Here is a 288,358-nt window from a genome sequence, read left to right as displayed (position 1 = left end):
TTAGTTTGGGTGACATTGAGTGCAAGGCTGTTGTTGGTGGACCATTCGGCCAAGTTTTCAGTCTCCCTCTTGTGTGCTGACTCATCCCCTTCCTTTATACAACTCACTACCCTGGTATCATTGGCAAATTTGTAGATGGTGTTATTGTTGTACCGAGCCACACAGTTGCAGGTGTAAAGTGAGTAGAGCAGGGGGCTACAAACACAGCCCTGTGGTTCTCCGGTACTGATAGACATTGAGGAGGAGAAGTTTTTACCAATCTTCAGATTGTGGTCTAGAGGTGAGGAAATCTATGATCCAATTACACTGTGGGGTGTTCAGTCCCAGGTCTTGGGAGTTTGCTGATCAGTTTTGAGGGGATGATGATGTTAAATGCTGGACTGTAGTCAATAAAGAGCACCCTGATGAATGCATCTATATTGTCCAGGTGTTCCAGGGCTTTGAATAGGGCCAGTGAGATGGCATTCGCCATAGGCCTGTTGTCGTGATAGGCGATCTGATCCATGTCACCACTCAGACAGAAACTTTTCAAAACACCTGCCTTTCAAAACACTTTTGCTTTTGGGTGTAGAATATGTATCTTTCCGCAATCACCGTTGGTTTTGGAGACAGATGCTCTCCAACCAGGTCACATAACTGTTCATAAGACTTGGTACTTGGCTTTGCCAGTCCCAATAGAGTCTTGATCAGACTGTATGTTCTGCTCCCTACCTCACCAGTTTCTGTGTCCGTTACATCATGGGCAATGCCATCCATATCAAACCTATCCACATATTCACACCAGTTTTCCATTTCCTTACATTTTACAACTCGTCCTTCCATCATTTTAACTACTTATTCAGTAACAAAGTAAATCCAGAATTTATTCTCACTTCTTTATCATCCTCCTCTTGAGTTTCTTCCCTTTGCCTTTCTTTCTGCTGCCAAACACGTGCTTCCGTGTTGCTGTTTTTCACCTCCGACGCCCTCCTTTTTCCAAATTCCTGCAAATCCCATCATCTGGAGTTTATCCTGATTGCCACTTTGTCACGTATTTCCCGTTTGGAAATAACATCCCTGGAGTGGAGCCGTTGGCGTATCTTTATTAATTCGAAGATGGTGCCACACCACGTACCTGATGCATGCGGGTTCCCACGACGCTCCACGTACCTGATGACATGCACGCAAGCACGTTCTCATAACAAACACTTTCCTAATTAGTCCCTGAGATGGGCATTCTTAATGGTAGAAATGGGTTCTTGATGAGCACCATGGACATAGAGGGTGTAGGGCCTGTTTCTCTGCTCCATGTGTCCTTTTGCTGAAAGTTGGACACTATTACCTATCCTTCACCTTGGATTGAGGGAGTACTGAGTAGCCCAGGTTCCTGAGGTCCATGAATTGTGCCCATCCATACTAATTCCATGTTTGTGCATTGGGTCTTCGGCCTTTGACACCTTGGCCATTACCTTCCCACCCGCATCCCACCTTAAGCAATCCCTTACTAATCACAGAGCACCAAAGGCATTGGGATTACTTAAAGTGGGATCTGAGTGAGAAGAAACAGGTTGAGAACCACTGGCCTAATTCCTATAACATTTCCTAACAAAAACAAATTTAGATCATGAGGAAATTTTACTCCTGTAATTTGTTCTAAACAATTCCCAATACCAATCAATTCCCAATATCTATCCAAAATGGTCTTACTTTTGGACATGCCCAGGTGGAGTTCAAAAATGTTCCAATTTCTTTTTTTTTAAAACTTTATTTAAGATTTTATAACATGAATAACATATAGGATTACATTTAAAAAAATTAAGAATAAAATAATAAAATTACAATACAGTATCAGTAATCTAAATAAACTATACCCTCCCCAATAATTATTACACATTAATAACCCAACTTATGTTCCAATTTCTTGACCACATCTAAAAAAAACCAAATTTGATAATGTTGGGGTTTCAATTTATTTAATATTTGTGGTGTGAGATATAATTGATGTAAGAGGTTATACCGAACCAGTCTATATCTCACATTTCTCGTATATGTCTCATTATCTTTACATAGATCTTTCCAATTCTGTTCCTCTATCTGTCCCTATAAATCTTCCACATTGTCTTGTATGCCATTTTCCATGTCTCACCACGCTTTTTTTAAAATAAAATGTAGAGATGCTGGAGAAACTCAGCAGATCCTGCAGCATCCATAGGAGGTAAAGATATAGAACAGGCATTTCGGGCCTGAGCCCTTCTTCAAGGTATGAACAAAATAGCAGGCAGGTGTCTCCATTAAACAGCACACTCCTGCTGAGTTCCTCCAGCCTTTTTCTGTTTTTACTACTGTTACAGGTTATATTATTATGGCTTTGGATACATATGTCTTTAAAAGAGATAGATTGTGGGGGGGGGGGGTTCGTGTAGGTCACTTCACAAACAGACACTTACACTTCACATCTCATTAAAATGCAATATGCTGAAGCTGGACATTCAGGCACCAGTGGCTTTGCAAAAGACTATGGAACTGCTTTGGAAGGAATTTCAAAAACAGGAGCAAATGGAAAAGTCTGGGCTCAAGTGCTGATAAAGATCTTTCAAGGATTAGATTTGGAACTTTGGGAGAGGTTTTGGTTTTTATAAACTGAGAGTGGAAAGAACAAACAGAATTCTTCACTCAGAGAGAGAGAGAGAGAAAGAGAGAGATCGGTTCTACAGCAGCAGCTGAGGCTGTAACATGGCCAGCTGGCAGTTTGTTGAAAACCCCATTTTGAAGATGGGTTGTGAGTTCTGAGTTCACCCTGTTCAAAACCCTTGTGGTCCATACAAGAGGAAATGGCTGGCTAGAATATTTCTCCTGAAATAAGGGAAACAAGAGGAATTCTTTGGTGCCCTGGAAGAAGTTATCATTTGGAAAATCCAGGATGGGGCAAGTTTCTTCGGCAAGACATTGAAGTGACTGATCAGAGGAAATCAGTTTGTGTAAGTCCAACGAGCAACAAATCACTCTCTGAAACCAACAAGAACCTTCCTGAGTGGTAACCATTTACCTTTAAGCACCAGAGCTTGCTGTAAATTCATAAATGTTAAATTCTGTGCACAGTATAAGAATTGTCTGATACCGGTGAACTTGGAGGAGTGAGAAGTGAGATTGGACTGTGAATCAAAGAACTTTCCTGAACTTATACACAAACATTACATTCACGTGAGATTAGAATTAGAAGGGAGTTAAGTTAAGTTAATAGTAATAAGTTAAAGTTTGATCCTGTTTTTATGTTTCAAGAAAATTAAAAGCAACTTTTGTTTAAGTAACCATTGTCTCGGTGAATTTCTGGGTTTTGGGGTCCTCTGGGCCTGTAACAGTACAATCACAGTGTCTGCAGACTTTTGTGTTTCACTGCACTCTGGTTTTTATCTCCTTTTGCTTTTTAACATTCTCCAAATATTTATTGTCAATTACAGTTTTCCTTACAATGTCAAATAACTTGTGGCATTATGTGCAATACCAAGGAGCACACTTAAAAATATCCCTTTCAATTAATCTTGCTGGGAATGTACAGGCCTAATTGCTGTCAAAGTAATTAATGCCTTAAGGAGTGTAAAAGTCTTACTGTGTTCAAAGCTGTTGTTCTGTACTAATTATCAAAACTTTCATTGCAATTAGAACAGCTGCCAGATTTAAAGAGAAGAGCCTGTTCCTGTATTCAGACATGCCTCGGTGCCTATCAGGTGCTGAGTTTTCTTGTAGAACAACTCCACATATTCAGGAGCTTGATTATGGCCTCAGTCAGTATTCGTAAGTCAAAGATTCCTTAATAGTTTCCACATTTCAGATTTATGGTCAGAATACACACGTCATCACATGCAACCATCTGATAGGGGAAAAAAATGGACAGAGCGTGAACATATAAACAAATAAACAAGTGTAAACAGATAATGAATGTAAACAAACTGTGTAATACATAGAGAACAAAAAAAATCTAATGTAGTGCACAAGTCGGAGTCCTTAGATGAGTCCTTGGGCACTTTTATACAGCCACTGAACAGAGGAAAATCTCTGCTCCGGTTGGTGGCTGTGTGAAAATGTCGAGATGGAATTTTTTATGTAAATTCCATCCCGTAATTTTTCCACTTGGACCCCTACACATTTTTACAGAGCGGCTGCAGTGTAAAATGACCCCAGCCACTCAGTAAGAAAAAGGCCTAATGAATACAACATTCCCCCTCTGACAAACTCCCCAACACAGGAAGGCTGTGCAAAAGTGCCCCTGTGTAAGCGACCACATCGGGGCACATCGGAGGCAAGTATGCTAATTTTTTTTGAAATAATTCCGAAGTTTCTGTGTAAAAATGCCAAATAATTGAGTTTGTCATTGAGGAGTCTGATTGTGGAGGGGTAATGGCTGTTCCTGAACCTGGTGGTGTGAGTCTTGTGGCGCCGATACCGCTTTCCTGATGGCAGCAGTGAGAACAGAGCGTGTGCTGGGTGGTGTGGATCCTTGAGGATAGCTGCTGCTCTCCAACGTCAGCGTTCCCTGTAGGTGTTCTTGATAATGGGGAGGGCTTTTTACCTGTCATGTCCTGGGTGGTGTCCACTATCTTTTGGAGGGCTTTATCCTCAGGGTTATTGGTGTCTGCATGCCAGACATGATGCAGAAGGTTAGCACACTTTCCACCACACCTCTATAGAAATTTGCCAGAGTTTCTGGTGTCATACCAAACCTCCACAAACTCCTGAGGAAGTAGAGGGGCTGATGTGCTTTCTTCACGATGACACTAGTGTGTTGGGTCCAGGAGAGATTCTCCGAGATAGTGACTCCCAAGAATCTAAATGTGCTCTCCCTCCTCACCTCTGATCCCCCCACTGATCACTGGATCTTATTCCTTTGGCTTTCCGTTCCTGAAGTCAACAATCAGCTCCTTAGTTTTGGTGACATTGAGTGCGAGGTTGCTGCTGGGGCACCATTCAGCCAAGTTTCCAATCTCTATCCCATACGCTGACTCATCCCCTTCCTTTATACAACCTACTGCTGTAAGATTAGGTAAGTCCTGGCCTGTTCAGCTTCTGACTGCCCTGGTTAATGTGCTTTATATAAGTGACTTGTAAATTGAATTTTCCTGTCAAAAACACTGACTCACATAGTTATAGCCTACTTTATAACAGGGGTAGCCAAACCGTGGATCGCAAGCCACATGTGACTCTTTGACCTATAATGTGTGGCTCACGGAGATATGTTGGCAGAGACAGGAATTGTCCGACGTGGTGCTCACAATGGTAGCTTTAGTGGTGGCTTGCAATCACGCGATTATAACGCATGTGGCAGTGTTATGGGCAGTGAGATTAGCGGAGTGTTAGTGTAATGCAGGCCTTATGCACTATGGAGCTGCTGACACCCTGACCGCGGACCCTCACGTAAGCACGCACCACCCACCCATCTTAGATCCCAATACCCCAACCACAGACTCTCACATTGGCCTGGGCCACCCATTCATCCTAGATCCCAATTCTCTGACCGCGGACTCGCACATAGGCCTGGGCCCCCCACCCATCCTGTATCTCAACGGCCCAACCGCATATTTTCACATAGGCCTGGTCCCCCTGCCCATCCTAGATCCCAGCACCCCAACCACAGACTCTCATGTAGGCCTGGGCCCCCCCTCACCCATTCTAGATACCAACACCTTGACCACAGACTCTCACATAGGCCTGGGCCACCCATTCATCCTAGATCCCAACTCTCTGACCGCGGACTCGCACATAGGCCTGGGCCCCCCACCCATCCTAGATCTCAACACCCAGACCACAGACTCTAATCATAGGCCTGGTCCCCCCACCCATCCTGTATCTCAACGGCCCAACCGCATATTTTCACATAGGCCTGGTCCCCCTGCCCATCCTAGATCCCAGCACCCCAACCACAGACTCTCATGTAGGCCTGGGCCCCCCCTCACCCATTCTAGATACCAACACCTTGACCACAGACTCTCACATATGCCTGGGCCACCTGTTCATCCTAGATCCAAACACCCCGACTACAGACTCTCACATAGGCCTGGTCCCCCTGTCCATCCTAGATCCCAGCACCCCAACCGCGGATCCCCACATAGGCCTGGGCACCCATTCATTCTAGATCCCAACAACAGACTCTCACAAAAGCCTGGTCCCCCATTCATCCTAGGTCCTAACACCCAACTGCAGACTCTCACATAGACCTGGGCCCCCATTCAACCGAGATCCCAACACCCCAATTGCGGACTCTCACATAGGCCAGGTCCCCCCGCTCATCCTAGACCCCAACACCCCAACTGTGGATTCTCATATAGGCCTGGGTCCCCATTCATCCTAGATCCCAACACCCCGACCACAGACTCTCACATAGGCCTGGGCCCCCATTCATCCTCGATCCCAGCACCCTGATTGCGGACTCTCACGTAGGCCAGGTCCCCCCGCTCATCCTAGACCCCAACACCCCAACCGTGGATTCTCATATAGGCCTGGGTCCCCATTCATCCTAGATCCCAACACCCCGACCACAGACTCTCACATAGGCCTGGGCCCCCATTCATCCTCGATCCCAGCACCCTGATTGCGGACTCTCACGTAGGCCAGGTCCCCTCGCTCATCCTAGACCCCAACACTCCAACCGTGGATTCTCACATAGGCCTGGGCCCCCATTCATCCTAGATCCCAATAGATGTAGGTCTGGGTCCCCACGAAAGCCACTGCATTATCCTGGTTAATTTTTCTGCAATTTCTTGCCAAAATAACCTTCAAACATCTGAAGTTCATCATATGTGGCTCTCGAGTTAAGCAAGTTTGGCCACCCCTGCTTTATAAGATGAATTATAACACACTCCAGCATCAGGGAAAGTCGCTGCATTTTCCCAGCTTACCTTCCTTTGCTGCTTTAATCAGCAGGGGTCAGCCTGATGCTATAAATGCCTGCTCTCCACTTGGTGAGATCCCTTTAATTATGTACGGAATCCTTGGCAGAAAGTCCGGCTTCTCGGTTCACGAATCCAGATTAACCCTCCACTCTCACCTTTTCTGCTCCAATTCCAAAGAGTAGTTTGACAGCCCACACAAGGTCTTGAAGAGTCCAGTGTCATATTTTGATCAATCCCAAGCCCATGAAGGTACAATTATTTGTTCTACTCTTACTGCAGCAGTCTAAAAAGTCAGTGTGGATTCCAAATCCCAGCATTCAGAATGGAACTCTTTAGAAAATCTCATCTCCATTTCCCATTCAGGAGATTGTTAAACACCTGCTTTGTGCACGCTGTTTTTTTTTCCCTCATTGCTTGACTGGCTTCTCCTGGTCTTTATCCATTTTTCATAACTCCTTATTACGTGAGACACACTCAACTTACCCTCGATGTTGGGAAGTGCCACATGAGGATGGATACACAGCTCAAAGATGGTACAGGTCGTGCGTGAATTGTGCCCTCCAAATAGAATTTCCCATGCAGTAAAATCCCTGCGGGGGTTGGGAGAAGCCAGATAAGTGAATTTTCTGGTTGCTTGAGATTGCACATAGGCGTGAATGAAGAACTAACAGTGAAGCGTGCCGAATTAATCTTCCGCATTTTTAAAATCCATTTACTTTCCAATTTTTTTTTGCCGGTTGCTTGAATTCCGGATAACACGGATATTTACTGTGTATAAAAATACATAGCTATTGAATCCAGCACTGCTTGTATGGAGTTTATACTGTTACAAGCCCAGAGAACCCCAAAACCCAGCAGCAATAGATATTCACCAAGACAAATGGTTACTTCAACACAAGTTGCTTTTAATTATCTTTATACATGACTACATAACCTAACTTAACCCCCTTCTAATTCTAAGTGCACGTGTATGTAATGTGTGTGTAAGTTCAGAAAAGTTCTTTGGTTCACAGTCCAATCTCACTTCTCATTCCTTCAAGTTCACTGGTTGCAGGCAATTCTTATACTGTGCACAGAATTTAACATGTATAAAGTTTTGGTGCTTGAAAGGTAAATGGTTACTGCTCAGGAAGGTTCTTGTCAGTTTTCAGAGAGAGATGTGTTGTTCCAGGACATCCACAACTGATGTACTTCCAGTGTCTTGCTGACAAAACTTGCCCCTTCAGGGTTCTCCAGATAATAACCTCTTTCTTTCAGGTCACTACAGAGTTCCTTTCTGTTTCACTTATTCCAAGTGAAATATTAGACAGCCAGTCCTCTCCTCTTGCATGAACCACAAGGGCTTTGACCAGGCCATCTTAAAAATGGGTTTTCCACAAGTTTGCCTGCTTGTTCTGTGCCACTCCCAGCTGCTTCTGCTGGCTGTAAAACTCCACAAGTTCTCTCTCTCTCTCTCTCTCTCTCTCTCTCTCTCTCTGTCTCCAACAAGATCATTCATCTGTTGCCTTTTGTAACCAACAATCCATTAGTGAATTCTCGAGAGTACTCTTCAAAGCTCTTGCAAAAGCTCTGAGGGCCCGATATGTCTAGCATGGGGCAAAACTCCAGTATTTGAAATAAGATCTGTTTTAAAGTGTTTGTATGTGAACTACTCTAACAAACCTTTCCCCATTTATCTCCCAAAAACATATCTATATACCGTCACAGTACATTCTCCCCATGACTACATGGGTTTCCTCGAGGTGCTCCGGTTTTCTCCCACCATTCAAAACATTCGGGGCTTGTAGACTAATTTGGGCAGCACGGGCTCATGAGCCGGATGGGCCTGTTACCATGCTGTATGTCTGAAAGTAATATTTTTATAAATTCTGTCCTTCTAGTCTTTGGATGCCCATATTTGGAGGGAAAGAGCGTGTGGCCCTTGTACTTCAGAGGCAGTGGGATTTTTAGAACAGAAGATTATAAAGGTGGAGATAAAAGAATCTTGGCAAGGGAGCCAGGAGGCATTTGGGGAGGAGGGGGTGGAGCCAAGAAGCTGGCGAAGAAGGATGGTCTCAGGTGGGAAAGGAGGTAAGCTGAAGGAGGGTGTAAGGAGGAGAGGGTGGAAACATGTGGGTTGGAGAAGGTGACGAGGCAGTGGGGAGTGGAAAAGAAGAAGAATGAGGAGCAGAGGAAACAGCCGAGTGAGGGAGGTAGTTTGTTACGGGATGATATGATGTAAAAACGAACAGCTCGCTGCAGCCCACTTTGCATTCCTTGCAGTTGAATTAACGTTCAACCATGGCCATCCAATGGCCCGTAGGAGGGTGGTGGAGAAATGGAAGTGCTGTTAGAGATGGTCAAACTGGGAGTTAGATGTTGGACTTTGAGCAGATAAAATGAGTAAGCAATATACAGGGTGAGGGTAGTGGAAGCAAAACTACATTCATTGTTTGGCGGGTTCACCAAGGAAAAAAATGGTCGGGAGGAACAAGTGGGACTGCTGGGGTCAGGCAGCTGGGCCACCAACTGTGGTCAGGCAGAACTCGAGTGAGCCTATTCTGATTGTGGACTTCAGGAGGGGGAAACAAGCCAGTCCTCATCAAGGGGTCAGCAACAGAAAAGGTCCTGGGCGTCAACACCTGCGAGGACCTGTCCTTGGGCCTCCATGTCGAGGCAATCATGAAGAAGACTCACCAGCAGTTATACTTCATGAGGTGATGAGGTGTATCACCAAAGACTTACCATGGAGAGCATTCTGCCTGGTTGTATCACTGCCTGGACAAGTTGTTACCTCGACCTGTGACATCACAGGCACCGGACTTCACTCCATCGAGGACATCTACATGAGATTCTATCCTCAAGGACCCCTCCACCCAGGCCATGACCCCTTCACTCAGCTTCTTCTTTTCTTTGGCTTGGCTTCGCAGACGAAGATTTATGGAGGGGTAAATGTCCACGTCAGCTGCAGGCTCGTTTGTGGCTGACAAGTCCGATGCGGGACAGGCAGACACGGTTGCAGCGGTTGCAGGGGAAAATTGGTTGGTTGGGGTTGGGTGTTGTGTTTTTCCTCCTTTTTCTTTTGTCAGTGAGGTGGGCTCTGCGGTCTTCTTCAAAGGAGGTTGCTGCCCGCCAAACTGTGAGGCGCCAAGATGCACGGTTTGAGGCGATATCAGCCCACTGGCGGTGGTCAATGTGGCAGGCACCAAGAGATTTCTTTAGGCAGTCCTTGTACCTCTTCTTTGGTGCACCTCTGTCACGGTGGCCAGTGGAGAGCTCGCCATATAACACAATCTTGGGAAGGCGATGGTCCTCCATTCTGGAGACATGACCTACCCAGCGCAGTTGGATCTTCAGCAGTGTGGATTCGATGCTGTCGGCCTCTTCCATCTCGAGTACTTCGATGTTGGAGATGAAGTCGCTCCAATGAATGTTGAGGATGGAGCGGAGACAACACTGGTGGAAGTGTTCTAGGAGCCGTAGGTGATTCGGAGCCGAAGAGGAGTGTGGGTATGACGGGGGGGCATGGCAAGATGGCGTAAGGATCAGACGTGCCTTCCAGTCCTCTCCTGACTCTATCTTATTGTTTTGTCTAGAAATGCCCGTTAAAATTCTTTAAAAGTTTAGATAATTTCATTGCTGTTAATTTAACTTATGATGGTACAATTGGTGAAAAAGAACAAAAAAAAACCGACAACAAATCATCAAAAAACTACATTTTCCAAAAGTTCAAGTTTTGGAGCCTACCTACAGGAAAGACACCGGGACTCAGCGTGAAATGGATCCCAGGAGAGAGGTACAGTGTTCGGATGTAGAGCTCTATGTTACATCGGTAGAGCCCCCTAAAGAGGGCGCTAAACAGCCTTTAGAACAAAGAGTTACTCAAAGGCATTTGTCAACTGTAGAGGTGGCGCTGCAAACTGCATCTTTTGAGATAGAAGAACCTATACAACTTGATGTACTGGGAGAACTTAATACATTATGGACTGGGGAAAACTCCGGCCAGCGTCCTCCAGTCATTGCTGGAGAGGCTGTGGCTGGTGTTTCCACACGCAGTCATACTACAAGGAAGGCAACCAGAATGAAGGAAGGAACAGAAGATCCTTTGGTTATGCAGAAGAAGCAGGAATCTGTTGAGTCAAAATCTCTTCCAATTGAAAAGATTTTTGTGAATCTTGAATCTAAATTATCTTATGCAATGCAGGGATTATCCAAGATTATGACTGAACTTGGTACTAGGTTTAATACTTTGGTGAAAATACATTCTCAACAGATGGCTGAGTTTGGAGCTTTTAAGCTTGAAGTGAGAGATAAATTTAATTTGTGTGAAGAAGATATAGACGAAATACGAGATCAAGTTTTTGATGTGGCCAAAATGGTCGAAGACTTACAAACTCAAAATAAAAATTTGGTGAAAAAGATTGATTATTTGGAAAACCAATCCAGACGGAACAATATAAAGATTATTGGTTTGCCGGAAGGTATGGAGGGACCAGACTCAAGAAAATTTTTTACTGAATGGATTCCGCAGGTGGTGGGTCAAGAACATTTTCCGGAAGGTATAATACTGGAACGTGCTCATAGAGCCTTGCGTAGAAGACCTATTTCAGGTCAAAGTCCAAGACCTGTTTTGGTTCGTTGCTTGAATTATTACAACAGAGAAATAATTTTACGAGTGGCTATTAGAAATGCACAACAGAGAAAATCACCCTTGATGATTCAAAATAATCGAGTTTTCTTCTATGCGGATTTGAGTCAAGAAGTTATGTTCCAATGACGGGAATTCAATCCTGCTAAAGAGTTGTTGTGGAAGAAAGGTTACAAGGCAACCTTTAGATATCCAGCTGTTTTGAAGGTTTTCCAAGATGGTTGCCAACCAAAGTTCTTTGATTTTCCAAAGGAAGCTATAGCATTTGCTCAAGAGCTGCCAATTACTCAGTTTCAACAGAGACATAGTCCGCCGCGATCTCTAAGGAGACAAGAGATGGAAGAAAAGAGCCGTGCTCCAGGAAGGAATGGTTGTAATGGTGACTCGGCAGTTGGAGCTGATTAAAAGAAGAGTTGTCCTTTTTTTTTCTAATGTTTTTTTAAACAAAAAGGGATATTAAATAATGATGATGTTAGTTTAAGATGAAGTGAGAGTTGGGGAGAGAACTGGATAGGCAGTATTTCCTGAAAGTCATCTGCTACGTGTGAGTTATCTCACACCCATTTTTTTTTGGGAGTTACTGCATTGCGCGGTTTAGACGGGAGGGGGTATTTTTAACCTCCTACCTGTTTTTTTTCCTTTTTTTTTGTATTATTAGATTAAAGAGTGAAGGGGTTTTTTTTTGTTTAAATATTTTAAAAAAAGCATAAGAAAGTATTTGATTGTTTAAAAAACTAAAAATTGATGTGGTTTTTTTTGTAAAGTTTATTCAGTAGATAAGGAATATCTGAAATTTAAATGTGAATGGGATGGATAAGTTTTTTTTAATATTTTTTCTTTAACTTTAAGGTGGAAGGAGTGGTAATTCTGGTGTATATTATTTTGCTATTTTAGTTATAGAACGAAGGGAATAATGGTGAAAGTTATAAATTGAATTGTACAATTCTTAATTAGGCTTGAATTTTGTTTGTGGTTTATGCTTCATTTGTTGAAGATATAGATTTCGTTGTAGATGTGTTTTTATTATTTGGATATCTGAATTTTAACATAATGATTGGGGATATTTAAATGTGGTATTGGAGCTTTTATTGAATAACTATTCAAGAGTAAAAGGGAAAAATGGTGGAAGAGTACTAAAATTGAATTGTACAATGCTTAATGAGGTTTGAATTTTGTTTTAAGATGGTGGTTTATGTGACTAATATGATGATAGATGTGAAGTTAGTTGATATTTGGTGAAGGTTTATCTCTATAGAGAAAGTTTTTTTTCATCTTTTTTTTCATGCTACAATTTTTTTTAAGAATTGATTATTGTTTAAGAATTTTTGATAGATAATGTTACTAACTTTACTAATTTTTTATATTAAGTTTGAGTTAAATATATGTTTCATCTTAACTCTGTTTGTTAAATATATGCATTTAAGTTTGATTTAAATATGTTTTTTAAGTCTGATATCTTAGTATTAATTACTTTTCTTTTTGTTAGTATTTTAATCAGTTATGTTTTTGTTTTTTTTTGTAAATGGGTTTTTTTTCTCACATATATTATTAACTTTATTAATTCTTCACTCTTTATTTTGGGGGGGAAAGGGGGGGTTGGACTAATTTGAGTTGGGTTATTAATGTGTAATAATTATTGGGGAGGGTATAGTTTATTTAGATCACTGATACTGTATTGTAATTTTATTATTTTATTCTTAATTTTTTTTAATGTAATCCTATATGTTATTCATATTATAAAATCTTAAATAAAGTTTAAAAAAAAAAGGAGTGTGGGTATGACAATGGCTTTGTATACGCTAATCTTTGTGAGGTTTTTCAGTTGGTTGTTTTTCCTGACTCTTTTGTGTAGTCTACCAAAGGCGCTATTTGCCTTGGCGAGTCTGTTGTCTATCTCGTTGTCAATCCTTGCATCCGATGAAATGGTGCAGCCAAGATAGGTAAACTGCTTGACCGTTTTGAGTTTTGTGTGCCCGATGGAGATGTGGGGGGGCTGGTAGTCATGGTGGTGAGCTGGCTGATGGAGGACCTCAGTTTTCTTCAGGCTGACTTCCAGGCCAAACATTTTGGCAGTTTCTGTGAAACAGAACGTCAAGCGCTGAAGAGCTGGCTCTGAATGGGCAACTAAAGCGGCATCGTCTGCAAAGAGTAGTTCACAGACAAGTTGCTCTTGTGTTTTGGTGTGAGCTTGCAGGCGCCTCAGATTGAAGAGACTGCCATCCGTGCGGTACCGGATGTAAACAGCGTGTTCATTGTTGAGGTCTTTCATGGCTTGGTTCAGCATCATGCTGAAGAAGATTGAAAAGAGGGTTGGTGTGAGAACGCAGCCTTGCTTCACGCCATTGTTAATGGAGAAGGGTTCAGAGAGCTCATTGCTGTATCTGATCCGACCTTGTTGGTTTTCGTGCAGTTGGATAACCATGTTGAGGAACTTTCAAAAGGTACAGGAGCCTAAAGACGAGCAATCAGTGGCACAAGGACAGCTTCTTCCCTGCTGCCATCTGATCCCTGAATGATCAATGAACCAGACGATGCCTCACTTTCTTTTATTTTCTTGTACCATTTATTTGTTCTTGAAATGTAATTTATAGCAATATTTCCACTATGACACTGGCGCAAAACAATGAATTTCATGACCTGTTCATGGAAATAAATTTTGATTCTAGTTTGGATTTGGAATTCACATTCTTCCCTCAGCCCCCTCTTTCTGGGAATTGAAAGGTGATTTTTTTACACACTTCCAATCTCTAGTATGACAGATTATGTTATACTTTATATAGATAGGTTTTAAAGGAGATAAATTGTGGCATGTTTTAGTGTAGGTCACATACAAATACTTCAAAACAGATCTCTTTTAAAATGCCAGAGCTCTGCTCAAGCCAGACAGTCCAGGCTCCAGGTGCCTTTGCACAAACTTTGAAGAATGCCTGTGGGGACTTCACGAATAGGTATTAATTGGACATGCAGTGGAGTAATGGATTATTGTTTTGGAAAGCAACAGATGAACGAACTCAGAAGATTGGGTCCGGTGCCACAATCAGTCTGAGAGCAGTTGGCTGTTTTAAGAGGTCATGTGGTTTTTCTCTGAGTGAGAGAGAGAGAGAATTCAGTTTTACAGTCAGCAGCAGTAACTGGGACTGGAACAGGACAAACTGGTAAGCTTGTGGAAAAACCCCATTTTGAAGACGGGTTGTGAGTGCTTAGTTCAGCCTGGTCAAAGCCCTTGTGATCCATATAAGAGGAGATGGCTGGCTGTATAATGTTTCACCTGAATTAAGGGAAACAAAAAGGAACTCTGTGGTAACCTGAAAGAAAGAGGTTATCATCTGGAGAACCCTGATGGGGCAAGACACTGGAGTGGCTGATTGGAAGGAATCAGTTGTGGGTGTCCATCAAGCAACAAATCTCTCTGAAAACCAACAAGAGCCTTCCTGAGCGGTAACCATTTACCTTTCAAGCACCAAAGCCTGGTGAAGATTCATAAATGTTAAATTCTGTGTACTGTATAAGAATTGCCTGCAACCAGTGAACTTGGAAGAATGAGTAGTGAGATTGGACTGTGAATTAAAGAACTTTTCTGAAATTACATACACGTGCACTTAGAATTAGAAGGGGGTTAAGTTAATAGTAATAAGTTAAAATTTGATCCTGTGTTCATGTTTAAAGATAATTAAAAGCAACTTTTGTTTAAGTAACCACTTATCTTGGTGAATATCTATTGCTGCTGGGTTTTGGGGTCCTCTGGGCTCATAACATTAGTTTTGGACAAACACAGCAAAGGTGAGATGGAACGTGTTCCCTCAGAATGAGGGCAAGAGGCTTGGCACAGAGACAGGAATGAATTTGCCACCTTGAGTGCCCCTCCGCGACAAGGAGAGTGGAACCTTGTGCAGCAACGTGGCATGATGAATAGAGAGGCTGCTTCACAGCGCCAGTGAGCCAGCTTCAAATCTGACAGTGCTGGAGTTTGCCCGCTCTCCCTGTATTCATGGGGGTTTCCACTGGCCTCCTCTCCCATAAATTGTGAGGTGAATTGGCCACTGTACATTGCCCCCAGAGTATGCGTCGCTGAAGGGTAGAATATGAAGAGAGTAGAAAGAGAATGAAATGGAACTGTGTAATGGAGAGGCAGCATCCACCACTGGATGGCGCTGCTGCACTCCTGTTCGGAGGACACCCTACCTGCCAATCAAGGTCAGAAACTCACCCCAACCCATCAAGGTGACCCTCATGATTGATCCAGGTGAATCACCTCGGTTCACCCCTGCTGAGCCCCTACACTTGGCCTTGAGCCATTGAACACAGCCACCAACAGGGCCCATATTAGCCTTATGATTGGCTCCCCAGCTTTGCCCCCAGAGCCATAAAAGGACCATGTGCCCCACTGTTTGGTCTTTTTAGACTCCTCATGGACTGTGAGTATCATTATCATACTGGGTTGGGGTGAGTCCCGAGGCTAAGTAGCAAGAGCCGTGCCCATACTGACCAAGGAGTGGGGGCATGTCCGATTGCCTAGAGCGTGTGCGTTGAATGTGTCTGTTATTGTAACACTTGTTAGTTTTGTCAGTTATCTCTTGTTGCTCCAAAGTGTATATTCCCCCCCCCCCCACCGCGTACTGTGTGTGTGTGTGTGTGTGTGTGTGTGTGTGTGTGTGTGTGTGTGTGTGTGTGTGTGTGTGTGTGTGTGTGTGTGTGTTTAAAGGTTTACTTGATAAACCAACCCCACTGTTTCCTCTTTTATCCCCAAAATAAAAGTTAGTTTTGTACCATCCTCCTCGTTCTGGTTCTTAACCTGTGGGACTCCTGACAAAAAAAAACAAATCTCACGTTGCTTCACATTGTTGTACAAATCCACTTTACCTCAAGCACATAGCAAGTCTTCAAAGCAACCTGCTGATTTGGGTTTTGAACACTTGTGGGCACACTTGTGGGCAGACTTAGCCTGCGACCGCTGTCCAGTTCAGCTCAGCTGAAAGTTCCGGTTCAGCTCAGCACCAACTGGGTCATGAACCTGACATCGTAACTACTCAGTTGCAGGTGGGGACCCTCAATGAATGAAGGGAATGGCAGATATTCACATGCACAGTTGATGTAGCAGTTAGTGCAATGCTTTAACAGCACCAGTGATCGGAACCAGGGTTCGAATCCCGCACTGTCTGTAAGAAGTTTGTCTGTGTCTGCATGGGTTTTCCCCAGGGGGGGGGCTCCGGTTTCCTCCCACCCTTCAAAAGGGTTGTAGGTTAATGGGGTGTAAATTGGGCAGCACGGTCTCGTGGGCCGAAATGGCCTGTTACCGTGTTGTATGTTTAAACTTTAAAAAAAACATTGGCTTGTGAGTGAGATGTATAGCTAACGTGTAGTCTCTACAAAAGCCATTACGTCATTGTTGACTGCTGTTGGCTGTCGAGGCAAAAATGCGGTTCAAGTTTCAGTGGAGACACTTCCCCAGTTCCACATACTTTAGCCATGATGGAAATGGCCGAGGCTGCCTCAGAAATAAAGAGCAGCCTCGGTTCACAGCAAGTGATGCTTATAGTGGCTTCAAAAATCATCTCCAATGCCTCAAGGAGTTTTGTGTCAGATTGTATCAGTGCATTGAATTCTCTACATTCTGATTATTCATGAGTGGCAGTGTACAAAGCCCCTCTTCAGTCACGTCAATTCACATTTCATTTGGGTCATTTTGCAAAAGCCGCAGGTCAAATTTGTTCATTTATCATTCATTACGGAATTTCTTAAAAATAGAGTTCCTACAGTTCCTCAATGACTGAATGAATAAGCGGTCACTTGGCTGTGTGGAGACCTTGATCATCAGCCAAGCCAGCTCAGCTCAGCGAAGGTGAGTTGCGACTGGAAAGGTCAGGGAAAGTAGGAATGGTTTTGTCCCCAGACAGTTCCCAAAAAAGGGCTTTTTAAAATGTCTGCAGTCGACAATGCTTCATGCTCAAAGATCAAAAACAGGAGTCACGTGATGGAGTAGTGGCCGATAGGAGAACACCAGCCCTCTCCAGAAAGAAGGAAAAAAGTAAAGAAAAAGCAAAGCCACAGACACACAAACCACAACAAATAAAAAATAAAGGTGTGGAGAAAATGGCACCAAAGAAAGAAAAGCCAAAAACAACGGGAAGAAAAGAAGAAGGAAAGATGTCGGAAGAGAAAGGTGAAGGCCTTACCTGTACGAAGAAGCAGGGACCCGCCACGGAGAGAGGAGCCCACTCCCTGAGGTCAGTGGAAACCCTGAAGGGTCGCGACCCACCAAGCGCAGGACTACAAGGATGGCTCACGGAGCCAAACAGAGGTGTGCAACCGCGGATGCGCGATACACACGACGAAGACAACACCGACGGGAGGGAGGCCAGCTGTGGAGTGGAAAAAAATGTATTATGTCAACCTGGAAATTAGAAGATAACCTGAGAATACAGCAATGGTGCATAGAAATGAATAAATGTATTCCATTGGAAAAAGTAACACATAATTTAAGAAATAACATCACAGTATTCAAACAAATTTGGGAACCATACATGGAACACAATAGAGAAGTCCTACCATGGACCTCCACCGCCTAAAATGACAGAAGGAGAAGAAGACAAAATGAACTGATCCAGTGTGTAAAAGTAGAAGACACTAATTTCTTGTATACTTTCATTGTGTGATGACGTTGTTTAATGGGTTTAATGTATCATGTAGGTTGAACGTTGAGTGAGTGGGGAGGGGGGGGGTGAAGGAGGGAGGGAAGGGAGGGGGGAAAAGGGGAGAAAATGACACTGTGTATATTCAAGAGGGAAATGTCTGTGTGTATTTTGGCCAGTATGGTTCATAGTGTGAAAAATAAAAAAAAAATTAAAAAAGATCCAAAACATTGGTTTTGATAATGATCTGTGGTGGGTCTTCTTCAGAATTGGAATGTATTGTCATGAACAAGTCACAAAATTTGTTGTTTTGTAGTAGCGTCACTGTGCAAGTGTTCATATAAACCACCTTACAACAATAAATAAAAATGGTGCACAAAAGAAAGTCAGGCAGTGTTTTTGGTTCATTGATTGTTCAGGAATCTGATGGCAGTGGGGAAGAAGCTGTCCTTGTGCCGCTGAGTGCTCGTCTATAGGCTCCTGTACCCTGTTTCCCGATGGTAGTAGAGTGAAGAGGGCGTGGCCTGGGTGGTGGGGGTCCTTGAGGATAGAGGCTGTTTTTTAAGACACCGTCTTGTGTAGATATCCTCAATGGGGTGAAGTCTGGTGCCCTTGGTGTTGCAGGGCAAGTTAACAACCCTCTGGAGTTTATACTTGTCCTGGGCATTGGCACCAGACAGGCTGTTCTGCATGACAGAAGATGTTTGAGAGTCTTACTCCAGAGGCTATTCTCTCTTGGCCATTGAGGTCTCGAATGAAAGACGTTTAGCTCATTTCAAACCATTCATGCATCATCTAAGTTCAAAGTTTTAAAGAGCAGGTTGATTGTTAGAGTTCGTACATGATATCACATGCAACCCTGAGATTCCTTTACCTGCGGGCCAGACAGAATTTTTTACCTTCCAGGAAAGTGTACTCACGAAAAATATATGCAAACAAAAGAGAGAAATGTAAACCAAGAAAGAAATGTAAACACACTGAATATGCAATACAGAAACAAAATCAGTGATGAAAAATGTGCAAAGTAAAGGTCCGTAAGAGTCATGCATGTCATTAAGTGGGTGCAGAGTCCAAGCACAACACCTAGAATTGTACTGAAACTTCCTGCTTCAAAAGGGCATCAATTGTCCCAGTGCCCAAAAAGAGCAGTGGGAGCTGCCTCAACGACTCTCGCCCAGGAGCACTAACTTCTACTGTGACAAAATGCTTCGAGACGCTGATGATGGCCAGAATTAACACGCACCTCAGCAAAGGTCTGGACCCACTGCAGTTCGCCTATCGTCACAATCGCTCCACAGCAGGCCCAATATCACTGGTTTTCCACTCGGCCCCGGATCACCCAGACAATAGCAACTCATATATCCGGCCGCTCTTCATCGATGACAGCTCGGCCTTCCACACCACTATTGTCTCAGTGCTGGCCGACGGGCTCCAAACTCTGGGCCTCTGCAACTGGATCCTTGATTTCCTCATTGGAAGACACAGTCATTCCAAATCGGAAACATTGATGTCCATCTCCTCACCAACAATCAACACAGAAGCACCTCAAGGGTGTGAGCTTAGCACAGACTTATACTGACTCTACCCCAGTGGTTCTCAATCGTTCTTCCCACCGACATTTCCTCCTGACGTCCACAGCTTGACAAGGAGCCCCTGGAAGATTATAAGAGCCGAGGTTTTTGTTCACTGATCTTTCTCAACATCAGTGGCAGTCCAGTTGGCCTAGCGGTTAGTGCAATGCCAGCGACCTAGGTTTGAATCCGCACTGTCTGTAAGGAATTTGAACGTTCTCCCCGAGTCTGCATGGGTTTTCCACAGGGGCTCCGATTTCCTTCCACCGTTCAAAATGTATTGGGGGTGTAGGTTAATGGGTGTAAATTAGCCAGCACAGACTCATGTTGCCTGTCCAAATTTAAATCAGTTTAAATTTAATAATCATCTCATTTTCATTCATTGAATCATCCACTCCTTAATGAGGGAAGTTTTGAAACGCAGCAGGATTACATATGTTTTTACAGGGTATTAAAGTGCAAGCGCTTTTTTAATATAGAGAAGCCTTACCCATTCCCTCAACTTCAAATTCCCGGGTGTCAACATCTCCGAGAATCTGTCATGGAGCTTCCACTTTGATCCAATCATGACGAAGGCTCATAGGGTCTACATATTAAACACAATGGGCACAATTAAAGGAACCCACTTTTTCCTTATTATTCCAAAAACAGCAGGCCCCTTCTTCCCAGAAAACACCCCTCGCCAAATCCCCCATTTCCCTTTTCCATTGGCTCTCTGCCATGCCTGTGACCGTGACGCTCCCATTATCCACCTCATGTGACCCCGATCATGTGCGTGGCTCACCACGCTGTTCACACTCCCCATTTCAGGCCACGCATGTGCGTTACCTCTGTCTCTCGTGTCGTCCCGCATGCGTCACCAGCGGCGACTGGCTCTACACCTTGGCCCATGTAAGTGTGCAACCAGGACAGCACCCCCTCCCTCAGCCTCCGTGTCATGCGAGGAGGCGACCGACTGGATCTGTCCCACTCCCTAACAGTCTGGAGAACAGACATTTCAGCCCGGAGGATGATCTGACTGACGGGCACCCAGCTGTTTCTTTAGCGTTGGCAGAGGCGAAGGAAATGGACCGTCGATATACGCTGGCTTCATGTGGTGAATGGAGACAGGGTCAGCCTTCCTGTTCCACCGGATCCCAAAACTTTTAGGGTGGCGTTGTTTGACCTCGTAAGGACCTCGTAAACAGACTGGTGCGGCCGACGAACAGCGTCATGTCGAATGAACACGTATGTGTACAGGGTTGTAAATCGTACACCTCAGCTGACGCATGTCGTACAGGTGTTGGTCTGAGCGATCACATGCCCTCCTGTTGTCAGTCATTGTAATTGAATGGTTCATACAGCGTAGTCACAGTACAGGTATACCCTGTCTATCACGTTTAGTGCGTTCCTGGACTGTACAATGTACCTCAATGTAACACATTTCAATCCTATAAACAGTTATTCTTTTACCTAGAACTCTTATGGAAACGTTCATTAAAGGATATATAAAACTGAAAAATGACAAAGATCTTTATTGGCAATAAGTAAACACTGTTTATTTAAGAAAATAGAGTTAGAAACTAGAGTTTCATTCATGCCTTTTAGCAAACAAAGCGCCATCTTCACGTTGCTGAATAATTTCCGGTCTTTTTTCCAATGTTACGTTTACATTCATGATGTGAATCTCCTTCGCTGCATTCTCTTTTTCCCGCTCAGGGTGCACTTTTGTACAACACAATTAAAATGGGACAGAGCAGCCGCGGCCTTCCCGCTCAGAGTCTGAACCAATATTCAAACAGGTTAAACAGTAATGAGGGTGAACGAGCAGGGCCGAGCAGCGAGCATTGTTGCTGAGGCGCTAAATCATTGCACCACTGTTGGTAATGCAATATTAATGACATTTAACACTTCTTGGTCATTCCTGTATTAAAATTATAAACCACATTATATCAAAACCCGCCCTGTTCAAAAAAAAAAGGTATCTTTGTACACGGTTTAATAAATTCACCAGGCGCAAGTCTTTTCAAGTGGAGGCATGTGTTGATCTGGTGGTACCGGAGGAGATCAGGATCAGGGTGCTGTGCGCGAGCCATGGCAGTGAAATTGACGGTAGTCGTAACATGTAAGGCCTCTATGTCTTGCCTGGACAGGCCATTGGCCACCGCATTCGCCTTCCCCTTGCATGTGCCGTATGTCCAAAGAAAATGGTAGGATGAACTCCAAGGGCCGGGCTTCACGTGGTGAGTAATGGTGCACAATTGCATGTGCGGTACACGTAAGAGGTTGGTGGTCTGTATAAATATTAAAAGGACGACCACCCACCAAATAAAACGGAAGGGCCTTACTGCAAGGCGGATGGCTAGGAGTTCCCGCCCGTACATGCTGTATCTTGCCGGCCCAGGTGACAGTTTGGCTGAAAAGAACGACAGGAGCCACAACCTCCCACCACCTCGTTGTTCTAACACAGCTCCCACAGCACTGACAGTGGCATCCGTGGTTAGCGGGAGTAAGGTGTCGAGCTATTGGTGCACAAGCATCGTGGCTTTCGCAAGTGCAATTGAAAGCATGCATGGCCTCGTGGCCCAAACTCAATGGCCTTTTAGAAGCTGATTTATCTGATCCTTGGAGCTGGTCAGTAAGGGTGAAGAGAGACGTGGCCACATTTGGCAAGGAACAGCAGTAGAAATTCATCATCCCTCAAAAATGCCATCAGTGGCCGAATGTAACGGAGGAAGGAACATCTCGAATTTCCTGTTCTTTTGTTTCTTCTGGAAAGATGCGATCCTTTGTAACTTTATGTTCCAAAAATGTAAGCTCAGAGGCCCCCATAATGCATTTAGTCGGATTGATTACCAGACTCTCTGGAACAGTGTCATAAGATGGGTCGTGTGTTCCTCCTGTTCATCAGCACTCGCCACAAGAATATCATCAATGTTGTTGTAAACAAAATCGAGGCTGGAGAGGATGTGGTCCATAAACCACTGGAACGTTTGAACTGTGTTCCGCAAACCAGCTAGCATTCGAAGAAACTTTAATGTGGCGAAAGGAGTAATCGCCGCTGTCTTTGCGATATCGGAATCTGATCGTAGGTGTGCACCGGGTCGATTTTTTTCATGTGCCTGTTTGTGGTGAAGGTCCGCTGAGAAATCCTGTAAATTTGGAAGGTTGTATCGATCGTGGATGGTGGCTTGTTCAAGTTAAATTTATTGTCATCTGATTGAACAAGTACAACCTGACGAAATAGCGTTCTCCAGTCCTCAGTGCAAAACACACAGACACACATCCAGACGTAACACACATACAGACAAACAATATACTTGCATGACAAGTGTTATATCGACAAAAATTAATAACTAAATATTCAGTGCATGGTAATCACCACATGACTGCCAATCCCCTGTAGACATTGTTGGGACCATGTGCAGCAGCGATGTCCAGAAGCTGTCCAACCTATGGATTATTCCCAGCTCCTGCAGTGCTTGAACTCAGCTTTTGCCATCTTAAGACGGTCCAGGGGCAGCCCACATGCATGTGCTGCAACTGGAGGACCCCAGGTCTCTAGGTGGTGGGTCACTGTGTGTTTGATGTCCCCGTGACGGGGCTACCAAGCGAGGGAAATGCTTAGGCAACCCTCGGAACAGGCACCCTTGAGGGTGGACATCATTTCTTATGCTGAAGAATGAGTGAGTGAGCTCCTTTAATTGTGCGTATAGCGTCCAACATGCAGTGCCTACAAGAGGTGACTATCGGTTTCACTGCACCTTCTAAGTGAGAATGAAAAAGCATGAGGATAAAACCATTGTGGGGATAGTCGGGGAGGTCAAATGAAGTCCCTTCTCTTTTTGTGGTTTTTGATTCACGTATAATTCGAGGAGGAAAACAATGGAGGAATCTTTGTTTCCGTACCTCCCCTTCAATAACCTCTTCATCAGCCAAGCTTCACCTTCTCCTCAGCATCTATGATGGTCTCCTGTCGCCAAGGCTGACGTTCCCTCACAGTTCCGCTATGCGAGATTCTTGGGACGGTTACGTTCGCACCAAAATCGCTGCCTTAAGTATGTGGTTAGGAAGTTTGCCACCTGGATTAAGAAAAACGTCTTCCACTTCGCAAGTAATCTGCTCAGGAAGGTGCGCTGCGGGCAAACCGAACTTTGTCTTCTCACTAGTCACATTTAGTCAACATGGACTAAAGCCTTTGACAAGGTCCCACATGGGAGGTTAGTTCACAAGGTTCAGGCACTAAGTCTCCATGGAGAGGTTGTAAACTAGATTCGAAATTGGCTGAATGGGAGAAGCCAGAGAGTAGTGATGGATAATTGCTTCTCAGACTGAAGGCCTCCACAGTGGTGTGACTCAGGGATTGGTGCTGGGACCATTATTTGTCATCTATATCAATGATCTGGATGATAATGTGAGAAATTGGATCAACAAGTTTGCAGATGACACAAAGATCAGAGGCATTGTGAACAGCGAGGAAGGTTTTCAAAGCTTGGAGAGGGATCTGAATCAATTGGAAAAATGGGCTGAAAAATGGCAGATGGCGTTTAATATGAGGTGTTGTATTTTGGGAGGACACACCAAGGTAGACATATACAGTAAATGGTAGGGCACTGAGGAGTGCGGAGGAACAAAGGGATCTGGGAATACAGATACATAATTCTCTGAAAGTGGCATCACAGGTAGACAGGGTTGTAAAGAAAGCTTTTGGTATCTTGGGCTTCATAAATCAAAGGATTGACTATAGGTGTTGGGATGTTATGGTGAGGCCAAATTTGGAGCATTGTGTGCAGTTCTCGTCACCAAACTACAGGAAGGATATCAGTAAGATTGAAAGAGTGCAGAGAAGATTTACTAGGATGTTGCCGAGTCTTCAGGAGTTGAGTTTCAGGAAAAGATTAAACAGGTTTGGACTTTATTCCCTGGAGTGTGGGGAGGTTTGATAGAGGTTCACAAAATGATGAGGGGTATAGACAGAGTAAATGTGTGAAGGCTCTCTTTCCTAAGATCGGAGAGATAAATACAAGAGGACATGGCTTTAGGGTGAAAGGGGAAAGGTTTAAGGGAAACTTCTTCACTCAGAGAGTGGTAGGAGTGTGGAATAAGCTGCCATCTGACATGGTAAATGCAGGCTCATTCTGAAGTTTTAAGAATAAATTGGATAGATACATGGATGGGAGAGGTCTGGAGGCGTATGGACTGGGTGCAGGTCACTGGGACTAGTGTAATGATGTTTTGGAACAGACTAGAAGGGCCAAATGGCCTTTTTTCTATGCTGTAGTGTTCTAAGGTTCTTATGAGGAGAAAAGTGCCTCAAGGATTGAGAAGCCAGGCTGAGTGTTGTTTGTATAAATGGAAGGGACTTTGTTTGACCTCCTGACTCCCCCCATAATGGTTTTATCCTCATGCTTTTTCATTCTCACTTAGAAGGTGAGGTGAAACCGACAGAGTCCCCTCTTGTAGGGACTGTACGTTGGACGCTATGTGCACAATTAAAGGAGCTCACTCACTCAGCCTTCAGCAATGATGTCCACCTTTTTATTATTCCAAAAACAACCCCCCCACTTCTTCCCAGAAAACACCCCTCGCCAAACCCCTCTCTTTCCCTTTTCCACTGGCTCTCCCCCACGCCTGTGACTGCGACACTCCCATTGTCCTCCTCATGCGACCCCGCTGGTCGCACTCCCCGTTCTGGCCCACAAATGTGCGCTACCTCTCACGCGTCCCCCCAGATGCGTCACCCACGGCAACTGCCCCATGTAAGTACAGTATGCGATCGTGACCAGTTCGCCAGTGGCTATACTTTGTGAGGTGTCTGAGGAAGTTTGGTAGGTCACCAAAGACTCTTAAAAACTTCTACAGGTGTACCGTGGAGAGCATTTTGTCTGGTTACATCTGGTTACATACAGAGGCAAGGTTGGTGCCAGAACGCACATTAGTGGGTTAGAGGGGTGTTGCTGACAGGGACCTACCTGTCATTAACGCCATCCGCCCCTCTGATGTGGGACACAAGGGCGCTCCTTTTATGTGTCAAGTATCACTAGGCACTAATGACGCAGCTGGGGGCAAGTGGAGAGTCGCTAGTGAGCGTCAACCTAGATGCTAGTGATATAGGAGGGGTGGGGCCGGTCTGATGACCAAGGATGGCTACGACCATATGTGGGAGACACAGCACCTCGTTTGGGGGGCAATGCGCACAGATGCTCCCCTTGGCACCGACCCTGTACAGAGGCATCAACTCTCAGGACAAGAATAAACTCCAAAGCATTGGTTCTCAAACTTTTTCTTTCCACTCACATCTCACTTTAAGTAATCCCTGTGCCATCAGGATTCTGTGATTAGTAAGGGATTGCTTAAGGTGGGACGTGAGTGGGGAGGGAAGGTTGCTCTAGGCCCAAATGTTACTGAAATATTTTGCTTGAGAAAAATTGTCATTGGCCCATTTCCTTTGGAGTTATGAAACCGTGCACATAATGAGTCAATTAGAGATGATTAAAACAGTGGTTTTCAAACTTTTTCTTCCCACTCTCATCCCACCTTAAACAATCCCTTACTAATCACAGAGCACCGATGACGTAGGGATTACTTAAAGTGGGATGTGAGTGTAAAGAAAAGGGTTGAGAACTACTGGACTAAAGGTTGTAACCTGGCTTGCAATATCACAGGCACCAGACTTCACTCCATCGAGGACATCTATGTAAAAAAAGTAGCTTCTATCCTCGAAGACACCCCACCACCACCCAGGCCATGCCCTCTTCACTCTGCTACCATTGGGGAAACAGTACAAGAGCCTGAAGACGAGCACCCAGTGGCACTAGGACAGCTTCTTCCCCGCTGCCATCAGATTCCTGAATGATCAATGAACCAAAGACCCAGCCTGACTTTGACTTTTCGTGCACTATATTTATTTATTGTTGGAAGGTGGTTGATCTGAATGTTTACTCTGTGACGCTGCTGCAAACAACGAATTCCGTGACATGTTCATGACAATAAGTTCTGACTCTGATTTTTACAATAAGTATTCCCTCTCCTTAAGCCCCAGTCCAAGCAGCCATTGGTCTGGTGATGGAAGGGAAAATTAAAAATGCCCCAACTTTGGACCTACACCATTGTGTTTCAAGCCCATTGTAAGTTATATTGTGAGAGAAGGCTGCGTGTTCAAAGCACATCAGGGTCACCGCTGTAGTGTGTGGTGAAAGCGCGGCTTACAGGCTGCTGGCTCGGGTATCACGACTGAATGTTCATTTAAACTTCGCATGCTCGCTTATTAGACTGCCAGTCAGACTGCGCATAAATCCCATGGCTTGCGTCACGCTGACCAAGCGTGCATGCCAACTTCTGGTCTGGACCAGAAGAGATGGATGTGGGCCGCCACCTTTGCTGCAACTGTCCTCGCATAATGAGCGGGGCTGGTTTGTCATGGTATACTCGTGCGTCGCCACAATAAACGCCATTCTTGTGTACATTGTGTGCCGTATTTAGCACGCCACTCTGGTTCATGTTGCATTTTAATGTAGTTACATTAACTCTTCTTGTAACTTGAACTTTAAAAAAAAAATTTCATTCACAGCACGGTAGAAGCCAATTCCAGCCTTTGAAACCCGTGTCACCCAATTACGGCCCAGTAAAACTCCAACCCCAGTATGTTTTGGAGGGTGAGACGAAACCGGAGTCCTCAGAGAAAACCAGAGAGAATGTAGAAACTCCTTGCAGACAGCAGCGGATGCGAACCCGGGTTGATGGCGCTGTAACGTGGTCACGCTTACCACGACGCTAACCGTGCCGCACTGTCGGTGCTCTGTGAAACATTTCAAATCCAGTAAATAATACTTTGAAACCAAAGTGCCCATAATTTCATGCAAGACTAAAAGAACTGGTCACACCTGTGACTAATAAAGGCTTAAAGTCACCTGTTTTGGCTTGTATTTGAATGCCCTGGAGATACATTCCAGAACCAGACGTGTCTTGCAAACGCTGACTACTTGAAACTATCCAAATCTTGGTTCTTCCTCTGCTTTTTTAATTCATTGTGTAAATAAACTTTCCAGTACAATGTGTCCAATCTTATACATTTAATGTAGTGTGTTTTATTTCATTTAGATCAGGGGTGTCAAACTCAAATTCACGGAGGGCCAAAATTAAAAACTTGGACTAAGTCGAGGGCCGAACTAAATATTTATTGAAAATTTTCAACAACATCTGCATGTTTTCTCTTCTTTCAACATATGTAATGTTAAACTTTTTCTTATTAAAATAAATGTTTAATAATAGTTTTGGATAAACTCTTTCCAGAAGTATTAACAAATGAGAAATAAAATATTTAATAAATAATATTTCTCTATAGAGGATTTGTCAAATGTTGCTAGTGTGCTGTCGAATAGTAAAATATGAGGGCTATTGAGAATGTGGGAGAATAACATGATTCCTGAAACAATCATATGGGTGACTGATTGTGGGCATGAACTCTAGCAGGGTTATTTGCCATGCCCTTTTTCCATTGGTACAGATATCCTTTGATTTACACACTTTTCAAGTTTTATGCCTAATGAGCTTGTATCCAGGTGCAGGACCATTTTTAACCAGGAATATATTTATCACTGTGACATGAAACTATTGGAAGATCGTTTTATCCTGAGATTAAAGTTCATAATCCTTACTCAGGCCTGTGTGCGGGAGGGCGGGGTTTGCAGGCGATCAGGTTGGACAACGACAGTGTGGGGGCATTGGCTTTCGCTGCAGGGCGGCATCTCGGCGGATCAGCGGCCCCATCACCATGAGTCGTGGGTCGGCTTGCGGTAGGGAGGGGGAGTGGGCAACGGTCCTGGCGAGGTCAGGCCCGAGGCCTCCGGTTCCGGGCGCTGGAAAGCGGCCTTGGCTTCCCCTGACACCGGCCAGGCCGCGCTGTGGTGGGGAGGGCGGGCGGGGGGACACGACAGTGCGGGGGCATTGGCTCTCGCTGCAGGGCGGCATCTCGGCGGATCAGCGGCCCTGTTACCGTGAGTCGCGGGTCGGCTTGCGGCAAGGAGGGGGAGTGGGCAACGGTCCTGGCGAGGTCAGGCCCGAGGCCTCCGGTTCCGGGCGCTGGGAAGCGGCCTTGGCTTCCCCTGACACCGGCCAAGCCCCAAAACCAGAGTCCATGGTGAGACCCTGCAACGTAAACAGAGGAGGTGGGGGCGATTAGCGGGCTGATGCAATGCATTCTGGGATTTATAGTATTAGCTGTGGATGCACTAAACTGGCGCGGTGGCCAGCTGGCCACCTCTAATACATTTTTGAAATGATCTTGCGGGCCAAATATAATTATATCGCGGGCCAGAGTTTGACATGTGTGATTTAGATGCACAGCACAGTAACAGGCCCTTCTAGCCCACAAGTCCATGCCTCAATTAACCTGTACGTTTTGGAACGTGGACTACCTGGAAGAAACCCACATAGACACGGGTGGGAATACACACTCCTTACAGACAGAGCCAGATTCAAACCCGGGTTGTTAGGGCTGTGATAACATCACACTAACCATGCCATGTATCAATTCTTGCCTTTTAAAAGCTTCAATTCAATTTAAACTTGCCAATTCATTTTTTATTTAGCATTTTCCATTTTCTTTGCTGACAGGATGTAATAGTGTGTCGTGTTGGGAAGAGTATGTAGTTCGGTGGGTTCACTGAGAGACGAGTCTGGACACAAGTGTTACAATCACATGTAACTTTTATTAACACACAGGAGACAAACAGGGGAGAACGTTAAAAGGTACTTGATCACTATTTCACTTAAGTGAGGGAATAGACATTCACCTCAGACTTTGACTGGACTTCGACAACGGTAAACCTATACTCAATCAGGACTACAAACCAGGACTCTTACACACACAGCCACTTCCCTGACCAATTGGGGTATGACAGAAATGTGGCTCTCTGCAAGTATTGATCCACCATAGTGGCCTGCACACAGAGACAGGGACTGGCCAACAAAATGGCCGATCAACGTGGCAACCTCTCGGACTGGGGGGGTGGTGGTGTGACACCGACTGTTGTTCCAGGTGACCAGGTGGGAAGATGGGGGACTCTGGCTGGAATGCCGGCCAATCCCAGGCCGGCCCTCCAATGATGTGGGGCCCTGACGTCAGCACCTGGAACCCATATAAGCACAATGGCCAGTTCAATAAACCAGCCTCAACTTCGAGGCTTTGGTGTGCATATCATTCTGCTCCATGCTCGCGTAGCGCAAACACTACAATATCATAATACTGTGGCTCATCTTCAGTGTCATGAACACCTTACCCGCGACACCCAGCAATGTCCACAGTAGCAACCTGGCATAGAGCGGTGTCCGGGCCTTGGACCACGAGGCAGAGAGAAAGAATGTGCTGTGCATTAGCATTATATGCAATGGTAATCTGTGTCTCGAGACAATAATGATCCAGGGTGGTTTAAATTAGCCAAAGGCAAAGTGTGCACTAATAGATGGCTGGAGTCCAACCTTGATGGGCAGGTGATGTGACTTCCAAATAAGTTTCAGTCAGGAAGGGCATGTGACCACCTGCAATACACACATTCCAGACAGGCAGGGAGGCCACGTTTCCTCCACACACACAACATAGTGTAATTCATAAAACCATAATAATTCTTGAGCTACCCCCTCCACACTACAAGCAGTAATGATCCAAAGAAATTTGACCATGTCAAAGGGCCTCATAAATTTTGCTTCATCTATTTTGAACTGCCATGAATTTGCCATCAACTCTAATCTTCACTTTGTTGTTGAAAATAACTTCAAAAGACCTGCCACATTGTTCTGAGTTTAACTGTTCTCAACGCCAAATATCGTTATCTTTGTGAATCCCTGAAGTTTCTGTTCAATTATTTTTCTCAACATCAGTTGTCAAAAAAACACAATGTAAATTGATATTCATTTTGTAATCCACTCAGTTTACACACAGCAGGATTACAGATGGACTTTACTTGCAGGGGTTAAAGTGCAAGCCCTTTTTCATATGGTAAAGCCTCACCCTTCAAGAACCACTTCAAGAATTGAATGACATATACTGTGTGGTTCACAGCCTTTCAATCCCTCAATGCTTTGAGACAATTTGGCTTGTGATCCATTAAACTGAGGAGAAAAATGTAATTTCAGTGGGCTGAGTTCAAAGCCAGAAAAGAAACAAAATTGGAGGATGGATGTAAGTAAAAGACTCTAATTGGCACATTGTCGACAGACCAGCAAAGGTGTGGTGATACAACTGTCGGTGGCTGCCTACACCTGTCTGCATTCTTACCTGCCTACTGCAGGGGGCGACCCACTGTACCTGCACAGGGGGGGTTACCTGGGAGACAGGCTCCACCTACTCCCTGCCAATCACCGGCCCCATATAAAGACTCATGCCGGCCCTTGTATAGGCAGTACTGCACACAGAGCCAGAAGGGATACTGAATCTTGTGTGCCCATTTTAAGCTGATTAAAGCTTAATGTAGTACAGCCTTCGTAATTTGAACTTGTTCTGTTCGCACTGCAGTGCAACACACAAGGTAGAATGTACACACTGAGCAACTAATTGAACGTGAGCTGATATTGAACCTTTGTAATTCCAGTCAGAACATCCAATTTTGGATCACCTTTCATGAATTAAAGTACTCAGAAGATCTTGGGGGGAAAAAAATAAACAGAATTATCATGTCAAGTCTAAGCTCAGAATATGGGAAAGAATTTTAAATTTAGGCATGCAGCGTGGTAATAGGCCATTTTGGCCCACGAGCCCGTGCTGTCCAATTAGCCTACACCCCCCAGTATGTTTCAAATGGTGGGAGAAAACCGGAGTCCCCTGGGAGAACCCACGCAGGCACAAGGAGAATGTTCAAACTCCTCACAGATAGCGTGGGATTCGAACCCTGGTCCTGATCACTGGCACTGTAAAGGCATTGCGCTAGCTGCCACGTTAACCGTACTGTTCTTTAACAGGAATGAACAAACTATACCAAGAAGTTTTTAGTTTTAAGGTAGAGTAGCGGTTGTCACGACACTGTTACAGCCCCAGTAATCGGGACTGGGGTTCAAATCCCGCGTTGTCTCTGTGGGCTCTCCCCAGGGGGTACAGTTTACTTCCACCGTCCAAAACATACCAGGGGATGTAGGTTAATTGGGTGTAAATTGGGCGGCACAGACTCGCTGCCGAAAGGGCCTGTTTTACTGTGCTGTGTACCTAAATCTAAAATCTTTTTTAAATAATTTTTTATTTTTCACACTGTGAAGCATATCAACCAAAATACATACAAACATTTCCCTCTTAAATATACACAGTGGCATTTTCTCCCCTTTTTCCCCCCTACCTTCCCTCCCCCCCTTCCCACCCCCCTCCAAAACCAATAAACATTCAACATATTCTCTTTGGCTTGGCTTTGTGGACGAAGATTTATGGAGGGGGTAAAAGTCCACGTCAGCTGCAGGCTCGTTTGTGGCTGACAAGTCCGATGCGGGACAGGCAGACACGGTTGCAGCAGTTGCAGGGGAAAATTGGTTGGTTGGGTTTGGGTGTTGGGTTTTTCCTCCTTTGCCTTTTGTCAGTGAGGTGGGCTCTGCGGTCTTCTTCAAAGGAGGTTGCTGCCCGCCAAACTGTGAGGCGCCAAGATGCACGGTTTGAGGCGATATCAGCCCACTGGCGGTGGTCAATGTGGCAGGCACCAAGAGATTTCTTTAGGCAGTCCTTGTACCTTTTCTTTGGTGCACCTCTGTCACGGTGGCCAGTGGAGAGCTCGCCATATAACACGATCTTGGGAAGGTGATGGTCCTCCATTCTGGAGACGTGACCCACCCAGCGCAGCTGGATCTTCAGCAGCGTGGACTCGATGCTGTCGACCTCTGCCATCTCGAGTACTTCAACATTAAGGATGAAAGCGCTCCAATGAATGTTGAGGATGGAGCGGAGACAACGCTGGTGGAAGTGTTCTAGGAGCCGTAGGTGATGCCAGTAGAGGACCCATGTTTCGGAGCCGAACAGGAGTGTGGGTATGACAACGGCTCTGTATACGCTTATCTTTGTGAGGTTTTTCAGTTGGTTGTTTTTCCAGACTCTTTTGTGTAGTCTTCCAAAGGCGCTATTTGCCTTGGCGAGTCTGTTGTCTATCTCATTGTCGATCCTTGCATCTGATGAAATGGTGCAGCCGAGATAGGTAAACTGGTTGACCGTTTTGAGTTTTGTGTCCCCGATGGAGATGTGGGGGGGCTGGTAGTCATGGTGGGGAGCTGGCTGATGGAGGACCTCAGTTTTCTTCAGGCTGACTTCCAGGCCAAACATTTTGGCAGTTTCCGCAAAGCAGGACGTCAAGCGCTGAAGAGCTGGCTCTGAATGGGCAACTAAAGCGGCATTGTCTGCAAAGAGTAGTTCACGGACAAGTTTCTCTTGTGTCTTGGTGTGAGCTTGCAGGCGCCTCAGATTGAAGAGACTGCCATCCATGCGGTACCGAATGTAAACAGCGTCTTCATTGTTGAGGTCTTTCATGGCTTGTTTCAGCATCATGCTGAAGAAGATTGAAAAGAGGGTTGGTGCGAGAACGCAGCCTTGCTTCACGCCATTGTTAATGGAGAAGGGTTCGGAGTGCTCATTGCTGTATCTGACCCGACCTTGTTGGTTTTCGTGCAGTTGGATAATCATGTTGAGGAACTTTGGGGGGCATCCGATGCGCTCTAGTATTTGCCAAAGCCCTTTCCTGCTCACGGTGTCGAAGGCTTTGGTGAGGTCAACAAAGGTGATGTAGAGTCCTTTGTTTTGTTCTCTGCACTTTTCTTGGAGCTGTCTGAGGGCAAAGACCATGTCAGTAGTTCCTCTGTTTGCGCGAAAGCCGCACTGTGATTCTGGGAGAATATTCTCGGCGACACTAGGTATTATTCTATTCAGGAGACTCCTAGCGTAGATTTTGCTTGCAATGGAGAGCAGCGTGATTCCCCTGTAGTTTGAGCAGTCTGATTTCTCGCCTTTGTTTTTGTACAGGGTGATGATGGTGGCATCACGAAGGTCCTGAGGCAGTTTTCCTTGGTCCCAACAAAGCTTGAAAAACTCATGCAGTTTGACATGCAGAGTTTTGCCGCCAGCCTTCCAGACCTCTGGGGGGATTCCATCCATACCTGCTGCTTTGCCACTTTTCAGTTGTTCGATTGCCTTATATGTCTCATCCTGGGTGAGGACCTCATCCAGCTCTAGCCTTAGGGGCTGTTGAGGGAGCTGGAGCAGGGCGGAATCTTGGACTGAGCGGTTGGCACTGAAAAGAGATTGGAAGTGTTCTGACCATCGGTTGAGGATGGAGATCTTGTCGCTGAGGAGGATTTTGCCGTCTGAGCTGCGCAGCGGGCTTTGGACTTGGGGTGAGGAGCCATACACAGCCTTTAGAGCCTCGTAGAAACCCCTGAAGTCGCCAATGTCCGCGCTGAGCTGGGTTCGTTTGGCGAGGCTAGTCCACCACTCATTTTGGATCTCCCGGAGTTTGCGCTGAAGATGGCTGCATGCGCGACGGAAGGCTCGTTTCTTCTCTGGACAGGACGGCTTTGTAAGGTGAGCCTGGTGGGCAGCTCGCTTCTTTGCCAGCAGCTCCTGGATTTCCTGGCTGTTTTCGTCGAACCAGTCCTTGTTTTTCCTGGAGGAGAAGCCCAGTACCTCTTCAGTGGATTGCAGTATGGTAGTCTTCAACTGATCCCAGAGGGTTTCAGGGGACGGATCCGTGAGGCGGGTTGCATCGTCGAGCTTTGCTTTGAGGTTTGCCTGGAAGTTTCCTCTCGCTTCGTCTGACTGCAGGTTTCCAACATTGAACCTCTTTCTGGGGGCTTTACTGTTCCTGGGCTTTGGCTTGAAGTGAAGGTTGAGCTTGCAGCGAACCAGCCGGTGGTCAGTGTGGCATTCCGCGCTGGGCATGACCCTGGTGTGGAGCACATCTCGTTTGTCACTTTCTCGCACCAGGATGTAGTCCAGGAGGTGCCAGTGTTTGGATCAGGGATGCATCCAGGTAGTCTTAAGGCTGTCCCTCTGCTGAAAAAGGGTGTTTGTAATGACAAGCTGCTGTTCTGCGCAGAGCTCCAACAGGAGGCGCCCATTGTCGTTGCACTTGCCGACGCCATGCTTGCCCAGGATTCCTGGCCAGGTTTCTGAGTCTTTGCCGACGCAAGCGTTGAAGTCGCCAAGGATGACAACCTTGTCGGCTGTAGGGGTGCGTTGGATGAGGTTGCGCAGGTCAGTGTAGAACTTGTCCTTTTCTGCTGGTTCCGCCTGGAGGGTTGGAGCATAGACACTGATGAGGGTGATTAAACAATGTCATCACACAATGAAAAATTAACAAGAAAAATGTGTCATCTACTTTTACACACTGGATCAAGTCATTTTGTCTTCTTATTATTTTAGGGGGTGGAGGTCCAAGGCGAGCCCTCTTTGTTATGTTCAATGTACTGTTCCCAAATTTGTTCAAACAATGTGACTTTATTTTTTTAATTTTATGTTATTTTTTTTCAATGGAATATATTTATTCATTTCCATGTATCATTGCTGTATTCTCATGCTCTCTTCCATTTTCCAAGTTGACATTATACATTTTTTTGCTACTGCTAAGGCTATCATAATAAATCTTTTTTTGCGCTTTATCCAGTTTGAGGTCTAATTCCTTACTTATATTACTTAGAAGAAAGATCTCTGGATTTTTTGGTATCTTGCTTTTTGTGATTTTATTTAATACCTGATTTAGATCTTCCCAAAACTTTTTCACTTTCTCACATGCCCAAATTGCATGTACTGTTGTTCCCATTTCCTTCTTACAGCGAAAACATCTATCTGATACTGTTGGATCCCTTTTTTTTAACTTTTGGGGTGTGATATATAACCTATGTAACCAATTATGTTTATTATATACTTCATAGTTTCAGAACATAACTTTTCCCATGTTTTTTCCCACTTTTGTTTGGGTTTATAGCTTATTTCATCATTTTCCTTCTCTTGCAGCTTGATGTACATGTTTGATATAAATCTTTTAATTATCATTGTGTCTGTAATCACATATTCAAAGCTGCTTCCTTCTGGTAATCTCAGTCTGTTTCCCAATTTGTCCTTTAAGTAGGCTTTCAGTTGATGGTATGCAAACATTGTACCATGAGTTATTCCATATTTGTACTTCATTTGTTCAAATGTTAATAAATTATTTCCCAAAAAACAATTTTCTATTCTTTTAATTCCTTTTCTCTCCCATTCTCTGAAGGAAAGGTTATCTATTATAAAAGGGACTAAATCTAAAATCTTGAAGGAGGATGGGTGGGAGGCATAGGGTTGGGGGGGGGGGATTCTGAACCAAAAGATGAAGAGAGGGAGGAATGCAGGGACACGAACACTGAGGAGTGTTTTTAAATTTGCAGGATGTTACAGAAGAATTCAAACACAAGGAAGAGAATTTAATGTTTGTGGGAGGATGGGTGGTCAATATGAATCAGCAAGAGATGGGCTGGTGGGTGAGCGAGATTTAAAGCAGGAAGAAAAAAATAAGATATTAAGACTGGAAAGAATGCGCCTTCAACAGGTTCTGATTGGAATGGTCCATCTAAAGGTGATGAAAAAATGGATTCCATAGTCGATGTAAACACGGAGCCAAGTGTAACTTTTGAAGTATTACAGGAGACGTGGGATTGGATGCGGAGTTTTGGACCAAAACATTCCAAGTTTGGTAAAAGTTTGAATTTAACTTTAGCCATCTGCCAAAAGCAAAAGTACAGACCATATGGTGGGACCATCAATGATGAATCACAAAAAGAATTTATTAACATGAACATGTGTCACAAAGTTTGTTGTTTTGCAGGTGCAATCATCACTCTTTATGACATTTAAAAAAAAGAAATTAGTGCAAAATAAGAGACAAAGTGAGCTGCAGCCTGTGCTTCATTGTCCATTCAGAATTCAGTGGGCAGCGCAACCCCTTTACCGTGCCAGCGATCAGGACTGTCTGTCTGGAGTTTGTACCTTCTTCCCGTGTCTGCGTGAGTTTTCCCCAGGGGCTCCGGTTTCCTCCCACTGTTCAAAAACCATACTGGGGTTGTAGATGAATTGGGTGTAAATTGGGTGGTACAGACTCATGGGCTGAAAGGGCAAGTTACCGTGTTTATGTCTAAATTCTAAAAGAAATTCTAAATTCTGATGGCGGAGGGGAAGAAACAGTTTTTGTGCTGATGGGTGTTCATCTTCAGACTCCTGCACCTCCTTCCTGATGGCACAGTGAGAAGAGGGCATGGCCTGGGTGGTGAGGGCCCTTGGTGATGGATCCAGATACTTTCCTTCCACTTCTCTCTCTGTTTTCTTCCTGCAAGCCAATTTTTTATCCACACAGCCAAGGTTCCACCATTCCCAGGCCTCATGACTTTCTGGATGAGTCTCTCATGTGGAACCTTGTCAAACACCTTGCTAAAACCCATGTTGACCACATCTACCACCAAACCCTCATCAATTTCTTTTGTTACCTCCTCAAAAACTCAATTAGACTCATGAGGCATGACCTTCCCTTCATAAAGCCACACTGACTATCCTTGAGTAGATGGTACTTCTCCAAATGCTCATAGATCCTAACCTTAAGAATCCCCTCCAATAGTTTGCACACCACTGATGCGAGACTCGCCGGTCTATAATTCCCAGAAATCTCCCTATTACCTTTTTTTAAACAAGGGGACTTCATTTGCCATTCTCCAATCCTCCGGCACCTCCCCAATGGCCAAAGAGTATTCAAAGCTCATTGCCCAGCTATCTCTTCTCTCACTTCCCACAGCAACCAGGAGTGTATTGCGTCTGGCCCCAGGGAAGAAGATCCAACCTATCCACTTCCTGAATCTCCACATTGTCCAGCACACAGGCCTGTTCTATTTCGACCTCACCCTGATCAAGGTCCTTTTCTCTTGTGAATACTGAAGCAAGGTATTTATTTAGGACCTCCCCAACCTCCCCCGCCTCCAGGCACATGTTGCCTCATTTATCTTTTAGTGGCCCCACCTTCATTCTCGTCATCGTTCTGTTCTTCACATAAGCATAGAACACCTTGGAGTTCTCCTTAATCCTACATCCCAAAGCCTTCTCATGCCCCCTTTGAGCTCTCCCAAGTTCTTCCTTAAGCTCCTTCCTGGCTACCATATACTTCTCATGAGCCCTTCCTGCTTCCTATATCTAATGTCTGCTTCCTTCTTCCTCTTGACCAGCTGCCTCGCCTGTTTCGTCCATCTTCTTCTTGTCCCAGTGGGACAAACTATCCTGAACCCTTCACAAGTGGTCTCTAAACTTCCTCCACATTAGTTCTGTGCTTTCACCCTCCGACATCTGTTTCTAATTTACTCTCGTTAGTTCCTGCCTCATCCCTTCATAATTAGCCTTTCCCCAGTTAAGGAATTTCCCATTTTGACTGTTTTTAACCTTTTCCATAGCTATGCTGAAGCTCAGGGAGTTGTGGACACTCTCACCAAAATGCTCCCCCACCGAGAGGTCGGCCACCTGACCAGGTTCACTCCCCAGATCCAGATCCAATATGGCCGTTCCTCTCGTCAGCTGCTCCACAGACTGTGTCAGGAATCCTTCATGGCTGATCTGTTTGTAATTTCAGCTCTGTCTTCCTCTGACAATCTTTCATCCTTTGTTTATCAAATTCTTACCTTGAAAATATTCAAAGATTCTTCTTCTTTCTTTAGGCATATAGCATGGTAACAGACCCTCTCGACCCACAAGCCCGTGCTACTCAGTTACACCCGAATGACCTACACTCCCACTACGTTTCGAATGGTGGGAGGAAACCGGAGCCCCCAAGGAAAACTCACGCAGACATGGGGAGAACTCCTCACAGACAGTGCGGGATTCGAACCCCAGTTGTTGGCGCTGTAACAGCATTCCGCCAACTGTGCTGCTCCCCTCAAGAAAATTAGTTCCAGAGACCTTCCATCCTTGAATATCCCAACTCTGTGTTAAATAAACAGCAGCTTATTTTTAAGCAGCAATTCCCCAGTTTGTAATTCTCTTACAAGACCAAACATCCTCTCCACATTCTCTTTGCCAAGGTACCTAAACGTTTCAATCAAGTCACCTCTTACTCCTATGAAGTCCAATAAACATGTTTCGCCTGACCAAATGTTCCTCAGGAATCAACTTGTTTATTCCAGGAGAAACTCAGTAAGTCCGGGCCCAAAACCCTTTACTGCCTACGGATGCTGTGTGCCCTGCGGAGATTCTCCAGCCAGGGCGTATCTACAGAAAGTAGTGTCTATGGCAAGCACTGAAATTGCGCCCCTGTCCAAACATCTGGCTCCCATCTTTTGGATAACTTTACCCTAATATCAGCTCCAAAATACAAGCTCATTAATCATTTAATGAACAAATGATGGGATGACATGAAAATTAGAACTGCACCTCCCTTGCTTTCACTGATGCAAATTGATCTATGATAGATCAAAGTCCATCTTTTCAGTTTCTTCTCTTGCTACCCTCAGCAGACCAAGATCACAGAGTCCGCCCTGACCCACGGAGGCCCTCAAATACGAGAGGGTTAGTTTTAATTTGCTGAATGATTTCTCACAGCTGGCAAAGGAAATTGCATTATCTGAACAGCAATGCGAAGATTGGGGAAGACACTCTCCTCTCCCTGCTGAACAATAAATTCAAGGAGCTCTTCGGGGTCTTGATATTTTCATGTTGGCTCGCCGTGAGAGTGACATTCTGCAATCCAGGATTTCTTCACTGTCCATCAACATCAGAGCTGTGCAATTCACTCAAATCTTCGCACTTCTTCGCTAGGTCGGTGCCGTAACACAGCCCTTCGACTTCGAGAAGGAACCCAAACATGGTGTTGGTGTCGTGCAAATGAGCGAACCTTTCACCCATTTCTCTGTGAGGACGGTCTGCGACTCTTTCCATTTCCCCTTTAGCTGTTAGCCCAGCATCTCTCGGGTTCTCATCACCCATTCGTTTCTTTCGTCTCTGACGTCTTTCAAATTCAATATTCCATTCTTGACATATGGTGCAACCACTGTATGTCTGTATCTATGTATGAATATATGGTATGAGCAGGCCCACCCCCTGAAGATGTGACTCCTCCCTCCCGGAAATCCCTCCAGTACCTGCTTTGGAACTGGGGTGGGCCAGCAAAATGTGAGATGTGTTGATGTCTTAAGGTGATTGAAGCCTATTAATTACATTGAAGCCTATTAATGATCTCCGAGGATTTTCATATCCAGGGCAGCATTGTGGAAACTCATGCTTGGATCTGACAGCCTCTTTTGAACACGGGCAATGTGAATGAGTACTTGGTTCCAAAATCCTAGCAAAGTCAGAAAATCGTAACTCAGCATCTGGTTGTACAACTGCCCTGCGTTCACTGGTCTCATTTTCATTGTCTATCATGTAACCATATACAGCACAGAAACAGGCCAGTTCAGCCCACCTAGTCCATCTTCTCCCACCTCGTCCCACTGACCTGCATTCAGCCCATAACCCTCCACACCTCTCCCGTCCATATACCTAGCTAACCTATCTTTGAATATTAACATCGATCTCGCTTCTCCCACCACTGCTGGAAGTTCATTCCACACCCCCACCACCCTCTGCGTGAAGAAATTCTTCCTTACCTTTCCCCTAAACTTTTCCCCTTTTACTCTCTTGTTTGAATCTCCCCCACTCTCAGTGGAAAAAGCCACATTGACTCTATCTGTCTGCCTTATAATTTTGAACATCAAGTCACCCCTCAACCTTCAACGCTCCAGGGAATAAAGTCCCAGCGTGCTCCACCTTTTGCTGTAACACCTGAAACCTGAAACCCCGGCAACATTCGCGTAAACCTCCTCTGCACTCTCTCTATACTGTTTATATCCTTCCTGTAATTCAGCCACCAAAACTGCACACAATATTCCAAATTTGGCCTCACCAATGCCTTATAGAATTTCAACATAACATCCAACCCCCTCACATCCAGGTACTCATCTAACCTCCTCTTAAATTACAGAATTGACCCTGCTGCAACTACTTCTTCCGGTAGATCAGCCACCACTCTCTGATTGAAGGAGCATCCTCTTATATTACTCCTAACCCTTAACATATGACCCCTCGTTCCAATCTCACCTACCCTCAAGGGGAAGAGCCTATTCACATCTACTCTGTCTATCCCCCTCATAATTTTAGATACCTCTATCAAATCCCCCCTTGACCTTCCACGCTGCAATGAATAAAGACTTAGTCTACTCAATCACGTGGATGAATTTGTTCTGGACCCTGCAGTGTTGCCAGCAATGAATTTTTACCTAATAATTTATATAAATGGTTTAACCACCTGGCCATCCTAGTGCTTCTCACCCTATGACAATCAAAGACAGATCAAACATCTGAAGAAAATTCTTTTTTCACTATCTGAGGATGGCTTGTTTAATAGAAGCTGCTCAGTGTTCCCCTCCCCCACCCCCCTCAAGTGGTGCCCAGGGCAAATGCCATACCTGCCATACCTTAGATACGCCATTGTCTCCAGCACATTTAAGTGTTGCACTCGATCCCAGCATTGGCAAATGTTCATTCCAGGTATTAGTGCAGTAAACCTCCTCTGAACTACTTCCAAAGCATTAACATTCTTCCTTAAATGTGCTCCAGATCCCGTTTCACCAATCTCTTTAATGTCCGAAGCACAATCTCCTTCCTTTTGTATTCAATTGGGCAGCGGCACTGCATTTGAGCCACACAGTTAGGGCAGCGGTTCACCCAACACTATTACTGCACCAGCAACCTGGGTTCAAATCCCGTGCTGTCTGTAAGAGAGTGGTACATTCTCCCCGCGTCTGCGTGGGGGCTCTGGTTTCCTCCCAACCTTCAAAATGCATGATGGGGGGACGGGGTTTGTAGGTTAATTGGGGTATTTGGGCGGCACAGGCTCGTGGGCCAGAAGGGCCTGTTACCATGCTGTATGCTTAAATATAAATGGATTCTCTTCATTACTTGCTGTGCATCCATAGCAGTACTTTGTGAATCACTCATGAGGACATGGTGGAAATATTTAAACTTCTTGGCGTAATCTCACCGGCAACTTGTCCCATTCCAATCGTTTATGGCTATAAAGCTGCACCAATGTCTCTACTTCCTCAGTAACTTCGGGGAATTTAGCACAACCCTCATGTCTCTTAACAACTTCTATTGGTGCAGAATGGAACGTGTCCTGTCCGAATGCATCACTGCTTGGCACAGGAACTGCTATGCCCCAAACGTCAGGGAAGCACCCAGGCTATCTAGCATTTCGACAGCCCTTCCACTCTATCTTTCAACTACCTCAAGGAAAGTCTCCTCCCTCCCATCGGGAAGAGGATACGAGACTGAAAACGCACACCTTCGATTTAAAGACACGTATCTTCCTGCAATTATCAGGCTCTTAAATAATTTGCTCATTGCACTTTTATAAGTTACTTTCTTTCTTTAACACTATACCCTGCACTATTTTAATATGGCTCTAAATCCTGCATTTTTACAATCTTTTATTTTTGTGTTACCTGCCGCACTAGGTCGAGATCAACTTGCTCGGACAGCATAGACGAAGCTATAGCCTTGTCGCCTCACTCCTTCCTGACTGACCTGGAGAACGACGCCTCATACGCCAGGCTGCTGTTGATCGAATTCAGCTCGGCATTTAATACGATCATTCCCCCAGAGGCTGGAGGAGAAGCTGTCCTCGCTGGGACTCAACGTCCCTCTCTGTAACTGGATCCTGGACTTGCTAACAGGAAGACCACAGTGTGTCTGGGTTGGTAGCAGAACGCCAAGCACTGTCACACTGAGCTCCGGTGCACCTCGGGGCTGTGTGCTTGGCCTGTTCCTATTCACGCTACTGACTCTCAACTGCATCGCCAGATCTACTCCAACAGTGTTATCGAGTTTGTAGATGACACAACAGTCGTTGGTCTCATCATCAACAACAATGAGTCGCTCTACAGTAAAGAGGTGGAGAATCTCGTGATGTGATGTGAGAGTAACAAACTGAGTCTCAACATGGACATGATGAAGGAGATGATTGTGGAGTTCAGGAATTTGTCAGGAAGGCACAACAGTGACTGCACTTCCTAAGAAGACTGAAGTGGTCAAGGCTATCGGTCACCATTATATCAACCTTCTACAGGAGCTCTATGGAGAGCGCCCTGGCCGGCTGCATCACAGCGTGGGTACGGTTGCTGCAGAGAAATGGATCGGAGGTCAGACCACAGGACCATAAGAATGGCAGAGATGATCACTGGAGTCTCCCTCTCCACCCCTCCCCCTCTCAAAGACATGATTGACCAGAGTTGTTTGTAGAGGGTGCGCAAAATCATTGAGGGGCCCCTCCACCCTGCATACAGCATTTTTCAGCTGCTCCCATCGGGGAAGAGATACGAGAGTATTGGAGCCAGCACCGCCAGGCTGAGGAACAGCTTCTTCCCACGGGCAGTGAGAATGCCAAATGTCCCAAGGAACTGCTCACACTGACCCTCCGAGACTCTCATATTCATGAAACAATGTTTATTTTTTTTTGTATGTGTGTTTTGCACTGAGAACCCTGTTTCATCGGGTTGTACTTATACAATCAGATGACAATGAACTTGACATAAAACAAAGGTTCTCACTGTATATCCAGTTCATGTGGAAATAAACAATTCGATTCAACAGCAACCTTAAAAAATGCCATTAGTTCCCTTTATCAACAACGCATATCAATTCAATGATTTGTCAACATGATCTCCCTTCCAGAAAACCATACTGGCTTGGCCAAGTTGCCTTGATTTTTTTTTCCTGTCATAATAGCTCGAGTGATGGCTTTGAGCACGCTGTTTTTTAAAGGCAATCTTAAAATTACTGGCCTGTGGTTTCCTGCTTTTTGTTTCCCTGGCTCCCACTTTTCTGACAAATGGAGTCATTTTCTTACCAAGTGGAATCTATGTACATTTGGAAATTAAATCATCAACTATCCCATTTGCTGTTTATTTTAAGACCCCAGCATGAAGTCCACTAGGATGCCGTGACTTGTCGGACCGGAGGTCTGACAATTCTTCAATATCACTTCCCTGGTGATTAAGATGTTCCCGAGTTCTTCCCTTCCTGCCGTTCCCAAATTGGACCTATTTTTGAATGTTACATGTATTCTCTATAGAGAACTTTAATGCAAAATATCTGGTAGTTTCATCAGATTGACTCATTATCTATTGGAACAATGCTCACTTTTAAATATCTTCTACAGCAGTGGTTCTTCCCACTCACATCCCACTTTAAGTAATCCCTCTGCCGTCAGTGCTCTGTGATTGGTGAGGGATTGCTTAAGGTGGGATGTGGGTGGGAAGGGAAGGTTGAGAATCACCCATTTGTTACTGAAATATTTTGCTTGAGAAAAATTATCATTGACCCATTTCCTTTGGAGCTATGAAACACTGCACATAACAAGTCAATGAGGGATGATTCAAACAGTGGGTTTCAAACTTTTTCTTTCCACCACCTTAAGCAATCCCTTACTAATCACAGAGCACCGATGGCAGCGGGAATACTTAAAGTGGGATGTGAGTGGGAAGGAAAAGGTTGAGAACCACTGGTCTACAGGAAACACTACTATCAAGTTTGACATCTCCAGTCAGTTTTATCGTTATCTGTTAACTTTGTACTGATGTAGTGTAAAATTCTGGGCTGGTATGGCAACCATTAGACAGAAGGAGTTGAGATCTCTGCTCCATGTCTATTGTACTTGATCAACTGCAGCCTGATGCAGGCTCTTAAAATGGATTTCCATTCCACTTCAGCATTCATTAACATGGAATGGACAATTAAGGGGAATTGTGAATGTTCTCAATTGTCAGTGAAAGAGCCTTAGAAACTTCAGAAAAATGGGATTTGTGGACCCAACACCACTTTTCCAATGTTTTTGTGAATTTTCTACCAAAGCTCTGGGGAACGTGGCATAATGGACGATCTGTCCAAGTGCAGGTCACAGGATTAGGGTGGCCCAGTGGACGTAGCGGTTAGTACAACGCCGTTACAGTGCCAGCGACTGGGACCGGGGTTCGAATCCCGCACTGTGTGTGAGGAGTTAGTACGTTCTCCCCGTGTCTGCATGGGTTTTCCCCTGGGGGCTCTGGTTTCCTCCCACCGTTCAAAACGTACCAGGGGTGTAGGTTAATTGGGTGTAAATTGGGTGGCACAGGCTCATGGGCCAAAATGGCCTGTTTAAATGTTGAGAAATCCACATAGAAAAGTTGCATGTTGGAAATCTAATGCACACTTGAGGAATGTTACCTTATTTTCTCCAAGTGGTGAATTTTTGGATTCAGCTATAATATGTGAGAAAGTGTGGGAGTGGGGGAGTGGTTGGTGGGGAGATCTGTATTGAACAGGAGCAGGAGATCAAGTCATTCCCCTCACCATAGCCAAGTGGGCTCAGAGAGAAGCATAAGAGATGACCCGACAGGACGAAGACTGTGGCAGTGGACCAGCTCAGTGGCTGAGGAACCCATACAGACTTCAGGCTGTTGGCAACGCGGCCAAAGGACCCGCGCTGACTGCTGGAGAGTGGCTCACGAGAACCAGATATCAGAGCTGGGATCGGAGTGGGTACTGAGGGCAAGAAGGGCACTCAAAGGGCCTTGGGCACTGAAGGCTTTCCTGATGGTGTCGGAGGTTCAGGTCTGGAGCTCGGGTTGCCAACAGAGGGAACAGGGATCTGTGCATCTGCAGAGTCTACGAGAGCGCTGGTGGTGAATCCACGGACACTCAGTGACTCTGAAGGGACTCTCTTTTGCTTCTCTTTTTCTCTTTCTGTAAGGGGAGCCGGGCAACACTGATGGAGGCAAATCACAGAAATACTGGAGGAACTCAGCCAATCTTGCAGCGTCCAGAGGAGATAAAGGTATATTACCGACGTTTCGGTCCTGAGCCCTTCCTCAAGGTATGCGTGAAAAAATACAGGTGTCTGAATTAAAGGCTGGGGAAAGAAAGGGGGTAGAATGGGAAGGGGAGAGGAGCAGGCCAACTGAAAAACGTGGTAATTGGATATGATAAAGGGTGAGAATTGATTTTGACTCTGTGAAAGGAGGTGGGGGGTTGGAAAGGGAAGAGATAGAGAGAGAGACAGAGCTGGAGGAAAAGAGATGGGGAAGAAATTTCAAATTGGAAATTTTCTACAGGAAACGAGAGAAGTCAATGTTAGTGACATCCATTTGGAGGGTGGCCAGATGGAAGATGAGGTGTTGTACCATCAATTTGCAGGTGGTCTCAGTCTGGCACTGCATGGACAGACATGTCAGCAAAGGAATGGGGCAGCCAATTGAAATGGGTGGCTACCAGTGGCCACTAATTGGCCACTCTTGGCCTGCCCTATGGCAAACTAAAGAAAATTTTGTGTAATATTGCATTTTATGATTTATTACGACAATAAAAGAATCTTGAGAATAATGAAAAATTGAGCAGTGCATGGGGAGATGTGACAATTAGAGAGAACTTCTTAAACAGTTACCTCACAAACATTTGCAAACACAAACATCAGTCTGACTTTGCATCCAACTTAACCCATTTTAAAATATTTATTTAAAAATTGTTGTTACACTTTGGCTTGGCTTCGCAGACGAAGATTTATGGAGGGGGTAAAATGTCCACATCAGCTGCAGGCTCGTTTGTGGCTGACAAGTCCGATGCGGGACAGGCAGACGCGGTTGCAGCGGTTGCAGGGGAAAATTGGTTGGTTGGGGTTGGGTGTTGGGTTTTTCCTCCTTTGTCTTTTGTCAGTGAGGTGGGCTCTGCGGTCTTCTTCAAAGGAGGTTGCTGCCTGCCGAACTGTGAGGCGCCAAGCTGCACGGTTTGAGGCGATATCAGCCCACTGGTGGAGGTCAATGTGGCAGGCACCAAGAGATTTCTTTAGGCAGTCCTTGTACCTCTTCTTTGGTGCACCTCTGTCATGGTGGCCAGTGGAGAGCTCGCCATATAACACGATCTTGGGAAGGCGATGGTCCTCCATTCTGGAGACGTGACCTACCCAGCACAGTTGGATCTTCAGCAGTGTGGATTCGATGCTGTCGGCCTCTGCCATCTCGAGTACTTCGATGTTAGGGATGAAGTCGCTCCAATGAATGTTGAGGATGGAGCGGAGACAACGCTGGTGGAAGCGTTCTAGGAGCCGTAGGTGATGCCGGTAGAGGACCCATGATTCGGAGCCGAACAGGAGTGTGGTATGACAACTGCTCTGTATACGCTTATCTTTGTGAGGTTTTTCAGTTGGTTGTTTTTCCAGACTCTTTTGTGTAGTCTTCCAAAAGCACTATTTGCCTTGGCGAGTCTGTTGTCTATCTCGTGATAAAAATTGTTGTTATCCTTCATTTTAAACCAAAAGAAAAGTAGGCAGTCCAGTTGAAGACGTTTTGGGTTGATCTCAATAGGTTACCTTCCAACCCTCTTAAGTTCACATATTATTGTATTGGTCATCCTTCGATTCCAAGGGATACATAATAGTAATAATAAACCTGTGCGAGATGGAGGTTTAAGTGGAACAGTCATTGCACAGGGGCGATCCCACTCTCTCGGCAGAAGAGACCTTGATCCAGTGGTGCAGACTATCATTACGGCTGGAGACCTCTCTTGGTACAGTGGATAACCAGGACGTCTAAGTGTCTATGTCGTGTTCTTTAGTCCTCCACAATGCCTGCTGGGCCTGGCTTCTTGACTGTTGGACCATTAATCGGTCTTTTCCACCCCGGCCAGACTTCACATACTGGGATAGACAGATCCTCAACCCCACCAAGGGTCGAAGACCTGTTGCTCACCCATCTGCCGAGATGGTTTACTGGGGTGTGGCCGTTTCACGTGTTACAGCTACTTGGATCGACAGGTGAGAGCTGAGCATCAGGTGGGAACCAAAGGTGGACGAGCTGCCCGGAAAGGGCATGACATGAACCCCCCCACCCCAGCAGAGGTGCTCCCCCTCCCATACATCCCATGCACATGAAGCAGGTACGAAGCAGTGCTTGTCATCATATCTGGCACATAGTTTAGCAGTGTTTTCTCCTCTCTGCCATTTCTCTCCCTCATTCTTAATTGTTTAGTGAGATGGCTGTCTGTCAGCCACAGCTGGCATGCTCCATGTAACTGAACCGGTTTCATGAAGGGTAGAAAGATCACCCCTCATTTTATCAGCAGGAATGGGGGATGCCAGTAGAATTCTGCTTCCTCTGAATTTGATCTTCACGAAGATTATTGGATGGGTTTACACTGTTAGCACCATCATTGTGCTAACTCGAGCCAACACTTTCCTTGCAATGAGTTCCGGGCAAGAAAACTGAAGGTTTAGTTCAAATCAGCCTGCAGCATTACCTAGCTCTCACTGTTTGGAATTTAACATGATTTGCAGTGTGCCAAAAATAAATTCTTATCACTAACACTGTTTTGCAAGGAGCAGGTCATGTCATTGTACCCGTTGCTCCCTCTTGACGGTTTTATTGTCTCGACATCACCTTGTCTACTTCTGCCAAGGATGTCTAACACTATTAAATTTCAAGGGAGATGGCATTGTGGATTACTCCCAACATGAAGAACACATTGAGAAACCAACTTTGACGCTGCACTATCTAGAAGATAAATGGCCTTATTCTGGTGCATCTTTACATCAGTTGCACCCCTTAGATGAAAAGGTTCTAATGGGACCATTTATCAGGAAGGATGGAAAAGTTCTCTTGAATGTGCACACCAATGTTTGTCTCTAAATTAGCATCACCAGCATGGATTGTTTGCAACAATCATTCTGACCCACTGGGAATTTGTTGAATTGACTGTTTCATTCCTCCACACTTGATAAGGGGGTTCATGTGACAAGAAAAGTTTGCTGAGCAAAAAAAAAAGGTGGTCTCCTTTACATCAGAGAGTCTGGGCACAGACCAGGAAATCGCTTTGGTTCTGTCTGCCGCATCTCCCAGTGCCCACACGTTTCGATTCCCCATCCCATTCCCTTGCTGACAGGTCTGCCCATGGTCTCGTGCATGGCCAGCCTGAGACTGCCTGCGAATCGGAGGAACGCCACCTCAACTTCCGACTGGGCACCCTCCAACCAGATGGCATTAATATCGACTTCGCCGGTTTCCGTTAAACCCCTCCCCCCTCCTTCTTGTTCCCCTGTCACCTTTCCCCCAGCGCTCTCTCTCTCTCTCTCTCTCTCTCTTCCCTTTTCCCTCTGTCTCTTTTTGCACAGCCAAAATCAATTCTTACCTCTCATCTTATCAGATCCAATGAACACCTTTTATTGGGGTTTGGACTTCTCCCCTTGACAGCCTTCAGTCTTTATTCTGATACCTTCCTGTTCCTTGCTTATTCCTTGAAGAAGAGCTCAGGGCTGAAACGTCAGTAACATATCTTTACCTCCTGTGTACAGTGCGAGAGCGGCTGAGTTCCTCCAGTATTTACTTCTGCGTGTTTTTACTGAGCAAATTGCTTGTTTTACATTGAGCCGTTGATTTAGGAGCTAAGCCACCAGAGGAATGGACCCACACTATCTTAAGTATGACACATAAAATGTGGATTGGAAAATGTGATATCCCAGAAGGATATTCCAGTGAAGAGAGATGTGATGATTGCTGACTCCACATTAACACTGGAGAATACATACTGATGGTGTAAACTCACAGCCATTCTCAAACATTTTTTTTGGCTCTGGCCCTCCGATGACTTGGTCAAAGTTTATGGACTCCCTTCCCTGTGAAACAGTCAAGTTTTGATTTCTTCTACCAATTGCATATGCTACATGAGGTGAAAAGACTTTACTTAAATATGCTGTGGGGGGCCCCCCTGCGTCGGGGGTGGGGGGGAGGGGTGTCCGTAGGGCCCCGTTGAGAATGGCTAGAGTGCCCCTCAGATAGATGAAAGAGGGGACAGGCACCAGGAATTGTATAAAGTGAAAACATGATGCTGGAGAAACTCAGCAGGTCAAACAGTGTCCTTTACAGAGAAAAGATAAAGATACATCACCGACATATCGGGCTTCATCAAGGGATGGGAAAATGTTGGCAGGCGTCCGAATAATGGGGTAAGGGGGGGGGGAGATGGGTGGTTGCAAGGGTATGCATTATTTTGCCTGTCAACAGCAACAAGTGCTGAGCATGGAACCATATCAAAGAATCATTAATGTTTAAACATAGAAACAGGCCACTTGACTCATCAAGGGTTTTTCTCTACATCAGGGATCTTATTAAATCCTATCCTTGTTGTTCCCCATTCACGTTATTATTAGTGCTATCTGGTTTCAATGTACTCTTTGGACTTCAAACTTTAAAGAGGACATGTCAAGTTTATTTTTGATGCTCTACCTTGGCACAATCTTCTAATTTGGAGCAAAGTTAAAGGGATAGTTATGGAGGGACTCATAATAACAAAATTGTTTTGAAAGAGTAAATGAAGGAAAGCTGTTCTTACTGGCAGAAGGAGCAAAGTTCTGAAGAGGTTGATGCAAGGCTGTGATATATAACACATGGTTTGCAATTCCCATCTGGCCTGAGGGATGGGTCTATCCACTCTCTGTTTTTGTAATCCTTCTTCTGTCTTCATCTCCTGCACTAGGTTTGTCTGTGAGACTCGCCACGAAAACCTCAGGGGAATTGCCTGGAGATCAGGAGCATTCCGGAAATGTTGTGGCTGAAAATGCAAAGAAGGACCCAAGCCCCTAATCCTCCTGCCCCTTTCCCCCCACCCTCCTGCTCTCTGCCAGGGCTCTTGGCTCTATCTGAGTCTGGAACCCATACCATTCTTGACAACAGCCTCTGTCTCCAGACCTTAGCCAAGCTCTTCCAACGCCCTGTGTCTGGACTAGGGACCCGAATGGACCTGCGTCCAGGAAGGAACCCTCAGATGGGAAGCACGAGAAAAACGGGATGCATGGACGAAGTCTCATCTTCTGAGCCAGAACCAGGTACACATCCAGTTTTAGAAACCAGGTACGGTCTACCAGCAAGCATTAGCCTGTCCCGGTGAAAAGAGATTGGAAGTGTTCTGACCATCGGTTGAGGATGGAGATCTTGTCGCTGAGGAGGACTTTGCCGTCTGAGCTGCGCAGCGGGCTTTGGACTTGGGGTGAGGGGCCGTACACAGCCTTTAGAGCCTCGTAGAAACCTCTGAAGTCGCCAATGTCCGCGCTGAGCTGGGTTCGTTTGGCGAGGCTAGTCCACCACTCATTTTGGATCTCCCGGAGTTTGCGCTTAAGATGGCTGCATGCGCGACGGAAGGCTTGTTTCTTCTCTGGACAGGACGGCTTTGTAAGGTGAGCCTGGTGGGCAGCTCGCTTCTTTGCCAGCAGCTCCTGGATTTCCTGGCTGTTTTCGTCAAACCAGTCCTTGTTTTTCCTGGAGGAGAAGCCCAGTACCTCTTCAGTGGATTGCAGTATGGTAGTCTTCAACTGATCCCAGAGGGTTTCAGGGGACGGTTCCGTGAGGCGGGTTGCATCGTCGAGCTTTGCTTTGAGGTTTGCCTGGAAGTTTCCTCTCGCTTCGTCTGACTGCAGGTTTCCAACATTGAACCTCTTTCTGGGGGCTTTATTGTTCCTGGGCTTTGGTTTGAAGTGAAGGTTGAGCTTGCAGCGAACCAGCCGGTGGTCAGTGTGGCATTCCGCGCTAGGCATGACCCTGGTGTGGAGCACATCTCGTTTGTCACTTTCTCGCACCAGGATGTAGTCCAGGAGGTGCCAGTGTTTGGATCGGGGATGCATCCAGGTGGTCTTAAGGCTGTCCCTCTGCTGAAAAAGGGTGTTTGTAATGACAAGCCGCTGTTCTGCGCAGAGCTCCAACAGGAGGCGCCCATTGTCGTTGCACTTGCCGACGCCATGCTTGCCCAGGTTTCCTGGCCAGGTTTCTGAGTCTTTGCCGACACGAGCGTTGAAGTCGCCCAGGATGACAACCTTGTCGGCTGTAGGGGTGCGTTGGATGAGGTTGCGCAGGTCGGTGTAGAACTTGTCCTTTTCTGCTGGTTCCGCCTGGAGGGTTGGAGCATAGACACTGATGAGGGTGATGTGATGCTTGTTCTGAAGGGGGAGTCGCATGGACATGATTCGGTCCGAGAGGCCTGTCGGAAGGTTTTCGAGTTTGGAGGCAATGAAGCTCTTGACCATGAAGCCTACACCAGATAGGCGTCGTTCATTCGAGGGCTTGCCAGACCAGTAGAGTGTGTAGCCCGCGCCGCGTTCTTGGAGGCTGCCTACATCTGCCAGGTGGACTTCACTGAGAGCGGCTATGTCGATGTCAAGTCTGAGGAGTTCATGTGCAATGAGGGCAGACCGACGTTCAGGTCGGTGGCTGTCAGCCTTGTCTAGCATGGTTCTGATGTTCCAGCATGCTAGCTTGACCATCCTCAACCGATGGTCAGAACACTTCCAATCTCTTTTCAGTGCCAACCGCTCAGTCCAAGATTCCGCCCTGCTCCAGCTCCCTCAACAGCCCCTAAGGCTAGAGCTGGATGAGGTTCCCACCCTGGATGAGACATATAAGGCAATCGAACAACTGAAAAGTGGCAAAGCAGCAGGTATGGATGGAATCCCCCCAGAAGTCTGGAAGGCTGGTGGCAAAACTCTGCATGCCAAACTGCATGAGTTTTTCAAGCTTTGTTGGGACCAAGGTAAACTGCCTCAGGATCTTCGTGATGCCACCATCATCACCCTGTACAAAAACAAAGGCGAGAAATCAGACTGCTCAAAGTACAGGGGAATCACGTTGCTCTTCATTGCAGGCAAAATCTTCGCTAGGATTCTACTAAATAGAATAATACCTAGTGTCGCCGAGAATATTCTCCCAGAATCACAGTGCGGCTTTCGCGCAAACAGAGGAACCACTGACATGGTCTTTGCCCTCAGACAGCTCCAAGAAAAGTGCAGAGAACAAAACAAAGGACTCTACATCACCTTTGTTGACCTCACCAAAGCCTTCGACACCGTGAGCAGGAAAGGGCTTTGGCAAATACTAGAGCGCATCGGATGTCCCCCAAAGTTCCTCAACATGATTATCCAACTGCACGAAAACCAACAAGGTCGGGTCAGATACAGCAATGAGCTCTCTGAACCCTTCTCCATTAACAATGGCGTGAAGCAAGGCTGTGTTCTGGCACCAACCCTCTTTTCAATCTTCTTCAGCATGATGCTGAACCAAGCCATGAAAGACCCCAACAATGAAGACGCTGTTTACATCCGGTACCGCACGGATGGCAGTCTCTTCAATCTGAGGCGCCTGCAAGCTCACACCAAGACACAAGAGAAACTTGTCCGTGAACTACTCTTTGCAGACGATGCCGCTTTAGTTGCCCATTCAGAGCCAGCTCTTCAGCGCTTGACGTCCTGCTTTGCGGAAACTGCCAAAATGTTTGGCCTGGAAGTCAGCCTGAAGAAAACTGAGGTCCTCCATCAGCCAGCTCCCCACCATGATTACCAGCCCCCCCACATCTCCATCGGGCACACAAAACTCAAAACGGTCAACCAGTTTACCTATCTCGGCTGCACCATTTCGTCAGATGCAAGGATCGACAATGAGATAGACAACAGACTCGCCAAGGCAAATAGCGCCTTTGGAAGACTACACAAAAGAGTCTGGAAAAACAACCAACTGAAAAACCTCACAAAGATAAGCGTATACAGAGCCGTTGTCATACCCACACTCCTGTTCGGCTCCGAATCATGGGTCCTCTACCGGCACCACCTACGGCTCCTAGAACGCTTCCACCAGCGTTGTCTCCGCTCCATCCTCAACATCCATTGGAGCGCTTACATCCCTAACGTCGAAGTACTCGAGATGGCAGAGGTCGACAGCATCGAGTCCACGCTGCTGAAGATCCAGCTGCGCTGGATGGGTCACGTCTCCAGAATGGAGGACCATCGCCTTCCCAAGATCGTGTTATATGGCGAGCTCTCCACTGGCCACCGTGACAGAGGTGCACCAAAGAAAAGGTACAAGGACTGCCTAAAGAAATCTCTTGGTGCCTGCCACATTGACCACCGCCAGTGGGCTGATATCGCCTCAAACCGTGCATCTTGGCGCCTCACAGTTTGGCGGGCAGCAACCTCCTTTGAAGAAGACCGCAGAGCCTACCTCACTGACAAAAGGCAAAGGAGGAAAAACCCAACACCCATCCCCAACCAACCAATTTTCCCCTGCAACCGCTGCAATCGTGTCTGCCTGTCCCGCATCGGACTTGTCAGCCACAAACGAGTCTGCAGCTGACGTGGACTTTTTACCCCCTCCATAAATCTTCGTCCGCGAAGCCAAGCCAAAGAAGAGCCTGTCCCGGTATAACATTGTGGTTTAGTACGAGTAGATGCTTATCTTACAGCGTGGTTATTCTACTGATGAGAGTAGTACAGCAAGGTGGAAAGAGAGGTGTGACAAGTGAATCATGTAAATTTTGGAGAATTTTGAGCTATATGGTGAAAAGTTGATGCACTACCCTCATTGAGTTGTGGATGTGATGCCCATGGCAATGTTGAATATCATGTATGTTGAATAATGGATATTGGTGAATAGTGAACGAACAATGCCAAGTAGCAGGGGTGAAGCCCTGGGCCAGTCAGTTATTTTATCCTTGAAGTGATATTGTTGATGAAGGTTAGAAGAGATGCCTGCCATAAAGGGTGTTTAAGATCCTCTTAATATAGATGTGTGATGCCCTCATCACTAGTAAATCCCCAAACTTCCCAGAATGGAGGATCTGGTGTGCATGATGTCCTGGCTAAATGGCAGATGTTAAACACCTGGTCAATCAACAAAGTTGTGTCCCTAGTCTGATCTACAAGTTGAATGTCCATGGTGATTCCCCTCCACCCACGCCCACCCCCACCAATCCCCACCCATCACACCACATTACTCCCACCCCACCCTGGCACCTCTCCACCCTTCCCTCACCCACTCCCCTCTCCCCAGGTGGATGGTTGATGCAATACATCTGGTACATGGACAAGCATCACCAATAGTGCCTGTGATATGTATAGTAAGCTATGGATGTGAAGTCCTTTGTATAAGACAGTGGTTCTCAAACTTTTTCTTTCACTCACATCCCACTTTAAATCATCCCTCTGCCATCAGTGCTCTGTGATTAGTAAAGAATTGCTTAAGGTGGGATGTGAGTGGGAAGGAAGGTTGAGAATCACTGCTCTTGACCCAATTGTCACTGAAATATTTTGCTTGAGAAAAATTCTCATTGGCCCATTTCCTTTGGAGTTATGAAACCGTGAACATAACGAGTCAATTAGGGATGATTCAAACAGTGGTTTTCAAACTTTTTCTTTCCACTCACATCCCACCTTAAGCAATCACTTATTGATTACAGAGCAATTAAGGAAAGGAAAAGGTTGAGAACCACTGGTGTAAGGTGAACATGATATGTGAATGATGAATCTGTGTGGCAGGGTGCTTCAGCTAACGAACGTGGAAGGTGCATGTTCTCTCCATGTCTGGGTTTTCTCTGGCTGTGTGAGTTTCCTTCCACATCGAAAAGATGTGCAGGTTGGTAGGTTACGATTAGTTTGCCACCGTAAATAGTCCCTTTGTATCGGTGAGTGATGAAATATGGGAGGAATTTAAAAGTTTGTAGGGAGAATAAAAACAGATGAATGTCAAGTCAAGTCAAGTTTATTGTCATCTGATTGTACAAGTACAACCCAACGAAACAAAACATGTAGACTTGCAATCAGACATAACACATACAGACAAATAATATATATATACAAGAGGAAGATTTCATCTATACAAATAAAAAATTATTGTTTTGTAAATGTGAGAGTCCTGGATGGTTAGTGTGAGCAGATCCTTTGGTCCTTCAGCGTTCTCACTGCCTGTGGGAAGAAGCTGCTCCTCAGCCTGATACTCGTGTATCTCTTCCCCGGCAGGAGCAGTTGAAAGGTGCTATGTGCAGGGTGGACTGACTCCAATCAATTTCTCTGCAGCATCCATACCACACTGTGATGCATCTCGCCAAGACACACTCAATAGAGCTCCTTTCGAAGGTTGACATGATGATTGGCCGGCAACCTTACCTGCCTCAGTCTGCTCAGGAAGTGTAGTCAATGTTGGGCTTTCCTGACGTGAGGAGATGTTGAGTGTCTAAGATAGGTCACTAGTTAAGTGATCTCCAAGGAACTTAATGCACGCCACTGTCTCTACTACAGAGTTGTTGATGTGCAGTGGAGGGTGGTCATTCCTGGTCCTCCTGAAGTCCACGATCATCTCCTTCGTCTTGTCCATGTTGAACTCAGGTCATCACTCGCGAATGATTTCAAAGATTTTCCACCTTTTCTCGCTAGTGCGACTCATCATTGATGCTGATGAGGCCAACTACTGTTGTGTCACTGATGGTACCGTTGGAGCTGATTCTGGTGATGCATGGTGGGTCTGTAGCGCGAATAATGGCTCGATAGGCCAGCGTGCAATATCGCTTTATTACTAGGTGCCAATTAGTGTGCGTAAAGCCCCCTGTTTATTGAAGGACGTGATGCCCAAGGTGAATTGGTGAGTGTGAAGCCCCCTGTTCAGGGAACGACACGATGTCCAAGGTGAATTGGTCTTCACGATGAATGTGGTTCCTCTCGGAGGCAATGAAGGCCATTCAACCCCTCCGTCCTCGGCTGGCAGCGACCACGCGGTGAGGCAGTGCAGTGTAGCACGGGGGAATGCAGGCGGAAAAAACACCAGCAGCCGCTTCCCTCCCCCGCCTGGCGGGGGCGCTCTTTCTCTCTCCACCCCCACCCCGCCCCCCGTTGCGAGCACGCGCCGCCCGCCCCCCTTCCCTCTCAGTGCCCGCGCGCGCGGCCGGGAGTCCCACACTCCCCCTCCCCTTCTCATCCACGCGCCAGCACGAGCTGCGGGGCCGCCGCCGCCTGACGGAGCGTCCGCGCTGGCCTCGGCCGCCGATCATGGACGACCTCGGTAAGCGACGCCGGCGAGGGAAGGGGGAGTGGAGAAGTGTGGTGTTGGGAAGGGGGTGACCAACCTGAAGGGGGGGGAGGGGGTGGTGCTGAGTTGGGACGCGGGCGGAAAGGGGGAGCTCCGACCGCAGGTCGGTCGGTCGGTCGGTCGGTGGGTGGGCGGGCCGGCAAGGCCGCGGAGGGCGGCTCGGCTTCCCCGGTGGCTGCCAGGCCGTGTCCCCGAGTTCGGCCCCCCCCCTCCGTCCCGTTCGCCCACCAACCGCTGCAAGTTCGACGCTAAAAGTTTGGTAGCCCGGAGCCCAGAGGATCTGTTGGACCCCCCCGCCCCCCACCCAAGGGGAGCCGGGGTGTGGGCAACAAACTTTCTCGGCCCGTCCGGGGGCTGGCGACGGGAGGAGGGGGACAACGTCCCCGGTCAACCTTGCGGCGGGCTCGGCTGTGACTGCGAGGGGCTGGGCGGCTCATTCCCTCCCTCATCGGGTGAGTGGACCACGTTGACCACCTGGTGGGGGGGATCCCAAGGATGGGGTGGGGGGGGGAGTCCCCGGGGGTGGGGTGGGTCGAGCCGATCGCGGGGGTCCCCGGGGGATCGAGCCGATTAACACTGTGACACTTGGTGGGCTCACTGGCCCCTTCAGTGTGGGAACTCGTGTCAGGAGCAATGAAGCAACCGTCTAACTTTAAAAAAATATAGATAACCAGTGTTCATAGCCGCTGGTGTAGTTTTTCCATCATCTCATTTATTTTAAAAAGGCGTGGGCACATCCCTTTGGTGTCTGCATTTCCACTGACTTCCTTAATGTGTATCTCTCTCCACGTTGCAAGCCAGCACTTGTTTTTTGGGGGGTTGGGGGGGGGGGGGGGAATCTGTGTTCGCAAATACTTGTGTGTCTCCAGGCATCGGGTCTCTTGCTGTTCCATCCCACTCGTTCTTTTCGCCCTCAGGAAGGAGATGTTTCAAAAATCAGAGCAGATCACTGTAGATTAAAATGTAGCCAGAAGGAGAAAAGCGAAAGGTAGCTTTTGTATGTGCAAGAAGACCTCTAAAGCAGACTCCAAGGGAGTTTGAAAGTTCCGGTAATCTTGAGAGTCCACGAAATATGGGGATGTTTCTCGACTTGACAGACTTTGAAGAGAGGAAATTGTTGGGGTGGGGGGGGTTGTTGCGCACAAAACAGGAGGTTGAGGGAATATGACAAAACGGATGACAAACTTCCTACTGGAGGAACAGCCAGCTGAGGTAGAATAACGGTAATTGGTAAAAGAAGCAGAAGTTATCAAATGAGTAGTCAGTGGTTCTCAACATTTTTTCTTTCCACTCATGCCCCACTTTAAGTATTCCCTTTGCCATCGGGTGCTCTGTGATTAGTAAGGGATTACTTGATGTGGGTGGAAAGAAAAAGTTTGAAAATCACTGTTTTAATCGCCCCTAATTGACTCGTTATGTGCACGGTTTCATAACTTCAAAGAAAATGGGCCAATGACAATTTTTCTCAAGCAAAATATTTCAGTAACAAGGTTACTTTCAGGAACCTTCCCTTCCCACTCACATCTCTCCTTAAGCAATCCCTTACTAAATGCAAGGCTGAAGTAGTAGTGGAGGAGAGATAAATCATTGGGATTAAAGGAGTACTGGTTTGAAAGCAACAAGGGTGGTCAGACTAGAAGAGTTTTGGAAAAAAGTGGAGTTCAACAAATTGTTTTGCTCATGCAGAGTGGTAGCATTGGTGTGATGGGCTGAATAGCCTCCTGTCCCATAACCTTTTGAGATTCTGCAACATATCAGTGGCATGTCATGCTCAATTTGATAACTTGTTGATCTGTTCCTATGACCAGAAAGTAGTGACAATCCTTAGTTACAACTGAATGAATGAATACAGGTGAATGAATCTTCACTGATAATGATCTGCCTGTCAGTTGGTGAGCTCCACAATACACTGAAAGAGATCATGAACTGGCCTTTAAGAGTTTAGAAAATTGTTAATTTTATGTTTCCTTGCCCATCTACCATAGGGATTAAGTCAGTGAAAATTTGTTAAATGTTTTTGTTTCATTTGTGGATTTGTGCAAATAGAAATGCTCTCTCTGCCTAATTGGCTTCATAATTTCCTCACTAAAAGCAGTAAATAGTCAGATCACAAATATCATCTGGTTTTAAGTTCCTTTATCTGACCCAATCTCATTTGGAACTGCACAAGATATAGGAGCAGAAGTAGCCTCATAGAGTCTGCTCTGCCATTCTCCCACTCAGCCCCAGTCCCCTGCTTTCTCCCTGTAACCCACAATGTCCTAACTAATCAAATACCTGTCAATCTCTGCCTTAAATACATCCAACGACCTTGCTTCCATAATTGCCTGTGGCAACAAGTTCCACAGACTCGCAACCCTCTGACTAAAGGCATTTTTCCACATCTCTGTTTTAAATTGACACGCTTTTAAATCAGAAGTTGTGCCCTCTTGTCCTTACTATGGGAAACATTGACTCTATTCCAGGCCTTTCAGCATTTAACGCACCTCTGAGGTCCCCCACATAATTTCTGTACTCCAAGAGCCAACAAACACTCCTCATATGCTAACCCTTTCATTCCTGGTATCATTATAGTAAATCTCTGAACCCTCTTCAACACCAGCACATCTTTACTTAAATAAGAAGCCCAAAAACTTCACACAATGCTTTATAAGAGTCTCAGCATTACATCCCTGCTTTTGGAAGCTGTTCCTCTAGAAATGAATGGCAACACTGCATTCACCTTCACTACTGACTCAACTTGGAGGTTAACCTTTAGGGTATCCTGCACGAGGACTCCCAAATCTCTTTGCACTTCGGAATTTTCTCCTAATTCCAAGTAATAGTCTGCCCTAATAGCCTGAGTTTGTCTGACTTTGGAAACTAAGCAGGCTTAGGACTGGTCAGTACATGGAGGGGAGACTGCCAAAGAACACCAAGTGCTGTGAGGGGTGCTGGGCAAAGAGGTGACTCTCTGACTGCCTTATGGTAGACAAAAGTTAAAGAATTTCATGGATGTTCTAAATGTAGTATTACGTGACAATAATGGAACCATTACCTTTTTTTGTGACTTTCTACCTAAGTGTACATCCTTGCACTTCCCAACATTGTATTTCATCTGCCTCCTCTTTACCTGTTCTCCTCATCTATCCAAGTCTCTCTGCAGTGATGCAAGTTTTGATGTGAACCTTACCAATCGTGTTTAAATTTGGTTCACCACTCATGGGAAAAACAACTTTTGAAGAGTACAAAATACAAAATCTGTACCTTTTGTATGAAGTGTCTTTATATAGTTGTATATTTTAGGTGCCTTAGGGCATTAAATGCTTTGCAGCCTATGTCACACCTTGGTATTTGATTACTCCAGCAATAAAAAGAAACAGTTATGCCCAGTTGTTGCTCAGTTTTTTTAATGGGATGATCTGTTTTGGTGACAGTGTCTGTCTTTAGAGAAAGATGCACAAAAACTTGCCTGAAATACTCAAGGCAAACCAGAAGAAATTAATAAACTGAATTAAAATAAATGAGACTAAAGGCTGATAAATCCCGAGAAGCTAATGATCTACATCCCAGAGTTTGAAAGAATTGGTTATGAGAGATGGTGAAAATTCCAGTTATAATTTTCCAAACTGGCTGGCCTTGCAGCTGGTGCAACACCGTTACAGGGCCAGTGATCAGGACTGGGGTTCGAATCCCTTGCTGTCTGTAAGGAGTTTGTATGTTCTCCCCATGATGCGTGGGTTTTCCTCGGGTGCTCTGATTTCCTCCCACCGCTCAAAATGTACTGAGTTGTAGGTCAATTGAGTGTAATTGTTACAGCAAGGTATGCCTTAAAAAAAGGCTTCTTTAGATTCTGGATTTGTTCTTGTGGTTTGGAGAATGGTGACCCCACTATTTAAAATAGGGGAGAAACAGAAAACAAAATCGCAGAATGGTTAGCCTAACACAAGTACTGGGAAAAATGATGGAATCCATAATTAAGGATGGTAAAAGAGAACACTTTCTTTGGGGTGGGGGAGGAGGGGAAGAGAAATATAATAGGATTAATCAGGGTGGAGCACAGGGGGTGAGTAACATACTGACGTAGAATGAGAATTGGTGTTTTGACAGAAAGTAGATGGAGCAAAAAAATGTGAAATTGTCCACTTCCCTGCACAAAACAGAAGAGGTTTTTTTAAATGATAAGAAATTGAGTAATGGTGATGTTAAAATCGTAAGGCAAATAGTTTGGTGGTCTTTACCTCACTACTCAACTCGTCTTGTATTAAAGGTGTCATTCTATAGTTGTATAGGGCTTTGGTGATACCACACTTTGACTATTGTGCATACTTCGATTTCCATGCCTAAAAGAGAATGTACTTTCCATAAAAGGAGGGCATGAAAATTCACTTGACTGGTTCCAAGGATGGATGGGTCTGTTGCATGAGACATTAAATCGACCAAGCCTTTGTTCTCCAGATTTTTAAAGAATGTAAGGAAATCTTGTTTTGAACTCTCAAAGCCAGGATTTCTAGTTTCACAATCTCAGCATAAATGCTCAGCCATTTAAGATGAAGTGAGGAGAAATTTCTTCATTCAGAGGAATCTGATTCTTTGGCATTCTCTTCCCCAGAAGGCTGTCCGGTGTCTATTTTCAATGGCCGCCTCTGCTGTACGATCCTGTGATACAGAGAGAGATGAATAATGCTGTCACATGAGTAGGATAGTGAAAAGATTAGTTATGGTACAATAGAGAATAAGATATGCCATTTGACATACAAAGTTTGTGACTTTTTTTTCCAAGTGTTCAAGCAATCCACAGTCTAATTGAAGCTTGCTTCCTGTCATTCACATAATTTTCAACTCCAGATGTGGACAATACTGGAGCTTTAGTTCTAACCACAACCCAATATCTTGCCCACAATCCTGTCCCGAACTATGCTGGACCTTAATGTGTGATCAGACTGAGCTGGAAACATTCGCCCTAGAATATCATGAATTGTTGGCACTGTAAATATGTACAAGTCTGCATATTCAATGTGAAAACTAACCCAGAACACTAGATTAGGTGGCAGCCACAATATAGGAAGAGAGTTTCAGGATCAAAATTAATCTCACTAGAGAGATAGAAAAGCAAGTAAAAAGGGGGATGTGTAGCAGGACCTACTTCAATAAAAAGCATAAATTAATCTTTCTAAGTTCCAATGAAACAAATTGCTTTAAGAAATTCCAAAGACTTACAGTAGCCCCTTCCAATTTGTGTACGGAGTCTACGTTCTCCCTGTGCCTGTGTGGGTTTCCTTCGGTGCCTCGGTTTCTTCCAGTGTTCCAAAGATACAAGGTTAATTGGTCACATGGTTATATTTGGGCAGCACAGTCTCGTGGGCCAGAAGGACCTGTTATTGAACCGTTTCTCTAAATTAAAATTAAATATGCATAAGAGAACGAACAAAAGAGAGGCAGCTACCCTTCTACCTGTTGCTTTAGGATTCATGATGTAAAATACCTCAATCCAGTGCAAGAATAGCGAAGGCTGGATCATTTATGTGAGGGAGAATTGGATAACAGTGCATTAGAATATATCAAGCTCTTGATGAATGTTCTTGCAGTTATTATTCACTTGTGTACTCTGTACAACAACGCAGGCTGAATGAGTGAGCCAGTACTGCAGAGAGGAATGTGCATGGAGATATTCTCTCACCAATCTATTCTGTTACCTCAGTCTGAGGAATGATCTGTTTATAGCAGGAATATTTGCAGTGACAGCCCTTTCCACTCTTTTTAAAAAAAGCACATTTCCTTGCCAGTGCACTTAGTAACCACTCTCAAATTGTAGTTTGGATGCCACATTTCTCCTTGGGGAATATTTGCAGGTAGCATTTTGATTCATGGGCATGAGTTTTTTTTATTGATTTGACAGAGTTGAACTTCGTATGTGGTGTGATGGTGGAGAAGGAATGTTTGTACAACAATGCAAGGGGACTTCCCCACAAAGTCAAGATGGAAACAGAAGTAAATATAGTTGAAAATGATTTTAAGAGCACAACAGAATAAAACAACCCAGATTAAATTGAAAATTGAAGGGTGGAGATAATACATAAAAATGATGGAAAACTCAGCAGGTCCAATCGCAGTCAAAGGAGGCAAAGATCTATAACCAACATTTTGGCCCTGAGCCCTTCGTCAAGAGAAAAAAAATCAAACAGGCAGCTGAGGGGAGGAGGGAAGACAGGGCAGGGGGAGGAGCACAGGCCAAGAGGCTGTAGGTTGACATGGGCAGGAGAGAAAAGCTGGAGGATGGAGTAGCTCTGACTGCAGAGCAAGAGGAATGGAGATGGGGGGAGAGAGAGAGAGAGCTGAGGGAAAGGGAGAGATGGGGGTTGAGGGGGTGCGGCTGATGAAAATTGATGTTAAAGTTGTCTGGTTGGGAATGGGTGGGTCAGTGAAATGAGTGGCCACTGGGAGATCCCCACTATTGCAGCAGACAGAACCGAGGTGCTCAACAAAGCAACTCAAAATCTGCGTCTCGTCTGTCTGACATAGAGGAGACCACATGGGGAGCCCCGGTTGTAGTAGATGACCCCTGCAGATTCACAAGTAAAGTGTTGCTTCACTTGGAAGGACTGTTTGGAATCCTAATTGGTGGTAAAGGAGGAGGCGTCTGTCCATGTCTCACAGTCTCATGCACTGCCTGCAATACTAGGAATCTCCCAGAGGTAACCCATTTCAATTCCCTGCTCTATTCCCATGCCAACATATCTGTACATGGTCTCATACTGCCAAACTGAGATCACCAGCAAATTGGAGGAACAACACCTTGTATTCCATCCAGGCACCCTCCAACCAGGTGGCATTAATATTGACTTCCTGATTTCCGTGAAGCCCTGCCAACTCTCCCTTTTCTTATCCATGTATCTCTTTTCCTCTCTCTCTTTCCCCCCCCCCCCCGTCTCTTTCCTCCAGCCTTGCATTCACAGAGCTCTCCTATCAATTCTCACCTTTTCTCTCCTACCCTCCTATCCATGTCCACTTATGGCCTCTTGGCTGTGGGCATCTGCTCCTACCCTGGCCCTTCCCTTCCTCCTCTGCCTACCTTTTTATTTAGACGTCTGCCTTTTTTGTTCTTGATGAAGGGCTCAGGCCTGAAACGTTGGTTATATATATTTGCCTCCTGTGGACACTGCGAGACCTGCTGAGTTTCTCTCGCAATTTGTGAATTAACTACAATCAATTCTGAAGATTTTCTTGTTTCAGTCCAAAGGGTGGTAGCTTCTCTTTCAAATATTTGTGGTTACTTGATTCATGGGGATTATCAATTTATCTTCTGTCCATCAAGACATCGATGTAAGATGCTGCCTCAAGAAGGCAGCCAACATCATGATAGATTCTCATCACCACTTCTCACTCTTCAGATGGAAGGTATGAAGCCTGATGTCCAACTGCTCAAGAACAGTTTTTTTCCACAAACAGCTTTAATTTAGAGAGACAGCAGGGTAACAGGGCCTTCTAGCCTACAAGCCAGCACCTCCCAAATACACCCATGTGACAAATTAACATTTTAACCCCATATATCTTTGGAACATGGGAGGAAACCGGAGCACCTGGAGGAAACCAGGTGAAAAAAAGGAGATGATATAAACTCCTTACAGACAGTGTGGGGGATTTGAACCCAGGTCACTGACAGTGTAATAGCATTGCACTAACTTTGATGCTAACTGTACTGACCTCTTAAACCTCGCTGTACAATCCTAATCCTAACTATACTATTCTGTGGCCACCAAAAGATTTCTTTGCAATATTGAAGTATCGCACAGTTGGCGTAGCGGTTAGTGCAGGTCTTTACAGTGTTAGCAATCAGGTTAGGACCTGGGTTTGAATCTCGTGCTGTCTGTAAGGAATTTTGATGTTCTCCCCATGTTTGCGTGGGTTTTCTCCTGGGGTTCTGGTTTCCTCCCACCCTTCAAAGCGTACCAGAATGTAGGTAAATGGGGTGTAAATTGGGCAGCACAAACCTGTAGGGCCCAAATTGGCCTGTTTCAGTGCTGAATGTCTAAATAAATAGTATCACTTTTTTTGCATTAACTCCAATAGTGAATATTCCTTCATATTTATTATCTCTGTTCCTGTCTCAGGGCATATTGTGGTCATTTAGTTTGTATTGTTGTTGGTATACCTTGTGTGCCTATGGGGCTGCAGCAAGAAAGAATTTTGGTGCATCTGTACATTGTACAATAAACTTGTACAAGGTTTGAGAGCAGACATCCTTATTTGTACATTTGTTTCCAACAAACCTCTGCTCAGCACTCGCTCCTCACCCACCTGCTCCATTTGACCATCCTCCACCCTTCCTCTATATACTGGTAACTTTCCCTCTGCACTTCACTAGGCCCTTTCAATCTACCATATAAAATGGGATTAACTGGGCAATTTGCCTGGTTAGTGCCCCAGTTATGCAGCAGTTAAAAAGTGTCTCACCTGGTCAACCATGTCGGAATCAACCAGGTCCATGACCTACCTCAGAGATAGTCAGGGAACCCAGTTAAACTTACCTAGGTCGTGTCCACTGGTGATTTGAAAATGAAAATGCTTATTCCGGTGACGTCAGTGCATGATTGTGTGCATCACTGGGCAGTTAGCATCCGAACATCCAGCAGTATGTGACGCATCATTGCAGGGGCAGGATCCCCCTTAAATTTCTGGGTTGGTGATGTAATGGGTCGATCCCCCTGGAAATTAAAAGGTGCTTCCAGCACCTTGGTCCCAGGAGGGCTGCCCAGGTGCTGCGGTTTAAAAGGGGCTACTGACTATCCCTTTTCCTGCACAGATGTTGTTTTACTACTGAGTTCTTCCAGCAGTTTTTTTTGCACCAAGAATTTGCTGATTTCTTGTTTATTCTTTCATTCACCTTTAAATTTGGAACGTTGAAACTGTATTTGTTACCCCTTTTTTCACTTTTGTCTTTGATTCCTTGTCCTTGTGTAGAATTCCCTTTATCTGTTAGCAAGTATGAAAACCGGTCCATTCGTATTGTTCATCCATGTTTTGGTTATAATTCAGATTTTTCTTCCAACTTTTGTTTGACATCTCATTCTGGGTTGTTCCACACTCTGAAATGGCAGTAATGGTTGATCTTTCAGTGAAATAAACTTATATATATATATAAATTATAATACTATGGATTGATTGAAATCTGAGAAAGAGTCCTCAATGTCAAAATGAATGCAGTATTGGGAAAAGATTCTATTGAATGACCTACTTCCTCATCCCTCAATAGCATCTTTTATCAAAACTCTTACTGAGCAGCTGAAGGCTTTTGATATTTTAGTCCATTACCCATTTTTCGTGTCCTAACAATACTAGTGGGATAATTTTCTATTTTTTTTCAACTGTTCTACTTTCCCAGAATGAGGGCAGACATCCTTATTTGTACACCTTGGAGCAAAAAAAACTGCTGGAAGAACTCAGTAGTAAAACATCTGTGCAAGCAAAGGGATAGTTAGTGTCTCAGGTCAAGACCCTGCAATAGGACTGAGAGAAGGTTGCCAGTATATAGAGTAAGGGTGGAAGGGGCAGGTGAGTGAGGAGGGAGTATTGAGACAGGTGTATAAATGACCTCCACACAAATGCTATTCTTACTTGAAAAAAATCTCCAACACCCTGGTCTGATGAAGTGCTGCACTGCCATTTCAACAGGCTACATCTACCCACTACATTGCCACCATTAAAAGCTTTCTCCAGAAACTTGCGGGAAGTTGCAATGATTTTATTGGTGTTTGGCTTGGCCTTGGTATGGTGTTCAGTAATCTGATTCTTCATGGATTGCCATTATCAAGATACTGGATATGGAATTAAACATGCAAATAAATGTCATTCTCAGGATACTAAAATGAAAGGACATTGGCTTCCAATATTGGAAAACACAACTTTAAATTTTAAATTTAGGCATCCAGCATGCTAACAGGCCATTTTGGACCATGAGTCCGTGCCGCCCAATTTACACCCAATCAACTTACACCCCTGGTACATTTTGAAGGGTGGGAGGAAACCGGAGTCCCTGGGGAAAACCCACGCAGACACGGGGAGAAGGTATAAACTCCTTAGAGGCAGCATGGGATTTGAACCCTGGTCCCAATCGCTGGTGCTGTAAAGGTGTTGCACAGTCCTTGTGTACTCTGTACAACAAAGCAGGCTGAATGTGTTGCACAGTCCTTGTGTTACCACTGTGTTGATTGCATCTTTGTGAGCCCATTACATCCAATACTATTAAATGGAAGGCATAACAAGACTGGAGCTCAAATCAAGGAACTGCATGAGATGCATGTTATTTATTTTCTCTCAGATACCAATTTTCTTCCCAAATTCTCCTATCAGGCATCTACTCGAGGGCTAATGTACCAACTTACTTTTTTTTAATGACAGTGGGAGCACCTGGGAGAACCCCCACTGCAAATTCTACAGAAATAGCACCAGAGGTCCGGATTGAACCCAGGCTGCATGATCAAATGGATGAGTGTTAGGCAACTCTTCCTCATCCTCTTTATGCAATGTATTGCATCTTCAAAGTTCAACATTTAAAATAATAGAGCTCTTGAATAACAGGGACAAAACAAATTCAAAAGCCTTTTATGAAACATTTGGTGTTTCAGACGTCAACCACTGAGATTATTGGTAAGACAGCGATGTAAACCTACTTGTATTCCTCAAATTATATGCCCAAATCCCACACAATTCCATTTTACAGATACATTTCCCACCAAGTAAATATGTTGGTTGTACTGCTTGAAATTTTCAGCTTTTACTTTTAATTCTGCTCCAGGGTTGTTTTTGGTCTGTGGTAAAATCGGTATTTTGGTTTAAATGACAGTCAAGAGTTTGTCTTTTAAAGTGCAGTTAAATCTAAAACCAGAAATAATAACAAAAACTTGTTAAGAGAGATGATTACTTGAAAAATGATCACCATTTACATCAAGATTTACCAGTGTTATGCCACTGACCAGTACACTGGATAAAGAGATGGGATCAATCGATAGCCAGTACGTGCATTTTAAAACTCATGGTTGTTGAACAAAATGAATGAAACTGGATTCTATTATTGCCGCCATGGAGATTTATTGGTGAAAAGGAAAATTAATTCCTTTGCAAGTTGACCTATGAGGAAGGTGGTTATTTTATCATTTGAGAGCATAAAATTAAAGCTCTGTATGTTTGCATTGTGGGTTATTCTTGTGTTACAAATGCAAATAGATATTTTGATGAGTATGTCCTTTAGAAAGTTTTGTATATAGCTATATGAATATTATTTTCATTTCCAACAGTATTATAGGTGGCAATAAATCTTTCATTTTATTTGTGTAGTATATTGTGCAGACAGGATTCCTGCGCCTTGTAGGAGATCTGTATTTAGCTGTAACATCGTGGCCTCGAATTAGGACAAGATTACTCTGAATATAGATTTAAATGTGTCTCCTAATTAGGATGAACTTGCACTGTTTTGCACTGCACTGTATTTATACTTGAGTGTATTTTTTGGTCTCTGACTCAGATGGTATGCCTTGGTACTGTCTAATCCTGGTTTCTTGCGGCACCTGCTTCTTTATTGATAAAGTAAAAAAAAAATGAAAATAAATGTTTAGATTTTTAAAGGGCAAAGCATTCTATCAAAAGAAAGTTCCCCTATGTGCTTGTGCTTTGGTGCTGATATTGGCATCTAGAAGTGGAGTGGATGCTGATTCCAGAGCCGAGGATTGGCATTGAGCAAGAGGCCAATCTGATAAATTTGTGCTATTAATTTATTTTCTCTGCCAGTAAACCTGAAGTGGTGCATGTCCAGAAAAATTCCGATTGTAATGGCTTGTGTTTAATTTTGTTCTCTGAGTTGTGCATCAGCAGTCTGTTCCAACCCAAAGATGATTAATCTCTTTAAACTGGATGAATATTGGATTAGATTTTAATTTTCAGTTATGGACATTTAAAATTTTGATTTTGAAACTCATTTTTTCACCTGTTAAAGTGAGTGATTGAGATTTATTTATAATGTTTTTATATATTTAGCAATTTATAATATTTTAGTACTCTCTACTGGTTTCCTAATCCAAACCCTGCAATGTTGCATACTCATTGCCCTACCACTGTATGCGTGGGGGAAGAACACAGCTTCAAATCAATCTATAAATTTGTGGATGACACCACCGTCATATTTCTAACAACAACGAGTCAGAATGCAGAAGGGAAATAGAGGGACTGGTAGCTTTGTGCCATTTCAACAACTTCTCTCTGTGTCAGCAGGAATAAGGAGCTGGTCATAGACTTCCAGAAGAGGTGTGGAGATAGTAGACAGATAGGTAGACCAGCACAGGCCACTTGAACAAAGCTATGTCAATGTAATGGCCAAGAAAGCTCACTAGCATGTCGTCTTCAAAATTCTGAGAAATTTGGCACATCACCTGTGTCCCTTAATGGCACAGGAACTGCTCTGGCCAAGACCACAGAATGGTGCAGAGAGATGTGAAGGTGGCTCAGATCATCACACAAGCCTCCCATCTGTCCACTCTATTTAAACTTCCTGCTGCCATGGAAAAGCCGCTAACGTGAAATGACTCATGCCACCCAGCTACTCTCTCTTTCAGGAAGATTCACAAGCCTGTGACCACACATCAAAAGAAAGGACTTTCTTTTCCATCATTATCGGACTCCTGAATGAGCCTCACACTCATAAAATTACATTGCCTTTGATCTGTACTTGTACTACCTGCTATCTTTGTCTGTAAGTGTTATATTTGCTCTGTTATGTATGGGATGTCTAGCTGAACTGTTCACATAACCAACTTTCACACTGCATTCAACTGTATTTTGACAATAAACTTGGTCAAACAAGAGCTTCCAAAGCCAGTGGCTTTTTAGCAAACTGAGGTTCTTTTATTAATTTCTTTGGCTACATAATCAAAATTGAAGCCGGCTAATTCATGTTTGGAAATATGGATTTCTTATAATTTTTAAACAAGGATACACTGAAGAACAAGTATGAATGGATCAAAGCAATACCTTATTTCTTTTAAGCTATTAATGTTGTCACATGAAGGAAAACTTTAATGTAATGTACACGTCACGTTAAGATGTAATTACAATCTACAGATCTAGAATGGTACACAAACCGGTCCTGCCTAGGAATTAAATCTTCCATTTAAAAAAAAACCTCACAGTAGACTTATTGTCATTTCAATCTTGAAATTCTCAGTGAACTGCACCACAGATTGTTATTAGACCGCCTACCAAACAAGGCTCTACAGTTGGTGACAGAATCCTTCCAGTATTTAATCATACATAAATTCCTAAGCATACAAACAGAGGAAACCCTTTTTCCATACATTAATGGTAGTTGTACTAAAAAAAGCCCCTTATTCGTTTTGGCTATCAAGACCCTTCTGTTGTTAACTTGAATTTTAAGAAAAAGTAAGTTACTTGTGTCAATTTCTTTTATACTATTTGGTATAGTCAAGTGCACAAGGTTGCTTCAGAGGAGCTTGTAATTTTAAGCAACTTGTGTTTAATGTAGAGTGGCACTGCTAATTAAGCTCTGCGTTGAATGAAAGAGTTCAAATTGGATACTTTCCGCTTGCTGAGAACAGCTACGATTATGGTGAAGAGGCTGACTGTTCCTTGTTATCAGATTGCTCTGTGCTATGCTTGCTGTTTAGAATTGTCTGTGCATCCAGGAATTCTATGACCAGAGTTATTTATAAACCAGAGTGCCACATAGCTATTAGGTCATAAATCTCTCTTCCCCTGACAAAACTGTCCTTATTAAATCTTTAAAAGCTGTCTCCTGTTGCTGTTCATAGTTCTCTTAATTTTACACCAAGGGCTAAGATGTTTATGTTCTGGCATTAAGAGAGTGCTCATTGCCTTCCCAAAATATGTATTTAGTTTTGGTGGATTTAAAGTGAAGATTTTGGAAACTTTTTAATTTTTAAGTAAAATAATAGACTAAATAATCAATGTTGATACTTGATATACATACAAGACCAAATGGCCACTGGTTCATTTGATTTACATACCTTCTTGTCCAGCAGTTATGTATCTTTTTATGATCAATTGGAGAACCTTTTTGAAGCAATAGTGAATACTTGCCCTTCTAATCGCTTTTTGATCAGCAGTTCCATCAGATAATCAAAGATAAAAGCTATTGTGTTGTGCTACACTTGCAGCCACTTTGTTTATAGTACGGTACTACCTTGATCCTATTTTCCAGGATACTCCTCCCATGTGTTAGCGAGGTGATGGCGCATGAAACAAACTGAGCATTCCACAAACTAGGATTTTGAGGATTCAAGATTCTAGTCCCTTGTCAAATTTATGTCAGTTCTAGATGTCTGACTTTTGCAAGTCTTAATTTCAAGATTCATGATTATTTTTATTGTCATGTAATAAAACACAAAATGTAATATTACATTTTTCTTCGACTGCAGTAAAGCAGGCAACAAAATGCTATTAGTATTGCCAAGCACCCCTTCCTGTAAGATAAAGAGAAGCAAGAGTCATTGAGTGTCTGTGGATTCAAAGGACTTTGTTGTGCTTTTGAGTCAACTGGGTGTGTGAAACTGGTTTACAATAAGCTTATTCAAATAAATAGGACCTTTTAGGTCTATTGGAATGATCACCGTCAATTGAAAAAATGACATTATGCTTTAGTGTTGAGAAAAATGCTAATATATTTGGCTTGTGTGGAGGTGTTGCAGGATTGCTGTTTTCTGGAAACATTTTGTTGTTCCCATCTGTTTTCTCTGCTGATATTTAAAAGAATTTGGACCATTTAAAATGTATGGATGTCTCGCATCGAGAGAATTTGACCCAGCATGTTGGTTGTTTCTTGAAAAAGCTAGACAGTAAATTCTACTCCATTGGTCTGTCCAAGTACAGTATCAACCCTAGTACCTGGCACCTATGGGAATCGGTCAATGCCGGATAAGTGTATTTTCTGGTTCTTTGAGATTGTGTGTCGTGTGATTGACAAACTAACCATGAGGAATGGTAATTTTAAACTTTTGTATTTATTTAATCCACATTTCTTTTGATGGTTGCTTGAATTGTGGATAATATGGATTTTATTTTAGTCCTGCAATTCTTATTTTGGCATCCATCCAATTCTCTTTTGAAATTTACTAATGAACTTTATGCCACCTTTCTTGACTCTCTTTTTGTACTTGCTCTTCGAAAGATGCCAGTTTGCTCATCGAGCATTTGCCAGATCTGAGAACTCCCTCCTCTCTCATGACCATTGTTTCCTCTCAATTTTCCTGCCATCCATGAAAAATCCACAGTAGCCACTGAACCCACCAGCATGTCTTTGGGATGTAGGAAAAAACTAAAGCATCCACGGTCATGGAATAGGAACAAATTCTGTACAAACAGCAGCATGACTGAACCTTGGTCATGGAGCTGTAGAGAAGGTTTACCAACTGGATCACTGAGATGTCTATAATTTAAATGTATGTGTGTCCCTTTCTCTCCATCAGCGATTGATACCCTCACCTAGATAACTTTAAAGATAAATATAAAATCAGTTGTGTTTCCTGGAGGTAATTTCTTACTCTACAAGTTATTGCAATATTGCAAAAAGTGGAGACATGAATGTTCACGGCATACTCTTGCGTCGTCATGTCTGTCCATGGCCTCACACACTGCCAAACCAAGGCCAACCATAAATTGGAAGAGCAACACCTAATATTCTTTCTGGGCTTTCTCCAACCAGATGGCGTTAACATAGACTTCTCTGGATTCTGTTAGATCACACCCATATCCCTCTGCCTGCTTTCCACCACCTTCCTCTCCATTCACAGAGCCAACCCCCTCCTCCTGTTTTCTCTTGTATTCTCCCTCCCTTATCCACCTATTACCTCTTGCCTGTGGGTCTCTGCTCCTCCCTTCCCTCCCCAGCCCCACCATTCTATTCAGACACCTGCCTACGTTTTCCTTGTACCTTGATAAAGAGCTCAGGCCCAAAATGTTGGTTATGTATTGTTAACTTTGCTGTATAAAGTACGCTGTGTGACCTGCTGAGTTTCTCCAGCATTGTGTTTTTATTTCAATCACAGGATCTGCAGATTTTAGTGTTTCACTTCATTGCAATACTAATAGTGTCTCAAGTGAGAATGTGAGATTTTGGCTATCTCAAATTTGTAATTGTTTCGTGTTTATTAAAAAAAATCATTTTGCAGATTATATAAATTCTGTGTTTCATTTCAGGTCAGTGTTTCCTTGATTGGTCTTGGCTTGTGTGACATAGCTGATCTGAAATGAAACTCCTTTGCAGCAGATGCAGAAGAGATAATTTTGGATTACTTTTGTACCTGCCTTATATTTTTAAAGCAAAGATAAAAGTTTTTATTTATAATTATGTTTCTTTTGGAGATGCCACATGTGTGGAGGCGAGAAGAAACAGAAAATGCAAGAAATACTCAGCAGAAACAGTGACTTTTGTCTGGAATTGATATTTCAGGTTAATTTTATAAATGTTGGAAATACTCAGCAGATATCAGTCAGCATATGTGGTGAGAAAAACAGGTAGTGTTTTAGGTGAGACGGTTTTAAGGTGGTGAAAAAAGGAAGGTCTAGATAGAGAGACTTAAGTGTCAAGCAATAATGGTGAAATAAATGATAATGGATCAAATAGAGAAAGAGAAGTTTGGCTTAAAGTCAAAATGGAAGAAGCATATCACGGGCCTACACTTTGTTGTTGCTACATCCGCATACACTGTGACAAATTGACAAGTTAGCAGGTCCAATTTGCTCGATTAAGTCTTGTGGTATTTCAGGGTCTTAGTTTTTCAAATGCTAAAAAGGACTTTCACAACCACTTATACCACACCTAGCCAATCAATTGAATGTATATGGATTTCTGTGATGTTAAAAATGTAAAACACCACAATGCCACAAATATTTTAAACTTAATTAATTGAGAAAGTAAATTACTTGAAGCTTCTCTATTTCCTGTGCACTCACTCCTTTTCAGAGAAACAGTTTTTTGCTGAACCTGGTTTAATGTGGTTTGGATTTAGTGGTTAGAAATCCCAGCATGAAGCATAAAGGTTGTTCTCTACCACTGAACTCATCAGATGTTCAGTGCTGGAGTGGAGAAATTGCTGTTACCTTGCTGTAACCTTAAGCACTTGTCCATGCGTTTCAAACTTTCCAATACTTGTGTAGGGAAAAGCCAGTCCTGTGCAAAATAAAATCTGCAGTAAAAACAACTTAAAGGTTTACAAATGCTCATTATCCAACATTGTTGAACTCAGTGTTGAATACAGGAGACAGCTCAGAGGTGTGTTTCTCAAGCTTTTGTTGAGTCTAATTGAAGCAATATAGGAAGTTGAAGAAGGTCAGAGGGTTATGAAGAATTAATGACAGGCAACCAAAGGTTTAGGTATCATTGCAACCTTTTCAGATATGTTCCGATCTTTGGCAGCTCCATTGTAGGGGAAAGCATATTGAGTTGTAAATGGTATACAGAATTGAAAGTAGTACAAGAAAATCGGTTTCGTGTATGGAGGGTTGAATGGTGTGATAAGACGTTGCTCAGGTGTTGCATAAGTAGCTCGTCTGGGAAGGAGAGAAGGTATTGGCAGAGGTGAGATCTCCCTTTCCTCCATTCATGACATTTACTACGATCACTGCTTAAATAGGGCTCAAAGAATTATTGACGCCTGCCATCAATCACATAGAATATTTATCAAGGAGGAACATAGAATATTACAGCACTGAACAGGCCCTTCAGTCCATGCTGTAATGCCGACCTACAGATACCTACCAAAAAAAATTAAATCCTCCCTGCCTTATAACCCTCTATTTTTCTTTCATCCATGTGCCTGTCTAAGAGTCTCTTAAATAGCCCTATTGTTCTAGCCTCCATCACCACACCTGGCAGCTACAACTCTCTTTTTTAAAAAATAACCCACTGATGTCTCCCCGAAACGTTCCTCCTTTCGTTTCATATATATGTTCTCTGGTGTTTGCTACTCCTGACCTGGGAAAAAGGTGCTGGCTATCTACCTTATCTATGCCTGTTATAATCTTGAAGACCTTTATGAAGTCACCTCCCATCCTTCTTTGCTCCAAAGAAAAAAAGGCCCTTGCTCTGTTAACCTTGCTTCATAAGGCATTTTCCATGTTTTCCTGGTAAATCTCCTCTGCACCCTTTCCATAATTTCCACATCCTTTAATTAACGGATATGGAGGGGAAAAGGCATGTAGGTGGAGATGATCAGCCATGATCTCATTGAATGGCTGAGCAGGCTTGATGGGTCAGATGGCCTACTTCTGCTCCTTTTTCTTATGTTCTTCCTGTAATGAGATGACCAGAACTAAACACAATATTTTAAGTGTTGTCGCACCAGATATTTGTAGAGCTGCAACATTACCTCACAACTCCTAAACTCAAATCTCTGACGAATGAAGCCCAGCATACCATAGGCCTTCTTAACTATCCTCTCAACCTGAGTGGCAAACTTAAGAGGTTAATGGATGTGGACCCCAAGCTCCCTCTGTTCTTCCACACTGTTAAGTATCCTACCATTAAGTATCCTACTCTGTCTTCAAGTTTGACCTTCCAAAATACCACCTCTCACTTTTCCAGATTGAACACTAAACTGCCATTTTTTCATCCAACTCTGCACCCTTTCTATATCTTGTTGGAACCTATGAAAACCTTCAATACTATCCACATCAACTCCAATCATAATATCTGCGAACTTACTGACTGATCCCTCTATTTCTTAGTCCATATCATTTATAGAAATCACAAAGAGCAGTGGAACTCCACTAGTCACTGACCTCTAGGCAGAATACTTTCCATCCACTATTACTTTTTGCTTTCTACAGGAAAGCCAATTCTGAATCCACAGAGCCAAATTTCTATAGATACCATGCCTCCCTACTTTCGAAAGGAGTTTCCCATGGGGGGGTGGGGGCCTGACTAAAATCCATAGACACCACATATAATTTGTAATCAATTGTAATCAATTTCTCATTTCCTCCTCAAAAAATCCATTTAGGCTCTTGAGGCATGACCTTCCCCTCACAGCCATGCTGACCATCTCTGAGTGGACTGTACTTCTCCAAATGGTCATAAATCCTCTCATATAGTTTGCTCACCTCTGATGTAAAACCCAAAACTCGTTTATTATTTTCAGAATTCTCCTTTTTACCTTTTTTAAATAAGGGGACCACATTTGCCATTCTCCAATCCTTCGGCACCTTTCCTGTGGCAAACGAGGATGCAAAGATCATTGCAACACCCCAGCTATCTCTTTTCTCCTGTCCCATAGCAACCTGGGGTATATCTCATATGGTCCCAGGGACTTATTAATTCTAATATTTTTAAGAAGATCCAGCACTTTGTCCTTCTTAATCTCAACATGATCCAGCATATAAACTTGTTCTGACCTCACCTTGGCCAAGGCCCTTTTCTGTGATGAATATTGAAGCAAAGTATTCATTTAGGACCTCCCAACCTCTTTCCTCTCCAAGCACTCATTGCCTCCTTTATCCTTTTTTTTTTAAAATTTAATTTTTCACACCATAAATCACATTAGCCATGATACACACTTTTTCCTTTTCACACAAATACAGTGACATTTTCTCCCCCCCCTCCCTCCTCCTAACCCACCCCCCCCACCCCCCCCCCCCATCCATTTAAGGTATACAATCTAGGATACATTAAACCAGTCAGACAATGTTGTCACTCAACAAAAATACACCAGAAATTCAACTGAGTCCATTCTTTTCTTTCCTTCTCCTTCCATCAACTTAGGTATTGATTGTCCCCGGTAGGTTTTCGCTATTGTATTTAATGTAAGGCTCCCATATTTGTTCGAATATTTCAATATTATTTCTTAAACTATATGTTATTTTTTCTAATGGAATACATTTATTCATTTCTATATACCATTGTTGTATTTTCAAATTATCTTCCAATTTCCAGGTTGACATAATACATTTTTTTGCTACGGCTAGAGCTATCTTAACAAATCTTTTTTGTACATCCTCCAAATCAATTCCAAATTCTTTGTTTTTTATGTTACTTAGGAGAAAGATCTCTGGATTCTTTGGTATATTGTTTTCTGTTATTTTATTTAATATCTGATTGAGATCTTCCCAAAATTTTTCTACTTTCTCACATGTCCAGATTGCATGAATTGTTGTTCCCATTTCTTTTTTACATCGAAAACATCTATCAGATACTGTTGGGTCCCATTTATTTAACTTTTGAGGTGTAATGTATAGTCTGTGTATCCAGTTATATTGTATCATACGTAGCCTCGTATTTATTGTATTTCTCATCGTTCCAGAACATAATTTCTCCCATGTTTCCTTTTTTATCTTTATATTTAAATCTTGTTCCCATTTTTGTTTAGTTTTACCATTTGTTTCCTCATTCTCCTTTTGCAGTTTAATATACATATTTGTTATAAATCTTTTGATTATCATTGTATCTGTAATCACATATTCAAGGTTACTTGCCTCTGGCAAACTCAAACTGCTTCCTAATTTATCCTTCAAGTAGAATCTCAATTGGTAATATGCCAGCGCTGTATCTTGAGTTAAATTGTACTTATCTTTCATTTGTTCAAAGGATAAGAATCTATTTCCTGAAAAACAATTTTCTATTCTTTTAATCCCTTTTTTTTCCCATTCTCTAAAGGAAAGGTTATCTATTGTAAAAGGGAGTAACTTGTTTTGCGTCAATATTAGTTTTGGTAATTGATAATTTGTTTTATTTCTTTCTACATGAATCTTCTTCCAAATATTGAGGAGATGATGTAATACTGGAGAACTTCTATGTTGTACCAATTTTTCATCCCATTTATATAATATGTGTTCAGGTATCTTTTCCCCTATTTTATCTAATTCTAATCTCGTCCAGTCTGGTTTTTCCCTTGTTTGATAAAAATCTGATAGGTATCTTAATTGTGCGGCTCTATAATAATTTTTAAAGTTTGGCAATTGTAAGCCTCCTTGTTTATACCATTCTGTTAATTTATCTAGTGCTATCCTCGGTTTCACCCCTCTCCATAAAAATTTCCTTATTATTTTCTTTAACTCCTTGAAGAATTTTTCTGTCAGTTGTATTGGCAATGCCTGAAATAAGTATAATATCCTTGGAAAAATGTTCATTTTAATACAGTTTATCCTTCCTATTAGTGTTAGTGGTAAATCTTTCCAATGCTCTAAATCGTCCTGTAATTTTTTCATTAGTGGATAATAATTGAGTTTATATAGTTGGCCGAGATTTTTGTTTATTTGTACACCTAGGTATCTTATTGCCTGCAGTTGCCATCTAAATGGAGATTCCTTCTTAAATTTTGAGAAATCCGCATTATTCATAGGCATTGCTTCACTTTTATTTATGTTTATCTTGTAACCCGACACTTCTCCATATTCCTTCAATTTCTTATATAATTCTTTTATTGATAGTTCTGGTTCTGTTAAGTACACTATAACATCATCCGCAAATAGACTGATTTTATATTCCTTGTCTTGTATTTTTATTCCTTTTATATTATTATCTATTCTTATCAATTCTGCTAGTGGTTCTATAGCTAACGCAAACAATAAAGGTGATAGTGGGCATCCCTGCTGCGTTGACCTGCTTAAGTTAAATTGCTTTGATACATGTCCATTTACTGTCACTTTCGCTAACGGTCCCTTATATAATGCTTTAATCCAATTAATATACTTCTCCGGTAAACTGAATTTTTGCAATACTTTGAACAAATAATTCCATTCTACTCTGTCAAAGGCCTTCTCTGCGTCTAAAGCAACTGCTACTGTAGGTGCTTTATTTCCTTCTACTGCATGAATTAAGTTAATAAATTTACAAATATTGTCTGTTGTGCGTCTTTTTTTGATAAATCCAGTTTGATCTAAATTTACCATTTTCGGTACATGCTCTGCTAATCTGTTTGCTAATAGTTTAGCTATTATCTTATAATCTGTGTTTAGTAAAGATATTGGTCTATATGACGCTGGTGAGAGTGGATCTTTCCCTTGCTTTAGTATTACTGTAATTATTGCTGTTTTACATGAATCTGGTAAGCTTTGTGTTTCATCAATCTGGTTGATTACATCCAGGAGGGGCGGAATTAATAAGTCTTTAAATGTTTTGTAGAATTCTATTGGGAATCCATCCTCTCCTGGTGTCTTATTATTTGGTAATTTTTTTAATTATCTCTTGTATTTCTACTATTCCAAATGGCTCTGTTAATTTATTTTGTTCCTCTATTTGTAGTTTTGGTAGTTCAATTTTAGTCAGAAATTCATCTATTTTCCCTTCTTTCCCTTCATTTTCAGTTCGGTATAATTGTTCATAGAATTCTCTAAAGTTTTCCTTAATTTCTTTTCGATTATATGTAATTTGTTTGTCTTTTTTCCTTGATGCCAATACCATTTTCTTAGCTTGTTCTGTCTTAAGCTGCCATGCTAGGATTTTGTGCGTTTCTTCACCCAGTTCATAATATTTCTGTTTTGTCTTCATTATATTCTTCTCCACCTTATATGTTTGTAGTGTTTCATATTTTATTTTTTTATCCGCCAATTCTCTTCTTTTAGTTGTATCTTCCTAATTTTTTTTCTATATTTACTATTTCCCTTTCCAACTGCTCTGTTTCCTGATTATAGTCCTTCTTCATCTTGGTTACATAACTTATTATTTGCCCTCTAATGAATGCTTTCATTGCATCCCATAGTATAAATTTATCTTCCACTGATTCCGTATTTATTTCAAAATACATTTTTATTTGTTTTTCAATAAATTCTCTAAAATCCTGCCTTTTAAGTAACATGGGGTTTAATCTCCATCTATACATTCTTGGAGGGATGTCCTCTAGCTTTACTGTCAATATTAAGGGTGAATGGTCCGATAGTATTCTAGCTTTATATTCTGTTTTTCTTACTCTATCTTGCATACTAGCTGATAACAAAAATAGGTCTATTCTTGAGTATGTTTTATGTCTAGCCGAGTAATATGAATATTCCTTTTCTTTTGGGTGTTGTTTCCTCCATATATCCAAAAGTTGCATTTCTTCCATTGATTTAATTATAAATTTGGTTACTTTGTTCTTTCTGTTAATTTTTTTCCCAGTTTTATCCATATTTGAATCCAAATTCAGGTTGAAATCCCCTCCTATTAATATGTTCCCTTGCGTATTTGCTACCTTCAAAAAGATATCTTGCATAAACTTTTGATCTTCTTCGTTAGGTGAATATACATTGAGTAGATTCCAAAACTCCGAATATATCTGACATTTTATCATTACATATCTCCCTGCTGGATCTATTATTTCCTCTTCTATTTTAAATGGCACATTTTTGCTAATTAATATAGCCACTCCTCTTGCTTTTGAATTATACGATGCTGCTGTTACATGTCCTACCCAATCTCTCTTTAATTTCTTGTGCTCCAATTCAGTTAAGTGTGTTTCTTGCACAAATGCTATATCAATTTTTTCTTTTTTCAGTAAATTTAGCAGTTTCTTCCTTTTAATTTGGTTATGTATTCCATTAATATTTAAAGTCATATAGTTCAACGTAGCCATTTTATACTTCCCTTTCCGTTTTTCCATCATTACCTTTCCTCCTTTTCCATTTCTGTTTTCTTATTTTAAACCCTTTATAAGACAACATTCCTAAAACATCAAACATTTTCCTTATTCTCCTATTTAAAACTTCTTTAGCCCCAATCTCCCCTTCCCCTCCTGAGTTGTCCTTTATCCCTTGTCGGACAACCACATCTCCCCTCTCCATTTGGGTTTGCGAATTCACTCGCAAGCGTCAGCTGATTTTGCAGTGACCGCAACTCCTCCCCACCCAGCCCCCCCCCAGAAAAGATTTCACTTTTCATATGTAACAAAGGTCACTCTTTTAGTTCCCTCCTTCTTCCCTCTATTCCATTTCCTTCCCTTATTAATTCTTGTCTATACTATCTATATTTTCCTCTAAATACGGATACATTCACGTATGCACATTATACATCTACACACTTATACCTCTTTACTCACATACATATAAATCGTGGTCATTTTTACTCTCATTACACGTCTTCATCCCTCAGTCTATTTTGTAATTGTTCTGCAAATTTTCGTGCTTCTTCTGGATCCGAGAATAGTCTGTTTTGTTGTCCTGGAATAAATATTTTCAATACCGCTGGATGCTTTAGTATAAATTTATACCCTTTCTTCCATAAAATCACCTTTGCTGTATTGAACTCCTTTCTCTTCTTTAGGAGTTCAAAACTTATATCTGGATAAATGAAGATTTTTTGCCCTTTGTACTCCAGTGGCTTGTTGCCCTCTCTTACTTTTTCCATTGTTTTCTCCAGTACCTTTTCTCTTGTAGTATATCTTAGGAATTTTACTAAAATAGATCTTGGTTTTTGTTGTGGTTGTGGTTTAAAGGCCAATGCTCTATGTGCCCTTTCTATTTCCATTTCTTGCTGTAGTTCTGGACATCCTAGGATCCTAGGGATCCAATCTTTTATAAACTCTCTCATATTCTTGCCTTCTTCATCTTCCTTAAGGCCCACTATCTTTGTTATTTCTTCTGTTGTAATTTTCCATTATATCTATTTTCTGAGCTAACAGTTCTTGTGTTTCTATAACTTTTTTATTAGATTCCTCTAATTTCTTTTTTAAGTCCTCTACCTCCATTTCTACTGCTGCTTCCCGCTCTTCCATCTTGTCCATTTTCTTTCCCATTTCTGTTAAGGTCATATCTATTTTATTTATTTTCTCTTCTGTGTTGTTTATTCTTCTTCTTAAATCATTAAATTCCTGTGTTTACCATTTTTTAAATGACTCCATGTATCCTCTAACAAGAGAAAGTATATCCTTTATCTTGCCTTTCCCTTCTTCTATTTCACTGTACTCTTCCTCTTCTTCTTCCTCTGGGTTGGCCATCTGTTGTTTCTTTGTTGCCCTTTTCTTCTCTTCTTTCTTGTTTTCATTGTCTTCTGTGTTTTCTTCTTGCTGCAGGTGTTCTGCAGCTGTCGTTGCCGGCTGTGGAGATTGACTCCCCAGCTGGTCACCCCTCCCGTCGGTGTGTTTTTTTGCATGCGCGGTTGCGCACTTTTACTCGGCTCAACGAGCCATTTTTGTAGTCCACTTTCTACCGACCTGAGGGAGCGGGTTTCTCTCTCCACCGCGGGCCTCTTCGAACAGGTAAGGCCTTCTCCTTCTTCCTCCGTTGTCTTCTCTTCCTCTCTTCTTACCGTTGATTTCGATTTTTCTTTTTTTGTCACCATCTTCTTTCCACCTTTATACTCACTTTTCTTTAACTTTTATTTCTGTGCCTTTGTGTTTTCCTTTGTTTTTTCCGACTTTTCTGGAGAGGGCTGGAGTTTACCGTCCGGCCACTACTCCATCACGTGACTCCCCTCCCTCCTTTATCCTTAAGTGGTCCTACCTTCACTGTCGCCATCCTTCAGTTCTTCATAGGATGCCTTTAGGGTTTTCCTTAATTCTCCTTGCCAAGGCCTTTCATGCCCTCTACATGCTCTCCCAAGTCCTTTCTTAAGTTCCTGTTCCTTCCTGGTTAACATATAATTCTTTTGAGTCCTTCCTGTTTTTGCTTTGTAAATCTAAAGTATGCTTCTTCCTCTTAGCTTGCTGCCTCACCTCTTTAGTCAACCACCATTTGCCTTTCCTACCAGCTTTTCTGTTGGGATTGAAAGTGCAGAGGGAAGATGATCAGTTTTGAAATGAGAGCGAGGGGTGAGTCTGAGGCTGGTAGGTGATGGGTGGAACTAGGTGAGGGTGGTGTTAATAGGAAAATGGAGCCAAGTTGGGGAGGGTAAGGGTGGGGAGACTCTGGCTAGAGGTAGAAGTAGATAAGCTAGTGATGATGGGAAGGAAACCAGATGCAGGAGGGGACAGAAAAGATGACCAAGGAAGAATAAACCTCAGGAGGTTTATATGAAGCATGGGCAGTTGGGGGGGGGGTGGTTACAAGGGGTAGGAGGGATAGAAAAGGTGAACAAAGTGAGAGAGGGATTGTGAATGATCTGGTGCGTGAGGAAGAGGAACATGAAGAGCTTCCTGAAACTGGAGATTTCAGTGCTTCTGTAGTGTTTGGGCCCAGTGGTATGAACATTGAAATTTCCAATTTCAGCTCACTGACTCCTGTTCCTCTCCCTTTGTTAATATTTTCCATCCCTCCCCTTTTATACCTAGACATCACCCCCCCCCCCCACTCATGGTTCAATCTGTCCATCACCCCCATACCTACAGTGCCCTCCGTAACAAAGACATTTTTTTTCCTTTCTTTGTCCCTGTGCTCCATAGTTTTAAATTTGTGATGAAGGTATGTATTCCAAATTTTATTCAAGGTTATTTGTATATGTTTTGATTTGACAATGTAGAAGTTACAGCACTTTTTTATTCATAGTCCCCTAATTTCAGGGCACCATAATGTTTGGGACATATCAATGGTATGTATATTAAAGTAGTAATGTTTAGTAGTTTGTGGCATATCCCTTGACTGCTTGAAGTCTGTGATTTCTAAATATCACCAGGTGCTGAGTATCTTCTCTGGTGATGCTCTGCCAGGCCTTTAGCTTCTGCTTGTTTTGGAGCTTGTTCCTTATGTTTTCTCTTTAGCAGATGGAAGACGTGCTCAATTGGTTTTAGATCAGGTGACTGACTTGGCCGTTCAAGAAGTTTTCAGTTTTTGGCTTTGGAGAAACTCCTTTGTTGCTTTAGTAATCTGTTTGGGATCATTGACTTGCTGTAGGATGAAGAGCCTTCAAATGAGTTTGGATGCATTTGCTCGAACTTGAGCAGATACACTTCAGAATTCATTTTGCTTCTGCCACCAGCAGTTACATCATGGCAGCCATACATGTCCAAGCCATAGCATGCCCACCACCAAATTTTACAGATGAAGTGGTGTGGTTTGGATCTTGGGCAGTTCCTTTACGCCTCCACACTTTGCTCTTTCCATCCCTCTGTTACAGGTTAATCTTGATCTCATCCGTCCACAAGGCCTTTTTAGAATTCTGCAGGCTCTTTTAAGTACTTCTTGGCACACTGTAATCTGAAACGTTTCTGTGGCTAACTAGCAGTTTGCATCGTGCAGAGTAGCCTCAGTATTATGGCTTAGGAAGTCTTCTGCGGCAGTAGTCATTGACTCAGCTCACCGCCTCCTAAAGGATGTTTCTGATCTGTTGGACATGCATTAGGGATTTTTCTTCAATTTGATGAGAATTCTTCTGCAATCAGCAGTGGAGGTCTTCCTTGGCCAGTCCCTTTGTGATTACTGAGTTCATCAGTACATCCTTTCTTCTTAATGATGTTCCAAGTTGTTGATTTTGGGAATCCTAAGGTTTGGGTGATGTCTCTTACTGTTTTATTCTTGTTTGTCAGCCTCATAATTGCTTCTTTGACTTTCATCAGTGGATAGTGCAACACCTTTATAGCGCCAGCAACTGAGACTGGGGTTTGAATCCGACGCTATCTGTAAGGAGTTTGTACGTTTCCCTGTGTCTGCATGGGTTTTCCCCACTGTTTGAAGCATACTGGGGATATTAGTTAATTGGGCGGCACAAACTGGTGGCCAAAATGGCCTGTAAACATGCTATATGTTTAAAATTTAAATACATTTAATTTAATTCTGGTCCTTGTGTTGAAAACTGGCAACTAAAGACTCCAAATGTGATCAAAAGTTTAGAAGCAAGCCTAACTCTCTTATCCCTGCACCAAGGAAGGAATTAAACATACCCGAGTAATCACAAACACTTAAGAAGCCAAATGTCCCAAACATTATGGAGCCTTGAAGTGTGGGAACTATGTATATAAAGTGCTGTAATTTCTACATGGTCAAACCAAAATGTATCCAAATAACCTTGAACAAAATCTGGAATGTGCACTTTAATCATGTGAATTATTTGATTACAAATTTCAAACTGTGAAGCACAGGGGCAAATAAAAGTTAAAAAGTTTCTGTCCCCAACATTATGGAGGGCACTGTATCAAACTTGTGAAAACAATGATGGAGAAACTCAGCAGGTCAAGCAGTGTCTTTTATATCTTCTTCTTTGGCTTGGCTTCGCGGACGAAGATTTATGGAGGGGTAATGTCCACATCAGCTGCAGGCTCGTTTGTGGCTGACAAGTCCGATGTGGGACAGGCAGACACGGTTGCAACGGTTGCAAGGGAAAATTGGTTGGTTGGGGTTGGGTATCGGGTTTTTCCTCCTTTGTCTTTTGTCAGTGAGGTGGGCTCTGCAGTCTTCTTCAAAGGAGGTTGCTGCCCGCCGAACTGTGAGGCGCCAAGATGCATGGTTTGAGGCGATATCAGTCCACTGGCGGTGGTCAATATATATGTATATATATTTATATAGCTACATAACCGGCTTGAGGCCTCCAAGGTATGAAAGGCTCAAACCCGAATCGTCGGTTATGTATTTTTACCTTTGCTATATAAAGGGCATTGTCTGACCTGAGTTTCTCCAACAATGTGTTTTTGCTTCAACCATGTTGACCACAGAATTTTGTGTTTTTTCTACTGTATCCGCCTTGCTTTCTCTCCTTCAGTTGATCTTTCTCATCTCCTCCCCCCTGCTTCACCCGTGTCCATGATCTCTCCTTATCTGGTTCTATCTATCACCTGCCAGCCTTTATCTTGCCCCACCTCACTTTGTACACTAATTATCTTCCCTCTGTGGTCTCAGTCCTCCTGCAGCGACTTGATGCGGCTTGACTTGCTTTTTGCCAGCAATCTCTTTCTTGTTCCAATGCCACCTTCCTTTTCAATCTGAAAAACAGGATTGTGGATAAGGAATTAAATAGAATACTCACTTGGGACCACCTATTATAAAAGTAAAGATACTTCACTGGTGTCTTTTACAAAAAGGCTTTCAACCAAAAAAGTTTTGTGCAGACTGTTTACTAAGAAAATAGAACAATAGATTTTAATAGAGAAACAGAAGAACTGCAGACACTGCAACCTTGAGCAAACAAGGAGAGGAGCTCTGTGCATCAGGCAGCATTTATAGTTCCAACCTGAAATGTTGACTGATCATTTCTCTGCATCCCTGTGTGTGCATGCAGACTTCCTTCAGCCCCTTGATGTTGGCAATAAATTATAATGTTCCTTTAATTTTTTTTTAGCCATACATCACGATAACAGGCCATTTCGGCTCATGAGCCCATGCTGCCCAATACACCCAATTGACCTCCAACCCCGGTATGATCTGAAGGGTGGGAGGAAATCGGAGACTTTGGGGGGGGGGGGGTGGGGGAAACCCATGCAGATATGGGAAGAATGTACAAACTCCTTACAGACAGCTCAGGCTTTGAACTCTGGTCCCAATCGCTGGCGCTGTAACAGCGTTGCTTTCATCACTTTACTCTCTGGTTATAGGATTACAATATGGCATAATGATTTCCTAGGAATGTAGCTTCTGTATTTGTGGAGACTAGGTTGATATAGAAATCATGAAGGTTTCTGTGAATTCAGTGTACAAGTTGAGTTTTGAAACCCAAAAAAACTCTCAAAAAGTAGGGGTCGACTCATACGCTGGAGATACTTTTTAAGATCTTAAATTTAGCTCAAAATCCAATCCATGCAGATCCAGTGCAGAAGTTGACCCATGAAAAAAACAATTTGGCATACAAGTTGACCCATGCAAAGCAGATTTGGTGTACAAGTCAACTCTTGAAAAACCACAAAAAAAACCCGACTGCGACAGATTTTCATTGAAATTTTTATTGAAAACAACACATTTAGAACCCTTCAAAATCACTCTTGCTATCATTGTCTGAGGCAAAGAAGGCAGCAAGCACATCCATACTCTCACTGTTTAAACTTTTCAAGTCTGTATCTGATGAGTCGGTTTCAGCTTTGTCGTCAGTGTCCCATAACAAATCATCTTCCATGTCATCAATTGCACGCGAGATTCCGCACTTTTTGAACAATTTTATCTAATTTTGTCCCATGTCTCGAGCACGAATTTACATAGCACATCAAGTGGTGCACCCTTTTGTAAATGGCTTTTCTACACTCGACATACATGTATATCATTCCTCGCGCACACGGACTTTGAATGGTTTGTTCAAACAGACATCGAGAAGTTGCCACAGAGATGTCAAACCACCCGGGATAACTGCCATGTACAAAAATACCTGCAGGGAATTTCATTTTTGGTTTAATTTTGCATTTGAAGCTTAGCATGGATCTTAACGTTATCCCATTGGCCATGCACAAAAACCATGGCCTGGTTTGCACAGTTTTAACACCTTTCCATTCCACTTTTCTATTGTCTTTCATGTCGAAATTCATGGGGGTTTCGTCCAGGTTTCTGATATTTGCCAATGCAAACTTGTTTTTCTGCTGGTTACATATAATAAACTGGTGAAAATTTACAAGTTTATAATCAAGATCTTTTGGTACTTACTGTGCAATTTTTGTGTTTTGGCATAATACCAGATTTTTCCTGTTCATGAAACAATTGCACCAGTCTACTATAGCCTCAAAATTATCACTGAGGTTTGGGTGCAACTCGGCCCACTGCAGTGCAAATGTTCTTATTTTATTTTGGGTGACTATGTAGCAATCTCTCCTCTATTCACATACCCATTCTGCCATGTGATTTTTTTCTAACTGGCCAACAAGTGATTCCTTTTCTCAACGAACATTGTTTTTTTGGTATTTTTCTTAGTCTCTTCTCTCTTCCTCCAATCTCTTACCAACTTGTATACATCAAATTTTCTTGCAGAAGCACAGTTGTTGGTTTTCTTGGTCATTGCTATCATTTTCAAATTAAAACTCTCTTCATACTTTTGTCGCAAGTTGCGTTGTGTCGATGGACCACCCATGAGAGCAATCACCTCCAGCCAACACCCAGCAGATCAAATCGTGTGATTTTTAGGAGTCAATGTATATGCTGGTCAATGGCCTATCTCAGGCATCCAAAAATGGGGTCAACTTGTATGCTGGCTATGCCATTAAAGTCTTAAAAAAATGAGGCTGAAAAGTGGGGGTTGACATACACCAAAATATAAGGTCATTTTTGATTATAAAACAGTGAAATTAAATAACTAAGTTGGATGATGTTCAAGGAGTGAATGAAATTAGAATCTTGATCGACAAAGTTGATTAGAATAGTAGAGGGGAAAAGGTGACATTAAATTGAAAAAAAAGTTTTATTAATATTATTTAACTTCTGTGAGGATAGAAAATTCCTGATACAAACTGTACACTTTAAGATTATATTCTTTTCTTGTGCATACTATTTTCCCTAAAGTTCAACAAATATCTACACATTTCACCCACAAGATAAGAGAGGTATTGAAGAAATCGCCCCTAGATAATCTAAATTTTGAATGTGAATGTATGAACTTCCTTTTGTTGACTAGTGGTGCAGTAAGCAGCCAACTCTACCATAAATTTTGCCCAAATTGCTCCCATCCTTATAGTTAGTACTATGTGTCATAATGTAATGCAAAGTGTTTGTAATTGTGCATCGATGGGAATTGTACAGGATTTTTATCGTTTTTAACTGTTGTGTGCAGAGGGTAAACTGTGCATTGATTTCTATTTTGTTTGACTAATTATAGTTTGACATGCCATGAGATTAAAAACTGTGCACAATTTTACCACCTGGTGACTTGGAAAAGATTCTGCATTGCATGGCTTCCAGATTGTGATACTTTGCACAATAGATTTCCAAGCATTTGTGCATATCCAAATGTTTTCTTGAGCATTTGTTTAAAAAATATGAAGTATTTAATTTCCAGCTACTGACATTCTTTGTGTTGCTCCTGGACTTGTTGGTCAGTGAAAATGATGCTCAGAGGTAATTCAGAATTTGGCTCTCAGCATGAAGTACAAAAGTTGTGGTTGATTTTGTCATTAAACTCATCAGTACAGTAGCCAGCAATAGAAATCAGATAAAATTTTTTGTTTCCAATTGGATATAATGGGATCAAATGATAATTATTGACAAGAAGTGCCATTCAGCAAATACTTTCCTGCTTTCAAGGTTTTTTTCAATATTTTTTAAAATCTCGTAACCTGTTTAAGCTTGTTAGTCATTTACTACTACTAGGCATCTTGTATCTCTTCAATGTACTACAGTGAGAATTTGACAGATGGTGGATGTAGAGAGTGCAGAAGTTCATCAACTTGCTGATGGCCAAGATGTGGGTTCTTCGGTGCTGTAAAAGCCATCTTTGTCCTCAACAACCCAAAGGGGACTAAGAATGGGGTTCAACTCTTCAAGGCAAGAGAGGCAGTCACGGCTTGCTGGAAGAAGCATATTAAAGACCTTCTCAAAAGCAATCGTGTCCTTGATGTCTGGAGGACCCTTGTCTCTATCTCACAGCAGTATATTAGACCAGCTTCACTTCCATATTTGACTGATAGGAAATTGCAAAGGCCACCTTTCAACTTAAAAATACCTCCTTGCGAACAGAGATTTGTCTCCACATTGGATTTGCAATACAGTGCCATGCATCGCGTGATACTTCAATAGGTCAATAATGGAACCAATTCCAGTGAAGACTAGAGTCAAATATGGCTATACTGTCATAGCACTTTTCTTATTCTTTCCACAATGTTGCACCTCACCTTCAACAGGCTTCCCATGGAATTGGAGATTATCTTCAAAACTAATAGGCCACTGTTCAACCTATTGTGATTGCACTTCAGAGTCATGATCACCAGAATCTCACTGGTTGAGCTCAATAATATGGATGACATTTGCATTTGCAAACCCTTAGATACCAAGCTACAAGTATAAAAAGGACATACAAAGAGAGAGCATATCAATTGGCCAAAAAAAGTACCACAACTGAAGACTGGGAGCAGTTCAAGATGCACCAAAGGAGGACAAAGGGATTAATCAAGAGAGCAAAAATAAATTACGAAAGTAAGCTTGCAGCAAATATAAAAACCGACTGCAAAAGCTTTTATAAATACATCAAGAGGAAAAGATTGGTGAAATCCAGAGTAGGTCCTTTGTAGTTGGAATCAGGGGAATATATAATGGGGAATAAGGAAATGGCAGACCAATTAAATTCTTACTTTAGTTCTGTTTTTACAAGAGAGGATACAAATAACCTCCCAAGGATGTTGGGAAACATAGAGACTAATGCAAGGGAGGAACTGAAAGAAATCAGTATCTCTAAGGACATGGTCTTGGGGAAATTGATGGGATTGAAGGTAGATAAATCCCAAGGGCCTGATAATCTACATCCTAGGATACTTAAAGAAGTGGACATTCAGATAGCAGATGCTTTAAGAATTATTTTCCAGAACTCGATAGACTCAGGATCAGTACCCATGGATTGGAGGATAGCTAATGTTACCCCACTATTTAAAAAGGGGGGTAGAGAAAAAGCGGGGAATTATAGGCCGGTGAGCCTTACATCAGTAGTGGGCAAAATGATGGAATCCATTATTAAGGATGTAATAGCGGAGCATATGACTAGCAGAGAAGGGATCGGACAGAGTCAACATGGATTTACAAAAGGCAAATCGTGCTTGACAAATCTATTGGAATTCTTTCAGATGGTGACAGGTAAAATAGATGGGGGAGAGCCAGTGGATGTGGTGTACCTGGACTTCCAAAAGGCCTTCGATAAGGTCCCGCATAAACGACTGGCTTCCAAAATCAAGGCTAATGGGATTGGGGGCAAAGTATTGATGTGGATTGAGAACTGGCTGGCAGGTAGAAGACAGAGTTGGGATAAATGGCTCGTTTTCTGAGTGGCAGGCGGTGACCAGTGGGGTACCACAGGGATCTGTACTGGGACCCCAGCTGTTCACAATTTACATTAATGATCTGGATGAAGGGATTGGATGTAATATCTCCAAATTTGCAGATGACACTAAGCTAGGAGGGGTTGTGTGCATGGAAGAGGGGGTCAGGAAGCTCTAGTGTGATTTGGATAAATTGAGGGACTGGGCAGATCCATGGAAAATGCACTACAATGTGGATAAATGTGAGGTTATCCACTTTGGTAATACAAACCGGAGGGCAGATTACTATTTGAATGGCAATAGATTAAGAGATGGGGAAGTGCAGAGAGACCTAGGGGTACTTGTACACCAGTCTCTGAAGGTGAGCAAGCAGGTACAGCAGGCGGTTAAAAAGGCAAATGGTATGTTGGCCTTCATATCAAGAGGGTTTGAGTATAGGAACAAGGATACCTTACTGCAGGGCCTTGGTGAGACCACACCTGGAGTATTGTGTGCAGTTTTGGTCACCTTATCTAAGGAAGGATGTTCTTGCAATGGAGGGAGTACAGAGGCGATTCACCAGGCTGATACCTGGAATGGCAGGAATGACTTATGAGGAAAGATTGCGCAAATTGGGATTGTACTCGCTGGAGTTTAGAAGATTGAGAAGGGATCTCATGGAGACATATAAAATTCTGGCAGGACTGGATAGAATGGATGCAGATGGGATGTTCCCAATGATGGGAAAATCCCGAACCCGGGGCCATGGTTTGAGGATAATAGGCAAACCATTTAGGACCGAGATGAGGAGGAATTTCTTTACCCAGAGGGTGGTGAATCTGTGGAATTCATTGCCACAGAGGGCAGTAGAGGCAGGTTCATTAAATATATTTTAGAGGGAATTAGATATATTTCTTCAGTATAAGGGTATTAAAGGTTACGGAGAGAAGGCGGAGACGAGGTACTGAACTTTCAGATCAGCCATGATCTCGTTGAATGGCGGAGCAGGCTCGAAGGGTCGAATGACCTACTCCTGCTCCTATCTTCTATGTTTCTATGTTTAAGATGACCTTCTATTCAACATCCAAAAGACCAAAATCTTCCACCAACCTGCCTCTGCTGCCCTGATCTCTGACAGTAAAGGTTCACTGAAAAATGTGAACGGCCTCCCATATCTTTGGAGCCACATCTTGATGAAGGCAATTATCGACAGTGAAATTCACCATCACCTCAGTGTGCCAGGCTTGGGTTAATTGAAGAAAATAAGCCATTCAGGTCAAGACCTCAGACTTGGCACAAAGCCTGTAGTTTGCCAGGTAGCAGTATTCCCTGTTCTATGATTCTAACACCTAGACAATCAGCTGCAACAACATGGATGACACTGCTAACACTGAGGTGCAACGAAGCCCTTTATGCTTCTCTTTCTGACTAACACAGACACAGCTGTTTGAGAGGATGTGCCCCTGCTCCAGCTTTGATCCTGTTTGATCCTGACCTTGCTGCTGTCAGTGTGGAGTTTCCAGTGTTCTCTGGTTTCCTCCCACATCCAAATATGTGAATTAGTAGGTTATTTGGCCATTCTCAAAATTAAAATTTTAAATTTTTCCTTGTAACATTTGACCTGTCGAGAGAATATGGGGGTGGGGGTGGGGGGGGGTAGGGGAGGGATTAGTGTATTTGTTGGACAGAGTAGATTCAGTAGGTCTTTTTGCATTTTGGATAATTTTGACTCTCTAAAATCCTCCCAATTCACTCCAAGGATAATTTGCTCAGGCAAACATCCTGGGCAGGGAGACCTTCGTTATTTTCAGTTGGCCAAATCATTTGTTTGCCTGGGAAGGGTTTGTCAGGGAGACAGAGGAAAAGATTCCTTGGCAATGTGTTGCATCCCTACTGACTTCAGAAAATCCCTAGTCTGTGATTCCTCAAAATGGAAAAGCAACACGTGGCCTGCTATTGAGAACCTCAAGACCATGCACCAGGACCTTTTAAGTGGCAGAAGGTGTGCCCCACTTGATCAGCTTGCGTTCTCCCCCCCCCCCCCCCCACCCCGGCTTGTTGAATCACCCATCTGCTGCCCCAGTTGCAAAACAATTTGTGGTTCCCACACTGGACTCTCTTGTCACCTCCTAATCCACAAAACTATGGTGGAAGCAAATCATTCCTTGATCTTAAGGGATTGTGTCCAAGAAAGTGCAATGATCCAAATGTTTTGCCTTCGTCATGAAAACAAGACTCAATGTATTCTTCTGATATTTCTTTCAAAGATGCAGGTTTCCTCGAGATGTTGACTCTTCAACTAAGTCAGAAAATATTTTATTATTTCCTCTCCAACTTTTGTAGTTTTGAATAATTGTTTGTTGGATTTATATTGAACACAGATTTACTGTTGAATTATGCCCAGATGAAGACCTTTGGATTTCTATACACTTTTATATTATTTTTGACTGGTAGATGATCCAGCTATGGGATTAACCTATAGGTGCCATTCTTTTAAGTGTGCCATTGTAAGAGAAGTGCTTGATTATTGTTCATGGTAAAAGTTCTGAGCAGGCGCCGTGAGACTACCTGTTTTTAATCCTGGTTAAGGCAGCATTGCAAACATCCCACATGGGTGTGCACCACTAACTTCAAATGCTCCCATTTATATATGGTTCTTGCTTTTATTGATATTTTTAGTTTTTTTCTGAACTTTATAATGTTTTAATGTAGCATCACGGCAGATGCCTGGTCTCTCAGTAAATGCTTCTTCATTTCATGTATTTAAAATTTATGAAGTGGAGATCAGTTATGATCAGCTGCAACAAGTGATTTATACACTGTTATATTTAGGCCTCTGCCTGGAATCCCAAAGATGGCTGCTTGAAACCACTTGCGAATCAAAAAAAATTACAAAAGAAAGAGCAATCTTCAGACTAAACTGCTTTGGCTACAGAATTTCTTTGTAACATTTCTGTGTTTAGAAGTTTAATGTACACACTGGTATGTGAGGTGGAAAGTTTTAATGGCAGTCTGCGATGTGTGCTGAACTGAATTGTCGTAAATTAACCCCTAATTTTGAGGGACAGGAAGAGGAGAGAATTTTCTGTTTATATTCACTAGAATTGGCATGATTTAATGTTTGTTGGACATCTGACTCCTTAACCTAAATTCTTAGAATGTAACTCAGCATAAATAATGCTACCTTCTTCCTGGAGCATTAGCAATCAGGGCTCAAAGGTGACTGAGTGACTGATGTTCCATGGGGGAAACACAAAACTGTGGTGCCTGGTATGTTTGCACAATGGTCTTGCACGTGAGCAGTGCTGAAGATTGAGTCCACTGATTTAAGTGAAAGATGGCTGCCAGTTGCAGGAAGGTTCACACATTTTCTTTCCTCCAATTGTACTCAGGACAAACAAAAAAAAAATCAGCTGGAAATATTAACAGATGTAAAAAAAAATGTAAATTTGTTTGTACTTATGGTTCATTATTTAGGTCATCAACCATCAACGTATTGAAGTTTTTTTTTAAATTGCACTGCACAAAGCCACTCAAACCATGGTGCTAATTGCAGCTTTTCAATCACAGTATCCTGTTCTAATCCTTGCCCCCCCCCCCCCCGTTCTATGACTTTGCATTTGAAATTGGCCATGGCAATTCCTCCAGCTCCACTGTCTGCTCTCCCTGGACCCACTTGAATGTGGTCAGCAGTGGCTTATTTTTCTTTTTAGAATCCTAAATTGTCCTTGGCTCCTCGCACACATTTTTCCTATTATCCATATTACCAAGGCTTTGGCGTCAGTTTTTGTATCTATTTGGTGACACCTGTTCATCATTTCCCTTGACCTAATTGTGTTTCAACATATTGTCTGCCAGTGAGAAAATAATGAGTCATTGCGTGTCCCATTAGTATGTCATTGTTTTGATTTGCTCCTCCTTCATAACTTCAGGCTGTGAAGACTTTCTGAACCGAGCTTAGCTTTGCTCCCCTTCACCAAAGCCAATTGCACCAACCTTCTGCCCCCCTTATCATCAGCATCAGTGATGAAACCCTCGCTTTAGCCGTTCTAGCTTTAGAGATCATCCTCCTCCTTCCATAAAGTTCATAATATTTTCACTTCACCAACATTTACATCCTTGTTGGCTCTGTCCAAAATCCTCTGCTATTCTCTATAATTGTACCCCAACCTTTCTTTGATTCCTCATTAATTTGTAGTGGCTTGTGCTCAATTGGTCCCCAATAGGCATATTGTGTATCTGCTTTCTCCTTGCCAATTTTGGAGACTAGTACAAATTTTTTTTACCTCTCAATTTCATACTCCACCTTGGTCTTTTACAAAACCCATCTTCTGACAATTATCAGTTGGTGATTAATTTTCCTTTAGCAATGTTACTTCTTTCCAAGAGGCACATTTGCTGTTTTACAAGTAGAACTCTGCAATTGACAACTGCCATGGCACAAATGGCAGTAATTGGAGTGCTTGCTTCACTGAGCAATGCATAATTAAAAACTGCTGCTTATCTATTGGGGCTCTGGAAGAGGGCTCCAAAATCAGATCCGCTTTTGGCATCAAGCTATGGTTGTTTCTTAGAGCTGCAAGTTGCGTTTGTCGGGTTATCACAGTATTAACATTTGTGCAGTTCAGTTCAGACTTTCTATTGTTTTTGGAAATGGTGTAGAATCGCCCTTGACCTTCTTAGGGCTGATGCACAAAACACAGGAAAGCAATAACCCTGATGGGAATCTGTCTTTGTCCATAGCATCCGTTGAATGTGCCTGACATGCTATGAGCAATCAAATGACTGGTTTTTCCTTGCTTATTTAACCAATTCCTGGCTGCTCTTGTTTTTCTCATTCTCTTCAAAGGGGCTGAATGATGGGGAAAGAAACCTCTGCCAGACACGGTGATGCTGTTCGTAACTAGTATGGTATTCTTTTGTGCTCTTGCCATCCAACCATATGTTGTCGAAAGTTGACGGGTGGTTTACATTGTACCCATTGGTTCACCTCATTTCAGAGGAAAATCATTACATTAAGAAGGACTGACCTGATCAAATCTAAACTGTGAAGATAAATAAAAATGGATAGAAGGAGTAGGGTAAGACTCTTGTATGTGGCTTCAAATATATATTTTCTAATGACTTAGGAGGCCATTCAGCCCATCTTCTCAGTGCCATGTTTCACGAACCCCCTGGGGAGGGTGACACACCACATTTAAGTAAACGCCTTGTTTTCTTTTCACCTTGCGTAGCATAATTTTTTTTTTGTTTTTCATGTAATCAGTAATACGGAAGGCTTGCTTCACATGGAATTTTTAAAGTTTTAAAAAATTTAGACGTACTGTGCAGCATGGTAACTGGCCATTTTGGTCCACGAGCCCATGCCAGCCAATTTACACCCAATGAACCTACAACCCCCAACACATTTTCAAATGGTGGGAGGAAACCGGGGGAGAAGGTACAAACTCCTTACAGGCAGCGCGGGATTCGAACTCCAGTCCCAGTCGCTGGCACTGTAAAGGTGTTGTGCTAATAGCTATGACAAGCATGCTGCTCCTGGGGCAGAAGGGGTTCTTTGAGCAGAGTCCTGGAGGGGCCACAGCCACAAAAATGTTTGAGAATGGGTACTCTAACCCATTGTTCCTCACTTGCTTATTAACTCCCTGCACTAAGGTGCAATTTTCAGTGGGCAATTAACCTACCAACATGGGTGTGGAGAAAGCTGGAGCATCTGAGGAGAGCTCACTTAATCACATGCATTAGCAGCTGAGGTCAGATTTGAACTGGGTCATTGGAACTGTGAGGCAGTGTCCTGATTGCTGCACCATTCTATTATTAACAAAATCTTGGTGTCTGAATTGCAGTTTATATTAATTGTTCATTCCCCGATGATGCAAAGAGAATGAGTGGAGGGAAAAAATAGATGTCAAAAGTATGTTAAATTGGCAAAAAAATCTTGACTGATGGCTTGAAAGATTCCTGAGTTAGAAGGATCAAATAAGTTTAATTTGACAACTTGCACCCTGTTCCTGGCAAATAGCAACACAGTCTCAAAACTGTGCCTAACTGGCACTTCGTTTGTTTTTTGTACAGAGTGGGGAAGTGGGTCTCACTCATTCAATTCAGGATTCTGTACTAATGTAGCTGATTTGAAATTGGCCAGGATAAATGGTTTGCTGCATTTGGGACTTTTCAAGCAACCATATCAGAAACTAGAAGTTGGATGCTGATCCATTTTAGAAAGAGTCTCGTCGAAAGGGCTTCATGTGGTGTTCATGTCATTCATTGGACTTATGATTTGATGTCACCTTACTGTATTGTAATTGGCAAACTGTTCAGTTGAGTCTGCAAAAGTTAAAAATTGACTGATTTTACAGCCATTAAAGCACCAAATAGATAGCATAGTATTCTTTGGCCTTTGGTGGCAGCTCCACTTGCAAGAAAATAAGTCTGAAATTGAATGAATAGCGTGATGTAACTTAAAAACTGAGCAATGAATGTGAATGGTTCAAACTGCCCTTCGATTTAAGATTTTGGGATGAAAGTATGCTCTCATTGATGCTTGTAGCTGAGACCATTGTGAAGTTAAATTTGTATTTAACTCTCATTATGCATTCAGAAAATTATACGATTGGTGATTTAGAGGAATGAAAGGTGATTGAGAGAAAGGTAAGGTGTTCTTACTGAGATGAAGTTTTCATAGCTTGGCCAGAGTAATAGTGTAAGGATCTGGGAGGGAAACCAAGATTGAGGGCCCATTGCTTCAGACTAAGAATTTGCATTTTTAAGGTTCAAGTGAGGAGGCATTTTTTCTCTTAGATACATTTTTGCCCCAGAGAGCTGTGGTGGCTAAATTATTGCCAGTACTTGAGGGTGAGATGAATTGGAGGAGGGGGCCTTGGAGAGTTGTGGTGAAAAGGCAAGAGAGTGGAGCTGAAGCTAAGGTTAGATCAGTCATTAGATCAATCTGTGACAGAGCAGGTTCAAGGAGGTCAAACGCCTGTGACCTTGCATTATTCCTTAAACGCTGCCCCAGTAGATAGAGCACCACACTTTTAACTTCATCAGCTGTCCTTGTGACTTTCCTTCAGATTGCCATTGGTATCAAATAAATCCTTATTTCAGGATTGTCATAATAAACTGATGTTTTTAAGTTTCCCTATAAATCTAGGTGAGATTAGTCCCTTTGAGAAAAACATGTTATCCAAACTGTTAGTTGCTGTTTAATTAACACCTGAATATTCACTTATCTGATTCTGTAACTGTCTCCTGTTTACTCCTTTTAACTGCTGGTATAATTAGTTCTCAAGTATCTATTGTTGCCTCTGCTTTCTGTAGTTGTTGCAGAGTTCTGGGCATTGATTAAAGATTTCTACTTGGTGATCCTTGCATCACTACTTGCTGCTTGAGATGTTGCTCAAGTTTGAACTCATTCCCTTTACTGGAGAAGGAATTCCAGACTTACAAAAAAAACTTAATTCAATAGCAGGATAAGCAATTGAAATAGTGAATTAAGAGGGACAACAATGCCAGAGTTGGCTAGCTCAAAGCAATCATAAATGGATCCTAGCAAGAACTAGTACAAATATAGCACTTTTCTTTGTCACAAGATCTTGAGGAGGTGTTGCTAGGTGTAACTAATTCCCAATATTTATTATTTTGGATTTACCTAACTAGCTCATAGATAAATATTACTGTCACTGTATAAGTGGCTCTCATACATCTTTCATTCAGTCTCTATAATTCTGGATATATTTTACCCTCTGTCCAAATAGCTTCTGCAGATGTCTTGATTTTTATCCGAGAGTCTTACAAAAGAAGGAAGACTGAGCTGTAGGCTACTGCTGTACATTTTTCATCCTTTAAAATGCAAGACATTGGTCCTTCAGGAGGCTGCAGGACCACTTTCCTCTACATAGCAATAGCTACGCTGTAGAGAGAGTGGGGAGCATAAAATTCCTTGACGTCCATTTAAGGGACAATCTATCCTGGACCCATAACACATCCTCAATAGTCAAGAAGGCACAGCAGTGCCTCCACTTCCTAAGAAGGTTGAGGATGGCAAGGCTACCGACCACCATCCTATCAATGTTTAACAGGAGTACAATAATGCCCTGGCTGGCTACAACATAGTGTGGTCATGGTAGCTGCAAAGCATCAGATTGAGGTGTGCACAGAGGGTGATTAAAACTGCTGAGAAGATCACTGGGGTCTTCCTTCCCTCTATTGATGATATGTACAGGGCTTTGCTTAGAGGGCTCAGAGAATTATTGAGGATCCTTGCATACAACCCGCAGTATCTTTGAGTAAAGTACCTTCAAGGAAGAGGCGTAGGAGCACAAAAACCTGGACTGCCAGGCTGGGAAACAGCTTCTCACAGATGGTCAGATTGTTGAGCAATTCTAAAAACCCTTAAATTATTTTGTATTTAAAGTCATGCGCCGCGTAATGCCCATTCGGGTAATGTCCGACTGCATAGACGTCTGTGGTCCCATGAGATTATAATAGAGTTCAGAAATCCAGATCTGAGAACGGGATGTAGCAGATGTAATTGGATGTCTCAGACGCACGCAACACGTGTATCTCATGCCTCTTGTATATAAAGCAATTATGCTGCCAGGTGTAATATACACGTCTTGATAGTCATAATAAACCCCTTTGTTACTGATTATTTTAATGTGAACTTTCCCAACTTACAAATAAAATGTTTACCCTATAACAGTGTATACTTTAACAGTGTATACTTCATAGGAGCAGCATCCAATCTGTGTATTGTACATCTCTTGAGAGTTGTAGCTTTGCTAAGCATATAATATGGTGTTTGCACAAAGTCCAAATCACATAATGTCCTATTTCACAGAAGGTATTGTGGATAAAGCAACACATGACTTATTTATTTTGGATCACTATATGCATATACTGTATGTCATTTGTCTTTGGGGTGCACTGTGTGTCTGTGTGTGAATTATGGGTCTGAAGATGTGCTGTCTCATCAGATTGTATATAATCAGATGACAGTAAACTTGAAGAAAAGTCAATGGCTGCATCACACATTCAACCAGTGCTGTTGTAAAACCAACAATGGTCAATCTCACTTGAATTTGAGGAACGCTTGTGTCCAAATCCATGTCAGAAGCAGAAATTGCTTCACTTAGGATGAGGGATGTATGGAATTGAAATCTCAGCCATTGCTGTTGTTTAAGGGAAGGGATATGGAGTTAAAAATCTGTTTAGAAAGTCAGTAACAGAATAGGCTCTCTTATCTGTTTTGTCTTCTGTGGGATTTTTTTTTCAGCTGCTTGTGTTGCATTCTGGAAATTGTTCGGATCATTCTGCATATCCAGGCATGACTAGGCATCCAATTTCCTGAACACTGCTTGTACTTGTGGGCAGGAGGGTTCATTGAGCTTTTAAAAAAAAAAAGTTTTTTGTATGACGATATATTCAATCTCTCAGCAGTTCCTCTGTGCGATGTCACTTAAAAGTATAAAACTAAAAGTTTCTATGTATCAAAGCAATGTTGTGTTTATATTTGTTTTTTTTTAATTGAATTTGGAAAGTAACATTGAGTTATTTTGCTTTGTCCTGGCTTGTTCAAAACAAAGACATCCTCTTTCTCTTGCATAACTCTATTGGACTGATATCAACTATTCCCAGGTGAATAGCTTAACGGTCGACAGAAAAATGCTGGAGAAACTCAGCAAGTCAAACAGTGTTCTTTATGCAGCAAAGATACATAACCAACGTTTCAGGCCTGAACCCTTTGTCAAAGTATGAGGAACAAAACCAGACAGGCGCCTGAATAAAATGGTGGGGTGAGCTGGAGGGGGGAGGAGCACAACCCCACAGTCAAGAAGTCACAAGTGGATATTGTTGCAGGTTACATTATATTTCATATTCTAAATGTCTCTAAAAGAGATTGTGGGGATTAGTGGAGGTCACTTCACAAACAGATGCCTACACTTCACGTCTCATTTAAAATGCAAGAGCTTTGCTGAAGCCAGACATTCAGGCACCGGTGGCTTTGCAAAAGACAATGGAACTGCTTTGGAAGGAATTCAAAAACCTGAGCCAATGGAAGAGTCTGGGCTCAAGTGCTGATAAATATCTTTCAAGGATTAGATTTGGAATCTTGGGAAGGGTTCTGGGTTTTATAAGCAGAGAGAAAGGAACAAACAGGATTTCTCTTACAGGGAGAGAGAAATCAGTTCTGCAGTAACTTTTGAGGCTGTAACATCGCAAGCTGACAGGCTTGTTGAAAACCCCATTTTGAAGATGGGTTGTGGGTTCTGAGTTCAGCCTATTCTTACAAGAGGAAATGGCTGGCTAGAGTGTTTCTTCTGAAATAAGGGAAACAAGAAGAACTCTGTAGTGAAGGGGTTATCATTTGGAAAACCCATGATGGGGAAAGTTTCTTTGGCAAGACACTGAAGTGGCTGATCGGAGGAAATAAGTTTGTCTGTGTCCAACGAGCAACAAATCTCTTTCTGAAGCCAACAAGAACCTTCCTGAGCGGTAACCATTTACCTTTAAGCACCAGAGCCTGGTGAAAATTCATAAAATGTTAAATTCTGTGCACAGTATAAGAATTGCCTGATACTGGTAAACTTGGATAAGTGAGACATGAATGACTGGACTATTAAACCAAAGATCTTTCCTGAACATATACACATTACATACACATGCATTTAGAATTAGAAGGGGGTTAAGTTAGGTTGTTAAGTTAATAGTAATGAGTTAAAATTTGATCCTGTTTTAATGTTTAGATAAAATTAAAAGCAACTTTTGTTTAAGTAACCATTTGTCTTGGTGAATTTCTTTTGCTACTGGGTTTTGGGGTCCTCTGGGCATGTAACAATATGGGTGGGAGAACATGAGGGGAAAAAAGCTGAGGTGATGGGGAAAGAGTGATGGCTTTGTGAATGGAGAAGGAAGGGAGTGGAAAGCTGGAGGAAAGGGGGCAGAGGGATGAGGGAGAGAGCAAGTCCAGGGAGGGCCTCAGGGAATCTGGAGGGTGCCTAGACAGAGTATTAGATGTGGCTCTTCCAAAATGCTGGTGGCCTTGCTTTGGCAGTGCATGAGGCCATGGACAGAAATGACGGTGACCAGTAAAATGGAATGCGGCATGATGTATTAAATAATGCTTGAAAGATGCATAACTTTTGTGACCTCAGTGTCTTAAAAGTATTAGTGAATGTTTGAAGTGTAGTTTTGTCATGTAAGAATGAAGTAGCAGCCATTTAGCATTAGCAAACTGTCATATGTGGCAATGGAAAAATTACCTGAAATACTTTTTTGTATTGTTGATCGAGGAATAAGGATCGATCCATATTTTAAAATGATGCACTGAAATCTCTTGCATTCATCTAATAGGTAGATTCAGAGACAGAATTGTATACTATGGAAAAGCAGGGCACCAGAAATGGGGAGAACACTATCTGTGGAGAAGAAGGAGAAGCAGAGGGGATGACCCTACAGGATGGGCCCCCCACAGAGGCTGCATCTGACTAACGGTTGGAGAATATGTGTGGGCTGTGGGCATCTGGAGACTGGTTCATGGAAATTGGGTATCAGAGCCAGGATTCAAGAAGATGCTGAGGGCAAGAAGGGCTCCCGATGGGCTTTGGGCGCTAAAGGCTTCCTGATTATATTGGAGGTTTGGATCTGTTGTTAGGGTTGCTGATGCAGGTAGACAAAGCAGAGTAGGAAATGTATGCAATGCTCCCTTCATCAGACAGGACACTGAATACAGGAGCTGAACATCATTTACAGCTAGATCTATGGGATGCTGGTGAGACCACACCTGGAATAGTTTGTACAGTTCAGGTTGCCATACTTAAGGAAGGATGTGACTAAAGCTCAAGTGGTACAGAAAAGATACACAAGGGACTGATTCCATACTGAAATGGAGCAAGAAACAGAATGCTACAAAACTTAGGGAAGACAATCATCATCTGTAGAGGCAAAAGGTATAAATTGATATTTCAGTTTCTGAGGACTGAGAAAGAAGAGAAAGCGTGACCAGTATAGAGCGACACTAGGAGGCACGTGGATGGTGTAGATGCTGATAAAGTAGGTTGAACCAGATGGGGCAACAATGATAGGCAGATGGAACCAGGTTGGGTGGTGTGGGGTAGAAGAATTTGAATAATAAACAAAAGGCAAAGAAAACAATGCAGGAAGATGACTACATGGAAAGGGAACACCTAAAATTGGAAAATTCACGGTTCACACTATTGGGTTGTAAGCTATCCAGATAGAATATAAGATATTATTCTTCCAGTTTGTGTTTGCTCCCTCCATAGCAGGCGCTGTTTTGCATCAAGATGGCTATTGGAGACAAAGAGCTGCCTCGTTTACTTTTCATTTCACCGAATGCAGAAGACCAGATTCGAAGAGTTGCTGATGGATCTCTGATTCTCTTGATAGAGCTGCTTATGGCCCTTGATGTCTGCAACTGGTTGCATGTTATTTTAAAGCTTCTTCTCAGTGTCAGCTTCACACATCTTGCCTCCAGAGAGGGTTCTGCTTTACATTCCAGATCCCATCATCTGCAATTTTTTTTGTCGTCTTCCCACACTTGCAGGCATATGCACCTTGGAGACCAGGTATGTGTTGGCGGCCCAATGGAATACTACTGCTCCTGAAATGTCTCTGAGCTCTTTTGCCAGCTATCAAAGTCCCACCCTCAGCTTGATTTGGAGACTTTTAAAAGTATTAAAATTGAAATAAATAAATAAAAAGTTAAAGGTGAAAGTCATTAAAATGAGAAATATTTTTTTTACTTAATTATTTAAAATTAATTTATCTTCCTCTTTGCCGCCTTAGTCCTTGTATAAGAATGTTGAAATCAGTGGGTCTCCAGTCCTACATTAGGACTAATCTGATACAAGTTTCACAGATTCAAAACCTAAACCAACAGTTCTAATGGAACTGTGTACAAAAGTCAGTGAGGCCTAGCCCTTATTGTTAATGGATAGAAGGAGTGATAAGAGATAAAATTGAGTGGACTGAACTCTTAATTGTAGGTTGGTACTGAAAACTAGTTACATATTTTGAGGGAAGTTGAGATTTTACGCAAGTTATAATGTTAATGTCACTTGTGCGTTAATCATGACTTCTGTTATGGATAAAACCTTTAAAGATTTTAAGAATAGGGAGTGTTGTATAAGACAAATGTACAGATGGGGCACTGAGTATAAGAGCTGCGCATCATTTACAGCTAGCTGTATGGGATGCTGGTGAGACCACACCTGAAATAGTTTGTACCATTCAGGATGCCATAATTTAGGAAGGATGTGGCTAAGCTAAAGGGGAGGCAGAAAAGATGCACAAGGATGTGGCTGGGACTGGTAGGCCTTAGTTGTGATTAGAAACTGGAAAGACTTGGACTTACCCCAGCAGGAATGAAGGAAGCAGAGGGGTGAGTCTATTAAGGTTTATTAAAAAAAAAATCGAGGGCATAGCTAAGGAGAATAGGGGGCACAGCTTTAACTGAGAGGGGAAAGATTTAAAGTGGACCTGAGAGGCAGAAGGTGGTCTGTGTATGGTGCAAGCAGCTAAAGGAAGTGGTTGATGTAGATACAATTGCAATGCTTATGACATTTGGACAAGTCCATAGAAGTATATGGTTCAAATGGGCCTAATTCGGGAAAGTGAGATAGGCAGACTTAAGGGCCTGTTTCCATTGCTGTGTCAAACTAGGGTTCTAAAGAGGGCCCTTGATTCCCTCAGCCATGAGCACAGTGCTCACTGCCAGCTAACCTACTGCTTACCATTAAATCTTGTTTGCCTTAGCTGAATTTCCCAGAAGCCAATGCTGAGACTTTGTGTAATGTGAAGCCTTTGAGTTGCAAATCACACACAAATGTTTTGTGGGGCGATAAAGCTATAATCCCAACATTGAATCATGTGTCAAAGATACAATGACTTGAGTATTCATAAATGTCTGACAGTCATGTACAGGTTCAAAGAACAAATGGGTAATAAATTTGAAATTGCTTTTCCCAAAAAAAAACCCAGTTGTGTCAACATGACGTTATTGAGCAGTTAAATACATTAAAGCGGATGAAATCCAAATGCAGTGAAACCTTGTTAGAACACGATTTGTTAATCCGTGGAATCGCTTATAGCGCGGGTGTCTGTGGACCCCAAACATTGATTTTAGGAGCCAGGCTAACTGGCTAACAGCCACAAACTCAAAAATGGATTCTTATGACTCATTTACAAGGTGTGTATGTTAATATGCGGAGTTTAAAGGTCTTATTACGGGGTTTGAGTCACAGTATTCTGTTTTCCTGCTTCCTGAATCATGACCTATATGCATCTGTTCTGCAACTCGGCTGTAACGTGGTATGAAATCTTGGACCCTGACTACCGTGTTCTAACGAGGTTTTACTGATATATATAGTCCCTTTCAAAATTGCTGCACTCCCTTGCAGCCTTTGTCCATGGCATTCTTTCTAGTGAATGCAGTTGAATGATAAAGGCAATCTGATATGAGAAATTTTGGGACCTCTTTCTATAAGTAGACTTGAGTCAATATCCTGAACATCTCACAGGTGCAGAGAATCCAGTCGGGACCCTCCACCCACAATTCATCTAAATCTATACTCTCCTACTCTGCTATTGGAAGCATCTTTTCATGTACTGTTTGGAGAACTCTGAATTCTGCAGGCATCTATCTCATGGGTGTGCAGTGACCAACTTTAGAGACATTATGAATGTTTCTTCTCTTTGCTCTCCAATGATTTGACAACCTTTTGAAGATGCAATTTCTGTAATTAATTATAGTGTTGATAATAACATGATGGCTCCCTCTGAGTCGGAATGTGTAGAGACCAGGTTCCCTCCCTAGGGAGGTTTGTCTTTTTGGATGAGATGTTCAAACAAGGCCCCATCTGCTCTATTGGATGAATATAAGAGATCCCATGATTCCTTTTCAAAGTATTCCTTAATCAAATAAAGAATTGCTGGAGGAACTCAGCAGGTCAGACAGTATTCATGGATACAAATGGTCAGTCACATTTTGGGTCTGGACCCTTTATCATGACTGAAGGGTGATATTACATTTAAAAAGGGGGAAATAAGTAGGGTTGGAGTGCATGGAGTGAAAAACAAGCTGTTGGAGAAACTTGGTGGGTCAGGGCAGCATCTCTGGAGGCAAAGGGATAGTTAGTATTTTGAGCCAAGAATCTGTCATCAGAACTCCCTTTGCTCTTGATTTGTTTCTCCTTGAGATGTATGGAGTTGTGATCACCATCTCCAAAATGCTTCTCTACTGATACTTTCTCAATCTGATTGGCTGCATTCCCCAAGACCAGCTCTATTAATACTCTTTCCCTTGGGTCTTTCCATGTGTCAAAAGCTCTCTGGAAATGCCTCATAAATTACACACCCTCTGTGTCTTTATTAAATTTTGGTTAAAATTTGAGAAATAGAAATAACCCTTTTTAAAATCATATTTGTCCAGAAATCTGTTCCTCTCCTGTTGATTGATAGGCGGGTCTGTAATGCACCCTTTCCATATACTGAGTCAATTCAAGTTTGTCATCCGATTGCACAAGTACAAGCTGACAAAAGAGCTTTCTCCAGTCCTCGGTACAGAACATGCAGACACACAATTAGGCATAATGCACATACAGACAAACAATATATGTACAGTACAAGTATTCATCTATACAAATAAATAAATATTGCTTCATGAACTTGAGACTCTCAGATGATTAGTGGGAGCAGTTCCTTGGGTTGTTCAGCGTTCTTGCTGCCCGTGGGAAGAAACTATTCCTCAGCCTAGTGGTTTTGGCTCTGATACTCCCGTAACTCTTCCCTGATGGGAGCAGCTGAAAGATGCTGTGTGCAGGATGGAAGGGGTCCTCAATGATTTTGCGTGTCCTCTTCAGACAACGATCCCATTAGATGAATTTGACCTCATTTGAGGAGCCCTCTGGTATCTTGTCCCTTAATACACATTCCTTGGCGAACAGTACAATGCCACCATGCCCTTTACATCTCCCTCTGTCTTGTCTGAAGTTCCAATGCCCCAGGATACTAAGTTGCCAGTTTTACCTTTCTTTTGGCCATGTCTCAGTAATGGCAACAATATTGTTAATTAAAGCTTTAGAATTTGAAAGCCTCATTAACTAGAATGGCTTGCATTAAATGGATGTAACTTAGGTTTGTATTCCTCTCATTCACTTGCCTACCTGTTCTTTGAGTGAACTTGCTATTTTTTTTTCTTCACTAGGTGACTGTATCTCCTGATCTGATTGTCTGCTTGAGACCCATTCCCCTGCCAACTCACTTTCCCCAATTGATACAGTCCAATATTTTATTTTTTTTTAGTTCACTTTATTTTTATTGAAGAGAGAGTAAAATATTTATTTTGTTTACTTCACTTTTGATATAAACTGATTCTGCATTTGGTGTTGACACTGGAGAGCTGTTGTCTTGCCACACTAGAGACTCTGATTCAATCCTGATTTTTGTGAGCTGTCTGTGTAGAGTTTGCCTGTACACCCTGTGACCACATAGATTTCTTCCATGTGTTCTAGATTTGTTCATCCCAAAAATGTGAGGGTTGGTCTGTTAATTGGCTGCTGTAAATTGTTCCCTATGTGTAGGTAATTTATATTTTTATAGATAGTTGATGAGAATATGGGTTGAATTTTTAAAACAGTGGGATTAATGTAGAATCATTGTAAAATATATTTGTTGATGATTGGTGCAGGCTCAGTGGACTGAAATGCCTGCTTCTGTGCTGTACATCCTCTGTGACAATTTAAATCAATGTTATGGTTCCCAGCTGGCAAATAGCTGCCTCCAGCTTTGCAGGTTGTCAGATGTTGTGATGTTTTAATAGTGGGGCATACATTTCACCATCTCATGCCCAGTCACCATGGGACCACAATGAAAACTCCATTCCACTCCAGAAAGTGGTGGATAAAGTGGTGTTTGTGTGGATTTTCTTTGGGATGTAGGTTCAGTGGCACGGGCTTGTGGGCCGAAATTGCCTGTTACTGTGCTGTATGTCTAAATTTCAAATAAGGAAGTTGGGGCACGGACCTGCCATTGGCAATGATTGTAGGTGGACGCATGTTCTGACAAAAACTGTTCCATTGTGATTCTTCTCAAACATTCATTTGAAGAATCTCTTGTTTATAATGTGAATATATTTTAGTTCTTTATCTAGTGTTGATGCACAAATGGAAATCAAGAGTCTGAACAAGTTTGCATGAGATTTTGTCTAGCTCCTGAAATGGCTGAGGAAAATCAAACATCTGATGGAACAGGAAGAAATTCCTGAATAAATTCAGGTCCTTGCAGAAGTTTTTGCAATGGCCAATAATAGCACATTGTACATAGGTCTTTGGACCCACCTTATGATATCATTTAAAAAAAAATTATGCACCCTTGTCACTTAAACATTTTGTTGGTTGCATTTGTGATAATGACCGAACAATATTCTATCTCCAAATCATTCCTCCACTCCAGAGATCTCAATGTGAATAGGACTGTGATTCTGTGGATCCCAACCATTTTCTTTTGCTTTGTTGAAGTTAACCACATGCCATTTGAAAACCTTAGCCAGAGCAGTTCAAACTTTTATCTTTCTATCTTTGGTGATCTTGTATAGAATCAACGGCTACATTTCCGTTAATCTCCCAATGTCTTAAATTACTTACAAGAGCAGATTTTTACACTTGTATTATTTTACCTCCAATAAGGTAACCAAACTTTCCAGGCCACAAAGTTGAAAAACTTGAAATAACAATGAAGAGAAGTGTAAATATAATGGACAACACAGTTACCATAGCAGTTAGCACAGTGCTAATACAGTACAGAACGACCTGGGTTAGAATCTGCCGCTGATTGCAAGATGTTTGTACATTCTCCCCATGTTTGCATGGGTTTCCACCAGGTATGGGTTTCCTCCCATACTTCAAAAACAAAACTGGGGTCATAATTTGGATATTTGGGTGGCACGGGCTCATGGACTGGAAGGACCTATTAATGTGCTGTATGTCTAAATTTAAAAAAAATTAAAGATATCAAGGCTAAGGTTTTAACTTAAATCTCCCCACCCCCTCTCCATCACATAGGCAAATGTCAGCAGGGTATTTACAGTGGGGAAAACTGCAGCAAATCTTCACCTATATGTATTATCAAGTCAGAACTCAGAATTCTAATTTTGTTTGAGATGAGTGGGATTGGTAGTGGTGACAAGCTGTTGGCTTTTTTCAACAACTCTTGTATGCTGCTTGTAGCTGATCTCAAATGAGATTAAAGTGAATATCAAAACTGAACTGAGGATGCAGCTCTTGTGATGAATTTAATTGTTTACATTAGTCTTCATCCATGACAAAGGCAAACAAATCTCAAAAACTAACTTCCACTGTAATCATTTACATGAAGGACAAAATCATGGAAGGAAAAGACTGGACATGTAGGATAAGGAGGAATCTTTTCTAAATGAGCCCCTATTAAGTGAAGGATTGTGCCCACTGTTGGTACATTCCCAACTTTCAGGGAATGAATGTATTGTAAAACGAAGGAATTCGTAATCTAACTCTGGCAAAGGGGAAAATGTTGAGTAAGAAACACAAACCTAGAAGAAATCTTGTAAAGGCAAATGCAGCAACATTTAACTAGGTTATACAAATGGCATTGAGCAGCATGGCCAATATTTTTGCTGCTGGTTAACTTAGCAAGGCAGAGAAAACACTCAGCATCCTTTTTGCCAAGAAATCTATTTATGTGCTTCAGCCAATCCGCCACACATAATTGCCCTGCACAATAGCCCTGTGGTTAAATACATTTTTTTTCTGATTAGGCTTCCGGATACCATATCCCGAGACCACAGCCCTCTCATCTCCATTCTGATGACCTTCAACAATATGTGTGGTCAAAGACTTTTGTTGCTGTATTTGATTATCACCAGTCTGAAAACAAGTGAAATTGATTCAAGTGACTGAAATAAGCATTAAAATAAATCTCATAATTTATTGAAAAACATATTAATGCAGCTCCTAATAGCCTGATTACCCATGAGATTATCTGATCTCGGAACTTATGCAGGCTCAGGCCTGGTCAGTAATTGGAGGGGAGACCAGGTGCTGTAGGTTTCTGCGAGGGACGCTGGGCAAAGTGGTGACTCTCTCTGCTTTATGGTAGACAAAAGTTAAAGAATTCCATGCATGTTAGATTCTAAATATAGTATTGTACTTGAATGAAAGGCACACTCCTGAGTGTAATCAGATTAATCTCTAAGTTTTATTGGGGCTCAAATCTGACTTTTATACCTCTCGCGCTCCAGCCGATTGCCCCAGTTGCTGATGTAACAATCCGCATAACAAAAGCGGGTTTCCTGTGTGGAGGAACCTTCTTGCGTGATGATACCTTCCCCGCATGCTGTCCCTGTCTGTTGGCTGTGCAGTGGGCCCAGCGCCATTTTGGGATCGCTGACCCTTACATTGCCCTTGCTGTCTGTCCGCTGGTTCGCTTGCTAGGGCCAGTGCCACTGCGCAGTCTGCTGGCTCTTGGGTGCGCTCACTGCCTGGAGTGCCGACTTAATCGCCACAGCCTGCAGGCCGCCACATGAACCCCCCCCCCCCAAGAACTGGTGGTATTGTCTATGGTGCCTGGAGGCAGAGTCTCTGCAGGTTTTGATGACCTGCTTCTTTTGTGTGGTGCTGCCATCTCGACTGGGTCCAGGTGTGTTGCCTCTGACCTTCAGCTTGAACATGGCTCTGTTGTTAGTCAACCCGGAACAAACCCTCGTATAGCCTCTGCAGCGGTGAATAATGCGGACCCCTGCGAATGAAAACATACTCACAGTCCTGTAGGTCTTTGGGTACGTTGGTCCTCGCCTGTCTGTGCCTGGAAGGTGGATTCGGGGCCAGATTACCGACTCTTTTGCTCAGCTTGCGGAGGAGAGCTGTTGCTTCATCCTGCTGTCCGCTTGGAGATGGTACAAATTGCCCTGGGACCACCAGTGGAGCTCTGTAGACGAGTTTGGCCAAAGAGGTGTTGAGATCCTCCTAGGTTGCTATGCATATACCCAACAGAGCCCATGATAGCTCATCTACCTGGTTAGGTCCTTGGAGTCTGGTCATGAGTGCAACCTTGCGGTGCCTGTGGAAGTCCTTCACCAGCCCATTTGACTCTGGGTGGTAGGCTGTTGTGTGGTGCAGCTGGGCACCCCACAGGCTGGTGAGGTCAGAGGTGAACTAGGCCCCTCTGTCAGATGTTATGGGAGGGTAACCTGAACCGTGCTACCCAGGAAGAGATGAAGGCCATGGCACATGAGTTTGTGGACATGTCTGCTAGCGGAACTGCTTCTGGTCACCTGGTGAAGCGGTCAACCATTGTGGACAGGTAACGGAAACCCTGGGACACTGGCAAGGGCCCTACTATGTGGACGTGGTCGAACCTTTGTTCCACAGGCTCGAAGTGCTGAGGTGGGATCTTGTTATACAGCTGTACCATCAGCCACTGAAAGGTCTTTGTGGCATTCTTCAACCCGAACGGCATTTGCAGGAATTTGAATGGGGTGATGATGGCGGACTTGGGCATATCATCGGGGTGTATCGGGATCTAATGATATCACTGCACGAAGTTCACCTTGGAGAAAATCCTTGCCCCATGCAGGTTAGCCGCAAAGTCCTGGATGTGCGGCATGGGGTACTGATCGGGTGGTGTGGCCTCGTTGAACAGGCAGTAGTCACTGCTTGGTCTTCAGCCCCCAGTTGCTTTGGGTACCCTGTGCAGGGGAGAAGCCTATGGGCTTTCCGACTTCCGTATGATGCCGAGCTCCTCCAGTATCCGGATTTCCTCCTTTGCCAGTTGGAGCCTCTCTGGAGGAAGGCATCTTGCTCTTGCGTGGAGCGGGGATCAGGATGTGGTGCTGTACTCCATGTCAAGGCATTACCCCCGTGGTAAATTGGGTGAGCACTGCAGGGAACTCAGCCAGGACCCTGGCGTACTCATTTTCCAATCTCTGTTCAGAGACCAGGTGGATTGCTGGGAGCCTGGCGTCTTTGAGGGGGAAAGTTTGAAAAGTCTTGGCACGGATCAGTGTCTGGCCCTTCAAGTCCACGAGCTATGGGCGCGCAGAAAGTCTGCTCTGAGGAGCGGCTGTTCCACTGCAGTTAGTGTGAACACCTAGAAGAAAAGGCTGCTTCCCAACTGCAGTTGGGCCTTGCGGATGCCATAGGTCCGGATTGTGCTGTTGTTGGCAGCCCTCAGCGTGGGCCCAACTGCCTGTTCCTGGTGTCCTGTCTCGACAGGGGTAGGATGCTGACCTTTCTCACAAAGGTCTCGATTAGCAAGTCCCTGAAGGCAGTGTATGCACATTCCGATGGGGGCTCTTGGATGAAGTTGGCCACCTGGCTTGCCATGTCCTGGTCCAGGGTGCTCACCACTTGGTAGTACCAGGTGGACTCTGCTATGATCTGCCAGATCTGAAACTGTCTCACAGCCTGGTCAAACCACACACGTGGCTGATTTGTCCAGAAGGTCGGCAGCTTGAGGGCGACTGTGTGGATTGCTGCCGGCTCGCTCATCGTTGTGTTTAGATGCCGACTAAACTGTCAGGGTCACCATTTGTAGCCGCGTGCAACTCAAAAGAAAGACACACTCATGAATGTAACCAGGTTCAGCTCTGAGTTTTATTGAAGGTCAAACCCGACTTTTATATCTCTCACGTTCTTGCCGTTTGCCCCAATTGCTGACATAATGACCCACGTTACAAAAGTGGGTTTCCCGCACGTGGGTACCTTGCATGACAATACTTTCTTCCCCGTGCACTGTCCCAGTCTGTTGGCTGTGCAGCGGGGCCAGCGCCACTTTGGGGTTGTTGGCCCTTACGCTGACCTTGCTGTTCGTCCACCGGTTCACTTGCTAGGGCCAGTGTAGCTGCGTGGTCTGCTGGCTCTTGGATGTGCTTGCCGCCACAGTATTACGTGACAATAATGGAACCATTATCTTTAAATAATTAATTAAAGTGAAAAGAGAACATATTGATATCAAGAAAAATAAATAAGAAAAATTGATTGAGTTAAATTCTTGAAGGTCAGTCACCTCATTCAAATTAAGGGGGCCGTGATGGGCATGCCCGCTTTGGTTGGTGTATGGAAGAGATGCAAATATGAATGTATCTGCCACTGGGTCAATAAGTTCAGATAGTGGGCTAAGAGGCAGAAGTATCTGCTGACACGCATTGCAGGTAGTTCTTTACAGAACTACTAACTATCGGTCAGCACTTTCTGACACATCCTCTTCGTGCTGTTCTTTTGGGTCAAAAACTTTTTCTGGGTTCTGAGTTTGACAGATGAGGTCAGTATGAGAATTGCAGACTCCTCCACAGATGGGGCAAGAGATGAGGTAGTTTGTGAGATGCTGCATTTCAGCCATTTACGCAGAGTTTCAGGGTGCTCCTAATTCATGCCCTTTTTATGTACATCTGAATATCCACAGTTTACACCTTAAAGTGTGAGAACGATTCCTCCAACACTGCCTCTGCAAAATTCTCAAATCACTGGAAGGGTAAAGCAAACTAACATTCATACACTCTCACAGGCCAACGTATGTAGCATCGAGGTCTTCATTGCAATCAGCCATGTTGGGGAAATTATGTCATGCATGAAGCAGACTACTAAATCAAATGCTCTGTTTTGATCTCAGCTGTGGGATTATATTACCAGATGGAGAGGGGAAATGATTTAAAGATGTCCTCAAAGATTCCTGAAGGAAATGCATCATTCCACCAACTCTAGGGAATATCTTTGAAGAAGTAGATGACTATTGAAGTTGTGTACTTGAATCCATAACCTTGTATCTCAGAATGAGCAGGCCGGCAAGCCTCAGTTGGATAAAAATAAATGTTCTTGTAAAATTTAAGGGAATAGCAGAATCAGAATCAACTTATTGTCATGAACAAATCACAAAATTTGTTGTTTTGGGGCAGTATCACAGAACACATTCAGATTAATCACCTTACAACAATAAATAAAAAATGGTGCACGAAAAGTCAAAGTAAGGCAGCGTCTTGGGTTCATTGATCAATCAGGAACCTGATGGCAGCAGGGAAGAAACTGTCCTTGTGCCATTGAGTGCTCGCCTTTAGGCTCCTGTACTTTTTTCTTGACGGTAGCAGAGTGAAGAGGGTGGTGAGAGTCCTTGAGGATAGAGACTGCTATCTTCAAATAGTATTTGAAGCAATAGCAACCTCTTTGCAAATGTTCCTTGAGATCTTCTGAATTTGTGGATGAGACGCATGCAGTGCATATTTGTTCAGATTTTAGGACTATTTCACATGATTCTACATTTATGAATCTGAAAGGAAGCAAACAAACTTCACTTTACTTGCTGAGTTTGAGACTGCTTTGTCAGAAGCTTGCAGGAGTTGATAAAGAAGCAAGTTCAGTACAAGCAATGATATGTATTCCTAAAGTTTCTCTGATTCTCCAGCAATTTGTGCTATTCAAAATATGTATGTAAGAGAATACTGGTAAGCATTTAAATCTCTCTTTATGGCTAAGAATGTTAACTTAGTTAATTTTGTTATGACTCAAAGGAATACCTTGACTTAGAGTGCAGATAAATTTAAAGCAGAAGATGCAGGCTATCCATCGTAAAAGATAGGCAGATAGGGGGTGGCGTGGCCCTGATGGTAAGCAATGATTTTAAATCACTAGAAAGAAGGGACATAGTGTCAGATGGAGTAGAATCCTTATGATTTGAGTTGAGAAAAGGCAAGGCTAAAAGGACCCTAATAGTAGTAGAGGTCCATAAACAGCAGACAAACAGGAAGGAGTCACATGATGGAGTAGTGGCCGGTCGGGGAACTCCAGCCCTCTCCGGAAAAGTTTAAAAAAAACAGAGAAAACACAAAGGCACAAACACGAAAATTAAAATAAAGTGAAAGTAAAGGTGGGAAGAAAATGGCAACGAAGAAAGAAAAGTCGAAAGCAATGGGAAGAAGAGAGGAAGAAAAGATATCGGAAGAAGAAGGTAAAGGCCTTACCAGTCCGAGGAGGCCCGCTGTGGAGAGAGAAGCCCGCTCCCTCAGGTCAGTCAAAGTCCCAAGCTCAGGTCTACAAAAATGGCTCACGGAGCCAAGCAAAAGTGCGCAACCGCGCATGCGCAAGGAGTCGTGCATGTGCGATGCGCAAGACAAAAAAAAACACTGACGGGAGGGGGGACCAGCTGAGGAGTCGATCTCCACAGCTGAAATTGACAGCCACAACACAGCAGCAAGAGGAGAACATAGAAAACAACGAGAACAAGAAAGAAGAGAGTAAAAGGAAATCAAAGAAACAACAGATGACCAACCCAGAGGAAGAAGAGGAAGAACACAGAGAAATGGAAGAAGAAGGGAAGGGCAAGTACATGGATATATATTTTTTTAAAGAATACATGGAATCATTTGCCAAAGCCCTTTCCTGCTCACGGTGTCGAAGGCTTTGGTGAGGTCAACAAAGGTGATGTAGAGTCCTTTGTTTTGTTCTCTGCACTTTTCTTGGAGCTGTCTGAGGGCAAAGACCATGTCAGTAGTTCCTCTGTTTGCGCGAAAGCCGCACTGTGATTCTGGGAGAATATTCTCGGCGACACTAGGTATTATCTATTTAGTAGAATCCTAGCGAAGATTTTGCCTGCAATGAAGAGCAACGTGATTCCCCTGTAGTTTGAGCAGTCTGATTTCTCGCCTTTGTTTTTGTACAGGGTGATGATGGTGGCATCACGAAGATCCTGAGGCAGTTTACCTTGGTCCCAACAAAGCTTGAAAAACTCATGCAGTTTGGCATGCAGAGTTTTGCCGTCAGCCTTCCAGACCTCTGGGGGGATTCCATCCATACCTGCTGCTTTTCCACTTTTCAGTTGTTCGATTGCCTTATATGTCTCATCCAGGGTGAGAACCTCATCCAGCTCTAGCCTTAGGGGCTGTTGAGGGAGCTGGAGCAGGGCGGAATCTTGGACCGAGCGGTTGGCACTGAAAAGAGATTGGAAGTGTTCTGACCATCGGTTGAGGATGGAGATCTTGTCGCTGAGGAGGACTTTGCCGTCTGAGCTGCGCAGCGGGATTTGGACTTGGGGTGAGGGGCCGTACACAGCCTTTAGAGCCTCGTAGAAACCCCTGAAGTCGCCAATGTCCGCGCTGAGCTGGGTTCGTTTGGCGAGGCTAGTCCACCACTCATTTTGGATCTCCCGGAGTTTGCGCTGAAGATGGCTGCATGCGCGACGGAAGGCTTGTTTCTTCTCTGGACAGGACGGCTTTGTAAGGCAAATACTAGAGCGCATCGGATGTCCCCCAAAGTTCCTCAACATGATTATCCAACTGCACGAAAACCAACAAGGTCGGGTCAGATACAGCAATGAGCTCTCTGAACCCTTCTCCACTAACAATGGTGTGAAGCAAGGCTGTGTTCTCGCACCAACCCCCTTTTCAATCTTCTTCAGCATGATGCTGAACCAAGCCATGAAAGACCCCAACAATGAAGACGCTGTTTACATCCGGTACCGCATGGATGGCAGTCTCTTCAATCTGAGGCGCCTGCAAGCTCACACCAAGACACAAGAGAAACTTGTCCGTGAACTACTCTTTGCAGACGATGCCGCTTTAGTTGCCCATTCAGAGCCAGCTCTTCAGCGCTTGACGTCCTGCTTTGCGGAAACTGCCAAAATTTTTGGCCTGGAAGTCAGCCTGAAGAAAACTGAGGTCCTCCATCAGCCAGCTCCCCACCATGACTACCAGCACCCCCACATCTCCATCGGGCACACAAAACTCAAAACGGTCAACCAGTTTACCTATCTCGGCTGCACCATTTCATCAGATGCAAGGATCGACAATGAGATAGACAACAGACTCGCCAAGGCAAATAGCGCCTTTGGAAGACTACACAAAAGAGTCTGGAAAAACAACCAACTGAAAAACCTCACAAAGATAAGCGTATACAGAGCCGTTGTCATACCCACACTCCTGTTCGGCTCGGAATCATGGGTCCTCTACCGGCACCACCTATGGCTCCTAGAACGCTTCCACCAGCGTTGTCTCCGCTCCATCCTCAACATCCATTGGAGCGCTTTCATCCCTAACGTCGAAGTACTCGAGATGGCAGAGGTCGACAGCATCGAGTCCACGCTGCTGAAGATCCAGCTGCGCTGGATGGGTCACGTCTCCAGAATGGAGGACCATCGCCTTCCCAAGATCGTGTTATATGGCGAGCTCTCCACTGGCCACCGTGACAGAGGTGCACCAAAGAAAAGGTACAAGGACTGCCTAAAGAAGTCTCTTGGTGCCTGCCACATTGACCAACGCCAGTGGGCTGATAACGCCTCAAACCGTGCATCTTGGCGCCTCACAGTTTGGCGGGCAGCAACCTCCTTTGAAGAAGACCGCAGAGCCCACCTTACTGACAAAAGGCAAAGGAGGAAAAACCCAACACCCAACCCCAACCAACCAATTTTCCCCTGCAACCGCTGCAACCGTGTCTGCCTGTCCCACATCGGACTTGTCAGCCACAAATGAGCCTGCAGCTGACGTGGACTTTTTACCCCCTCCATAAATCTTCGTCCGCGAAGCCAAGCCAAAGACATGGAATCAATAAAAGAATGGCAATCACAAGAATTTAGTGAAATAAAAAGAAGAATAAAAAGTACAGAAGAAAAAATTGAGTGGACAAGGTGGAAGAATGAGAAACAGCCGTAGAAATGGAAGTAGATGACTTAAAAGAGAAATTAGAAGAATCTAATAAAAAAGTTAAGGAGACACAAGAGCTGTTATCTCAGAAGATAGATATAATGGAAAATTATAATAGAAGAAATAATATAAAGATAGTGGGCCTTAAGGAAGATGAAGAAGGCAATATGAGAGAATTTATAAAAGATTGGATCCCCAGGGTCCTAGGAATACCAGAATTATAGGAAGAAATGGAAATAGAAATAGCACATAGAACATTAGCCCCTAAACCACAACAAAAACCAAGATCCATTTTAGTAAAATTCCTAAGATATACAAGAAGAGAAAATATATTGGAGAAAGCAATGAAGAAAATAAGAGAAGACAAAAAGCCACTGGAATACAAAAGTCAAAAAAACATTTTTTTTTAATCCAGATATAAGTTTTGAACTCCTGAAGAAGAAGAAGGAGTTTAATACAGCAAAAGCAATCCTATGGAAAAAAGGATATAAATTTATGCTAAAGTACCCAGCAGTACTTAAAATAGTTATTCCAGGGCAGCAAAACAGACTATTCTCGGATCTGGAGGAAGCACGAAAATTTGCAGAACAACTACAAAACAGACAGAGAGATGAAGACATGTAACGAGAGCAAAAATGACCACAAACTATATGTATGGGTATATATATTTATGTGTGTGTGTGTGTATGTATATATGTGTGTACATGTGTGTATGTATATTTAAAAGAAAATATAGAGTATAGATAAGAATAGATAAGGGAAAGTAAGGAAAGGGAGGAAGTAAGGAGGTAATTAAGAGAGTGACCTTTGTTATATATGAAGATTTAAATCTTTTCTGGGGGGGTTGGGTGGGGAAGAATTATGGTCACTGCGAAATCAGTTGACGTTTACGAGTGATTTCGCAAATCCAAATGGAGAGGGGAGATGTGGTTGCCCGACAAGGGACAAAGGGCAACTCAGGAAGGGGAGGGGATAATGGGGTTAAAGGATTTTTAGATAGGAGAGTAATGGAAATATTTTATGTTTTAGAAATGTTGTCTTATAATGTGCTTAAAAAAAAACAGAACTGGATAAGAAGGAAAGGTGATGATGAGGAAACGGAAAGGAAAGATAAACAAAGTATAAGATGGCTATGTTGAATTATATGACTTTAAATATTAATGGAATACATAACCAAATCAAAAGGAAGAAACTGTTAAATTTATTGAAAAAAGAAAAAATTGATATAGCATTCACACAAGAGACACACTTAACCGAAGTGGAACAGAAGAAATTAAAGAGAGATTGGATAGGACATGTAACAGCAGCATCATATAATTCAAAAGCTAGAGGAGTAGCTATATTAATCAGTAAAAATGTACCAATCAAAATAGAAGAGGAAATAATAGATCCAGCAGGGAGATATGTAATGATAAAATGTCAGATATATTCAGAGTTTTGGAATTTACTCAATGTATATTCACCTAATGAAGAAGATCAAAAATTTATGCAAGATATCTTTTTGAAGATAGCAGATACACAAGGGAACATACTAATAGGAGGGGATTTCAATCTTAATTTGGATTCAAACATGGATAAAACTGGAAAAAAATTAACAGAAAGAACAAAGTAACCAAATTTATAATTAAATCGATGGAAGAAATGCAACTTTTGGATATATGGAGGAAACAGCACCCAAAGGAAAAGGAATATTCATATTATTTGGGCAGACATAAAACATACTCAAGAATAGACCTATTCCTGTTATCAGCTCTCATGCAAGAGAGAGTTAGGAAAACTGAATATAAAGCTAGACTATTATCAGACCACTTACCCCTGTTATTGACAATAGAGTTAGAGGACATCCCACCAAGAATGTATAGATGGATATTAAACTCTATGCTACTTAAAAGACAGGATTTTAGAGAATTAATTGAACGACAAATTAAAATGTACTTTGAAATAAATACGGAATCAGTGAAAGATAAGTTTATACTATGGGACGCAAGGAAAGCGTTCATCAGAGGGCAAATAAGTTATGTAACCAAGATGAAGAAGGACTACAACCAGGAAACAGAACAGTTGGAAAAGGAAATAGCAAATATAGAAAAAGAATTAGCAATGAGGGATGACACAACTAAAAGAGAATTGACAGATAAAAAAATAAAATATGAAACACTACAAACATATAAGGTGGAGAAGAACATAATAAAGACAAAACAGAAATATTATGAACTAGGAGAAAAAATGCACAAAATTCTAGCGTGGCAGCTTAAGACAGAACAAACTAAGAGAATGGTATTGGCATTAAGGAAAAAAGACAAGCAAATCACATATAATCCAACGGAGATCAATGAAAACTTTAGAGAATTCTACGAACAACTATATCAAACTGAAAACGAAGGGAAAGAAGATAAAATAGATGAATTTTTAACTAAAATTGAACTACTGAAATTACAAACAGAGGAACAAAATAAATTAACAAAACTATTTGAAATAGAAGAAATACAGGAGATAATAAAAAAACTCCTTCTTTGGCTTGGCTTCGCGGACGAAGATTTATGGAGGGGGTAAAAAGTCCACGTCAGCTGCAGGCTCGTTTGTGGCTGACAAGTCCGATGCGGGACAGGCAGACACGATTGCAGCGGTTGCAAGGGAAAATTGGTTGGTTGGGGTTGGGTTTTTCCTCCTTTGCCTTTTGTCAACTACCGAACAATAAAACACCAGGAGAGGATGGATTCCCAATAGAATTCTATAAAACATTTAAAGATTTATTAATTCCTCCCCTTCTGGAAGTAATCAACCAGATTGATAAAACACAAAGCTTACCAGAGTCATGTCTTCTTTGGCTTGGCTTCGCGGACGAAGATTTATGGAGGGGGTAAAAAGTCCACGTCAGCTGCAGGCTCGTTTGTGGCTGACAAGTCCGATGCGGGACAGGCAGACACGATTGCAGCGGTTGCAAGGGAAAATTGGTTGGTTGGGGTTGGGTGTTGGGTTTTTCCTCCTTTGCCTTTTGTCAGTGAGGTGGGCTCTGCGGTCTTCTTCAAAGGAGGCTGCTGCCCGCCAAACTGTGAGGCGCCAAGATGCACGGTTTGAGGCGTTATCAGCCCACTGGCGGTGGTCAATGTGGCAGGCACCAAGAGATTTCTTTAGGCAGTCCTTGTACCTTTTCTTTGGTGCACCTCTGTCACGGTGGCCAGTGGAGAGCTCGCCATATAATACGATCTTGGGAAGGCGATGGTCCTCCATTCTGGAGACGTGACCCATCCAGCGCAGCTGGATCTTCAGCAGCGTGGACTCGATGCTGTCGACCTCTGCCATCTCGAGTACCTCGACGTTAGGGGTGTGAGCGCTCCAATGGATGTTGAGGATGGAGCGGAGACAACGCTGGTGGAAGCGTTCTAGGAGCCGTAGGTGGTGCCGGTAGAGGACCCATGATTCGGAGCCGAACAGGAGTGTGGGTATTACAACGGCTTTGTATACGCTTATCTTTGAGGTTTTTCAGTTGGTTGTTTCTCCAGACTCTCCTGCGTAGTCTTCCAAAGGCGCTATTTGCCTTGGCGAGTCTGTTGTCTATCTCATTGTCGATCCTTGCATCTGATGAAATGGTGCAGCCGAGATAGGTAAACTGGTTGACCGTTTTGAGTTTTGTGTCCCCGATGGAGATGTGGGGGGGCTGGTAGTCATGGTGGGGAGCTGGCTGATGGAGGACCTCAGTTTTCTTCAGGCTGACTTCCAGGCCAAACATTTTGGCAGTTTCCGCAAAGCAGGACGTCAAGCGCTGAAGAGCTGGCTCTGAATGGGCAACTAAAGCGGCATCAGAGTCATGTAAAACAGCAATAATTACAGTAATACCAAAGACAGGGAAAGATCCACTTATACCAGCGTCATATAGACCAATATCTTTACTTAACACAGTTTACAAGATAATAGCTAAACTATTAGCAAACAGATTAGCCGACTATGTACCAAAAATAGTAAATCTAGACCAAACAGGATTTATTAAAAAAAGACGAACAGACAATATCTGTAGTAGAAGGAAATAAAACTCCAACAGTAGCGGTTGCTTTAGACGCAGAGAAGGCCTTTGACAGAGTAGAATGGAATTATTTATTCAAAGTACTACAAAAACTCAGCTTACCAGAGAAATATATTAATTGGATTAAAGCATTATATAAGGGGCTATTGCCGAAAGTGACAGTAAACGGATATATATCAAAACAATTTAACTTGAGCAGATCAACAAGGCAGGGATGTCCATTATCTCCTTTACTGTTCGCATTAGTCATAGAACCACTGGCAGAACTGATAAGAACAGAAAATAAAATAAAAGGGATAAAAATAAAAGACAAGGAATATAAAATCAGTCTATTTGCAGATGAAGTTATAATATACTTAGTTGAACCAGAAATATCAATAAAAGAATTACATAGGAAATTGAAGGAATATGGAGAAGTGTCAGGATACAAGATTAACGCAAATAAAAGCGAAGCAATGCCAATGAATAATGTGGATTTCTCAAAATTTGAGAAAGAATCACCATTCAAATGGCAAACGCAAGCAATGCGATACAAATATATAAAAACCTCAGTCATCTATATAAACTCAATTATTATCCACTAATGAAAAAATTACAAGACGACTTAGAGCATTGGAAAGATTTACCACTAACACTGATAGGAAGGATAAACTGTATTAAAATGAACATTTTCCCAAGGATACAATATTTATTTCAGACATTACCAATACGATTAACAGAGAAATTTTTCAAGGATTTAAAGAAAATAATAAGGAATTTTTTATGGAAAGGGGGGAAACCGAGGATAGCACTAGATAAATTAACAGAATGGTATAAACAAGGTGGCTTACAACTACTAAACTTTAAAAATTATTATAGAGCCGCACAATTAAGATACCTATCAGATTTTTATCAAACAAGGGAAAAGCCAGATTGGACTAGATTAGAATTAGATAAAATAGGGGAAAAGATACCTGAACACATATTATATAAATGGGATGAAAAATTGGTTCAACATAGAAGTTCTCCAGTATTACATCATCTGCTGAACATTTGGAAGAAGATTCATGTAGAAAGGAATAAAACAAATTACCAACTACCAAAACTAATACTGACGCAAAATCAGCTAATCCCTTTTACAATAGATTGCCTTTCCTTTAGAGAATGGGAGAAAAAAGGGATCAAAAGAATAGAGAATTGTTTTTCGGGAAATAAACTATTATCCTTTGAACAATTGAAGGATAAATATAATATAACTGACGATACAAGGTTGGCATACTACCAACTGAAATCCTACTTGAAGGACAAATTGGGAAACAGTCTGAGGTTACCAGAAGGAAGTAATTTTGAATATGTGATTACAGATACAATGATAATCAAAAAATTTGTAACAAACATGTATATTAAACTACAAGAAAAGGGGAATGAGGAAACAAATGGTAAAACCACACAAAAATGGGAACAAGATCTAAGCATAATGATAAAGAATGAAACATGGGAGAAACTATGCTCCGGATCCATGAGAAATACAATAAACACAAGGTTACGTATGATACAATATAACTGGATACACAGGTTATACATTACACCTCAAAAGTTAAATAAATGGGACCAACAGTATCAGACAGATGTTTTGCTGTAAAAAGGAAACGGGAACAACAGTTCATGCAATCTGGACATGTGAGAAAGTGAAAAAAATTTGGGAAGATCTAAGCCAGATACTAAATAAAATCACAAAAAGCAATATACCAAAAAACCCAGAGATCTTCCTCCTAAGTAATATAAAAAAACAAAGAATTTGGACTTGATTTGGATGGAGCACAAAAAAGATTTGTTATGATAGCCCTAGCTGTAGCAAAAAATGTATTATGTCAACCTGGAAATTAGAAGATAATTTGAGAATACAACAATGGTATATAGAAATGAATAAATGTATTCCATTAGAAAAAATAACATACAATTTAAGAAATAATATTACAATATTTGAACAAATATGGGAGCCATACATGAAACACAATAGAGAAAACCTACCGTGGACATCTACCACCTAAAATGAAAGAAGGAGAAGATAATGAAAAGAACTGACTCAGTGGAATTTCTTGTTTATTTTTATTGAGTGACAACATTGTTTAACGGGTTTAATGTATCTTAGATTCTGAACTTTAAATAAGTGGGAGGGGAGGTGAGGGAGGGAGGGAGGGGAGGAGGGAAGGGGGGAGAAAATGACACTATATATTTGAAAAGGAAAATGTATGTATCTTGATTAATATGGTTTATAGTGTGAAAAATAAAAAAAAACAGCAGACAAACAGTGGACTGCAAGTTACAGCTAGAAATAGAAAAAGTATGTTAGAAGGAAAATGACAATATAATTATCGGGGATTTTAACATGAAAGGGGATTGGGGAAGTCAAGAAGGTTGTAGATCCCAGGAGAGAGAGTTTGTAGAATGCCTACGGTATGGCTTTTTGGAGCAGCTTGTCGATAAGCCCACCAGGGGATCGGTGGTTTTGGATTGGTACCAATGACAAAGGTAAATTAGGGGGTCATGTAGAAGGAATACAAGGAATTGGGGAGGAAAGTGAGAAGCAGGACCCGCAAGGTGATAATCTCAGGGTTACTGTCTTCGCCATGTGCTGGTGAGGGCAAAAATAGTGTGATCAGGCAGATAAATGCATGACTGAGAAACTGGTCCGGGGACAGGGCTTCAGACTCTTGGATCATTGGGAAGGTGGAACCTGTACAATAAGGATGGGTCCCACCTGAACCCAAAGGGGACCAATCTCCTGGCAGGCAAGTTTAATATTGCTGTTCGGGAGAGTTTAAACTAATTTGGAAGGGGGATGGGAGAGTGCAAGGGCTGAAGAAGAAGGAAAACAGCAGGCTCCAGCAAAGATGACAGGCAGGTGTCGAGACAAAATAATAGCCGGAGGGATGACAGACAGAGATATGTTCAAAATATGGTCTAAAAGTATTCTACTAAAATACATGCAGCATTAGGTTGGAGGGTATGATGATGCCATTTCTGAGTCCTGGCTAAAAGTTGGATGTCATTGGGAGCTGAACATCCAAGGATACACGGTGTATCACAAGATAGGCAGGGAGGTAAAGGCGGAGGTGTGGCTCTGCTGGTAAGTAGCAATATTAAATCATTGGAAAGAAAGGACACAAGATTAGAAGAGAGATTCTCAACCTTCCACTCACATACTACCTTAAGCAATCCCTTACTAATCAAAGGCAAAGGAGGAAAAACCCAACACCCAACCCCAACCAACCAATTTTCCCTTGCAACAGCTGCAATCGTGTCTGCCTGTCCCGCATCGGACTGGTCAGCCACAAACGAGCCTGCAGCTGACGTGGACTTTTTACCCCCTCCATAAATCTTCGTCCGCGAAGCCAAGCCAAAGAAAGAAAAGAAAAGAACTAATCAGAGCACCGATGGCAAAGGGATTATTTAAAGTGGGATGTGAGTGGAAAAAAAATATTGGGAACCACTGAGAGCCTTTATGGGTTGAGGTAAGGATCAGTAAAGATGCAAGGACCCTAATGGCCATTATATTACAGGCCTTTCAACAGCAGCCGGGATATGGATTACAAAATACAACTGAAAATAGATAAGGCATGCCAGAAGGACAGTGTTACGATGATTATGGGGGATTTTAGCATGAAAGTAGATTGGGAAGGTCAGGTTGTTATGGAATCCCAGGAGGGAGAGTTTGTGGAATGCCTATGGATAGCTCTTTAGATGAGCCCACCAGGGGATCGGGTGTTCAGGATTGGGTGCTGTGTAATGAACCAGAGGTGATGAGAGAGCTTAAGGTAAAGGAACCCTTCAGAGGCAGTGATCACAGTATGATTGAGTTACTTTTCAAATTTGAAAAGGAGTGGCTAAAGTCTGATGTCAGGGTTTCAATTACAGTCACATGAGAAAGGAACTGGCCGAAGTTGATTGGAAAAGCATTTAATGGGGAAGACAGCAGATCAGCCAGCAGTGACTGGAGTTTCTGAAAGAAATGAGAGTGCAGCACAGCCACATTCCAAAAAGAAAGAAAATCGTGACTGGAAAAATGAGAGTTGTGGCTGTCGAGGGAAGTTAAAGCCAAAGTAAAGGTGAAAGAGGGGAGGAAAAATGTGGGAATATGGAGGAATGGGAAACTTTAAAAACTTGGAGAAGACAACTAAGAAGGTGATTAGGAAGGAAAAGAGGAATTATGAAAGGAGATTAGCAAGTAATATCAAGGAGGACAATAAATGCTTTTTGAAAATATATAAAGAGTAAAAGAGTGTCAAAATAGACATGGGCCTGATAGAAAATGATGCTGGAGAAATTGTCATGGGAGACAAGGAGATGGCAGAGGAACTGAATGAATATTTTGGATCAGTCTTCACTGTGGATGACATTAGTAGCCCTCATGGCTCTCTCGGAAGAGAAGTGAGTGCAGTCAAGATCATGAGAGAAAAGGCACTTGGAAAGCTATATGGTGCAAGTATGGACAAGTTCCCGGACCAGGTGGAATGCACCCTCAGGCACTGAAGGAGGTAGCTGTTGAGATTGTGGAAGCATTGGTGATGATCTTCTGGGAATTAATGGAGTCTGGCATGGATCCGGTTGGCTGGAGGATTGTGAATGTCACTCTGCTGTTCAAGAAGGGTGCGAGGCAGCAGAAAGGAGATTATAGACCTATCAGTGGTTGGGAAGCTGTTGGAGTCGATGGTCAAGGGTGAGGTTACAGAACAACTGGAGGGGCATGAAAAGGGAGGCCCAAATCAGCATAGTTTCCTTCAAGGAAAATCTTGCCTGACAAACTTATTGCAATTTTTTGAAGCGATCACAAGTGGGATAGACAAAGGAGATAGGAGATACAGTGGATTTTGTATATTTGGACTTTTCAGAGGCCTTCGATAAGGTGCCACACATGAGGCTGCTTAAGATGAGAGCCCATGGAATTACAGATTACAGGAAGGATACTAGCATGGCTGGAGTATGGGCTAATGGGCAGGGAACAGAGTGGGAATAAAGAGAATCTTATGCTGGTTGACTACAATTTTCCAGAGATGTTCCTCAGGGGTTGGTGTTGGGTCTGTTTTTTGCATTGTATATCAATGATTTGGATTATGGAATAGATAGTTTTGTGTCTAAATTTGCAGGTGATACTAAATTGGGTTTATTTAAGGCAGAGATTGACACGTATTTAATTAGTCAGGGCATCAAGGATTAGTGGTCCAAAGCTGGGGAGTTAGGCTGAATGGGTGAATGGATCTGTTCATGATTAAAATGGAGCAGGTATGAGGGGGTTGGAGGATTATGGGCGGAGATTGGGAGGAGGGAACTAGTGGAGTTGTTCAAGTGAACCGGCACGGACTTGAAGGGTTGATATGGCCTGTTTCCGCGCTGTAAACTGTTACATTGTTATATATGATGCTTAATAACATAACATAACAATTACAGCTCGGAAACAGGCCATTAGGCCCTTCTAGTCCGCACCGAACCAAACACTCCTCTCTAGTCCCACCTACCTGCACAATGACCATAACCCTCCACCTTCTTCTCATCCATATACCTGTCCAGCTTTTTCTTAAATAATAAAATTGACTCTGCCGCCACTATTTCTCCCGGAAACTCATTCCACACCGCTACCACTCTCTGAGTAAAGAAGTTCCCCCTCATGTTACCTCTAAACCTCTGCCCCTTAATTCTTAACTCATGTCCTCTTGTTTCAATCTCTCCTCCTCTTAACGGAAATAGTCTATCCACATCCACTCTGTCTATCCCTTTCATAATCTTAAATACTTCTATCAAATGGGCCGACTTTTACTCCTATAATAAAATGGGGCATATACATGAAGCAATTCTAAATTTAAACAGATTGGAAAGAAGCTAATGGGTCATATTAAACAAACACAAGTGATCTTGTGATAATACGGTAAATTTTGCATGGATGTTCTCTGGTTTTACTTAACTGGTATGGTGCATTCATTCTCCAGGAATAAATCATCCTTAATTGACCCTCTAACTTTCTATGTGAGAAAGAAGCCTTGTGTACAATCTCCATTCCTTTCACTGACCTCCACAAATTTATTTGGGGATACTTCAAATTGTGGGGTCTGTGCCCAAGGTGGCTCTGATCAGCAGCAACCATGAGGGGTGGCAGACTCCAGGAGGTGGAGGGCTGGCAGAGGGCACCAGAAAACTGGGAGACCCCCCCCCCATCTGAAAAGGAGAAGCAGAGGAGATGACCCACAGGATGGTGACCATAGTGAGTGAGGGGGCTGTGCTGCTGAAAAACCCACAGATGCAGAGGGCTGCTGGCGACTCAAGGCGAGGAACCCACGGAAGCTGTGGGATGGCTGCTGGAGACTGCTGTCGGGGGACTTGCTGGAGTCTGACTCGAAACTGGCTGAAGGGGTATCGGAACCGGGATGTGATGGGGTGCTGAAGGATTCCTGATCATGCCAGAGGTTCGGACCTGGAGCTTGGGTTGCCGATGGTTTGAACTGGATTCTGTGAGGTTGCGGAAGCGCTGGAGGTGAATCTGCGGGCACTCAGAGACTCTGTGGAGAGGGGGGTGTAGAGCTCTTCACAGGTGGCCGACCAGTCTGGAATGACCCGACCTGGCTAGGGACACAACCCTTTAAGGCCCAGACAGTAGGCATGGCTAAGATCTCAGCCAATCGCTGTAAGCACAATCTAGATACTGTAACTATATACACTATATACATTGGTGATAGATCTGTACTATCACAGGGGGATATCTCTTTTTTGCTTCTCTTTCTCTGACTGTAAGAGGTGCTTCAGGTAATTGAATCTTGAAAACCTCACTCTGGTTCATCACTATACTTCTTCCTCCCTCTTTCTTTCACTCCTGGGTATTCAGCAGATTATTCTCGTGTGACTGATATAATTCCTGTTCACAGGAATCTAATTTTTAAGTCCACTATGTTAACTTTATTAATTGCAGCTATTCCATATTTTTTTTGTTACTTTTTAAGGAAATATTTGTGTTTAATTTCCAGCCCTGATTATTCTGAAGTGATACCTAATTGTTCACAATGTGCCTCCAGTTTCTGTTTTATTGTGGAAATTATACGTATCATGGCTGCTCAATTTATTTTAAATTTGCTTATAATTTTTAACTGACTTCTTGTTCCCATCATTTGATCATTTTTATTTCTGGTGTGGAGGGCTTCTATTTGTTGAATTTGACCCATTATCTTTTTTCCAATCTGTTTCAGTTTGGAATTGCTTCATTTCATGTACATGAAATTAGATTTAAGCAATTTCCACTCTTCGCTATACAGTACTATCCACATTCTGATTGGAGAAGAGTGGTTCATGTTTTTGGACTGAGAAGACCTTGTAGAGAAAACTATTACTTAATCTAGTAATCTTGTTCTTTGGATTGGCTTCGCGGATGAAGATTAATCTTGTATGATGGAAGTAAATGCCTGAATGTAAGGTGTTGTATGAAGAATTTTTTTCCCCTTGTTTTTTTTCTCCACAATCTGGATTATATGTACTGACCAGAGGCATTCAGCAATTTCATTTAATCTCCAGTTGCAGTGCGCAATTATTTCATCATAAATATTAGTCAAACAATGTTGTCCGTCCAGGCTAATCTCAGTGCAATGAAAATATTACTAGTCTACAGTTTTTATTTTGTTTTTATATTTTATCTAACCTTGAATTTAATCAGAATATGTTTAGTTTAACAGGGAGAAACTATCAGAGTGTAATCTCATCAGTTTTGTTCTTGAAAGAGAGGCCCCATTATTAGACCTGGATTGCTGTTTGTGGTGGTCGTAACAATTCATTGCAGCCTAAACATGGTAGCAGCTTCCTGTTATAATATGGCAAATTAATGAAACTCTTAGGCAAGGTTAAAAAAAAGAACTTGATTGCTGCTGCAGAGTATCAGTTTATTTGTAACATGAATTGTCAAAAATGTTGCAAACATACTGCAAATGCAAGTATTTCCCTCATTGGCCTTCGACCATTAAACATTCCCGTAAATAGTCTGTTCTGCGATTGTGTCTCTTAACTAGAGTAACTGTCTTCTTCACTCTCAATGTCTGATATCAATGTCAAAGCGTCCTGTTTTAAACATCAAACACCCAGGGAAAAATATCACCAGCATTTCAATTACATAGAACATTGCACAGTACAGGAACAAGCCCTTCAGCCATTTACCACCTTCATTTACCAGCAATTGCAGATGGCTGGTATTGCACATTACCCTGAAAAAGAATATATTAAAAAAAAATTCTCTCAAATCCGATATTGAGCAATGTTTTAATCAGAAACCTCTGCTGCCCAAAACATGCAACTGCAGGAATTTTATAGATTATATGGAAATCACCTACTGCTTATTGAGACCAGAATTATTGAAGCACTGATGTACTGGAGGGTTTGGGGTTGTGAAACATCCTTTGTAGGCTTTCAGAGAACTATGAAAGACAGGAAGATGTTTGTGCTTCGTACAGTTGTGGACTGTAGATGCACGTTTGTAAATCAATTTCTTGAATGTAATCAGATGAAACTATTTTTGCAAGTCTAGCAAAAAATTTCGGATCATATGCATTTCCTGAATCCGAGTGGTGTGCAAAAGCAAGTTGGAGTTCTTATGGCGGTGGCTCAGATTGTCTGTGTCTGATGATGTCCCTTGAAAAACATACTTGGATTTTAAGAAGGCATCTGAGGTTATTGTGGAAAATAAAGGCTTGTGAGTAGATGGTAGCATTAGAGAGGATCAACTGGCTACCAGGAAATAATTAGTAGGCATGAAATAATCTTTTTGGCTGGAAGGTAGTTTGCCTCAGGAAATGATGATGGGGCACACTTTGTACAGATTATTTAAGTGACTTCTTATACTTCCTGATGATGCATAAGTAAGAAAGTAAGTTGTGAAAAGGACTTGAGGTGACTCCAAAGAGGTATATATACAGAAGTTAAATGGGAAAACATTCAGCAAACAGTGTGTTAAACAAGAGTTCAGGCCCCAGACATTGATTACCTATTACTTCCTATGGATGGTGTGTGACCAACTGATTTTCTTCAGCGCTTTTGTGTAGGTGTGAAAATGTGAACTATTCCATTTTGTCAGGAATTTTAAAAAAACATTATTATCTCAATGGTGAAAGACTGCAGCACCTCGAGATATAATGGGATCAGGAATTTTAGTGCATGATTTGCAAGTGGCTGATGTTAAGGTGCAGCTTGTAATTCGGAAAGCTAACAAAGTTATGTTTTTGTCCCCAAGGGGATGTGAATACAATAATTGAAAAATTACATTTATAGTAAGCAATGATGGTATGTACTCTGACAATAAATCGGATAGTCCAGCACACCCTATTGATCTAGAGAAACATATAAACTGCAGACATTGGATTCTTGTGCAGACAATGAGAGGGTCTTAGCGGATAGTGTTGCAGGTTGGGCCTCTAATCGGGATCTTATTGAAGAAAGAATGCTGATGTTTGGAAGCAGTTCAGAGAAGGACTTCCAGACTAATACTGGAATGGGTGTGTTGTCTTTTGAGGAAAGGTTGGAAAGGCTAAGCTTGTATCTGCTGGTGTTTAGCAGAGTGAGAGGTGACTAGATTAAAATGTGCAAGATTTGAAGAATTCTTGATAAATCAAAGAGAATATTTCATCCTTGTAGTGGAAACTAGAATTGGGAATTACTACTTAAAATCTGTTGGGAACACAAATGAAGCTAAATGTTTGCTCTGAAATTTGTGGCAGTGAACCACAAAGGGTTGAGACTCGGGGAGTGCAGTGAACTGGTGCAGGGCACCAGAAACTGGGAGAACTCCCCCATTGAGAAGAAATCTGGGAGACAAGTCTATAGGACAGTGACCATGGCAGTAGACCAGTCAGGGGCTCAGGGACCCACACAGGCTGCTGGTGACTTGCGGTCATAGGACCCATGTAGGCTGTGGGCTGCTGGAGGCTGGATCATGGGAACCAGGTTTCTGAACTAGGATTCGAAAGAGTGCTGAGGGCAAGAAGTGCTCCCGAAAGGCCTGGGGTGATGAAGGCTTCCTGATCACATCGGAGGTTTGGATCTGGAGCTCGGGTTGTAGATCGTTTAAACTGGAGTCTGTGCCAGGTGCATAGATTTCAGGAGCACTGGAGATGAATCCACAGTAGGAGGCACTTTTAAGCTGCAGCACCTGGGTAGCCCTCCTGGGACCCAGGTGCGATTAGTGGAGCAAAGGTGCTTCCAGCCCCTTTTAAGCTGCAGGGGGATTGTCCCATTAAATCTCTAACCCTGCAATTTAAGGGGGATCCCTCCCCCACGATGACGTGTTAAGTGATGCGCCACACACTTACTGGAAGTACTACCAGAAGTGACAAGTCGAAGTCCAAATAGCGAATGGGAATGATCTTCAGATCCTGGCTAAGCAACTCTGCTGTGCTGCAGTACAGCAGGCAACTGTTGTGACCACCGCTGTCAGGTGAATGCTGCAGTCATTGGAGGAGCAGCAGGATACAAGCACTGTGCATTTCAATCGATGCAGCCCGATGATGCACGCACGCAAGCGCTGACGTCACTGGAACAACTGGGTCGGCCATTTTCATTTTCAAGCCGCCGGTGCACACAACCTAGGTAAGTTGAACTGGGTTCCCTGAATACCTCTGAGGTAGGTCAGGGACCCAGTTGGATTTGGGCCACACTGAAGGGGTCGGACCCTTTCAAGCTGCCATGTGAGTCGGGTGTTAACCGGGCAAATTGCTCGTTAACCCTATTTTACATGGCAGCTTGAAAGGGCCTAGGGACTCTGAAGGAAATATCTTTTGCTTATCTTTCTATTGTTAGGAGTATTGGGCAGTGCTCATGGTGACTGTTTGACTTATGACTGACAAAAGTTGAGGTATCTCATGTAGATTACATTTTAAAATGTATTATTACATGACAATAAAAGGTATCTTTGAACTGTTGAATCAATGGAATGAACCTCTGCATATTTTAGACAGATCAATTTCTTCCATTGGTTGAAAGTTCTGAGAGGTTACAGGATATGTAAAGGGAAATGCAGAGTCAGAATACCATGTTCTCAAGATCTGGCAGAGCAGGCTAAAGAGTCGAATCAAGCTTTTAATTCATTTGCTTGTACTTTTGTTTGTGTGAACCTGCCCACTGACTACACCTAGAAGCCAAAGGTTTGTCAACTCAGAATCAATACAAGTCATGAAATTCGATGTGTTGCAGCAGCATCAATAGTGCAAACATCCTTATTATAAACCACCATAAAAGACATTATATAAAAAAAATAAAAGGGCATGAAAAGTAAGGCAGTGTCTGTGGTTCATTGATTATTCAGGAATCTGGTGGCAGCGGGGAAGAAGCTGTCCTTGTGCCGCTGAGTGCTCATCTTTAGGCCCCTGTATCTTTTTCTTGATGGTAGCAGAGTGAAGCGGGCATGGCCTGGGTGGTGGGGGTCTGAGGATAGAGCTGCTTTGTAAAGTCATCGTCTCATGAAGATGTCCTCGATGGTGTGAAGTCCGGTGCCTGTGATGTAGCAGGCCAAGTTAACAACCCTCTGGAGTTTATTTTTGTCCTGAGATTTGGTGCCTCCATTCCAGGCAGTGATGCAACCAGACAGAATGCTCTCCACGGTACACTTGCAGAAGTTTTTGAGATTTTTAGGTGACCTTCAGAATCTTTTCAGACACCTCTCAAAGTATAGAAACATAGAAGATAGGAGCAGGAGTAGATCATTCGAGCCTGTTCCGCCATTCAACGAGATCATGGCTGATCTTAAAGTTCAGTACCCCGTCCCCGCCTTCTCTCCATAACCTTTAATACCCTTATACTGAAGAAATATATCTAATTCCCTCTTAAATATATTTAATGAACCTGCCCCCACTGCCCTCTGTGGCAATGAATTCCACAGATTCACCACCCTCTGGGTAAAGAAATTCCTCCTCATCTCGGTCCTAAATGGTTTGCTTATTATCCTCAAACCATGGCCCCGGGTTCTGGATTTTCCCATCATTGGAAACATCCCATCTGCATCCATTCTATCCAGTCCTGCCAGAATTTTATATGTCTCTATGAGATCCCCTCTCAATCTTCTAAACTCCAGCGAGTACAATCCCAATTTGCGCAATCTTTCCTCATAAGTCATTCCTGCCATTCCAGGTATCAGCCTGGTGAATCGCCTCTGCACTCCCTCCATTGCAAGAACATCCTTCCTTAGATAAGGTGACCAAAACTGCACACAATACTCCAGGTGGGGTCTCACCAAGGCCCTGTACAGCTGCAGTAAGGTATCCTTGTTCCTATACTCAAACCCTCTTGATATGAAGGCCAACATACCATTTGCCTTTTTAACCGCCTGCTGTACCTGCATGCTCGCCTTCAGAGACTGGTGTACAAGTACCCCTAGGTCTCTCTGCATTTCCCCATCTCTTAATCTATTGCCATTCAAATAGTAATCTGCCCTCCGGCTTGTATTACCAAAGTGGATAACCTCACATTTATCCATATTGTAGTGCATTTGCCATGTATCTGCCCAGTTCCGCAATTTATCCAAATCACACTGGAGCTTCCTGACCCCCTCTTCTGTGCACACAACCCCTCCTAGCTTAGTGTCATCTGCAAATTTGGAGATATTACATCCAATCCCCTCATCCAGATCATTAATGTAAATTGTGAACAGCTGGGGTCCCAGTACAGATCCCTGTGGTACCCCACTGGTCACCGCCTGCCACTCAGAAAACGAGCCATTTATCCCAACTCTCTGTCTTCTAGGTGCCAGCCAGTTCTCAATCCACATCAATACTTTGCCCCCAATCCCATGAGCCTTGATTTTGGAAGCCAGTTGTTTATGCGGGACCTTATCGAAGGCCTTTTGGAAGTCCAGGTACACCACATCCACTGGCTCTCCCCCATCTATTTTACCTGTCACCATCTGAAAGAATTCCAATAGATTTGTCAAGCACGATTTACCTTTTGTAAATCCATGTTGACTCTGTCCGATCCCTTCTCTGCTAGTCATATGCTCCGCTATTACATCCTTAATAATGGATTCCATCATTTTGCCCACTACTGATGTAAGGCTCACCGGCCTATAATTCCCCACTTTTTCTCATTAGCTACCCTCCAATCCATGGGTACTGATCCTGAGTCTATCGAGTTCTGGAAAATAATTCTTAAAGCATCTACTATCTGAATGGCCACTTCCTTAAGTACCCTAGGATGTAGATTATCAAGCCCTTGGGATTTATCTGCCTTCAATCCCATCAATTTCCCCAAAACCATGTCCTTAGAGATACTGATTTCTTTCAGTTCCTCCCTTGCATTAGTCTCTATGTTTCCCAACATCCTTGGGAGGTTATTTGTATCCTCTCTTGTAAAAACAGAACTAAAGTAAGAATTTAATTGGTCTGCCATTTCCTTATTCCCCGTTATATATTCCCCTGATTCCAACTGCAAAGGACCTACTCTGGATTTCACCAATCTTTTCCTCTTGATGTATTTATAAAAGCTTTTGCAGTCGGTTTTTATATTTGCCGCAACCTTACTTTTGTAATTTATTTTTGCTCTCTTGATTAATCCCTTTGTCCTCCTTTGGTGCATCTTGAACTGCTTCCAGTCTTCGGTTGTGGTACTTTTTTTGGCCAATTGATATGCTCTCTCTTTGGACCTAATGCTGTCTCTAATTTCCCTTGTTATCCATGTTTGAGTCACCTTTTATGGTTTATTTTTATGCCAAACCGGTATAAACGATTTTTGCAATTATAACCAGCAGTATAACTGCTGGCAAGCTGCCTTTGTGATTGCATCAACGTGGAGGCTCCAGGTCACATCCTTGGAGATGTTGACATCCAGGAATTTGAAGTTCCTGACCCTCTCCACTACGGAGCCCTTAATGAGGATTGGGTTGTGTTCCTCTGACTTCCTTCTGAAGTCTACAATCATCACCTTAGTTTTGTTGATGTTGAGCGCAAGGTTTTTGTTGTTAGACCATTCAATGAGCCGATCTATCTCCCTCCTGTTCGCTTCCTCATTGGCGTTTGTGATTCTGCCGACAACTGTGGTGTCATTGGCAAACTTGTAGGTGGCATTGAAATTGTGTCTGACCACGCAGTCATGGGGGTATAATGAGTAGAGCAATGGGCTAAGCATGCATCCTTGGGTTGCACCTGTGTTGATAATCAATGAGGAGGAGACATTGTTTCCAATTTGTACTGACTGGTCTTCCAATGAGGAAGTCAAGGATCCTGTTGCAGAGTAGGGTACAGAGGCCTAGAGTTTGTAGCTTCTTGACCAGCACTGAAGGAATAATGTGTTGAAGGCTGAGTTGTAGTCAATGAAGAGCAGACATCTGCTGTGGAACGATTGTGACGATAGGAAAATTGCAGTGGGTCCAGATCTTTGCTTAGCTAAGTGTTAATTTTGGCCATGACCAGCCTCTCAAAGCATTTCATGTACTCTTGTAATCATCATTGAGCAAGAATACAAGTCAATACCAATAGCTTTTATGTAGTCTGTATAATTCTTGTGTATAGGTACTGTGGCACGGGAACAGTTTCAACAGGCAAAGGCCTTACGAAACGGGGTACTTGTGAGATGTGTTTTGCTGCCAGTTAAAACTCACTGGCTGTTGTTGGAACATTGAATGCCTTTGAGTGTGTATTGACAGGAATGAGTGTGAAGCAAACACATTAAGATTTTTATCAGTAGTAAAGTTGTTTGAACAGAATATACTGACCAGCAAGCCTCATCTAATCACAGTTGGGCTTCATCTAACTGTCTTGAGGACCGTGAACTTGGATGAAATCCAAGTCTGCTACTGTCAGTAATTTCTTCAGGGAATCGGGAATCAAACACAGCAGAAAACTTGTTCACCCATTGCAAGAGCATCACTTAAGTTGCACATTGCCCACTTTCCCTTTTATGGAACTCCCTTTTAAACAAGTCTGTTTTGTCATGGCTACCAATCACTGATGGTCATCTCGCTGCAACAAGATGATGCTCTGTTAGAAATCCTAAATTGGAATCCCAATTTTTAATGGAAGCAATTTGCTTTTAGAAAAACTAAAAACATGTCCAAATAAATAAATGAGTACTTTATTTCTCTGTATTGCATTTTTGTTGTGAGGAATATTAGAAGCAGGAAAGTCTGCAGATGCTTGGTTGTAGAGTAATGCAGAAAAGTGCTGGAGGAAATCAGTAGGTCTTGCAGCATCCAAAGGAATGTAACCAACCTTCTGGATCTGTGCTCTTTGTCAAGGATTGAGCAAAAAGCAGACAGGCACAAGGATAAAAAGATGAGGGTAGGGGAGAGCAGAGGAGGTGCACAGGCAAGAGGTGGATATGGGTGGGGGACAGAAGAGAAAAAATCTGGGAATTGATATCGGGAGGGGTACCTCTGAATGGAGAGGAGCTGCAGGGGAGGGAGGGAGAGAAAAAATTGGGTGTGGAGTTGAAATGGATGGGCAGTGGAAGGTCCCCATTATTGCAGTGGACAGGACGAAAGTGCTCAACAAAGAGATCTCCCACTTTGCATCCACTCTCTCTGATGTTGAGGTGGCCACAACGGAGCACTAGATGCATTTGTTGACCTCTGCGGATTCACAAGCCAAATTTTGCTTCACTTGGAAGGAATATTTGGCCTGCCTGCTTTTTGCTAATACCTAGATTGTGCTCAGGCCACAAGACATTGATTATGTGGATATGTTTATGGGAGATAAATTGGGAAAGGTTTGTTAGAGTAGGTAACATACAGACACTTTAAAACAGATCTTGTTTGAAATGCTGGTGCTCTGCTAATGCTAGACAATGCAAGAGCTTTGGGGAGTGCTTAAGAGAAGAGACTTTATTGATGGATTGTTATTTACAAAAGGCAACAGATGAAAGAGCAGGCTGGAGTCGCAGATTGTCTGGAGATGGTCTAAGAGGGTCATGTGGTTTTGCAAGCAGAGAGAATCAAACAAGCTTTCGGAGACACACACACACACACACACACACACACACACACACACACACACACACACACACACACACACACACACACACACACACACACACACACACACACCACTTCTACAGTGTCACAGCCAGTAACAGCAGCTGGGACTGGAACAGGTCAAGCTGGCAAGCTTGTGGAAAGCCCCATTTGGAAGACGGCTTGGTCAGAGTTCATATAGGAGGAGAAGACTGGCTGTCTAATGTTTCACTTGAAATAAGAGAAACAAGAAAGAAGTCTGTGGTGACCTAAAAGGAGGAGGTTACCATCTGGAGATCCCTGACAGGGCAAATTTCTTCAGCTGATGGAAGTAAATGTACAATAAATCTCTCTCTGACAACCGACAAGAACCTTCCTGAGCGGTAACCATTTACCTTTCAAGCACCAAAGCCTGGTGAACTTTATAAATGTTAAATTCTGTGCATGTATATGAATTGCCTGCAACCAGTGAACTTGGAGGAATGAGATTGGACTGTGAACCAAATAACTTTTCTGAACTTGGACACATTACATACACGTGTGCTTAGAATTGGAAGGGGGTTAAGTTAGGTTAAGTAAGTCAATAGTGATAAGTTAAAGTTTAATTCGATTATCATGTTTAAGGATAATTGAAAGCAACTTTTGTTTAAGTAACCATTTGCCTTGCTGCTGGGTTTTGGTGTCCTCTGAGCTTGTAACATTTTCCCTTTTTTTTCTATGGATGCTGTTTCTCCAGCATTTTGTATATTGAATTAGACATACAGAACAGTGACAGGCCCACGAGACCATGCCCTGTAAAATATATCAATTAACTTATAGATTTTTGAAGGGTAGGAGCAAACCCATGCAGAATTATAGAGAATGTCCAAACTCTTTACAGACAGCACCAGATTTGAACCCAGGTCAGTTGATGATCAGTTTCAAATTAAAGTGTGTCGCATATTTTTTAAAGATTACTTCCCATATGTTGAATAAGATAACAACGCAATTCTGTGGCAATATTCTTGCACTTGAACTATTAAAAGGAAACTCTTGAGGGTGTGGCTTAGAAGCAGGATTGAAGTTATTATTATAAAAACTTTGTCCTGCATTTGTCCAATGAAACTACTTTCCATTTGAGAATTGTCCATCTATAGCAGTGGTTTTCAAACATTTTCTTTCCACTCACATTCTTGTGCCAAAGGTAAAAACACAAAATGCTGGAGAAGTTCAGCAGGTCAAACAGTGTTCTTTATGTAGCAAAGGTAAAGATACAGAACCGACCTTTCGGACTTGACCCCCTCATCAAAATATGAGAAAATGCGGGCAGGCATCTGAACAAGAGTCTGGGTGGGGGTGGCAAAGGCAGGAGATGATGGGTGAAGAAAGGAGGGAGGGGACAGCAGCTATGAAGGGGAGGAGGGATGGGTGGGTGGAAGAACTAGAAAGGGGAAAGAATTCATTACTAATCACAGAGCATCTGTGACGTAGGGATTACTTAAGGTGGTCTATGAGCGAAAAAAAGTTTGAAAACCACTAATCTATAGTCATAGTGTGAAATCTGCAACTAACATTTCCATTGGGTGACTTAATGTTCATTATTTGCTGTGCCATAAATCCCAATCTCTTTCAGGAATATCACAAATGCCCTGAAACCCCTCTTGTATCCCCTATTAATTTTGGTGGTTGTACTGTATATGACTGTCAGAAGCACTTAGGCACCCAAAGCATTACAATGCTTCGCATTCTTCTGATATCTTGGTGTTTCCACCTCACTCTTCTCTCCACTTGCCCCTTCCCCCACAAAAAGAAATTGTGTACATCATTGAATTTGATAATTTAATAATTCAACTTCTTGTTAGTACATGGAGGCTGTCACCGCTTATTTAGAATTTAGGAATGTGCAAGTTTTATTTATTTTTGAATGGCAGAATGTTTAGCGAATTGTGCAATGAATTCCTTCTTTCTGCATGATGCCTTCTGTCTCAACCTCAGGAATATAGACCCCTCTGTTGTAAGAAGAATTAAAAATGAGACTTGAGATGCTCTGAATCGGCTACAGTTCGACATTTAACACCTCCATGCCCTCAAAATTGATCAGCAAACTCCAAGACTTGGGATTCAACACCCCCCCTGTGTAATTGGGTCATGGATTTCCTCCCCTCCAGACCATTATCAGTGAGAATTGGTAAGGACATCTCCTCCACAATCTCCATCAGTACCGGAGCACCACAGGGCTACGTTCTTAGCCCCCTGCTCTACTCACTTTACACCTATGACTCTTTGGTTCAGTACGACAGTAGCACCATCTACAAATTTGCCCATGATACCATGTTAGTGGGTTGTTTAAAGAAAGATGATGAGTCAGCGTACAGGAGGGAGATTGAAAACTTGGCTGAATGGTGCACCAACAATAACCTCACACTCAATGTCACCAAAACCAAGGAGCTAATTATTGACTTCTGGAAGGAAAAACAAGATGCGAATGATCCAGTGATCATTGGGGGATCAGAGATGGAGAAGGAGAGCAAATTTAAGTTCTTGGGAGTCACTATCTCAGAGGATCTTTCCTGGACCCAGCACATAAATGGCATGATGAAGAAAGCACGTGAGAACCTCTACTTCCTCAGGGGTTTGCAGAGGTTTGGTATGACATCAGAAACCCGGGCAAATTCCTTCAGATGTGTTGTGGAAAGTGTGCTGACCAGCTGCATCATGGTCCTGAATGGGGACACCAATACCCCTGAGTGCAAAGCCCTCCAAAAGGTAGTAAAAACAGCCCAGGACATCGCAGGCAAAACTCTTCCCCCATTAAGAACGCTGCAGTCAGAGTATTGCAGCAATCAACAAGGACCCAGCACATGCTGAGTTCTCGCTGCTACCATCAGGAAAGAGGTTATAGATGCCATACGTCTTGCACCACCAGGTTCAGGAGCAGCTGCTACCATCCACCATCAGACTCAACAATAAACTCAATCAGGGACTCTTTTAAGGACTCTTACTTTTGCACTTTATTGCTGTATTGCACAGTCAGTTTGTTAACATTTGATTATTTGTTTCATGTTTATGTTATGTACAGTTTTTACACTATCAATGAATGGTAATTCTGCCTCACCCATAGGAAAAAGAATCTGTGGTGTATGTACCCTGACAATAAATCTGAAGTAACAAATGAATCTTGGAACTAAGACAACCCTATTGCTTAGATTTGGGTTGTGTGAATTTCTGAACTGTTGACCGGATAGTTTCTTCTGGATCTTTTGGGACAGTTTAAGAAATGAAATACTTTACTGTTAAAATATGACTAAATTTTCTCTTTTAATAAGAACATAACATATGAGTTATGAAGATAGCATTCTTTAAATTGAGCACTGCCCACTGCAACCCAAAACAAGTGAATACTTACTCTTCAGCCTGCAATACTGTAACTGCAATACTGTAACTGCAATACTGTAACTGCAATACTGTAACTGCAATACTGTAACTGCAATACTGTAACTGCAATACTGTAACTGCAATACTGTAACTGCAATACTGTAACTGCAATACTGTAACTGCAAGACGTGAAAGATGCAAGTTGATCAAACAAACTTAGGGTCCAAAGTCATACATCCCTCAAGGTCGTCGCGCAGGTTGATAGGATAGTTTTGGGATGTTGGGCTTCATTAATGGGGGATTGAGATCAAGAGTAGAGAGGTCATGTTGCACCTCTACAAATCTCTGGTGAGACCATATTTGGAGTATTGTGTTCAGTTCTGGTCACCTCATTATAGGAAGGATGTGGAAGCTATGGAGCAGGTGCAGAGGAGATTTACCAGCATTGGAAAATGAGTTTATGAGGCAAGGTTAACATAGCTGGGACTTTTCTCATTGGAGCGTAGAAGGATGAGAGGGGACTTTATAGAGCTTTATGAGAGGGGTGGACTGCCTGTGCCTTTTTCCCTGGGCAGGAATAGCAAACATCAGAGGACATAGGGAAGTTTAGGGGAGACATCAGGGATAGGTTTTTTAATAGAGTTGTGGGTGCCTGGAATGCCTTGTCAGGGACAGTGGTGGAAGCTGAAAGGTCAGGGGCATTTAAAAGACTTAGATGGGCACCTGGATGGAAGAAAAATCGAGGGTTACAGGGAAGGGAGGGATTAGTATTTTTTAAGAAATATATGGGACAGCACAACATTGAGGACCGACGGGCGTGGACTGTGCTGTAGTGTTCTACGTTCTAAGCCGTACTTTACTATAAATGCTCTGCAGTGATTGACTACTCATAATAATTTTGCAATAGCTGTAGCAATCCTCATTGTTACTTATCTGCCACTAGTGCTGGTAGAGATGCCCAACACCTAAAGGAAAGCCAGAGTATACTTTTGACTCTTTGCAGTGCTTTATTGCTTGGGTTGGGTAAGAATAATTTGAATATGTTACAGGATGTTTACTTCCTGGAGTTCAGTGTATTTTTCTAGATTTTCATCAATATGTGACTTTCTGTCCTTATCAAGAGGTGAAGAAATCTTGCTCTCTTTCCATGTATATTTATTTTTGTTCCATGTGACATTTTATTCGACAGAAGTGTTATTTTGTCAACCTTAGAAGGCTTGGAATGGGAGCAGCATCTAGCTGCTTTTGTTTTGTGATTCTTGTTTTTCTTTCTCTGAGATTTTTATCTTCTCAAAGGCTGTTTTATGATGCAAGTTTAAAGAATTGGCCTGCCTGGGCACGAGCATTGCTCCATCAATTGAACGTTTATTGAAGTGTAGCATTCCACTGCTGGAAAATATGAGCTTGGTGAATGGGAGAGAAGAACATAGCATTAACTATTTATGAATAGGAGGGTAGTGCCTTACAATTTAAGTTAAATCTATCCATAATTGAACAAAACATTTTAATGGCTGCTAGAAAATTAACAACGTCAAAAAACTGAACTGAAATCTAGTGTTGAGGATTTAGGATGTGATCACAGAAAATTTTGTACTTCTGAAAATACTTTGCATATGCTATTTTTAATTGCAAACTTTGTTATAAACGTGCAACACTGCAAACTTCAATTTGTGGTGGGAGATGTATTGTGAGTTCTTATACTGGGAAGTTTGTATCTTTCAACTCAATGTTTCTATGGATTTCCAATTGGACACCCAGGGAAAATTAGTGACATACATAAAATCGATGACCTTTATTCAGGAATTTATTTTTAAAATCTACTGAGGTGCAGCCTAAGAAAGCTGAAGTGAGAATTGACAGTTTTAGGATTAATTGCTGTACCTCTGGCTGTAAGAGATAATCACACAAGACACAGCAAATACTGTATATCCTATTTGTATAATGGTTTTCATCTGTAAGAATTTTGTTGCTGCCATATGTGCATTTGAACTCCAGTGCCCTCCGACACATCCATACATCTCATGTGACCTGCATGTATTGACTAGCATTTTGTGTTGAGAACTTGGCCACAGTGCAGCTATGGAATCTGCTGTAGGTGTGGTTCACTTGGCAACATGTACCGTTTGATTTTTGATAAGCAAAGGAATGCTGTTGTTAATGTAATAAAAATGTAACGTAAGAAATTAAAGCAGGAGAAGGCTATCTAGGGCCTTGTCCCTGCTTGCCATTCAATGACATCATAGGTGATCTTTTACCTCCGCACCGTCTTCCTGGACCAACCCCATAATTGCTTCATCCAACAATCCTTGCCATCCTAACCCTGGAATTTATCTGATGAAACATCAATGAATTCATGCACTCCCTCAATTACACGTGTATCCTTGGGAAATTGGTACTTGACCTGCCCAAGTATTGTCTCATGATATAGTTTCAGCCTTCATTCTATCGCCCCATTTCAATTAGATAGCTCAACTAAATGTATTGAAACTGTTAATGTAGAAACCACGTAAAAGCACATAAATATCAAGTTGTTATAGATTATGCAAGTTGAGAGTGCCTCTTATGGAGTGTACTGCAATGGAAACAGTCTCTGGCCTAACTTGTCCTTGCTGACCAAAATGTCTCACCTCCACTAGGCCCACCTGCCTGCATTTAGCACGTTTCCCTCAAAACACATACTATCCATGTATCAGTTCCATCATTTCTCAAACATTGCAATAGTACCTGCCTCAATCACCTCTCCTCTGGGAATACATTCTATATACCCAACATTCTGTGTGTTTAAAAAAAAAAATTAGTTACCTCTCAGGTTCCTGTTAAATCTCTCCTCTCTCACCTTAAACTCGTGGCCTCTGGTTACCAATTTCCCCTACTCTGGACAAAGAACTCTGTTCATTCACTAGTTTTCAGATTTATTGTCAGAGTACATACATGACATCATATACAACCCTGAGACTTTTGTTTGTGGACAAGGCAGAATTACCATTTATTGATGCAAAACAAAAACTGTACCCAGTGTATACATGTAAACAGATAATGAATGTTAACAAACTGCAAAACAGAGAATTTTTTAAAAATCAATGCACGTCGGAGTCCTTAAATGAGTCCCTGATATAGTTTGCAGTTGAGGAGTCTGATGGGGGAGGGGTAGCAGCTGTTCCTCAACCTGGTGGTTTGAGTCTTGTGGTACCTAGACCTCTTTCCTGATGGCAGCAGCGAGAACAGAGCTTGCGCTGGGTGGTGTGAGTCGTTGATGATTGCTACTCTCTAATGGCAGCGTTTCCTGTAGATGTTCTCAATAGTGGGGAGGGCTTTGCCTGTGATGTTCTGCTCTGTGTCTACTACCTTTTGGAGGGTTTTGCACTCAGGAATATTGATGTTCCCATACCAGGCCGTGATGCAGCCAATCAGCTCGCTTTCCACCACACATCTATAGAAATTTGCCAGAATTTCTGATGTCATTCCAAACCTCTGCAAATTCCTGAGGAAGTAGAGGCGCTGATATGCTTTCCTTACAGTAAGTGTGTTGGGTCCAGGAAAGATCCTCTGAGATAGTGACTCCCAAGAAATGTGCTCACCTTCTCCACCTCTGATCCTCCAGTGATCACTGGATTGTATCCCTTTGGCTTTCTTTTCCTGAAGTCAACAATCAGCTCCTTAGTTTTGGTGACATTGAATGCAAGGTTGTTGTTGATGCACGTTTCAGCCAAGTTTTCAATCTCCCTCTATGCTGACTCATTGCCTGTCTTTTTACAGCCCACTGCCATGGTATTGTTGGCAGATTTGTAGATGATGTTATTGTCGTACTGACCCACACAGTCGTAGGTGTAAAGTGAGTAGAGCAGGGGGCTAAGAACACAGCCCTTACCAATCCTCACTGGTTATGTCTGAAGGTGAGGAAATCCAGGATCCAATTACACGGGGGGGGTGTTCAGTCTCAGGTCTTGGTGTTGCTGATCAGTTTTGAGGGGATGATGGTGTTAATTGACAAACTATAGTCGATAAAGACCACCCTGATGAATGCATCTTTACTGTCCAGATGTCCCAGGGCTTTGTGTAGAGCCAGGGAGATGGCATCTGCCGTAGACCCATTGAACTGGGATGTATCAACACTAGCCTTTCAAAATACTTCATCACTGTTGATTTAAGTGCTACTGGTCGATGGTCATTAAGGCAGTTTTTACTGCATCCTTCTTGGACACCAATATCCATTCCTCTCATGATTTTGTATGCCTCTGAGATCACCCATCATCCTCCTGCTCCCAAGAATTAAAGACTAGGTAGCTCAACCTCACCGTCTTGTACATCTGCAACATCTAGACCCAATACTGACTAATGAAGGTCAATGAGCTAAAAGCCTTTTTGATCACCCTGCCCACCTGAGATGTCATTTTCAAGGTATTATGTACCTGTACTCCTAGATCCCTCTGCTCTACAGCACCCCGAACCCAATTATTAACTAACCATGTTATTGCATCCCAAAATGAAACACCTTTCATTTCTCTATTAAATTCCATCAGTCATTCTTAGCCCAATCGATTAAGATTCTGCTGTAGTCTTTACAATACAAGACATTTTAGTGTCATCGCAAATGTGCTAATCATGACATGTTTGTTTTCAACTAAATAAATGATGAGCTGTATATTTGTGTGTGAAAGTCGACTCCTATTTTTGTCCCCAAAATCTGGTATTTTATATCTTGTGTAAAAGTTGACCACCCTCCCACAATTTTTGGCACAGCCACGTGCTCCCAACCGCTCAACCCAGACTCTCACCTATGCCCCAGCCACTCTCATGCATTTTCCCGATGCACCGCCCGCAGGTTCTCGCCCCAGCCTCCCATCCATCTAAACCCCTGATGCCCGGCTGCCCACCCAATCAAACTCCCAACACTCCGACTACAAACTCTTACCTGGTCCTGCCCATCCGAGCTCCTTGTGCCTTGACCATGGACTCTCATCTTGGCCCTGGCTGCCTGCCCATCCAAGCCTCTAACGTCCCAGTCACCTGCCTATCCGAGCTCTTGATACCCCGAATGCGGACCTACCACCCATCCAAGCTTACAGCACCTCAAACAACACAGGTAGTTGCTCTGGTCAAAAGTAGTATATGTCTAACAGCCAACCACCTAAATTTTAACCTAAAGATTGGTTCACAAAATTCAACTATTACATGAATATGCATGGTAGATGAGAAACAGCAAATGATCTAATTCCATAGCCTGTGGCATATTGCATGCCTCCAGTCCAAAGAACAACCTTCCACCATCGGCTTCTGCTTCCATGAAGCCAATTATCTATGCATTGTGCTATCCCACTTTGGATCCCAAGTGATCTAACCTTCCAGCATGGTCTACAATGCAGAACCTTATTGAATGCTTTGAAATCCAAAAAAATCTGCATCTCTGCCCTCTTTAATCTTCTTGGTCACATCTTTAAAAATACTCAATCAGATTTGTGAGAAATGACTTCCCATACAAAACTGCATTGACTATCAGCCTTGTACTATGTGCATGTACTATGTATCTTCTCCCTCACAATACTCACTAATAGCTTATCAACACCAACAGATGTTTGGCACACTGGCCTGTAGTTCTTATTCAAGATAAAGATTACTTTTTATTTGACTGAAGCTTGGCTTCAGTGGAACTTGAGGCTCTGTTCCTGATGGGCTTGCTGCTGTCAAAGGCAGTTCGACTTGGTTTTAAATGTGCCTAGAATTCAGAAACCTGTTTTATTGAATTGTGGAGCATATGTGAATGTCATGTATGCTCTCTGACAATAAATCTGAAAAGTGAGTGCAGTACCACTCAGCACTGATGTACCAACCTAAGAATCTTTTGAATGCCCCTATTGTACTAGCCTCCACCCTTCAGCCCTTGATGTTGTGGCAATCTATGTAAACCTACTCCTCAAATATCCAATTTTACCCTTCCTCACACCCAAAACTTTTAGATTAGATTGAATTTTATTTTCATTGTGCCAAGTAAAATATAAAGCCAATGAAATACAATTGGCATCCATCCAGAAATTTTTTAAAAGTGCTATATACAAATAACTATGTGCAAATAAAATCAACCGTATCCAGCAAGCAAACAATTAAACAAGGACACAGGAGAGAGGTTGAAAACTTAGCTGAACGGTGCACCAACAACAACCTTGCACTCAATGTCACCAAAACTAACAAGCAGATTGTTGACTTCAGGAAAGAGAAGTCAGAGGTAGACAATTCAGTGATCGATCATTGGGGGGGATCAGAGGTGGAGACAGTGAACAAATTTAAGTTCTTGGGGGGTCACTATCTCAGAGGATCTTTTCTGGACCCAACACACTAATGACATCGTGAAGAAAGCATGTCAGTGCTTCTACTTCCTCAGGAGTTTGTGGAGGTTTGGTATGACATCAGAAACTCTGGCAAACTGCTGAAGATGTGAGGTGGAAGGTGAGTTGACCGGCTGCATCACAACCTGGTATGGGAACATCAATATCCCTGAGCATAAAGCCCTGCAAAAGGTAGTAGACACAGCCCAGAACATCACAGGCTAAACCCTCCCCACTATCGAGCACATCTACAGAAAACGCTGCCGTTGGAGGGCAGCAGCAATCTCCAAGGATCCACACCACCAAGCACACGCTCTGTTCTCACTGCTGCCATCAAGAAAGAGATATCGGTGCCACAAAACTCACACCACCAGGTTCAGGAACAGCTGCTCCCCCTCCACTATCAGACCTCTCACTGACAAACTCAATCAGGAACTCATTTAAGGACTCTGACTTGTGCATTTTATTGATTTTTGTTGCTTTCCCTGTATCGCAGTCAGTTTGTTTACAGTTCTTTTGATTATTTACATGTTCATGCTGTGAACAGTTTATTTTTTGTGCTACCAATTGGTGGCAATTCTGCCATGCCAGCAGGAAAAGGGAATTTCAGGGTTATATGTGAATGCCATGCATGCTCTCTGACAATAAATCTGAAAAGTGAGTGCAGTACCACTCAGCACTGATGTACCAACCTAAGAATCTTTTGAATGTCCCTATTGTACTAGCCTCCACCACCAACCTCCCGGCAATGCATTTCAGAGACCCTATTCTGAGTTTTAAAAAAAACTTGCCTCTCACACTTCGCCTGAACTTTCTTAAACCGATGTCCTCTGGTATTTGCTATCGTCACCAATTAATAACAATGAAACTGTGGTCGCCTTAATTCTGCTTGGTCACCATCAAAAGTGAATCAGCAAACAAATGTCGCCCTGTTTATTTTAGCTGTTAGGTCTGTTGAGTGAGCCAAATATAGCAATGGATGGCAACAGAGGTTTTGCAGTCTGTACTTGATGCAGGAGATCGGTCTTTCATAATGGAAGTACTCTATGGATGCCTTTGAACTCTGGTTACAACCTGGAAATGGCAACCTCGGATATTTGTGTTCGGTCCACTATTTGTCAATCATTAAACCTGCTACAGTAGCAGTTCCTCCTTATGGTGACATTAGAAGTTTGGAATGCCGTTGGGTATTTTCCCATCAGCTTTGTGCTTAAAATCCTGTTTGATTACTTGATTCTCCACTACTGACCTGTTTAATCAATTTACAATGTTAATTTTCCTACATGAGGTGCAAACCACCGCTCTTCATTCTTTATTACTGAACCAACTTAAAGCCTTGCTTTCAGCTCTCACAGTCATAGCAGAATTAAGATACTGAAGGAATCCACCACAACTCTATAAAAGTTACCCAGATTAATCTTAGTTTCTAGCACCAGGTCACAGGACTTCAAGTACAGTTTTTTTTTAGAAACGGGATGAAGGTTTGTACCTCTGTCATATTCTCAAACCGAGTTTTAGACTCTTACCAACCTTAGGAAGGAACCACTTTTTCCAAAACTTCTATCTCAGGGAAGACCTATGCCGACTTCAATTTCCCTATTGTGATAACAGGTCATCTCTCTGGCCCTCCACCCTGTTAAACCACAGGAGCACCTACATCAGGTGTTGTTCATTGAATGCAGCTCAACATTGATCACCTTTATCTTTCTTTGGCTTGGCTTCGCCGCCGAAGATTTATGGAGGGGTAATGTCCACGTCAGCTGCAGGCTCGTTTGTGGCTGACAAGTCCAATGTGGAACAGGCAGACACGGTTGCAAGGGAAAATTGGTTGGTTGGGGTTGGGTGTTGGGTTTTTCCTCCTTTGTCTTTGGTCAGTGAGGTGGGCTCTGCGGTCTTCTTCAAAGGAGGTTGCTGCCCGCTGAACTGTGAGGCGCCAAGATGCACGGTTGGAGGCGATATCAGCCCACTGGCGGTGGTCAATGTGGCAGGCACCAAGAGCTTTCTTTAGGCAGTCCTTGTACCTCTTCTTTGGTGCACCTCTGTCTCGGTGGCCAGTGGAGAGCTCGCCATAGAACACGATCTTGGGAAGGCGATGGTCCTCCATTCTGGAGATGTGACCTACCCAGCGCAGTTGGATCTTCAGCAGCGTGGATTCGATGCTGTCGGCCTCTGCCATCTCGAGTACTTCGATGTTAGGGATGAAGTCGCTCCAATGAATGGAGCGGAGACAACGCTGGTGGAAGCGTTCTAGGAGCCTTAGGTGCTGCCGGTAGAGACCCATGATTCGGAGCCGAACAGGAGTGTGGGTATGACAACGGCTCTGTATATGCTAATCTTTGTGAGGTTTTTCAGTTGGTTGTTTTTCCAGACTCTTTTGTGTAGTCTTCCAAAGGCGCTATTTGCCTTGGCGAGTCTGTTGTCTATCTCGTTGTCGATCCTTGCATCCGATGAAATGGGGCAGCCGAGATAGGTAAACTGGTTGACTGTTTTGAGTTTTGTGTGCCCGATGGAGATGTGGTAGTCATGGTGGGGAGCTGGCTGATGGAGGACCTCAGTTTTCTTCAGGCTGACTTCCAGGCCAAACATTTTGGCAGTTTCCGCAAAACAGGACGTCAAGCGCTGAAGAGCTGGCTCTGAATGGGCAACTAAAGCGGCATCATCTGCAAAGAGTAGTTCACGGACAAGTTTCTCTTGTGTCGTGGTGTGAGCTTGCAGGCGCCTCAGATTGAAGAGACTGCAATCCGTGCGGTACCGGATGTAAACAGCGTCTTCATTGTTGAGGTCTTTCATGGCTTGTTTCAGCATCATGCTGAAGAAGATTGAAAAGAGGGTTGTTGCTGGCAAATAAGTGAATGGATGGGGATCTGGTTGGGTGAGGAACCTCACTCCTGTCTGTATTGATGGGAAGGAGGTGGAGGGATTCAGAACATTCAAGTTCCTGGTACTCCATGTTTCAGAAGATCTTTCCTGGAACCAGTATGTCAGGCAAATAAGAAGGCACACCAATGTCTTGACTTCCGGAGCAGTCTGCGGAGATTTGGCATGTTGTTGTATACTTAGCATATTTCTACAGATGCAATGTGGTAAGTATACTGACTGGTTGCATCACAGCTTTGGTAATTCAAGTGCCCAGAAATGAAGAAGGTAGCAGTCAGGTTCATCACGGGCTCTGATCTCCCAGCCATTGCAGACATTCATGTGAGGTGCTGTCTAAGGAGGCAGTCAGCATCATATAGGACCCCTGCTACACTGGTCATAATCACTTCTCATTGCTATCTTCAGGTAGAAAGTACAGAAACCTGGAGTCCAGAACCTCCAGGTTCAAGTCCAGTTTCTTTCCAACAGCTATCAGCTCTCCTTGGTTCTCTGATCAGAGACTGCTCCGACATCACACATTAGATCACTAATCAGAGACTGCTTAGACATCACAAAAGAACTTGCACTATTGTAAGTAACTTTTTTTTACATTCTGATTGCTGTGAATATTTATATCTTGTGTATTATTTGTCTCTCTTAATTTAATTCAGTTAGTTTACTATTATTTTTCTGTACAAGTACCTGTTTGGCTGCAGCAAGTAAGAATTTTGGTGCATATGCATATTATACGATGTGTTTGACAAACTCATCATTATCAAGATTTTGATGGTGAGGGATCTGACCATAATAAAGCCATTGAGAATCAAGGGGAGATGGACATAATCTTATTATCTGCTACTTTTGAACTTGCCACTCACTCAAGCCTGAAAGTTGTCTAAATAAGGACTGATTTATTTGCAGCAAAAGGTCTGACTTTATGATTGAAGGAAGTTTATTGTTGAAGCAGCAGAAGATGTTTGAAGATGGGCAGCATGGTTGGCATAGCAGTTAGAGTAATGCAGTTACTGCATCAGCGATTGGTTGGAACCCACGCTGTAAGGAGTTTGTAGGTTCTCCACATGTCTGCGAGGTCTTTCTTCGGGGGCTCCTGTTTCCTCCTACCTTTCAAAATGCAGCAGGGATTGTTGGTTAATTGGGTGTAATTGGGCAGCATGGGCCGAAATGGCCTGTCGTTGTGCTGTATGTCTAAATTTAATTGAGCACCACAATAGCTCAATGCTATTACAGTATCAGCGATCGAGACCGGGGTTTGAATCCCGTGCTGTCTGTAGGGAGTTGGTACATTCTCCCTATGTTGACGTGGGTCTTCCCCAGGGCCTCCAGTTTCTTCCCTCCGTTTGAAATGAACCAGGGGTTGTAGTTAATTGGGTGTAATTGGGCGGCATGGGCTCATGGGCCAAAATGGTCTGTTACTGTGCTGTTTGTCTCAATTTAAATTTAAAAATTAAATTTAAAATTCCATTGTTCCCTGAGGAACTTCTGCAGTGGTACCCGAGGTCTGGAAGATTGACCAAAATAACCTCAACCCTCTTTGTTTGTGCAAGGTATAACTGTTGGTGTGATCCCCTGAATCAATTTCTGTTGTAGCAGGGTTTCTTGATCCTATCTTTAGTCAAATGCAGCTTTATGATGGAGCAGTCACTTTCATACTCAGCAATGGAATTTCTCTTTGTTCCTGTTTGGACCAAGGCTTTAATGAGGCCTGAAGCCGAATGGTTTGGTGAAATCTAAACCTTACATCAGTGGCCAGATTAATGGAGATTAAGAGCTGTTTATAGCATTGTTAATAATACTTTATCATTGGACTGATGATTGAGGGAGGAGTGAAAGGGTGTTAACCATAACCTTTGATATATCAAGTACTCTCATTTGTTTTTTTGTTATCATGTGGAGTGCATCAAATTGGCTTAAGACTGGCTTGTGTGATGCTGAAGACCTCAAAAGGAAGCTGAGATAGACCATCCACTTTTCACATTGCGGAAGAGGCTTGTGAAACATGCAAGGCATAACCAGCCGTAATGCACATACAGACAAGAAATACACATCCTGGACAAATATACAGAATAAATATTATTTAATAAATAGTAGTCTCAGATGGTTTCTGTGAGCATTTCCTTTAATTGTTCAGTACTCTCACCTCCCGTGGGAAGAAACTGTTTCTCAGCCTGGTGGTGCTGGCTCTGATACTTCCGTATCTCTTTCCCAAAAGAAGCAGCTGAAAGATGATGTGTGCTGGGGGTAGGGGTCCTCAACAATTTTGCGATTTCCCTCTTCAGACAACGATCCGGTAGATCATGTTGATGTGGGTGGGGTGGGGGAAGACTCCAGTGATCCTCTTTGCCACTCTTAGGGTCCTGCGGATTGACCTCCGATCTACTTCTCTGCAGCAACTGTATCACACTGTGATGCAGCCAACCAGTACGTTCTCGATTGAGCTCCTGTAGAAGGTTGACATAATGGTGACCAGTAGTCTTGACTGCTTCAGTCTTCTCAGGAAGTGCAGTTGCTGTTGTGCCTTCCTGACAAGCAAGGCGGTGTGCACCCACGATAGGTCACTTGTTTAGTGTACTCTGAGGAACTTGGTGCTCTCCACTACCGAGTTATTAATGTGCAGTGGAGGATTGTCATTCAGTCCTCCTGTAATGTTATTGTCATAATGCTATGGTATATGGTATTATATGTTATAATGCTTGTGTTTGAATTTCGATTTTAACTTTGCTCCTCCATTAAGCACAAGTAGACTTTTGATTTTTCTAAATATGTTTCTTTCTGCCTTAAAAAAAGCCCTGATTTGCACTCCCTTCTGAATCTATGTTCAGCTTCCCATTTTTCCACTAATCTCATTAGCTATCACCTCCTTTTAACCTTGTGGTACTGCCACTTGTACGCAAGAATATTGGCCTTATTGAGAAGAATTTGTTTGTTGTATGCAGGTCCCACTTTACTGAAGTGTTTTCAAGGTGCTGGTGTTTTGTGGCAATATAATATTACTGACTTTGGGACCAGGATTCTAAATCTTTCTCATCACTGCCTGCAGAAATTCATACAAAATATATTATGTAACATGATAAAGATTCAGAAAGCAGCTTAATGGACCGGTTCTGGTAGCACTCTGATCAGTTGCACTCTTGTATTTATTTATTCTGCAGTTTATCCTGTCTGGCACACCTGTCAATTTATTGACACCAGAGGTCAGGATCAAATCCAGGTGACTGGAGTTGTGTGGCACAACTGTGCTGATGTGTAACAGAACCTGGCTATTCGCTCTCATCTTTTGGAGTGTTTTCAGGCACTCACTTTGATGTTGACACCAGAGAGATAACATGCTATTCTGGAATCGTGTACGTGACTACAGATTCACCTGGTTTTTTTCTCTTAACTCTATAGAATCTGCCTTAATTGTCACACTTTTGACCCACTTCCTGTCTCTCAGTATTGCTGAGCCACACATAGCAGTTATGTTGGTTGTGACTACACTCTCCAAGGGAACCCACTGTGAGTGTTAAGATGCTGCCTGATATTTTTTTCCCCTTTTTTCTCTCTCAGTAGCCAGACATTTATCAGTCTCTCTGACAACACTCTTGAGCTGGAAGGGCCATCTTCTGCATTAAGACATAGGAAGCCTACTGTAGCACTTACAAGTTATAAGGTGCATTTTCCATACATCTGCGATGCCTTACTCAGATATGAAGTACCAGAATAATGCCTTGACGTTACAGCTAATTCGTACCACTCAGGTTGCTTGGCCGAAGTTCTCTGTATCCCCAATGTGTTTGAATGTCATGAGAGTTGGCTAGTTCATGTTATTGGAGATGGTTGTTGCCTGCCACTTGCTGGCCACAAATGTTTCCTGCAGCTTCCATTTCTTTGTGTTTCTCCCACCACGCCATCTGTCGCTGTAAGCCTACTTAACTATTCCATCCCCTTGGGATTTAATGCCATCGTCCCACCTAAATTATTTACTGATTGACTTTTGCCTCCACTTTTCAATCTGCGACAGGACACATGCAATTTGGATCTGGCTCACTCCACATCAGTAATAATTGTCGATTATCAGGCGATACAACTGACCACGGAGAAGGAACCTATTCTCGTGTTTCTGTATTTGTAGCCCCCGTCTCTGCATCTGCACATTACACCAACAGTATGCTCCTTGTGAAAATAAATTCTGCTTTCTCCTAAAGCTCTTGCATTTAATCTCATATCTTTGCCTCTTTATTCAGTGCCTAGCCAGCCCAAAGGTGAGAAAGTGTTACCAGAAGGTTTTTCAGAATGAACCAAGATGTATGTAATGGAGGTAGCAATATAATTCTGTTAGATTTAGGTGAATAAGAGAGTTATACGCAGTAAAGGTTCCAAGGTGTGGTAGGCCATTTTTAGCAGACTGAGACTTAATTCACAAAACTAAAATTAATTTACCAAGATATTCACAGATATTTTCAGTATCTCACTTTACACCTACAACTATGTACAATAATAGCACCATCTACAAATTTGCTGACGATACCACGGGTAGTAGGTTGTATGAAGGAACAAGATGAGTCAGCGTATAGGATGGAGATTGAAAACCTGGCTGAAAGGTGCACCAACAATAACCTCGCACTCAATGCCACCAAAGCTAACGAGCAGATTGTTGACTTCAGGAAAGGAAAACCAGAGGGATACGATCCAGTGTTCAGTGGGGGATGAATGGTGGAGAGGGTGAGCACATTGTAAGTTTTTGGGAGTCATTATCTCAGAGGATCATTCCTGGACCCAGCACATCAATGGCATCGTGAAGAAAGCACATCAGTGCCTCTACTTCCTCAAGAGTTTGCGGAGGTTTGGTACGACACCAGAAACCCTAGCAAATTTCTACAGAGGTGTGGTGAAAAGTGTGCTGACTGACTGCATCACAGTCTGGTATGGGGACTGAGCGTAAAAGGTAGTGGACACAGCCCAGGCCATAACAGGCAAAACCCTCTCCACTATTGAGTACATCTACTGGGAATGCTGCTGTCGGAGGGCAGCTGGATCCACACCATCAGGAAAGAGGAGTAGGTACCACAAGACTTGCACCACCAGGTTCAGGAACAGCTGCTCCCCCTCCACCACCAGAATCCTCAACAACAAACTCATTCAGGGACTCATTTAAGGACTCTTTCTGCACTTCATTGATTTTCTTTTTGTTCTTTCTGTATTGCAGATTCTTTACATTCATTTTCTGTTTACAGTTCTGTGGTAACCATGGCAGAAATGTTATAGGAGGAACTGAATTCCCACTCTTGGTTTCCCAGAGTAATGAAACCACAGACACAGGTTTCCCTTAACACCGTGCTCTTTACTACAATTTCTCCTGACATGGACTATTATACAAAATGCCGTAACTATTTATAATATTTTCACAAAGCTTGTGACTTCAAGTCACAAGGCAATCTCGTGAGTCCTGGTGACTGTGGGTCACTCAGATCAGGACTCCCTAGCAAGTTCTTTATTTGTTTACATGTTTATGTTGTGTACAGTTTACTTTTTGCACTACCAATTCTGCTGCTCCCGCAGGGAAAAGGCATCTCAGAGTTGTATGTGATATCATGTATGTACTCTGACAATAAACTGAAATCTGAAGCAACTATTAGAAGCCAAGTCAAAGTTAGTGACACAATGGTACAAACTATTAGGACTATTGCTTCTTAGCTCCAGTATTCTGACCTCATAGGCTGGTCATCTGGACTTGACATATTCATCCTGTGATCGTGCGCACTTCCTGTGGGTGCTTTACTTTCCTCCTCCGCATCTCAAAGGTGTGTGAGTAGATAGATTAATTAACCACTGTAAGTAGCCACAGTAGGTGAGAGGTAGATTTTGAGAAGGTGGAAAAGTAATAGTATAACCGAGTGCCTAATGGTGAGTATGGACCCAGTGAACCGAAGGGCCTGTTTCTCTGCTGTATACCTCTGTTTTTGAGAAGTGAGAGACATACACATAGCAGGCAGAGTGAGTTCAAGTCAAATAATTTACCAAGAGTAACGTGGAACGCTCGGCTCCGCTATCCCATGGATTTCAAAGAACATACCAGTAGGGTAGGATGATACAAGGACATGCACAAATATTGAAATCTCAAAGCTTCAGAGAGTATGGCATCCGGTCAGATGCTATTTATTGTTCTGTAATAAAACAGAAATGTAACATTACGATTGCCTTTGGTCTGCCATAAGGCTGACAAGGATTCACCATTAGCATTGCCCAGCACCAATTACAGTCAGAGAAAGAGAAGCAAAAGAGAGTCCCTCAGAGCCACAGAGTGTCTGGACTTCCGCAGCTGCACAGGACTCCAGTTCACTTCAAACCATCAGCAGCTTGAGCCCAGATCCAAACCTCCAACACGATGAGGAATCCTTTCTCGCGCAAGGCCCTTCAGAACCCCCCCTTGGCCTCAGCATCCCTTCTAATCCTGATTTCGGTTCTCATGAGTCATTCTCCAGCAGCCCACAACCTTTTGACCTCAAGTCACCTGGAACCTGTCTAGGTTCCTCATTCACAAGTCACCAGGAACTTGCTGCTTGTGTGTGTCCTTCAGCCGCGTAGGTCCTCCACTGTAGTCACTGTCCTTGGGGTTGTCTCCTCTGCTTCTCATTCTCAATGGGGGATGAATCCCATGGGAGATGTTCTCCATGTTACTGGTGCCCTGCACCAGTCCATTGCTCGCCTGGAATCTGCAACGTCTTGAAGTCACTGCTGAACGTAGGTGCCACCATCTTGGGCCTAGATCCCATGGTCGCAGAATTTTAAATAAAACACCATTGACTCCTTTAACAAGCTGTTAAAGCCTTTATGGAACCGTCAGCAGTCAGACCGGGCAGTAGGACTGCCTAAATAAATCTCTTGGTGCCTGCCACATTGACCACCGCCAGTGGGCTGATATCGCCTCAAACCGTACATCTTGGCGCCTCACAGTTCGGCGGGCAGCAACCTCCTTTGAAGAAGACCGCAGAGCCCGCCTCACTGACAAAAGACAAAGGAGGGAAAACCCAACACCCAACCCCAACCCACCAATTTTCCCTTGCAACCGCTGCAACCGTGCTGCCTGTCCCGGATCGGACTTGTCAGCCACAAACGAGCCTGCAGCTGACGTGGACATTACCCCTCCATTAATCTTCGTCCGCAAAGCCAAGCCAAAGAAAAAGGACCCCATGGGGGAGGCCTGTGTCTCCCACTCCCTGTTCTCTTCAGGTCTGCACCAGCAGCTGCAGCTCAGGCAGCTCCACCATTTTTTTCTGTACAGATGGAAGGCATAGGATTGCACTGAAAATGAAAATTATGAAGGCAAAGCAGTGCACAAAAGCTCAGTATACTAAGGAAAGGAAAACCGAGGTAATTTTCTATGTGCAATTAAAGAATAACATGGGAGTTGATTGTATTGTAGATGTAGGGGCAGCCTAGTTCGCGTAGCAGTTAGCATATTACCTTCACAATTCCAGCAATCGGGACTGGTGTTCGAATTCCGTGCTGTCTATAAGGAGTTTGTGCCTTCTCCCCTTGTCATCATGGGTTTTCCCTGGGGGCTCAGGTTTCCTCCAATTTATTTTAATTTAAATTTATAAATTTAAAATAGTGAAAACTTATGTATGGATGATTACTAATTTAGTAATTATAGAATAAGGTGATTGTTCCGATATTGACATTACTAAAGTAGAATGGGGAAGCACTGGAAATAATAAATGTGAGAAAGATGATATCTTAAGAGATTTTGTATGTTTTGAAGTGGATTTATCTCTAGGCCTGGATAAAGTGTAAATCAGACTCTTAAACTTCACAAGGTAGGAAAGAACAAAGTAGCTATCCCTTTGTAGTTCTTTTGGCAATCACTAGTTCTACATTTTACTGTCATCAAGTCGGTTGTAGAAGACATTGAGTTTCTCTGGGAGAGAAGTTCTTCTGTCTGCTACTTTACCAGATTCAGATTTGTAACAGGTTATGGCATTTAGGCCCTGCCACAGCTTTCCGGTCGGAGTCCCTTGTTGTTTCCATTTTCATTCAGAATCTCCACTTTGCCTGGGAGATAGCTTTCCACAGGTCATACCTGCTCTGGCTGGACTGATCTGGATCTCCGGACTTAAATGCCAGTGATCTGGCTCTCTGCAGGGTCTGGATTTCATTGTTCATCCAGGACTTCTGGTTGGGGAAAACCCTGAATGATTTGGTGGAAACACATTCATCAATGCCATTCATGATTTAATTAATCTCTGAGGTTCATAGTGAAAAAGATGGTTGTAGGTCAAGGAACAACAATGTCTTTCCAGTACAGTGAGAGCTATGGTATTTGGGGAAAGATAAATGATCAGGAAGCAGAGAGGAGTTGATGTTACTTATGACTTTTACTTATGAAGACAGGCGTAAGACTCTGTTTCTTTCATTTAGATTAAAGGCCAGAGATGACTGTTTGAAGTGTTTAAAATTAAATGACTTGGGTAGAGGTAAAGAGGATGGATCCATTTAATCTTGCATGTAGTTCGATAACTCAGGGGTAAAAAAAATAAGTAACAGATTAGAGGGAATTGGAAGAAACTTATCCAAAAGCGGCTGTTTAAAACTCATTGGCGAAAGAGATGGCAGAGGCAGAAACTTGTACAGGAGGCATATTCATAAAAATATACCTAGATGAATACTTCAGATAGTGTATTGGGACAGGGTTTTACCGAAAATGTTTCATCGTGAACAGAATGGACTAAAGTGCCTCCTTCCTGGGTTGTAAATGTTTAATTTGATGGAAGTATGAACTATCTGTGTTAAATGCACCTGGTTTGTAGATTCATTAACTTATTCTTCTGGTCGATTAAATGAAAAAGTGCTAATGATTCCTGCATGTCTTTCCATGGTGTCACTGTACTATTAAAGTTCACCTGCCTGAACTTGTCGAAGGGTCTTCACTTTAACATTCCACCATTACATAAAAGTGGCCGTTTTTAAACTCTGCACAAAAGGGCTGCAGAAACTCAGTAGGTCTACAGGAAGCAGAGGGTAACCAATGCTTGGAGCCTGAGCACTTTGCCAAGGTATGAGAAAAAAAACAGGCAGGTGCCTGAATTAAAAGAAGTCGGGGGAGGAGCACAGGCCGACAGGCAGGAGGGGATAGATGGAGATGAGGGAGAGGGCAGAAGAGGAGAAAAAGCTGAGAAGTGATAGGAGATGGGGTAGCTCTCTGAATGGGAAGAGAGAGGGGAGCTGCCACTTCTTCTCTCCCCCCCCCCCCCGCCCCCAGCTTTATTCTGGTGCCTGCCTGCTTTTTTGCTCAGGCCTTGATGAAGGGCTCGGGCCCAAATGTTGGTTACCCTTTGCTTCCTATGGATGCTGAGTTTTTCCACCACTTTTGTGTATTGCAGAAGTCTGCAGACTTTCAGGTAAAAATGCACCCTAGATGCTGAAGCAAAACTTCATTGTGACTCAGAGCTGTGTTCTAGAAAATGAACAAACAAACGTACCAATTTATTATCATATGAGCTGGAGTTCCTGGACTCGAGTAGACATTCTTGACCATTTCAACTAGCAGGCAACATCCCTGGTGGGAACCCCTTTCCAATCAACTCTGGCCAGCTTCTCTTTCAAATCTCAGAGGCAAAAGAGAATCTGACAGTTAATCATCCAGCATCCATCTTTGGCTCCAAAGTTATTTGACTTGAGGTATAATCTAAAAGTTGCAGCTGTGTTGGTATGAGTACAAAGGGCACCCAATGAGATTTTTCACATAAAACAAGAGTCTGGGTTAAATAAGAGTATTCAGATGAAACTCTTTGAAGATGCATAAAAGACTTACCCTAAACTTTCAATATTAACTCACCATCTAAGATGGCGGGGATGGCTGCCAATGGTGAATCGCCGCTAGGCCACTTTGAATGAATGTGATATCTGGCACATGAGGCAACCTTTTTCAACAGGCCTTCGGTGCTCAGCTATATGTGAGACTCAGGGACTGGACCAGTTGCTCATTAGCACACTCCATAAGGAATGATCCATTTATTCAATGAGGTTTTGTATGGTTTAAATATGGTGGATGGTTTTCCTTTGATTGATGACTTGGTGTGAGGAATGTGGCTTAATTTCCACTCATAACCGTCATGTAATACGTAGCGAATGACAAAAGTATAAAAATCACAACAAACTCTGCCCCTAACTAGCCTGAATGTACAAATACTTCCCTCTCTCATCAAACCAACTTGGCGTTGTATCTGCATTGGAATTTTTTAAAAATACCGGTTTTAAAAAAAATTTAGCCACAACAAAATTCTGAAATCCTCAACATGGGACCAGCTGTATAATCCAGTCTTCTCTGAAGATTTTTTGTACTATGATATTTGGGTCTCTTCTATTTCCTATTGGTCCAAATCTGAGGCAGGTTCTCTGGTGATTGTGGGTTTGCACTCACCTTCATCATCTGGTTGCTTACACCAAAGAGTGTATGCATTTCAAAACTCGTGTGGAGAATGTCTTTTGTTTGGTGCTGACACTGTTGCTCAATTTTACTGGCCCTGATACTGTAACTCATAAGCTGCATGATGAAAGCTATCCACTTGCACAATCTACACCATCCTTTTTTCATTTAGCAACAGACCTTTTTCGTTCACTTGACTGTGAAATTTATGGCCAAGATCAATCTCAAAACTCACTTCCTATCTTGAAGTAGGGCTCAAAAGGTGCAATAATGATCAAGGGAGAGGGCTGATATTAAGTTCAGAGGCTTGTCTTAGTATTTACCTCCCTTAAGTTGAAATGTGCTCAGCAATCACAAAAGAGTGTAGCAGCTTTTGCTTGCAAACTCGGAAGAAATCTTCAGGTCCCTATCTGTCCTGCCATAGAACAGCTCAAAAGAGGAATTAAGTTGCCTTTGTAAATGTGGAGCTCCCTCACATGGTGGTACTGGGTATTGCAAGATCTCAAATTACTGAGTTTCTCGTGATCGATGCTGGATTATTAGCTGTCAGATTCTCTCTTGCCTCAGAGAATTGAGAGAGGATCTGGCCAGAGTTAATTGGGAAGGGGTTCCTAGCAATGCGGGAGTCTGAGGGAGTAATTCAGTAGACACAGGGTTGTTTCACCCGAAAGAGGAAAAAAGGCATCCTAAAAGGGACGATGCGACAAATGTGGCTGAGCAGGGAATTCAGAGACTGTAAAAACATGAGGGGCATAAAACATTCCAAAAAGGGAAGCCAAGAGGATTGGACAGCTTTTTAAAAAGAAAACAAACAAAAGGCAACTAAAAACAAAAGCAATGAGGAGGAAAAAAATGAAATATGGAGGTAAGCTGGGTAATAATAAAAGAGGATGCCAAAAGTGTATTTAAGATAGCTTTTAAAAAAAAAAAATGCAAGACTGGCCATCAAATGACTAGAAAATGACCCTGGAGAAATGGCAACTGGGAACAAAGACATGGCAGATGGACTGATTTGGTATTTTGCATCAGTCTTAATTGTGGAAGCCTCCAGTGAAAAGCTGGAAATTTAAGAGAATCAAATGCATTAGGGAGTGTTACTGAGGAGCAGGTGAAGGAGAATAAGTCACCGACCGGGACTAGATTGCCTACACACCAGAATTCTGAAGGAGGCAACTGAAGAGATTGTGGAGGCATTAGTGATGTTGTTTCAAGAATCATTAGAGCCAGGAGCTTTTAGGTGGAGTGCAGTGCGCGCAGTACTGGCCCCACCCTTTACACCAATGGTTCGTGTGCCGTGGCCAAGCAAGCTGGGACGTGGCAGCGAGGTCCTTGGGTCGTAGGTTTTATATCGGAGTGGCCTTCTCCTATGCAGGTTTCTTACCCGGGCTGGAGGGGCCTGCCTCCCCTCCTAGGTCGGACAATACTGCCCGGATCGGGGCCGAGGCCGCCGCAGTTCACCCTGTGCCTGGATTGGGGCCGCCGCCTCCCACTCTCTGCCCGGATCGGGGCCTTCGCCTGCCCCACTCGACCGAGGCCGGGGCCGCCGTCTCCCCCTTGCTCCTGCCCGGATCGGGGCCGCCGCCGTCTAGCCTTCGCCCGGACCGGGGCCGGGGCCGCTGCTGCTCTCCCTGTGCCCGGACTGGGGCCGCCGCCTCCCACTCCCTGTCCGGACCGGGGCCTCCGCCTGCCTCACTCGACCGAGGCCGGGGCCGCCGTCTCCCCCTTGCTCCTGCCCGTATCGGGGCCGCCGCCGTCTACCCTTCGCCCGGACCGGGGCCGGGGCTGCTGCTGCTCTCCCTGTGCCTGGACTGGGGCCGCCGCCTCCCACTCCCTGCCCGGATCGGGGCCTCCGCCTGCCTCACACGACCGAGGCCGGGGCCGCCGTCTCCCCCTTGCTCCTGCCCGGATCGGGGCCGCCGCCGTCTAGCCTTCGCCTGGACCGGGGCCGGGGCCGCTGCTGCTCTCCCTGTGCCCGGACTGGGGCCGCCGCCTCCCACTCCCTGTCCGGACCGGGGCCTCCGCCTGCCTCACTCGACCGAGGCCGGGGCCGCCGTCTCCCCCTTGCTCCTGCCCGTATCGGGGCCGCCGCCGTCTACCCTTCGCCCGGGCCGGGGCCTCTGCTGCTCTCCCTGTGCCTGGACTGGGGCCGGGGCCGCTGCTGCTCTCCCTGCGCCTGGACTGGGGCCGCCGCCTCCCACTCCCTGCCCGGTCCGGGGCCTCCGCCTGCCTCACTCGACCGAGGCCGGGGCCGCCGTCACCCCCTTGCTCCTGCCCGTATCGGGGCCGCCGCCGTCTACCCTTCGCCCGGACCGGGGCCGGGGCCGCTGCTGCTCTCCCTGTGCCTCGACTGGGGCCGCCGCCTCCAACTCTCTGCCCGTATCGGGGCCTCCGCCTGCCTCACACGACCGAGGCCGGGGACGCCGTCTCCCCCTTGCTCCTGCCTGTATCGGGGCCGCCGCCGTCTACCCTTCGCCCGGATGATGCTGAACCAAGCCATGAAAGACCCCAACAATGAAGACGCTGTTTACATCCGGTACCGCACGGATGGCAGTCTCTTCAATCTGAGGCGCCTGCAAGCTCACACCAAGACACAAGAGAAACTTGTCCGTGAACTACTCTTTGCAGACGATGCCGCTTTAGTTGCCCATTCAGAGCCAGCTCTTCAGCGCTTGACGTCCTGCTTTGCGGAAACTGCCAAAATGTTTGGCCTGGAAGTCAGCCTGAAGAAAACTGAGGTCCTCCATCAGCCAGCTCCCCACCATGACTACCAGCCCCCCTCACATCTCCATCGGGCACACAAAACTCAAAACGGTCAACCAGTTTACCTATCTCGGCTGCACCATTTCATCAGATGCAAGGATCGACAATGAGATAGACAACAGACTCGCCAAGGCAAATAGCGCCTTTGGAAGACTACACAAAAGGGTCTGCAAAAACAACCAACTGAAAAACCTCACAAAGATAAGCGTATACAGAGCCGTTGTCATACCCACACTCCTGTTCGGCTCCGAATCATGGGTCCTCTACCGGCACCACCTACGGCTCCTAGAATGCTTCCACCAGCGTTGTCTCCGCTCCATCCTCAACATCCATTGGAGTGCTTACACCCCTAACGTCGAAGTACTCGAGATGGCTGAGGTCGACAGCATCGAGTCCACGCTGCTGAAGATCCAGCTGCGCTGGATGGGTCACGTCTCCAGAATGGAGGACCATCGCCTTCCCAAGATCGTGTTATATGGCGAGCTCTCCACTGGCCACCGTGACAGAGGTGCACCAAAGAAAAGGTACAAGGACTGCCTAAAGAAATCTCTTGGTGCCTGCCACATTGACCACCGCCAGTGGGCTGATAACGCCTCAAACTGTGCATCTTGGCGCCTCACAGTTTGGCGGGCAGCAACCTCCTTTGAAGAAGACCGCAGAGCCCACCTCACTGACAAAAGGCAAAGGAGGAAAAACCCAACACCCAACCCCAACCAACCAATTTTGCCTTGCAACCGCTGCAATCGTGTCTGCCTGTCCCGCATCGGACTTGTCAGCCACAAACGAGCCTGCAGCTGACGTGGACTTTTTACCCCCTCCATAAATCTTCGTCCGCGAAGCCAAGCCAAAGAAGGAGAGCCAGGAATGGTCCCAGAGGAGTGGAAAATACCAAACATTACTCCACCCTTTGAGAAGGGTGCCAGCTACTATGCCTTTAGTGGTTGATAAGATTTTAGAGTCCATTATTATGAATGAGGTTTCAAGGTTCTTGAAAGGACACGATAAAATAGGTTGGTCGACATGATTACCTTCAAGGCTGATCTTGCTTGACAAAGCTGTTATTGTAGTGTTTGCCCTACGCGAGCGTGGAGAAGAAAGCCTTGGGAAAGGAGACTGGATTATTGCTCCAGCCGTCATACTCATGTGGGCCCCAGACGCTGAAGTTAGGGCTTTGCATCATCGGAGCGTTAGCCTGGGATTAGCTGGTGTTCCCGCCAGAGTCCCCCATCTTCCTGCCGTGCAGGAGGTCACCTAGGACAACGGCTGATGTCACCACCCCCACCCCCCCCCAGGTCCGTGCGGTTGCTGCATTTGTCGGCCATTTTGTGCATGCGCGGGCCAGAACTAGCGATCGGGCCATTGTCCATAGCCTTGGGCAGCTGCCCCTGTGTCGTAAGGGGAGGAGTGGAGACTAGCTCATTACAGTCAACGGTAAAAGTCTTCTCCTTACCGCCAATTTCGACAAAAGGTGGAGCCACGGACTCTGATTACCCTGTAGGATCCCTCGTAGGATCATTGTAGATGTGGCCGGTGTGTGCCCCTTCTCACAAATACCTAATGACAAGTCTTTTAAGTCCCTGGGGACATTATATTTGGATTGGCCATGTGGTGAAGGTTGCCGTTGAATCAGGGACACAAGTTTTTACCACAAGTTCTTAAAGGTTGCCGCGGGATCTTCCAGGTGTTTATCGTGGGCCAGGAATTCCCTGGGAATGATCAAGAGTGTGCCATAGATTATCTCCGCTGCCGAGGCATTGAAGTCCTCCTTCGGCGTGGTACCAATTCCCAGCAGGACCCAAGGCAGTTCATCCACCCAGTTGGTAGCCTTGAACCAGGCCATCAAGGCTGCCTTGAGGTGCCTGTGGAAGCACTCCACCAACCCATTGGCCTGAGGGTGATGCGCCATGGTGCGGTGGAGCTGTGTCCCCAGAATGTTAGCTAGTGCTGCCCAGAGGTGAATTGTTTCTCCCACCCCCACCATCCAAGGTTAGTTGCTCTGGCACCCCAAATCTGGACACTCACATGTCAATGAGTGGTTTCTGTGGTGGTATCAGCCAGCAGGACCACTCAGGCCACCTAGTGAAGTGGTCAACCATGACCAAGAGGTATCTCGCCCCACGGGAAACTGGTAATATCCCTACTATAACAACATGTACATGGCTGAACCTGCGCCACACTGGTTCAGAAGTCTGTGTGAACACTTTCATGTGCACATGCACTTTGGAGGACTGACAGTTCATGCAGGTTTTGGCCCACTGGCTGACATGTTTACGGAGGCCATGGCAGACAAACCTGCTAGCCACCATTTTGACTGTAATATGAATGGCAGGGTGTGCCAGATTGTGGATGGCTTCAAATTCCATGCAGTGGGGGCTGCCAGTAGAGACTTTGCACAGGAGTGTCAGGTTGCCTGGGCTGACAGGGACGTTCTCTACCCTGAGGGCGGAGACAGATGTCCTATACGTGGGATCTCAGGGTCCTGCTGCTGCGCTTTGGTGAGGACCACGTAGTCGACACCTTGGGACAGAGCAGAGCGTGTACTGACTCGATCGCGGGGCGTGGCAGAGCATCAGTTACCACGTTGTTTTTACCTGCGATGTGCTGTATGTCCGCGGTAAATTTGGACACATAGGACAAATGTCTCTGTTGTCGGGCTGAGTACGGGTCCAATGTCTTATGAAGGTGAAGGTCAGCGGCTTGGGATTGGTGAAGACCTTGAATTGCCAGCCTTCCAAAATAACAGAAATGCCAATAGGACTTGATAGAATGCACTGTATTTGAACTCTGGAGGGGAGGTGGAGGTGAAAAAAGCTATCACTGTGCTGGAGGTGTTGTCTATCAGGGCGGTAGGTGCCTCCGATCTGGAGTGGGACCTGGAGGGTGGCTTTGGTCAACATGTCTTTGGCGTTCTGGAATGTCTTTTGACTTAGCTGCCATCAGTGCGAAGAGGGGGTGCATGATGCATGCCACTACTGGTATGAACCTGTGGTAAAAGTTTATCATACTGTCGAATTCTGTAGCCCTTTTACCATGCGTGGCTTAGCGAAGTGCCAGACCGCCTCGACCTTCTCAGGGAGGGGTGTAGCCCCATGTCTTGTGCCCCAGGAAGTCGATAGTGTCCAGGCCTAATTGGCACTTCATGCAGATGATCGTCCGCCCGAACTCACTCAACTGGGAGCACAGTTGTTTCAGGTGGGCGACACGGTCTTTAAGGCTGAGGCTGGCAATGAGGATATCGTCCAAATAGATGAACACAAATGAGATCTCCCAGCCCATTGCATCCATCAGCCACTGAAAAGTTTGTGCCACATTCTTTAAACTGAAGGGCATGTGGAGAAATTCAAACAAGCCAAAGGGGGTTATAATTGCTGTCTTGGGTACATCCTTGGGTTCAACTGGGATATGGTGGAACCCCTGAATGAGGTCCAGCTTGGAGAACACCTGTGCCCCGTGTAGGTATGCAGCAAAATCTTGGATGTGGGGCAGAGGATATCTGTCGGGCATGGTGGCCTAATTGAGGCAGGGGTAGTCGCTGCATGGTCTCCAACCCCCCCCCCCCCCACTGATTTGGGCACCATGTGGAGGGGGGAGGCCCAGGGACTGTCGGAGTGCCGCACAATCCCAGCTCCTCCATCTTTTTAAACTCCTTCACTAGGCTGAACTTCTTGGGAGGGAGTCGGTGTGCCCTGGAGTGGAGCAAGGAATCCTCAGTCAATATGTGGTGCCTTACCCTGTGCTTTGGCTCAGCCACAGATAACTGTGGCGCCACTATTGAGGGGAACTCCGCCTGGATGCAGGTGAATTCGTTGTCTGAAAGCATTATAGAGTCCAGGTAGAGTGGGGAGTGGTAGTTTGGCTTCCCCCAGAGGCAGTCTGAAAAGTTCTAGTGTGCACCAAACACCATCCCTTGAGGTCAACAAACAAGCAGTGGGCATGAAGGAAGTTAATCCTCAGGAGTGGTTACAACATTGCCAAAGGGATGAAGATCCATGTGAAGCAGGTGTTGCCGAACCGAAGGGGAATGATACGAGTCCCAAAAGTCTGAACGTAGGAACTGTTGGCTTCCCTCAATGATGGGCCCTGCTTGCTGCTGCTGGTGTCGAGGCCTGCAAGGGGTAGGACACTTATCTTGGAGCCGGTATCGACCAGGGAATGCCTGCCCATCAAGGAGTCCCAGATGTAGAGGAGGCTATTAGGTAGGTCAACTGCCGCAGCCATCAACGATAGTCAGGGTGTTTCCTGTAAACCTGCAGGGTGGGCAGCATCGAAGAGCCTCCACACCCCATGGCTGATGATAGTAGCAGAACTGTCCTGGGCATTAACTTACCTCTCCGCTGGTCTTGATCTCACAGGCAGTTGTTCATGGGGCTTGCTGATGTGGTCTATGACAGTACTGGTGTCTTTCTTCATTCTCCAGAGCATGTCTGCCCAGGCAGTGACCCTCCAAGGTCACTGAAGTCCTCGTCAGTGAGCAAGACCTGGATGTTCTCGGGCAGCTGCTCCAGAAAGATCTGCTCAAAGAGCAGGCAAGGTTTGTGGCGCTCAGATAGAGCGAGCATCTCACTCATTAGGGCAGATTGGGCCCTGTCCTTCAATCGTCCATATGCAGCAATCGGGCGGTGCGCTGGGAGAGCTCGAAAGTGCAAGTTAGCAACTGTTTGAGGGCTGCGTATTTGCCTTGTTCCAGAGGCTGCTTTAGGAAATCTATGACCCTTGGCGCTGTGTCCTGATCGAGGGTGCTCACAATGTAGAAGTCGCGGGTGTCGTTGGCGGTGATGTGTTGAAGCTGGAATTGAGCCTCGGCTTGCTCGAACCACACATGTTGCCGTGACACCCAAAACATTGGGAGCATGAGTGAGACTGCATGGATGGTCGCTGGCTCTACTTGATCCGTCATCTTTGGGTTGAACTGCTGGTTGGACCTGTCGGAGAAGAACAACACGCACACTAAAGCCTTGGGAAATGAGACTGGTCTACTGCTCTGGCCCAGGCGCTGACATCAGCATCCTGGGATTGGCCGGCATTCCTGCCAGAGTTCCCCATCTTCCCGCCATGTGGGAGGTCACCGTGCTCATTGGCCATTTTGTGGGCAGGTCCGCGTATCTGTGCACGGGCCGCTACATTATAATCTTTTGCATAAGTAACAATATTAAGAGCATCTGGTTGGAAAGTGTCCAGACAGAATACGAGGTGATCTTCCACCAGTTTGCAGTTAACCTTGGCTTCACCAGGCATAAAGCCATGGACAAACATGTTGGTGTGGGAATGATGTATGAAATTTAAATGGGTGGCCACTGGGAGGTCATTGTTTTAGCAGACAGAGCGAAGGAGCTCAACAAAATCTCCCAGTCTGTGTCCGGTTTCTCCAGTGTTGAGGAGACCACAATGGGGGCACCGGATACATTAGATGACCCTTGTAGGCTCACAAGTGAAATGTTGCTTCACTTGGAAGGACTGTTTGGAAGGAGGAGATGTGGGTGGAAGTGTAGAATTTCTTGCAGTCACAGAATGGGTACTGGGTGTCCAGTTAGTGGGAAGGTATGAAGGAGACCCAGAAGGAGTGGTCTCTGCAGAGAGGAGAAGGTAGAATGCATCTGGTAGTGGGTTCATGTTGGCAGAAATTGTGGATGATATTATGTTGAATGTGGAATTTGGTGGAGCAATAGATGAGGACGAGGGGAATTCTGACTTTGTGTTTGGGGGCAGGAGGGGGTCAGGGCAGTTGTGCACGAATGTATGTGCACCATTAACACGATGATGGTGTCTTGGTCATCTTTCTATCTTACCGTGTGGCTTGTGTTAGATTTTTCTTTGAGGGTGCCCTTAATTGATTTTTTTTTCTTTATTGCCTTGGAAGTGAAACTAAATGTGGTTGAAATCTTCCAAGATTTGAATCCACATTAGCTTTTCAAGATCAAGGTTCCTCTATTGTCAGGTATTTATTAATATTGGCCATAAAGTCACACAAGAAGTGTCCCACCAATCAGAGAAAGGGAAGGATCCACCTCAAATGCTCCTGTCAGCTCTACAGTCGCAGAACCTCTTGTTCCATCCACTGGTGAACTGAGCTCTGAGTTCCGAACTTCCAGTGGGATTAGGAAACTGTCAGTACCCAAGACCTTTCGAGGACCTGCTCTTCATGGGCACCCTAACAAATAATAGTCCCGATTCCTAGTTCCCACATGCTGGTCGGTCTCCAGCAGCCCAGGAGAGCCACTGACTGGCGTGAGATCTTCATCCTCTGAAGCCCCTTGTGCTGGCCTACTGCTCCAGTTACCATCCCTGTAGGTCCTCTCCCGGACTTCTCATTCTCTGGTGACCTTCACTGGACCTCTGATCACTCAGAAACCACAACTCTCATGGTCTGCTGCCAAACATGGGTGCTGTTATCTTGAGCATGAACTTCCATGGGTTCACTGTTGTGTGGCACATCAGGACTCTTTTACAGGCCATTTAAAACCCATCCCAGGAAGGAGGAACACTGTGTCTCCTCTCTGTTCTCCCAGGTCTGCACCAGCAGCACCATCATCTTCTATCATATCAAGATTGTGGATCATCTTGTGCTATAGAGCAAATCATGGCCAATAATTATAAAAGTTCATAATTTGGAGGAAAAAAGCAAGCAAATTACGCAGTTGCATATCATTGAAAAGAAACTATTTGTGTCTTTTGTCAGTTATCTTAAACTGCAAATTGTTTCTCTGGTTATGTGATGAAGCAATTAAGATAATAACAAGCCAGAATTTCCTGAATAGCAGATAGTTTGTGAACCGTGCACTGCATTGTTGATGAGCAAGTTAGCATCCTGAGTGCGTCAATGAAAAGATACCTCAGGAGTCGTGAATCATCACGGTAGGCCTGAGCATTTGAGAAAATGACAACATGCTCTAATTCTCACAGTGAATTGCCCTTTAAACTTTCTAAAAAAAAAAGTTTTAAAATACTTTGCCATATCTTTTAGACCATAATTTTTGCATTTGCAGATTCAAGTTTGAAATTCAGCCCCTTTATCATTCCTCTCGAGTTCCGAGCACTGTAAAAATCCCTGTAATACAGAACTCGAGCAATTGGCAGCCTCAAGCAACCAGCAAAAAAAAAATTGTAGAAAATAAATAATAAAAAATACAAAAGTTACACATTGCCACCTTAGTGGTTAGTTGGCCAATTATGCTACACAATTTCTCAAGCAACCGGCAAATTCACTTAGCCAGCATCTACCAATCCCCCATAGGTGCCACATACCAGGAGTTTTACTGTATTTCTTCATCCTTGAATCTCATTGATTAATGTGATGCGTTTTCAGTCCCACATCACACTGGGGATTCAGATACTTTGTCACTCTCTGCAACTAGCAATGCAATTTTAAACAGCTTGCAAGGCAAACTATGTTTGAGCCAAAGGGTGCATAAATACATCAAACTAAGCCCCTGGTTACTCTGCATCAACACATTCCATCTCAACACCATTTTGCTGAGCATTCGGAAAACTTGCAAAGCTTCAGAAATTTTTTAAAACTTTGTAGACATACAGCAATGCACCAGGCCATTTTGCTCCACGACTCCATACCGCCCAATTGACCTATAACTGCCATTTAATTTTAAGCTGTGGGAGGAAATCTGAGCCCCTGGGGAAACTCACCTAAGTGTGGGGAGAATGTACAAACTCCTTACAGACAGCACAGGATTCGAACCCCAGTCCCAATCGCTGGCGCTGTAAAGGCATTGTGTTAACCGTTACGTCAACCATGCCTTCCTCTGATACTTCTAATCCATTTTATTTCCTCAACTTGTTAACGGAGGTGGAGTTCAATGTCGTTGAACAACATTAGCACAAAACGCAAGTTCGGTGTCAGTGTTTTCAGACAACTGGCAAAGGTGCAATATTACCCAACAGTAAGAAGTAAATTTAAAAGGCTGCAGGATGTGTGTTTATAACAATTTTTTATTGGATGAACTGAATGCTGAAATAGTAATTGAAGAAATTGATTTTAGCTTTTTTTTAATCAACATTAAGGCATTTGGAATAAAGGTAAACTGGTTGGTGATGAAGTGTTTGTTCCCTGGAAGGGGATTTATTATGGGTTCATCATGCCTATGCTGGCAAGGCCTATGCTTATTTATGCAAATTGCTATAACTTTGCTTCTTTTGGAAAACCCCAAGAGATCAAGTCATTTGCTGACCAGAATTCTCGACTAACAATGTATTTAGTCTAATTGAATTGTCTGTCTGCTTGTCTCTTCGGTCTTTCTTCATTGTATTCTTTACTTCACTTCCTCCCATTTTATGTTTTGAATTAGTTTTTACAGGACTTTCTAAGTAATATATGGTGAGTTGGTGTAACATGACAGCACAGCATGATTTCACAATAGGTTGAGTTCATTTAAATTGATAATGACCATTGGAGAAAGGTAAAGGTTCCATTATTGTTACATCACAGTACATTTAGAATGTAACATATGTTAAATTCTTTAACTTTTGTCTACCATAAGGCAGACTGAAGGGGTTTACAAATTGGTGGGTAGAATTTTTTTTTAAAAACTGCACGGGTAGGCAAACCACCTTGGATGGCTGCTCGGGTATAAAATGACATCAGTGCTTGCGTGCAATGGCCATCTTCCTTACCATAATCACCCGTGCCGCTGGAACGCCAGAGCATTTCCAACAGTGTGAGGGATTATGGGTAAGAAAGCCCTAACTCTGCTCCTGACGGCTGACTCCCCTCCCCTGACGGCTCACACCACTTCCCTGCTGGCCTGATTCTGTGCCGGCACTTTTGGATTCCAACTCAGAACAGGATACCTTGCGAGGCCTCCGGCGACGTGGTAATCGCTTCATCGAAGGGGTGAGAGCACGCTTAAATTGCACCCTTAAATTGTCTGGTCGCCATTCGACCGGGCAATTTAGGGTCCAGTGTGTAAGGGGCTGCCAGGGTCCACTACAAGGGTTGGATATATGGTCCCGAACATCCCCAGTTTGTAAATGCCTACTGAGTCACCTCTTTGTTCAGCTCCCTCACAGAAACCTACAGCAATTGGTGTTCCTAGGTGATCTCCCCTCCAAGTACTGACCAGGACTAAACCTGCTTAGCTTCTGAGATCAGACAGTTTCAGACATATTCAGCCTTGTGTACTAATTGAATGTCTTACAATTACTTTGGAGATATTGATGAACTTAAGTAGGGGATTGATTGAAGCTGTTCAGAAGAAAGGCCAAGGTCTAACATTCAAACTGGTGATAATGGTAATGCAATTATTGTTATCATTATGGATAGATTTTCCCACTGGGTTTAAAGATTTGGCTGCTACATTGGAGGTGGATTTTGCTCTGTATCCGTACGTAAGCAGTGGAGTAATAGCCTGCTGAAGGCTGCAGCAAGTCTTCATTTAGTGAGCGACTGCATTTTTGTACTGATCAATTGCTTAATTTCCAAAAGGCTATTTCATTTTCTGAGGAAAAACACAAAAATGCTGGAGGAGCTCAGCAGGTCATGCAGCATTCATGGGAGGCAAAGCTATCTAACCAACGTTTGAAGCTTTCTTCAAGGTGTGAGCAAAAACAGACAGGTACCAGGAGAGGAGGGATGAAAGAACGGGCGGAGGAGAACAGGGCAAAAGGCATAAATGGCCGTGGATAGGAGGACAGGAACAGAAAGGTGAAAATTGATTTGGGGATGGGGGTGGCTCCATGAATGCAAAGCTGGAGGAAAGGGAAGGGGTGGGGGCAGAGAGAGCTAATGGAAAGGGGGGGTGCACGAGACCATGGACCGACATGTCGACAAGGGAATGAAGCAGGAATTGAAATGGGTGGCCACTGGGAGGTCACTATTGCGACGGACAGAGCCGAGGTGCTCAATGAAGTGGTCTCCCAGTCTCAACAATGTAGAGGAGACCATAACGGGAGCACAGGATGCAGTAGGTGACTCCTGCAGATTCACAAGTCAAGTGTTGCTCCACCTAGAATAACTGTCTGGGGCAGTGAATGGTTGTGAGGCAGCATCCTGAGTTTTGCTCAGAAATGTGCAAAAGTTATGGGTTAAAAAGTAATCAAATAAAATAGTTCAATACACAACAGTGCTGGAGAAGTTCAGCAGGTCACACAGTGTTCTTGATGGAGCAAAGATGTGGAACTGATGTTATCTTTGCTCCATCAAGAATGTTGGGAGACCTGCTGAGTTTCTCTGGCACTTTTCAGTATTGAGCTACAATCACAGACTTGCTTAAGAGTTATTTATTGTGTAATATGTGAAACTGTGAAGGGGTTAGAGCCCCAAAAAGATGGGTTCTTTTGAACCAATAGAGCCTGTGTATTCCTTAGGTTTGTAAGTAAGAGTCTAGTTATAAGAAAGTATAAAATTGAAATTGTAGACTGTATTTAGTTTTGAATGCCTGCATTTAGAAATCAACTTGAGGTCATGGAAAAGATAATCACTAAGATTCTAACTAGGATAAGACATTTATTTAAAATAAAGTATTCTCTATTTCATGAAAATAAGTTAAAATGAAATATTTAAATTAAAATATGGATTTAAATTTAGACATACAACACGGTTACAGGCCCTTTCGGCCCACGGATGCGTGCCTCCCAATTACACCCAATTGACCTATAACCCCAGGCCATTTTTTTTTTGAAGGGTAGGGGGAAAGCCCACGCAGCTGTGGGGAGAACATATAAACTCTTTACAGACAGCATAGAATTCAAACCTGGGTCCTGATCGCTGGTGCTGTAACATTGAGCACCTCGGCTCTGTCCGTCGCAATAGTGACCTCCCAGTGGCCACCCATTTCAGCAGCTAACTGCTGTGTCAACAGTGCCGCCCTGGGCATTTTTAAGTGCAAGGACTTTAATAAGTTAACTCAACAGTGTTCCAACATTTTCCACTTTTATTTTGTGAAGTAGGTTGTCAGAGCATTAATGCCTTCTAAGATGCATAGTGGAGACAATAATGGGAAATGGAAAATGTTTGAAAAATAATCGATTTGAAAGATTCCAGGGTAAACAGGATTGTGGGTAGCAGTTTCACAAAATCAATATGAAAAACAGGATAAGGGCTGTTTTGGTTTTGCTCATCGATGTAATGTAATACTCTTGAGTGTTTCATTTGGAGATGCATGTCTTTAGCATAATTATTTTTCTCTCTTAGATGCTCTGCTTGCTGATCTCGAATCAACAACTTCACAGATTTCAAAAAGGCCCATTTTTATCCCAGAGGAGACCCCGTATTCTTATCCAACAGGAGGTCACGTTTGCCAGGAAGCATCCGTGCCCCCACCAGTGCCACCACCTCCCTCAGCTGACGCTTTGAATGGGGTCATCATTGACTCAGTTGAACAGTGGCAACCGCCTATTTCACGATATCAGCACCAACAGGTAGGTGTGAACTATCATTTCTCCATGTGGTTATTGTTCTTTAGGACTTAAAGGCCACCTCCCACCCCCATTCCTATCTCTTCAGAATTTTGCCACAAAATTTGAAGAGTATACATTTCTTGATACAGCTGTATCTCCTCTTTTGTACAGTAAAACCCCAATTATCCAGCATCTTTGTGGATTGTGGATGCTGGAAACGCAAATTTTCCAGTTGACTGAAACTCACTTTTCCAATGCTTTACTAATAAACCTGTTTTAAGAATACATTGTTTAAAAGTGCAAAATGTACAATTAATTTGGGGAAAAAAATAGTATTGTAGTCTTTAATTATGTAAAGTTCATTTAAATCAAGTAATTCCCATAACTTACAAAATTTAAATTCAAAACTGTGGTTGCTGGTACTATAACAGTGTTGTGCCAGCTGCCGCATTAACCAAGCCACTGCCATAATTTACCCCCTCCCCCAAGTTTACAGATAAAGCCTTGCTAATATACCTCATACTAATAAAGATATAGACTTACTAGCCAGGGATAGGGAGAGACTTTGGGAGAGTTGCCCCAGCAGCAAGCAGCATCAACTGGCTCTTCATCCTGGTGTCCTTGTTAGTCCCTCGACACAACCCGACTCACTGCCATGCCAGTGTCTCAGTCAGGTCCTCTGCATACCTTCCTTGTGATGACAACCCAACTCACCTCCACACAATCTCCTAGTCAGGCCCCCAGCGCACCTTGCTGACACTGTAACAGTGTTGCGATAGCCATGTCGCTGTCATATTAAACCCCCCCCCCCCCCAAGTTTATAGATAAACCCTTTCCAATAAACTTAAAAATGCACTAATAAACTTAAGGACTCTTACCAGGCAGGGATACAGAGACACCTTGGGAGAGTCGCATCAGCAGCAAGTGGCACTGGCCGGCTCTTCATCCTGGATGCCACCATTTATTCAAACACAACTTTATTGAAACTTTATTCAAACAGCTACTGGGGGAGGGGCATGACCAGGGTGCTTCACTGGCTGAATGTTTGTTCCCAAGGGGTATGTGTCCATTCAGAGAACATTTACAATTTTAAACTTTTATTTAAAGCTTTATTTTTTTAAAAAGATATTTATTTATTTCCTATGTTGAGTTTCCAATTGATTGATGCCAGATAATAGGGATTTTACTGTTCTAATAATGGAATCAATATAACAAAATTATCGCAGACCTGGTTTGCCATGAGGTAAATAAACTTGACCATCAAACACCCCTTTCATTCTTTGATAAACTGCTCATGACAGTAGCAGAGAAGAATAGGTGCCTCAAAATTTAGTTGTACAATAGTTTTTTTTCCTTCCATATTAATACTTGAATTTGACCAGGCATGAGTCACTTTGCAGGTGTGATGTGATTTTTGGTTGCATGGCTTGACTTTATTCTCCTGTTACTTCTGCTTTTGGAGCATCGAATAAACTCTTAGACCACATTCTGGTGCCATTACCCAATTGTGGGCATACCTGGGGCAGATGTGCTTCCCAACATGGTGCCAGACTCGGTTTCATGTCAGATTTCCCTTTATGACACATGCAGAAAAGCATCTCCACACCACCTCCACCCTCACAATATCAGCACCCTCCCATCTTACACCTTGCTGTCCTTTTCCAAACACTATCATTTTTACCTCCCCTCTCCAATGTTTATTAATATCAGATTATAATGTTTGTGGCCCCTTTCCAGACCATGGCACAATTTCTGGATCAAAATGGCCATTGATGAAGACTGCTATACCCATCTATCATTCTAAAATTTCTAGGCCAGTGTTCATTGAAAGCTCCCTTGTAACAGAGCTTCACTCATTTTTAAAATATAAAATGAGAAAAATATATTGTTTGGCACTTGTGCTCTTTTATGCCAATGAAATAATTTCTTCAGTTCGATTTTTCGGGGGAGAAATCTTTTATTGTGCTTTGGTTTGAGGCTAAGCATAACTGATATTTTGCATGCAAAATATTGAGAGTACATTGCCTGTATCCAGAAAGAACCTTTTTCCTTTGTTTTTTTCTTCTTTAGCTTGGCTTCGCGGACAAAGATTTATGGAGGGGGTAAAAGTCCACGTCAGCTGCAGGCTCGTTTTTGGCTGACAAGTCCGATGCGGGACAGGCAGACACGGTTGCAGCGGCTGCAGGGGAAAATTGGTTGGTTGGGTGTTGGGTTTTTCCTCCTTTGCCTTTTGTCAGTGAGGTGGGCTCTGCGGTCTTCTTCAAAGGAGGTTGCTGCCCGCCAAACTGTGAGGCGCCAAGATGCACGGTTTGAGGCAATATCAGCCCACTGGCGGTGGTCAATGTGGCAGGCACCAAGAGATTTCTTTAGGCAGTCCTTGTACCTTTTCTTTGGTGCACCTCTGTCACGGTGGCCAGTGGAGAGCTCGCCATATAACACGATCTTGGGAAGGCGATGGTCCTCCATTCTGGAGACGTGACCCACCCAGCGCAGCTGGATCTTCAGCAGCGTGGACTCGATGCAGTCGACCTCTGCCATCTCGAGTACTTCGACGTTAGGGATGAAAGCTCTCCAATGGATGTTGAGGATGGAGCGGAGACAACGCTGGTGGAAGCGTTCTAGGAGCCAAAGGTGATGCCGGTAGAGGACCCATGATTCGGAGCCGAACTGGAGTGTGGGTATGACAACGGCTCTGTATACGCTTATCTTTGTGAGGTTTTTCAGTTGGTTGTTTTTCCAGACTCTTTTGTGTAGTCTTCCAAAGGCGCTATTTGCCTTGGCGAGTCTGTTGTCTATCTCATTGTCGATCCTTGCATCTGATGAAATGGTGCAGCCGAGATAGGTAAACTGGTTGACCGTTTTGAGTTTTGTTTGCCCGATGGAGATGTGGGGGGGCTGGTAGTCATGGTGGGGAGTTGGCTGATGGAGGACCTCAGTTTTCTTCAGGCTGACTTCCAGGCCAAACATTTTGGCAGTTTCCGCAAAGCAGGACGTCAAGCGCTGAAGAGCTGGCTCTGAATGGGCAACTAAAGCGGCATCGTCTGCAAAGAGTAGTTCACGGACAAGTTTCTCTTGTGTCTTGGTGTGAGCTTGCAGGCGCCTCAGATTGAAGAGACTGCCATCCGTGCGGTACCGGATGTAAACAGCGTCTTCATTGTTGAGGTCTTTCATGGCTTGGTTCAGCATCATGCTGAAGAAGATTGAAAAGAGGATTGGTGCGAGAATACAGCCTTGCTTCACGCCATTGTTAATGGAGAAGGGTTCAGAGAGCTCATTGCTGTATCTGACCCGACCTTGTTGGTTTTCGTGCAGTTGGGTAATCATGTTGAGGAACTTTGGGGGACATCCGATGCGCTCTAGTATTTGCCAAAGCCCTTTCCTGCTCATGGTGTCGAAGGCTTTGGTGAGGTCAACAAAGGTGATGTAGAGTCCTTTGTTTTGTTCTCTGCACTTTTCTTGGAGCTGTCTGAGGGCAAAGACCATGTCAGTAGTTCCTCTGTTTGCGCGAAAGCCGCACTGTGATTCTGGGAGAATATTCTCGGCGACACTAGGTATTATTCTATTTAGTAGAATCCTAGCGAAGATTTTGCCTGCAATGGAGAGCAACGTGATTCCCCTGTAGTTTGAGCTGTCTGATTTCTCGCCTTTGTTTTTGTACAGGGTGATGATGGTGGCATCACGAAGGTCCTGAGGCAGTTTTCCTTGGTCCCAACAAAGCTTGAAAAACTCATGCAGTTTGGCATGCAGAGTTTTGCCGCCAGCCTTCCAGATCTCTGGGGGGATTCCGTCCATACCTGCTGCTTTGCCACTTTTCAGTTGTTCGATTGCCTTATATGTCTCATCCTGGGTGAGGACCTCAACCAGCTCTAGCCTTAGGGGCTGTTGAGGGAGCTGGAGCAGGGCGGAATCTTGGACTGAGCGGTTGGCACTGAAAAGAGATTGGAAGTGTTCTGACCATCAGTTGAGGATGGAGATCTTGTCGCTGAGGAGGACTTTTCCGTCTGAGCTGCGCAGCGGGCTTTGGACTTGGGGTGAGGGGCCGTACACAGCCTTTAGAGCCTCGTAGAAACCCCTGAAGTCGCCAATGTCCGCGCTGAGCTGGGTTCGCTTGGCGAGGCTAGTCCACCACTCATTTTGGATCTCCCGGAGTTTGCGCTGAAGATGGCTGCATGCGCGACGGAAAGCTTGTTTCTTCTCTGGACAGGACGGCTTTGTAAGGTGAGCCTGGTGGGCAGCTCGCTTCTTTGCCAGCAGCTCCTGGATTTCCTGGCTGTTTTTGTCGAACCAGTCCTTGTTTTTCCTGGAGGAGAAGCCCAGTACCTCTTCAGTGGATTGCAGTATGGTAGTCTTCAATTGATCCCAGAGGGTTTCAGGGGACGGGTCCGTGAGGCGGGTTGCATCGTCGAGCTTTGCTTTGAGGTTTGCCTGGAAGTTTCCTCTCGCTTCGTCTGACTGCAGGTTTCCAACATTGAACCTCTTTCTGGGGGCTTTACTGTTCCTGGGCTTTGGCTTGAAGTGAAGGTTGAGCTTGCAGCGAACCAGCCGGTGGTCAGTGTGGCATTCCGCGCTGGGCATGACCCTGGTGTGGAGCACATCTCGTTTGTCACTTTCTCGCACCAGGATGTGGTCCAGGAGGTGCCAGTGTTTGGATCAGGGATGCATCCAGGTAGTCTTCAGGCTGTCCCTCTGCTGAAAAAGGGTGTTTGTAATGACAAGCCGCTGTTCTGCGCAGAGCTCCAACAGGAGGCGCCCATTGTCGTTGCACTTGCCGACGCCATGCTTGCCCAGGATTCCTGGCCAGGTTTCTGAGTCTTTGCCGACGCGAGCGTTGAAGTCGCCAAGGATGACAACCTTGTCGGCTGTAGGGGTGCATTGGATGAGGTCGCGCAGGTCAGTGTAGAACTTGTCCTTTTCTGCTGGTTCCGCCTGGAGGGTTGGAGCATAGACACTGATGAGGGTGATGCGACACTTGTTTTGAAGGGGGAGTCGCATGGACATGATTCGGAATTAATTACACTTTAATTCCCTACAATAGAATTCCAATAGCACTCTCAGGTGTTTCCTGCTGGGAATTTGCTGCGCCCAAAGATGTTGGCAAAAGATGTAAATAAATTGATGCAATGTTGCAATGAAGAAATGATCTCCACCTAAATTCCCAGTTTGAAAGGACTCCCGTGATCGCTGGTGAGACGAGTGTTAGGAATTTCCGAACCTTGTGTCAACTTGGGTCTTTGTGAAAGGGGGAAGGGTGTTGGCAAATTCACATGTGAAGATATTGCCAAGCACTGAAAGGGATTTTCCTGCTGATTAGTCTGGCATCAACTACTGAAATCTTGTGTGTTGCCTCTGAAATTACCTTTTGTTTTACAGTGATTAAAGGAAGAAATGTTATGTGGATCAGTTGCCAGAAGGTAGTTGATAAGACCACAGGTGGGGTTGAAGGTCAATAGCTACCCAATGCAGTGTAAAAGAGGGTGGGTGATAAAGCAATAAAAATAATGTCGATAATCGTTTAAACTGCACATGAAGTGAACTGTACAAAATATTGGAGAGACCATATTTAGAGCATTGGCCGGCCACCCAGCTGTCAGAAAGATATGAAGCTGGAATAGATGCAGAAAAGATCTGGCAAGATTGAATGTAGGTGGTGGAAGGGACCCTTGTATGGGATTACAAAAATCTTGACATAGATAAGGTAAATAGTGTTTTCTCAAGATAAAGGAATCCATCGCTTCTCGGCCTTTTGGCTAAGATCAAGCGTAGTATCTGTTCTTATCAGTTTAATATCTGATACGTCCCTTATCTGGGGACCATATATTAAATTGATTTTTGGAACAGGGAGATGGAATAGGGGCTTGCTCCGTCCACTCCGTGCATTGACCCAGTATTGCAGTGCCTCTGGGAACGGTGCACTTAAAAAAGAGAATCCCAAACTCTTGGAAAGATTTAAAAAGGAGTTGCAGGGCACCTTTTCAGTTGTGTGGTGGATACTTGGAATGAGCTGCCAGAGGTGGGTATAATAGTAAAATTTAAAAGGAAGAGATGTGGGCCGAATGTTGGTAAATGGATCTAGCTTGGTCAGTCAGCAGGGACTAGACTCTATGCATATAGTGCAAGTCATTGAGGTTTTTAAAAAAACAAGATTGAGCAATTCAGTTTTTTGAACCGTCATTGGGATATTATGGCCATTGAAATAGTACAGCAGCGTTTTTTCTCAAGTTGAGTGATTTGAAGTTGGGAAAAGTTGGATCTTCCACTCTTTAAGAGTGAAACAAAAAAGTGTGCAGATGCTGTGATTACAATAAAAATGCAATGCAGAGAAACAGCAGGTCGCATGGCGTACTTTATATAGTATTCAGGCGCCTGCCTACATATTGATCATACATTGATGAAGGACATAGGCCCAAAACATCCATTAAGTACCTTTACCTTTCTTAAATTCAGGCTCATTCTTAAGTTTTAAGAATAATTTGGATAGATACATATATGGGAGATGTAGAGATGGTTATGGAAGGGGTGCAGGTCAGTGGGACTAGCAGAATGATTTTTCAGCACAGGCTATATAAAGTACGTCATGTGACCTGCTGTTTCCCTGCATTGCCTTTTACAATCACAGCATCTGCAGACTTTTGTGTTTCACTCTTAAAGACCAGAAGACCCAACTTTTTTACTTCAAATCACTCAACTTGAATGGCCTGTTTTCTGTGCTGTTGTGTTCTCTGTAAAGTATGCTATGTGACCTGCTGAGTTTCTCCAGCAGTGTGTTTTTATTTCTCTTTAAGATGGGTTGACATAAGTTTTCAACACCAAAGTTTTGGGAGTGTCAATGAAAAAAAAAATTTCTTATGGTTGGCATTGAAGCACAGGGATAGAGGAGCAATTTAATTGCAATTCTTTTTCCTTGATGGTGAGTTGTTAGAGAAAATGGAATGGGAACAGAAAATGTTGTCGTAAGCAATGAATCTTTAGCATAAGTAAAAAATAAACTAACATTTCCAGAGTCGCCCTTCTTCAGAAAAGTGAAAGTGTTTTCTCTATAAAAGTATGTGCAAAAATCCTACATTTCAGTTTTTCTCTTGTTCCACATTCGTTGCACTTGTTTTCTGGAGAATTTTAGTGTGATGCACATTGCAGCCATGACTGGAACTGTGTTTGAGTCGGAATAAATACTTCATTGGTAAAATAGGAACAGAGAATTAGGATTACAGTTGAGAAATTAGCTCTGGCATCAATGAAGCCAAAATAGTTTATTGCTATGCTTAAGTGCTATAAATCTGTCAGTGTTTAGGTAACATATTTTTGTTTCTTGATTGCACAGGGTTACCAAGAAGAGATCTCCACTTCCACTGGAATCACCAGCTCTCCCAAGGTACAGGCTGGATTGTCCTGTAGTCAGATCACAGTCTATTTGATTGGATGAAAAGTTGCCAACTCCCATCCATACTAAAGAAATTTATAAAAAAACAACCATTATTGCCAAAGCAATAATTGTAAACGCAGGACCATAAAAATCTACCCATGGGTCTCAAAAGAAATAAATTTGCACCAATATTTTTGTTGCCAAAATTTGAAGATTTTAATTTATGCCCCTTTAAATTCAGAAAATGTTGATCTGTTTATAAAAAATAGACCTGGCCAAGCCAAAACTGAAATGGAGCAGGATCCAGCGTATCCCAGTATTAAAGCCTCAGCATATTGTTTTACGTTCAAGATTTGGATGCATGCTGGATATAAATTTCCTGGCTATGATTTTGAGCCTCACCTTCCCATTAGGTGTGCAGGATGAATAACTAGCTACCTGGGAGAAGTTTATTTGGAAGGAATGTCAGCATTCAAATTAGTAGTAAATTCTGTGTTTGAGATATTGATTCATTCTTTTAATTTAAAAGGAAACTTGGCTTGTCATCATTGCAGTGTGTGCTTGGAACTGGATGCTTACGGTTTAGAGTTTAAATTACATGCATTAAACTAGGAAATTTGATGTTAGGTTTGTTTTAGTCTTAGATTCAAGATTATCGTCATGAAATAATACAGAAAATGGAATATTACTTAGAATTTTACTTTGCTTGCTGTAAGTTAGACAAGGACTAACTGTAAGGGAAAAAGTGTCACTGAGTGCCTGTGGATTTGCCTCTGGCAACTCTGCCATTTTTTCTCGATGTATATATACTCGATCTGAAGCTCATTACTAATTTGATCATTTCTGATTATGTATGTTCTTATTTCAGCCACAACAGCAGATTTGCTCCACAAATGTGAAAAACAGCTCCTCCTCTCAAGATTCTGTCAGTCCTCTTGTTGCGCATTCTTCTGAGGAAGACCATGTTTACAGGTACTCAACAGGGGGAAGGTCTTCTTTTGGATAGAATGGCAGATATTATTAGACTCTAACAATGTCTTTGAGCCCTATAAATCCATGTCTAATTCAGGTGAGCAATACTGGAGGCAGAATGATTATGGGCTCTTCAAGGGAGATGTTACAACCCCAGAACCCAGCAGCAATAGACATTCACCAAGACAAGTGGTTTTTAAAACAAAAGTTATTTTTAATCAACTTTAAACATGAAAACGGAGTCAAACTTTAACTTAACTCTATAATTAACTAACCCAAATTCTAAGCGCATGAGTGTGTAAATTTAAGAAAAGTTCTTTGGTTCACAGTTCAATCTCACTTCTCCTTCTTCTAAGTTCTCTGGATGCAGGCAATTCTTATACTGTGTACAGAATTCAACATGTATAAAGTTCACCAGGCTTTGGTGCTTGAAAGGTAAACATTTACTGCTCAGGAAGGTTCTTGTAGGGTTTGCAGAGAGAGATTTGTTGTTCCAGGATTTCCATAACTGAGGTACCACCATTAGTCACCTCAAAGTCTTGCTGATGAAACTTGCCTCATCAGGGTTCTCCAGAAGGTAACCTCTTTCTTTAGGCTACCACAGAGCTCTTTTCTGTTCCCCTTATTCCAAGAGAAACATCAGACAGAGAGCACTTCCAGCCATTCTCTGCTTTGGAACTTTTAATCAGTTTCAACCAGCTCTTCCTGGCTTGCACTGTTCAGCTGCTTTTCAGTGTCACCCACACACAAGCTGACTGAGAGCTTGTTACTTCTCTCACTCTCTAACTCAGACTTCCAGCAAGCCCATGTGACTCTCTCACTTGCAGAACTCCCACCTTCTCCAGCAAACAACAGGAGTTCTTCTCCTTAGTCAAGGTGTTGTCTTAGATAAACAAAACCCAGGAGTGACCTTTTTTGTAGCTACCCTGTCTCCAGTTCCAAACAATGGTTATTCATTTTATGAAGTTATTTCAATTAGCACCTACTTGTGAAATGTGCATCACCTTCTCCAGATATCCTGCAATGTTATTGAATATGAATTCTTCAATCTTTCAAATAAGATCTGTTTTATAATGTGTGTATGTATGTAACCCACTAATCTTACCAAAATCCAAAATATTTATAATCCATTACAGAGGTAATATATATACTCCTTCAGATGTAAAATTGTGATATTTTGCTGAGACTGTTACTTTTTGTAAATACAGAGAGAGAGAGTGATTTTCCTGATCATTGAGGTCTTTAAGTAAAGTGAATTTGATCATTGACTGACGTGGAAAAAAAACAGTTTGATTAATAACTCGTCAAAGACAGCCTTTTTAAACAGTGGCAGCTGAAACAGATTCTTCCCAGATAATATGCCTCCTAAACTGGAGCTGAGTGCATAATCATGAGCGGTCAGTTTTCAGATGCTGGCAGATGTCTCAGATGTGTAAATGGAAGAAAAAAATTATCCTGCCACTTTGCTAATCTTGCCGTGCTCAATTTCTGATCTCAACAGTAAGAAATAATGTCATTGTTGAATAACCGTGTAAGAGGCCATTCAATTTTTTTCCATAGCAATGCCACTGTTCAGCAGTAACTACCATTTTTTGGCAACAATAATGCAATAAAATCCTAAAGGCCCTCATCGAGGACAGTGGGAAGCCTTACAATAAGTCAGCAAATTAGTAGAGAGAATGAAAGTCGCAGTTGGCTCAGTTTTTGATGGGGCGAAACAAGTTAAAGAAAATTCAGGAAAGAAAATCTATGGGTCCCCATGTGCTTGGGAAAAGCACAGGAGCGTCTCCAAATTCAAGTTGAAGGAAGGTGTAAATGCAGTGTAGGCATGCGCAACCCAAGACATAAGTATTGCCCTTTGGATTGTGAAAGGTTTGTGGGTTCATTCTTAGAGGTGTTGGGGTAGTCATTCTTGCCAAGAACAATAGTGCCCTCTTCTCAGTGTCATCAGGAACCAACCATGATTTATTTTATTATTGTTTTTTTTCCTCTCTACCTTTTATATTATATACAGCTTGTTATGTGTTTTCTATATCTGGATATAGTACTTGTGTATATAACATTAAACTTCATTCAACTATGTTGTTCGTGTGAACTTTCTGTAAAACTGTGCAAAGTTGCATGTCAGATGAAAATGTGCAAATTATCATGAGATCATAACCACTGCAGCATTTCTCTCTATTGTGTTATTACAGCCCCACGTAACGAGCAGCAATAGACAATGAACCAGACAGTGTTTAATTTTAAAACACTAATTTTATTTCTAATTCTTAAACTATAATCTTAACTATCCTTAACACTAAATCTATCCCCAATTATACGTAGGTGTACTTTTTGTGTGTGTGTGTGTGTGTGTGTGTGTGTGTGTGTGTGTGTGATATACCCAAACCATTACAGTCCAGGCCATAATCTAGAAAGTCACTTCAAAGTTCAGTCTTTCAAATTCAGTGTTGAAGTGTTGGCCTTGAAATTTGATGCCCAGAATTAATGTTGAACTGATGGGGAGACGGGAGTTGTCGCTGCTACAGACTCACGAATTCTCCTTGCGTTGTCTTTGAAGAAATGTCCATCCACATGAGCTGTGATCATAAAACTCCTGGTCCTTTTGTAGGCAAGGCTCGAACTGGGCAGCCTCCATGAAGCTTCCAAGACCCTGGCACCGTTCTCTCCAAGTGACCTTCACTGTCAATCACACTCAAAATGAAGCACTTTGCTTCCCAAAAGACCCTCCTGACACAAGTCAATCCACTGAAAAGGCCCAATCATTCACAGAGCGTGCTTTGCTCTGAATTCCACAAAATGGCTGGCCACAAGAGCAGCTTCAAAAAGCTGTTTTTCCTCCAAAATCAGTGCCTTTGCAAATGTATTGAATGTGGAACAGACTATGACAAGCCTTCCCTCTGTTCTTCCAATGTATCAAATTATCACTGGGCTGTGACTTGTGTTGTGATGGTGCTTGTGTGAAATGTTAAATGTTAACTGTGACCATTGAGTCCCTCCTGTCTATACTATCCCTTACAATGATAATCTCATTTTGCTAAAAGGGGAGCTCGTAACAGTGTAAACTAATGGCGATGACTGTGTTGAATAGTGTTAGTCTTATGTTTAAGTGCGGTTTCCGTTACTGTCACAATCAGATACCAATTCACTCTTATTCTGTCACATCTGCAGCTTTCCCAATAAAACAAAATCCTCAGAACCTTCACCAATTGTCATGACTGCTTCACTGGGTAGTAATCTCTCGGAACTGGATCGTCTTCTTCTGGAACTGAATGAGGTGCAACACAATCCGTCAAGCAGCTTTACAACAGGTAAATGCTTGATATGGCGCATTTAAATGTCTTCCTTACAAGCAGTATTTATCCAGTTTTTTTTCCAAAGGATCCATGCTGCAGTTTAAGTAAACAGAAATTTTTTTTTCCTGTTTACTTGATATTTTTTCTCCTTTCTTGAACATTCCTTGTTTTGCTGTTAGTCTTTAAATAATTACTTCTGTGAGGATAATAAATTAAAATGTTACCTGTGTTTTTAGTGAATCTCATTATATGTGTTTAATTTGTGTATCATTTGAGGAATAAGGACCTGCAACTTATGAGATGATATTCCTTTTTTAAATATTTTATTTAAAATCACATAACATTAGTTATTACATATTAATACAGACATAATGTGATTAGTCATTTATATAACCCAACCACCCCACTAATACCTTTCCTCCTCCCTTCTCCACCTACAAAGAAAGAAAAAGGAGATCATCATCTACTACAATCACATTTAAACCTTCTGGCTGCAGGAACAGTGGTACCTATCGAAGCGGACCAAGAGGTCAAATTCTAACACCAATAGTTTTCAAATAAGGGCTCCAAACTTTAGTAAAGAAAAAATATTTGTCTCTTAAATTGTATGTAATCTTTTCTAAAGGAATACAGGCTTTCATTTCATGATACCATCTTTTCATACCTAAAACCGAATCAGATTTCCATGTAATAGCAAAACACTTCAGAGACAAACTAAAATTTCCATTTTTGTACATGGTCAATCTCAATCTTAGAGCTATCGACTTAATATCTCCTAATAAAAACAATACTGGATCAAAAGGTAAATTTACTTTTCATATCTGTTCCAAAAGCGATTTAATTTGCAACCAAAAACTTTTAACCTTAGGACAGGTCCACGTCGAATGAAAAAAAAGTACCTACTTCTTTTCCTGAAATGAAAAGATTCAAAGATCAAATTTCCTTTTTTCCTCAATTATCTTCTCAATTAGTTGAAGATCTATGATAGGGATAGGTCGGAAGTTCAGGTTCCAGAATATTCCCAGGTGAGCAATGCTTGAAAACTTGTCTACCTGTCTCTCCACCTCTCCCACCTTCATCTATTCAATTCTCTCACCTGTTGGACTCTCCTACATTAATCTCAATAGAGGTCTGATCCAAAACTTTGATGGTATATTTAAGTTTTAAAAATTTTTTAAATTTTTGTTTCCAACGCAGTAGAAGCCAATTTCAGCCATTGAAACCCACCCAAAAAAATCTACAGCCCCATACATTTTGTAGGGTGGGAGGAAACAGGAGCAGCCGGGAAAACCCTCGCAGGTCGTAGGAGACAGGAGCAGGTTGTAGGAAACAGGAGCAGCCAGAAAAACCCTCGCAGGTCGGAGGAGGCAGGAGCAGGTCGGAGGAGGCAGGAGCAGGTCGGAGGAGGCAGGAGCAGGTCGGAGGAGGCAGGAGCAGGTCGGAGGAGGCAGGAGCAGGTCGGAGGAGGCAGGAGCAGGTCGGAGGAGGCAGGAGCAGGTCGGAGGAGGCAGGAGCAGGTCGGAGGAGGCAGGAGCAGGTCGGAGGAGGCAGGAGCAGCCGGGAAAACCCTCGCAGATCGTAGGAGGCAGGAGCAGGTCGAAGGAAACAGGAGCAGCCGGGAAAACCCTCACAGGTCATAGGAGGCAGTGCCGGATCCAAACCTGGGTTGCTGGCGCTGTAATAGCGTTCCACTAACCGCCACACTAACTGTGCTGCCATTTCTCTCCGCTAACCTCCTATGATAGTTGCCTGACTCGCTGAGGCCCTTCATCTTCTCAGATTATGGAGTTACTCTTTGACACAGTGTGTTCTCCATGGTCAAGTTTTTATTTCTTTTTTTGCTATGAAGTGGTTGTCAGTGGCTGGGCAATATTTTCTGCTCTTGCTGGAGCCCAAGTGGATTTGCTGCAGCAGGTTCAGAAGGGAATTGAGAGTTGAGCATCTTTGTTGGCAAGAAGTGGATATGTAAATGAAATTAGATAAGGACATAAAACCGATGTGTTTGAACTAGACCAATTCTTTAAAAAGTATCCATTATTTTTTATTGTAATTAATATTTTTCTCAACTATTAATACATGGATTTTGATTACAAATTTGTTTAATATCCCATTTTTAAAAAATTCCCATGTATATGGTAGGATTTGTGCTCACGTCTTTGGGTTATTAGTACAAGAGTCTGGACATTGGATTAGGAATTTTCCCATGGTCAGTTGTAGTTGAAAAGTGCAGCTGAATTTTTTACTTAAGTCTGCTTTGATTATCCAATTTAAATTGGCTGTGATTTGGAACCTTGAGGAAACAATGCAAAGTTATGACCTAAATTCCTCTTTCACACTGTTCACAAACACTGTTCCATATGGTCCAACGGTTGGGATTCCTGGTTTTCACCCAGGCAGCCCATATTCAACTTCCAGTATGGGAATTACACTTTTGGGGCAGCGCAGCAGTCAGCGCAACGCCTTTACAGCAATCGGGACCAGGATTCGAATCCCACTCTGTAAGGAGTTTGTATGTTCCTTCAGAGTCTGCGTGGATTTTCTCTGGGGGCTCTGGTTTCCTCCCACCATTCAAAATGTACCAGGGGTTTAGATTAATTGGGTGTAAATTGGGCAGCATGGAATCGTAGGCCGAGATGGGCTGTAACCGTGCATTAGGTGTAAATTTAAATAAATTTAAATTTTAAAAATACAGAAAACGGACCCTTTGGCTATTCTAGTCTATGACTATTCCACCTGCTTCCTCCATACATTTCCCATCCATGTACCTGTCCAAATTCCTCTTTCTGCATGAAGTTTCCCTTCAACATTTTACCTTTCACTTTTAACCCATGTCCTCCAGTTCTTGTCTCACCCAACCTCAGTGGAAAAAAACCTGCTACAATTACTCTATCTAAACCCTCATGATTTTGTTTACCTCTATCAATTCTCCTTGCATTCTTCCGCACTCCAGGGAATAAAGTCCTAACCTGTCTAAGCTTTCCCTATAACTCAGTTCAACTCCCGGCAGCATCCTTGTAAATTTTCTCTGCACTCTTTCAGTCTTATTAATATCTTTCCTGTAGCTCAGTGACTAAAACAATATGCCAAATTTGGCCTCACCAATGACTTGTACAACTTCACAGCTCCTATATTCAGTTCCTTGGTTTATGAAGGCTAAAGTACCAAATGCTCTCTTGACAATCCTATCTATCTGTAACTCAATTTTCAAGGAATTATGTATTTGTTTTCTCAGATCCCTCTGTTCTACCACACTCTTCAGTGCCCTACCATTTACCATCAAGGTTTGTCGACCCAAAGTGCAACACCTCACACCTGTCTGCATTAAATTCCCTCTGCCATTTTGCAGCCCATTTTCCAAGTGGTCCCTATCCCTCTGCAAGCTTTAAAAGCCTTCATCACAGTCCACTACATCCCATCGAGTTAGCAAAGCAAGGCTTGACACATACACGTAAATAGCTAATTACTTTCAAAGTTGAAGAATGTTTTTCTTTTCTTGGAGTTGAAGGTTGGATTTAAATGTCAACTACAAATATGAGTGCACAATCCAGCTTGATGCTTCAGTGGACTTTGTTCCAAATAAAGACATGAACCAATATCTAATCTAATCCACAGATCAAGGCAAAAGCTACCACATTATTTCGAATAACATTCTCCTTTAATCTGCAGCACCAAATTTGGATTCTCTGTTCATTCATTCATTTGCTATACAAGAACACAAGGAAATAGGAGTTGCCCATCAAGCATGCTCTGCCATTCAAGGTGATCATGGTTGATTTCTCCTAGAACCCCTTTTGATCCCCATAGTCCTCAATCCCTGGGTTATTAAAAAAAAAATGATTTACCTCTTTAAAGACTTGGAATGAGCTAACTTCAACAACATTCTCGAGGAAGAGAATTTGAGTAAAGACTTTTCAACTTCTGCCACTTATATAAAAGGTCCCTTATCTTGAAACTTTGCCCCATTTTTTAAGACCCTTCCACTTGTGCAAATGACATTAACCCTGGCATGCCCTCTCATGATCTTGCATGTTTACAGCCCGTCTCTGTGCTATAATTGTTGTATGGTTATAATTGTGATGGATTAATAATTTGGGAGAATTTGGTAATATTTGGGGAGAAGTTGGTAAGATTTAGAGTAGGTTACATACATACACACATTTTAAAACAGATCTTATTTGAAAGTGAAGAAATACTGAAGACCTCTGGAGAATGTTATGTACATTCACAAGTAGGTGCTAATTGAAATAACTTCATAAAATGAATAACCATTGTTTGGAACTGGAGACAGGTAGCTACAAGTACCTTTCTGCAAAGTGCTCACAGAAATGTCACTCCTGGGTTTTGTTTATCTAAGACAACACCTTGACTAAGGAGAAGAACTCCTGTTGTTTTCTGGAGAAGGTGGGAGTTCTCCAAGTGAGAGAGTCACATGGGCTTGCTGGAAGTCTGAGTTAGAGAGAGAGAGAGAAGTAACAAGCTCTCAGTCAGCTTGTGTGTGGGTGACACTGAAAAGCAGCTGAACAGTGCAAGCCAGGAAGAGCTGGTTGAAACTGATTAAAAGTTCCAAAGCAGAGAATGGCTGGAAGTGCTCTCTGTCTGATGTTTCTCTTGGAATAAGGGGAACAGAAAGGAGCTCTGTGGTAGCCTAAAGAAAGAGGTTACCTTCTGGAGAACCCTGATGAGGCAAGTTTCATCAGCAAGACCTTGAGGTGACTAATGGTGGTACCTCAGTTATGGAAATCCTGGAACAACAAATCTCTCTCTGCAAACCCTACAAGAACCTTCCTGAGCAGTAAATGTTTACCTTTCAAGCACCAAAGCCTGGTGAACTTTATACATGTTGAATTCTGTACACAGTATAAGAATTGCCTGCATCCAGAGAACTTAGAAGAAGGAGAAGTGAGATTGAACTGTGAACCAAAGAACTTTTCTTAAATTTACACACACATTACATTCACATCCTCTTCGAATTAGAAGGGGGTTAATTATAGAGTCACGTTAAAGTCTGATTCTATTATCATGTTTAAAGTTGATTAAAAATAACTTTTGTTTTAAAAACCATTTGTCTTGGTGAATGTCTATTGCTGCTGGGTTTTGGGGTCCTTTGGACTCATAACAATATAGACATCCCTCATTCTTTCAAACTCCAAAAAGTATGAATGCAGCCTGTTTATCCTCCAATTATAGGATATTTCCTCATTCCATGAAATAGCAAGGTGAATCTCCTTTGCACTTACTCCAATGCCACTACATAATTTCTTAGGGAAGGGGACCAATATATTGTGCAGATTGAAGATGTGGTCTCACTGACACTGTATAATTGTATCAAAATTTTCCTTTTTAAATTTTTTTATTTATTAATCATGATAAATCATACAATAAAAATATAAACAAATAAAACATTAATCCATACATACTATTTTACCCCTTACAACACAAAACTACCCCAAAAGAAAAGAAAAAGTGGAAAGAAAGGAGATCAATTAATGTAACACTTCAATTATTTGCCATGGTTCGGAGCAACACCATCAATGCATTGGAGAAAGATTAATAATTCAACCCCATATATTTCAAATACGGGCTCCAGATTGTAACAGGATCTTATAGACCTATTTCTTTATTGAATGTAGATTATAAAATTGTTGCCAAGGTTCTGGCTAATAGATTAGCTAAATACTTACCAGATTTAATTCATGTAGATCAGGTGGGTTTTATTAAAAATCGTTACTCAGCAGATAATATTGTAAAGTTGATTTCTTTAATTAATGTTTCTCGGGAGAAATCTGACCAACCAATGGTAATTGCTGTCAAGCAGTTACTGACAGTAATTCAGAGCCAAACTCCACATTAGCTTTATTGCAGAGGGTAAGTTTAGAAATGGGGAAGTTTTAATACAATTAACATGTCCTATTAATATTATAGGAATTTCTCTCGATGCAGAGAAGGCCTTTGATAGAGTGGAATGATGCTTTTTGTTTACAATTTTGGAGAAATTTAATTTTGGGCCATTTTTTATTGGGTTGGATTAAGGCTTTATATAAAAGTCCTACTGCTCGAGTTGTGACAAATAGACAGGTATCTTCACCTTTTATGTTAACTAGATCGACTAGGCAAGGCTTCCCTTTGTCACCAGCGCTATTTGCATTGGTTATTGAACCTTTGGCTCAGATGATTAGACAAGATAGTGATATTGAAGGTGAAATCTGATGAATTTAAAATAAATTTGTTTGCAGATGACATTTTGATATATAATAAATTTGTTTGCAGATGACATTTTGATATATTTAACACAACCTTTGAAATCTTTGGGAAGTCTGCATGATAGAATGGAGCTGTACGGTGAAGTATCGGGATATAAAATCAATTGGGAAAAGAGTGAAATTATGCCTTTAGCTGAAATGAATTACACGCTTTGTAGGCATATTGTTAAATTTAAATGGATGAATCAGATTAAGTATTTGGGTATTATGATAGATAGCAATTATAATAATTTATATGAATTACATTATCTATATTGTCTAAAATTAAATATGATTTGAATCGGTGAAAGGACTTGCCTATAATAATAGGACGTGTTAATTGTATTAAAACTTCCCTATTTCTAAACTCTCACCCTCTGCAATAAAGCTAATGTGGAGTTTGTCAGTACTGTCAGTAACTGCTTGACAGCATTTTGTGATCCATCTTCAACACTTAGATCCTCTGTACTTCATTCATTTTAAACCATTTTTCATTTAGATAATCTGATTTTTGATACCCCCTTACCAAAGCAAATGAACTTCCACTTTCCCCCTTGAAACAACATTTGTCAATTTCATTCATTCTATATCTATTTCTTTGCAGTCACAATATCTTCATTAGAACCTGCCCTTCAATGTCATCAACAAAGGTGGACACTTTGCATTTTGCCCTCATTTCCAGGACATTGATGTAAATAGAGGACCAAGATCTGATCCCTGGAGTACTGCACTAGTCCCATCCTTTTAACCTGAGAGCTCACAATTTATTCCACATCTTTGTGATGACCAATTTTCAGTCCATGCTAGCACACTCCCTCCAGTCCCATGACCTTTTAATTTACGCAGCAGCCCTTTATGTGGGGCCTTGTCAAATACCTTTTTGAAGTGCAATTTGCCTGGTCCATTTCAATAATAATCATAGTTCTGAAGTAATCCATAAGTTGGAAAGCTCTGCAGGATGTGCTGAGGAATATCTGCAGTATAGTTTAAATGAGCCATTCTCAACCTTTTTTTTCTCTTTGGCCTCCTGAGGACTCTGCTATAAGTTTATGAGCAGCCTTCCCTGTGAAGTTGGTATCTTCCGTATTTCTCTCCTACTGACTACGTTTAAAAAAAAAAAATTAATTTTCGTCTCTGGTTCCCCCGTAAACATGCTTTGGTCCTATGTTTGCCATTGAGAATGGTGGCTGGTTTAAATGCAAATTCTTGATTTACATTACAAATAGCAAGAGCTTTAAGGGGAAAAAAATGAATCTTGATGGATAGTTTTGAGAAATTCTGGCTATCTCACTGGTTTTCCTGTCCTTCCTCAGATGAGTCTAACCGCAGTCCGCATTCTACTCCTCTCAGTGGCTCACAATACACTGGTCAAGAAAATGGAACTCACATGGGGAAAAAAGTGCCTCCCCCAACAAAAGAAAAACCCAAAAGAAATGGGGGACGAGGAATTGAAGATGTACGGCCAAGTGTGGAAAGCTTATTAGATGAACTGGAGAGCTCAGTTCCCAGTCCCAGGTGTGCATGAGTTGTTCTTTCAATCGATTCTCACTTATCTGGCAAAAGACTAAATCTATATTTGTAGTGAAGCACAAACGTCAACAGACCCTGTGACTGTAGTAGAAACATAAAGATGCTGGATCAGCTCTCGCAGCATCCATAGGAGGTAAAGATATATAACCAACATTTTGTGGCTGAGGCCACTTCAAGGTATGAGCAAAAAGCAGGCAGGTGTCTGAATAAAAAAGGCTGGGGGGAAAGGGAGGAGCACAGACCACCAGACAAAAGGTGATAAATTGACATTGAGGAGAGGAAAGATGAGAATTGGTTGGGGAAGCTCTGAATACAGAGCTGGAGGAAAGGAGACAGAGGGAGATGGAAAGAGAGAGAGAGAGACAGACAGCTGAATGAAAGTTGAAATAAGGATGGGGAAAATGAGGGGTATATCAGAAACTGAAGAAAACGTTAATGCCATCTGGTTGGAAGGTGATCATTATGGAATATGAGGTATTATTTCTCCAATTTACAGGTGGTCTCAGTCTGGCAGTGCCTGAGCCCATGGACAAACATATCAGCGTGGGAATGGGACAGGGAATTGAAATGGATTGACACTGAGAGATTCCCTGCTATTGTGTCGGTCAGAGCTAAGGTGCTAAATGAAGCGATCTTCCAGTCTGTATCTATATTTGTATATACAGTCAGGCTCTGCATAATGTCTGTTCAGGCAGTGACTGACCACATATATGTCCGTGGTCCCATAAGGTACAACCCAATTCTCTTGTACAACCCAATTCTCAGAAATCCAGATTGGAGAACAGGATGTAGTGGACATAACCAGACATAGTGAACGCAACAGCTTCCCGTACACATCTCTTGTATAAGATTGCCAGATCTCATATAGCATTTATGGTATCCCAAATAGTTTTGCTGTATATAATATGGTGTTCGCACAATGTCCCATATCACAGAACATATCGTGGAGGTTAAGTGACGCATCACTGTATTTGTGTTTGTAACTAGGATTGCCTTGAATAACAATTCAGCTTGCCACTGTGATTTCCCTTCTGGCCAATAATTGCAATAAATGAGAATGCACATGAGTTTTCAGACAGTTGGCATCTGTTGAGTATGTACACTGTCATCAAGTCCCATTGCAGCATTTGATCATGAGGAAGGGAATTCTGTTTTATAATTGAAGAAGAATCCTGCACAATGCAATAAGTTAGGTAAAGAGCCCAAATATGAAAAAAGTAGAAAGACCTGAGTGTTGGGAGAGCTCTGGCATTTTAAAAGTGGACATCAGTGAGGTTCTGTAATATTATTACACAGAAGGTCAGTTCACCAATTGGGCCTGAGCAAACCGAGTTGAACAATCACATCACCCCCTTCACCCACCACTCCCACTCTGCAAACTATTCTTTCTCTTGTACAACCCAATTCTCTGTTGATGGGGAAAGGTATTGATTAATACTGTTTCTTTCACCCTTGTGGGTAGTAAATTCCAGATCACAACCATTGTTTGCATGTTTTAAGAAGAGTTTTTTCTCTCTTTTACCCAAAATTTAATATTTTGTGCCCTTAGTTCTTGAACCATCTGCTAATGGGAGTGATCCTACCTCAACCTCGTACACCACAAAATCTGCTCTTAACCTTAGAGGAACAACACCATCTTCTCCAATCTAACCTTACAGGTTCCCTTTGCATTCTCTCTCATCTTAATTTTCTTTTCACGTGGTTTTTATATTCCGTCTGGTTCTCACTAGAATTATTCATCTGAAGTTCTTCATGGGCCTCCCAATTTTTCTTCTTCTCTGTCACCTGGGGAGCTCTGGTTTTGTTTCTGTTATCTTTCCCCTTGTGGGAATGTATCAAAACATCTGACCTTTAAAGGTCATCCACAGTTCCATTCGTCTTGCATATCAAGATTTTGTTCCACTTTTTCCTGTTGTTCTTTATCATCCCATTAAAGCTTACTCCTCTGCAATTTAGAATTACTAGTTTCAGCTGGAATGACCATTTGACCCCTTGTACCTGCAGCACCATTCAGTAACTGTAAATCTGAGCAGCAAACTCAACCACAGTTCCTATTCCAGTGAAAAGGGGTTCTTATGTAAACTGACCAATAGGTTATCTCTAACATTCATACAGTCAAGGAAAAGAGCATAATTTGCAATGAAAAGAAAGATCATTTAGCACCAAGCAAAAACAACATGTTAGTACTGTTATGGGGTTCATTCAGAAGCCTGATTGCTGCAGGAAAGAAACAGTCTTTACGCTTGTTGATGTAAGCTTTTGTGCTCATAAGCTTCTCCCCAATGGGAGGAGAAGGAAGAAGAGATTATGTCCAAGGTGTGATGGGTCGTTGAGAATGTTGGCTGCTTTTCCTAGGCAGGAGGAGGTGTAAATGAGTCTGAGGGAAGTTTTCATCATGTTCTGAGCTGCTTTGGATCTTGCGCAGGTTCCATACCATGCTGTGATTCAACCACTAAGAATACTTTTAAAGCTGTTAAGGATCAAGAACATGCTGAACTTCCTTTGTCTTCTAAGAGATTGTGTTTTGTGGCAAGAGAGTTAGTTCTTGACACTCAAGTCTTTCAACTGTACTGAAGACATAAATCAGGAGCAATAATAAAACACTGGCTACTTGCCTAGATCAGTGCAACTCCAATAACACTTCAGAAATAGACCACCTTCCAGAATAAAGTAGCTTGGTTTTTGAATATCTTACCCCAAAAACTTTCCATCGTCAGCACACCATAGAAGCAACTTATCAAAATCAAGTCTCTGTGGTGTATTTTGAGAAACAGACTGGATGTGTGATGTTGAATTAGGAACATTATTGGTCTGAACTGACTGTGGCTTAAGAGTCCCATATCTTCCATTAAGCTGGACCAAGGGAAATGTATGGGTACATCTCCAGGTTCCCTTTCAAGTCTCTCACTGTTGTGACTTGGAACGTCACCTTTTCCTCAGGACTTATATGAGAACATGCCATTTTAAAAATGGTTACATTCTGAATTTGTTTGCAGATACTAATTTCTATTTAGTGGTTTGTTGCAGTCTTGGACATTACTGACCAGAGTGGTCTCCTTTTCAGTCCTGCAACAGTTGCATCTCCAGTGAGTGGGTCAGCCTCTCAGCGTAGCACTCCGAACCAACAGCAGGCTCGCATATCTGCATCCTCAGCGACTCGTGAGCTTGACGAATTAATGGAATCACTCTCCGAATTCAAAGTTCACGGTAATGTAAGTACAATCAGATTTTTTTGCCTTCATTAATGGAGCATACTAGACTGTCTTATTGACAAAGTCTGAGAGTTTGTTCAAGCACCTTCGAAAAGGTGCAGCCAGCAGCAAGTCTTTGTTATTTTGTCAAAGCAATGTAAAGTGATCAGGAGGAAAAAATTTCAAATGCTGCAATTTTATCTTGGAGAAAATAGCTGGTGATTTTTTTTTTATAAATTGAGCGAAGGTTTATCTGGGGAAAAGTGCGCTATCTAGATCTCCCTGTTGGAAAATAATCAGAAATGTGTTTTCTTCCCCTTGCTGAAGGGAGTATGTTAGATGTGGCTGCTTCAAACGATGACTAACTATGCTGCCATTAATTGAAATTTGCATAGAGAAGATATCCTTTTATCTTTCCTTTGTTATACGTGGAGTGAAATCAAATGGAATTGGCTGTGAATTGTTAAAGGTCCTTGTATTGTTGAAAACTATCCTATACTCCTTTTTGCACGACCTACATTTTTTGGATAATGATGGTACTAGTAATGAGGAGACAGATTAGGCAAAGTGTGTATGTTAGGAGGTACAGATTTGGGCGCAAGGTGCAACAAATGTATTTGTGGCTCTGGGATCCAAACTTCCTGGGATATGAACCTTGGGGAAAAATGGGCAGACAGAGATCAAGTGTGCGATGCATAGTGTATTAGGGAGATTGGATGGAGTGGAATTATGTAAGATGCGAGGGAAATGGATGGGCTGGGAGTTGCTGAGGGACCCTGCTGCAGGATGGGTCATGAACTCAAGAGAAATTTGATTATTGGTGAGGAAAGGCAGGGATGTTGAATAATAAGAGTGTATGAAGCAAGAATAATGAATTAAAATCATTTATTTATTTTTCTATTGTATTCTATGTTTTTTTTTCATTTTTTTCTATTCTTTTGTTACCCTCCTTTCCTCAATTTAGGTTGATACTATAAGTCCTCTAAGTTTTAAACCAGATGAAAAGCAGAAAACATCTTCTCCAAATCCTCTGCTAGCATCTGCTCCTGCCCAATCTCCATCAACATCTTGGGTGCTCTTATCTGTACCCGACAATTCCCAGTTTATTCCCAATGGTACAGGCTTGCTCTCTCCACTTCCGAGAACACCTAGTCCCTTGGAGCTGCTGCACATTGATGAGGAGCCTAGTACATCACAAGCTTGTGCAACTGCATTATCCAACCATGCCATTTCATCATTTCATCACACAGTGGTGCATCCACCTGTCAATGTAAGTTCAAAACTGGACACGAATGTTCCTCTGACAGCAATAACACACATTTCAGAATCTCCTGAGCCACATACCACCACCCTAAGGGACAGTCAGAAAACTGAAAGTAAAAAAGAATGTACAGAAAGTGAAATGCTGCCATGTTCTTTAAAAACTACTAAAAGAATCTACAAATCCACCTTGACCTCGGGCAGTGGACAACAGGAGGTTAATAAATCCATGATTATAGACTTCGATGAGATGAACGAAGCCTTGAATAAATTGTTGTCCTTGTATCCCGAGGCAGTGCCAGAAGAGGACCTGGGGGCTAAGCAACAAGACCTTGAATCCACAGTGGTGTTGAAGAAGAAACCGTTAGTGCGTCCAGCTGCCACAGAGCTTTCCTCCTTGGAACAGGAGCCAAAAGGGAAATCATTCTATCAGTGGAATATTACTGAGGGAGAAAATTCAACGGTGTCGTTGCATGAAAAGGCCGCACAACCAACAACACATCAGCAGCAAAAGCAAAGCAGGGAAACGGCAGTGGCACAAAGTGACATGAAAGGCTGTTCAGAGTATCATCAATCAAAAGAGAAAGTGGAAGAGGAGAAGTTTGGTTTGCTTCCAGTTCAAACACTTGCAGTGGAACGGATTTCTGCTTCTCGTCAGGCAGGCAGAAAACTTGAATGTGGAATGCTTTGTAAAGATTTGCTGCATGAACCCATTCTGCTCAGTCAGAATAGCAATATATGCAACTTTTATATTGTTGCACAGCTCTGTGCATCTAACAATATCCATGACCAGCTGCTACTGACATTTTAAAGCATTATTGATAGTTTTATTTACAACTATCAATGTGATGAATAGTATTTGCGTACTTTCTAATCCTATTAATAACAGTCCTGGCGCTGAAACGGCTTTAACTATGTATGTACTCAGCACAAAAACAAAGCTCTATGTATGCACAGGGTACAAAAGTCAGAGGAAGTATGTCTCAGTGCAGGTAAAATTAGTTGTCACCCACCATTTACTTCTAATTGTCCACTATGTGGGAAGCAAGCAAATAGTAAGCCTGGTATATTTTGGATTATAATGCAGAAACTTGGACTTCTTCAGAAGGCCCAGTGACATCACATCAGACATCATTTTAATATGCTGTTGACTCCATTTGTTTCCAAGCCATTTTGGTGTGGAAATTGTGAAATCCTAGCCTTCAGCAGTTTTTAATTAGAAGGTCTGACATTACGTCAAGAGAATTGGAAAAGTGGCACCATTTTGCCTGGGCCTTTTGCCTGGGCCTTGCAGATGTCGGGCCTGCACAGCTGCCTCTTAATGCTTTCTCTTTAAAAGTGTGGAGCATAACAAGCATGCAAAGTACCCCCAAATGAATTAAAGACTGCATGTTAACTGGTGTGTTGAGTGGAAGTGATATGTGTGAGGGGTGTATCTGTCCAAGTGTCTCATGCTTGCTTTCTTGACTGAGATTGCACGATGCTATTTTCCCTCTGGTGCAGATGAAATCTCTTATTAATAGGACAAAGCATTCTATGAACGTGCACCCGATGTACCGTGACAACTTACCGCGCCGCACATTTGGACCTGTCATATTTAACAAAAACCTGTCACAGGATAGACTTATTGCAGAGCTTCATGGAAAGCTGGGAATTAAGAAGAAGGAGCCCAAGAATAAAATGGTCGATGACTGGCTCACAGAGGGGTTGGTCATCACCTCAAAACCTGCGAAGAAACGTGAGGAAGGTGGTCATGTTGTTGAGAAGGTAGCGAGGAGAAGGCATGATCGGTTGTATCAAAGAAATGCATGAGTGTCTGATGCAAAAAAAATCATAATGACTTTTGCATGGATTGTTTAACAATTATCTTTGTAAGTCTGACTTTTCCGTTGGTTTGGCAACACTCCAGTTTGAACTGGAATAAACCCATTGCAATGAGTTGAGATAATGGCTGCTTTGCATTTATTTGGTTCAGAAAGACAAAGTAGGGAATTTTCTGCTTGATTAAACAGTAATTATGCTGTGTTATTGTAGCTGCAATTGGATGGAGTGGTTGTGCCTGTGTAAGAAGCAGTTGAGGTTAATTGCAGATGTTTGACATGACTTTGACCTGCTTTTAATTTTCCTTTTTTGCAAATGTGCACTTGAAGTTTCAGAGCATGTGATGTGGGGTTTGTGGTACTCTGCAACATGTTGTAGGTTTGTTTTAAGTTCTCCAGTTTATTTGTACAATTCGTCTGCATGGCTCTCTCAATTTTGTTATTATGAGGACATTAGTTCTCCTGTGAATCTAATTGTTTTGCATCTAATGCTCACAAAGTGGTTGTAAGTGGCATGACGTTGTTTAATCTTGGTGATTGTGTCCTTTGCTTCCTGCTCTGACGATTTGATTTTTAAATACTGTTTGGTCATGCCAAGGTTTTGTCATTGACTGGAAAGCTAAAACTAACCTTTGTTTGCAAATGGCACCGATTGGATCATCATTATACCTTAGCAAGCTTTAAGATTTCTCTGGTTGTACTTCGCATATTCGTTGAATGTTGTAAAGCTCTGATTATGAAATTGTTTGCCCAAACAGCAGCTTAAAGCATGATGCTATTTGACTTATGTAAGTAAAGATATCCCTTAAGTGTGTCAAACTCTAAAAACTAAAGCAGCTGTATGTTTCTCTCCAGATAATACTCACTCCAGAACCTCCATCATCGAAGGGCTCTACTCCATCACCCCATCCTCTTTCACCCTCTCCCCTATTGCAGCAACAGCAAGATCAAAACCTAGTTACCCTCTCACCACCTCTCCCTGATCCTTCCCTAACTCCTCATTCTGAGCCTTCCCTATCTCCATTTCCTGTGCCGCCTTCTCCTCTCCCTGTGCCTTCCCTACCTCTTCTCCCTGTGCCAACTCCTCCATCTCTCCCCGTACCAACTCCTCCACCTCTCCCCGTGCCAATACCTCTCCTCATGCCTTCCCTTCCTTATCTCCCAGTGCCTTCTCCTCCACCTCTCCCCGAGCCATCTCTTTCTGTCACAGTGTCATTTCCTCCACCTCTCCCTGTACCACCCCAACCTCCTCTCCCTGTGCCTTCTCTACCTCCTCCACCTCGCCCTGTGCTCTCACCACCTTCTTTCTCTGTGCCCTCTCTACCTCCATCACCTTTTCCACAGCCCTCTTCTCTAACTACTTCCTCCCCATTATCCTCTATCTGTCCAGGATCTCAATCTGGACCTGAGTGCCACATTTCGTTTGATAAAAGTGAAAAATCCCCAGCCCTTCCAAAACAGCCTCATGCACCTATGATCCAATTAGAACACACTTTGCTGCCAGATCACTATCCACCTCTACCTAGAGTACAGACCACTACTGTACAAGCTGAGCCTCTACCATCTCTCTCTACATCTCCCAGAGTCATGGTGTCAATAGCTTGTCAAACCAATGGCAAAATCAGTGACGAAGACTCTCTACTTGTTCAATCACAGGCATGGACTATTCTATCTTTAATATTTATAATTTTGAAAACTATTTATTTACAAAATAATTTGGAAGTTTCATCTTTACTTTGTGTATTTTGGAACTGAACATTTTTTAACATGAAAATACAAAGTATTGTGACATACAGAGTTGTGGCAGAGGATCATTCCACTCTAAACATAATCATCGTAAAAGTTGTTGGAGCATATTATCATCTCCAATTTTGAAGCTCACTTGCCACTATTACGTGGATAACCACGGATTATCATGGAGTCATTGGTGGGAGTAATGAAATTTGATGGACTTTTCCAGAATTTTACTGGTTTTTTCTGCTTGGATGATTTACTATCAAAAGTTACAAATGATATAGGTTGAATGTTGAGTGGGTGGGGAGGGGGAGGGGTGAAGGAAGGAAGGAGGGAGGGAAAGGAGGGGGGAAAAGGGGAGAAAATTACATTGTGTATATTCAAGAGGGAAATGTTTGTTTATTTTGGATAGTATGGTTCATAGTGTGAAAAATATTTTTTTTTAAGTTACAAATGAAGGGTATAGTTATGTTTTTGTCAGCTGGAGAAAAAACAAATTATAATTTCAATTCGATTCCTTGATTGCCTAATAAAGACACTGCATTAGGTGGTAATTTACTGTTTTTTTTTAAAAAAAACAGAACCCCACATTGTGCTTTTGATTTACATCAATGAATTGGATTCAAAAATTGTTCAGTTTTGATACAGAAGGTGTGCATGAAATTAGATTTAGACTTCAATAATTTTTAACTGGGAGTCACAGTGAGGGCTCATCTGGCACAAGTTCTTTCTTTGAAGTATGAGGTGATGTCGTACATTTTCAGATTAACAAATCTGGGAGTTTGCTCTCTGGGGAAAAAATGTCTTTAGAATTTATGGTTTGGTAATGTGAGAATTTGAAAATTTATTTTTCAGTTCATGAAATATGGTGGTATGGTTGATGTAGCAGTTGTGCCAGTGATCGGGACCAGGTTTCAAATCCTGCGCTGTCTGTAAGGAGTTTGGGTTTTCCCCGTGTCTGTGTGGGTTTTCCCCGGGGTCTCTGGTTTCCTCCCACCTTTCGAAACGTACCAGGGGTTGTAGGTCAATGATGTGTAAAATGATAATGTGAATAAGAACACAAAGTACTTGTTTTGTGAGGGATTTTTTTCACAGTGTAAGTGTCACACCGTGATATTTGATTCTGTGGAGTAAAGGAAGTGAACAGTGTGGTTTTCTTCAAGAAAAATGTAGTTTTACTCCTGGTAGTTTTGTGCTTTTTGCAATTCCCATTTTCTCTGTAGGCATATGGAATGCTTCATCTTTTTTGTTACATGTAAAACTAGAGTCCGCTACTGATTATACAGTGCAGAAAGATGACTTGTGTATTAGATGTGGAGTTTGAGAGGAATTTGATAAATAGAAGGGACCACTTTATTATTCGTTCGAAATGTACCAGGGGTGAAGGTTGATTGGGAGGACTTGTAACTGTGCTGTATGTCTAAATTTAATTTTTTTTAATTAAAATTTGAAGACCACAATCTTCTCCATCCACATTGAAAATGAATTTGAAACTGGAAAGCAGATCTGCCATCCCATTTTTCTAAAATTCTTGATACCTGTTTATGAAGTGTAACATTTATCAGACAATGCCCTTGTATGTATGCAAAGATGCCATGCAGATGTTGATTGGAATTACATTTGAAATAGCTCCTTAGGGTTTTCTTATATGACATTGTTGCCTGTCCAAGCAAGTGACTATCATTATTTAGCATTTTAAAGTAAATAAAGATAATAATAGCTGAGTAGGTGAAGTAGGATTGACAGAAACCTGACAAAAGTTGATAAATACAATGGCAAAGATGAACGAGGGGTTGCAGACTCCAGGGAAGCAGAGGACTGGCGCAGGGCACCAGAAAATTGGGAGATCCCCCCCCACCATCACCACCACCACCACCCACAGGATGGTGATCACAGCGGCAGACCAGTGAGGGAACTCTGCGGCTGAAAGACCCACACATGGAGAGAGCTGCTGATGACCGAGGCGAGGAACCCACGGAAGCTGTGGGCTGCTGGACACTGCTGTCGCGGGTGGGGGGGGGGGGAGGGGGAAGACTCGCACCATTCTGTGGACTACTGGAGACTGGCTGAAGGGGTACCAGATATCGGAACTGGGATGCGAGGGGGTTATTGTGTCGGAGGTTCTGATCTGGTTTGGACTGGAGGTGAATCTACGGACACTCAGTGACTCTGGGGGGAACTCTCTTTTGTTTCTCTTTCTCTGACTGTAAGAGGCGCTTCAGACAATATCTGCTGGTGGTGAATCCATCTGCCTTACAGCAGGCAAAAGCAATTTCATGTGGCATGACACTTTTATTACATGACAATAAATTGAATCTTGAATCTTGTTTGCTGTACACTGCTTGGTATTGTGTGCAGCAAGATCCTGTTTATTAAGCAAGGACTGAACTGACAAACTCGTTAGCAGGGAACAAATTCAGTCTCAAGCTTCACTCCAGCGAGGTCACATCACGGTGGTAATTGGACTTACTACACACAGGTGCTAATGAAGAGACTGTTCAACAAAACTATCTATCATTCAAATATGCTGAATATTAAGTAAAATGTGGGATCGTAGCAGTCTTTTCAGTTGCAAGCCCCAAGAAAAGGCAATGTAGTTTTTTTAGTTATACAGCATGAATTTGCAATTGCAAATTCTAAATACTGTAATTGAAGAACTAAAGAACTTTATTTAATAATTAAGGTTAATAACCATATAACAATTTACAGTACAGAAACAAGCCATATCGGCCCTTCTAGTCCGCACCAATTTACGTGAAACTCCACTAGTTCCACCTACCCACTCCCATGTCCATAACCCTCCAACTCCCTATCATCCATGTACTCATCTAACCTCCTCTTAAATGACAGAATTGACCCTGCCGCAACTACCTCTTCCGGAAGGTCATTCCACTCAGCCACCACTCTCTGAGTGACGAAACATCCTCTTATATTATTCCTAAAGTTTATAACCCTTAACTTATGACCACTTGTTTCAATCGCACCTACCCTCAGGGGAAAGAGCCTTTTCACATCTACTCTTATCTATTCCCTTCATAATTTTAAATACCTCTATCAAATCCCCTCTCAACCTTCTACACTCCAATGACTAAAGTCCCAGTCTACTCAATCTTTCTCCGTATTCAAGATACTGCAATCCAGGCAACATTTTTGTAAACCTTCTTTGCACCCTCTCAACCTTATTTATATCCTTCCTATAATTTGGAGACCAGAACTGCACACAATATTCCAAACTTGGCCTCACCAATGCCTTAAACAGTTTCAACATCACCTCCCAACTCCTATATTCTATGCTATGATTTATAAAGGCCAGCATCCCAAAATCACACTTTTTTTTAAATTACAGTCAGATAATTCAGAGATAAATTAGGCCAACACTATAAAATTTCCATCTGTTGTCAATGTCCCTTCAGTATGTTTTGCATGTTTGATTTTTTTTTGTTTCCATTGTTTTCTTTTTATCCTTTTTCAGTCTGTTTTATTATATTTGTCGCTCCTGTTGATCCATTTTTAGCCAGTTAGCCCAGGCCTTGCTGCTGAACTGGTGTGTTCCCATTCCATTAAGGAGATCATCTGGAATTGGTAGATGTTTGCCCTCCCCCCTGATCTGTGCCCACTTCCTCCTTCATTGTATAGACCAGCCATTCTGAACCTTTTTTGTTTCTGGCCCTCTTGGGACTCTGTTCAAAGTTTATGCCCCCCCGCCCCCCCCCCCCCCACCATGTGAAGAAGTTGTTTAGTTGGTTTCTTCTGAACATTACCCATATCGACTACATAAAAAATAATTTATGATTTCAGTCCATGCTCCCCTCCACTTTAAATGTGCTGTGTCCTCCAGAGGGCTGTATAGCCCCTGTTGAGAATGGCTGGTATAGACAGCAAAAAACCAGCCAAATGTGTGTATATATGAATGAACAGATATTTCAAATTGGAAAAAGCATGTAAAAGCCCTTATGTTCTGTTGGATGACTTGGGAAAAAAAATTGCTACACTTGTGTAAGTGTAATTAATATGTCAGTTTTCTTTCTTCACAATTGTTAATACTGTATATTTGGGGGAAAAATTTGGACTGCTTGTTTGGTTGTCAACTAAATGAATGATAATTAAGCTTTTACAGGTATACACTGCTTAACATCTGTTTGGGCAATGTCCAACTGCATATACGTTTGTGGTCTCATAATTATTCAGTTACCACAAGCAACTCCAAACTAATCCCACTGCCCCGCTTTCTCCCCACAGCCCCGTGTCGGTCCCCACACTGATCCCACAGCCCCGTGTCGGTCCCCACACTGATCCCACAGCCCCGTGTCGGTCCCCACACTGATCCCACAGCCCCGTGTCAGTCCCCACACTGATCCCACAGCCCCGTGTCGGTCCCCACACTGATCCCACAGCCCCGTGTCAGTCCCTGATGTTTACAGGTACACTACAGTATCCCATATAGCTTTGCTAAGTATGTAACATGGTTGTTCACACAACGTCCACATTGCATATGCCCAATTTCACAGAACGTATTGTGGCTGTTAAGCGGCACATAATATATTTGTTCACCTCCAAGTAACCTCATTCAAAGTATTTGGTTTGGTTGTAGTGGGAAAGCTTGGATTCTGATGTTAAATTATATTTTAATCATTGTTTTGTAAAAGAATGAAGGAAAGTAAAGAGTGCAGCAGTTGGCCCTTAAACCTGCTTTGCAGTTCATGGCTGATCTGATCTTTAATCTCAATTCCACTTTCCTGCACCTTTTCCACAAAACTCAATTCCCTATAGGCCAGAAAATCTTTTTGCCTCTTGAACATGCTGAACCAATTGAATTCCACAGCACTCTGTAGCAGAAAATTCCAAAGGTTTGCAGCCCTTTGAGAATCAACACTAAGCCTGAAACCATACGACCTGATTTTAGAGGGTTCACCAAAGGAAATATCCTTTCACAACCCATTCAAAAATGTTCCATCAAAATCATTTGTTTCACGAAATCACTGCTCATTCCAGAAAATATAAACCTGGATTTTTCTGACAACTGACATTTAAAAATCGCATGCCACTTGAGTAATACTGTGTTTTTTAAAAATTAATCTTGCCAAAATGAGTAACTTCACCCTTTCCACTTGTTGCACACCATTTGCCATTTTTTTTGCCTCTCTACCTTTTGCAGAATTTTTGACATCAAACTGGGGTATATTCGACACATCAAAAAGCAAAAAAAAATTAAAAAGCAATCAGAAATATAAAAGAAATGCTGCAAATACTAAGCAGATCGGACAGAATCTATAGAGAGAAGTAGAATCGACTTTCTAGGTTAACATTGCTGGGAATGTAGAAGGAGTCACCCAGTGCTGGGCCGTAACAAGATGCAGTTGTGACCTTGTACTCTCAAGATAAGAGTGGGGATGACAAATTGATGTGCAAGAAACTAGCAGAGAAGGATAGCAACAGTTTATTCATTGGACAATGTCATGGTATGATAATTTACTAAGTACGTATCCTAAGGTATATAAAAAACACCACTTGCTGATAACGGTAGAATGCGCCTTCTCCAACTAACACTGTTAGTTGCAAGTGTTACAATCCGGCAATAAAGAACAAAGAACCTTGATTTCGACTCAGTCTGGTGTTTGACTCACTCATTCATGAACAAAGCAGACCTAACAGTAGTCATCAACTGAGATGTTAACAGCATTTATCTCCATAAATGCTGCCTGATTTGGATGCATCACTCCTTCATCCAAGGCCCTGGTAAAGATTCCTGAGGCATATTAGTCACTGCTTGCTAGCGTAAAGGTCATCTGTGTGTCCTGCTGATTTCTGTCTTGCTCAGTAGTGATCTACCCTTGTGTTATCATGAACCTGTATCTTGTATAATAATTTGATGAATTGTATCTTATCAGATATCCTTCAGAAACTTGAAGTATATTCACTGGCTGGACTTTATCTTTCCTGCTAATTATATTCTCAAAGCAATTGAATAAATTTGTGATATGTGTTTCCTCTATAATAAAACCATGTTGTTTCTGCCTTATATACTTTTAGAAGTATTTTGTTATTTCTGCCTAAAAATTAAAAATTAAATAGAAAAAAAATGGATTCCAGTATTTTCCCTGCAACTAATTGAACTGGCATGTAGTTTCACATTTTCTCTCTCCCCTTCTTATATTTGTATTTACTGCTTTGCTCTGATCTTTTTAGCTTTTTTGGAATGCTGGAAGATCACAATCATCTATTATTTTCTTCAGTAGCCTCGTGTACAGGTCAGAAGGTCCAACTGCTTTATCAACCTTTAGTCCCATTTGATTATCTCGTTCTTTTTATTGATGTGGTTTGTTTTACTTTCCCATTTTCCCATTACTTATAATTTGCAGTATGTTTTTTATATCTCCCGTGAAGGCTGGTGCAAGATACTGTTCAAGTCTCAGCCATTTTCTTATTCCCCACTACAGTATTAATTTCCTTAATTAATCTAGCAAGGGATTCATTTGACATTGCTACTCTGGCTTTTTAATGTTCATGTTGAAGTCTTACAGTGTGTTTTTGTACTTTTTGTCACTGTTTTCTTCATCTTTCTTTGTCTCAGCTTTTGTTTCGGTTTCTAAACTTCAGTCTTTTCTCAAGCCAGTTACTATTTTTTGCAACTTTATAAGTCTCTTCAAAAAATCTTAAATTCTTTAGTTGACATTTTTTTCTCTATGGTGTGTATGCTTTTTGTAAAATATTTAATTGTCTGCCACAGTTTATCCACTGTCATTTTCACTCTACTTTTCAAATCTGCTGTTATGTCCTCGGATGTACCATCGGAGGTCTTAATAAACACTAAGAAAAGCTTGTAAATTTAGAAGCACAATTCTTACTCACATCAAGTACTGGTCATGTATTGGTACACTGTCGCACTGAGCATGCTCACCACTCAAGTGTGATGCGGCTCTTACAGTCTTGCAGCGTTCATGCTCCAGCATAAAATAGTTCCAAGTTTCCTCTGTATATAACATCCCACCTTCTTTTAAAAAAAAAATTAAAAGATTTATTAAGATTTAAAATTTCTTAAAAATAAATTGTTACTTCTTTACTTGGAATTGCCATTAAGAATTAATTATTCTAATTACACAATTGCATATATTCTTTTCAGTGGAATCACACTGGTGGTAGGATGTTGCTTCTCCACCTCGTAGACCTTGTTGCATCTGTTTGGTTTGGTGGTGTAGTACCCTTGTGGGTGGTGGTGTTGTTTGCCTCGTTTCTCCTGTTGCTTGCTGTTCAGTCGTTACGGTGTTGTTGGTTGGGGTGCCGGGTATTTCAAGTCAGCCGCCAAGGGTGTTGTTCGCAGTGACGGAAGAGCAAGGTAGGGATCTTCCTTTGTCTCTCGACACTTTGTGAGTGTGTGTTTAATTGTCTGTAAATGCCTCTCAATTAATCCATGGCCCTTGGGGTAATGTGGTGATGAAGTAGTGATGGTCAACCCATATTCTGCAGCTAGTTCTCTGAATTCATGCGATGTGAATTGGGCCCCATTATCACCCTGTTCTGTGAAGAGTGCACGTACTGCAGCAGTGATGATTGATGCTTTCAGTCCTTCACTTTCCTGATGAAGGGGAATTTGGAGTAGGAGCAGGACACAATCAGATACCATTCTTGGTTTTCTGTGAACAGGTCTGCTCCCACTGGTGGGTATTTCCACGGGTATCATCTCTTCCTTTTGTTGTATATTTCTGGCATGCCAGGCATGTATCCACCATGTTTCCGGTCCTTATACATGCCTATTCAGTAAACTGCTGACTTTGCTCTAAGTTTGCACTTCTCCATTCCCATGTGGCCTTGGCGCATTTTCTGGAGACTTTCTTTTTTCATTGTCTCTGGTATTATCAGCCGAGACCCTGCCAGCAGTATACCGTTCTCCAGGGATATGTTGTCCCTGACAGACCAATACTGACGTTTTGGAGGCTGTACCTGTTTTATCCTTTCTGGCTATCTCTGTATCACTTGTTGGGAGAGCAGCTGTAGCATTTCATCTTTTGCAGTTTCTTCTTTACTCAGGTTTAGTTTGTTACTGGTTACCCTGATGAGGTGATGTATCTTGATCTCCATGTCTTTCATTTCATTTTTGTCATTTGGGGAAAGACATGACAAAGCATCAGCAAGCGCCATTTCCTTCCCTGGCCTATACTTCAAGGTAAAGTCGTACCATTGGAGGCAGTGGAGTAGCCTCTGTAGTCTGGCTGGTGCCTTGCTTAGCTTCTTCTGGATGTGTTCCAGTGGGTGATGATCACTCTCTACCACAAACTGTCTCCCACAGAGGAATTTGTGGAATTTTTCGCATCCATATACGACTGCCGACAGCTCCCTTTCAATATTGGCATATTGGCGTCTCTGCCGTTATCAGGTCTTTTGAGGCAAAGGCTATCGGTTTTCCTTCCTGCACCAATGCTGCCTCAAGGCTTCTGATGGAAGCATCTATTTGTAATGTGACAGTTTTTTCTGTCATAGCAGCTCAGTTCTACTTTTCTGCAGACCACTTCCTTAAGCTTGTCGAAATCTTGCTGGTGACCTCTGAAACTCCACATCCTCTTTCAGCAACTCTCTGAGGTTGGCTACATATTGGACCAGGTGGAGGAAGCTTCTTAGTTCTTTTATGTCCTTTGGATGTTCCATTTCAGCATTGGCTGTTACTTTCTCTGGGCTTGGCCTGACCCCTTCAGGTGTGTCCACCATTCCGAAGAACTGGCACTCCTCCACCTTAATGATGCATTTCTCTGCATTGAGTTTGATGCCGGCTCCTTTTGTTCTCATGTACGTGGAGATCGTGGGTTTTCCCATCTCTACCAAAGATCTGAATGTCATCTGCGCTGCCGACAGCCCCCTTGCATCCCCTGTAGGTCTTATCTGTCTTTTGCTGGAAGATGTCTTGGCTCACCTTTAGGCCAAAAGGTAGGTGCAGGAACTTGTACTGGCCAAATGGAGTGTTGAATGTTGTGAGCAGTGTTGATTCTTCATCCAGCTTCACATTCCAATACCCATTCTTGGCATCTATCTTACTGAAGATTTTGGATCCCGCTAGTTCAGAAGTGATGTCTTCCAGCATTGGTATTGGATAGTACCCTCTTTTGATTGCTTGGTTTAAGTCTTTGAGGTTCAGACATATTCTTAGGTGGCCATTTGGTTTTTCTTTTACTGCTATAGAATTTACCCAGTCAGTTGGCTCCACTACTTTTGCTATTACTCGTTTTTCTTCCATTTCTTCCAGCTCCTGCTTTAGTTATTGTTTCAGCTCGATTGGCACCTTCCATGGAACATGGATTATTGGTTTGTATTTTGGGTCTATAGTAATGTGGTGTTCAAAGTTCCCAAAGCACCCGACTGTGTCATCAAAGCATTCAGGGTACATGTCCACAAGCTTGGCCTTATTTGTGATCGGAGGGCGTTGCTCAAGCGGAGTGTCGCCATTGATCCTCTTGGACATTTTCTTCTCCCTGATCTCATTGTTTACAGAGATTAGATGCAATTTCTGACAACTATTCAGGCCTAGGATTGCTGGTCCGTCGGTGTCCACCATAAAGAATGTGCATATGATGCTCTTTCCTTAATGTCTGCCTTTTATTTGGACTTTTCCTAGTTGTTTAATCACGGGGCCACCATCGGCTGTGAGCGTGACATTTGCAGCTTCTAGTGTGCCTTCCTCTGGGTACCCATTCTTTATTTGCTCGGGGAACATCTGGTGGTACAGTCTAATTTGTGATCCAGTATCCAACTTTATTTTCAAGTTGAATGTTGTTGGTTTGTTTCTGATCTTTTAACTTGGATTGTGGTGTGCAATTCATTTTTTTCTCCCTTCCCTTTCTTGGACATCACATGGAGGAGTATTGTTTCGATGCCGAGTGTCAATGAGTCAGAGTCACTACTGTCGCTTCCCTCGACATGGTGCACTTTCCTTCTGTATTCTTGGTTTCTCTCTCTTTTCATGTCAGACTTGCACATCTTTTCCCAGTGATTGACCTTTCCACAGGTCCTGCGCTTTGAACCATACACAGGACATTTGTTGCAGTCATCGAAGGGGTGTATTCTGCCGCACCTCCTGCAGTTCTCGGATGTCTGTGACTTTCTTTGTGTGCGCTTTATGGCATCGATCCTTCTATCAGTGTGCTGCGTTAGCCTGCACGGACAGTGATTGCATTTGCCTCCTTGCTGCGTCTCTGGCATCTGCTAGTTTCAAGCTGTCTTTTCCTATGAGAGCTTTCTGCCCTTCAAGATGAGCCCTTCCCCAGATTAGTTGGTCGATAATTCTCTCCTCTATTTCTTTGAACTTGCATTTTGCTGCCATGTTCTTTAGCCTTGTGAGGAAATTATCTACTGACTCATCAGGCTCTTGTTTTAATCCCTGGAACTCCCTATCGCTTTATTCTCTGGTTGGATTTCGGTTCCAGATGAGAGGAAAATTTTTCAAACATCCTTTCTGGGTTATTTTCTTCCACATTAGCCAGCTCCCAGCTATTAAACAGGTTTAGTCCTTGCTCCACCATCCAAAAAAGGATGTTACTAACCCTTTCCTCTGGTGTGATTCCCTTGAGGAGACTTTTGAATGCCAGGATGCACTTCTGCCTGAACTTTTTGAAAACCTCTATGATGTCGTCGGTTTCCATCTCCATTACTGGGTGTAATGATGCTGCTGCGGCCATTTTCTTCTCCATCACTGGTAGTCAGGTAATGCTGCTTTTTCTTTGTTTCCTTCTCTTCGTGTTTATTTTGGTTCCTAGGGATTTTTTTCGATTATGGTGTGAGTTTCTATCAATCCAACCGCTGCCACCATGTTATGTCCTCAGTTGTACCATCGGAGGTCTTAATAAACACTAAGAAAAGCTTGTAAATTTAGAAGCACAAATCTTTACTCACATCAGATACTGGTCATGTATTGATACAATGTCGCACTGAGCATGCTCACCACTCAAGTGTGATGCAGCTCTTACAGTCTTGCATTGTTCATGCTCCAGCATAAAATAATCCCAGGTTTTCACTGTATATAACATCTGCCTTTGCCAACTTACTGCTCAAAGATGTGTTATTTGTCTTCAGTTAGTCAGAGCTCCATGTTTGAACTTACGTGTCACTCTAGATTTGAATATGAAATGCTACAACTACCTTTCTTCATAAGATCCTTCTTGATGAAATTAACAATTAATCGTGTTTCAGTTTGCTTGATGAAGTCTGAAATAGTCTGTACTCTACTTGAGCTCGCACCTAATGTTCTCGGGAACTATTTCAAATGCACTTTTTTTCAAAACTTGTTTGCTTTGCCCCATTTATTTCAAGATTAAACTCTCTCACAATTATGACGTTACTTTGCTATGAACAGCCTGAATACATCTGGGATTGTCTGATCTCGGAAGCTAAACAGGCTCAGTACTTGGAGAGGAGACTGTCCAGGAACACCAGGTGCTGTAGGTTTCTGTGAGGGGCTCTGGGCAAAGTAGTGACTCTGTCTGCTTTACGATAGACAAAGTTAAAGAATTTCATATATGTTACATTCTAAATGTAGTAATGCGTGACAATAATGGAACCTTTACAGTTACACCTTATCTGCAGATAGTTTCCATGGAGTGTGCTTCTCCTTCCACAGATGCTGAGTGACACGCAGAGTCTTTGTTTTTATTTCAGATTTTCAGCTCTGTGTAGGCCTTGGCTTGTCAGATACAACTGAGCTCTAGGGGAGCCCACCAAATCAGCCAGCATCCATGGAAGGCAAAACATATCCAACGTTTTGGATAAGGAGTTTTTATTTCGATCTTGCCATATTCCATATTTTTAACCTACATATATTGTGAGATAAAAAGGAATTGCATATAAAGCTGTTGTCCCTTTCTGTGGAGCTATCATCCTACGAAAATTGATGCTTTATTTTTAAAATATGTTTGATATCACGAAAAAAAATTGTCATTCGGCATTTTATCAGGCACGTCAGTCTTAATATTATCTATCTTGAAGGCAATTCAACCTAATGCTAAAATACTACATTACCAAGGTAGGAGAAATGAAAGGTAGCACCTGTGGCTTCCTCCAAAATGGCTTATTTCATATCAGAGGTTCAATTTGGATAAATAGAAAGTGACCAGCTTAGTAAGAATGGAGAGAGGTTGAAATAACTGTTTAATGAGGTAGAAATGTCATCAGAGGTCCTTTGTTTGCTCTAGAGCAGTGGTTTTCAAACTTTATCTTAACACTCACATCCCACTTTAAGTAATCTCTATACCATCAGTGCTCTGTGATTAGTAAGGGATTGCTTAAGGTGAGATGTGGGTGGGAAGGAAAGGTTGAGAATCACTGCTCGAGACCCCATTGTTACTGAAATATTTTGCTGAGAAAAATTGTCATTGGCCCATTTCCTTTGGAGTTATGAAACTGTGCACATGACAAGTCAATTAGGTACAATTAAAACAGTGGTCTTCAAATTTTTTTCTTTCCACACATATCCCACCTTACGTAATCCCTTACTAATCACAGAACACCGATGGCATAGGGATTACTTAAAGTGGGATGTGAGTGGAAAGAAAAAGGTTGAAAACCACTGCTCTAAATCATTTGATGGGAAGCAAAAATGCTACTGAATCTCAGCATGGTTAGCAATACAACACAGGAAGCCTACTGAGAGTTGCACGTATCCCAAGATGCATCATGAATGGCACCATTTAAAAATAATGCCACATACCAAAAATTTAATGGTTTAAAACTTGAACAACTGAAATTATACCTTTCCAGCTGAGGAAGTGGTAGAAGTATTTCCTTTTGATTTCTCCCTGCCACTTGCATCAGTGATAAGATGTTCAATCATTTACTCATTCATTATCTACATTATCATCCCCAATGAACTGGCCCCCTGCATTGCCACAGCTGAAGTGAGAAGAACCCTATCCAGGTGAACTTAGACAGGGCAGTGGGACCTAATCAGGAGCTGAAGCACTGTGCGGGCTAACTGATGGAGGTCCTTGTGGATCAACACGTCACTGCAGCAGTCCATAATTCCCACTGGTTTCAAAACGGGTCCCATCATCCCGGTACCAAAGAGGACAACATTAACAGTCCTCAATAACTACCACCCAGTGGCATTGACCTCCACCAGTATGAAATGCTGTGAGCATCTGGTGATGGAACACATCAAAGCACACTCTCCAGAGATACTGGACCCATTTCAATTCACCTACAAACGAACTGTTCCACTGATGATGTTATAGTCTTGTCCCTCAACTCTCCTGACCCACCTGGAGAATGATGCCTGGAGAAGGCTGCTGTACATTGAGTTCAGCTCAGCATTTAATATGATCATTCTCCAGAGGCTGGTGGAGAAGCTGTCCTCGCTGGGATGCAACACCCCTCTCTGTAACTGGATTCTGGAGTTCCTAACGGAAAGACTACAGTCTGTCCAGGTCATCATCAGAACGTTGACCACCATTACGCTGAGCGCTGACACACCTCAGGGCTGTGTTCTTAGCTACTTGACCCATGACTGCCAACACCAGATCCAGCTCCAACAGTGCCATCAAGTTGGCAGATGACGTGATAGTAATTGGCTTCAGCATCAACGATGATGAGATGCACTACAGAGAAGACACTCCAATGAGAGCATGCTGGCTGCATCATAGCCTGGTACTGTTGTGGAAGAGCATTGAATCAAGGTCAATCCACAAGACTATAAGAGTGGCAGAGAAGATCACAGGAGTCTCCCTTCACTTTAGCCCTCCCCCCCACCCCACCCCCAGCTCCTTGACGTGATCCACTAGGATCGTTGTTTAAAGAGAGCTCAAAAAAAAAATAATCGAGGACCACTATCACCCCACAAGCAATATCTTCCAGCTATCCCGTCAGGAAAGAGATACAGGAGTATCAGAGCCAGAATCACCAGGCTGAGAAACGGCTTCTTCTCCTGAGCAGTGAGAATGCTGAACAATTGATGAACTGCTCTTACAAACCCTCCAAGATTCTACTAGTTATTTAACAATATTGATTTTTTTTAAATAAATGCATATATATATATATATATATATATATATACTGCACATGCATCGTTTGTATGTGCGTTTTGTCAGTGTGTATCTTTGCATGTTTTTGGACAAAGGACTGGAGAACACTTTCGTCGGATTGTAGGAACAATCAAATGATAATAAACTTGAACTACATATAGATCAAAGATTTGACCATTTGATACTTGTCTTTTAAATTGAAACTCTTGTGACTTTTAGCTTTTGTAAAATCTGTGGATTTGTCATAAATGTTGGTTTGCAAAGTTCATTTAGTTTTGTTTTTGCTGAGGGATTGTTTTTGAAATGTTGTTTAACAGCCAGAGGTCGCCAACTACTATTAGTTGAAAGAATATCTTGTTTTAAGCTGACGCGTGGTAATAACTGCTGCTTTGCCTGTCCATTCAATGATGTTAATTGCTTATTTTCACCAACATTCGAAGCAGACCAGAACATATTTTCTGTTTGTTTCCATTGAAATATCATTGAGTTAGATAATTTGAAGGGAAGAGGACCACACATCCAACATATTTATTTCAACAGATCAAATATTTTTGAGATGGTATACATGTTTCTGTATACATGTCTGACATCTGGGTACTCAGCAAAATTAAGATTTGCCAAGGCACTAAAAGCACATTGTGATTGATTGATGTTAAAGTAGGCTTCAGTTGTAGATCAACCTTGATAGATTGCTGCTATTGATTGGAGAACGTAGTGAGGTCCTTCTGTATTCAACATCAGGTGATGTTTTATGGATTTGTAAAGCTTGTCTTCAATAAATATCCTTTTTGTATATTTATTACTGATTATAGATACATAAATCTTAGAAGGAGAGGCAACATTTGATTACGTGCAGATTAACCATATTTAATAAGAAGCTCTGGTTAGAGCACACTTATAATATTGTGTTCAGTTCTGGTTGCCTCATTGCAGGAAAGATGTGGAAGCTATGGTGAGGGTGCAGAGAGATTTATTTGGATGATGCCTGGATTGCTATACGTTGGCAGAGACAGGGCTTTTCTCTTTGGGCGACTTAATTGAGGTCTACAGGATTATGAGAGGCATAGACAGGGTGGACGGCCAGCAACCTTTTCTTGGGGCAAGAGTAACAAATACCAGAAGATATCTGTACAAGGTGAGGGGAGGAAAGTTTAGGGGAGATGGCTGGGGTATGCATTTTTTTTAAACACAGAGTAGTGGGGGCTTGGAAAGCATCGCCACAGGTTGTGGTGGAGGCTGGTACTATGGGGACTCCTAAAAGACTCCTAGGCACATGGATACAGGAAAAAATAGAAGGTTATGGATGCGAGGTCGGGAAGGTTTAATTTGTTGAGATGGTTTCTACTGGTCGGCACATCGTGGGCCAAAGGTCCTTTACTCTGTGTGCTGTAATATCCTATTACTAATGCTTTAGAATTCAAACTACTTTTTGCAGATGGTGTTGTATCTAGAGTTAAAAAACAAATGAAACTTTTAAGGTATTGTATATCAGTAAAGTACGTGCCCCTTTGGCTTAAGTTAGTCGCAATTCTGTAAATTGTTGAGTATTTAATTTGACCGCATTTTTCTTTTGCTGATTGATAGATGATGACCCAGTCTGGGTTGAAAGGAAAGCAAGGTGGTCCTACATCTGTAGCAGTTCCTCAGAAAGCTGGAAGCCAACTGGACAATATGTTGGATGAACTACATGTGGGGCTGAATAAGTTGGGAGTTGCAACTGTAGCAAAAGGAGTGTGTGCTGCATGCAAGAAACCCATAGCTGGACAGGTGAGAACTATCTAGACTTACAACGACCTTGTTTGTCTTCAGATGTCAATGGAAATTGTCTGCATAACTTATAGTTGGGAGCTTATAGTTTTCCAATTTCATGGTTACAATCTTGTTCTAATTTGCAACACTGTTCAAAGTTGTGAAGCATCTTTTTACTTAAACAAAGGAATGAAAGCCAATAGATGTTTGTTCCAGTATGTTTCATGGGTTATGGTGACAATACAATGCAGTTGTTGATAATAGTACTGCTATAAGCAAACCTGTTTTGGACATTGTTCATCAGTAAGATTTTTCCTGTACTTCTCGCATTTCCTTATGACCGAAGGAAGCCATTTGAAGAAATCACATTCAGTTCCCCATTTTCCTTGTTACAATGTCACTTGCAAGTTTAGCATTCCATCTTCTGAGAAAACTTCTACTTCTTCAAGATATATGTTGTATAAATATTTCCAGTGTTATCATATACCCTTGATTAAAAAGCTTTATTGTATAATTGTAGAGGGATTTATGCTGTTATTTAATTAAGTGGGTTTGTGCATTATAAAATCACAACACTGGAGAAACTCGGTAGGTCAAACAGTGCACGTTATATAGCAAAGATAAAGAGACATAACTAATATTTTGGGCTTAAGCCCTTCATTAAGATGCCTTGACCTGCTGAGTTTCTCCATCATTGTTCTCTCTTTGACCACAGTATCTGCAGAATGTTGTGTTTTTACCTTGGGATTGTGTGCTCGTTCTCATCTTTTATAAATTTTAAAGTGAGCTTATTTTCTGTTAGGTTGTTACTGCAATGGGTCGTACTTGGCACCCAGAGCACTTTGTGTGCACCCATTGCCAAGAAGAGATTGGCTCTCGGAATTTCTTTGAACGCGATGGACAGCCATACTGTGAGAAGGACTACCACAATTTATTCTCCCCTCGCTGTTACTATTGTAATGGACCCATTTTGGATGTGAGTATCTCCAATATCTGCACAGCATGGATTAAAAACAGGATACTATTGTTGGTGAAAAGTTAAAGTTTTATATAAACAATAAAATATTGTCTCCTCTGGGAACGTTTCTTAGACCATTCTTTGTTAATAGAAATAGATTACGTTAAGACCTAAAGTTATTGGGAAGGAGAATTTAGTGATCCTGTGGTATTTCTTGCATGCCAATATTGTTGAGCTGCACTTGAGCTACCTGCGTACAGAATTATAACTGTAATATTACATCCCTGGGTATGCAGTGTTTCATTTTTCACTAATTCTCTAATCTTGTACTCTTGTTTGCAGAAAGTGGTGACTGCACTGGATAGAACGTGGCACCCTGAACATTTCTTCTGTGCCCAGTGTGGTGCTTTTTTTGGACCAGATGGTATGATGCTATTTCTGACACTCAGTTCCTTGTGCAGTTTGCCCAAACCAGATTTTGTCTTTCGGAATTGTACAATAAATTACTAAAAATAAGAGGCATTCCAGAATGATGCTTTACATCCTATTGCAGTGCTAACCATTCTCAGTATTGACCAAACCAGGCAGCGGTTACGAGATTTGGTCTAAAATTACCATTAAATATATTGTACTGCCTTGGCTATCTGGACTGGTCAATTTTTAACCTCTCTACTGTGTTTTGAACAAGAAAAACCTTCTGGAAACATAACTTGTGTGTGATCATGCATTATGTAGATTTTTGTCCATCATGACCAAGTATTTCAACCACACATTCGATCATCTCATCACATTGGCTCCCTGTCTGTTCAATGTTGTGACATTTAATCTTGCTAGTTATGAGTTTTTCCTAAGTAAATGCAGCTAAATAGAACCAATACCCACAATCAGATGTTTTGTTCATATAAAATTCCTAATTTTTATTTTATGGTTGATGTGATTGATCTCATTCCAAGCATATGAACTTGTAAGAATTGCTGAACAAAGCTGGTAGAACATTTTCAATGGATCATCTGCATCATTGGGAATGGTTTTGATTCATAATATGTGATGAAAAAATTCAGAATAGTCTTAAAGGAGCTGAGCCTGAATTGGAAAGAGGATAAGGATTCTGTGCATGGAAGACCTTGCCTCCGCAGACTTGATCTGAACTCATGCAGTTATAGTCCCTTGTGACCCAACCTGACCATGCCAACTATCTAAATCATTGAACAAATTCATGATAAGGAAATTATGCCAATTGTTCTGAAACTTTTGATTTTGTTCGTAGAAACATGATCCATAGGCTTTTGTCATTGAGTGACATAAAAGTAGTTTACCTGCTTAACTAAAATTGGAAAAGAAATATTTTAAAGAAATATTGATTTTAATCTTCCTTTCTCCATTCTCTGCATTTTTTCTTGCTCTTATTGGTTATATCTGCTTGATCTTGCATTTAACCGAATGAATATCTGTTCCATGTTTTTTTTTCAATCAGCAGGCATTGGTCTCCCAGGAGTAGATAGTACTTGGGCTTGCTGTATATAAAGACCATAATCCAAGGGCAGGCAACTAGCAAAATCGGGCAATTTAGCAGGCAACAGAAGACCTCTTCCTTCTCCAAATACACCAGGTTTTTTTTTTTGCCAACTCATTACTTTAAAGGTGTTTCTCTTCTCTCCCCCGCCCCCCCCTCAAGAGTGAAAAATCCCAAAACTGCTGAAAATTGAAATAAAAAGTACAGGAAATACCAGAAATTTCTGCACCTCCATTGCTGCTGCTTTTTCCACACACACACAAGCCTCGTAATGAGCTTGCAGAAGGAATTTAGCCAATCAATCAAAATGTAGTCATGGACCGAGTTCCAAATTCTGTGCACATTCACAAATAAGCTCCCAAATTTGGTGACAATCCTGGACGAATCCCCAATTTATGTTGCACTCCCCAGCAGCAGTTAGAAGGTACACAAATGAATGAGTTAATTTTAACACAAAATTTATGAGCCTAACTAACAATAATGGAATTAACTCAATAAACTTAATAGCTATACACCAGTCTTAATGGCAACTCTATATCAACAGCAGATTATTATACAACATATGTGGGGGAGAAAAACCCAGACTATTACAGTCCAGGCTGAAATGCCCCAAAAACCAAAAACCCCCACATCAGTCAGGTCAAGTCTGTCAGGGGAACATAAGACTGCCTTGGGGTTCGAATGGGCTACCACTGCCCTTCACTTCCTTTATCCAGGAATTTCCACAATGACCTCCTGGTCACTGTACTTTAGGGTTCACAAGTGCCCTTCTTGCACACGAGTTCTTTTCCTTGGAAGGAAAGCACTGGTCAATCCCGCACATTCCACTGACTAACCTCTCTCAAAACTCGCGCACTGGGGTTTTTAAATTGCCCAGCACTGCCTCCAGCCCTCCCCATTGGTGGGGAGGTTAGCAGCTGCAGGCTCGCTCTCCAGCGAGCCCATGGTCGTCTAGTGCGTGGTTCCCGAGCTTTGACAGCTGGCAAAGTCCCCTAGTGGCAGCTTAGCTCTATAACAACGCCTAGTGGCTGTCAGATCCCCACAGCAAGTTCAGTTCTTTGACAGCTGGCAAAGTCCCCTCGTGGCAGCTTAGCGCTACTACAGCTGTCAAATCCCCAGCAGTAAATTCAATCCGATCCTCAGTCAAAAAAATAGTCAAGGCCCATAACAGAACCTACTTGGAGCATGTTTTTTTTTAACATGTATTATGCCAGCACAAGTATAGGCCCTTCAGCCTACAATGTGTGTCGACCTGTGTAAACTTATTCTACAACAAGAAAATGTTACCATACCTCACAGCCACAACCCTCTATTTTTCTTCCATCCATATGCCTATCTAAGAGTCTTTTAAATGTCCCTATTGTACCAGCCTCTACCGTGACGCCCATCAATTCATTCCAAGCCCCTACCATTCTCTGTGTAAAATAACTTACCTCTGAACTTCCCATCACTCACCCTAAGCAGTTGTCCTCTGATATTTGCTGTTGTTTCCCTAGGGAAATGGTGCTGGTTGCCCATCCTATTTAAATCCCTCATTAACGTATTAAATCACCTCATTCTTCATCGCTCCAAGGAGAAAAGCCCTAGTCCTGTCAATCTTGCTTCATCAGACATGTTTTCCAATTCAGGAATCTCCAATCCTGGTAAATTTCCTCCACATCCTTCCAGTGATGAGGCGGCCAGAACTGAACGCAATACTCCAAGTGTGGTCTAATAAGAGTTTCATAGAGCTGCTGCAGTACCTCATGCTCTTGAACTCAATCCCCCGACTTATGAAGGCCAAAGCTTCATGCGTCTTAACCTTGAGGAATCCATGAAGTTGGACACCAAGATCTCCTGTTACTCCACATGGTGTCATTAACCACATACTCCACCTTTAAGTTCAACCTTCAAAAATGCATCACTTCACACTTATCCAGATTGAACTCCACCTGCCACTTCTCTTCCCAACTCTGCATTCTGTTGTAACCTACAACAACCATCTATACAACACCTGTATCATCTAAAAACTTAATGAACCACCCCTCTTCTTCATCCAAGTCATTCATAAAAAATTTAGAGCAGGGTTTTTTTTTCAATTAAATAATTGAGGATTAGCTTTATTATTTGCTATTCACAATAATGCTGAAAATGAAGAACCAATGGAATGAATTCACTTTTTCATTTATGATTTAATCAGACTGATGCAGTTTCCCTAAGTGACATCTAAAAAAAGCTCCCTTGTTCACTCATCCCTTCCCGCTAATCACCCCCTTGGCACCTTCCCTTGTGATTGCAGGAAGTGCCACACTTGTGCCCACACCTCCTCCCTCACCACCATTCAGGGCCCCAAACAGTCCTTTGCTATGAAGCAACACTTCACTTGTGAATCTCCAGGAGTCATCTACTGCATCTGGTGTTCCTGTTGTGATCTCCTCTACATCTGAGCAACTGGACACAGACAGGGAGATCGCTTTGCTGAGCACCTTTGCCTTAGTCCACAACAATGACCCACTGGCCAATCATTTCAATTCTGCCACACACTCTCACGCCAACATGTCTATTCATGGCCAAGCCAAGGCCACCCATAACACCTAATATTCCATCTGGGCCCTCTCCAACCAGATGACATTAAGAGTGACTTCTCTGGTTTTGCTTGACCACTCCCCCTCTCTACCCTATCCCTCCAGCTCTCCGTCCCTTCCCTTTATTCACAGAGCAATTTCACCTCCTCCCCATTTGCTGTTGTACCCTCTCTCCCCTTATTCACCAGTGTCCGTCCCCCTGCCCTTACCCCACCACCATTTTATTCAGGCACTTGCCTACATTTTGCTCATTCCTTGATGAAGGGCTTGGCCCAAAGTGTTGCTTATGCATCTTTATCTTTGCTATATAAAGTACACTGCTGTGTTTCTCCAGCTTTGTGTTTTTACTGTAGACTTTCATGTTTTATTCTCTCCTGACAATTTGCATTGTCCGGCACCATTTAATCCTTAGATCATTACAGTAAACAACCATGTAGATCCTATTCCTTAGATTGGGAGAAGCAGCTGAAGAATATGTTATAATTGGGAAGCATGGACGTTGGGAACTGAGGATAGTTTTATTCGTTCACTGTAGCTGGAATTTATTTATCTTCCATAGTTGCACCAGAGAACAAATTTTGCATCATATTTGCAGAGTTCTGCAGATAGAAATAGGAATTTTTAAACAGGCATTTTCTGTAAGTCTCAGCCTGTAATTTTTTAAATCATTATTACTATTTTCCAATCTGGAGTTGGTCGACATCAAGAAGATTTCACCCATCCACTTTCAACAGGGGCCATACACCGTGGGGCACGGCACATTTAAGGGGGGGAGGGCCATGGATTGCCATCATAAAATATTCTTAATGTGTTTTCTTGTGTAGCCGACAGGAGAGAAGTACGGAAGAATTAACTGGACTGCTTCACAGGGAAGGGGGTCCGTAAACATTTCAGCAGAGTGTTTGGGGGGGAAGGGGGGCCACAGCCCATTGAGAATGGCTGTCATTTGGGTTGGTGCAGAGTGGATTTTATACAATGAAATATTTCCTTTGCAGGATTCCATGAAAAAGACGGGAAGGCCTATTGCCGCAAAGATTACTTTGACATGTTTGCTCCTAAGTGTGGTGGCTGTGCGCGAGCGATTCTAGAAAACTACATCTCGGCCCTCAATTCGCTGTGGCACCCAGAGTGTTTTGTGTGTCGGGTAAGAGAGAAAGTACCTGAGTGTATGGCTCACAGTATCTTTAAGATTAAGATTCTTTTACTGGAATATTTTATCGTGTTCTCTCATGGCCCATCCCTTCGCAAGCATAGATGAACACGCTGTCTTGTAGCTCTTCTGTCCTCACAGAACTTTTGTTCTGTTTTCCGTGGAGCTTCAGGCACCATGTTCCGGGCAAGGACTCCATCCGTAACCGAATCCTGGTCCGAGTCCTTCCTGCGGGGAGCGGGACGAGGGCAGGATGTAATGTTAATATTATATTAAATTTTCTTTAGTCTTTTGTAAGCCATTAGTATTGCCCATGCCCCTTACAGTAAGAGAAAGAGAAGGAAAAGAGACACCCTGAATATCCATGGATTCACCTCCAGCACTTCTGTGGCCACACAGACCCCTATTCTATCCATCAGCAACCTGAGCTCCAGATCCAAACCCCTGATGTGATCAGGAAGCCTTCAGCACCCGAGGCCCTTCAGGACCCTTCTTGCCCTCAGCATCCTCTTGAATCCCGGTTCCGATACCTGATTCCACGAGCCAGTCTCCAGCAGCTCACAGCCTTCAAATGCTATAAGACAGCAACTGTATTTTAATTTTTGTATGAAATAGCACATCATGTTAGGACAGATTTTGAAAATGAATCTATAATTTTACATCAAGAATGATATCACATTCTGTTAAAGAATGGAATTTTAAATCTGCAACATGTCAACTTCTGATATCAGTGTCCCGTGATAACCTTGCAGTAACATAAATAACTGTCTAATCATTTGGTTATTTTCTGCTTAGAGCTGGTCAGTTTTATTGATGTAATTTTCAGCATATCACAAAGTTTCAATTTTACCTTTGAATGAAAAATACTGAGTACAACACAACTTTATTAGCTTTGCAAAGAGGGTGCTCTGTTACATGAAATGACCTGTTGTAACCTATGATAGGGTCTTTCTGTGAGAAAACCCTAACACAAAAGGGCACAACCCTTTTTTCTATAGTTTACCATCCCATTCTACAGCCTGTTTGTGACTATTCACATGACCTATGCTACGAGCCCAGAGGACCCCAAAACCCAGCAGCAATAGAAATTCACCAAGACAAATGGTTACTTAAAGAAAAGATGCTTTTCATTATCTTTAAAGTTTGATCCTGTTTTCATGTTTAACTTATTACTGCTAACTTAACCCCCTTTAAATTCTAAGCACACATGTATGTAATGTGTGTGTAAGTTTAGAAAAGTTCTTTGATTTCACAGTCCAATCTCACTCCTCCAAGTTCACTGGTTGCAGGCTTATACTGTGCACAGAATTTAACATGTATGAAGTTCACTAAGCTTTGGAGCTTGAAAGGTAAATGGTTACTGCTTAGGAAGGTTCTTGTCGGTTTTCAGAGAGAGATTTGTGGTTTGCTGGACACAAACTGATCCCTTTTAATTAGTCATATCAGTGTTTTGCGAAGAAACTTGCCACATCAGGGTTTTTCAGATGATAACCTCTTTCTTTCAGGTCACCACAGAGTTCCTTTTTGTTTTCTTTATTTCAAGTGAAACATTATACAGCCAGCCATCTCCTCTGGTAGGACCACAGCACTCACAACCCACAACCTGTCTTCAAAATGGGGTTTTTCCACAAGCTTGTCCTGTTCCAGTCCCGGCTGCTGCTGTTGAACTCAATTCTCTCCCTCTCTCGCTCTCTCTCAGAGAAAAGCCTGTTTTACTCTCTCTGCTTGCAAAATCACATGACCCTCTTAGAACAGCAACTTGCACTCAGACAGACTGCAGCTCCGAACCTAATCCTGAGTTCTTTCATCAGTTGCTTTTCAAAACAACTATCCATTAGTGAAGTCACTTGGGTACTCCCCAAAGCTTTTGCAAAGGTATTCGGAGCCAGCCTGTCGAGCTGGAGCAGAGCTCCAGTATTTTAAATGAGATCTGTTTTGAAGTCTTTGTATGTGACCTACATTTTAAAAAAAACCTACCACACTTTATCTCCCAAAATCATATCTAGATACAATATAAAACACAACATATTCTGTCACACCTGTAATCTGCAGACTTCAGCAAAATACCGAAAATGAGTTTCGAGAACAGCATGGGCTTGGTTCTCACATCCTGCAGCTGCCCTACTAAAAGAAAACAACATCTTTAACAGACTAGTATTTTTCCATTAAAAATATTCTTTATAAGCCTATTTGTGTTGCTAAAATTTATAGAAAGAAGCAAATCTTTACAATCTGTACTAAAATCTATCACCATAGTCTTTTATTCTTGACCTAGAAGTTGAGGTTTGGCTGTTTGTTGGGCTATAGGATTGATCTGTAGTGTAAAAAAAAGTTAATCAGATCACGATCTTTGACCCTGCAGTTCTGTGAATGTAATTTGTGATGCGTGAAGCACTCAGAATGTGCAGGCAATACTTCAGCCATTGTGCAGCACAAAGTTGGCACTTCCTGGGAATTTGATTTGTGAATATTCATGAACCCTGGACTGAGGGCAAGCTGCATCTGCACAAAGATCATCAATTAATTTTTTTTAAAATTTAATTTAGACATTCAGCACAGTAACAAGCCATTTCTGCCCATGAGTCCGTGCTGCCCAACTACACCCCATTAAACTGCATCCCTGGTACATTTTGAACAGTGGGAGGAAACAAGAACCCTTGGGAAAAACCCATGCAGATGCAGGGGTAACGTACAAGCTCCTTACAGGCAACGCTGGATTTGAACCCTGCTCCCGGTTGCTGGCACTGTAACCGTGTTGCACTGACCGTTACCATAATCGAGCTGCCCGTTTATGGGAGCTTAGCTCATTGTGTTCAGTTGCACTGCTTCTGCTTGTATGCTCATTCATTCTGAGATTGGATGTTGCAGGTCCCATCATATTGCATCAAACACACAAGGCAGATTGGCATCTATCTACAGAGTCCATGCTTCCTTGCTCTTGTTTGGGCTTTTGTGGATATGCTAGAGCTAGAGGTAGCAATTGCAATGATGTTACTAACAGATAGTGCTCCTGAGGTATCCACAAAGATCTTGAAGAAGGGTTCAGGCCCAAAACATTGATCATGTATCTTTACCTCCAATGGACGCTGAGACTTGCTGAGTTCCTCCAGAATTTGTGTTTTTACTGCAATCACAACGTCTGCAGACTCAGGTTTCACTTCACAGAAGATCTTGTGCTTTGAGATCTTGCTGCACGTTTCGCTAACTGGTAACAAGATGGATGGCAGTACAGTGCCCTCCATAATATTTGATACAAAATTACATTTTTCTCCTTTATTTGCCAGTTTCACAATTTTAAATCTGTATTTGAGGTTATATGTATACATTTTGGTTTGACCATGTAGAAATTACAGCACTTTACAGACATAGTCCCCACATTTCAGGCCACCGGAATGTTTGGGACATTTGGGTTCACAGGTGTTTGTGAGAACTCAGTTATGTTTAATTGCTTCATTGGTGCAGGGATAAGAGAACTAGGTTTGCTTCTAAACTTTTGATCACCTTTGGAGTCTGTTGTTGCCATTTTTCAACCTGAGGACCAGAGTTGTAGGAGTGAAAGTCAAATGAGACTGAAAAACAAGAATAAAACAGTAAGAAACATCATCCAAACCTTAGGATTCCCCAAATCAACAGTTCGAAATATCATTAAGCAGAAAGAGCGTACTGGTGAGCTCAGTATTTCAAGGACGATCTCTACTGGTGATGACTGAAGAATTCTCATCATAATGAAGAAAAATCCCCAAACACCTGTCCAATAGATCAGAAACACTCTTCATTCAGCAGGCAGGAGTGGAGGTGTCGATGACCACTGTCTGGAGAAGAGTTCATGAGCCGTAATACAGAGGCTACACTGCAAGATGCAAACCACTAGTTACCCACAGAAACGGGACGGCCAGATTACAGTTTGCCATGAAGTATTTAAAAGAGCCTGCAGAATTCTGGAAAAAAGGTCTTGTGAACAGATGAGACCAAGATTAACCTGGAACAGAGTGAGAGCAAAAGTGTGGAGGTGTAAAGGAGCTGCCCAAAATATCATCTCATCTGCGAAACATGGTAGTAGGGGTGTTATGGCCTGGGCATGTCTGGCTGCCACAGGTACTGGTTCAGTGATCTTCATTGATGATGTAACTGCTGGTGGCAGGAACAAAATGAATTCTGAGGTGTATAGAAACATTTTATCTGCTCAAGATCAAGCAAATGCTTCCAAACTCATTGGCCGGCGCCTCATCCTACAGCAAGACAATGATCCCAAACATACTGCTAAAGCAATAATGGAGTTTTTCAAAGCTAGAAACTGGAAAATCCTTGAACGGCCAAGTTAGTCATTCGATCTAAATCCAATTGATCATGTCTTCCATCTGCTGAAGAGAAAACTTGCCCCAAAGCAAGCAGAAGCTGAAGATGGCTGCAGTGGAGGCCTGATTGAGCATCACCAGAGAAGATACTCAGCACCTGCTGATGTCAATGCACTTCAAGCAGTCACTGCAAGGGATATGCAACAAAGTACTAAAACATGACTGGTTTTATAGTGCCCTGAAATGATGGGGCTAAGTATAAAAGGTGCTGCAATTTCTAGGTAAAACACAGCAGTTTGCAGACACCTTGGTTGAAGTTAAAACACAATGCTGGAGAAACTCAACAGGTCAAACAGTGGACTTTATGAAGCAAAGATAAAGATACAGAACTAATGTTTCAGGCTTGAGCCCTTCATCAGGGCTAATAGTCTAAATATAATGATGGGTGAGGTGGGGTATTGGGTAGGAGCAGGAGGCAACAGTCCCAAAGGCGGGGGGGGGGGGGGGGGGGGGGAATAACAGGTGGATAAGGGAGGCCACACCAGCCAGCTGTAATTTTGACATGGTTAAACCAAAATGTACACAAATACCCTTCAACAAAATCTGGAATATGCACTTTAATCACGTGAATTGTTTGATCACAAATTTAAAATTGGAGCACGGGAAAAAAGAGTGGGGGGGAAAGTGCCTTTGTCCCAAACATTATGGAGAGCACTGTAGGTAAAAGTTTCGTCCATAATTCATAGAAAGCCAAGAACACATTTCATTACATTGAAACCTGCAAAGTGGTAATATTAGAGTTCTTCCCAGGAGTGAGGATAATTTCAGTTCTGTGGAATCTGAGATGCTTGATGATCCATTAAGTTCTGTGACTGGGTCAGGACATGCTTTACTGAGAGTGTGAGTGCGCAGAATGAAAGGTGGTGAGATTCTGATGGACTTGCACATGCCCCTCACCAAGAGGCTCAAATTATTCAGTGATATTCCAGAAGCTGCTCCTCTGTTTTAATTGGTCATAGACGTTACAGTCATTCAAGTAAATTTTAGGAAGCCCCTGAACAAATTTTTCTGCTTGCTTGGTAATCTCTTGAGTAGAGATCCTGTGTCAGATACCTGGTGTCAACCATGAGAACAATGTTGCTGGCTGATTGGAGATGGGTAAATATAAATTCAGGGAATGCTGTCTTGGGGGAGGACTGAAGTTGGATTAGTTATCCTGACAGTAATTTTGAGTATTTTGCAGAGACAACATCTATAGAATCTATCCAGTGCTTTGAAATTCCCAAGTGCCAATAGGAGAACGGGGGTTGCTTAACAGTCAATGAGCTTCATGCCAGGTTTGAAATCATGATGTTTTCAGCATTGAAATATATCCAAGAAAGGGTTCCCACTGGTCATCTGCAAATGTCAGCCAACCTGCACCCTGTATATAACACTCCCCCCCCCCCCCCCCCCCCACCCCCGAAGATCAAGGTCTGTTGATCAGACCTTGAAAGTGAGGGCAACTTTCCATATTTTGGAAATAAATTTTGGGGGGATGGAGAATTAAATGTGACTGTGTGAATGATCCCTAATCCTCTGCTGTGGAGAACTGAGGGTGACTCACGTGAATCCCAGCACCTTCTTCCAAATGATTTTTATGGGATCCCATCAAGCTTCTTACTGCAGTTATGTGCAGCCTTATGCAAGAGAGGGGGGAGTTCATCACATTGCAATGTGTATAAATGAAACGCCTGGTGGCTATGGCTCCATAACTGGAAATGTGTATTGATGTGCACGTGGGTGCAGTTGTGGGTAGGTGGGATTTGCTTCCCCTAATTTTAAGCAAATGTCGGAGGTTTGTTAAACTTTTCCACTGCAGGATATCATGTTCTTGGAGCACCACTTTGGACATTTGCTTCCCTACACTTCCTCCATCTGCTGATGTGGGGCCCTGTTGAGCTCTAAAGTAAAGGTTGCCAGATATTGTTTAAAAAAAGGGAATTTTAACTTTTTTTTAATGCTCAGTTACATTTTGGACATAGTTTTTAGCTTCAGTTTTTTTTCTTGCATAGGAGTTGTTTTAACTTGCTGTAACTAGAAGAATCAGTTTCAGCAAGTCATAATTTTCAATGCTTGGCAACGTTTTCAGTGCCTAAAGTTATAGATTTCTTTGGCATTTGTTGTGTTTTTTTATAAAATAAATTACATTCCCTTATTTCTTGTGACTTAAAATTTCCCACAAAAAAGGGTTTTCTTCTCCTTGTATTCCAACACCTCCAGTCCTTCCCCCACACTACTGAAGCTATTTTCATCTCAATTTGCCAATGTTGCTCAGTTTTCTTTGTGTTCATTTTTAGCTTGGCTTGTAATGGCACTGCTCAACAGCTTCTCAGTTCATCTGGCACTGAGACCCATATTTGTGCCTTCCCTACTCATATTGGGCAGAACAGTTAGCATAGCAGTTAGTACGGTGCTGTTACAGCGACTGGGGTTTAAATCTGATGCTGTCTAAGGAATTTATAACATTCTTCCTGTCTTTGTGTGGGTGGGGTGGGGGGGTGGGCTTCGGTTTCTTCCCACCATTCGAAAAGTACCAGAAGTTGTAGGTCAATTGGGTGTAATTGGGCTCGTGATCCAAAAGGGCCTGTTACCATGCTGTATGTCTAAATTTGAAGCAACCTGCAGCATGGTGAGCAAAGTGATTAGTGCAACACTGTTACAGCACCAGCATTTAGGACCGGGGTTTGAATCCCACGCTGTCTGTAAGGAGTTTGTGTGTTCTCCCTGCGTCTTATTGGGTTTTCCCCAGGTTCCTCCCACCCATCAAACGATATGGGATGTAATTGGGCTCCTGGGCTAGACATACCTTTGATATCAGTGTTCTCCTGAGAATTTTGCTCCTCTTGTATTCAGGTCAGCGTGATTGTACACTGGAATGAGCAGTTGTGGAAAGCTTCATCCAGTTTGGTTTCAGTTTCCCTTTCCATGCCCCAGAACTTCTGACAGTAAATGCCAGTAATTATGGTGTTTTCTAATGTACATTGTTTAATTGCCAATCTGCAGATATTTGCTAGTCTCCCGATCTGAAGCACTCTTCAGTTCCCCATAGTGCTCATAAGGCCACTGGAGTCTCATAGTCCTTGAATCAAGGATGCTGCTCCCCTCTGCCCAGCCACATGCTCTCCAGGCTGTGCCAACAGTAACTACCAGTTGTCTTGATCCACACTGTCCCTTTTCAGTCTCCCAACGCACAGCTCTCTGATCTCCACAAGCCCCTCCACTCCCTCCTCCAGGCCTATTAGCACCAGAGACTCCAGAAATTGACTGCTGGGTGGGCCCAACATCCAGACAGTAAACCATGTTCATAATGTGAGCACAAATGGAGCAGGGAAAATTAGGGTACGGGTTTCTGGTTCTGGACACCCCTCAATTGATAAGGTTGTAACAATAATAACAAAAAAATTGCTGATCTGATTTCTCTTACATATTCTGTTCACTATTGCCAGTTTTAACCACCAGATGCTCCTTTTGTGGTGTTGGGACGAGCCTGGGAATGCCTGCACATGACCACTTCCCTCTCTGTCAGCTCAGCAGGAAAATGATCATTCATGGAAAGATCAGACTGAGCAGACTGTTTACTTTTATATCCACAGTGTTGGTACCCTTGCCTTGTAGCCTCCACGTGCTGGAGCACATCATGACCTCTCCACGTGCACTTCATTCCACATGTAGTCAGAGTGTAGTTTGCTGACCTGTATTAATCCTGGGCTCAACAATTTGTTATAATATTTTTTATTCCTTTTTCAAATCCTTGGCTTTGTTTCCTCCTACATCTATAAGCCAGTACATACCTGCAACCCTCAAGATCTCTCCATACTTCAAGCTTGATCTTTGGTATATATGCTCCATTTTCATTGCTCTATCCTTGTTGATTGTGTTCATCTCCTTCGGGCCTAAGATCAGAAAAGTCTTTCCTAAATCTCTAACTTTTTTTAAAAATTGGATATTCCCCAACACTTGCGTTAATTTTAAATCCTTAAAGTAGAAACTAAGGTAGGAACTCTTAATCAACAAGGGTCACAATAAGGTCTAAAAGGAATCTGATTAATTCATTAGTGGTCAAATTCTTTTTGGCAAGTATCAGAAAATATTCTGTTCCCATAAAGACAAAAGGTCAATTGGCTGGTGACACTTGTGTCCACTGTGATGAAGTAGTTGAGCAGATCGGAAAGGACCTGGACCCACTTCAATTCTCACAATAGGTCAACGGCAGATCCCATCTCATTGACCCTCCACTCTGAACCGCAAGAATACTTCATTGATTGCAGCTCAGCGTTCAACACCATCGTACAAGCAATGCTCATCACCAAACCAATGGATCTCAGTCTTTATAATCCTTCTGCAAGTGGATTCTCAACTTCCTCACAACCCAATCAGTGCATATCACAGCACATCATCAACATGCACTTAGCCCCCTGCTCCATTCCCTGTACCCTCATAAGTGCATGGCCAAATTTGGCTCCAACATAATCTACAAATTCACGGATCACACCACCTTTGGCCAAAGAACTGGAAATGTGAGTCATTATTGTAGGTCAGAGATCAAGAATCCGGTTGGGTGCTTTCAATGACACCAAGACCAAGGAGCTTGTTGTGGATTTTGGGAAAGGGAAGCTAAGGGATCCTGCACCTGTCTGCATTGGTGGGACAGAGGTGGAGAGGGTTGGTACCTTCAAGTTCCTGGGAGTCCATATTTTCAGAAGACCTCTCCTGGAGCCAGCACATTGAGGTAGTCATGACAAAGACACACCAGTGCCTCTATTTTGCAAGAAGTTGAAGGAGATTTGGCATGTTGTCAAGTACTCTTTCAAACTTATGCAGGTGCACTGGAGAAAGTCTACTGAGTGGTTGCATCACAATTATGGTTATTCATGTTCCCAGGAACATAGCCTGGTTCATCACTGGCTCTGAGCTCCCATCCATTGAAGATATCTATGTGAGATCCGGCCTTCAGAAGGCAGCTGGCATCACAAAGGAATGTGCTGGAGAACCACAGCAGGCCACACAGCATCCATAGGAAGTCAAAGGTCTGGGCCTGCGCCCTTCATCAGGTATACTCTTTCCTTCCTACGGATGCTGCGTAATCTGCTGAGTTTCTCCAGCCCATTTCTGTATTGCTCTTGACCCCAGCATCTGCAGACTTTCTTGTTTAACACCCATCATCATAATGGACCCCCCTCTCCCCTATCACACCTCTCCTTGCTGCTTCATTCGGTAAGAAGGTGGAGGAGCCTAAAGTCCAGCATTCTAGGTTCAAGAACGGTTTCTTGAACCTCTGCTTTTTCTTTGGCTTGGCTTCGCGGACGAAGATTTATGGAGGGGGTAAAAAGTCCACGTCAGCTGCAGGCTCGTTTGTGGCTGACAAGTCCGATGCGGGACAGGCAGACACGATTGCAGCGGTTGCAAGGGAAAATTTGTTGGTTGGGGTTGGGTGTTGGGTTTTTCCTCCTTTGCCTTTTGTCAGTGAGGTGGGCTCAGCGGTCTTCTTCAAAGGAGGTTGCTGCCCGCCAAACTGTGAGGCGCCAAGATGCACGGTTTGAGGCGTTATCAGCCCACTGGCGGTGGTCAATGTGGCAGGCACCAAGAGATTTCTTTAGGCAGTCCTTGTACCTTTTCTTTGGTGCACCTCTGTCACGGTGGCCAGTGGAGAGCTCGCCATATAACACGATCTTGGGAAGGCGATGGTCCTCCATTCTGGAGACGTGACCCATCCAGCGCAGCTGGATCTTCAGCAGCGTGGACTCGATGCTGTCGACCTCTGCCATCTCAAGTACTTCGACGTTAGGGGTGTAAGCGCTCCAATGGATGTTGAGGATGGAGCGGAGACAACGCTGGTGGAAGCGTTCTAGGAGCCGTAGGTGGTGCCGGTAGAGGACCCATGTTTCGGAGCCGAACAGGAGTGTGGGTATGACAACGGCTCTGTATACGCTTATCTTTGTGAGGTTTTTCAGTTGGTTGTTTTTCCAGACTCTTTTGTGTAGTCTTCCAAAGGCGCTATTTGCCTTGGCGAGTCTGTTGTCTATCTCATTGTCGATCCTTGCATCTGATGAAATGGTGCAGCCGAGATAGGTAAACTGGTTGACCGTTTTGGGTTTTGTGTGCCCGATGGAGATGTGGGGGGGCTGGTAGTCATGGTGGGGAGCTGGCTGATGGAGGACCTCAGTTTTCTTCAGGCTGACTTCCAGGCCAAACATTTTGGCAGTTTCCGCAAAGCAGGACGTCAAGCGCTGAAGAGCTGGCTCTGAATGGGCAACTAAAGCGGCATCATCTGCAAAGAGTAGTTCACGGACAAGTTTCTCTTGTGTCTTGGTGTGAGCTTGCAGGCGCCTCAGATTGAAGAGACTGCCATCCGTGCGGTACCGGATGTAAACAGCGTCTTCATTGTTGGGGTCTTTCATGGCTTGGTTCAGCATCATGCTGAAGAAGATTGAAAAGAGGGTTGGTGCGAGAACACAGCCTTGCTTCACGCCATTGTTAATGGAGAAGGGTTCAGAGAGCTCATTGCTGTATCTGACCCGACCTTGTTGGTTTTCGTGCAGTTGGATAATCATGTTGAGGAACTTTGGGAGACATCCGATGCGCTCTAGTATTTGCCAAAGCCCTTTCCTGCTCACGGTGTCGAAGGCTTTGGTGAGGTCAACAAAGGTGATGTAGAGTCCTTTGTTTTGTTCTCTGCACTTTTCTTGGAGCTGTCTGAGGGCAAAGACCATGTCAGTGGTTCCTCTGTTTGCGCGAAAGCCGCACTGTGATTCTGGGAGAATATTCTCGGCGACACTAGGTATTATTCTATTTAGTAGAATCCTAGCGAAGATTTTGCCTGCAATGGAGAGCAACGTGATTCCCCTGTAGTTTGAGCAGTCTGATTTCTCGCCTTTGTTTTTGTACAGGGTGATGATGGTGGCATCACGAAGATCCTGAGGCAGTTTACCTTGGTCCCAACAAAGCTTGAAAAACTCATGCAGTTTGGCATGCAGAGTTTTGCCGCCAGCCTTCCAGACTTCTGGGGGGATTCCATCCATACCTGCTGCTTTGCCACTTTTCAGTTGTTCGATTGCCTTATATGTCTCATCCAGGGTGGGAACCTCATCCAGCTCTAGCCTTAGGGGCTGTTGAGGGAGCTGGAGCAGGGCGGAATCTTGGACTGAGCGGTTGGCACTGAAAAGAGATTGGAAGTGTTCTGACCATCGGTTGAGGATGGAGATCTTGTCGCTGAGGAGGACTTTTCCGTCTGAGCTGCGCAGCGGGCTTTGGACTTGGGGTGAGGGGCCGTACACAGCCTTTAGAGCCTCGTAGAAACCCCTGAAGTCGCCAATGTCCGCGCTGAGCTGTGTTCGTTTGGCGAGGCTAGTCCACCGCTCATTTTGGATCTCCCGGAGTTTGCGCTGAAGATGGCTGCATGCGCGACGGAAGGCTTGTTTCTTCTCTGGGCAGGACGGCTTTGTAAGGTGAGCCTGGTGGGCAGCTCGCTTCTTTGCCAGCAGCTCCTGGATTTCCTGGCTGTTTTCGTCAAACCAGTCCTTGTTTTTCCTGGAGGAGAAGCCCAGTACCTCTTCAGTGGATTGCAGTATGGTAGTCTTCAACTGATCCCAGAGGGTTTCAGGGGACGGGTCCGTGAGGCGGGTTGCATCGTCGAGCTTTGCTTTGAGGTTTGCCTGGAAGTTTCCTCTCGCTTCGTCTGACTGCAGGTTTCCAACATTGAACCTCTTTCTGGGGGCTTTATTGTTCCTGGGCTTTGGTTTGAAGTGAAGGTTGAGCTTGCAGCGAACCAGCCGGTGGTCAGTGTGGCATTCCGCGCTAGGCATGACCCTGGTGTGGAGCACATCTCGTTTGTCACTTTCTCGCACCAGGATGTAGTCCAGGAGGTGCCAGTGTTTGGATCGGGGATGCATCCAGGTGGTCTTAAGGCTGTCCCTCTGCTGAAAAAGGGTGTTTGTAATGACAAGCCGCTGTTCTGCGCAGAGCTCCAACAGGAGGCGCCCATTGTCGTTGCACTTGCCGACGCCATGCTTGCCCAGGATTCCTGGCCAGATTTCTGAGTCTGATTCCTGGCCAGGTTTCTGAGTCTGATTCCTGGCCAGGTTTCTGAGTCTTTGCCGACACGAGCGTTGAAGTCGCCCAGGATGACAACCTTGTCGGCTGTAGGGGTACGTTGGATGAGGTTGCGCAGGTCGGTGTAGAACTTGTTCTTTTCTGCTGGTTCCGCCTGGAGGGTTGGAGCATAGACACTGATGAGGGTGATGTGACGCTTGTTTTGAAGTCGGCCCCGGTCCGGGCAGTATGGACCGACCTAGGAGGGGAGGCAGGCCCCTCCAGCCCGGGTAAGAAACCTGCATAGGAGAAGGCCACTCCGATATAAAACCTACGACCCAAGGGCCTCGCTGCCACGTCCCAGCTTGCTTGGCCACGGCACACGAACCATGGGTGTAAAGGGTGGGGCCAGTACTGCGCGCACTGCACTCCACCTAAAAGCTCCTTTGCGCAGGCCCGAGGACAGGTCCACGTCCTCCCCCTCCACGTCCTCCCCCTCCACGTCCTCCCCCTCCACGTCCTCTCCCTCCACGTCCTCCCCCTCCACGTCCTCCCCCTCCACGTCCTCCCCCTCCACGTCCTCCCCCTCCACGTCCTCCCCCTCCACGTCCTCCCCCTCCACGTCCTCCCCCTCCACGTCCTCCCCCTCCACGTCCTCCCCCTCCACGTCCTCCCCCTCCACGTCCTCCCCCTCCACGTCCTCCCCCTCCACGTCCTCCCCCTCCACGTCCTCCCCCTCCACGTCCTCCCCCTCCACGTCCTCCCCCTCCACGTCCTCCCCCTCCACGTCCTCCCCCTCCACGTCCTCCCCCTCCACGTCCTCCCCCTCCACGTCCTCCCCCTCCACGTCCTCCCCCTCCACGTCCTCCCCCTCCACATCCTCCCCCTCAAAAGATGCTCACAAACTCAAGCTAGCATGCTGGAACATCAGAACCATGCTAGACAAGGCTGACAGCCACCGACCTGAACGTCGGTCTGCCCTCATTGCACATGAACTCCTCAGACTTGACATCAACATAGCCGCTCTCAGTGAAGTCCGCCTGGCAGATGTAGGCAGCCTCCAAGAACGCGGCGCGGGCTACACACTCTACTGGTCTGGCAAGCCTTCGGATGAACGACGCCTATCTGGTGTAGGCTTCATGGTCAAGAGCTTCATTGCCTCCAAACTCGAAAACCTTCCGACAGGCCTCTCGGACCGAATCATGTCCATGCGAACCTCTGCTTACTACACTAATAAACTACCAAGCACCACAAAAAGAACTATGTATACGTCACATTTTTCTATTACACGTTGGTAACTGTGGCTGCTCATCTATCTTTTGTATTTCCTATTTCTTTTTAATTTAATTATGCTATCGGTTTTTTTAAATGCCTGTTTGGCAGAAACAAGAATTTTGATACATATGCACATTGAACAATGTGTATGACAATAAGCACATTACTATTAAGACTAACTAATTCTTCATTTCTGTTGTGTATGCTATCCCGAAATCTTAGAGATTTTATTCTGCACCAATTAGTTTCTCTTTACAATCTGTGCACGTGTGCAAAATATTGCTTTGCTTGTGCTGTTCGCCCTTTGATGAGAGGAATATTCCATTTACATGGACTTCAGTAAGGCCTTTAACAAGGTCCCTTGTTAATCAGGAAGGTTCAGACATTAGGTGTTTAGGGTGAAGTAGTGAACTAAATTCAACAATGGCTGGACAGGAGAAGCCAGAGAGTAATGATGGAAGATTGCTCCTCAGACTGGAGGCCTGTGACTAGTGGTGTGCCTCAGGGATCGGTGCTGGGACCATTGTTGTTGGTCATCTAGATCAATGATCTGGATGATAATGTGGTAAATTGGATCTGCAAGTTTGCAGATGACATTAAGATTGGAGACGTTGTGGACAGTGAAGAAGTTTTTCAAAGCTTGCAGAGGGATCTGGACCAGCTGGAAAAATGGCAGATGGAATTTAATGCAGACAAGTTTGAGGTGTTGCATTTTGGAAGGACAAACCAAGAAAGGACGTACTCGGTAAATGGTCAGGAACTGAGGAGTGCGGTAGAACAGAGGGACCTGGGAATACAGGTACATAATTCCTTGAAAGTGACGTCATAGGTGCATAGGTTTGTAAAGAGAGCTTTTGACATTTTGGCCTTCATAAATCAAAGTACTGAGTATAGGAGTTGGGATGTTCTGTTAAAGATGTATAAAACATTGGTGAGGCCAATGTGCAGTTTTGGTCACCTAACTACAGGAAAGTTAACAATAAGATAGAAAGAGTGCAGAGAAGATTTCCTAGGATGTTGCCAGGACTCCAGGAATTAGGTTACAGGGAAAGGTTAAACAAGTTAGGACTTTATTACCTGGAGCTTGGAAGAATGAGGGGAGATTTGGTACAGGTATTTAAAATTATGAGGGGGATAAGGCTTTTTCTACTGAGGGTAGGTGAGATACAAACCAGAAGACCTGGGTTAAGGGGAACATGAGGGGGAACTTCTTCACACAGAGTGTTGTGGAGGTGTGGAATGAGATTCCAGCTGAAGTGGTGAATGTGGGCTCAATTTTAACATTTAAGAAGAATTTGGACAGATGCGTGGATGGGAGGGGTAGGGAGGGCTATGGACTAGGTGTAGGTCAGTGGAACTAGGCAAAGAAAAATGGTTCGTCACAGACTAGAAGGGCTGAAGAGGCCTGTTTCTGTGCTGTAGTGTTCTACAGTTCTAGTGATGTGTATCTTGGTGTATCTACACGAGCTTTGATTTTAACAGTTTAAATGAAATCAAGAGGAAAAATTCTCTGGTTGGTTTGGTTTCTGAAAAAGTCATTGAAATAAAAGTTGTGCATGTCTGATGTACAAGTTGCACAAGGCTGAATGTTTTGCTCAGAATATCTTTTTGCTTTTGGGATAATAGTTGTTGAACTGAAATAAAAGTATTTTGGACATCTCTTCATGACAGTGACTTAGCAAAGAGAAACTCCTATAGATGAGATTTAAACCATTTCCCTTCACTCACATTCCCAAACCCAGCTGATCAATTGATAGACTGGTGATCATGACCATATTTTTATCCCATCCCTCAATTTTGCTGTGTGTCTAGGCTGGATTAAACGTGTCTGTCTCTGGAATTTATTTATCAAATCTTTGTAATTTTATTTTCTATTTTGTTTGCAGGAATGTTTCACCCCATTCATTAATGGCAGCTTTTTCGAACATGAGGGTCAGCCGTATTGCGAGATGCATTACCATGAGCGTCGCAACTCACTGTGCTCTGGGTGTCAGAAGCCGATTACAGGCCGCTGCATCACTGCTATGGGCAAAAAGTTCCATCCAGAGCATTTTGTCTGTGCCTTCTGCTTGAAGCAGCTCAACAAGGGCACCTTCAAAGAGCAGAATGACAAGCCCTATTGTCACAACTGCTTTATCAAGCTCTTCTGTTAGATCCATCCTACCAGCCACCTGTCCAGTTCAATCATTCCTCTACTTCCACAAATTCTCATCCATGCACGTGATCCCCAATGGAACAGAAATCGCCAGCTTTTAGGGGTAATACAGATCTTGGACTAAAATTTTAAAAAAACAATTTCTCTGTGTATCCTCTCCTTTACAGTGACTAACTCCTCTAGATGAGGTTTGAGAGTGCCATATTCCCCCTCAGTCCCTACCCCACAGCCCCAGTAATTAACTCTCATGCTAACAGCCTTTTTGTGGCAAGCTGGTTGAGGAGCTGTTAAATCCAATGACTTGAACACAAATCAGCAGTGGAAAATTACCATTGGTCTCTATCCAGCGAAGCTCTTGTTTATTTTTTTTTAGAGCTGCGGAGACCATTTTAACATTGCAACCTCACAGACACTGATCCCGAGAGTAAATGCATTACAAGGCTTTTTCTTCATAGAAGAGGTAAACTAAGCAGTGACCGAGATAATTGCAGTCGAACAACTCCCAGAATGTCTTGGTAAAACAAATTACATCAGAGCAATCCCCCGAAAGGAAAGCCGCTGAACTGGCACAACATCGACAGAGAACTACGTGAAACATTGAAGATGCCAGAAATTTGATTTTTGTTTTTTGAGAAATCTCACAGTTACATACCAGTGTCTCGATGATGTCAGTAAAAGCCTTTGACTGTAACTGAAGCAATAATATTTCTTGGCGATGGTCACAATCGCAATTCAAGTGTTGATAAGCAGGGAAGTTTCCTTCTATAAATGTATTTGATAGAACTTTACCTTACAGTACTGTACCTTTTTACTCCTCTAGTTTCAGTTACCTGAAGAGTTCATATGTCTGAACTTTCAAGTCAGAGCTTTGTGATTTTAAAATCATGACCACCATCTTTTGTAAGCCACACATCATGTGTAGGTGCCACGAGTAATTTTTGTGCTTTCTTACAATAATAATGACATTCTTACACGGAAATTTAAAGGACTGTTAGGCAGGGCACTGCCTATTCACTTTTATAGCACAAGAATGGTTTTAGTCTTTGGGGCATGTCCTAACCTAATGTCTGTGAACAGAACATTTTAATTGTGAGCCTGCTGTATTTTTATCAACTTCCTTCATTGCCTAATTTTCCAATAATTTATCTTTTTACAAAATGTCTTAATTCCTGCTGTGGAGCATTCTTTTTGGGGGTTTCCTGCCTAATGTGTTGTAATATTTTGTCTGTCATCCAGTTTCAAGAAAAGTGGAAACAGACCAGGTCAGAAGTGATCTAGTGCCATTTTAACTAGTCACGCTCAATGAATTACGGCCTCACTAGTGTTTACAATACATTGCATTCAGTCTGCCATTAAACCAGAGGGAATCACTCAAGAATGAGAGAAGTTGTTTTAAGGAAACGGTCCTGATTCCTCCTCTGATCAGTAATAATCACCCATGTTTGACTAGATCTTTGTATCATGGCTTATACAATCTCGTATATAATCTCATGGGGTTTTTGCCAATAAAAGTGCTTTTCACTTTATTTTAATTGTTCAGTTTATACTTTTGTTTTCTTTTGAAAGATACAAATCATTATTGTTTTATATCCCCGTTCTATTTTTGAAATTGTTGAGGAGCAGGTTAATCCTTTGTTTCCAAATAGAGATAAAATTGTAAACAGATATTTCTGACTTTATGGATTTGAAGGTCTCTCTAATTAGGGATCATTATTTGTGGATCTAGCAGTCTTGCTTCAGGGAATGCCTACTACATGAGACTGCATTAACTCGAAAAGTGTGTACTGGCACACAAAATTGGAGGTGAGGGAGCCAGAGTAGGAAATTTGAGATGACCAGCAGCAGGAAGCTGCAGGTGAACTCCAAGACAAAGGTAGTAAAGGGAAGTATTGGGGATAGAAACACAAGTAGATGAAAAAGCTATGCCCTGAATATGGGATGATGAGACTTGGAAAATAATTTTTGGAAACAATGGGGATTACACTGATTGACAATCGAATGGAGCAGATGAACTGTGGATGGATAAAGACTGCATCAAATGCAGAGTTGCAGTTGAAAACCATAATACATTTCTCCAACTGAGACCAATTCTATGGAAAGAGCGCACACTAAATGTATCTACACCAAGATGGTTGTGCAAGGGGCCCTTCAACTCACTGTATTGTCCTCCCATCCATCTCCAGGTCATGCAGCGACACCCAAGTTGTCCTAGTAATGTCCTAGCAATGCACTGAAAACACAAGGGGTTGCAGGTGCTAGAATCTGGAAGTGGGGGGGGTGGGGAGAGAAGCAGTCTGCTGGAGCATCTTGGTGTGTTCGGGGCCACCAGTGGGGGTGGGGGCAGCTTTGCTGATATTTCAGGTAGCAACCCTTCATCAAGACAGCCTTGAAGCCTGCCTGGGAAGTGCTTTCAGAAACTGGTGGTCCCCAAGAGTTTCAAGAGTGGTGATGAATTTGAAGGTACACCATGAAAATGGATTCAACAGAAACCATCACTTCAGCTGTACAATTCACAAATGAACATGCCTATCTCCGGGACACAAGATGTGAAGAATACTCGAGAGTATGGTAGAATAGAGAGGCTTGGGGGGACTGGAAAGTCCAAGAAAGTAGTGTCACTGATAGGGTGGTGAGCCAGGCATCTTGCATGCCTCCCTTTGTCAGTCAGGGCATTAAGTACAAGCCAAAACGTCCGTTATGTATCTATCTTTGCTCTATAAGGTACCCTGTCTGACCTGCTGAGTTTCTCCAGCAGTATGTTTTTAACATTGAGTACAGGAGCAGGCATGACATTACAACACCACAAGACCTTGGTGAGACCACATTTAGATGACCATGCACAGTTCTGGCCACCCAGATACTGGAAAGATATTAAACTGGAAAAGGTGCAGAAAAGATTCAGAAGAATGTTACTAGCAGGCTTGAATTATAAGAAAAGGCTGGATAGGTTGGGACTTTTAGGATGGGTTGGTGGGGGGGGGGGGGGGGAGGTCTATAAAATCATAAGGGGCATAGATAAGGTCATTAAGATTAAGACGAGAGGGGAAAGATGGAAAGGGATCTGAGGGGCACTTTTTTTTTACACCGAGGATGATAGGTGTGTGAGTGAGCTGCCAGAGGAAGTGGGAGGGGTAGGTACAATTGCAAGACGTTTAGTCAGTAAGGTGGATAGGAAATGTTACTTTAGAGGAATATCGGTCAAAGCAAAAGGGACAAGCTTTGATAAACAACAGGGATAGGTTACACTGAAAGTCCTGTTTCCATGGTGGTAAACTCGATGGCTCTGAGTATGGAAAGCCACGATTCTGTCCTTGGCTCTTTAGCAAGAATCTTTGTTGATTGTTTGAATGATTTGCCGCTGCAATTGAGACATTGGCCTTCATTGCTAGAGAGATTAAAGAGTGGGGATGTGCTGCAGCAGCTACATCAGATACTGGTGAGGCTGCATTTGGAGTGCTGTGTGCAGTCATGGTCTCCTTGCTTGAGAAAGGAATCAGAATTTATTGTCATGAAGTTTGGTGTTTTGCTTCAGCATCATAGTGCAAACCATATTATAACCATCTTACGACAATTGCTATAAAAAAAATTAAATAATAGTGCACGAAATGTAAGGCAGTGTCTGTGGTTCATTGATTATGCAGGAATCTGGTGGGAGCGGGGATGAAGCTGTCCTTGTGCCACTGAGGGCTCATCTTTAAGCTCCTGTACCTTTTTCCTGATGGGAGCAGAGTGAAGAGGGCGTGGCCTGGGTGGTGGGGACTTTGAGGATAGAGGCTGCTTTTTTTTTAAGATATCGTCTCATGTAGATATTCTCGATGGAGTGAGTCTGGTGCCTGTGAGGTCGCAGGCCTAATTAACAACCCTCTGAAGTTTATTCTTGTCCTGAAAATTAGCGCCTCCATACCAGGCAGGGATGCGACCAGCCGGAATGCTCTGCATGGTCCAACTGCAGAAGTTTACGAAAGTCTTCGGTGATGTACCAAACCTTTGGTGACCTACCGAATCTGATATGCTGGCTTTGGAGGTAGTGCAGAGGTTCATTCTGGAAACTAGGAGGCGAGCTGTGGAGCGATGAGTAGCCCAGGATGAGATTCATTGGAATTGAGAAGAATGAGAGGTTGTTTCAATGAGCAGTTGAGACAAGAACCAGATTCAGGAAGTAGATTTAAGACTGGTGAGGAGGAACTGCTTCTCCATTGGAGTCCTATATCTGTCCCATAAAGCAGAGATTTATGTCTCATTTAAGACACAAATAGATTTTTGAATCCTATGAACTGAAGATTATGGAGGAGAGGCAGATAAGTGGAGCTGAGTCCAAGACCATGATCATTATGAATGGTGAATCTGCCTGATAGGCCAGATGGCCTTCTCCTGCCCCTATTTCTTGTGTTCCAGTGCTTGGAGAACAAATGAGATCCTGTCATTGAAATTCAAATGCTCCAGATACTGGAAACCCAAAGCAAATTTGAAAATGGTGGAAACAGCAGATCCATTGCATCTGTAGAAAGATGACTGAACCCAATATTTCAGGTTGAAGAAATGCTGTGATGATCATCAGGTCAACCTTTAGTCAAGTACACCTCGTAACTGATGCTCTCTCAACTTTTTTCATCCTATCCCTCAAAATCTTCTCCACTTTTGACTCAATTTGCATTGAACTCCCAACTGAATTACTTCCCTATCATATTAAATCAGGATTTATTGTCATGAACAAGTCACAAACTGTTGTTTTGTGGCAGCCTCACAGAGCAAATGTTCATATAAACCACCTTACAACAATAAATAGAAATAGTGCTCAAAAAAGTCAGACATTGTCTTTGGTTCATTGATTCACTGATCATTCGGGAAATTGTCAATTGTTCTCTCTGATTGGACTTAACTGTTCAGATTGCCATCAACTCTCTCTCTCTCTCTCTCTCTCTCTCTCTCTCTCTCTCTCTCTCGTTCCTTGACAACTCCATCAAAATTTCCAGCAAATATCTTTTGAGGGAAGTCGATGGGTCGGGCAACATCAGTGGGAGAAAAAGAATGCTCCGTGTTTTGTGCGTTGAGCCCTTCATCAGTCCAACATCTGCATTCTGTCATGTGTCTCCCATCCACTTTTAGAAGCTGTTGCTTATCAGATGTATGCTTGTTAGTCCCATTGCCTCAAAAGAATCTCAGATCAACTTTAATTTTTTTTTACATATGTAGACATACTACACTGTAAAGGACCATTTTGGCCACCCAATTAACCCACAACTCCCCCGTCCATTTTCTTTTTTGAAGGGTGGGAGGGAATCGGAACCCCCAGGGAAAACCCACACAGGCACAGGGAGAATGTACCAACTCCTTGCACACAGTGCAGGATTTGAACCCCAATTCTGATCGCTGGGCCTGTAACAGTGTTGCGCTGACCATGCGCCCAAACTCACAAATTAACATTTTCTCATTCTTTTTGTGTGCAAAGTGTTGCACTCTGACATCCAAACTGTCATTTCAGAGCGTGGCCTCCAGCGATACTAAGCAGAAAAATGTAATTTTGCCTGCAACATTTTGTAATTGGGAGATGGACGCGATAAGCCCCAGGAGTGGGACGTATGGCGATAATTGCATCTTACTTTGTTTCATATCTTTGAGGAGCCAATAAGCACATTGTTCACGTCCTTGTGAGTATTGCAGGAGGTTGAAGTCATGAAACTCTGCAAGTGAGAAATTAAACTTTTATTCCATTTGAGTCATCTGTAAGTTCATAACCCAGGGACTCCCTATGTAAAGAAAGACTGGGGTGGGGGAGAGCAGAAAGTGTAAGGATACAGTGGAAAAATTGGGCTGGAGTGGGGAAAGGACCAAAGGACATAGGGATGAGAGTAGATGGGGTGGGGGGGGGGCATGATAAGGGTGGTTGGCAAAAAAAGGGGAGGAAAGAGCAGAAAGGGTAATGAAGAAAAGGATGCATGACCTAAAATTAGAAAATCCAATATTCATATCACTGACCTGTGGTGGGCTGCCCAGGCACAACACGGGGAGTTTAATTTTAATTTGGAGATACAGTAACAAGAACATTTGGCCCACAAGCCTGCATGGCCCAAATTCCCCCCACGTAACCCAACATCGTACATCTTAGAAATGTGTGAGGAAACCCACAGACACAGGGAGTATGTGCAACTCCTTGCGGACATCAGCAGATTCATCACTGGTCACTAGTGCTGTAATAGCTTTGGGCTGAACGTCCCAACCTCAAATTTCTTGCAGGTAATGAACCCCCCCCCCCACCTTTCTAAACCTCTTCTGCTCTTCTCTTCCTCCCCACTAGATTCCTCTGCTTTTTCCTCCTCTCTTCCTTCCCCACCACCAAATCTCTTTGGTTCCATATGGTCTCCATGCCACTATCTCACTTTCTAAATATAGAACTGGACAGCACAGTACTGGCCCTCCTTCCACCCTCGATGTTGTGCCAACCTATACATTCTGTCCAAAAACAAAATACTGAACCCTCCCTACCCCATACGTAACCCTCTATTCTTCTTTCATCCACGTGCCTGAGAGTCTCTTAAATGCCCCCAATGTTTCACCCTCCAACACCATCCCCGGCCAGGCATTCCAGGCACCCACAACTCTGTAGTTTAAAAAAAAATTACCCCTGATGTCTCCCCTAAACTTCTCTCCCTTCACTTTGAACAGATGTCCTCTGGTGTTTGCTGATCCTGCCCTGAGAAACAGGCGCTGGCCATCCACCCTATCTATGCTTCTCATAATCTTGTGGATCTTTAATCTTTCTTCGCTCCAAAGAGAAAAGTCCCAGCTCTGCTAACCTTGCCTCATAAGACTTGTTTCCCAATCCAGGTAACACCCTGGTAAATCTCCTCTGCCCTCTCTCCACAGCTTCCATATCTGTCCTATAATGAGGTGACCAGAAATAAACACAATATTCAAAGTGTGGTCTTATCAAAAATTGTAGAGTTGTAACATGACCTCTTGAATCTTGAACTTAATAAATGAAGACCAGCATCCCATCAGCCTTCTTAACTATACTATCAACCTGCACAGCAACCTTAAGAAATGTATGGATTTAGACCCCAAGGATTACACTGCTAATTATTTGACCATTATTTGACCTTCCAAAATACATCCAGATTGAACTCCATCTGCCACTTTACCATGCAACTCTGCTTCCTGTCTAAATCCTTTTGTAACCGATGACAACCTTCAGCACCAGCCATGACTCCTCCAACCTTCGTATCATCTGCAAACTTACTAACCCATCCTTCCGCTTCTCATTCTACATCACAGTTAGCGCAACGCCATTACAGTGCCGGTGACCGGGATGGGGGTTCGAATTCCACACTGTCTGCAAGGAGTTTGTACATTCTCCCCTTGTCTGCATGAGTTTCTTCCTGATGTTCTGGTTTCCTCCCACTGTTCGAAACATATTGGGGGTGGATGGTCAACTGGGTGTAATTGGGTGGTCCGGGCCCATGGGTTGAAAGGGCCTGTTTCCATGCTGTATGTCTAAATTTTTTTTAATTTATATTTATAAAAATCACGAAGAGCTGGTGTCCCAGAACAGATCCTTGCAGCACTTCACTAGTCACTGACCTCCAGGCAGAATATTTTCCTTCCACAACTACTCTCTGCTTTCTATATGCAAGCCCATTTTTAATCCACGCAGCCAAAGGTCCATAGATCCCATGCCTCATGACTTTCTGAACAAGTCTCTCATGAGGACTTACTAAAATTCAAAGAGACCACATCTACTGCCCTACCTTCATCATTTTCTTTTGTTACCTTTTTTAAAAAAACATTTAGGCTCCTGAGGCATGACCTTCCCTTCAAAAAGCCACACTGACTATCCTTGAGTAGATGGTACTTCTCTAAATGCTCATAGATCCTATCCTTAAGAATCCTCTCCATTAGTTTGCACACCACTGATGTAAACTCACTGGCTTATAATTCCCAAGATTCTCCCCATTACATTATTTTAAACAAGGGGACTACATTTGCTATTCTTCATTCCTCTGGCTCCTCCCCTGAGGCCAAGGAGGACTCAAGGATCATTGCTCCTGCCCCAGCTATCTCTTCCCTCCCTTCCCACAGCACCCTGGGATGTATCACATCTGGCCTCAGGGACTTATCAATCTTGATGTTTTTAAGCAGATCCAACACTTCCTCTTCCTTAATCTCCACATGCCTGTTCTATTTCAACCTTGCCCTGAACAAGGTCCTTTTCCCTGGTGAATACTGAAGTATTCATTTAGGACCTCCCCAACCTCCAGGCACATGTTGCCTCCTTTACCATTTAGCAGCCCACCTTCATTCTCATCATCCTTCTGTTCTTCACATACGCATAGAATGCCTTGGGGTTCTCCTTCATTCTACACGCCAAGGGCTTCTCATGCCCCTTTCAAGCTCTCCTATCAGATTTCAGTACTGGCAGCCTTTGCTCTAATTGCCCACTCCACCCTGCAGGGAGCTCTGAGGAGAGGGAGTACCTTTGGTGCTGATAGCTGCACCTCACTAAGGTGGGGATGGACCTCACTCATCTCAATCTCTCACTTGTTGGCTCCTCGTGCCACACCCTGGAAACCGCTTCAGCTCACAGTCAAAAACAAAAGAGGGGGTGGAGTCATTGCTACACCATTAGGTGATGATCCCAATGATGGAGCAGGCGGAAGAGGATGCCCGACAATGGGTGGAGAGGCTTGTGAGCACACTGCAAGAACTGCCGTGGACCCACAACACTCAGGGCCTGTCTACCTAGCGTGTGAAGCCTGGGTTCAGCAGACTGTGCGGAAGAAACCATCACTGGTTCAACAGACAGAAAGGCGATTCTCAGCATTGCATCATGGAGCGTTAAGAGGGCACAGTGAGACACACATGGAGCACTGCTGGCCATCCACTGCATCCTGACCTGTCTCGTCTATGTCTTGCCACTGAGTCCAGATAGGCCAGATTGAGAGAATGAGGCCGACGACCTGCGCAACTCTCCCTTACTTTAATCCAAGTTATGTGCAAGTCACAACTTCAAACATTTGACTTTGAAGCCATGGTCAAACAGGGGCCAGACAGGGTGAATTCGGATTACATGTTCCCAATGTTGGGAGAGACTAGGAGTAGAGGGCATAGTTTAAGGATTCAGGGAAAGCCCTTTAGGACGGAGATGAGGAGAATTTTTTTTTACCCAGAGAAGTGTGGATCTGTGGAATGCATTGTCGTAGAGGGTGGTAGGGGCAAATTCATTGGATATCTTCAAAAGGGAGTTAGATAAGGCTCTTGTGGGCAGGGGAGTTGAGGGTTATGGGAATAAGGCAGGGAATGGATACTGATAGAGAATGATCAGCCATGATCTGTAAAATGGTGATGTTGGCTCGACAGGCCAATTGGCCTACTCCAGCACCTACTGTCTATTGTCTGAGACCTGCTGAGTTCCTCCAGCAATACTTGTGGTAAGCCCTTGTTCAATAATCAAAATTCCTTTATTGTCATGTACACAAAATGTGTTTTCCTTTGCTTGTCCTGTAAAGGGACAAAAAGAGGTGCCCCTTGTCCAGCGCTGCTATCAACATGAGACAGACGTTAAAGCAAGATCCCTCAGTCAGTGAGTGGATCCTGCCACTGTAACCTCCAGAGCTGCACGGCCTCTAGTTCATTCAAGCTGCGTTTTCCCAGCTTGTGGCATCCAAGCGACCCTCCGAGCATCTGATGCCCTTCAGGATCCTTGATTGCCAGCGACAAATCCTGGTCCCAATGCCTGGGTCTCAGAAGCCAGATGCCTGCAGCCTGGGTGAGTCCTTCGACAACCAAGCTCTGGCCTCGCCTGCTGCTGTGGTCGCCTTCTTGTTCACTATTTTGTTGCTTGTTAATGTGGAGAACATTAAAACATCAAAAAAATGGATGAAGCCATCATCTGGCAGAGCTCTTCTCTTTACACGGTCTTACATTGTCACCTGCTTTAATAAGCTTTAGGCCTCACAGTTTTTGATCTCTGTACTCTCTGCTCATTAATATTCATCTAAGATATATAGGATGATGTAGATATTGGAATCTGGAGCAACAAACAGAATCAGAATTTATTGTCGTGAACAAGTCACATAATTCGTTGTTTTGCGGCAGCGTCACAGTACATTCTTACAAACCACCTTACAACACTTTTAAAATAGTGCGTGAAAAGTAAGGCAGTGTCTGTGGTTAATCAGGTATCTGATGGCGGAGGGGAAGAAGCAGTCCTTGTGCCGCTGAGAGCTCATCTTTAGGCTCCTGTACCTTTTCCCCGATGGTAGCAGAGTGAAGAGGGCATGGCCTGGGGGTCTTTGAGGATAGAGGCTGCTTTCTTAAGGCACCGCCTCATGTAGATGCCCTTGATGGAGAGAAGTCTGGCACCTGATGTCGCAGGATGAGTTAACAACCCTCTGGAGTTTATTCTTCTCCTGAGAGTTGGCACCACCATACCAGGCAGTGATGCACCAGCCGGTAGACCTGTAGAATTTTTCAGAGAGTTTTTGGTAATATACCAAATCTCAAACACCTCACCAAGTGCAGCCACTGGTGAACCTTCGTGATGGAGGCTGCAGGATAGGCCCTCAAAGATGTTAACACCCAGGAATTTGAAGTTCTTGACCCTCTCCACTACTGAACCCTCGATAAGGGCTGGAGGAACTCAGCAGTGGGAGAAAATATGTATGTTGCACTATTTCTATGGCATTGGCATCTACTGGTGAAAGCATTCGATGAGATGGTCCATCCATCGAAAAACAATCCAGACACCAGAACAATCTATGCACAGGAAAACTGCTGGAGGAACTCAGCTGGTCTCTCAGCGTCTGGAGGACGTAAAGATATATAACCGATGTTTCAGGCCTGAGCCCTTCTACAAGGAATAAGCAAAGAACAGGAAGGCATCAGAATAAAAACAAGGGGGCTCGGGGAGGAGTCCAGACCAACAAAAGGTTGGACATGATAAGTGGAGAGGTAAGAATGGATTTTGGCTCTGTGAAACGAGGAGGAGGAGGAGACAAAAAGCTGGGGAAAGGTAGGGAGGGAGGGGTTTTAAAGGAAACTGGAGAAGTCTATGTTAATGACATTCTTTTGGAGGGTGCCCAGATGGAAGATGAGGTGTTATTGCTCCAATTTGCAGGAGATCTCAGTCTGGCAGTGCATGACACCATGGACAGACATGTCAGCAAGGGAATGGGACAGAGAATTAAAATGGGTGGCCACTGGGAGATCCACATTATTGTGGCGGACAGATCTGAGGTGGTCTACATAGCGATCTCCCAGTCTTCATCCAGTCTCTCTGAAGTAGACGCCACAACCGGAGTGCCGGATTCAGTAGATGACCCCGGAAGATTCACAAGCAAAATATTGCTTCACTTGGAAGGACTGTTTGGGACCAAGAATGGTGATGAGGGAGGAAATGTAGTCATAGGGGGGTGATTGGTGGGGAGGGAGGGGGTGTGGGGATGTGGAGCATCTATAGTCACAGGGGTAGTCCCAGGGGGACGATTGGTAGGGAGGGAGGGGGTATGGGGACAAGTGGATCATCTCCTATAATCACAGGGGTAGGTACCAGGAGAATGATTGGTGGGGAGGGAGGGGGTGTGGGGGTGTGGTGGAGGGATGGCTCTGATGATGAAATGGCATTAAATCAATAGAAAGAAGGGACATAGGGTCTAAAGTGGTGTGGTGAATGTGTGCCAAGCTGACTGTCTCCCCTCTGGTGAGCCTGGCTGTACTAACATTGGCTGTGCATTATCTCTACAGTTAAGGACACTCCCCTTAAGGACACTCCCCTTAACCTACGACCGGGCAGTCACTCTAGCCAAAACAGTGAAATGCTAGAAACCGAAAAGGAAATTTTCAAGAGTGCTGGAACCCCAAAGGCGAACTCCTGAAAAATGCTACTTCTGTGATAAGAGCTGGCACCCCAGACAGAAGTGCCCAGCTCAATTTGCTACCTGCAGCTATTATGGGAAACTTGGCCACTTTGCTAAAGCGTGTAAGGCGAAAAGTACCCCCACTGATAAGAAGAAGAAGAGAAGCACCAAGAAAATGCATCCTGGAGCTGCAGGAATGGAAGACAATTGTGAAAAGGGGGAATCTTCAGACAAGCAGGCTGAATCGATTTCAAGTGACGGTGAGGTGAGATCCCCTGTGATAGCTCAATTGACTGTGAAGCTCGGGGGATGTTATGGACTGGAACGGTCAACTATGAAGGGGGAGGTGAATGGTGAGACTCTTGATTGTCTAATAGACTCAGGGAGTACTGACAACTACATCCACGAGAAGGTTGCCAGAGCCTTAAGTTTGCGGAGATATCCAGTGAACCGAAAGATAGTGATGGCTTGTAGTGAACTTACAAAAACTGTATGGGACAAATGTAAAATTACTTTAAATTTGCAGGGACATTGCCTTGCTGATGTGTGGCTCTTTATTATGTCGGAGCTCTGCGCCCGTGTTAGATAATTCAATCTCAGATGAACAGTGTAGTGTTAAATTTCGGTGGGCCACTACGCTAGTTACTGCAGTCTGTCCGCATTAAAGATCAAAGCTCCCTCCCTTTTCAATGATATATCCCCTGAGTGTCAGCCAATTGCCACTAAAAGCCTTTCTTACAGCAAAGAGGATCGTGAGTTTATCAAAGCGGAGACCCAGAGACTGCTTAAAGAGGGAGTAATTGAAATTAGTTAGAGTCTGTGGCGGGCCCAAGTGGTAGTCATGAAAAATCACTCTAAGAGACGACTGGCTATTGACTACAGTCAGACAATCAACCATTACACGAACCTGGATACCTACCCCCTGTCATGCATCAATGAAATGACTAATCAGATAGCGCAATACAAAGTGTACTCCACTATCGACCTCAAAGCAGCTTATCACCAAATCCCCATTAAGAAAAGGGAACGGCCTTGTATGGCTTTTGAGGCTGATGGGAGATTATACCAGTTTAAAAGGCTACCTTTTAGGATCACTAATGGTGTGTCCGTGTTTCAGAGGGAAATGGATAAGATTGTTAGGACGTATGAGTTACAGGGTAAGTTTCCCCATCTGGATAATGTCACTATCTGTGGGAAAACACAGTCTGAACACGACAAGAACTTAGAAATTTTTAGCAACAGCTAAAGAACTCGACCTTATATTTAACGAGGGCAAATGTGTGTTCAACGCGACAGAGCTACCCGCTCTGGGCTACATTGTCTTCAAGGACGAAATCCGCCCCGACACGGAAAGAATGGCCCCCCTTAAGAAGTTACCACCCCCAGACTCAGCAAAACCCTTAAAAGGTGTATGGGATTCTTTTCCTATTACTGCAAATGGGTTCAGGACAACGCCACGAAGGTATGCCCTCTGTTTGACACTAAATCTTTTCCTCTCTCTCTCCAATGGCCTTGAAGGCTTTCGAGAGACTCAGGATCAGTACCCATGGATTGGAGGGTAGCTAATGTTACCCCACTATTTAAAAAGAGGGGGTAGAGAAAAAGCAGGGAATTATAGGCCGGTGAGCCTTACATTAGTAGTGGGCAAAATGATGGAATCCATTATTAAGGATGTAATAGCGGAGCATATGACTAGCAGAGAAGGGATCGGACGGAGTCAACATGGATTTACAAAAGGTAAATCGTGCTTGACAAATCTATTGGAATTCTTTGAGATGGTGATAGGTAAAATAGATGGGGGAGAGCCAGTGGATGTGGTGTACCTGGACTTCCAAAAGGCCTTCGATAAGGTCCCGCATAAACGATTGGCTTCCAAAATCAAGGCTCATGGGATTGGGGGCAAAGTATTGATGTGGATTGAGAACTGGCTGGCACCTAGAAGACAGAGAGTTGGGATAAATGGCTCGTTTTCTGAGTGGCAGGCGGTGACCAGTGGGGTACCACAGGGATCTGTACTGGGACCCCAGCTGTTCACAATTTACATTAATGATCTGGATGAGGGGATTGGATGTAATATCTCCAAATTTGCAGATGACACTAAGCTAGGAGGGGTTGTGTGCACGGAAGAGGGGGTCAGAAAGCTCCAGTGTGATTTGGATAAATTGAGGGACTGGGCAGATACATGGCAAATGCACTACAATGTGGATAAATGTGAGGTTATCCACTTTGGTAATACAAACCGGAGGGCAGATTACTATTTGAATGGCAATAGATTAAGAGATAGGGAAGTGCAGAGAGACCTAGGGTACTTGTACACCAGTCTCTGAAGGCGAGCATGAAGGTACAGCAGGTGGTTAAAAAGGCAAATGGTATGTTGGCCTTCATATCAAGAGGGTTTGAGTATAGGAACAAGGATACCTTACTGCAGCTGTACAGGGCCTTGGTGAGACCACACCTGGTGTATTGTGTGCAGTTTTGGTCACCTTATCTAAGGAAGGATGTTCTTGCAATGGAGGGAGTGCAGAGGCGATTCACCAGGCTGATACCTGGAATGGCAGGAATGACTTATGAGGAAAGATTGCGCAAATTGGGATTGTACTCGCTGGAGTTTAGAAGATTGAGAGGGGATCTCATAGAGACATATAAAATTCTGGCAGGACTGGACAGAATGGATGCAGATGGGATGTTTCCAATGATGGGAAAATCCAGAACCCGGGGCCATGGTTTGAGGATAATAGGCAAACCATTTAGGACCGAGATGAGGAGGAATTTCTTTATCCAGAGGGTGGTGAATCTGTGGAATTCATTGCCACAGAGGGCAGTAGAGGCAGGTTCATTAAATATATTTAAGAGGGAATTAGATCTATTTCTTCAGTATAAGGGTATTAAAGGTTACGGAGAGAAGGCAGGGACGGGGTACTGAGCTTTAAGATCAGCCATGATTTCGTTGAATGGCGGAGCAGGCTCGAAGGGTCGAATGACCTACTCCTGCTCCTATCTTCTATGTCTATGAGAGAATTAAAGCTGATATTACCAAAGCTTTCGTCCATTGACGAGGATGTCCCATTCCAAGTGGAAACTGATGCCTCAGATTGTTCCTTGGCAGAAACCCTTAATCAAAAGGGGCAGACCTGTGGCATTCTTCTCTCGCACGTTACGTGGACCTGAACTTAAACATCCTGCCATTGAAAAAAAAGCCCAGTCTATTATTGAAGCTGTTCGCTACTGGAGACACTTTCTAGCCGGCAGAAAATTTACTCTTGTCACTGATCAGAAATCTGTAGCCTACATGTTCAGTACTAAACACAAAAGTAAAATCAAGAACAATAAGATGGCACGCTGGCAAATAGAACTCTCAACTTATAATTATGAGATCCAGTACAGACCGGGCAGGTTAAATGATCTCTCTGACACATTGTCACGATCTACTGCTGGTGCTCAGCTGGAGGGCCTAAAAGAGATCCATAGCAGACTGTGCCACCCTGGAGTCACGAGGTTCTTCCACTACATAAGGGCTAACAACCTTCCTTACTCTCTGGAAGAAGTCAGGAAACTGACTAAAAGCTGTCCCGTTTGTGCAGAATGCAAACCGCAATATTTCAAAGCTCCGGAGGCCACTCTCATCAAAGCAACCCAACCTTTTGAGAGGATTAGCTTAGATTTTAAAGGACCATTAACTTCCAACAACAAAAATGTATATTTCCTTACTGTAACTGACGAATATTCCAGGTTTCCCTTTGATATACCCTGCCGTCATGTCAACGTCTGTCATTAAGTCACATGACAGAATTTTCAGCATTTTTGGTTTTCCCAATTACATTCATACCAATAGGGGCTCAGCATTCATGAGCACTGAACTACAGCGAGCTCTGCTACGGAAGGGATTGCCACCAGCCGTACCACGAGCTACAACCCGCAGGGCAAGGGGCAGATTGAAAGGGCTAATGCTACAGTCTGGAAGACTGTTAATCTTGCTTTAAAAACACATGGTTACCCTGTTACCCGGTGGCAGGAGGTGCTACCTGAGACACTACATTCTATTTGGTCATTATTGTGTACTGCAACAAATCAAACACCTCGTGAACGTATGTTTGCCTTTCCTAGGAAATCAGGAACTGTGATGGACTGGCCAGCCTGTTTATCTGAGTGTGGAACCGTGCTGCTGAAGACCCATGCTCGGGCGCATAAAACAGACCCCCTAGTCCAACCAGTTCAGCTACTGCATACCAACCCCAACTACGTTCATGTTAAATTCCCAGACGGGAGTACTGACACTGAACCCCTAAGAGATCTGGCCTCGCCTGGTTCGCCCCTTCCTCACATCCCTACTCGGAGTGAGCCTGAGAGATTGGGCTCACCCTCCCCAGCCTGTGACCCCTAGTAAACTTTCAGATAGCCATGCTGAGACTCCACTGCCTCACGCTGGCGATTCTGGAGCGGGTCCAGAAGTCAGTCCTTCCCACACTACAGACCCAGGAACTGTACCAGTTCCCAAGGTTGCAAAGGAGCCACCTGTTTTGAGAAGAAGCACCAGAATTCATAAACAACCTGATAGGCTGACATATTCATAAAACATCTCATTATACTTCGATTGCTTGCTAGATAATGGCATAATTTGGCTGTTAGAGTATTCTCAATGCCAAACATGGTATCCATGTATCGCTTGCTTCAGTCTTTTCTAGCAGCTGTCCTCTTGATTTTAACCCTTCTGCCGCAGGGAGACTGTGATGAATGTCTGCCAAGCTGCCTGTCTCCCCTTTTTCGAGCCTGGCTGTACTAACAGCTGTGTTATCTCTACAATTAAGGACACTCCCCTTGGGTGTAACTGTGTATGCGCCTATAGTCTTTCATTATTGTACCATGAGTTTCTGCTAATAAAAGCCATGACTATTGTTTGACCACATCGTCTTTGTCTACTTCATCAACTGGCACTTCAAGTGGTAGAATCAGTATGGGTTGAATTAAGAATTTTCAAGGTAAAACGATCATATTGGCAGTTATATACAGGCCCCCAAACACCAGTCGGGAGGTGGACTATGAGATACAGACAGAAATACAAAGGACGTGTCGCAAAGATAATATCAAAATAATTATGTAATATTTTTAACATGGCAGGGGATTGGGAAGGACAGGAATTTACTGGATCGCAGGAGAGTGAGTTTGTAGAAAACTTCAGAGATGGATTTTTTGAACAGCTTGTTGAGAAACCCACCAGGTGATCCACAGTTCTCAATTCGGTCATGTGCAATGAACCTGAGGCCGTTAGAGAGTTAAAGGTCTTAGAATCTCTAGGAAGCAGTGACCATAACATGGTTGAATTCAATTTCAAATTTGAAAAGGAAAAAATGTTATCGAATGTATCAATTTTTCAGTGGAATCAAGGAAATGATGGAGGTACGAGGAAAGAACTGGCTCAGAACGAGTGGAAAAGCAAACTTGTCGGAGGAACAGAGCAGGATTGGAAGATATTTTTGCAAATAAATAAAAGGCATCCAGATATATTCTCATCTACGAGAATAGATATATTCCAGGGTAAAGGAGATTAATCAAAGGAAAGATGGTTCCAATGTGGCTAACAAAAGAAGTGAAGGCCAAGATAAAAGCAAAGGGGAGAGCGCACAAGGAAGCTAGAATTAGTGGGAAATCAGAGGCCTGGGATTCTTTTAAAAACTTAGTCAGATATAAAGAAAGTCATAAGGAAAGAAAAGATGAATTATGAAAGGAGATTGGCAAACCATATAGAAAAAGATACTAAGAGCTTTTTAAAATATATAAAGAATAAAAGAGAGACGAGTGTTGACATAGGACCGAGAGAAAACGATGCTGGGGAAATAATGGGTTACAAAGAAATGGCAGAAGAACTAAATCAATATTTCACTCTGGAAGACATTAGTGATATCCCTGACAGACAGGCTTCATGAAGTAGTGTTGGATACAGTTAAGATTACTAGAGAAATTAGCTTTCGGGAGGAGTCATGTGATAGAGTAGTGGCTGGTTGAGTGGAACCAGCCCTCTCTAGAGAAAAGAAAAAAGTTTGAAAAACAGAGCTAAATAAACATAAAATACAGGAAGAGAAAGATAAAATTACAAAGAAGAGACAGAAGATGGCACCCAAAAGAGAAAAAGTAAGAACAACAGAGAAAAGGGAAGAAGGAAAATCACTGGAGAAGAAAGAAGAAGGCCTTACCTGCACATCGGGGCAGAGAGCCACTGTGGAGAGGAGCGGCCGATCTCCGATGTTGGTGAGTCCCCAGAAGAGCGGTGTCCTCCTGACCGGCGGACTTCAAAAATGGCTCTCAGAGCCAAGAAGAGGTGTGCAACTGCGCATGCGCAAAGAAAAGGTTAACGGTGGCAGGAGGGGGACTCAGCTGAGGAGCGGCCAGCTGCGGAGCGGCCTGCTGAGAGACACCCAGGGGGCCCAGCAGCGGGTCAACCTTCAGCAGGGTTCCCAGCAGTGGGTCGACCTGCAGCAGGGGGCCCAGCATGGATACAGAAGCAGCTCACCAGAGCTGTTCAATATTTACTGTTTTTGGAGGGGGGAGGGATGGGGAAAAAAAGAGAAAATGTTACTGTGAATATTTAAAGAGATGCATCTGTAAATATATTGGTTGATATGGTTCATAGTGCGATAAATAAAGAATTACAAAAAAAAAGATGACTAGAGAAATTGTGGTGGGTAAATTGAATGGATTAAAGATAGATAAATCTCCCGGACCTGACTAGGTACACCTGAGGGTTCTGAAAGAGGTGGCTTTGGAGATTGTGGATCCATTCGTGACAATCTTCCAGAAATCAATAGTCTTTGGCATGGTTTTATTGTACAAGAAAGGTAGGAAACAGAAAAAAGGAAACTATAGACCTATAAGTCTGACATTGGTGGTTGGGAAGATATTAGAGTCAATCCTCAAGGATGAAGTTATGGGGAGTGGTCATGTAATGGAGTAGCGACTGGTCGGGTGAAACCAGTGCTCCCTAGAGAAAAACTTTAAAAGTGTGGGGGAGGGGGGGGAATTGTAACAAAAAGAATACAGGAAACAGTACATAAACATTGAAAGAAAAGAAAGAAAATGGATCTGAAGAAGGAAAGAATCACAATGAACAGCAAAGAACTGAAGAAATCGCCAGAAAATAAAAAAGGCCTTACCTGCACGCCGGAACCAGGAGCTCTCCTGGGTAATGTAGCCTGCACTGAGAAGCTGGCAGGTGAGCAGCGTCAGGGCGCAGGGTAAGCTCCAGCGATGGTTGATTGAAAAAGAAAAGGGAACGCTAATGTGCATGCACAAGGATTCGTGCATGTGCAGAACTCATTCCAGTCAAGACACTGAAGAGTCTGCAGCAGCAAGCTCCTGTCAGCCCAACGACAAGCAAAGCAGGAGAAACGGCCCTGGAAATGGACTCTACATCAAATGAAGATACAAAGCATGAGACAGAAAATTTAGAAGTGACAAAGAAGATACAGAAGAAAATTAAAGGTAAAAGCCAAAAACAAACAGCAGACATAAAGTACTTTGACAATCAGATAAGAGTGATGATGGAAACATTAATGTCGGAAATCAGAGTTAATAGAGAATGTGCTAGAAGTAAATATTAAAATTCAACGTATGGAAAATGTAAAGGATGTGAAAAAGCAATGTGAAGACGGAGAAGAGAGTGAAAGGTGTGGAAATGGACATGACCGTCTGAAAGGAGTAAAGAGGTCAGTCACAAAGACACAAGATTTATTGGCCCTGAAAATTGACATCCTTGAAAATTTTAGTAGGTGTCATAATATTAAAATAGTGGGCCTGACAGAAGGTATGGAAGGTACGGACATAAAAGGATTTCTAAAACAATGGATCCCACGAGTTCCGGAGACAGAAGAAATTGAAAGAGCTCACAGAGCTTTGGCATCGAAGCCGCAGGCGCAACAACGACCACATTCCATCCTGGTCAAGTTATTAAGGTATCCGACAAGGGAAAAAAATATTAGGGCTGGCAGCCAGAAGAACAAAAGAAATTAAAGGTCCGTTGGAACATAATGGGAATAAGATATTTTTCTACCCGGATAGAACTTTTAAAGAAACGCAAGGAATTTAACCCAATAAAAGACACATTATGGAGAACAGGTTATTATTTTGTCGCAGCACGCGGCAATGTTAAAAATATTCATCCCGGGCGGACAGAACAGATTGTTTGATGACCCACAAAAAGCTCGAGACTTTGTTGGACAACTGACAAATATCAACAAGGAAGAAAGTGATGGACAGAACTAAGAGACAGTTAAAGACAATATATGTCTCCAGAATGGAGGACCATCGCCTTCCCAAGATCGTATTATATGGCGAGCTCTCCACTGGCCACCGTGACAGAGGTGCACCAAAGAAAAGGTACAAGGACTGCCTAAAGAAATCTCTTGGTGCCTGCCACATTGACCACCGCCAGTGGGCTGATAACGCCTCAAACCGTGCATCTTGGCGCCTCACAGTTTGGCGGGCAGCAGCCTCCTTTGAAGAAGACCGCAGAGCCCACCTCACTGACAAAAGGCAAAGGAGGAAAAACCCAACACCCAACCCCAACCAACCAATTTTCCCTTGCAACCGCTGCAATCGTGTCTGCCTGTCCCGCATCGGACTGGTCAGCCACAAACGAGCCTGCAGCTGACGTGGACTTTTTACCCCCTCCATAAATCTTCGTCCGCGAAGCCAAGCCAAAGAAAAAAGAAAGAAGAAGAATATGTAAAAATGTTTGGGGGGTTAACCAGTTGATTAATAGTTGGATTATATGAGAACTTTGTTTAAATGTTTAGAAAATAAGCCATTAATTCTCTGGGGGGGGGGGGGCAGGGCGGTCTGTTGTAAAATAAGTTGATAATTGGGGTTTATACCGCAGCCCGTAATGTTAAGGGTGTTGTGGTTGTCCTGCAGGTCAGCAAGGAAAACTCAATAAGTGGGGGGGTTCTCTATGTTTTCTTTTTTACAGTTTCTTAGACTTTTTTTTGGTTTTTAACTTTTTTCAGGGTGTTTGTGTCAACATGTATAGAAAGATATGTTAAATTTCAAAATGTGGTGGGAGAAAAGGAGTTGGATGGTCTGAAAGGGTGGTATGTAAAAAAAAAACATGCACTAACAGAATGAACACATTAAGTTTATATCTATTAATAATGGAATACATAACTAAATCAAGAGCAAAAGGTATGATAGTATGCCAGATCTACTCGGAATCCTGGAATTTATTCAATGTATCGGCACCTAATGAGGACGATTAGAAATTTATGCAGGATTTCTTTTACAATTAGCAGATACACAAGGACATATCTTATTAGGTGGAGATTTTAATTTTAGCTTGGATCCATTATTAGATAAAACCAGGAAAAATACAAAAAAGAGTAAAGCTGCCAAATTTACAGTAAGTTCCATGCAAGATGTGAAGATAATAGACATATGGAGAAAACAACATCTGAAAGATCAAGATTACTCGTATTATTCTAACAGACATAAGACTTACTCCAGGATTGATCTGCATTTACCTTCTGCCCAAATACAAGGGAGAGTCCAAGATGCTGAGTATAAAGCAAGATTGTTATCAGATCACTCACCCTTATGGCTAACAATAGCTCTGAAAGATGCTTCTAATAAAAGATATAGATGGAGACAATCCCATCTTGCTAAAAAGACAAGATTTTAGGCAATTTATAAAACAACAAATAAAAAAATATTTTTATAGGAATACAAATTCAGTAACAGATAACTATTTTATGGGATACAATTAAATAATATTTATTAAATAATAAGCTATACAACTAAAATTTTAAAAAATATTACTAAGAAAAAGAAAAATTAGAAAAAGATAGTGTTTAGAGAAAGATTTAATGAAAGGAGAAGGTGGAGAGAAAAAAGACAATTGATAGAGAAAAAATTGAAATATGGTATGTTACAAACATACCAAGTGGAAAAAAACATAATGAAAACAAAACAAATATACTATGAATTAGGTGAGAAAACTCAACGTCTTGGCTTGGCAGGTGAATATGGAGCAAGTAACAAGAACTATTTTAACAACAAGAAAAGGAAATAATCAGATTTCATATAAACCACAAGAGATTAATGAAAATTTCAGGAGTTTTTATCAGCAATTATAACAATCAGAGGTCCTAGAGAAGGAAATAGATACATTTTTGACAAATAGAGAGTTACCCCAGTTAGATACAGAAGAACAAGGTAAATTAGCAAATCCCTTGCTGGTTACAGAAATATACGACACATTAATGAATCTACCAATTAATAAAGCACCAGATGAGGACGGATTCCCTATGGAATTTTACAAAACTTTTAAAGACATTAATTCCACCTTTTTTAGATGTAGTAAAACAGGTGGAAGAAACTCAAAATTTACCTGAATCTTGTAAGGTGGCAATAATCACAGTAAATTCCTAAAACAGGGAAAGACCCATTGTTACCATCTTCAAACAGACCAATTTCCTTATTAAATGCTGATTATAAATCAATTGCAAAATTACTAGCAAATAGCAAATTGTGAATTGTTTACTGCAGCTGGTGAAATAAGATCAATCAGGATTTATTAATATAGAAGGGCAGCAGATAATGTATGTAAATATATCAATTTGATATATACGGCACAAGCAAATAAAGAACCAACAGCGGCAGTAGCTCTAGATGCAGAGAAGGCCTTTGATAGGCTGGAATGGAGCTTTCTCTTTTAAGTACTTTAGAAATTTAAATTACCAGAAAAATGCATTTATTGGATCAAAGCCCAATATAATAATCCCAAGGCAAGAGTGCTAACTAATGGTTATATTTCAGATTATTTCAAATTGAGTAGGTCACCAAGACAGGGATGCCCATTATCACCTTCCCTTTTTGCCTTGGCAATACAACCATTGGCAAAAATGATAAGAATATAGAATGATAAAGGAATAAGGATTAAAGAGGAAGAATTTAAAATTGAAAGAATATGGGGTGATTTCAGGGTATAAAGTGAAGTAATGCCAATGAATACAGTAAACTACACCATGTAAAAAAGAATCCCCTTTTAAATGGAAGGTACAGGCAATATGTTATTTAGGCATCAGAATAAATAATTTAATCATTTGTTTAAACTAAATTAAGAGTCGTTAATGAAATAAATACAAGAGGACTTAGAAATATGAAAAGACTTGCCGATAACTCTATTAGGGAGAATAAATTGTATCAAAATGAATATTTTTCCATAGTTACAATATTTATTTCAAATGTTATGTATTCCTTTAACAGGGGAATTTTTTCAAAAATGGAATAAATTAATAAGGTATAGGTAAGAAACCAAGAAAAGTCTTGGAAAAGCTGATAGGGACATATAAACAAGGGGGGTTGCAGTTTTGAAATTTAAAAAAACTAGTATAGGGCTACCCAATCAAGATACTTGTCATTTTTTATGAGGTAGGAGAAAAGCCAGCCTGGCTTAGGATGGAACTACATAAACTAGGGGAAAGTGGTTCAGAACATGTACTTTACAAGTGGAATGAGAAGTTAGTGCAACATAACAGTTACCAATACTATACTATATATTAAAAAATAAAAAGGGATACATTTAGAGCAAAAGTTAATAAACTATCAAATACCCAATATGTTGCTAAAACAAAACCAATTAATACCTTTTACAATGATTAAGATATATTTTAAGGAATGGTCAAGAAATGGAATTACAAGAATAGAAAAAACTATTTTCTGGGCAATAACCTACTGATATTTGAACAGCTAAAAGATAAATGTGGAATATCGCATAGTTCAATGTTTTCATACTATCAATTAAAACATATTTAAAAGAAAAGCTGGGAAATGATCTAAGGCTGCTGGAGGGCAGTAGCTTTGAATATATAATCACAGACACTGATAATTAAAAAGAATAAATAATTAAATTACAAGACAAAGGAAAAGATGAGGCTATATATGGACCCAAATGCAGTTGGGAAAATGATTTAAACATACAAATAAATAATGAAACTTGGAAGGAATTATGCTTGGGCACATGATAAATACAATAAATGCCCGGTATCGAATGATACAATATAATTGGCTTCATAGACTATACGTTACACCTCAAAAATTAAAAGAATGGAACCCGACAGTATCTGATAAATACCTTCACTGTAAACAAGAAATTGGTACAATGATACAGTACATTCAATTTGGACATGTACAAAAATGAAACCATTTTGAGAGGATTTAAATTCAATACTAGATCAAATTACAAAAAAACAAGATACCAAAAGACCCAGAAGTTTTTCTGTTAAGCAATATAAAAGACAGAGTTAAATTATTCTTGGAATCTGTTTAAATTTAATTTTATCAAGATTGCATTAGCGGCAGCTAAAAAATGCTTAATGATAACTTGGAAAATGGAAACACCTCTGAGAATACAGCGATGGTTCACAGAAATGAACAACTGTATTCCATTCGAGAAAATTACATAACTTAAGGGATAATTATGCACAATATGAACAAATTTGGGACCCATATATATTTATTGGTAACCGCAACCTCGAGCCTCCAACTCAATGAGAAATAGTGTACGTAAGGAAAAAGTGAATCACATAACATGCCCCTTTTCTTGTTTTATTTTTTTTCTCTTCAGTTCTATTTTTTCTTCTCTATAGTTATTGGGGGGATGGAAGGGGGAGTTGGGGTGAAAATGGAAAAAGTCACTGTTATATATAGGTACAAAGTTTGTGTAAATATTGGTTATATTGTGACATATTAAATTAAAAAAATTTTTAAAAAGGATGAAGTTATGAAATACCTGGGAATGCATGACAGGATAGGTCCAAGTCAGCATGGTTTTTTAAAAGGATAGATCCTGCCTGACCAACCTATTAGTTTTTAATAAATCTCATGTAGGGGATGAGAAAGCTGTGAATATTATATATTTGGATTTACAAAAGGCTTTTGATAAGGTACCAAATGTTAGGCTGATAAATAAGATGAGGGCCCATGGAATTAAAGGGATGCTATTGGACTAGATAGAAAATTGGCTGATAGGCATAAAGCAAAGGGTTGAAATTAAGGGATCTCGTTCAGGATGGCTGACTGTAACAAGCCGTGTTCAGCAAGGGTCGGTCTTGGGGCCGCTGCAGTTTACAATTTATATTAATGATTTGGATTGTGGAATAAATGGTTTTGTGGCCAAATTTGCGGATGACACCAAGATAGGTGGCAGGGGTAGGTCTCAGGGGGACGATAGGTAGGGAGGGAGGGGGTTTGGGGACCAGTGGATCATCTCTTGTCACAGGGGTAGGGCCCAGAGGGGCGATTGGTGGGGAGGGGGTGGGAGTGGAGGGGCAGTGGAGCATCTCCACTAGTCACAGGGGTAGGGTTCAGGGGGATGATGGGTGGGGGAGGGGCCTCTCCTCTTAATGGGTACCGGGGGATCATTGGTGATGCCAGGAACGGACACCCACACAACGTTTCCCCTACACAACGGGCATCACCGGAAATCGGAACACACAGCACTTCAGCCTCTGTCTGGCGGGGCTGGATCACGTGACGCCGCGCCTGCCTGCTCCCTGCCCTTGGATATAATCTGATTGGCTGGTCTCTATGATTCGGGTAGGCGCCTTTCTGATTGGTCGGAAGGACCCCATCGGAGTCTGGATTGGTCAGATCTCTCAGGACGCGCGAGGTGATTGGCTCCGTGTCAGGCCAACGCGTTCGGGGATTGGTGGTTTGGCAGCGGCGCGAGGGGTTATGGGCTGGCCCCAGCATTCCTTTTTCTCTTTCTTTCCGGAGCTCGAGGCGGTGAGTGCTCGTGTGGCGGCGCCGGGCCACGGGGTCGGGGACGGGGGACGGAGATAGGGCTGTCGTAATCGATTAAAGGAGGACATGCGACGGACCGGGCCGTGAACTACTACAGCGAGGCGCCCCGGGCCACGGCGGCGGGCGGCAGGCCCGAGCGTTGCTGGGCTCGCCCAGAGCCGGCCTTGCTCTGTTACACGTGGCCCAGTTCGGGACCGCTCGGGCCCCCTCCCTGCAGCCGTGTGCTGCTTTTTACACGTGTTTATCTCTTTATTTGTTATTTATTGAACGGGACGTTAGTGGACAGGTTAAGCCGTAAGTTTAAAGACACAGATTCATTGCCACTGTGCATACATGACACCACATACAAACCTGAGGTTCCTTTTCTGCGGATGGGGCAGAATTATCACTTACTGGTAGTGTAAATAAAAAAGCCTATACATATAAACAAGTAAAGAACTGTAAGCAGATAATGAAGGGAAACAAATTGTGTCAATATCAAAGAATGTCAATAAAGTACACTAGTAAGAGTCCTTAAATGAGTCTCCAGGTGTTTTCACATTTGGGACCTGGGGGAAGTTCCCGGGAAGGCTGCACCTCCTGGGCCTTTCACACTGCGGCTATACTTCCCTGCAAAATCGTCTATCGGGCATTTTGGGGGGTGGGGAGACACCTGCCCCATGAAATGACACTGCAAGTGATGCGTTAAGCCCTCGCTGGAAGTCCCTCACTGCTCCCAAGTCTGCAAGGTGACAACCTTGGTCATTGGGTTTCTTACCCTAAAGGCTGGGACATCTTGGCTGCATTTGTGCGTACTTTCCCTGAGCGGGTACACATACCCTTTCCCGGCCATCTGCTCTCCCCTCCCCCCCTAACTCCCAACAAAGCAGCAGTGCAGAGCTGCTGGAGTTCACTGGAGCGCCGCCCCACCAGCTCATGGTGATGGATGGATGGGGGAATGACAGAAGGACGGGGGTCAAAATAATTGTTTTTCATTTTGATGATGTGCGCATGCAAGTTTACCCAGATTAGCCATTTGTCTCTTCACTCTGCCAGAAAGGGGTTTGGCAGGTGAACTCTGCTGGGCTCCAAGATTACTGCCGACCTAGGCCTTGCAGCCTGGTCAATTTTGACTGACCCTGCCCCGGTCTGACCTTTTCACGTTTTTTCTGGGTAGGTACTGTAATGGGTCAAATTGCCCAGTTTACCCGCTTGTTCACCGCTGTATGGAAAGGCCTTCTGATTGAGTTTGTTATTGAGGAGTCTGATGGTGGAGGGGTAGTAGCTGTTCCTGAAACTAGTGGTGCGAGTCTTGTGCAACTACATTGAAGATGAAGTAAAAACAGTGCTGGAAAAACTCAGCAGGCCAAACAGTGTCCTTTGCACAGCAAAGTTAAAGGTAATTAATGGACATTTCGGGCTTGAGCCTTCATCAAGGTGTGAATAAAGGGCTCAAGTCTGAAGTGTCCGTTAATTATCTTTAACTGGTGTGCAAAGGACACTGTTTGGCCTGCTGAGTTTCTCCAGCATTGTTAGTCCACTAATGTAAAAACACAATGATAGTTCACACTAATCATCTGTGACTCTCGTGTTGAAAACAATATTTATATAGATGAAATACTTGTCCTGCATATGTATTGTCTGTATTTGTGTTATGTCTGGTTGTGTGTCTGTGTGTCTTGCATTGAGGACCGCAGAACACTTTCATGAGGTCATGAGGTAGTACTCGAAGAATCAGATGACAATAAATTTGTCTTGACTTTAAAAAAATAACTTTTATTGGGTTGACTAGATTATCCTATGTCTAATTTCTAAAATTAAATGCTGTGCTGAATTGTGTGATTACTTGTGAAATGTTAAAATAGATATGAACAACTAAACTGTCAACAAAGAAATCCTCAAAAACATGGCGTTGAAGTACAATTTTATGCAAAGGACCGTAGTGATCTGGAATTTTTTGTGATGCATTGGATGGATCAAATAAGTCAGATTAGCTGTGACATGATTGATACCGGATGCTCAACTATGCCCGTATGTGTTGGTTATCTTGCCTCTGTTCAAAGCAGTTCCAAATACTAAATGCACTTTTTTTCTGAAAAGGAATTCCACGTCAACTTGTTCCCCCTTAATTAGTTTAAAGTTTCTCTTACTTCTGGCTCTGCTTCCCTATCTTTCTTTGGCTTGGCTTCGCGGACGAAGATTTATGGAGGGGTAATGTCCTACCCACCAAGTAAATAGTGCCACTTGGGTCCCATTTCAATCTTTCGACTCTCAACTTCAATCTGCCCTCCAGATTTTGGTTGTCCTACTCATGAGGGTGGAGGATGTGACCAAATTAAATTTCACCTGCCATTACTCCGTCTGCTTTCCGGGTTCATCTCAATCCTGCTGTAAACTTGGATAACCTTCACTGTCCACTATACCACCAATTTTGGGCAGCACAGATAGCGCAACATTATTACAGCGCCAGCAATCGGGATTGGGGTTTGAATCCGGCACTGTCTGTCACCAGTTTGTATGTTCTTCTCATGTCTGCATGGGTATGACACACATATTAACAATACATATGCAGGACAAGTATTTGAAGGGAGGTCAATTTGGGTGTAATTGGACGGCACAGGCTTCTGGGCCCATATGGCCTGCTGCTATATGTCTATATTTAAAAATTAAAATAAATTAAATCTGCAAATTTAGTAACCATCCAAACCATATTGTCATCTCGGTTGTTGTATAGATGACAAGTAAAAGTGAAGTCAGTACCGATCACTGTTCACAGGCCTCCAATCTGAGTAACAGCCTTCAACCGCCATCCCCAGAATCAGAATTTATTGTCATGAACAAGTCACGAAATTCGGTGTTCCACTTGAATATAAACTGGTGAACCATTAATGAGAAAGATTAAGGCGGATTTGATTAAATTAAAAGATTTACTGTTGTCATTAAAAGGTCGGGTAAATTGTATTAAGATGAATATTTTTCCTTGTATTCAATATCTTTTTCAGTGGAAGTGTGCTTTAGGAGGATTACAATTGCCTCATTTTCAAAACTATCATGAAGCTGCACAATTAAAATTTATTAATAGAATGTCGGATATTACACCGCCCCTCAGTTGGGCTAAAGTGGAATTAGCTAGTATTTCTGGGTAAAGGTTCCATTATTGTCACGTAATACTGAATCACGTAATACTGAATTTAGAATGTAACTTATGTGGCTGTATGCCATTAGGCAGGCAAACTGGCCCCGCTTGTCACGCACGCGGAGGGGCAGCCAGCCAAAATGGCGCTGTTGGGGGTTTCCTCCCGACCTTGGCACTGGGCTCAAAAGCTCGTGCTTACGGACCCATATGACACCCCGGTGACGTCGGGGGACCCCAGCATGGTTCTCAGCCAGATCCGGGCTGGGAGTATAAGATCACCCAGGCAGCCTGCAATAAATCAGTTTTTGCTCACTGAACTTAACACGTTTGCTCGTGTGATCCTTCAGTTAGCAGTGTAGCCACCACTACAATTGGTGACCCTGACAGGTTCAAACGTCTTTGAACCCAACATGAACAACCCTTCGATCAACGCTCTAGCCATCAAGCTTCCTGACTTCTGCCATCCTGGGTGTCGACTTCCTCGCCCACGGACTCCTGGTTGATATTCGAGGTAGGCGACTAGTATATGTCCGTACCTTCCAATCTGTTCGCCTCAACGCCTCACGCACAGAGCAGCCACAGATGGCCATGGTCAGCACGCCCAAGGACGAGTTTCAGCGTATCCTGGACAAGTTCCCCATCCTCCTCAAACCGCAGTTCTCCACTGCCTTACCACGCCATGGGGTGTTTCATTACATCCCCACCCAAGACCCGCCAGTCCATGCCAAGGCACGCCGGCTCCCACCGGATAAACTCCAGATAGCAAAGGAAGAGTTCTCACATCTGCAGGAGCTGGGGATCATTCGACGCTCCGACAGTCCTTGGGCCTCACCACTCCAGCTGGTGCCCCTGCGGAGATTATCGACGGCTTAAAGACACGACAGTACCTGACCATTACCCGATCCCTCACATCCAGGACTTTACGGCCAATCTGCATGGCGCGAGGGTATTTTCCAAGGTCAACCTGGTGCACGGGTATCACCAAATCCCGGTGCACCCCGAGGACATACCCAAAACGGCCATCATCACCCCCTTCGGCTTGTTCAAGTTCTTACACATGCCGTTTGGGCTCAAGAACGCCGTCCAGACCTTCCAGCGCCTTATGGACACAGTGGGCAGGGATTTGAATGACGACATCCTTGTCGCCAGCAGAGACTGGGCACAACACAAGTCTCACCTGTGCACTCTCTTCTCCCGACTGGCCGACTTTGGCCTAACGATCAATCCAGCCAAGTGCCAGTTCGGGAAAGAGTCCATGCAGTTCCTGGGCCATACCATCACGGCCGAAGGAGCCACACCTGCTGCTACGAAGGTTGCTGCAATCAGGGAGTTCCCACGCCTGGACAACCTCAAGGGGTTACAGGAGTTCGTGGGTATGGTCAATTTCTATAACCGCTTAATTCCAGGACCTGCATGCATCATGTAGCCGCTCTTCGCCCTCATCGCGGCCAAAGACAAGACACTCGCCTGGACTCCAGAGGCCAGCAGGACATTTGAAGCCACAAAAGATGCCCTTGCGAAGGCTACCCTGCTCATCCACCCAAGCACCGACCTGCATATGGCGCTCTTCATCAATGCCTCTGCCACAGCTGTTGGCACTGTCCTGGAGCAGCAGGTGAATGGACAGTGGAAACCACTGGCATTCTTTAGACGACTTCTTCGCCTGCCAGAGCACAAGTATAGTGCTTTCGATTGTGAGCTGTTGGGCACGTACCTGGCAGTGTGTCATTTCTGCTATTTCTTGGAGGGGAGGCCTTTCACCATTTTTACCGACCACAAACCCCTCTCTCAGGCGCTCGCTATGGCAAGAGATCCCTGGTCAGCCCGCCAACAGCATCACCTCTCCTTCGTGTCGGAGTTCACCACCGACATTTGGCACAAGGCAGGGAAAAATAACGAGTATATTTTTATCAGGCAGAGCCTGTCCACAGCACCTCTACAAAGACTATATAAAGGGCCGTACAAAGTCGTCCAGTGTTCAGGATCCATTTTCACACTGGACATCGGTGGTAAGAGGGAAGTTTACGGTGGACAGTTTAAAGCCAGCTCACTTCAACCCCACCGAACCAGTAGTCATGGCCCAACCCAAGAAGCGAGGCCGCCTGGCAAAAAAGGACATTGGCGCCAGTTCTGGGGGGGGGGGGGGCTGTGTGACGATACGCCATTAGGCAGGTGAACCAGCCCCGCTTGTCACGCACACGGTGGAGCAGCGGGCCAAAATGACGCCGTCAGGGCTTTCCTCGTGAACCCCAGCGCAGTTCTCAGCCAGGTCCGGTCTGGGAGTATAAGACCAGCCAGGCAGCCTGCAATAAATCAGTTTTTGCTCACTGAACTCAACCTGTCTGGTTGTGTGATCCTTCAGTTAGCAGTGTAGCCGCTACTACACATACGTGAAATTATTTAACTTTTGTCTACCGTAAGGCAGACAATCACCACTTTGTCCAGCGCCCCTCACAGAAACCTACAGAGCCTGGTGTTCCCAGGCGGTCTCCCCTCCAAGTACTGACCAGGTCTGAGCCTGCTTAGCTTCCGAGATCAGCCAATCTCAGGTGTATTCAGGCTATTAGGCTTCTAGGAAGTCAGTTCTTCATTTGCCTGGGAAATCGTGGTGGTGGGGGGGGGATGCGGTGAGAACTGACTGGGTGGATGGCATTTATTAATCCTGTTTTTGTTTATATGATCTTGGAAACTTCATTTTGCTGTTTGTCATTGTCTTGCAGTAAGATCTCGTCTTTAAACCAGTTTGTGGCAATCCTTGGAAGCACGTAAAGATGCCCAGGGAAGACAGAGCTGCGTGGAAGTCCAATTATTTTATCAAAATTATTGTGAGTATAAGCCAATTTCATGGTTAGCTGGTCAAGCTGTCAGTTTTTGCTTGTTTAGATGCATACAGGGTTACTGAAAGTGTCAAATAAAAACAAAATATTGGAATAGCAAGATGGGAAGCAAAATAAAACTGTTTTGGGTCATTACCTCCAAGTATTTTGATAAAAGATCAATATTCATTGTGATAAATGAGCTGAGAGATGGACCTAATGCAACTGGGGTTCAACGCTGTGAACCATTAAGTTAAATTGCATTCAACATTGAAATACTTAGATGTGGTATCTGAGAGAAAAGATGCTCAAATCTATATTGAAAAGGAAAGCGATGGTTTTCTAACATTTCAAAAGAACACCACTGGACTGTCAACCCCGAAGCTGAACGAGATTATTATTGATTGTGCTGGATAGTTGAGTTCATGGCAAGAGATCCCTGGTCAGCCGCCAACAGCATCACCTCTCCTTCGTGTCGGAGTTCACCAACGACATTCGGCACAAAGCGGGGAAAGACAACATGGTCGCCGACGCACTCTCAGCGTTGAACCCCACCTGGTGTCTGGCTATGGGGTGGAACTTGTCCATCTGTCCTCCAGCTATTGCATTAAAGTCTTCTTAAGACATGACATTTTGAGAATTATAAATGGAAAACAGATGGTCTTGCTGATTAATCATTTCTAGCTTTTGCTCCCAATTCTATTTGGATTGATATAGGAATTGTGCCCTCTAGTTTCAATTGCCTCTTGATATGCTATTAAAAGGTGATATTCAAATTTCATTTGCCATCTACTAGTTTTTCCAAATTTCTTTGATGTCTCTCATTGACCTTGCAGTTCACCGTGCCTTCAAGTTTTGTTCATGTGTAGATTTGGAAATCATTTGTTAAAGTTGTAGTATTAGAATCGACTCCTTAGACAGGAGTCATCTTTTTTTCCCTCATATACCACCTTAAGCAATCCTTTACTAACCACAGAGCACCTATAGCATCCTATATGAGTGGGGGTTTAAAAAAAGGTTGAGAACCACTGCCGTAGAAACTCCACAGTTCACTAACTTCCTTTCTGGAAGAACTGCCTTTTCGTTGCTGCGATTTGCAGGTACTTTGTCAGTTTTCTATCCATGTGTTATTCGAAGGGCTTTGGTCTTAATGATGGCCATGTTGAGTTACACTTTATCAGAAGCCTTTTGGAAGTTCATATGTACTTCATTAAAAAGGGCCAAGTTAATTGGACATCATTTTTCTTTAACTGAGCCTTGGATTTGGAACCTGGAGTGTTACAGCACAGTACAGATACTTCGATCCACAATGTTGTAAACCTACTCCACGACAATCTTAATTTTTCCCTAGCCCTGACACCTATGACTCTCTTTTTCTTACAGCAAGTAACCAGATTGTTAGACTGAACCAGAAAGATCATTAAATAAATTGTGATAAAAGTGAAATAATGCCAAAAGTAAGGCAGATTATGAGCAATGTAAAAGGGAAAGTCGGTTTAAATTGCAGAGATGCAATTAAATATCTCGATGTTAAAATGGACAATAATTTACATAACTTATTTAAATTGAATTATACACCTTTGCTTAAGAAAATAGAAGATTTACAGAAATGGAAGGAACTACCTATAACATTAATAATAGGAAGGGTTAATTGTATAAAAATGAATATATTTCCTAGAATACAGTACTTATTTCAAACATTACCTATATTTACCATCAAACCTTTTTCAAGAAATAAGTATGTATGGAAATATATTTGGAGAAGAAAAATGGCAAGAGTTGCATTAGGAAAATTAATGTGGAAATTTGAATTTGGTGCACTACAAATTTTGAATTTGATATTACCTGAACCAAGTTAATTAATTACAGATATAAATATTTAAAAAGTTATTTCAATTATGTATACAGTTTTGCAAAAAGGAATGTATAAACCAGGAGTTCATAAGGCAAGACAAAGATGGGAGAAAGAAATAAATATTCAAGAGGAAACTTGGTTAGAACTTTCTCAGGACAGTATGACTAACACAATTAATGTCGGGTACAGAATGGTACAATATAATTTTTCACATCAACTATATCTTACTCCACAGAAATTAAAAGGATTAAATTCTAATTTTTCAGATAAATGTTTTAAATGTAATTAACACTCTAGGTGGGAATGTTCAAAATTAACACCCTATTGGATTTATTTTTGGAATGAGTTACAAAAGTTCAGCTTCCTCAAGATCCAAATTTTTTTAAAACTTGGAAATATTTTTGTCACAGAATTGAAATTAAATAAATATTTAAAAGAATTTTATCAAAATAGCCTTAGCAAGAAAATGTGTGGCAGTATCTTGGAAGTCAGATGTGTATTTGGGTATGGGGAGTTGTATACCACTTGAAAAGATTACATATAATTTGCGTAAGAAATTTGTAAAGAGATTTGGAAATCATGTTTTCAAATTGTAGGAATTAGGTTGTAATAGCCAACCTGAATCTTCTGACTCCTAAATATTAAGATATATTAGATTTTATTTGATAGTTTTAGTAAATTTTAATAAATGATATCCAGATGTTCTCTTTCTTTTTTTCCTTTGTTTCTATCAGGCTGTTGGGAGTGGAAAAAAAATCAAAAATGACTGTGTATTAATTTATAATATTTTTGAACAAGAAATGTATTCATAAGTTTTAATGTATATGTGAAATTAAATAAAAATTTCAAAAGAAAAGGAAGTAACCAGGCTTGATCAGGTCATTATTGTGGTGGGATGAGCCTTGAAAATTGACCAGCAAAATCTATTGGGGATAATTTTAAAAAAAATGAAGATGCTAGAAATGCTCATCAGGCCAGGATCCATCTATGGGAAGAGAAACGAACTCTGGTCGAAGATCTTTTGTCCAAAATCTCTTTGGATCTGGCTCGGATTGGTTTAGCAAAAAATACAGTACCTAAACGTAAGGTTTAAATCTGCTTCGTTCCATCAGGCGCATATTTGATAAGTTAGCTTTTTGTGTGTATGTGAAAGAAATAGAAAACCATTATGGAACTGGTGCTCTGTACATCATTAATCTGTTCCTGTCTACTCTTCAGCAACTATTGGATGACTATGCAAAATGTTTCATTGTTGGGGCAGACAACGTTGGATCCAAGCAGATGCAACAGATTCGTATATCGCTGCGTGGCAAGGCTGTCGTGCTGATGGGCAAGAATACCATGATGCGCAAGGCTATCCGTGGCCACCTGGAGAACAACCCTGCCTTGGAAAAGTACGTGAGATGGCAAAGCAATGGAGCTGCAGGTGTTTGAGAGAGTATAAATTGATGAGCCAGATTACATGATGCACTGTTTTTCTGCAGGCTTCTGCCACATATTCGGGGTAATGTTGGGTTCGTGTTCACCAAGGAGGATTTGTGTGAAGTCCGTGACCTCCTGCTGTCCAACAAGGTAAAATTTTTGATCCGCATCTCTTGATAAATTTAACAGAGTGTGAATAATTCCCTGTACACAGTAAAACCCCTGTTATCCAAAATAAAGCAACCGGTAAAAAATTGGGTAAAATAATTTTGTGTTGATTAAACTTAAACCTGGGCTATTCATTGCCCATCATGAATGCTGAGCTATTAATTGTGATGTGGGAGAATAATGGGCACATTTTTACCATTGGCTTAGTTTAGCTAAAGCTTGGTTTTGTGATTTCATATTGAGATGAGTCCTTAAGAAATAGGAACAAGAGTAGGCCTTGCCTCTTGAACCTGCTCTGCCATTCTATAAGATCATGGCTGATCAAGTCATGGGTTCAGCTCCACCTCCTTACCCATTCCCCATAACCCTTGCTTACCCTTGTATCCAAAAATCTATTGATTTTAAATGCATTTTTATGTCTTAAATGCATTGAATGAGGCGGCTTCCTGCTTCATTGGGTAGAGAGGACCACAGATTCACTACTCTGGGAGAAGCAGTTCCCCCTTGTCTCTGTCTTATATCTGCTACCCTGAATCTTGAGGCGATGCCCCCGAGTTTTGGTCTCACCTGTCAGTGGAAACTGCTTCTATTTTATCCACTCCTTTCAAAATGTCCTCTATCTTCTCTTTGAAATAACACAAACCTTTGGTGAAGATGGGAGCAAATATTCAGCCAGCGGAACACCTTGGTCATGCTTTGCTCACAGCAGCTGTTTGAATAAAGTTGTGTTTGATAAACAATGGCGTCGGCCAGGATGAAGAGCTGGTTGATGCCATTCGTCTTTGGCTGACTGCTTGAGTAAATCTTTGTAAGAGCTTCGCTTCCTGCTTAGCAAGGGGTCTTTATCTTTATTAGTATATAATATATGGGTAGGTCACGTCTCCAGAATGGAGGACCATCGCCTTCCCAATATCGTGTTATATGGCGAGCTCTCCACTGGCCACCGTGACAGAGGTGCACCAAAGAAAAGGTACAAGGACTGCCTAAAGAAATCTCTTGGTGCCTGCCACATTGACCACCGCCAGTGGGCTGATAACGCCTCAAACCGTGCATCTTGGCGCCTCACAGTTTGGCGGGCAGCAACCTCCTTTGAAGAAGACCGCAGAGCCCACCTCACTGACAAAAAACCCAACACCCAACCCCAACCAACCAATTTTCCCTTGCAACCGCTGCAATCGTGTCTGCCTGTCCCGCATCGGACTTGTCAGCCACAAACGAGCCTGCAGCTGACGTGGACTTTTTACCCCCTCCATAAATCTTCGTCCGCAAAGCCAAGCCAAAGAAGAAATATTATTAAGTATATTAGTATGACTTTATCTGTAAACTCGGGGGAGGGGTTAATTATGACAGCACAGTTAGAGTAGCAGTTAGCACAAGCTCTGTTACACTGCCATTGACCGGGGTTTGAATTTAAATTTTGTAAGTTCTGGGAATTACCTGATTAAAGTGAACTTTACAAAATTAAGGACTGCAATACTGATTTATTTTTTTCAAAATTTTCAAAATTGTCTTTTAAATTTGCTTATTCTTACATCTTGTGCCTTAGTTAGGCATTGTAAGTGGGTCTGAAGCAACTGGAAAATTTGTGTATCTGGCATCTACAACCTACATATAGGTGCTGGACATTGAGTGTTTTATTGCATATCCTTCCTCAAGAAAGTAGACTAGAACTGTGTACGTGTTGTGTTGTCAAGCTGAGTTTCTCTGCTCGCTTGTCGTCGTTCCACCCACGCTGAATTACTTGATTTATTTCCTTAGGTCCCGGCTGCTGCTCGTGCTGGTGCAATCGCTCCTTGTGCGGTCACGGTGCCATGTCAAAACACTGGCTTGGGGCCTGAGAAGACCTCTTTCTTCCAGGCTTTGGGAATCACCACCAAGATCTCCAGAGGTACCATTGAAATTCTAGTAAGTCTGTCCTGGTTTTATTTAAGGCATTGTAGATGGATACTGCCCACAGATTCTGTGGCGACCACCAAACATCCATTTACGTTAATCCTGATTAATCTTACAGTAGTGGTCCAGAAATCAAACTTTCAAACTTCAAATTTAGCGGGCTTTTGTGTGCATGCGTAAGCGCCACAGATGCTTAGCAGCATTTTTATTTTTCTTTAAAACTGCTCATTTTGATAAATGAGGCATGCTGTATTTGCTCATGAATAAACTATCAAAATTTACCTGTTTATCTCTTTATTCCTCCTTAAATTTGAATTTCAAAAGTACTGCCTGAGAATCCCAAAAATCCGGACCTAATCCCCAAGCAGTCTGGACTTCTTCTGTATTCTCATACCCTCCCCATAGATTCTGCTACTCCATGTACGTGCTTGGGGGGCGATTTACATTGGCCAATTAAAGGCCGGCACATTTGGCATAGTGGTTAGCGCAACACCTTTACAACGCAAGTGATCAAGACCGGGCCTATGTTCGAATCCCACACTGTATGTAAGGAGTTTGTACATTTTCCCCGTCTCTGGGGGCTCCGGTTTCCTCCCACCCTTCAAAGCATACTGGGATGTAGGTTAATGGGGTGTAAATTGGGCAGCATGGACTCTTAGGGCCGAATTGGCCTGTTTCAGTGGTGTATGTCAGAGGAGCCCCCAAATGTCCATGTGTAGATCATGCAAACTCCACACACACAGGACCTGAGATACGGATAGAGCCTGGGTCTCTGGTGCTGTGATTCTGTCTGTGCCACTGTGATCTTGTTTCAGTAATTCCCTTAACAGTGGGCAAGATTAATCTACTGATCTTTATGAACATTTAGACAGATTTTTAATTGTATTCATTGAATTATTAGATCCATGTTTTACATTAAAAATAGAATTGTACAATACAGGTACACAATCCTTTATCCGGCGCCCTTGGGGGACAGTGTGTTCCGAATTTCGGATTTTTCCTGATTTCAGAACAAAAGCCAGCTGCCCCAGATTTAAGCCCACCCAAATTGTGCTGCGTATCCACCCCCGTCTCTCTCTCCCCTCCCACCCGAGTCGTGCTGCCATTTCTCTCTTCTCTCCCGTCCTGCCCAAGTCGTGCTGCCGTTTTGCTCCCCCTGCCCAGGTTGTGCTGCTGTATCTCTCCCACCCGAGTCGCGCTGCTGTATCTGCCCCCCCACCACAACATAGTCGTGCTGCTGCTTCTTTCTTTCTCACTCTCTCTCTTCGCCCCACTGCTGTACCAGCACCAGGAAAAGAAATGCGAATTTTGGAGCTTTGCGGATAAAGGATTGTGTACCTGTATTCACTGCTGGCTTGGAGATTTTGTGGTGATGCCTTGTGCTTTTTTAAAATAACTGGTGTTTGGGAAATTGTAGCACTGCTTTTTATCCTTGAAACTTTATGAAATATAATGTTCTAAACATGATGTAATTGATTACTGGTTTAAAAACCCCAGTGGTATTAAGTTGGCTTTCTTCCTGACAACTAATTGTCTCTCTTTAGAGCGATGTGCATCTCATCAAGACGGGTGACAAGGTGGGAGCTAGTGAAGCCACTCTACTGAACATGTTGAGCATCTCTCCCTTTTCCTATGGCTTGGTGATCAAACAGGTTTATGACAATGGCAGTGTATATGAACCTGAGGTCCTGGACATCACTGAAGAAACTCTGCAGAAGCGTTTCCTAGAGGTATGTCAACATGGCTTATTGCAGGAGGATTGGTAACATCTGATGGTTTATTTCTGCAAACACATTTTGGGTTTCCTGAGATGTTGTTAGTAAAAAAAAAGCCACCAAAATGCTAAAGGAACACAGCAGGTCTTGGCAGTGTCCATAAGAGGTAAAGATACATTTCAGATCTGAGCCCTTCTTCATTCTGAGCTGATTTTTGCAAAATATTGGTTCATTTTGAATACAGCAACAATTCCCACATTGAAATTGTCATTGACCATTTTTTAAATGTTCAAATGGTGTCAGGGACCTTGCGCATTTGGGAGATGTGCTACATGGTATGCAGTTAGGCTTTATTTGCATTTTTCTAGAAAACCTAAGCTTTTCACAGTTTCCTCGTGCTTGAGACAATTGCTGTCTTGTACAGTATTTTAATCATGTTTGTCTTCAAAGGGAGTTCGTAATGTTGCCAGTGTGTGTCTGCAAATTGGTTATCCAACCATTGCCTCCATACCACATTCCATCATTAATGGTTACAAGAGGGTGCTGGCCATCGCTGTGGAGACTGACTACTCCTTCCCATTGGCTGATAAGGTAATGGTAAACGTGCCCTCAAGTTGAATTGCAACTGTGCAAATGTAAAGAGATCGATTGGCTTGGATGTTGCTGATATTCAAAATTTATGCAGTGGAAAGCTCATTGTTCCATGCATGGTTATTTAACGTGCGTCATCCTTCAGTTCCGCCTGAGCAGTGCTTAATTGCTTATTATATTCCAGCTCTTTATGCTATCACTGTAGTCATTAGAGTTTGGTTCGGTGCATCCTGAGTACAATTTTACACCTAGCTGTCACTAAAGTCATCCTTTGTTGCTCATTTCCAAATTGCCCTTGTTAAAGTGGTGAACTGCCACTTCAGATAAAAGGTATTTCCATGGTGTTGATTGGGGTTTTAGAGAATTTGGTCCCAGTAACCATGAAGGAATGGTATTCATTTCCCCTGCAAACACTGATCACTTGTACCTGCTGCTCTTGCTCCCTTTAGATTTGGCAGATGCTGTCAGATTATCGTGCAGCATGGGGACAAACCATTCAGCATACCTTCTGGGATTCTAATCCCATCTACTTACATGTGGCCTGTATGCCTCTGTTCCCTGCCTGTTCATGTGTGTATCGAACTGCCTTTCACACATTGCTATTGGATCTTCTCTCCTGGAGAACATTCTAGGGACCTGTAGGTATAACAAAAAGTCAGAACAGAACCCTTGCAAATCTCCTTAAACTTTCCCCTTCACTCTCTATCTGCATCTCATAATTCTATAAAATTCTATCAAAACTGCAAAGAAAACAATACAAGTTGGTCCAATCACTCCTTGTAGCTAACACCAGGCTCTTTTGTAAATTGTACAAATGGCAATTACATTGGTGCAGGCACAGGCTGTCTTGTCCTTTAACCTACACTCAGATTTCTTTCATCCTTGGGTCACGTTGATCCAATAATTTTTTGCTTTATGCATTGAAAGTTCTTTGGGAATTGTGATGGTCACTGCAGAATACTTGACATGTAACCAGGGACAGGACGGTTAGCATAGCGGTTAACCCAATGTTGTTTGAGCGCCAGTGACCCAGATTTGAATCCGGTGCTGTCTATAGTTAGTATGTTCTCTCTGGGTTTCTTCCAGGTGTTATGGTGGGAAGACCACCCTCCAAAACGTACTGGGGTTGTAGATCAATTAGCAGCACGGGCTTGTGAGCCGAAGGGGGCTGTGATCATGCTGTTTATTTAAATTTAAACCATGTCATTGTTTTAGTTGCTCTGTTAAGTTTCTGATTAATGAAGATCTCCTTAGAATGTTGTTGTAGGAGAATATAATTGTGGCAATGCTTTTGGATGTCTTAAGGTAATTGGTTAGACTCCTGGTGTTCTTGTGCTATGGTGTCCTGAGCCCATGTTATTCAAGAGAATGTTCAAACAGCTCATTTTAATTTGTCAGCTCTCTGCTCTGGTTGATGCAATTTTTGTTGATTGCTGCTTTGTGTTCCTGAAGCTGTTCCATATTGAAAATGAATCTAAAAACACAATACTAGAGAAACTCAGCAGGTTAAACAGTGTACTTTATCTACCAAAGATAAAGATGCATAACCAACATTTCGGGCTTGAGTCTCCCAACAAGGTATGAACTCGTATCAAATGAACAATAAGTTTCATTTCCATTTTGATCACTGTCAAGTGACTGGAGGAGTGGGAGGAGAATATTTTTATGTAACCATGTGATCACTGACAGGTTGGTCTGTAAATACTGAACTTCCTTTAGTACAGCTGCCTGAACATAAATAACTATGGTTGTTGACGAACTGGCTCGTAGTGTTCTGGGCCATTGATTCAGAGACAAGGTTTGCATTCCATTATATAGCAGCTGAGGAATTTAAAGTAATTAAATACATCTAGAATATTTTAAAAGCAGGTGTAACCAACCTCTTTCTGCACTGTGGGAGATCAGACTGCGGGTTCGCTTCAGTGTTCCATTGTATGAATGAAATATTTTTAAAAGAGGAAGAACAGTATTCTAACTGTTTAATTTCAGAATAGCAGGTTGTGTTGGGATGGTAGTATTTTCAGAATCAAAATTTATTGTCATGAACAAGTCACAAAATTCGGTGTTTTGTGAGAGCGTCACAGTGCAAACATTCTTATAAACCACCGTACAACAATAAATAAAAATGGTGCAGGAAAAGTCAAAGTGAGGCAGTCTCTTTGGTCCATTGATCATTCAGGAATCTGGTGGCAGCGGGGAAGAAGCTGTCCTTGTGCCACTCGCTGGGTGCTCATCATTAGGTTGCTGTACCTTTGTTGGCACCTCTGTACCCGGTAGTGATGCAACCATCCAGAATGCTCTCCATGGTACACTTTTAGAAGTTTTCAAGAGTCTTCTGTGATGTACCGAATCTCCTCAGACACCTCAAAAAGTAGAGCTGCCGGTGAACCTTCGTCATGAATGCATCAATACGGATGCTCCAGAACAGATCCTCTGAGATGTTGACACCCAGGAATTTGATGTTTTTTTTTGAAAAGTTGATTTAAGAATTTTACAAAGCCAAAAAAAAACAAAGTATAGTCTAAAACTACCTTCTACTACCCCCCATCTATCCAACCCCTTATAACTCTCCCCCCAATGGAGCTTATATTAAAAAACACAATAACATCATATCTTAACAGGTTGTTGTGCAGTGTGCCCTCTATTTACATCTTTCAACACATGTAAGGTTTTTATTTAACATCTAGCCCCATACATTCCAAATACAAACTCCACATCTTAATAAAAAACGAATAATTATTTTGCAAATTGTACATTATTTTCTCTAAATAAATACATGATTGAATTTCATTGTGCCATCTTTGTTCAATTTGACATCATTTTTCCAAGAAAGAATTTGCTGGTTTAAAAAAAATCATGCATAACTAATTGTAGTTATACCTTCAAATGGGTTTGATTTCACTGCTGAACCCCTAACCCAAAAGTGTCTGCTCTTCGTATGTTTCTACTTTAAGCCACTTCCTACAATTATATTGAGCTTTCAGTCACTTAATATATTGTTCAGTAATGAGTATCATTTATCATTATTCTCATCCTGTGACTGGTTCTGGGAGGTTTTCTCTTCAAACAGTAATGAATTATAAGATGTTGCTTCAAGGTTAGTCTGCAGCTTATATTCTGATACTGAAAGTGGGTGGATTGTTCTGCAGTAATGGGAAGCTTGATATCTGGACTGAAACTTAATGTATTTGCTCTCCAGGTCAAAGCTTTTCTGGCTGACCCATCGGCCTTTGCTGCTCCAGTTGTTGAAGCCGCTCCAGTTGCTGCCAAGGAAGAAGTAAAAGAGGCGAAGAAGGAAGAGTCTGAGGAATCTGATGATGACATGGGCTTTGGTCTGTTTGACTAAAGAATCAGCTGCCCATCTCAGCCGAACCAAAATAAAGCATTCTATCTATGGGAGCGTAGTTTGTGCTTTTTGTGCTTTCTCCAACGTTCTTGTCTGTTTCACTTCTGACTTCTGTATCTTTTGTGGTCCTCTTGTGGTCTTTGGTCAGCATTTACAAGATTAATGCTAGGTACTACAGCAGGCTATACTTGTTCTTCAGTGGCGAGCATTGCTGCTCGCTGTTGAGTACAGTTGGGCCCCGTTCAGCTTGAGTGGTAGGAACTTGGTGTGGGTAATTACAATTATATAGCCAATTTGCACTTGGAATCTGGTCAGTGTCAAATGCACATAAAGTTGAATGTAGGAATAAATAAATATGAAGGGGGGGGGGGTATTAGCTAGGGAGTGATATAACCTCCAGATCAAAGTAAACGATGTGGGGAAGAGTGGGTGGGTTAACACAATGTTGTTACAGTGCCAGCAACTGGGGTTCAAATTTTGCGCTGTCTTTAAGGAGTTTTGTTATGACCCCAAACCAGCAATAATAGAGGAGGCAATACAAAAGAGAGTTAATTTTATTAATAACTATTAACACTACAAATTCTGATCCAAATTACCCCCACTATATGCCTCTATTAACAATGATACAGAAATTATAAAAACGTGTATATTCAAAAACCTTTTTAGTCTGTGTCCATAAATGAAAAACAAATGAAGGAACTAAATATCAGTCCAAAAACACAGAATTCACTGACCCAATTCAGTTCCTCTACTTACAAAAGGATTCCTTATGAACGTGGGAGAAAGATGACTGATGTTGCTTGGAAGTAAACTTACTAATCCTTTGCAGCTTTCCTCACCATGCACTTTTCCTGGTTCTTCAAGATTGGTTTGGTTTAACCACCGCACTTGGGAAGCCAGTGCCTTTAACACAGCTTCCCCACAATTTCCTTCTTTGCAGCAGACAATCAAATGACCCTTTGTCACACCCAAATTCAGTCCGCCAGAAAACCGTTCTCAACACAGAGTGAGATCTCTGCGTATCTTTCTGGCTCCTCTACCAAACTCTGCCTTCACCCAGCCCGGGGCATTCTCTCTGTCTCTTAATCCTTAACTTCCCAGCTTGATCTTGGCAAACCAGCACTGAGTTTCACAGTTCTTCATTAGAGTTCCAATTCTTTAAGGTCACAAGGTCAGTCCATGGTCCATAACACCCCCACCTTCAAAGTAAAATTATGATCTTCAAGAACAAAATTTTAGTAATAAATTGATGTGTCATACCCATAATATAAAATAAAACGTTTATATACAAACATCCATAGTAACTAATTTCATTTTTACAAAGTTTCAACACCTCGAAAGACAATCAGCAATCAAATTGTCACTTCCTTTAATGTGGGTGATTATTAAATCATATTCTTGTAAAATTAAACTCCAGTGTAATAAGTGTCTATTATCTTTCATTCTGGGCAAAAAATCCAAGGGATTATGATCAGTATATATTTCAGGTGGTTTCCTATAAAGATAAACATCAAAATGTAGAGCTAATAACTCTGGTGGAATAATTCTTCTGATGTTAAACTGAGAAGTAGGAGACAGGATGGTCAGTATCATAATCATCCTGTAACAGCACTGCGGCCAAAGAAAATGGTTTCTCTAGGTCAGGTGACTTAAAGCAGAGGTGGGTGGCATAATAGGGCCTTCAAATTTTCAAATGCTTCTTGACAACACTGACCAGACAAATTTTTCTCCCTTCTAAAGTAGATTTGTGAGAGGGAGTTTTACAAACTTTGCGATAGTAGCCAATCAATCATTCCCAAAAACCTAAGTGTTTCACTAATTGGAACAGGGAACTCTGAGATAGTCAAAACTTTGGCCTCAATTGGGGCCACCTGACCCTGTCTTCCGACATAACCCATTAATAGACGCATGAAAAAACTCACTTTTACCTAAGTTAACTAAGATTTGCCTTGGAAAATCGGCTAACAATCCTTTTAATTCAAGAAGATGCTTCTCCCATGTGTCACTACTGATAATTAAATCATCGATGTAGGCAACTGTGTGTTTTAATCACTGAATTAATCAGTCTTTGAAATGTCCCTGGACCATTCTTCATTCCAAAGGGCATGACATTATATTCATAAAATCCAGAGATGTTACAAAGGCACATTCTGTTAATGACACACATCAGTACCCTTTTAATAAGTATTTTAGTAAGAAATTTTGCCTTCCCTACCTTAGCTATATGATCTACTCTTGGAATAGGGTAAGCACCTGTCTTTGGGACAGAGTTCACTTTTCCTATAGCTTGTGCAAAACCTTACAGTTCCATCTGGCTTAGGCACCAACTTTCTTTGAGTTCCTAATGATACCTTTCTTTAACATGTCAATTTCCTGATCTACTAATTTGCATTTTTCTATATTCATCAGATAGAGATGCTGTTTAATAGGTCTAGCGTCACCTATGTCCATATGATAAATTATAGAAATCTTCCGAGGTACATCTTGAAAAGATTTTTAAATTTGAAAGGCAGTTGTTTAATTTCTTCCCTTTCTGAAGTTTGGAGGTGAACCAACTTTGCTTCCAAGTTCTGCAAAACCATGGAATTTTCCAATCTCGCGCTTGGCAATTTTTGCATCCCATGATCTCTGAACTTTGTTTCACTTGTCTCCTCAGTATTAGGGTTGATGACCAACTCCTCTGATGAAAGTTTAGTCTCATTGTGAGGCATCTGCTCAAAATATGGCTTAATCATTCACATGACAGACCTGAGTTGTCTGCGATCTGGTGCTTCCACAACATAAGTGATCTCTTTAATTTTAAATTTTATCTTCTATGGCACTGAAAATCTAGCCCTCAGAGGATTTGAATATATAGGAAACAGAACCAACACCTTGTCACCAGTTTTAAAATTTCGGTCATACCAAACCTTCATCTTCTGTTGTGTAGCTTTTAAATTTTCCTTTGCCTTTTAACCGATGCTTAAAGACATCGTCCAACAGATTTAAATGTACAATATTATCAACCCACTGTTACCTTTTGTCCAAAGACCAACTCAAATGGGCTCAAACCAAGCAACTTGAATAGACTTCCTCACCGAAAATAAATTAACTCCATCCCAGTCCCTGTTATTCTCAAAGCAATAAGTTCTTACGATTTTCAGGGTAGAATGGAGCATTTCTAAGGCCCCCTTGACTCTCGGGATGGTAGGCAGAAGATACTATTTGATTAACTTTTAATTCATAAACTACCTGTTGAAATAAGCCTGACATAAAATTACTCCCTTGGTCAGGCTAAACAAAGTGAAAAATTGTACCAAGGCCTTTACAATTGCCTTTGCTTTAATGTTTCTCAGGGGAGTAGCCTCTGGAAGCCTTGTGGCTGCCCACATAATGGTTAATAAATACTGATTCCCAGCTTAGGTTCTGGGGAATGGGCCAACGCAGTCCACAATCACTCGAAAGGCTCCCCAAAAGCAGGGATAGGTTGTAAGGGTGCCACTGGGGGACCCTGATTTGATTTACCACGCCATTTGTTAAGTGTGCTCAAGATGGCCAAAGCTATAATTTCATCCCTATAAGCTTTAGGGATCAAATCCCGATGCACTATTGCCCATTCTTCACTGGGCGTGACATCACATGGTCTCCACTTCCTCATTAATACTCCATCTTTTACATAATAACCCACTGGCACTTCTTCAATCTTCTTCAGCGAGAACCTTCTCTTACAGTTCAGCAAGATCAAAGTCTTAATCTTGCGATCATCTCCTGTCTGGATGGTGATAAATCTGCAACATCAGAGCCTGGATCCAACAAAGGGGACCATCCAATCTCCACCAGGTCATCTTCACTCAAGTTGCTCTCCACAACCCTACCTGCATCAACAATCTAGTTAGACATGGTTCTCATTTTTACACAAGCGGGTTAAATATCAGTCTCTCTCTCTCTGATTCAACAATGACTGGTTTTACTGTCATATGAACTACAGGAACTACTTTCCCTTCCGCAAAATCATTGCCTAACCACAGAGAAATTCCTTTCACTGGTAACTGTATAACAGTTTACAATGCGGAAACAAGCCATATCGGCCCTTCGAGTCCGCGCCGGTTCACTTGAACAACTCCACTAGTTTCCCCCTCCCATTCTCCGCCCATAACCCCCCAACCCCCTCATATCCATGTACACATCCAACCTCTTAAATGACAGAAAAGACTCTCCCGCAACTATCTCCTCTGGAACATCATTCTATTCGGCCACCACTCTCTGAGTGAAGAAACATCTAACATTTCTCCTAAAGTTTCTCTCCCTTACCCTTATGCCCTCTTGTTCAAACCTCCCCTGCTTTCAGGGGAAAGTCTACTCACGTCTAGTCTATCTATTTCCTTCAAAATTTTAAATACCTCTATCAATTCCCCTCTCAACCATCTATGTTCCAATGAATAAAGTCCCAGTCTCCTTAATCTTTCTCTGTACTCTAGATGTTGTAAGCCAGGCAAAATCCTTGTAAATCTTTGCAACATCTCCACCTTATCTATATCCTTTCTATAATTTGGAGACTAGAACTGAACACAATACTCCAAACCTGGCCTCAACAATGCCTTAGACAGTCGCAGCATCACTTCCCAGCTCCGATACTCTACACCAGGGGTGTCGAACTCAAATTCACGGAGGGCCAAAATTAAAAACTTGGACTAAGTCGAGGGCTGAACTAAATATTTATTGAAAATTTTCAACAACATCTGCATGTTTTCTCTTCTTTCAACATATGTAATGTTAAACTTATTAAAACCTCCCCTGCTTTCAGGGGAAATTCTACTCACGTCTAGTCTATCTATTTCCTTCAAAATTTTAAATACCTCTATCAATTCCCCTCTCAACCATCTATGTTCCAATGAATAAAGTCCCAGTCTCCTTAATCTTTCTCTGTACTCTAGATGTTGTAAGCCAGGCAAAATCCTTGTAAATCTTTGCAACATCTCCACCTTATTTCTCTCTTTTATATACATTTCTTTCTTCTTGAGTATAAATTATGCCTGGCCTGCAGGAAAAAGAATCTCAGGGCTGTCTGTGAGTTCATGAGTTCTGACAATAAATCTGAACTTGAATCTGAAATTGCTGGATCACCTTCTGACTCCTGAGGCTGTGTTATGCCTAGTTGGCAAGTGGCAGGTTGCCTAATCCCGAATTCGTTGCTACAATATGTTTTTGTACTTCATATTCTGGAAGTGTTTGTCTTTCCTCTGTTCTCACCCATCACTTTGGTTTGTATTCCCTCCAGGTAGATAAATTGTGATGAATAACCTCATTCTCAGACAGCAACGCCACTCTATATTTCATTCAGTCCTCACTGGACTCTCCTCACTTTGTTCTTTCTGACCCTTGGTCTTGTTTGCAGTATAAGTCTAATTTTCCAAATTCTGAACAAAGACCACTCTTCCAGTTTGAGCAGGCCCCAGCAATATTTCTTTTTACCGTTAGGAATACACGCTCTGGACTGTAACAAATATGCCCGCCTACTTGGCCAAGTATCCATCATTGTTGGCGCCCAATTTCCACGACGCTAAACCAGCACATGGCGAGGAGCACCACATGGAGACCACCGGGCCCCCAGTGTTCGCACAGGCACGGCGTCTCCCACAGGACAAACTCCTCCAAGCCAAGACTAAGTTCACGGCCATGGAGGAGTTGGGTATCATCCGCCCTTCAAACAGCCCCTGATTCATCCTCTTTGCAGGAGTTGGCTGGCTTCCTTTTTTAGTTATTATCACCGGGTCGCAAAGCGCCACTTCTCATCATCCAATGCGCCACTTTTGGCATGTGTGTCGTAGGTCGGCCATCCCTGATTTGAGCTGTATTGGTTAAAAACGGGAACGTTCTGCATCTCCGCAGAATCTCCCCATTCTCTGGAAATGTATTGGGTTGACCTGGTTTGCAATCCATGCCTGCACCATACATGATCCCAGGTGATGGGTAATGAGTTGTTCTGAAGACTGGATTGAGAGCACTTCCAGGAGCAGCACCACTTTTCCATTGGCTTGGCACTTAAGTTCATTGACACAAGTTGTACAAGTTCAGAATTGAATTTCTCCATCCCCTCTAAATTTTATTCCTCGTTCTCAGCCTTTTCCCCTTCCTCCAGAGTATCACTTATGATATCAACTTTGCAGCATCCATTCTACATGGCTGGCGCAACGCCTTTGCAGCGCCAGCGCTTGGGACCGGGGTTCGAATCCCGCGCTGTCTGTAAGGAGTTTGTACATTCTCCCAGTGTCTGCGTGGGTTTCCTCCAGGGGCTCTGGTTTCCTTCCACCCTTCAAAAAACGTTCCTGGAGTTGTAAGTCAATTGCGCAGCATGGGCTTGTGGGCTGTTACCGTGCTGTAGGACTAAATTTTAATTTAAATAAAGGGGGAAGCAGCCAGGGGTAATCAGAGAACCACCTCTCCATGGAGACATGCTCAGAGCACAAGTGAAATGCACAACAACACTGGAGAAATGCAGCAGGTCACAGAAATCAAATGGTAGTCAATGTTTCATCATGGTAAGAGCGGAAAAAACAGGGAAGAGGGAGGAGAGAAGTGAGGAAGCGGCAGGTAAGATGTCGTAGATGGATGCAGTGGGGAGGGGGGAGAAGTGACAGGAGATAGCTCTGAATGGGGAGGCAGCAGAAGAGGATGGGGAGATGGAGAACAGGAGATGGGGGATAAGGAAAGAACGACACCTGGAGGTTT

General features: G+C 42.9%; 3 protein-coding genes and 1 non-coding gene across 7 annotated transcripts; all 4 read left to right on the top strand.

Annotated features, from left to right (window-relative positions):
* The first annotated feature begins 56,413 nt into the window (after window positions 1-56,413).
* LOC138761496 (paxillin-like) lies at window positions 56,414-240,615 on the top strand. 4 transcript variants are annotated; one of them, XM_069933720.1, is made up of 12 exons: window positions 56,414-56,554; window positions 173,759-173,985; window positions 181,283-181,333; window positions 182,193-182,296; window positions 185,468-185,607; window positions 193,145-193,346; window positions 196,426-196,573; window positions 216,945-217,127; window positions 217,912-218,085; window positions 218,410-218,491; window positions 223,140-223,288; window positions 238,821-240,615. In XM_069933720.1, exons 1-12 carry the CDS (start codon window positions 56,542-56,544, stop codon window positions 239,085-239,087), a joined length of 1,740 nt encoding a protein of 579 aa, XP_069789821.1. In that variant the 5' UTR covers window positions 56,414-56,541; the 3' UTR covers window positions 239,088-240,615. The 4 variants fall into 4 exon arrangements, with proteins under 4 accessions (XP_069789821.1, XP_069789819.1, XP_069789822.1 ...); XM_069933718.1 differs by lacking the exons at window positions 216,945-217,127; window positions 217,912-218,085; window positions 218,410-218,491; window positions 223,140-223,288; window positions 238,821-240,615 and adding an exon at window positions 197,517-199,212; XM_069933721.1 differs by lacking the exons at window positions 56,414-56,554; window positions 216,945-217,127; window positions 217,912-218,085; ... (1 more) ...; window positions 223,140-223,288; window positions 238,821-240,615 and adding exons at window positions 56,722-57,033; window positions 197,517-199,212.
* On the top strand, window positions 179,692-179,882 carry LOC138762504 (U2 spliceosomal RNA). Its single transcript, XR_011356919.1, has one exon. It is a non-coding gene; the product is annotated as a U2 spliceosomal RNA (small nuclear RNA).
* Window positions 199,296-201,572, top strand: LOC138761497 (uncharacterized). Its single transcript, XM_069933722.1, has 2 exons — window positions 199,296-199,579; window positions 200,488-201,572. Exons 1-2 carry the CDS (start codon window positions 199,316-199,318, stop codon window positions 201,385-201,387), a joined length of 1,164 nt encoding a protein of 387 aa, XP_069789823.1. The 5' UTR covers window positions 199,296-199,315; the 3' UTR covers window positions 201,388-201,572.
* Window positions 240,616-264,627: 24,012 nt separating the features above from the next.
* On the top strand, window positions 264,628-281,698 carry rplp0 (ribosomal protein, large, P0). The gene is made up of 8 exons (XM_069933717.1): window positions 264,628-264,711; window positions 270,565-270,669; window positions 273,734-273,909; window positions 274,000-274,087; window positions 275,864-276,010; window positions 277,543-277,728; window positions 278,164-278,304; window positions 281,504-281,698. Exons 2-8 carry the CDS (start codon window positions 270,616-270,618, stop codon window positions 281,648-281,650), a joined length of 939 nt encoding a protein of 312 aa, XP_069789818.1. The 5' UTR covers window positions 264,628-264,711; window positions 270,565-270,615; the 3' UTR covers window positions 281,651-281,698.
* The last annotated feature ends 6,660 nt before the right edge of the window (window positions 281,699-288,358 follow it).

The sequence above is a fragment of the Narcine bancroftii genome, chromosome 4, assembly GCF_036971445.1.
Source record: "Narcine bancroftii isolate sNarBan1 chromosome 4, sNarBan1.hap1, whole genome shotgun sequence".
Lineage (NCBI taxonomy): Eukaryota > Metazoa > Chordata > Chondrichthyes > Torpediniformes > Narcinidae > Narcine > Narcine bancroftii.
This window is presented reverse-complemented; position numbering and strand designations above follow the sequence as displayed.

Excerpts from the sequence above, each read along its gene's own strand:
- LOC138761496 (XM_069933718.1), top strand. Across the intron at positions 182,297-185,467 it reads GAGGAAGACCATGTTTACAG|CTTTCCCAATAAAACAAAAT; the intron begins GTACTCAACAGG and ends TCACATCTGCAG. Across the intron at positions 185,608-193,144 it reads GTCAAGCAGCTTTACAACAG|ATGAGTCTAACCGCAGTCCG; the intron begins GTAAATGCTTGA and ends GTCCTTCCTCAG.
- rplp0 (XM_069933717.1), top strand. The coding sequence starts at position 270,616 with ATGCCCAGGGAAGACAGAGCTGCGTGGAAGTCCAATTATTTTATCAAA. Across the intron at positions 276,011-277,542 it reads GAGGTACCATTGAAATTCTA|AGCGATGTGCATCTCATCAA; the intron begins GTAAGTCTGTCC and ends GTCTCTCTTTAG. Across the intron at positions 277,729-278,163 it reads TGCAGAAGCGTTTCCTAGAG|GGAGTTCGTAATGTTGCCAG; the intron begins GTATGTCAACAT and ends TTGTCTTCAAAG.
- LOC138761497 (XM_069933722.1), top strand. The coding sequence starts at position 199,316 with ATGAAATCTCTTATTAATAGGACAAAGCATTCTATGAACGTGCACCCG. Across the intron at positions 199,580-200,487 it reads GTGGTCATGTTGTTGAGAAG|ATAATACTCACTCCAGAACC; the intron begins GTAGCGAGGAGA and ends GTTTCTCTCCAG.